This window comes from Phymastichus coffea, unplaced genomic scaffold (assembly GCF_024137745.1).
Source record: "Phymastichus coffea isolate CEN01 unplaced genomic scaffold, Cenicafe_Pcof_1.1 PCOF00088, whole genome shotgun sequence".
NCBI classification, from domain to species: domain Eukaryota; kingdom Metazoa; phylum Arthropoda; class Insecta; order Hymenoptera; family Eulophidae; genus Phymastichus; species Phymastichus coffea.
This window is the reverse complement of record NW_026706899.1, coordinates 597,114-885,471: the sequence shown is the minus strand read 5'-3', so window position 1 is coordinate 885,471 and position 288,358 is coordinate 597,114. Positions and strand designations below refer to the sequence as shown.

General features: G+C 38.5%; 3 protein-coding genes across 10 annotated transcripts; 1 reads left to right on the top strand and 2 right to left on the bottom strand.

Moving 5' to 3' along the window:
- The first annotated feature begins 46,260 nt into the window (after nucleotides 1–46,260).
- LOC131669207 (vacuolar protein sorting-associated protein 11 homolog) lies at nucleotides 46,261–261,479 on the top strand. Of its 8 annotated transcripts, none has more exons than XM_058943937.1 (19): nucleotides 46,261–46,308; nucleotides 146,672–146,734; nucleotides 189,442–189,510; nucleotides 189,591–189,642; nucleotides 201,771–201,958; nucleotides 256,377–256,445; nucleotides 256,515–256,688; nucleotides 256,760–256,956; nucleotides 257,033–257,291; nucleotides 257,394–257,545; nucleotides 257,609–257,842; nucleotides 257,968–258,268; nucleotides 258,454–258,762; nucleotides 258,845–258,951; nucleotides 259,031–259,243; nucleotides 259,318–259,490; nucleotides 259,569–259,866; nucleotides 259,995–260,332; nucleotides 260,938–261,473. In XM_058943937.1, exons 4-19 carry the CDS (start codon nucleotides 189,612–189,614, stop codon nucleotides 261,330–261,332), a joined length of 3,438 nt encoding a protein of 1,145 aa, XP_058799920.1. In that variant the 5' UTR covers nucleotides 46,261–46,308; nucleotides 146,672–146,734; nucleotides 189,442–189,510; nucleotides 189,591–189,611; the 3' UTR covers nucleotides 261,333–261,473. The 8 variants fall into 8 exon arrangements, with proteins under 8 accessions (XP_058799920.1, XP_058799919.1, XP_058799918.1 ...); XM_058943936.1 differs by lacking the exon at nucleotides 146,672–146,734 and adding an exon at nucleotides 175,312–175,566 and having other exon boundaries at nucleotides 46,262–46,308; nucleotides 260,938–261,475; XM_058943935.1 differs by lacking the exons at nucleotides 46,261–46,308; nucleotides 146,672–146,734 and adding exons at nucleotides 173,300–175,065; nucleotides 175,312–175,566 and having other exon boundaries at nucleotides 189,606–189,642; nucleotides 260,938–261,479.
- Nucleotides 101,524–103,656, bottom strand: LOC131669212 (piggyBac transposable element-derived protein 3-like). Its single transcript, XM_058943946.1, has 5 exons — nucleotides 103,408–103,656; nucleotides 103,017–103,277; nucleotides 102,554–102,899; nucleotides 102,138–102,443; nucleotides 101,524–101,597 (listed from the first exon to the last, which is right to left on the bottom strand). The coding sequence occupies exons 1-5, from the start codon at nucleotides 103,654–103,656 to the stop codon at nucleotides 101,524–101,526; spliced, it is 1,236 nt and encodes a 411-aa protein (XP_058799929.1).
- On the bottom strand, nucleotides 261,456–263,660 carry LOC131669208 (uncharacterized). The gene is made up of 2 exons (XM_058943942.1): nucleotides 261,941–263,660; nucleotides 261,456–261,869 (listed from the first exon to the last, which is right to left on the bottom strand). Exons 1-2 carry the CDS (start codon nucleotides 263,150–263,152, stop codon nucleotides 261,582–261,584), a joined length of 1,500 nt encoding a protein of 499 aa, XP_058799925.1. The 5' UTR covers nucleotides 263,153–263,660; the 3' UTR covers nucleotides 261,456–261,581.
- Nucleotides 263,661–288,358: the final 24,698 nt, after the last annotated feature.

Genomic DNA, 288,358 nt, shown 5'->3' with positions numbered 1-288,358 from the left:
ATTGACAAATTATAATCAAAAAATCCATATCTCATACAATTTTCCCTAAATAATTCAAATAAATATCTAACTTTCCAGACTTTATCTTTTTCATCTTTGTCTTGAAGTTTATAAAACCTAATGTTTTTTTTTATTTTTACAAATTTTTCCCTTGGCATAAGTTCTTTTATTATTGGACACTGCAAAAGTCGTTTGTTGAACCAATAGTCAGACTGCTTTTTCCTAGAATTGACTATAGTAATCACAATGATCACGATGAATCGGTCTAAATCATCATTGGTCAATTCAAAGTGGTTTTCGGAAGTAGCTTCTATAATAAAGTTTTTCATTGATTGAGAAAAAAAGAGTTCAAACAATTCCAAAGAACTTTTTGTGTAAAATGATGAAATAGATGAAATATCATAGTCATCATCTGGAAGATCGTCATAATTCAAAGCATTATCACGCCAATCATACTTATGATTCGGTTCTAGTAACTTCTGGTCACTAGTATAAGAACTCTTTATATGTTCATACGATCCTGTAGGAAGCGGCCGAAGTGAAGTATATTCTTCTTCTTCATTACTTGAACCTTCATCTGAGCTCTCATGGGCAATTCTTGGCTATTTCAAACAGTTTAAAACTTCAAATCACCAATTTTGTTCAAAGTTGGTAGACTTGTTACCTATACAGAGGTCAACATCTGTGCAGAGTTTTAGATCAAAATATTGATAAGGGGCCGACTTATCAACTGTTGAAAAAATATTGGACTTTTTTTTATTAATTCGATTTCTCTGAGATTAATAAAGATATGAACATGATTCTTTTTTCAAAAGACGCGGAAAGAGTTTCACTTTTAAAATATAAATAATAAAATACCAAATAATTTATTTATGCCACTGTTATAAACAATTTTTTCAAAAAATCGACGATATCTCAAAAAACGATATTTTTTTTTTTTTTTTATTTTTGTACCATCGTGTTCCTTGTCATTTTTTACACAAGAAACCGTTGAGAAAATCGAGTGCCCGCTATTAGGATTAAGATAGCACTAAAATGAAACGAATCACGCGCTAGCCGCTCGGCCGCTCGGCCGTCTGCTATTCGTGCGGTTCCAACGTTGCTTGCTGCAATTGCCTTCTTTAAAGAATAAATAATTTCATATTCTAACAGTCTATATGTATTTATTTAAATAATATAAAGATGTATTAATTAAGTAAGTAATGTAAATGAACTATTTTTTTATACAATCTGATATAATATTGAAATTAAACATTCGCTCTCTGCGTTAGAGCGGGCTTGAGACCGACGCATATTTAGGATGCGGCCGCATTAAAAATGTTTTTTTATGGAACCTACACCATAATACTCTTAATAAGTTATTTACAAGTAATTTTACAAAAAAAAAACCCTTTAAATTATGCGTCTTATTTTAAATTCAGAAAAGTATGAAGTTTTTTTAACTTTAATTTCCGTTGTATTGTCATCACTAACTGGAATGAATGCATGCAGTGATTGTGTTCCTTGTATAGTAAGAGCATCTTTTAATTGACTATACATGCTACTTTCAAAAATTTCATATTCTTCTTGACTACAGTAAATAAACGTTATTTTAGGCATAACTTGCTTCGCCCATTTGTAAAATTCTGCAAAATTACTTATGATCTTACCGAGCAAGCTTTCTCGTCGAGCTAATCTTTTTATACCTCCACCAATTCCATCACATGGACTTTTAATATGATAACTTGCAAAAAAATGCCACTCTGCTCTAAATAGAATAAATGCCGTAATATCGAACTAAGTTTAGAAAATTCATTCTATTTTTATATTGGCTTCTGGCACCATCACTAACATAAATAATTTTTTTTACAGTATTTTGAAATCTATTTTTGACGAATTCAATTAAATTTTTTTGATATTTAGCATAAATTCTTTTTCGTAAGAAATTCAAAGACTTTTAAAGACTTCTAGAAGCTATTACAAATTGGTGTTTATATTTTCTACCATATATTTTTGCATATACGTCATTCTCACACCCGATCTAACGCACAGAGCAAATGTTTCATTTAATGTTGTTTCAGATTTATATTACTTATATTACTTTACTTATATTACTTTATATTACGTTATATTAAGTAAATAAGTCATCAAAATTTAATTTAAATTTAATTACTTATTTAATTAATTAATTTATATATTATTTAAATAAATACATATAAACTGTTAGAATATGAAATTATTTATTCTTTAAAGAAGGCAATTGCAGCAAGCAACGTTAGAACCGCACGAGTAGCAGACGGCCGAGCGGCTAGCGCGCGGTTCGTTTCATTTTAGTGCTATCTTAATCCTAATAGCGGGCACTCGATTTTCTCACCGGTTTCTTATGTAAAAAATGACAAGGAACACGACGGTGCAAAAATTAAAAAAAAAAAATATCGTTTTTTGAGATATCGTCGATTTTGTGAAAAAATTGTTTATAACAATGGCATAAATAAATGATTTGGTATTTTATTATTTACATTTGAAAAGTGAAACTCTGTCCGCGTCTTTTAAAAAAAGAATCATGTCCATATCTTTATTAGTCTCCGAGAAATCGAATTAATAAAAAAAAGTCCAATATTTTTTCAACAGTTGATAAGTCGGCCCCTTATCAATATTTTGATCTAAAACTCTGCACAGATGTTGACCTCTGTATAGATAACAAGTCTACCAACTTTGAACAAAATTGGTGATTTGAAGTTTTAAACTGTTTGAAATAGCCAAGAATTGGCCTCATGCTCTGTTGGAAGAAATGCAATATCAACATGATGGTCACCATCTATATCATCACCGTTAACCATCTCATTCAAATCAGCAATTCTTCGCCTTGTCATGGTATTACAGTTTTATATTGAAGTATGTAAAAAGAATAAAATCAGTAATTTATTTAATATAATAGAATGGTCTTCTATTTCACTGAGTGAAGAGCTATCGTCGAAATAGTATATGACACCGAACTATTTAGTCGATTTACATTTGAAATGAAGATAGGAATGAAAATTAGAAAGAATTATAAAATTTCTACTGATGGTGTGATTATTTCAGTACAATCGTAGAAAATCTTTTTCAAGTTATTTTCAGTTCACATTCGGTTCGTAAAATTCAAATAATGGAAACTGCTTTGTGATTTCTAATTACAATTGTATGATAAAAGGCTAAAGAGGTTTTCGCCTTGGTTTTGCCAGTAGAATCGATTGCCGTAAATAGTTTTTCAAAAAACTAAAACTTTTGTCAATTTGTTTAAATAACTTTTTATAAACAATTGGAAATGCAAAATGAAAAAACACGTGGAAATTATTTTTGAGCTATAACATGAACTCAATAGTTATTTCAAGGCTATCTCGACAAGATTCGGCTTGGGATACAACGAGGTCAGCATCACTTCTCAGTTTCAAATTGTTTATAACGAAATTACACCAACAAAATCGAGTCTGACAAAAAAACGCTGCAGAGGTTTTGGCCTTGGTTTTTCCCGTAGAATCGATTACCGTAAATAGTTTTTCAAAAAACTAAAACTTTTGTCAATTTGTTTAAATAACTTTTTATACACAATTGGAAATGAAAAATGAAAAAACACGTGGAAATTATTTTTGAGCTATAACATGAACCCAATAGTTATTTCAAGGCTATCTCGACTAGATTCGGCTTGGGATACAACGAGGTCAGCATCACTTCTTAGTTTCAAATTGTTTATAACGAAATTAACCAACAAAATCGAGTCTGATGAAAAAACGCTGCAGAGGTTTTGGCCTTGGTTTTTCCCGTAGAATCGATTGCCGTAAATAGTTTTTCAAAAAACTAAAACTTTTGTCAATTTGTTTAAATAACTTTTTATAAACAATTGGAAATGCAAAATGAAAAAACACGTGGAAATTATTTTTGAGCTATAACATGAACCCAATAGTTATTTCAAGGCTATCTCGACTAGATTCGGCTTGGGATACAACGAGGTCAGCATCACTTCTCAGTTTCAAATTGTTTATAACGAAATTACACCAACAAAATCGAGTCTGACAAAAAAACGCTGCAGAGGTTTTGGCCTTGGTTTTTCCCGTAGAATCGATTACCGTAAATAGTTTTTCAAAAAACTAAAACTTTTGTCAATTTGTTTAAATAACTTTTTATAAACAATTGGAAATGCAAAATGAAAAAACACGTGGAAATTATTTTTGAGCTATAACATGAACCCAATAGTTATTTCAAGGCTATCTCGACTAGATTCGGCTTGGGATACAACGAGGTCAGCATCACTTCTTAGTTTCAAATTGTTTATAACGAAATTAACCAACAAAATCGAGTCTGATGAAAAAACGCTGCAGAGGTTTTGGCCTTGGTTTTTCCCGTAGAATCGATTGCCGTAAATAGTTTTTCAAAAAACTAAAACTTTTGTCAATTTGTTTAAATAACTTTTTATAAACAATTGGAAATGCAAAATGAAAAAACACGTGGAAATTATTTTTGAGCTATAACATGAACCTAATAGTTATTTCAAGGCTATCTCGACTAGATTCGGCTTGGGATACAACGAGGTCAGCATCACTTCTCAGTTTCAAATTGTTTATAACGAAATTACACCAACAAAATCAAGTCTGATGAAAAAACGCTGCAGAGGTTTTGGCCTTGGTTTTTCCCGTAGAATCGATTGCCGTAAATAGTTTTTCAAAAAACTAAAACTTTTGTCAATTTGTTTAAATAACTTTTTATAAACAATTGGAAATGCAAAATGAAAAAACACGTGGAAATTATTTTTGAGCTATAACATGAACCCAATAGTTATTTCAAGGCTATCTCGACTAGATTCGGCTTGGGATACAACGAGGTCAGTATCACTTCTCAGTTTCAAATTGTTTATAACGAAATTACACCGACAAAATCGAGTCTGACAAAAAAACACTACGGAGGTTTTCGCCTTGGTTTTTCCCGTAGAATCGATTGCCGTAAATAGTTTTTCAAAAAACTAAAACTTTTGTCAATTTGTTTAAATAACTTTTTATAAACAATTGGAAATGCAAAATGAAAAAACACGTGGAAATTATTTTTGAGCTATAACATGAACCCAATAGTTATTTCAAGGCTATCTCGACTAGATTCGGCTTGGGATACAACGAGGTCAGGATCACTTCTCAGTTTCAAATTGTTTATAACGAAATTACACCAACAAAATCGAGTCTGACAAAAAAAACGCTGCAGAGGTTTTGGCCTTGGTTTTTCCCGTAGAATCGATTACCGTAAATAGTTTTTCAAAAAACTAAAACTTTTGTCAATTTGTTTAAATAACTTTTTATAAACAATTGGAAATGCAAAATGAAAAAACACGTGGAAATTATTTTTGAGCTATAACATGAACCCAATAGTTATTTCAAGGCTATCTCGACTAGATTCGGCTTGGGATACAACGAGGTCAGCATCACTTCTTAGTTTCAAATTGTTTATAACGAAATTAACCAACAAAATCGAGTCTGATGAAAAAACGCTGCAGAGGTTTTGGCCTTGGTTTTTCCCGTAGAATCGATTACCGTAAATAGTTTTTCAAAAAACTAAAACTTTTATCAATTTGTTCAAATAACTTTTTATAAACAATTGGAAATGCAAAATGAAAAAACACCTGTAAATTATTTTTGAGTTATAACATGAACCCAATAGTTATTTTAAGGCTATCTCGACTAGATTCGGCTTGGGATACAACGAGGTCAGTATCACTTCTCAGTTTCAAATTGTTTATAACGAAATTACATCTACAAAATCGAGTCTGACAAAAAAACACTATGGAGGTTTTCGCCTTGGTTTTTCCCGTAGAATCGATTGCCGTAAATAGTTTTTCAAAAAACTAAAACTTTTGTCAATTTGTTTAAATAACTTTTTATAAACAATTGGAAATGCAAAATGAAAAAACACGTGGAAATTATTTTTGAGCTATAACATGAACCCAATAGTTATTTCAAGGCTATCTCGACTAGATTCGGCTTGGGATACAACGAGGTCAGCATCACTTCTTAGTTTCAAATTGTTTATAACGAAATTAACCAACAAAATCGAGTCTGATGAAAAAACGCTGCAGAGGTTTTGGCCTTGGTTTTTCCCGTAGAATCGATTACCGTAAATAGTTTTTCAAAAAACTAAAACTTTTATCAATTTGTTCAAATAACTTTTTATAAACAATTGGAAATGCAAAATGAAAAAACACGTGGAAATTATTTTTGAGCTATAACATGAACCCAATAGTTATTTCAAGGCTATCTCGACTAGATTCGGCTTGGGATACAACGAGGTCAGCATCACTTCTTAGTTTCAAATTGTTTATAACGAAATTAACCAACAAAATCGAGTCTGATGAAAAAACGCTGCAGAGGTTTTGGCCTTGGTTTTTCCCGTAGAATCGATTACCGTAAATAGTTTTTCAAAAAACTAAAACTTTTATCAATTTGTTCAAATAACTTTTTATAAACAATTGGAAATGCAAAATGAAAAAACACGTGGAAATTATTTTTGAGCTATAACATGAACCCATAGTTATTTCAAGGCTATCTCGACTAGATTCGGCTTGGGATACAACGAGGTCAGCATCACTTCTTAGTTTCAAATTGTTTATAACGAAATTAACCAACAAAATCGAGTCTGATGAAAAAACGCTGCAGAGGTTTTGGCCTTGGTTTTTCCCGTAGAATCGATTACCGTAAATAGTTTTTCAAAAAACTAAAACTTTTATCAATTTGTTCAAATAACTTTTTATAAACAATTGGAAATGCAAAATGAAAAAACACCTGTAAATTATTTTTGAGTTATAACATGAACCCAATAGTTATTTTAAGGCTATCTCGACTAGATTCGGCTTGGGATACAACGAGGTCAGTATCACTTCTCAGTTTCAAATTGTTTATAACGAAATTACACCAACAAAATCGAGTCTGACAAAAAAATACTACGGAGGATTTCGCCTTGGTTTTTCCCGTAGAATCGATTGCCGTAAATAGTTTTTCAAAAAACTAAAACTTTTGTCAATTTGTTTAAATAACTTTTTATAAACAATTGGAAATGCAAAATGAAAAAACACGTGGAAATTATTTTTGAGCTATAACATGAACCCAATAGTTATTTCAAGGCTATCTCGACTAGATTCGGCTTGGGATACAACGAGGTCAGCATCACTTCTCAGTTTCAAATTGTTTATAACGAAATAACAACAACAAAATCGAGTCTGACAAAGAAACACTACGGAGGTTTTGGCCTTGGTTTTTCCCGTAGAATCGATTGCCGTAAATAGTTTTTCAAAAAACTAAAACTTTTGTCAATTTGTTTAAATAACTTTTTATAAACAATTGGAAATGCAAAATGAAAAAACACGTGGAAATTATTTTTGAGCTATAACATGAACCCAATAGTTATTTCAAGGCTATCTCGACTAGATTCGGCTTGGGATACAACGAGGTCAGCATCACTTCTCAGTTTCAAATTGTTTATAACGAAATAACAACAACAAAATCGAGTCTGACAAAAAAACACTACGGAGGTTTTGGCCTTGGTTTTTCCCGTAGAATTGATTGCCGTAAATAGTTTTTCAAAAAACTAAAACTTTTGTCAATTTGTTTAAATAACTTTTTATAAACAATTGGAAATGCAAAATGAAAAAACACGTGGAAATTATTTTTGAGTTATAACATGAACCCAATAGTTATTTTAAGGCTATCTCGACTAGATTCGGCTTGGGATACAACGAGGTCAGTATCACTTCTCAGTTTCAAATTGTTTATAACGAAATTACATCTACAAAATCGAGTCTGACAAAAAAACACTATGGAGGTTTTCGCCTTGGTTTTTCCCGTAGAATCGATTGCCGTAAATAGTTTTTCAAAAAACTAAAACTTTTGTCAATTTGTTTAAATAACTTTTTATAAACAATTGGAAATGCAAAATGAAAAAACACGTGGAAATTATTTTTGAGCTATAACATGAACCCAATAGTTATTTCAAGGCTATCTCGACTAGATTCGGCTTGGGATACAACGAGGTCAGCATCACTTCTTAGTTTCAAATTGTTTATAACGAAATTAACCAACAAAATCGAGTCTGATGAAAAAACGCTGCAGAGGTTTTGGCCTTGGTTTTTCCCGTAGAATCGATTACCGTAAATAGTTTTTCAAAAAACTAAAACTTTTATCAATTTGTTCAAATAACTTTTTATAAACAATTGGAAATGCAAAATGAAAAAACACGTGGAAATTATTTTTGAGCTATAACATGAACCCATAGTTATTTCAAGGCTATCTCGACTAGATTCGGCTTGGGATACAACGAGGTCAGCATCACTTCTTAGTTTCAAATTGTTTATAACGAAATTAACCAACAAAATCGAGTCTGATGAAAAAACGCTGCAGAGGTTTTGGCCTTGGTTTTTCCCGTAGAATCGATTACCGTAAATAGTTTTTCAAAAAACTAAAACTTTTATCAATTTGTTCAAATAACTTTTTATAAACAATTGGAAATGCAAAATGAAAAAACACCTGTAAATTATTTTTGAGTTATAACATGAACCCAATAGTTATTTTAAGGCTATCTCGACTAGATTCGGCTTGGGATACAACGAGGTCAGTATCACTTCTCAGTTTCAAATTGTTTATAACGAAATTACACCAACAAAATCGAGTCTGACAAAAAAATACTACGGAGGATTTCGCCTTGGTTTTTCCCGTAGAATCGATTGCCGTAAATAGTTTTTCAAAAAACTAAAACTTTTGTCAATTTGTTTAAATAACTTTTTATAAACAATTGGAAATGCAAAATGAAAAAACACGTGGAAATTATTTTTGAGCTATAACATGAACCCAATAGTTATTTCAAGGCTATCTCGACTAGATTCGGCTTGGGATACAACGAGGTCAGCATCACTTCTCAGTTTCAAATTGTTTATAACGAAATAACAACAACAAAATCGAGTCTGACAAAGAAACACTACGGAGGTTTTGGCCTTGGTTTTTCCCGTAGAATCGATTGCCGTAAATAGTTTTTCAAAAAACTAAAACTTTTGTCAATTTGTTTAAATAACTTTTTATAAACAATTGGAAATGCAAAATGAAAAAACACGTGGAAATTATTTTTGAGCTATAACATGAACCCAATAGTTATTTCAAGGCTATCTCGACTAGATTCGGCTTGGGATACAACGAGGTCAGCATCACTTCTCAGTTTCAAATTGTTTATAACGAAATAACAACAACAAAATCGAGTCTGACAAAAAAACACTACGGAGGTTTTGGCCTTGGTTTTTCCCGTAGAATTGATTGCCGTAAATAGTTTTTCAAAAAACTAAAACTTTTGTCAATTTGTTTAAATAACTTTTTATAAACAATTGGAAATGCAAAATGAAAAAACACGTGGAAATTATTTTTGAGTTATAACATGAACCCAATAGTTATTTTAAGGCTATCTCGACTAGATTCGGCTTGGGATACAACGAGGTCAGTATCACTTCTCAGTTTCAAATTGTTTATAACGAAATTACATCTACAAAATCGAGTCTGACAAAAAAACACTATGGAGGTTTTCGCCTTGGTTTTTCCCGTAGAATCGATTGCCGTAAATAGTTTTTCAAAAAACTAAAACTTTTGTCAATTTGTTTAAATAACTTTTTATAAACAATTGGAAATGCAAAATGAAAAAACACGTGGAAATTATTTTTGAGCTATAACATGAACCCAATAGTTATTTCAAGGCTATCTCGACTAGATTCGGCTTGGGATACAACGAGGTCAGCATCACTTCTTAGTTTCAAATTGTTTATAACGAAATTAACCAACAAAATCGAGTCTGATGAAAAAACGCTGCAGAGGTTTTGGCCTTGGTTTTTCCCGTAGAATCGATTACCGTAAATAGTTTTTCAAAAAACTAAAACTTTTATCAATTTGTTCAAATAACTTTTTATAAACAATTGGAAATGCAAAATGAAAAAACACGTGGAAATTATTTTTGAGCTATAACATGAACCCAATAGTTATTTCAAGGCTATCTCGACTAGATTCGGCTTGGGATACAACGAGGTCAGCATCACTTCTTAGTTTCAAATTGTTTATAACGAAATTAACCAACAAAATCGAGTCTGATGAAAAAACGCTGCAGAGGTTTTGGCCTTGGTTTTTCCCGTAGAATCGATTACCGTAAATAGTTTTTCAAAAAACTAAAACTTTTATCAATTTGTTCAAATAACTTTTTATAAACAATTGGAAATGCAAAATGAAAAAACACGTGGAAATTATTTTTGAGCTATAACATGAACCCAATAGTTATTTCAAGGCTATCTCGACTAGATTCGGCTTGGGATACAACGAGGTCAGCATCACTTCTTAGTTTCAAATTGTTTATAACGAAATTAACCAACAAAATCGAGTCTGATGAAAAAACGCTGCAGAGGTTTTGGCCTTGGTTTTTCCCGTAGAATCGATTACCGTAAATAGTTTTTCAAAAAACTAAAACTTTTATCAATTTGTTCAAATAACTTTTTATAAACAATTGGAAATGCAAAATGAAAAAACACGTGGAAATTATTTTTGAGCTATAACATGAACCCAATAGTTATTTCAAGGCTATCTCGACTAGATTCGGCTTGGGATACAACGAGGTCAGCATCACTTCTTAGTTTCAAATTGTTTATAACGAAATTAACCAACAAAATCGAGTCTGATGAAAAAACGCTGCAGAGGTTTTGGCCTTGGTTTTTCCCGTAGAATCGATTACCGTAAATAGTTTTTCAAAAAACTAAAACTTTTATCAATTTGTTCAAATAACTTTTTATAAACAATTGGAAATGCAAAATGAAAAAACACGTGGAAATTATTTTTGAGCTATAACATGAACCCAATAGTTATTTCAAGGCTATCTCGACTAGATTCGGCTTGGGATACAACGAGGTCAGGATCACTTCTCAGTTTCAAATTGTTTATAACGAAATTACACCAACAAAATCGAGTCTGACAAAAAAACGCTGCAGAGGTTTTGGCCTTGGTTTTTCCCGTAGAATCGATTACCGTAAATAGTTTTTCAAAAAACTAAAACTTTTATCAATTTGTTCAAATAACTTTTTATAAACAATTGGAAATGCAAAATGAAAAAACACCTGTAAATTATTTTTGAGTTATAACATGAACCCAATAGTTATTTTAAGGCTATCTCGACTAGATTCGGCTTGGGATACAACGAGGTCAGTATCACTTCTCAGTTTCAAATTGTTTATAACGAAATTACACCAACAAAATCGAGTCTGACAAAAAAGTACTACGGAGGTTTTCGCCTTGGTTTTTCCCGTAGAATGGATTGCCGTAAATAGTTTTTCAAAAAACTAAAACTTTTGTCAATTTGTTTAAATAACTTTTTATAAACAATTGGAAATGCAAAATGAAAAAACACGTGGAAATTATTTTTGAGCTATTACCTAAACCATACATAATGCTCGGAGATTTTAATAGTCATCACACAACATGGGGATCTTTTAAAATTGGCACTAGAGGTACTGAAATAGCAGATCTTATAAACAACAATGAGATGGTACTACTTAATAATCTGTTACCCACACACATTTGCCATAGCGGCAAAATGAGTGCAATCGACCTTAGCCTCAGCAGTGCTGATCTTACAACTCAAATCAATTGATCAGTACTTGATTACCCGTACGATAGCGATTATTTCCTAATAATACTAGAAATAATGAAATCTACTGAAAATAGTAATAACACACAACCATCTCCATACAAATTCTTAAAAGCAAACTGGACAGAATATCACAACTCAATATCCAACAAGATCAATGAACTAAACAATCTAACTAATAAACATATACAAGAAGACCACATGAACATCGACATAATAACTGATAAAATAGAAGAAATAATTATTAAAGCAGCCGACAAAAACATACCCAAAACTAAAGTCACTAACAATAAAAAAATAAGGAAACCATGGTGGAATGATGAATGTGAAAAAGCAATTAAAACAAAACGAAGAAAAACGCATCAAGTAATAATAAAATAGAATTCAAAAGACTTAAGAGTACAGAAAAACGTACAATAAAACAATCAAAAACACAATCATGGTTTAAATTTTTACAATCAATAAGTAATCAGCAACCAATTAAAGAAATCTGGAACAAAATAAAGTCAATCGAAAGTAAAAACAAACAGCCAGTTAATTATTTAATGGAGTTCGGACATACCATAAATGAACCAACAAAAATAGCAAACATTTTCGCCAATAAATTTGTAAACAACTCTAGTGACAACAACTACAACTCAGATTTTTGCACATACAAAAAAACATAAGAACAGGACATCGGAAGAAGACTCTACGAAAAGCAGCGAATCGATGAACCAATAAAAATCTCTGAACCAAAAGAATCTCTAAGAAAAAGTAAAAATACAAGCCCTGTACCAGACAAAATACCTAATATACTTCTCAAACAACTACCACAGGAAGCACTAGAAAGCATCGTAAGGGTATTTAACATAATCTGGCAAAAGAAAGTATTTCCAACTAAATGGCAACAAGTATATATGTAGTTCCAGTCATGAAACCAGGCAAGAATAAATTCAACAAAGATAGCTACAGACCAATTGCATTAACCTGCTGCCTATGCAAAATACTGGAAAAAAATTATAATAAAAGGCTCAGATGGTACCTAGAAAAAAACCAAATGATTTCCAACTTTTAAAGCGGATTCAGAGAAGATCGCTCTACAACAAACTGTTTGGTAGCATTAGATACAAATATATGCGAAGCGCTCAACAACAAATAACACTTAATAGCAATGGCTCTCGATATGGAAAAGATCAACGACCTTATCTGGAAACAAAAAGTACTGGAAATCCTGGTCAAATTGAAACTCACTGGAAATATGATTTCCATGGATCATATGATCATATGATCAAATGGAAATTGATGAAAAATGATAAATATGTTACTTTGTTAAAAATTTCCCAGAGTCAAAATAAATAACAACTTATCAGATAATATAAATATAGAAAATGGAGTAACCCAAGGAGAAGTAATCAGTGTTACTATCTTCCTAATCATAATTAACAAATTAACCAAATATATAGAACCACTGATTTCATGAACCGCTTTTGCTAATGATTGCACAATATTTATTAAAGGCAAAAACATAAAACCCAGTCAAGAATTAATGGCCGATTCCATCTCAGATCATGCAGAGCTCCATGAAGACCTGTCACGAAGCTACTCCAAAGTATTATTTTATTGTTCTAGGTCAAAAATAAAAATACCCGTATTTTTTTATTTTTCTCTCAGATTCATATTGGCGTCAATTATGCAATCGCAAAATGCATTGCTGAAAAGAGAAACTTGAGTAACATTTTTTGATTGTATATTGGTTATTCAATATTTTTTTTATTATTCGGCATGGTAAAATAGTTTTTATGTTACTTATAGCGGACGTGAAGCTCTTTAAGTCTACATTATTAAAAATGTGCATAAATGCATTTTTCGGCAGAATGCATTTTATCAAAAAAGTGCATCTTCGAAAACAAACCGTTTATCTCAAAAAGGCCATCTTTTTTTCTCTCAAATTTTTTTTGTAGGTTCTTTGTACCAGGACCTTCAAATCTATGTATCCGAAATTTGATGTTTTTTCAGCAATTCATTTTAGCGACTGTGTATGTGAAGACTATAAATGCAATAACATGTGAATCAAAGAAATCGTTCGTTTTTATTTATTCATATATGTGCTAATAGACTAAATTTACATGATATATGAACAACTTACTTCACTTTTTTAGCTAAAATTTTCACTTTTTTTATCTTATTTCTTTTTTCTTTTTTCTTCTTGTCGGTTATTTTATTTTTTTTATTTTTTTTCACTTGAATCCAAGGATGAGCAGCCGTTCCAGCTATAAAACATTCGCTCTCTCTTTCCGAGACAACAGATTTCCACATGTGACAACGCTGAATATCCACATATTTCTGGCAAATGTTTCTATGCTCTTGTTGACTACTACGAAAATCGCAAATTTCTGCAATTTCCATTAAAATCAGCTTTATTGACGTTGTGTATTTTATTACATTTTCAACAAAACTTTCAGCACTTTGAATAGCATCAAATTCGGAACTGCGCAAATTATGCACTGTTGCATAATGTTTTATCAAGCCACCTTCTCCATCAACAGCACCCTTTCCATGACCTGTAGCTGAAAATATCCACTTTTTATTTATTTTTAAATGTAAAAATTCATTCAGCTGAAAACGGTTTTTAAAGATAACCGAATACCTAACCAAATAGAGACACCAACGTATGTAAATATTTCTTTCATGCTTTGAGTCAAGAACCGCTTTACTTTTTTTACTTTTTTATCATTTTCTATTAATGTAATAACGTCTGATTGATTTCAACTTCGTCTAGAACAATTGAAATTATCGTTTAAAAAAAAATTCCATGACAATATCTCGTTCTTTCATCTATTGGATGCCCACTGTATTTATCTAGCTCGCAATAAATTCCTAAAAATAATTATAAATTTCAATTTTTACATGGATTTCGTGGACTAAATACGTATGTGTTATAATGATTTTTTAATTATTACCTCCGTTCGAACCAAGATTTCTTGCTTTATCTATCATGTAGACAGTTACTTGCGGAAACATTGTTAAAATTTGAAACTTCGATAATACACGTGCTACAATTATCAGAAGTCTTATTTTTTCAGAGATCGTTCAACGGTTATTAAAAGCTTTGGAAAAGTTTTCCTGTAGTTCAGTAGAAAAGTTATTCGTATCACTTGTCTCTTCAATTTTCAAATCGTATATTTTTTGTAATTTTTCGCTTGTTGCTTCAAAATAAGAAGAGATAAGTTGTTTTTTTTTTGAGAACATACCTTGCAACATTAGTATTTGACAGATCATGCGTTTTACGTAAAAATGACACTGGATATTTTAACTGGCAGATGATATCATTGTTAAATTCTTTAATACAGGCCGATGTATTTGGTAGAAAATCACGATCAGTATCATCAACTTGCATTTCTTCGGGTTGATCTGCTTGTTGTTCATTGTAATCATCTAGCTCTGTTAAGTTGTGGTCATTCACAATACGTTTGTAGCAATTGCTACATAGACTAACAGTCGCATCAATTTCATCATTCTGGAGCTTTATTTGCAAATAGTCAGCATAATCACAAATTTTTTGAAATTTTACACTTCTACACTGATACACGTTCTTTTTGTGAATATTGAAATAGTCTGTGCACTTCAATCTCTTCGCAGAATAAAGACCTGCTTTGTTGACAACAAGACAATCAAGCTTACACTAACGCTGAATTCTATAAAATCGGTAAATATTTACATACGTTGGTGTCTCTATTTGGTTATGTATTCGGTCATCTTTAAAAACCGTTTTCAGCTGAATGATATTTTACATTTAAAAATAAATAAAAAGTGGATATTTTCAGCTACAGGTCATGGAAAGGGTGCTGTTGATGGAGAAGGTGGCTTGATAAAACATTATGCAACAGTGCATAATTTGCGCAGTTCCGAATTTGATGCTATTCAAAGTGCTGAAAGTTTTGTTGAAAATGTAATAAAATACACAACGTCAATAAAGCTGATTTTAATGGAAATTGCAGAAATTTGCGATTTTCGTAGTAGTCAACAAGAGCATAGAAACATTTGCCAGAAATATGTGGATATTCAGCGTTGTCACATGTGGAAATCTGTTGTCTCGGAAAGAGAGAGCGAATGTTTTATAGCTGGAACGGCTGCTCATCCTTGGATTCAAGTGAAAAAAAATAAAAAAAATAAAATAACCGACAAGAAGAAAAAAGAAAAAAGAAATAAGATAAAAAAAGTGAAAATTTTAGCTAAAAAAGTGAAGTAAGTTGTTCATATATCATGTAAATTTAGTCTATTTGCACATATATGAATAAATAAAAACGAACGATTTCTTTGATTCACATGCTATTGCATTTATAGTCTTCACCTACACAGTCGCTAAAATAAATTGCTGAATAATTTATTGCGCTTGACACGAAAATGAATTTTTTTTATTTTAATTTTTTAAGCGATCTGGGGGAAAAAACATCAAATTTCGGATACATAGATTTGAAGGTCCTGGTACAAAGAACCTACAAAAAAAATTTGAGAGAAAAAAAGATGGCCTTTTTGAGATAAACGGTTTGTTTTCGAAGATGCACTTTTTTGATAAAATGCATTTTCTGCCGAAAAATGCATTTATGCACATTTTTAATAATGATGACTTAAAGATCTTGTAACGGGGTGGATACCGTCTAATTAATTTATTCGCGCGATCATACTGAAGGGCGCGCGTAATTACCTACGTCAAACACGAAAATCGGAGAGAGGGAGGGAACGGGTGTCAGTCAACCAACTATCTACGAAAATGAAATCAGTACGGCGTAAATAAGGTTAATATCACAGACGGAATCTTTTATTTCCTCTAACTATACAGCGTATTAGGCCCGCGTGTTTATGTTTACAGTGGCGCGCACGACAACAACATGCAGTGTCGAATCGCTCGCCGCTCGCAGTTCGCAGAGTTATTACATGCACGCTTTTTGTCGAATCGAGAGATTAGTTATTTAGTAATTCTACCACGATCGCGAGATTAAGCTGGCCAGCTTACCTTTTTAGCAGTCGTACGAAGAACGGAAGAACAAGTTGGCACACTAGTCGCGGTAAAGTCTGTCTTTGTCGTGTCGAGGTAGCTCGCACTTCTCAGTTTCGCCCTCGATGGCGAAAATCCTCACTCGCACACTCTCGCACGTACTCAGCTCCATCAGGCTATCTCCTGTCGATCCGCCTTCACACTCCAAGAAAAAATCGGGCACGGCTCTGCAATCGGGTTCTAATCCTCGATTTGCGGCTCTCCGTATCGGTAGTTAGTCCTGCACTCGAATCAGCTCGTCTCGACACTCGGGAAAGCTCGGGAACTATCAACCATCCCACCTTGCACAGTTTAGCGACCGGGTGCTAATCTTCGACTCCTCTCAGGCGATATCGATAGCAGATCGTCGACTGCCTCATTTTCATACGAGCGCGTTCCGTCCCGTCGCGTGCCGAATTCCCTCGTCACACGCATTTTCCCCAACCGGTAGGTGCTGCCCTCGCAGGCAGCCGCATAGTTGGGCCGTTAGCGCTAATAAGACGTTTATCGTCACAAGCTTCATGTCCGCTATAAGTAACATAAAAACTATTTTACTATGCCGAATAATAAAAAAAATATTGAATAACCAAAATACAATCAAAAAATTTTACTCAAGTTTCTCTTTTCAGTAATGCATTTTGCGATTGCATAAATGACGCAAATATGCATCTGAGAGAAAAATAAAAAAATACGGGTATTCTTATTTTTGACCTAAAACAATAAAATAATACTTTGGAGTAGCTTCGTGACAGGTCTGCATGGAGCTCTGCATGATCTGAGATGGAATCGGCCTAATACCACAAACATGAAATAATATTATTAAACTATCTAATGAAACAGGATTTAAAATCTCTAAAAGTAAAACAGAAGCAATAACCTTCGAAAAATACAGGAATAAAGGTAAAAATTTTAAATTATATATTGGTAATCATAGCATAAAAATGTCAATGAAATAAAAATACTTAGCCTCACATTTGATAGCAAACTTAACTGGATCTCACACATAAAACAAGTCAAAGCACAATGCCTCCGGAGAATTAATATATTAAAAATACTGGCAGCCAAAAATTGGGGAGCTAAATAAACACACTTACAGCTTCATACAAAGCCCTAATACAATCAAAGATCGACTATGGAAGCATATTATACAGATCAGCCTCAAGTAACACACTAAAAACATTAGCCACTATACTCAATACAAGTATCAGAATTGCTACTGGAGCATATAGAACAAGCCCAACAAATAGCATCTTAAGCGAAAGTAACATGACTCCACTTCCCCTAAGAAGAAAGAAGTTATTATTAAATTGTGCATGTAGAATTCTAGCAAATTCAAATAACTGAATCAAACACATCACCAAAAAAGGAATCGTCAAGTATCATAAAATCCACCAAACCACCAATCTACTCCAGAATACAGTCAGATGTAAAATCAGTCAAATTGAACAAATTATCTATCATCCAGACAACCAACAACACTACCAACAAACCATAGAATGAATATGAGAACAACAAATTTATATTACACAACCGAAAGAACTTATTAGAAATAAAAACGAATACCCAAACTACGAACACATATTAACCTACATAAAAATGTAAGAAAACTACATAAGTGCTATTTCCCTACTCTCTAATAAAAAAATACTCTTAAAACTACCTAAGTGGATAAGTCTACAAGCATCGATTAAAAATCTTATTATAAACACCATAGAAAGCCTCGACCACACAAAAAACAAATATATTATACATACAGAAAACATAAACGTAATAAAAACATTACATACAAACTATAATAAAAGAGAAAACTCGATCAAAATTAAAAAATTATTAAACAACAATATAATAATCGCACTTTCACAATTCCCAATATCAATAACCAACGAAATCTTAGATAATACCAAAACTGTTGCTGACATAGAATTCCCCACACAGGACATAGAAGTGAATAAAGATGACTACAAAACCTTAATAAACAAAAAAATACAAGAAGAATGGAACTTAATATGGAACAATAGCACAAACACTCACCTAAAGCAAATAAAAAACAACGTGTTCGACAAAAATCCAACGATAAAATTAAATAGACCAGACCAAGTATTACTAACCAGACTTCGAATAGGACACCCTAAAATAACACGCGAACATCTACTCAGGAAGACGAATAAAAACATATGTAACCAGTGTAAAACTCCAATCACAATCAATCATATACTCATTAACTGCCCACAATTCAACATAGCGAGAAGGAGAAAGAAGATTGTAAACCTCTACATATATGAACTACTAAACGACCCAATAAAGTATACAAACGTGATAAAATTCATTCAATCTATCAAACTGAGACCACTTATATGAATAAATTACAACCCTATATATACCTACAATAATATATCCATAATATATCTATAAATCATTAATATGTATATAATTGTATTTAAACGTATATAATTTTATATGACTAGTCGCTAATACCCTTATCAGGGGGATGCGACTTTAGTTAAATAAATAAATGAAAAAGAAAAAAGTCTCTAAAGACTGTAATTAGGACTCTTTGAAATACTCTAAACGAATTAATTAACCCAAATGGTAATACTTTAAATTCAAAGCTTCCTGAACAGGGTATGCTGAATACTGTTTTGTGAATATTAGTTTTCTTCATTCTCATCTCATAAAAACCTAACACCATATCAATTATTATAAAAAATCTATTTTTTTCAACTTCGTTGAAAATTTCTATTATATTTGATAATAAATATGGATCAGGTATAGTTTTAGCATTTAATTTACGAAAATTGATTACTAATCTCCATTTTTTACCTCTTTTGTTAAATCTTTTTTTTTAATCTAAGCAGGTGCGTTGAATACACTTGTTGATAGTTTTGAATCATTTCCAATTAATTTTTTTGTTTCGTTGACAGCGATTTGCTTTAAAACGTTAAGTAAAGGGAATTGTTTAACGTAGACTGGTGTTTTATCTGTTAAATTCTTTTCGTGTTTTTCTAGACTACACATATCAACTGTTTCTCGTTCTAGCCAGCATATGTTTTCATACGTTACTATCAAATATTCAATAAGTTTTCTCTTTTTTCTTCTTAAATGGTTCTTAAATGGTGATTTACCGTATTCATTAATAGTTTCTGCTTTTCATTTTTACTTATCTTTTCACTTTCCTCTGGATTCTTTTTTATTTTCGTGGTCAAGTATATAGAATAATCATGTAGAGTTCCCTCATCTTTTGACGCTGTCAATCCTAGAATTTCCTCGAAATTTTCTGGCATATTATCTATGTCAAATGTACGGAGATTAATTTGACGTGTTAACTTATCTTACTTGTTATTATTTTGAATTTAAACATTATTTTGGAGTATTGTGTAGAAGTTGTAAGAGATCAAATCCATCTCAAATCAAGCAGGCCGACGGGTCGTCTATTTCAGAACAATTTGGGATTGAAATATGTTATTCTTCTTGCAAAAAGAGGAGACCCCTATTTTTTTATTTTTCGATTAGACTAAAATTGCATCCGGTCGATGTAATTAAAGAAAAGCAGGGAAAAGTGCATTTTTAATGGCGTTTTCCGTGAAATAGCTGTGTTTTAGCCATTTTTTGAGTTAAATTAATCGGATTGGTTGCAGTTGACGGGAAATTTCTCTTTCTGATAAAAAAATTTAATTTAAGAAATATTAAAAAATAACGATAAAAAACACACTAAAAAAAAATTCAACGTCAAAAATCTCAAAAATACCATCGTTTTTTTGACTGAATATTTAATGAGGGGGTAGACAATTACAATACCTTCAAACGTATCAAAACCGAATTTGGTATCTTTTTAAATAAAATATATTATGTATATTTATATATACATATTTATGTACATGTAAGTGTTGTACTCAATATATTTAAGCGGCATGCTTTTTAGAAGGCTTTTTCTTTCTTTTCTTGGTTTTAGTTTTTTTCTTTTGTTTCTTATCTTTAGCTGACTTTGTTTTCTTATTTTTTCTACTGACTAGTACTGTAGGTTTCTTTTTCGGTTTTTCTACTTTCTTAATGGTCTTTGGCTTCGTGTCATTGATCATTGTTAAACTTTGTTCTGTAGTTCGGGCGACGTATAATTTCTTGGAACCGTCGTTCTGAGACAAATACCACAAATGAGTCTTCTGAATCCCGTTGTAAGCTTTTACTTGATTCCATTCTTGTTTTTTCTTTTCTCTGAATTTTTCTATATCTTCACTTTTAAGAACTAATAATTTTATCGATGGTACATATTGTTGAACTCGAGTCACAAATTCTTCCGCACACTAAATTGATTGCCTTTGATCTTTTTGTAGGTTATGTACTGTAGCAAAATGTTTGATAACTCCTCCGATAGCATCTACAGGCCCTTTGCCATTACCGGTACCAGAAAATAACCACTTAACCAATTCTTCAACTGTCATATTTTTCATTTCGTGCAGCTGGCAATCGGTTTTTGAAATGACTAGCAGCTCGGTCTGATATTATCGTAATTTTATGTATATCTTCTTCCAGAAAGCAATTTATAATTTTACGTAGAGTTAATAGCGCATGAGCTGAATCATGTTTTATATCATCGCTAATGACAGCGTAACTTTTTTCATATTACCTTTGTAACACACTATGTAAAAATTGAGATCTGTTTATTTTTCCAATGATTACCTTGTACAGCATTTTTCAAAAAAACCGCCCAATTTTCAGCGAAATATATGTGTATAACAAGGTGATGAGGATCAGTTTCTGCAAGCTTCTTCTCCGCTCGAATTGCATTACTTTGAATATTTTTTACGTAAAGATGTGTCATCATTTTCATACTCCATTCTGCTACTTATTTTCGAAAGTCTACAATATTTGTTGTCATTTTTACCAAGTCACCATTGTTCCAAATTGCAAAAAAAATTTCTTCAGATTCATCGTAATTATCCAACCCTAATAATTTTAAAGTGATACCCTTCTCACCAGGATAGGATGAACATTCTTTTAGAAAACATAACTGCATGGGAGAAATACAAACAACTGCTGCAAGTAATTGAGATTGAAATTTTTTTACATCAAAACTGCTAGTTTACAGAAAGTTTTTCAGGCCGATTGCATAAAGATCAAAATTTTCGCAGTAGTTACATAAACACATTCCATTGGCGGGACTCTGGGAAATAAATTTTGGCAATAAACTATAAAATTTGGATCTACCAATTTTATTATTAGGGTTTTCTTGACGAATCAGATCAAATATTTCCTTCATACTACGCGTAAGAAAGCGTTTAACTTTTTTAATTTTGTGGCCGTCTTCTTTTACTGTTCGAACATCACTTTTATTTGGACTTTATACTGTACAATTGAAGTCGTCGTTTAAAAAATACTCCATAACAATTTTTTTGTCTCATTAGATAAGGGATGACCCTGGTATGTTTCAGGAACTGCATGAACTCCTTTTTCTGCGTTTATTTTTCTCGCTTTGTCCATCATATATTCTGTAACTTCGGGTAATATTGATAAAATGATGGTCTTACTTACAAAGGAAGGAATAATTGTTAAAATTCGAATCTTTTCCAATATAGATGAACAATTCTCTAGAGCATTTTTAACTTCATTCATCCACTCATCGTGACTGCAAGTTTTATTATCTTTTTCAAATTCATTTTTATCAACATTATAACATTCCGAAACTGACGAAACAATCGCTTTTCTCTTTCTTGAAACATAATTCTCAATAGAAATATCATTAATATTACCTTTTGAATTCAAAGGAGAAACTTGCTTTAAAAATTCAGCAAACACCGTTCTATTAAATTCTTCTATTTGCTCTGGGGTATCAGGTCTGTATTCTACTTCTTGATTATCACAATGGACATCAACACCTAATACTTTTCGATCTTCATCGGAAACTGAATCAGTGTCAGAGAAACTATTTTCAGATATGGATTTTAAAGTAACAAAGCAATTATGACACACTTCATCCGAACTATCAAACTTTTTTCTTTATATTTTTGTCCTAGTTTAACAACTATATCCCGAAGCTGCCTGAATTTAACACTGCCTGACTTATATACACAAGTTTTACGACGCCGTAGAAAATTTGGGTATTTTACTCTCTTCGTTGAAAATAAGTTTCTCGTAGACATTCTGGTAGTTAGAAAGAAAACCTTCAAAATTACACACGAAGTGCTGTCGATCTTACTAACTCGAAGGCTTACCGAGTACTAAATACTATAATAGTAGACCAGGCCTCGAAGTTAGATTTGTTTACAAACATCACATACGTCGCGTGATCGTTCTCAAGAATGCTGAAATCTTTCTCGTATACTATCTCGAAAATATTTTGCTGTTACACATCCTTTAATGTAATTCAATGGCACCAATGTATGGAATATAATAGAAAATTAGAATTTATATCCATTTATTGGCGTTATCAATCAAAAATGACAAAAAAGAAAAAAAAAAAAAAAAAAATTTTTTTTCTCCGCGGGAACGAAAAAATACAAAATTCGATTTTAGTACGTTTGAAGGTATTGTAATTGTCTACCCCCTCATTAAATATTCAGTCAAAAAAACGATGGTATTTTTGAGATTTTTGACGTTGAATTTTTTTTTAGTGTGTTTTTTATCGTTATTTTTTAATATTTCTTAAATTAAATTTTTTTATCAGAAAGAGAAATTTCCCGTCAACTGCCACCAACCCGATTAATTTAACTCAAGAAATGGCTAAAACACAGCTATTTCAAGGAAAACGCCATTAAAAATGCACTTTTCCCTGCTTTTCTTTAATTGCATTGACCGGATGTAATTTTAGTCTAATCGAAAAATAAAAAAATAGGGGTCTTCTCTTTTTGCAAGAAGAATAATATATTTCAATCCCAAATTGTTTTGAAATCGGCGACCCGCTGGTCTGCTTGATTTGAGATGGATTTGATCAATAACTATTGATAATGTACTATTTTGCTGTCTATTCTTCTTTAGCTAAGAGAGCCTCATTTATATTTCCTATGAATTGTGCTATATAGTTTTATAAATTGGTTGTGCTATCTTTTTACTTTTGTCCAATGTATGCTGACCCCGCTCTACATTTTCTTCTTTAATTTGGTTATTACTCACTGTAGTTAATACTTTTTCTATATCTTAATATAATGAAACTTCTTTATCAATTTTCATAAGGTCGGAAATTATATGAGGCTCATGTATATTATCATGTTTAAATATTGCTATATTATCCATTATGTTCTTTTTTTCCTCGAAATAATGTTCAAATTTCTATCTAATGATGATTCTGTACATGTATTTATTTTATATCTATCTTTTTTTGATTTCATTAGTATTTTTTCTCCATTAATTTCCAAATATTCTTCGTCCAATCTTACCTTATAGTCTAGAAAGACATTTATGCCTAGTATTTTATCAGTAGGAATAAAAAAGCTCTCCGCTGCTACGTAGAAATCAAAATATGTATTACATATTGGTATCTTTGTAGATCTTAGAGTTTTTATAGATTTATCTGTAATTCCAGAAATAAATATTCGTTCACTTCTATTGATATCCGTTGTCAAAATCCTGCGTTTTTGTATAATGTTCATAATATGCTTCACTATCAACCAATAAGTTAAGCTTCTCATTTGAATATGCATTACTTATTTCTAAGTATTGTAACAGATTTTCGATTTTTAATACGTATGTTTTTGCCTCAATACCTTAATCAACTCGCCTACTTATAATCTGTTTTGGAATATTCGAATCGCTTTATACAATTTTATAACTTGATTTTTTTCTGTATATTAAATGCATTTTCTATGTTTTGTACCTCGTTCTTAATTGTATTAGGAACGCTGTTCTGTTCCGCTCTTTTTCTAGGCGTTGCTTCCAGAAAGAGCCTCGAAGCTTTCCGACTTATTTTTGGTCCGAAAACATCTCTCTAGCATGTGTTCAATTGTCTTACAATGTTCCCAAAATTCAACAATTTCTTTTTAACGTGTTAAAATTATATTGCAATTGTGTATTAAATAACCTGTTTCTTTACAGAATTTGCATATAATTTTTTAATTGGCCGGTTTATAATTTATTAATTCATCCAACTTCCTATAAGCATATATTTCATGTCCTAGGTTTTTGCAATAATCACAAAAGTTTCTCTGTAATTTGTTATAACTAAAATTATTGAGGCCTGCAATGGCTCGGTCAGTAGGGCGACGGACTTGCACCCGGTAGGCCCGGGTTCGATTCCCAGTCCCTGCTGATTGATACAAGCACCACTGAAAAAAGTTTCATGTGCTTTGTTCTCAAACACATTGCAATCCTCCGTCACTGATTAGCACTAATGGAGCAGAAATAGAGCGACGTTAAACAAAATAAGAAAAAAAAACTAAAATTATCCATTTTCGATAGAAATTTTGGTGCTTACTTGATGGTTGAACAAAACTTTGTTGTGTGCCCTCTTTCTTCACAGAATTGACATATTCGCTTTGTTCATGACCTACATTTTCACAAATAGTAAATATTTTAAAAAATGGTTTACAAATTTACAATTCTTTACAACGTGACACATATTGTTACATTTCTTACACGCAATATCCAGATAATTCTGCATTATGTGTCCAATTTTATCACAATGTGTTAAATTTTTTCACATTTATTTGCTTTTGTAAATAAAATTCTGTCTTTCAGTCAAGCGACAGGTACTCATTGAATAACTGGGTTGACTACAAAATTTGCAAATGAATTATTTTATTCGATACTCTTTTGCAACTATTAGAATAAGGGTCAGTCCCTTTACAGTATGCATATGCTGCTCTATAACAGAAAATGTTTAAAACAGAAAAAAAACAGAGCTTCATGTGAATATTCTCTACAAATTTGACACGTAAGAATTTTTGACACTTCGGATTTCTCATGATAGGTTGAATACGTATTATTTATAGCGGCTCTTTTTATAGATATCCTTCTATTAAGTCATTTTCAATTTCTATAGCTTTGTTTCTAAATATCTTATAATATTTTTTCTTGACCTAATTCGTATTTTATTTCAGGTTTAAGACCTTTTCTATAACTTTTAGCTGTGTCTTCATCTAAAGTATTTTCGAAGCTTGTTCGTGCTGAAGTTATACTACCTTCTGCATTCTTCAGTTCTTTTATCTTTAGTACTACTTTCTACACTCTATTAGTGTATTGAACAGTGTCTCATCTTCTTCTTGTATTATTTTACGAACTTTTGCATATAGTGCACGTATATCGTCTTGAATCAGATATGAGGTTCTAGCTCCTGTAATTAATTTTTCGACGGTCTGAATATTACTACCGTCAAGACCTTCTCCTGCTACTCTTTTCTTATTTTAAATAGATTTGTCAAATTTGTCTTATCTACGTCATCTATAAAATTTCTAACCTGTTTTAATTTCTTGATATATTCAGTAACTGACATTTTTTCTATCGTATTCAGGAACATAATTTGCTACGTCTGTCATACTTAGTTTTATCTCAAGAATTTATGGGCTGATTTATTATTTGCCCTTGTATTTTGTCCATGTCTACTGCGTTTCCATTTGTCTGCTTGGTACTTGTGTTTTCTCATCATAAATAGATTTTTTTGAGTATTATTAAATATATATTTATTGCAGACTATAGAATCTTGCTTCATACTCTGATTAATTATTTCTTCAGATTTTTAATAGTGATCTTAATATGTTTTTTATTGTTTGTGTTATTGTTGATTGGTGTACCGATATCTAAAATCGCTAAATAGTTTCTGTTTTTGCCAGTATAGTTATCTATTTCACTTGTATCGAGCAAGACAGTACACTCATTCCCACGAGCCCTACAACTATGCATATACGTATATGATAGCTAGCTATAATAAAAGATAGGCCGAACTTATTTTCCTTGCGCTTTAAGTAAGCTGTTCCTACGTACATATTCATAAACGTCGCCTATAGTAATAGCCCCATATCTATTACCCCGTATAATATTAGTTCATGCGCATTCCAAGATGCAGCCGCCCTTAAAGATAAAGAAAACTACCGCCTAGCAACTGTTATAAATATGGGAGCCCATCATGGGACAGCGGTTATTTTTGTATAAGCTATCATAGCATAACGACGTCTCTCAGGAGCTCCGTCACTTTGAAATAAAGACTTTTTCAATATAACGTTTATTTCAAATATTCATTTGTGCCTACATCGACGCCCGGATTCCTGCAAGTACCAACATGCGCTTTAACATCGACCATCACTACTATTGCGCGTAAAAATGTTGTGAAAAGTGTACGTCTAGTTTAATAGATGACATAATTTGGTGGCAGTCAGGGCGGAATCTAGAAACGGTACGACGAAATAATCAGTGATCTAATCGAACAGTTTAGTCAGAAGGCAATCGAAAACCCCGGATCGTCGCTCAGTTCCCAGAGAAGAGGACAGTCCGAACGCACATTCTCGGCTGATATCGGCAGTATTGGTGTAGCAGTTCCCAGAGAAGCAGCCAGAATCGATAATCAGCTCACAGGCACAATTTGTAGCTGATTTAAGAGTTTTGCAATTCCCAGAGAAGCAGCTCAACCTCAGTCCACATCGTGCACATAAGTTCATCAAGTACTTCCGTTTTTACGGCCCAACATGGAGGTCAAAAGACTCAAGGTACGCAAATAAGTATTAAACAAATTTTTAATAAGTTCGAAAAATAAAAGAACTTATTTTGCCCCGATTTTTCGTTGTAAACTGAGAGTTTATGATTGAGATATTGCAGAGGAAGTTGGCCCCACTTTGTCTGTCGTATCAATGAGGTTATTTACTTTTTAATCATAAAATCAGTCGTAATTAATAAGTTTTAACACGTATATATCTACGTCACTACGCTTACACTCGTAAGTGCAATATACTTATATGCTAGGTCGCGATATATTTTGTAATTATCGAAGCCTAGATAACCAGAGTATAGACTCTAAACACACTTCTATGACTCAATCCCTATCAGATATATCCGACCATTTTTACAACACATATGAAACCATACGACAACCAAAACTTTATTTACGATCTTCAAACGTGGACACCATCAACAAGATTACAAAGAAAATACGCTCAAATGAAGACCTCGCCGAATCAGAAAAGGAAACACAGTTAAAAAGGGAGCTTCTATCGCAGCGCGAAATTAATGAAAGACAGCAGACGCAGATCGATGATTTAACAAAGCAGCTTAATAAACTTATGAACGAGATGCACAAAAATGAGGCAACATCAACGATGCCACACGAACAAGGAGGAATTTTTGCCTCAGCGCCGTCTGTGTCTCCTAATGATCCCTCTGCAGCCCGAGATACGTGCACGCAACTACATGTTTACAGAGGAATGCTAACACGGGAAGACTATCAGTTTATTCGTGAACTGCTAACAGAGATAAGAGAATACGACGGGTCCACAGATGTCTCCGCATTTATTGACCAAATAATAAGAACAAGCAGACAACTAGATTCGGATCCAGCTATCTCTGCTTTAATCAGAAAGGTGTGCATGTCAAAATTGAAAGGGAGAGCACAACAAGTAGTAGAACGGCATTAAGTGATTACTGTCCTACAACTAAAGGTATGCTTAGAAACACACTTTGGCAAGCTGGAGCTTGAATATTATCAACTATTCGAGATACGAAATGCTATGAGACAAAAGCCAAGTGAACCAGTGAAAAATTATTTTTATCGCTACAATAACATCAATATGCGTATACAAGTTGCTATAGATGGAGAAGGCGGAAATTATAGAGAAATGCATCGCATATATGAAACTGATAAGGCTATAGAAAAATTCGTGCGTGGATTATATCCTGAAGGATTGCGACTTGCCGTGCCACAGCAGAAACCACACAGTTTACCCATAGCATATCAGCAAGCAATGTACGAGGAGCAAAGAAGAAGCGAAGACGAAAGACTTCGTGCTAGAAATTGCACCGATCAAACATATAAATATGCCGATTAAAGAAAGGAACGAGAGAGAAGAGAAACTCGACCCAGAGAAAGATACACTCGTTCAAGTGGACATCACTCAAGAGACAATTATAACTCAGCGCCAAGAGAAAAATATTATAATGACAAAGAAGTTAATTATCGAAACGACTCATGAGAGTCCTCAAAAGAACGATATCAACATCGAGATAGAACGTCCCCATCAGTTACATTGGAAAAGCGAGACAAGCCTATAAAACCTACTTGTTCAAACTGTGGAATATACGGGCATGATGAAAATTATTGTTATCGACTGCAGAATTTGTAAAACAAAAATTTTTTAAACCCAGCCTCGAAACAACACCTAATGAATGAAGAGGATCCTCTACCGATGGACGGCGATCCGCCACAATGCTTCTGAAACGACACGGAGACGCGATCTATCTCTTGAATGGACGACATTGGCATCTATGGCTCAAGCCATCAGGAACTAGAGGACAATTACTAAAGTTTTAGTAGACACTGGAGCTGGACTTTCTATAATTAAAGACTCAGTATTAGACAGAAAAACATGTAACGCAATTAAACTACCTATACATGAGTGAAAAACAATTCAAATAGTAAATGGATCGCATACAATATATGGGCAATGCCAGCTTAACATTTTTGGAATAGATTTTATCTACTATGTAGTAGCAGAGTCATTTCCACTCGATGCCGATGGACTATTAGGCAGAGATTGGCTCCAAACTTATCAAGTTCTTATAAATACAGCCACAGAAATAATAGAAATCAAAGATGAGCATAATAACGACTTGAAATTTAGATTTAATGAAGAACTTACACCTGTGCAACCAGGAATTAATATTTTTACAGTAGAAATCGATACACTATATGGAGATTATATTATTACAGACGAGAAAAACTTCGTTGTTCCTGCGATTTATCGCGTTAAAAATAAAAATGCGAAAATAACCCACATTAATGAATCAGATGAACAAACAAATATAAGTACTAAATTACACATAAGAGAAATTTGACGAAAACACATCAATACTGAATAATAATATTCCAAACGAACAAAGAAAGGCACTTTTATGACAGCTTTACTCACAAAACAATAATATATATGCGGCACGGGAGAGAGATTAATTTATAATCGAAAATACACGACTTTCACACTTGCCACCAGATCAAGCAAGTGCTATCTTATTGCTGGTTAAAGCATACACAGATATATTTCAACTTGATGGGGATCCTACCCCTTCGCTCGATGATGTATATCATCGCATTGATCTCACCACGTCTCAACCTATAACTTCAAAATTATATCGACACCCAATATCATTGCACCAAGAAATCGACAAGCAATTATTAAATCTCGAAGTAAAGGAATAATAGCTAAATCTAACTCGCCTTTTCTTTCGCCTGTGTGGTGTGTACCTAAGAAGCCAGACGCCTCGGGAATACAAAAGTACAGAGTTGTGATCGACTTTCGGAAATTGAACGAATATACACTTCAAGATAACTATCCATTACCTTCAATAGATGAAATTCTAGATCAATTAGGCGAAATGCGATTTTTCAGCGCGTTTGATCTAATGAGTAGATTTTATCAAGTCCCTGTTTTGCCAGCGCATCGTGAGCGTACGGCATTTAGCACTCATAAAGGTCACTGGGAATTTAAACAAATGCCAATGGGTCTCAAAAATACACCAGCCATTTTTCAACGAATAATGAATTTGAAATTACAAGGATTGATTGGGACGAAGTGCTTTGTTTATCTTGATGATAAAATAGTTTATTCAAAAACATTTGAAGAGCATCTACAAAATCTGCAAACTTTGTTTCAACGGCTCAGAGAAACAGAATGAAAGCTACAACCAGATAAGTGCAAGTATATGAAAGCTGAATTAGAATACCTTGGACATTTAATTACACCAGAAGGAATTTTACCATATCCACGAAAAATAGACTGCATTAAAAATTACAAGCAACCTACGAATCAAAAGGAAAAGCGACAGTTATTAGGCCTTTGCGGGTACTACAGAAAATTCATTAAGAACTATGGCAAAATAATCGTACCACTCAATAAACTTATGAGAAAGGATGAAAAATTTTAATTTACGGATAGTTGCAAAAAGGCTTTCGAAACACTCAAAGAAAAATTAACGTCAGCTCCTATTTTACGTTACCCTAATCTTGAAGATTTGTTTATACTCACAACTGATGCAAGTAATGAAGGGGTCGGAGCAGTATTAAGCTAGGGCGACTATAAGAAAGGAAAAGATCTACCGTGCGCATTTGCTTTGCGGGCATTAAATGATGCAGAAAAAAATTATTTAACCACAGAAAAGGAACTATTAGGATTGGTTTGGGCTATACGACACTTTAGGCACTTTTTATATGGCGATCATGCGCCTTTGGCTGGACTAATCAAAACAAAGTCTCCCGAAATAGGATCAAGAATATTTAAACTACTTCTTAAAATAGCAGACTTTCAACCAATGATTGAGTATAAAAAGGGGAAGCTGAATGCAAATACAGATGCACTTAGCAGAGCATTCTGTGTACCGAAACTCTTTGTAATATCCTTTGGCCACGAAACAATTATCCAGGTTTCATCGTCACCAAAAAAAAATGGGACTCAATACCTGCATCTAATTTAATAGATGAATCTTTCAAGCAAGGAATTAAATCGTTCGAATTCAACTACGATTTTACTCCTCAAGAGATTGAAAATTTAATCAATCTTTTGAGAACAGTGGCAATAATGAAAGGTGTCAATAAATTATATGTAAAAAGGAAACATCACTATTTGAAGCAATCCATAATATCTGAAAATAAAAGTCCCGATTCCTCTATCAAATCGATCACAGCTGCCAAAGAATCCGAGAACTGTGACAACCATTATCTCCATTAGTCAATGCTAAAAACTCAAATTTACCCCTAATACGACAACAGTTGCGATCCCGTGGAAGGCCGAAAATCAAATCAAAAGTCATCATTAATAAACGACGTCTCTCAGAAGTTCCGCCACTTTAAAATAAAAACTTATTCAATATAACGTTTTTTTCAAATATTCATTTCTGCCTACATCGACGCCCGGATTCCTGTAAACACCCACATGCGCTTTAACATCGATCATCGCTACTATTGCGCGTAAAAATGTTGTGAAAAGTGTACGTCTAGTTTAATAGATGACACTTGTACTTAAGTTGTATAAATTGTCTTCAAGATCAAATGTTTCTTTTTGTTTCCTTCACTCGTCGTATGACTGATCAAAGACGTATGTTCTATCAAATTCAGTTCTGTATCTTTTGGGATGCTTATAATCAAGCTATGTGCTGCCAAAAAACCTCCAATATCCGAATACTTATCGTCATTTACAAGTTCAAATATATTATTTAAGTTAAACGCTGAGTCGATGACTCTGGGTATCGTTAGGAGTCGAAATTGGTTCGTTATCTGAATTTTCTTGGCTATCGGTTGGAATTTCGGATGCGGAATCCCTTCTTTCAACTCTTGTCTTATGAGTTAGCGTAGTTTTGAGCTTTGAGAGCAACTGTACTCTTATAGGTGACTGTCTTACTTTTGAACTTTTCTTAAAAATACTACTTTCCAGTGATCCATATAGCAGACTTTTCAACTACGGATTTTGATGTATTTGGCGTCTTATGAGCTTCTTTTCATTAGATAATTTACTATCTCTTTTATTTTTATTATTTATTTGAATATTTCTTTAAATAAATAATGATTAATCTATAAATGTTAAAGTTTCAGTTTTGACAACCTACTTATTTTATTCCTTTGAAATGAAACACTGCTTCCTTTTTCTGTGGGCGTAACAATTTTGTGTAGGTTGTACAATTTAGATACAATTACGTACAATTTTTTGACCACTGTATATAGAGATTGTCAGAAAATGGCTATAAGGGTGCGATTAAGTACGATATGTATTAATTTTGTTATACTAAAACGGTAGGGGTTTAAATACCTTTACTAAGTACGTAGTAATATAAGTAGTTTCTTGTACGTTTGTTCTTGCCCATATCATGTTGCTTTCGAGGATGAATAGTCTGTATTTTCCGTTGTGATTAACTTTTCTAAATAAAATTTTATTCCTGCAATTTTTTCTTTGTAGTGAATAGTTTTTAGTTTCTTAGTTTATTAATTGATCGATTATAATTGGTTTTATCAGATTTTGATCTACCCTGATGCTATATTTTTCTTAATTATCTTTTTTTATAATTTTTCTAAAACCGTATTTTAAATAAATACGTTGGGTATTGGTTAGTTGAATATTTGAGAATTGCACTATTAATCGCTTTATAAATATTTTTATTAAAATTTTTTTATTAAAATTTTAACAATTGAAAAATCAATTAAGCGAAATAATTGGTTTGAATCGGAAGGCAGGTATTCAATCGTAGAATATTGAAACATGGAATGTGGAATATTTCAAACTCTATTTTATTATAGTTCATTGTTTCTTTTATTGTTCTATTATTTTCAACAATGTTTCAAATAAGACTATCTAAAGATGAAACATCAGGTTCTTCTTTTGATATCATTTTTGTTAAATCAGATACATTAAAATATAAGACATATAAATTAGAAGATCTATCACTGAACACAGCGATAGAATCCATTAGTTATTAGCTTAGAAACAAGTTACACAAATACAGAAAAGGAAGGTATTTACTCCAAATATATTAAATTGAATGAATTAAAAAACTGCACTATAAACTAATTAGGAGAATTTATTAATGCAAGATTCAAAGTTGATAACTGACTGAATATTGAATATATTTGCTGAAATAAAAAGCTGCATAGAGAAATGGAAAAATTATTAGTAAAATAAAAAAATAAATAAAAGAATATTTCGAAAAAGAAATAGGTTACTTAAACAATATTAAAGAACAATTATATTAATTATGAAATAATATATATAAGATATGAAAAAATTACCAAAGTAAAATTACAAAAGTAGTGTGTAAAATTGAAAACAAAGCTAAAGGAGTTGATAATATAAGTTGAAAAATTTTTAAATTCCATAATTAATTGTATTGGAGAACCATTAATATATCTTCTTCATTAATGTCTATTTGATCACATACTTTCAAAATAACTGAAATTATTCTAATTCATAAAGATAAACGAAAAAAAAGCAGAAAATTATAGACTTACTTCATTGATTTTTACTAAGGAAAAATATTTCAAAAAGTCTCATTTACAATAGAATTTGTAACTTTACGACTTTATAAATAATATTAATTCAACAAATGTGGAAGAAGTTGCAAACTATGTGCAATATGATTATGCCTCAAATGAAAGAGATACCTGTTTTATTAAAAATACATTTTTATGGGAAAAAGCCTTGAAGGTATGAAAACCCCATTTTATCAAAGCACTGAAAGAAATTGTAATTGATTTTAAAAAATTTACGAGAAAATTATCGCTCCCAGAGTGATGCCGCCGTGATTGCGCACAAACACATACAGACACACACTTAGAAAAAATTCACGAAAGAGACCAAATTCGCTCTCACCGTCATGGGACGATGTCAAGAACTTGCCAAAGGTAGAGCCTTGCATAAAAAGAGCGAAAATGAATGTCTAATAGGAGTCAGAAGATAATAAGATACCGTAAGAGCAAGAAGTTAAAATATGACGAAAACGAAAGGGTTTAAATTAAAATTCACAATAGAATTTTAAAAATTCATGAAATCACTTAAGATTTACGTTTTACTAAATTGATGAGTGTGCAATACGTTGTTTTGCGTTTTTATTGATAAAATTGTATTGATAATTGGTGCAATGCGAACGGATTTGGCACACGTACATTCTTGCATAATGAATGAGCCGGAACTACTGACTTATAATGTTTGTATGTATTGCATAAACGGATCAAGTCAGATAGATAATGTGCTTTTTATTTTATTTTGTTTAACGTCGTTCTATTTATGCTCCATCAGTGCTAATCATCAACGAAGGCTTGCAATGTGTTTGAGAACAAAACACATGAAACTTCTATAATATGTTTTTATTAGCAGAAAATTTTACAAGTATAAGGCCATGACCCAGTACAGTAGCGCCTCAGCGGTACAGTTAAAATACAAATTCAAAATTTTAAATAATAGAAAGCTTAAAGCTAAGGACTTCATTGTTCCTATTATATCGAGAGTGGAAAAGTACAGTATTGAGTAGAATAAACATATTGATAACGTACGGTAGGGAAATGCAAAGAGGCACATGCAATTGTATAAAATGCAATTATCAAATATTAACGTTAATTTCTAAAATGAAATCGGATTAACCATAAGTTCATATAAGGTATCATATATGGGGTCCGTTTAATCTCCCAAGATCGTATGACGGTCAATCATTCTCTTTATTTTTTTCAGCCAGCAAAGCCAACTACGGCAAGTTTTAGCAAATATCGTTTCGGTCACATGCATCATTTATAAATTCGAAAAACACAAATAATAAAAATGTTTCAGAGGAATGGCATTAAAAAACAGCAGCGTGAGTAAAGTAAATTTTATTTTATTATAAACTTATCTTCAATTATACAATTACATGTTTTACCACAAACATAATATCCACATGTTAACAATATATTATGCTCTATTCAATAATATATCATACTCTCGAGATACCAACGCAAAAAATAGATATAATTCATAATAAATTTCTTTTGATAGGAAACATCTCAAATGTAAATATGTTTATATCTGAAATTCCTCTCCACAGTACCCTAGAAAATGGCCCCCTAGACTTGCTGAAATTTTGTTTGTGTCGACTGCTCCGTAAGTGCCGTATACTCTATCTTCTTACTCTGGACTACAAGCTGAAAGTTTAGAGTAAGTAACTCTAAAGTATATTTATTAATGACAAATAATTAATATTTAAGGAGAGAATCTCTAACAGTATAAAACTAAAGAATTGGACAGTCATTGGATGTTGGTTAGATACATATTTTATTTTAATTAATCTGAAAATAATCTAGAAAATTATTTTTTTATTTTCTGAAATAAATACTTTGTAATTATTTTATTTATTTCAGATGGAAACGATGATCACTTAGCTGTATTTTGGTGACCTACTTGTACTTGTACACTATGATATTAATTTCAAGATGAGAAATGTGAATACTTATTCTTCGTTTGAATAAATAATGTTTGACATGAAAGTGAATACTTACAATAATTAGTTTAACTAATTCGGTAGATATCTGAATTGGATCTCAATCAATAATCGTTATAACTTTTGATAGGTACAGTTTGCAATAGTTTCGCATCCCACAATTATGCAAATTCAATGATGACTTTAAGGTCTGCAGAGAACTTTAGATCTTTAATGTTTTTTACTGTCCATAATATATGAAAAAGAAAAATGTAATTACTTTTGAAAAGTGTACGAATAACTAGCATTTACCTATTAATAATGACATACAGTGCTTGGATAATTGATCAATTTCAATTATGTATCAATCAAAAACAACGATATAATAGAAATTTTAATTTGTATGAATCCTACGATCTTAAATAATGAGTGATAGTCATGAAATTTTATAAATAATCCTTTGCGTTGTAGTAACTATCACATTAACAAGTCTATCAATAAAAATAAAGTATTAAATTTAAGACGATTAGGTTGAAGCTAGCTTTGAGAAGTTATGAAAAAAATATAATTTTAATAGAAATGTAGTATTCACAAAGGATACTAACAATGTTGCGACATTTCATAACAGAAAATCCAATCGTGTTGAAAAAAGATCTTGACTACATGAATACAAGAATAACCTATTCAACCGCGTATAACTTTACACCAGGTAATATTGCAAAAATTATGAAAATGATAAGTATTACATAGAGCAGATAAATTTATAGAAAGAACAAGTGCAAATTTATATTTAAAATAATTTAAATTTATTAAAATTCTTAAAACAAAAATCTTATTTTTGACATTCTAATGATATACAGGGTGGGCCATTTTAAATGACCCAGTCGATTTTCTCGGAAACTATGGGGGTTAGCGAAAAATAGTTCAGATGAAAATTGCCCAACTTTGAGGGGGACATATCCCTATGACCTTGCCTTCGACCTCTAAGGTCATGTTCAAGGTCATTTGAAGGTCAACTTTGTTTTTTTAAATAGGAACCCCTATTTTTGACTCCGGATTCGAAAAGAGCGGAAAATTCTACGTTTAGATGAGGTAATATGAGTGGGGTCAGAGTTCGAAATTAGAACAAAGTAAAATTGTAATGTTTATTTTATTGTACCGGAGGATTAAAAGGTCAAATACAACTTATGTCTGCTATTTACGAAGTAAATATTAAGCATATTCAAAATATCATTCATTTAACCTCGAAGCAAATGTTCGAAGTTACCTCCATTTGCTTTGGAGGCATAAGTCGAGCCGCCTCTGGAAATGGCGCACAGTGCCAAGCAAAGTTTCTCTTGGTATTGCAAAGCATGCTCGGCGAATGCGATCCTGCGTGTCTTCTCTAGTTGTCGGCTGCTGTTCAAAAACAACATTTTTCAAATAGCCCCATAAATAAAAGTCTGGGGATATGAGGTCAGGTGAACTTCCAGGCCAGTTAACTGGACCTCCTCGTCCGATCCATCTACCATTATAGTTTTCATCCAAAAAAGCCCGTACAATTCGAGCGAAATATGGTGCTGCACCGTCCTGCTGAAGCCACATTCTTTGTCGCGTGTGTAAATCCATCATTGCAGGTAACTGATCTCTTATTAGCTGTAAATAACTATTCCCGTTAACGTTTTCTTCAAAAAAATAAGGACCGATCAAATAACCATTGATGATTCCACACCAAACCATCAGGCTCCAACGCCTCTGGTGATTCACAGTTCTGTGCCAATGAGGATTTTCATTCGACCAATAGTGGCAATTATGCCTATTAAGTTCTCCGTCACTTTGGAATTTAGCCTCATCAGAAAAAAGGACATAGTTGAAAAAAATTGGATCATTCTGTATCTTCTGTAAGGCCCATTGGCAAAACGCAATTCGCTGTTGGAAATGTGCAGGTTGTAACTCTTGGACCAAAGTAATATGATAAGCATGATATTTTAGGACTCTGAGAATTCTTAAAACTGTTCTTCTTGTTATACCATGCCCTCTTTCAATTCGGCGACTGCTGGTATGAGGATCAAGGTGGATGATTGCAAGAACAACCAGAACACGTACATCATTTACGTCATACACGTGACGCCTGCGTTGCCTAACCAAACGTCCACGACGAGCTCTCTGAGTTATGCGACTTATTTGTCTATGATCTGGGTGTTGTCGGTGAGGAAAGCGTTCAGCGTAAAGTCTAGCTGCAGCACGATAATTATTATGATTAGTCCCTAAAACCAATAACATATCCATAATCTCATTCGGCTGATAGTCAGGCATTTTTAGAGGTTTCAATCACTCAAACAAAATTAAGATCACGTAATTTCAATCGGAACTTCCAAGACTGATGGAAATAGAAAATTTGAAAAATTACTCAAATTTCATGATTGATTTCCTTTTGATGATTTTTCAAAATTTGGAACGTAAAGGAATTGAAGTTATTTTATTTTCGTTAAGTTGAAGAATTTTTCATACATTTGTAGTATGATGTTGCATTAGTAATTATTTGCAATGAATATTTAATTTACATGTAACATCATTCTGATTTTATGTAATTACAAAATACAAATAATAACTTTAAGATTATTATCTGAATTTTGGAATGGTAATGTCAGAATATGGCAATAAATATCTACATAATTCTTTAATGAGAAAAACATAAAAACGAAAGCTTAGTTTGTAACCGAAGATGAAGGCGGTATGACCTTGAACATAACCTGAAAGTTCAAAGGCAAGGTCATACAGATATGTACCCTTGAAAGTTGAAGAAACTTGTTTGAAGAGTTTACGCTTAACTTTAGGCGTCCCAGATTATTCAAGCCGGAAAAATGACCTGTACATGGCCTTGGGGTTCATGCGGATCCCACACATATTACCTTATTTGAACGTAGAATTTCCCGCTCTTTCCGAATCCGGGGTCAAAAATAGGGTTTCCTATTTAAAAAAACAAAGTTGACCTTCAAATGACCTTGAACATGACCTTAGAGGTCAAAGGCAAGGTCACAGGGATATGTCCCTCTCAAAGTTGGGCAACTTTCATCTGAACTATTTTTCGCTAAACCCCATAGTTTCCGAGAAAATCGACTAGGTCATTTAAAATGGCCTACCCTGTATAATACATATTTCAGAGCTCATTGAAAAATAATAAAAACTCGAATGTATAGTTCCACAAATTTTCATACATATAAATTAAGTAAACAATGTTATAATTTAAAACATTTCAATTAATAAATAATTCGCAAAAAAAAAGAAAAAGAAAAGTTCATTTTAACATAATAACAGTTCGATAAAGACATCAGAAATCTAGTGCATTCTACAGTATAAATGTCTTACAGTTGTAAAAAGTTTATCAAATTTTAAAGCTATGCTAAATAAAACTTATGCTCAACAGAAAGTCGAACACTTTGGGCAGAAAAACTGTTTATCAATGACCCGGAAATCAGCAAAATTCGATAAACACCCTTAATGACTATATCTTTTACATATTACACAATAAATTTTCGGATTATCATAATCTCTTATGCAAAATGTGCATGTGTCTCTCAATGAGTGGGATCGTTGTTTTAAAAATTCAGATAAATGATTCCTGTATTCATTTAAATCAAAGTTAAAGTTTATGTCTGTATTATCGGGGATACTGATCATGTAGTATAAAACATATATACCGCAATTATATGCGTCAATTTGCATGCGCCGTTACTTAGTAAATCGTGTCTTTCTCCAGCGTATTTGATTGAACGATTGAAGAGACTGATTATTACAATCCGTGATATATTCAAAACAAGTATGGACCTATGCAGTCCACCCTGATTTAATGAAATAATCTTTTTGCACAGGACCAGTATGAATTCTAGTCTTTTGATTTTGATGTAGAATTTACAAACTCCAACACATAATAACGGCATGAAAAGTATGCTAGTTAAATTCACCTTCAAATGATACGTAAATTATCCAATTGTCTGAAATATTATATGGAAGTATTGAAGATTGTTTGTTCATATCTGCATATAATTTACTGCGTAGATCCCCATAGTCATCATTGAGTAAATCATCATTTATAAAATTTCATTTACTAATTGATCGCCCAAAACTTCATAACTAAAGTCATAATCATTTGTGGTTATTTCCTCATCGCTCAAAATATCACAATTGGCAAAAGCTTTGCTAAATTCATTCGATTCATTGTTGAAAGAGTGACAAATTTCTTCGCGAAACATTTTATCGATATCTTCATCGTCTCACCGGTGGTACTTGAATGTAAACATTTTATTTTCCATTTTCAGCTGTTTAATCAAAGTTTTGAAATTTTTATCTTTCTATATTTAACAAATTCTTTTTTTATTTCTTCGTATTTCAGATTTCTTTTTTTTAAAGATGTATTTTCATCCTCTATCTCGTTGATCATATTTTCAGTCGGAATAACACTCTTAATGTCTCCTATATCATGAATGTATTACAGAGATAATAAAATAGTTTCAATATTTCGAAATTCAAGATTACGTCTGTTTTTTCGTTTTTGTAAGTTATAATCATTCCAAATCCTGTCCGATTTTGCATTAGAATCAGACAAACATAAAAGAATAACAACCGATCCGACCAATAGAGCTAATAAATTATTACCCATACTTCATTTTGCAATCGCTTCATTTTGAACTTACATTCTACCAATTCTTTTTTCTTGTTTAATCTTCTCTGGAATTATATGCTTCAATAAATTATTCCATTTAACATTTATTTCTTCAAGTAACTTTTGATTGTTTAACGAAAAAATTTTTGGAAAAGCTTAGAAAACTTGATTTAAATTACGATAATATTTTTCGTGAAAATTAGAATTGAAACAATTGTCTGAATGAAAACATCTTAAATCTTCAAGTCGTTGGTCGTCGAAGTTACAACGTACTCTTAACTTTTTGCAAACAACTTCAACTAAAAAGCTTACGCAAGCTTGGTAAAATTCCGTTTCTTCGGCTTTATTTATGTTATTTTTATTTATTTATTTTAATTATTTGTACGGTATCTAAGATTTATGTCGTCAATTAAAAAAAAAATAGTTTTCGTCTTCTGGATTAATTTCGTAAAAGTTCGTATTCGCGATATAATTTTCATCCATGTAATTGCTCAATAAATCTTTGTACAACCACCTAAGTTTCTCATAAATATTGGCAATAACTACTGCCTCCAATTAACAAGTTTCATTATAACAAACTATCTTTGATAAGTTATCATATAAAAATAAATGGTACAATTACATGAGTAGATTTTGCAAAAACATCAATATGCTCTCAGGTGAGTGCTCAGTGAGTTTATCTTCATATTTTTTTGTATTTTCCAACTTACATTTAGATTTAAAATAAATCATCAATGCACTCCAACGTTTCAACAATCATCTTATTGCAACATAATGGCTTAATCACCGAATATCAATTGGATTCAATATGCGAAGTGATTTCAATTCGTAAATTATTTACAAACCTCACCAGTTGTTCATGGAAAATGAATACCGACGGAAATAATTGTAGGCAATCAAAGTAAATTATTGGCAAACATCAAGTAACTTTTTCATGTGTAACGAGCTGAATGTCGAGATGTACGCCGTGTACGAAAGATGACACTTTCGACTGTGCTAAATCCTCTGTATGTAACTAACGGCGGATTCGTAGAACTAACTCGCAAATGATTCACCTGATCGTCGCGAGGGAAAAGGCTATTTAGCGCTGGTGAGCTGGAAAATCTGGCGCACGCCTGGAGTCCGCCGAGCCATCAACATCGTTCTCGGACTGAGTCAGCCCGTCCATATTATTTTGAATTGCTACTCTTGACGACAAGTTCTTATCGCATCACCACTACTCAAATTCCACGTCGGCCTTGTGATCCGTTAAGGAGAACGCGTGGACTAATTGTTGAAGATCCTCGAATCTAAGGGGAGCAACGAGCAACAAGACCCCAGGTGTTGAGCCATCGACTATCATCTTATCACCGATATTAAGATAAGTCCTTCGCGTTATGTTGTATCGGCTCGTGTCTTCGAATGTCCTTTATTACACATATTGAATATATCACACGAATAAACATTTGGGATATTAGGATAGCTATGCACGCTTGACTCCGTCACCTAAGCAATGGAATAAACTCTGTGCCGAATTAAATGAAATTTTTATTGTACCCATCGTTTCCCTAGGAAGTACGTTATAGTTACACATGAGATCTTTGGTATACAAATTTAAAATAAGGCACCCACATTTAATTTAATAACATTGTTTAATAAACCTTTGATCCAAGCGAAAACTGAATTCTCGCCATCTCCCATCATCACGTTAAGCAAAAGCACATAATGTTTTGATAAGGAATGTCACTTCAATAAAAATGGCTTCAATAAATCATTTTATTATAAATATGCTCTCCCCTGTCAGAGTTGTAATATTTTTGTTAAACGCTTTTCCTATGCTGACGTAATAACGTTAACTACAATAGCAATAGCTTTATTCTTGTTCAATTTCACTTTTTTCAACAATGCAAATTCGGTCAATGTATTTTGAAAAACAGTATGAACTCTCTATAAAAGGAAACGAATTCCTAGTATATACAATAAAACCAGCCAATATTATTTCGGCGATAACTACGTCTCGATTAAATTCCCTTGTCTTTATGTTATAACTCAGGACACTATTTTTTTATGTTTATTACTGTTAAAATGCATTTTGTTCACCATGTCTAGTATAAGCTACTTCATATTTATAAAATGTACAAAAATATTTTTTATCTTTCAACCCAGATTGATTTTGCACATCGACAATAATTCCATTTTCACAAAACAGATCATTGTTGGATTGCAAGTTCAATAATACTAATTTGTTGCCTTAAAAATAATCAAGATTTTGACATTTTCCCCATGTATATCGAAAACGAACTATATTTTTCGCAAATTTCTTGTATTGGAATATATTTTCCAGTATTCTTTTCATGTTTGGTAGTTTTCAAATGTTCTTTTTTATGTTTGTCAGAGACGATACAGTCACAAATAAAATATTTGATTAATTTTCTTTTCACATTTGCAATATTTTCTAAATATAGCTTTTCTATAAATTTTATTCGCAACTTACTTCTGCGAAATAGTGGAAATCCGACTGAGATGATATTTTTACTACAGATGTTGTGGAAACTATTTCAGATGAAAATAAGTAGGTCTCCTCATAACTTGAATGATTCAAAGACAAATGTCGATTACTTAATTCAGTTGATTCCAACTAAACTAAATAAAAAAGTAAAATATCTAATGAAACTACTGAACACGTACATATTTTACTGTAATGGTATTCTTTTTTGTTACAAAGATCTGCTTTCATTTATGATGTACAATCGGAATAAACAGTATTCATTCACTATTTTTAGTAAAAAAATACCAATAAGTTCTTCTATCAAAGTACTTATTCATATGCTAAAAGCATGTTATACATTTTTTACAATAGTTGTTCGTCAATAAATCGTTTACAATTTTTTTACAAGAATTTATCTTTCTATTAATCGCAATTATCAGACGATGTAGTCATAATGTTTGGTTATCAAATTGAAAATATATTGTTACATACGACTAAAAAGAACAATTTGTACAGTTAAATATTTTCATCTGATTCTAATTTTAAAAATATTTCGAATATTTACTGGTACATTAGAAGATGATACAGTAAATCAAAAAAATATTTTCAATTTTATGATTCTTAATTTGTCAATTGGCATATACTATATAGGTTTACGGTAGTTCAGTATCCAACTAATAATTCAAGGCGATCAATTTGCTACTTAAAGAAAGTGAACTACAAGCATAAAGCAGATAAAAGCAGACTACAAAGTAACAATTAAACATCTAACACGCTAACGATTGTGCATATGATTATACATATTAACTTATTGGTATTTTTTTATTAAAAATATGATTATGCATATTTTACATATGTACTATTGCGTACTGTATAATATATATCAATTTTTACATATGTTACTATACACAACAGTTTATGTGTAAAATAATTATATGAACCATTGTCGGCTTGTCAAACATCTTTAGCCTCAGTTTACTTATACAGTAACAAAACACCTGTCCTTTGTTGTACGAAAAAAAAGAATCGTGTAAACTTCGGCGTCTCCAACTACCTGATGGTCCAGCAGAGTCAAGCATTATTATTGATTTATAACAAAATTATGTTTTAAAAAACTTGATTTTTACATGAAAAAAAACTGAAACCTAACTTTATCATATTTCATATATTTTTAATATACATTTATTCTTTTATACAATAAATAGTACTTCGCATATCTCATCTTTAAATTAATATCACAGTGTACAAGTATAAGCAGCTCACCAGAATAATGCTAAGTGAACGTCATTTCCATCTGAAATAAATATATTAATCACAAAGTATGCATTTTAAAAATTAAAAGAAATAGTTTTCTAGATTATTTTCAGATTAATTAGAATGAGATACGTATCTAACCAACATTCAGTGACCGTTCAATTCTTTAGCTTTATACTGTTAGAGATTTTTTCCTTAAATACAAACTATTTGTCAATAATAAATATAAATAACCCTAAACTTTCAGCTTGCAGTCAATAGTAAGAAAGTAGAGTATACGGCACTGATGGAGCAGACGACGCAAACAAAATTTCACAAAATCTAGGGAGCCATGTTTTTTGGGTCCCGAAGAGCAATTTTTCCAGCGGCAACATTAATCGCTGCTCTTCGAGTAAGCACTGTGCCGATGTAATTGGTAGCACTTTTTAGTCAAAATAGGGAAGAACTCATATGGTTCATAATCTATGTACAATTTATGAGTTTCGAAAAATGTATTTTATTTGAAATATATTTATAAAAAAATTTTAAAGTTATTAAGTCTTATATACAAAATCACTAATAAAAAAGATTTGAAAGTTAAAGTTTCTTGCGTTCATTTATCGAAATAGAACCGTACTAAGTTGCAAGATTTAGCTAAATGATTTTTTTTTGACATGTCATACTCGTATTTTTACCGTGATGATTAAATTTGAGCTATGATAAATGATATCAGGACATATAATGGCTATTAAATTAAATTCATCATTATTCACAGTATGCAATTTTTTAAAAAAGCAACTACGTTAAAAGCAACTTTCATTAATTGAAAGTTCGAATTTTAGTACTATTTAATATTATGATATATTATTCTAATGGTTTTTATTTGCAACTTATATCTCCGATATAAACAACAGTGTTATATGACAGCTTTCGTCTAATGGTATCAATTTTATGAATAAATGCTAAAGAGTTCAAATCACAGCATATGCATTAAAAGTTACTATTGAAGGAGAAACTGTAAAACAATATTTGTATTTTCTCTAATTTTATTAGTCAGCTAAATATTAGTTTTATTTATATGAATCATTTCTCCTAATTTTGGCTAATATATTGAAATTGATTTGAGTAATATTATTTAATTTTTAATTAATTTTAAATTTATCCGTGAGATTTAGAAAATAAAGTGAAATCAATCGATGTTCTCGAATTATCAAAGATTGCACTACCTCTCGATATGTCAGATATTCATTGATGCTCGATTAGCGTATGGAGCGTATCCACTAATCTAACCGTTAATTACATGTTAAGTCATACTGTCACAGATATAATAAATCAATTACGCTAATCTTTATTATCTCAATGCATAGACAATTACAAATGTCTATAAGACACTCAACAATTCATAGTAAGTATATATAGGTATTTCTTTTTCTTTACTGTAACACTCATTTGAAATAATATGTAAGAATTGTAATTATATTATCTTTTTTTCGTTCAAGATAATTATTACTTACGTGGTGAATGTGTAAACGTGTTAAAATTAAATCGCCATAAAATCGAAGTTTCTGCATCTCACCGCAAACGTTAAGTGACGAAATTTTGGAACAAAAATAATGAAGTAATAATTATTAAAATACAGTATATGAGGAAGATTTTACAGAATTTATAGCTCTTAATATCAAGTTAAAAGAAAAATTATGAATTTTCTAATTTAATTGTAGTATGATAATGATATTAGTAATAATCCACGGAATCGTAAATATATTTTTTAATTATTTCTAAAAGAAAGACCGTAAGCGAGTTATTGATTGTATTGATAATTATTTGTTTATTTACTATACGTCCACGTTATATATGTATCAGTTAGAATAAATTATTCGTTCTTTTCGGGTTTTCTTCTGTTTGCTCGTCAATCTCTCAGGCTTTGTCTCTGATGCGAGCGTACGGCTTATCTCTTCTACTTTTTCCCCCACTTTGGTCTTACGCAGGACTTTGCGGCGTTTAAGACCAAAACATTAAGGATTGTATTAATCAAAGCCTGTCAAAGTGATTACTTTCACACTAATGTCATTTACACAACATTTTGACGGATTTATGGGTATACCCGTTCTTATGGACTTTGGGCTATATCATATTATCTAATGGCTGACGATAAACATTGTAGAATATAAAATACTCCATACAATGTCTATTAAGAAGCAATGGAAGTGACGTGAATCTATATAACACCTTCAAATATTTTATAAGGTATCTAACAGTAATATCTTCAATAATAATTGTTATTATTTTAGTATAATTTCTTTTTCTAATTTTTAAAAATGTTCCTTTATTATTAAGCACTATAAAAACATATATTTAAAAATGTTTCACACTATTTTTGATAGACCATTTTTTAGCAATAACTAACTTACTTCCTGAAATGAAATCATTGCCGTAAATAAGTGTCCTAAACTGTAATCACGATATCGTCACTGTAATTGTATATTATCTTACAAAGAGAGAAAATAGAATGATTTCATCCGTTAACAGTTACATACAATTTCATTTGCCGAAATTCTGTTTTTTAAATTCTAAATAAGCATATCTACAGAACTCTCAACTTTTGAGCTGAAAAAAAATTATTGTTTTTAAACACGCTTGTAATTTTTTTTTCTCAAGTATTAAAAAATTGAAATTAATTAATTAAATTTTAATAAACTTTAAAAAATTATAATAATAAAAACGAAAAAATAAAAGTAAAATTCTTAATTTTTACTAATTGTGATCTTTCTAACTTTATTCTTTCTGTAATTTTTAGTTACGGTTTTTGGTTAGTCTTTACAATTGTTATCTATTAAACTGGATGTACACTTTTCTCAATATTTTACGCAATTGTAGCGATAATCGAGATAAGAATATGCGTGAGGGTAATTGTTAGAATCCGGGCGTCGAAATGAAGCGAATAAGTTAAATATTAAGCGTCTTTATTAAGTGTATAATAAAGAGAGGTATCCGTACGGAACGGAGTTCATTCTAGACTGAATTGTCGCTCTGCGATGGTTCTTCGCATTTATGCAGTTTATTAACAATAGGAACGCTCATTAGAAAATACATTAGGAACTAGAAAATATATAGTTTACATAGTATGATTTAATGCAAAGAAATAGCCATTTGCGAGGAGATTCATCTGAGCACGGAAAGACATTTAGAAAATACATTAGAAAAAAAAAACGTAGTTTACATAGTATGATTTGCGTACCTTCTATGATATCTTTCAGTAAAGCTTCGGTTATGATTTCTTTTGATGTACGAGCATAGAAGAGTTCATAAAACGAGAATCCTGTGCTGGGATGTATCGTATTATTGTAACTCATGACTTATGATATATGTGAGCGATTACTTTTTAATGCTCAGGTGACTTTAATTTTCAGTGTTCCGATAACTCTTTCACAGATTCCATTTGATTGACGTTGTAAACGTGTGATCGGATAGTGGCTTATTCCGAACTGTTCCAATAATTTTTTTAATGATTTTGAGTGGAACGACGAGCCGTTGTCTTATATTATTTTTTTAGGCGTCCCCCATTCACAGAATAAGTTTTTGCGTACATTAGTGGTTTCATAAAAACTATTCAATATTATGACCTTTACATACCTTGATAATGCTTCAATAAGAATAGGTATAAGTACTTCTTTGGCTGTACGTGGTCTACATACCAAATTTCATTAATATCTGATGGTACGTCAACGAGGGTGCCTGGAGCTCTGAATCTTTTCTTTGTCTCTTCGTTGTGGCAGTATTCGCAAGAATCAATATAATTTTTAATATCTGCGTTTTAGTTTCCTAACAGTTTTCTTCTGTGAAGCTTCATTACTTACACGTTATTGTTCATTGCTTTTGATGTAAAAAGTTGGACGTCTAATCTTCATAGCAATGTCAGAAAATTTCTGTATCTGGTTTCGAGAGGTGTTTAGGTCTATCTTTCTTAGTTCTAATGTTTCGTTAGTTTTTAGCTTATTTAATACATCTATTATCACGAGCGTTAGGTTAGATATAAATTCAGTAGAGGGTTCTAAAATTATGTCTCCCTTACATTTGTTATTCACAATAACTTAGCACTTGATTTTTGGTCTTCCACGAATCTAGTTTGTCGTGCTACGGGTAACTCTGAACCTTCAACACTGGTTGTTGACGAGGATGGTTCTTTGGCTGATATGTTTGATCTGATGGGAGGATCGGATTTTCAGTTTTGAATATTGTAGGTGGTTTTGAGTAGTAGTGTTTCCTTTTTACATATATTTTGCTGACATCTTTGGTTTTTGCTACTGTTCTCAAAAGGTTGATTAAATTATTTACCTTTTGTGGGGTAGAGTTGTCGTTAAATTCGTATGATTTTATTCCTTTTCTAGTCGAATTCATCTATTAATTGAGTTGCAGGTGTTGAGTCCTATATTTCTTTGCTAATGATGAAGCTTGGTTAGTTGTTGCGAGTCCAAACCACGTTGCAAAGAGTCTCGGTGCAAAATGCTCGGCTAAGTGCATCTGCGTTAGTGTTTAACTTTCCTTTCTTATATTCGATCATTGGTTGGAAGTCTGCTATTTTGAGAAGTAACTTAAATATTCTCGATCCTATTTCAGGAGAATTAGAGAAAAAATTCTCAAAACTGCTATTTTGTTTTAATTAACCCGGCTAAAGGCGTATGATCAGTTATCAGGACAAACGGCTTTCCGTATAAAAAGTGCCTGAAGTATCGTATAGCCGAAACTGCTCCAAGCAACTCTTTTTCTGTGGTCGAATAGTTTTTTTCTGCAGTATTTAGCGCTCGTCAGGCAAATGCGCACGATAAATCTTTTCCTTTCTTGTAATCGCCTTTGCTTAATACTGCTCCAAGTCCTTCATTACTTGCGTCTGTTGTAAGAATGAATATGTCTTCGAGTTTTGGATAGCGTAAAATTGGAGCAGAAGTTAATTTTTCTTTGAGTATTTTGAAGGTTTGTTGGCAATTATCTGTGAATTCAAATTTTTGATCTTTTTTCAGTAGTTTATTAAGTGGTATAATTATTTTGCCGTAGTTCTTAATAAATTTTCTGTAGTATCCACAAAGATCTAGTAACTGCTGTACTTCCTTTTGATTTGTGGGTTGTTTATAATTTTTGATACGATCTAGTTTCCTTGGATTTGGTAAAATTCCTTTTACTATGATTAAATGCCCGAGATATTCTAATTCTGCTTTTACATATTCGTACTTATCTAGTTGTAATTTTAATTTTGTTTCTCTTAGTCATTGGAATAAAATTTGTAAATGTTTAAGATGCTCTTCAAATATTTTTGAGTAAACTATGATATCATCACAGCATACTATTCCAATTAGTCCTTGAAGTTTCAAGTTCATCATTCGTTGAAAGATGGCTGGTCAGTTCTTGAGACTTATTGGCATTTATTTAAATTCCTAGTGTCCTTTGTGAGTACTGAATGCCGTACGATCACGATGCGCTGGCAACACAGAAACTTGATAAAATCCACTCATTAGATCAAATGCGTTTCACCTAATTAATCTAGAATTTCATCTGTTGAGGGAAGTGGATAATTATCTTGAAGTGTATACTCATTAAATTTTCGAAAATTAATTAAAACCTTATATTTTTGTACTCCTGAGGCATCTGGCTTCTATGGTATACACCATACAGGTGGAAGTAAAGTGAGTTAGATTTAACTATTATTCCTTTTTCTTCAAGATCTAATATTTGTGCATCAATTTTCTTATGCAATGACATCGGATGTCGATATAGTTTTGAAGTAATAGGCTGAGACGTGGTGAGATCGATGCGATGATGTACATCGTCCAACGAAGGGGTAGAATCTCCATAAAGTTAAAATACATCTGTGTAGGTTTTGACAAGTGATAAAATAGCACATGCTTGATCTGGTGGTAAATGTGTGAGCCGTATATTTTCGGTTATAAGTTGATCTCTCTCCCGCATCGCATATATATACACTCGGCAACAAAATTATCGCAACAAAGATTTTTCATCGAAAAATTGCCATTTTTCAAATACTTGTAACTCGGTCAATTTTTATCGTATTGAGATCATTTTTTTTTGTTTTGTAGAAAATTATATGTACTTTGAGAAACAAATGATATCCACCGTCTGCAAGATAATGTCACATTGCTATGTCTTAATCAGGCATACCAACTTTTTTTTCTTAAAAAATTCAATAGTTTGCACGTATGCCTGGATTATCAAAATTTTTTTTTCGAAAAACTACAGATTTCCTTTCAAAGTGCACTTTTCAACGAGTATTTTAAATCAAAATTCGACACTCCACGATTTTTTTTCGATCGAGTTATGCCATTTTAAAGATATTCCAATGTTTTAGTCAACCTTACCGACAAATCAATTAAAAAAAATAAAATAACAGTTTAAGGTGGCATACTGGCCAAGAGTTAAGGCAAAAAATCATTCAACATTAATTTTACTATACAGCGTCCACAACAATTAACCATTACCGTCGCAATCGAAATGCCTCGGCTTACTGAAATCGAATCTGCTCAAATTGTTGCCCTGCTAGAAGCGGGATTAAATCAAAGCGAAATATCCAGAAGAATAGGGATACATCGTTCAACGGTGTCACGCGTTCTTAGTCGGTATGAAGAAACAGGTTCTTATCGCCGGAGACCTGGTCAAGGTCGACATAGGATTACTACAAATCGAGAGGATCGCAACATTGTTAATGAAGCTCTGCGCAATCCAAGGCAGGTTGCGCGACAAATTGGAAATAATGCTTTACCAGGCAGACGAATTAGCGCTCAGACGATAAGGAGACGCCTTCATGACAGAGGTTTGAGATCACGAATTCGTGCTAGAGTGCCTAATTTAGCAGCAGTCCACCGACGAGCTCGTCGGAATTACGCCCGAAATTATCGATATTGGACACCAAGAGAGTGGAGACATATATTTTTTACAGATGAATCTCGGTTTTGTCTGTACGGAAATGATGCTAGGATTCGAATTTGGCGTCGTCGACGACAACGTTTTGCACCAAATCACGTTGATCCAACTCGTGCGTTTGGTGGAGGATCCATTATGGTTTGGGGTGGAATATCAATGAACCATCGATCAGATTTAGTGATTATCCCAACCCCTGGACTAACAGCGGGACGTTACATAAACGAAGTTTTACGTCCTCACGTAATTCCAATGCGTCGGCAAATGGGTTGTAATTTTAACTTGATGCAGGATAATGCACGCCCTCATACTGCAAGGATAACTCGTACTTACTTAGCAGAAAACAACGTAGAGGTATTGCCTCATCCTGCTTGTAGCCCAGATCTCAATCCTATAGAACATGTGTGGGATACGATGGGTAGGCGATTACGTAACTTACAGAGACCCCTTCTAACCTCCAAGAGCTTGGGAGAATTCTGAATGAAATTTGGCACGAGATACCTCAGGATTCAATTAGAGCATGCATTAATATGCAAGAACGTTTAAGAGAGGTAATTCGTCAGCGAGGTATCAATACACGATACTAAAGGCTTTAAGCGCATAGGGTTTGGAGTCAAAAAATACTACGGAAGTGACGAGCCACGGGATCCCTAATGTTAAAAACGGTGTACACAATCGGCCCTTTTCAGGGCCACAATGATGCGTAAGTCCGACCTCCTCGCGGTACGCATCGGGTAATGCTGATGTTGGCGGTATTTGGCTAAAACATTGGAATATCTTTAAAATGGCATAACTCGGTCGAAAAAAATCGTGGAGTGTCGAATTTTGATTTAAAATACTCGTTGAAAAGTGCACTTTGAAAGGAAATCTGTAGTTTTTCGAAAAAAAAATTTTGGTAATCTAGGCATACGTGCAAACTATTGAATTTTTTAAGAAAAAAAAGTTGGTATGCCTGATTAAGACATAGCAATGTGAGATTATCTTGCAGACGGTGGATATCATTTGTTTCTCAAAGTACACATAATTTTCTATAAAACAAAAAAAAATAATCTCAATACGATAAAAATTGACCGAGTTACAAGCATTTGAAAAATGGCAATTTTTCGATGAAAAATCTTTGTTGCGATAATTTTGTTGCCGAGTGTATATTATTGTTTTGTGAGTAAAGCTGTCGTAAAAGCGCCTTTCTTTGTTCGTTTGGAATATTACTATTTAATAGAGATGTGTTTTCGTCAAATTTTTCTATATGTAAGTTAGTACTTATATTCGTTTGTTCATCTGATTCATTAATACAGGTTATTTTCGCATTTTTATTTCTAACGCGATAAATCGCAGGAACAACGAAATTTTTCTCGTCTGTAATAATATAATCTTTATCTGGTGTATCGATTTTTACTGTAAAAATATTAATTCCTGGTTGCGCAGGTATAAGTTCTTCGTTAAATACAAATTTCAAGACGTTATTATACTCATCTTTGATTTCTATTGTTTCTGTGGCTGTATTTATAAGAACTTGATAAGTTTGGAGCCAATCTCTGCCTAATAGTCCATCGGCATCGAGTGGAAATGACTCTGCTACTACATAGTAGATAAAATCTATTCCAAAAATGTTGAGCCGGCATTGCCCACATATTGTATGCGATCCATTTACTATGTGAATTGTTTTTCACTCATGTATAAGTTGTTTAATTGCGTTACATGTTTTTCTGTCTAATACTAAGTTTTTAATTATAGAAAGTCCAGCTCCAGTGTCTACTAAAAACTTTAGTAATGTGTCCTGATGGCTTCAGCTATAGATGCCAATGTCGTCCATTCGAGGGATAGATCGCGTCTCCATGTCGTTCCAGAAGCGTTGGAAGCATTAGGTTTGGGCAGATCGCCGTCTATCGGTAGAAGCCATCTTATCTTCGTTTGTCAGATGTTATTTCGAGGCGACCTTTGGAAAATTTCTGTTTTGTGAGTTCTGTAATTGGTAACAGTGAGCCTTGTTATGCCCATATATCCCGTAGTTAGAGTATGTAGGTTTGTCGAATTTGTCTCTTCTTTAGAATGTGATTGTTGGAGGTGTTTTGTCTCGATGTTGGTATTGTTCTCTCGATGTCTCTCGTAAGTTTCTTCGATAATTGGCTTCTCTAAAATTATTATGACTTTCTCGCGTATTGCTGAGATATTTTTCTCTTGGAGCCGAGTCGTTTCTGTCCTTCGTGTACTGTCCACTTGATCGAATGTATCTGTCCTTAGGCCGACTCTCTCTTTTCTGGTCAATATATTCGTATGTTAAATCAGAGCGATTTCTAGCACGAAGTCTTTCATCTTCGGTTCTTCTTTGCTCTTCATACATAGCTTGTTGATACGCTATGGGTAACGTGTACGGTTGCTTCTGATGTACAGCAAGTCGCAGTCCTTCTGGATATAGTCCGCGTATGAATTTTTCTACGGCTATATCAGCTTCGTATGAGCGATGCATCTCCTTATAATTTCCGCCTTCTCCATCTATAACGACTTGTATGCGCATATTAATGTTGTTGTAATGATACATAAAATTTTTTACTGGCTCTCCGGATTTTTGTCGCATAGAATTTCGAAATTAAACTAGTTGGTTATATTCTATTTCCAGCTTACTGAAATACATATCTAGACACTTTTTTAACTGTACGGCGGTTATTACTTGATGTCGATCCACTACTTGTTGTGCTCATACTTTTAATTTTGATGTACATATCTTTCAAATTAAAGTAGAAATTGCTGGATCCGAGTTTAATTTTGCTTGTTCTTATTATCTGGTCGATGAATGCAGACACGTCGCTTGATCGTCGTATTCTCCTATTTCTGTAAGCAATTCTCTGATAAATTGACGGTCCTCTCGGATCAGCATACCTGTGTAAACGTGCAGCCTTGTAAAATTATTTAGAGGTTATTATTTAGAGGTTAGAATTATTTGAAGGTGCCAATGCCGAGTGATGCCCTCGTCTGTTTGGGACTGAATGTATGCTTTCGCCTGTGTGCATTCCTTCCATAATTTTTTTCATTTATTCCGTGAGGTCGTTTATCTGTGCTTGCTGTCATTCGTTTATTACACTTTGAGTTTGTTGAAGATGTCCATTATTAAAGGCCGTAAGTGAAGATTGAATTGGGTTCTTGTATGTCTTCATACGTATCGTAAAAATTGTCAGAAACGTCAGATAGTGATTTAGCCCTTAAAGTTTGTTTACTGGTGTCAGAGTTTGTATTTTCATTATTGACGCTTCGGTAATTTAAAAATATATCGCGACTTAGCACATAAAACGGAGATTCGGAGAAACGGAGATATAAAACAGAGATATGCATGCTGTAAGTCATATATATATACGTATACATAAATCGGTGACTCGGTGCACCATGATCCCCTCTACCTGCGCTAGTGAGCAATACTACACTGCCGTTGTAGCACCTAAGACACTCGCATTACTGCAAGTTGGCCACAGATTGCATGCCAACCCGCATCAGCGACGATCTCTGAAAATTCGCGCGAGAGAGAAAAAGAGATTAATCGCTCCGTATTGCTTTTCTATTGCACGTGTTGAAGCTGGCTGATCAATGATGACGATTCTAAGCAGATGATACTGCTGCCGTTGACTCTCCCGCAGTCGGCGTGTTTGCTAAGGAATTTCCGATAATGGCCGCTGCAATAGCTGCACGCGGCTGATGGTAATGTCGCGCACTGTTGCCGGAGGAATACAATTGCTGCGACTGCTGTGCGCAGCTGCTGGAGATTCCACGCACCGACGATCACCATCAACCGAAATTCTGTCCGCCATCATATCAAATCTCGCTCTCTGCCACAACTGTCGCAACGCGTATCACTCTCCGTTGTTTTTGCGTCGACTCAATTGATATCTCCGTCGCCATGCATCGCGTTTTCAGACTCGAAATCGTGCTACAGATCTCCTTTCTCGACCTCAGCGCCATCTCTTCCTATCGTTGTCTTCTTTCTTCCCATAGATATATACGATATAGATCACCAGTGCCACGGGGCTGCCAACGCTCCTGTTTAGAGAGAGAAAAAGCGAAAAATACGAGGACTGCTAATGTCTCTTTCGAACAGGGTTACGTGGTGCAGTGACATCAGCTACTTGGCTTCACTGTAGTTTTGGTGCGCTCAGCTACTTCGTTTAAATTAGAACCAGAAAATTTATGATTTATAAAAATCCTGTGTTGATTACACAGGACCACACTATATGACTTCGTGACGTGCAAAGCGACCGTTGAGTTCGCTCGCCCTGTTGGCCTCTCTCTCTTCCGCGTGCCTTCCCCTGAGCCGCTGCCACATCGGTCTCGGTTGATTAAAGCCGACTATCGCCGCACGATGTGGCTTTGTTGCAGGTTTGATTCCTGATCGGCGGAGATGCCTGGCGTTGGAGGGATGGAGCGAGAGCGGAGAGCAGAGGAGGAAGAGAGAGAGAAATAGTGTCGGCGGCATGAGTCGCACACGTGTGCGTAGCCGGCGGCGCTCGGCCGATTGGGTACCTATAGGGAGGGGCGCGTAAGACGTCGTGGAAAGCGCGAGATCGCGGCAGTAGTATGGCTTTGACCAGCAACCATTTCGAGCTAGTTAAGCCTCGCGACAAAAAAGTGCGTGACCAGTTAATTACCACCGAGTGAACAGTATCGAAGAGGAAGACCATCTGCACCTACATAGATATCCACCTTTTGAGGACTACGTAGTTGGCCTAGCGGACGTGGACTTCCACAGCAGCGTTTCCTCCTAAGGTCAGGTACCCTTTTTCGTTTCTCGGTGCGTGCCTCCATATCTCTCTCTAAGCATCGTATCGGCCGGACGCGGACAAGTAGCTGCGTGCGTGAATTCGCATCGCACTCGCGGGAATTCGCGGGAAAGTTGTAAGGCGGTGTTCTGTCCCCTGTGCGTTAATCCGTACGAAACGGACTAGGCCGACGCACACGTCGAACGCCGCATGTAAAAACAAGGAGTTGTAATAAAATGTAAATAAATATTCGAAAGGGTGAGTTTCTTTGTACAACCTGTCTCTCTCGTAACTAGGTCAATCGTGATTATTAACACTACCGGACGACATAAGCCCTCGTTAATTTTCCGCGACGTAGCGAATACGCCTTCCGAGCCTTCCCCCTTAAAATAATTTGTGACGCGACGTTGTTCAGGCTTATTTTCCATGCGGAATTCAAAATTATTAACGTACGTGTTACATTGCATCCCTTGTGAGGATGTCGCGGAAATCGGAATTGAAATAGTCGTGAAAAAGAGTGACAGGGCGCGAAATTATAAAGTAGGAAAGCAATTCGCGGAAACAAAGGAATTCGAAAAGGTCGGTTGAGGCCGAGAGGGGAGGAGGTGATCGAACGATCGGCCGAGCTGTGTTAAGTCGCAGCTCGAACAGTGTTTGTTTACATTCCTCATCTCGGGTTCATAGAGCGCCGATCGAGAGAGAGATATGCGGTCGAATTTGTAGATTGGTTGTGTTGTCGTTGCTACGCTCAAGCACGGGCGAGTGAGTCATTGACCTAACGTGTCGAAGGCCACTACTCACCATAAATATAGAATACGGCCGGTAAAAGGACGGATAAATGAGTCAATTTAAGAGGCGGTCATTGTCAGCGCAGTCAGTTAGACGCTTGATCGGTACGGCCGTTGAGTACTAATCTGTTTTGATTGACGAATTATCTAGGGTGCGCCTTTGCCTAGGAGCCGCGGCGAAAGTGAGTAGTTAGTATTTGTGTTTTTATTTTGAGATTAAGGACTCAGAGCATTGCGTATAATTCGTACTGTCTGAAATATTATTTTATATTATTGATCGGAGTTGCAACGGACAAACCAGAGTCAAAGCAAATGCCTAGAAGTCGCATCCGCCGATGATGAGTGTAGATCGGACTGTAGTTTAGGATAAGTTAGTGTTGGTCATTAGTGTTTCTTTTTGTCTAATTTCGTTTTTATATAATTGGGACAGTTGCGCGACGCGGTCGTAGGTTGTGCCCACATCGCGAGCGTGACAGTGGATTGGGTGTTCGGATGGTGCGAGAAGCAAGCGGCTTGTCAAAATGCCGCCGAGCGGGACGGCAGGCGCGATTATGTGCAAAATTCTAAAGGATAGATTAGTACGGGCCCTTAAGCGACGAATCAATGAGACGCCGCCCGCGGAGTTACTGAGTCTCCTTAAGAGCTATGGCCTTAGCGTGACGGGTAGCTTCAGGGAACTTCAGGAGCGCATGCTGCGCTATATGATCTCGCGTGAGCGGCCGGAGTTTAATCCGCCTCTGAGTCCTAGTGACTTTGAGTCGGGCGTTATGCCGGGCCCACCGGAGGGTATTCTGCGGGAGGAATCGCGTGAGGTCAACGTGGACCTGCAGCCGGATAAAAGCGGAGTGAGTGACGGACGTGTGGAAGGCCGGATCGAGCCTGCGTTAATTCGCAGGCGAGAGAGCTTGGCATCCGCGGACGAGCGGCCGCACCCGGTTGCGGCGTAGAGAAGCGGGTCAGAGTATAGGAGCGAAGACAGGCAGGATAATGCACAAATTGCGTCAAGTGATGGGGCAACGGCTCCCGCCGATACGAGGAAAGAGTTGGCGCCTCACAGATAGGTAGCGTTCCAAGGTGTCGCGGGAGGGTCTAACGTTTTAGAACAGGCGTGAAACATCGTCGTGAGCCTGCCTGGATTTGTTATGCGTAGGGAGATGCGAGCAGCGTTATCTGAGAGCGCGAATAATTTATATCGCGTAGAAGAGGCCGCGTTGGGGATGCAGGCGGGTAGGCGGGATGCACCGCGCGCTGAGGGCATGACGGCGGCTCGGACGCTACGTAGACGGACGCGGGAGAAGCGATGGTCTCGCTCTGCGTCGCACCGACGGCGGGACAGTAGCTCGCGTGAGCCGATTTCGGAGGACGAATTTTTTTCCGAAGAGGAAAGCGACGCCACCAGGGTGGAAGTATTGGGGTCGTCCGACAGGAGAACGAGTACTCCGGCATTACCACGCGAGGTTAGGGAGGTCATGAAGAACTGGGAAGACTTAGTGAGGGAACTATTGAAGGGCGGCGCTCGAGAGAATCACGCTGTGAAAATAGAGGGAACGTCGCCGCGGGCCGAACCACGATTTGCCGATCCGAGGGGGTCCAGGGAGGAATATAGGCCGACGTGCCCATCGGCAAGTGAAAGGGAGGATAGTTGGAGCGAGACATCGAGTTCGGATGAGTACGGGCCGGATGCAGCGGGGCTGACCAGTCGCAGACTGAAGCGCCGGAGTACTTGCAGGCGCTCAGGTCTGCGTCAGCCCCGAGGTTATATACACCGGTGGACGCGATGAAGGCCTTTTGCTCTTGGTCGCTGAAGTTTTCGGGCGACGGCGAAGCGGATGTGGACGGTTTCGCAAGTGATATTAGGAAGTATCAGGATTTTTACGGTTTGAAAGATGATGAAGTACTCAGGGCGGTGGACATAATATTAACGGGAAAGGTGGCGCTCTGATACCGGAATAATGAAAATACTTGGCAAACTCTCAGGGAGTTTCTCACGGATTTAAAGGAGGAATTCGGAAGGCATTATAAAAGGGAGGATTTATACCAGGAGTTATGGTTACGGACACAGGCTGAGGGAGAGACGCTGGGTGATTACCTGACCGCTTTCCAATGTATCGTAATATAATAACACACCTTGGTTTCAAAATTGTAATCTTAACAGAGCGAACATTGTAATGATTAATCGCTGCAGAGCAAATCACTATAACCTCGCCGCTTCCCTTGCTCGAATAAATTTCATAGATAACGCTTCATGTCATTGTAATACAGGCAACCAAGACTTAGATTATGTACTTTGGCTGTGTTCATTATACACTAATCAAAGAAACTTTCTTACCAATGAACTAAAAAAATTCAATATTGTTCAACCATACAGTATTAGATCTCTCATTATAAATACAAATATCTCTATTTATAAAATACTGTACAAATTCTTTACAGAATGTAACTTAGAAATCTAAACACTATTTAAACAATGTACATTACTTTTGTATAAGATCACTCACGAATTGTAAGAGTGATCTTAAAAGCTAAATAGCTTGTTAAAAGTTAATAAAGCTTTAATAATAAAAAAAAAAAATGTATCGTTAGCCGTTTTGATAGGCCTCCTTCGGAGAAAAGGCAGGTGGCGATTTGCAAAGAAGGTTTGTATCCCACCTTCGCGAGATACTTGTACGGGAAGCCGTTCGCTACGCTGAAGGAGCTGAAAAGGGTAGGTTGCGAATTCGGGCGTCAGCGGGCTAGGGAGAAGAGGTGGCGACCGCCTCCGGCAGCCGACAGTATGCTGGTTCAGGATGCGGCGTATCGAAGTTCGGCCTGACCAGCGAGAAATGTGGCAAGGACCGCGGTGATAGAAACGGAAAAGAACGCGGAGGTGACATCGGAGGATGGATCGGGTGCGTGACGTTCAAGGAGGCGGTCAAAGGGAAAGAGCAGCGACACGTCAAAGAACGAAGTGCTCATGGCTGCAGCACAGCAAGGTGAAAATGGTGGGCCGACCTCGGGTGCTGGAGCCGGCGGGGTGATAAATGCGAATAATCCCGCACCCTCGGCCGCTCCGGTAGACCCGAGTGCAGCGCGGACATAAGCCTCGGTTCCGTCGAGTTTGGTTCCCTAGCAGAGGGGCACGCAGCGAAGCCGCGAGGGCGTAGGCGTGAGTTCGCGCGCGTTCGGAGGAAATTGTTTCTCGTGTGGCGGACGGGGGCATAGGAGTTCCCAGTGTCCGAAACGCGTTGATCGCGAGGGAGGGAGGCCGCATCCCACCTGTTATCGGGTTGGAGCGAGCGAGTTTATGCGAGCGCGGTTGGCGCTTGAGGTGCACCGGAACAGGGTGGCTCGCGCAACGAGGTCGATGAAGAGGTCGAGCCCGGTGAGGCTGCGTTGTTATTAGAAGCCGAGCCGCCCGACCAGAATAAGAATGGCGCGATTGATAGGCCGGTGCGCGGAACTGAAGGCGCACATTCAGAAATAGCTAAGGATAGGGCAGAGGAATTTTGGGATAGTCTGTCACGCCGTTATGATCGGTTGAACGTGTCGGATCTCGAGGATGTTTAATTCAGGAGAACGGTAGGAATCGAAATAGGAGAAGATCGCACTGTCGAAAAAGGGAAGTCCGGAGTAGTGAGTGAGCGATCCGATCAAGCCCAGGTTGAGGGCGTGGCCAAGGAGTCGCCACGACGCTCCCAGCTGCTCTCGGATGCGCTAAAGATGAGTGAGCAATCCGATCGAGCGCGGGTGGTGCGCGTGAGCGGAGAGTCGCCGCGACGCTCCCTGATGCCCTCGGGTGCGCCTTAGGTAAAAGAGAGGCCCGATGGAGAGCGGGGGGGCGGTGCTATGGAATCACCACGATCCTCTCCGCGGCTCTCGGACACCCGTGAGCGGGGCAGTGAAGCGATGCGACAGGGATCGGTGGTCGTGGATCCGGCGAGCTGTGCGAGGGTGGCGGAGACGCCTTCCATCGTAGCAGAGGGAAGAGCCGAGGCAGGCTCGGATGATCGGTTCGCGAGCCCGCGTGAAGATAATAACGCAGCCCAGGTGGCCGTAGTGGATAATAGATTTTTTCTAGCCATCAAGATAAACGGAAACAATTATCTAACGTTGTTGGATTCGGGTGCGCAGGTTTCGGTCGTGGGCCCAGGATTGGCGAGTAGGTTTAGGTCACGGTTGAGGCCGCCAACAATATTTGTAAGAGGAGTGTCGGGTGAGGAACCGGACCCTTTCGGCGATCTGAAATTATACCTCGAGATAGGAGGAAAGAGCGGGACGTTGATCGTATGTGCCGTGGCGCAGTGCGCGCATGACCTAATCTTAGGCGCGGATTTTTGGAATGCATGGATGCAGGACATCAGCATCGAGAGACGGGAATGGCGACCTAGGGGCTCGCAAGAATGGATCCCCTTCGCGAATAATGCGGACGGGACGGCACATGTGTTCGCCGAGTGCGCGGGACTTGTGAGTTATGTAAAGGCGCAACGTGAACGGATGTTGGCGTTGGTGCACCGCATAGTGCCAGAACCCGGAATTGCTCCGACCGTGACGAATTTAATCAAACACGTGATAGACGTGGGGGATGCGAGACCGCTTAAAACGCCTATACGTCGGATGTCGCCACCGATCTTGAAGTTTACTCAGGAAGAGACGACGAGAATATGGCGCGCGGGAATAATCAGGCCGTCAGATAGTTAATGGAGTAGCGCGCCGGTCGTGGTGAAAAAGGTAGACGGGACGTATCGATTTTGTTTGGACTTTCGTCCAGTAAATAAAGTGACAAAGATCGATGCGTATCCGATGCCTAGTCTCGACTCAATTCTGGATCGATTACGCGGCACCGTATTTTTGTCAAAGGTTGATCTTAGGTCGGCGTTTTGGCAGATCCCCTTGGACGAGAAAAGTAAACAATTTACGACGTTTGCGGTTCCGGGGTTTGGACTGTGGGAGTTCGAAAGAATGCCCTTTGGCCTGGTAAACGTGACCGCGACATTCATGCGCTTCATGGACGCTCTATTTGGACCGGATTTTGCGCATAACGTCTTCTGGTACATGGACGACTTATTGGTAGTGAGCGCGAATTTCGAGGACCACGTGCAGTGGTTGGAAAGAGTACTGCGGCGTTTAGTTGAGGTAGGATTGGAGATCAAGCTTGAAAAGTCGGACTTCTTTTGTACGCAAGTGAACTATCTTGGCTATAGGCTGGATAGGGAGGGCCTGTGCCCAGACCCGGACCGGATTCAGCCGATTATGGACTACCCGGCGCCTCGATCGATAGAACAGCTTCGTAGATTCCTGGGTATGGTGGGTTGGTACGCGAAATTTATCGAAAACGAAAGCGACATAAAGGTACCGCTCACGAAATTATTGAGGAAAGATTAGCTGTGGGTTTGGGGCGAAGAGCAACAGGAGGCCTTTGAGCGACTGAAAAGAGCGCTCACTGAGGCTTCTGTGCTTGCGAGACCGGACTTTGAGCGGACATTTTATCTGCATTGCGATGGCTCGTCATACGCGGTGGGAGGGTGTTTAGTGCAGATTTTCGAGGACGGGGAGGACCTGATTTGCTACGCAAGTCGTATGATAAACGCGCATGAGAAACGATATACGGTAAGCGAAATTGAATTCTCGGCGGTTCGGTTCGCAGTTAAGAAGTTTAGGCCGTATATCGAGGGGTTTCACTTTGTAGTAGTGACGGATCATAGCGCGTTGACGATACTTCTAGGCAAGCGAGATCTGACCGGCCGACTCCAGCGTTAGGTGCTGGATTTTCAACAGCTCGATTGCGAGATAGTGCATAGGAAGGGTGCCTTGCTCCATGTTCCGGATGCACTCTCGCGCAAGTTTGAGGACGAGGCGGAGGTCGGCGAATTTGCGACAATCAAGGACTCTTGGTACCAGCGGAGACGTCAAGAAGTCCAAGAGCGGCCGGAGAAATATAAAAATTGGAAGGTAGAGGACGGCCTGTTGTATCGCTATATAACCGACTATCTGCTCGATCCGGTTACCAATCGTGAGGAGTGCTGGCGAATGGTCGTTCCGCTCGAGTATCAGGAAAGGGTCTTGCGGGACGCCCATTGTGCGCCCTCGGCGGGACATTTCGGACAGGACAAGACGTGCGATCGGGTAATAAGAGAATATTATTGGCCAGGGGTGCGATATGACGTGCAGACTTTCGTAAACCAATGTCAGGTTTGCCAAAAATATAAGGTCGAGCAGAAAGTACCAAAGGGATTGATGGGAAATCGGGTGATTAAGCGCCCTTGGGTGGTGGTTGCAACGGACGTGATAGAGTTGCCGCGAAGCAAGAACCGATTTCGGTATATGGTAGTCTTCCAGGATCTCTTTACTAAGTGGGTCGAGCTCAAACCGTTGAGCTCTACGGACGGAAAATCGCTCTCGCGCGCGTTTGAGGAGTTGATCCTGTTCCGATGGGAAACGAGTACTTAGTTAGTGATAACGCGAAATCTTATCAAAGTAAGGCGTTTCAGGATACACTTCAAGAATATGGCGTTGAGCATGTATTCTGCCCCCCTTACCATCAACAGAGTGATCCAGTAGAGAGAGTTAACCGGACGCTAAAGACTATGATAGCTATGTTCGTGGATAGCGATCACCGGACTTGGGACCGCTACCTACACGAATTCAGGCACGCGATTAACACCGCGACCCAGTCTTCTACGAAGGTTACGCGGCGTTCCTAAATTTCGGTCGAAATCCTCGGCCGGTGAGAGGCTTAAGGAGGGAAGTAGAGCGGCGCTCTCTAGTGATGAGGATCAAACCCGAGATTTGGCAGGACCGATTGCAAAGGCTTAATGCTTTACGAGACTTGGTAGGCCATCATATCGAGAAAGCGCAGGAAAGGCAGAAGAGAGAGTATGACAAGAGGCGAAGGGACGTAGTGTTTAGTATAAGTGATTTAGTTTGGCGGAGGAACTACTCATTGTCGTGTGCTGCGATGGGAAGGAACACGAAGCTAGACCCCGAATATACAGGACCGTATAAGATAGTAAGGAAAGTCTAAAACGTAATATACGAGTTCGAGACTGATAACAATTATCGGATACCGACGGTCCATGTAAAAGACTTAAAGCGTTATATTCCGCCGCGCGGTGTGGGCAACGAACGGCGGCCGACCGCCGTCGGGTAATGAAGTGGACGGGTTGGATTATTACTTTTTTGTTTTTTTTATTGATATTTTGACCGAAAAAAGAAAGACCAAATAACTAATGAGTCTTAAATCTAAGATGGAGAATGAAATCACGGAGTTGGCTGCTCTGACTGCCGAAATAGGCGTCGGGAGCGAGCCTCCCCTGGGACGGGACGAAACAACGGCCCCGGAACCCGAGGAAACAGAGGCGAGCGTGGCCGAGCCTTCGTTACCTTTGGATCAGCCCGAGCAGCCGCTTGCCGGTCCCACGGGTGACGGAGAAGGAGTGCTCCCGGATCCGTGCGACTTAAGGCGCACGCCCGGAGAAGTGGCTCCCAGGACCCAAGAAACTCGGGGTACGCGAGTGCTGGGGCGAGCCGTGGCCATGGTCGCGGACCTCTCGGCCTACCGCGTCCTGAGCGTGGGTCCAGGATTTCCCGAGGAGAAACTGGGAACCGAGAGAGGAGAAGTGGCCGGCCTGATCGTCGACAGTAATGCGGCGGAGATGGAGTTGGAGGAGCTCCTGCTACGAAGTCCTCCAGCACAGCCGCAGGAGCTGAGGGGCGAGACGACTGTGCGTGAATTCGCACGTCCGTCGAGCCCCGGAGGCTCTGCGGATCTGCCCGGCCTACCATCGGCGGCAGCAGCGGACCAGCCCCGGAGAATGGGTTTCACTAACAGCCGGCTGCGGTTGGCGGGGGAGCCGAGTCCGGAGATTGGAGCGAGCTCGGCAACGGCGACGGTGGTGGTGCGGCCGGAGAGGCACGTCCATGAACCCATGGAGTGGGTGGCCTTGCACTAACAGCAGCTGGTCCCCAGATTTAGCTTCCGCCGGCAGGGGCCGCCGTCGAGCATCACGCCTGCCGGGTATCTCGAGGAGCAGCGAAGCAGTAGCAAGCGGAAGAAGAGGAAAAGTAGGGGCCCGGATTTCTCGGCGAGCAATCGGGTCTCACCCCTGACTGAGGCCGACGCGGAGGAACAAGAGCGGCCCTCGACGAGTAGGATGGAAGCCGAATCAGCCGTCGCCGTACCGAGGACGCTAGACCAGGGGATGTGAGCGTGAATTCGCACCATTTCCATGGCGAGGCGCCCGCGTCGGCTGGAGATTGTACGAGCCCATGGACTGCCGTGCCCCCGTCGCTCCAGGGAGGTACGTGTTTCGCCTCCGCGTCCTGCCGAGACGCTAGTGGCGGGTGACCGGGGTGGCCGTGATACAGAGGACTCCGTGATGCACGCCCCGGGGACTCACGAGTCGGCCGGTCAGGTGTCGATGGCCGAGCCGCCGCGTCTGGTGCTCCGGGCTGGGTGGTGGGTCCAAGAGACAGACGGGGCCCAGCCATTTCTGGGAGTTTTTCCCCATCACCACCGACTGACGTGGGAGACGAATGAAGAGAAATCGCCTCCGCCAGGGATTCCACGCCTGCCCACTGTCCGGTCCGAGCCTGGGCGAGACGAGAAAAAGGTGCCGACTACTTCGGGGGGGAACTCACGGCCCCCGCTGTAGCGCATCTCCCCCGTCGGGACTCCGGCCGCGACGGCCGAGGAGGGGGACGTGGCAGTTTGCCGCTTGATGGGCACTTTTCTGGCCGGCCTGAGCCCAGTGCCGTTCGCCCGGGAGTTGGAGATGAGGCCGTTCACCTGCTTTAACTACAGGACTGGGGTGCATCGCCACCCGAGCCAGAGGGATTGCTGCCGGAATTGCGGACGCCTGGACGTGACGGTCGCCCGCTGCGTACGATGCGCTGCCGCCTACGCCAAATATTTACGGGCTCAAGCGGGAGCCGGCCGTATGATGGGGGTGTCTGGGGAGCAGCAGCCCAAGGAGGTGGATGGACCCCGACAGTTGAGTGAAGAGATGAAAGAGACTCAGGGGAAAAAGGCTGAAGACGGGACTGCAGCCGAGCCGCGTAAGAAGAAACAGCGGCGTGGTGGCCGTCTACGACGAGAGCAGATCGAGAGAAAACGAGCTCTCGAAGCTGGAAAAGCCAGCCCGGACGCCGTAATCCTAAGGTTGCGAGAGGATGCGCGGCAGGAACACCAGACTGCAAGTTCTCGTCAGCGATACGCCGAGGTCACCCTGCGGCGCACTTCACCGGGATCTGGCGATGACGCGGAGAGGGCTGATCCTGCTCCTGGTCCCTCGAGGGAGCCTCTTCACTCCCGAGCCGAGGTGGTGGGGTCAACGGTTGAAGAACCATGGACGGACGAGCAAGCCGAAGAGTTGGTTAGGCTGACTGGCGCAGTTGATCCTAGCCGCCCACCACGGTCAAGTACATCAGGATGGTGCGGCTACGACGCTTTGCGTTGCAGGCTAGCACATCTGATGCCCAGGGCACCTACTAAGGTGACTGGGTGAGTATATAGTGGTGTAGGTTAATTTTTTTTGTTTTGTTAATTACAGTGAATGTTGAATCTGGATGTTGACGTGTGCGAGTGTTGCCATTTGTCTTGTTTCCAATTTCTGTCCCTATGAGTGCCCGGGACTGTTGGCGGCGGGGCTGGGGGGGGGGGGGGGGGGTCGAGGTGGTCGTCCACCGATGATCGAGGGTATCGTTGGACTTGGGAGGGGGTGTAACGGGTAAAGCGACCGTTGAGTTCGCTCACCCTGTTAGCCTCTCTCTCTCTTCCGCGTGCCTTCCCCTGAACCGCTGCCACATCAGTCTCGGTTGATTAAAGCCGAGTATCACCGCACAATGTGGCTTTGTTGCTCATGAGAATTTGAAAAGTAAATTGTAGACTTGACATTTGAACATTAAATGTGCTACGTTCGGCGCTACTGTTTTAAACAACAGTGACTTTTGCTCACTACCGGTAGTGTTGGTACTAAATAATCGAACTAGATATTTTTAGTGATGTTACTAGAGTTGCGATTCGCGTCCGTATCCGTCCGCATTCATACGTAGCTATGGGACCGGGGCCTAAGTATCGTATCGGCCGGACGCGGACGAGTGGCTGCGTGCATGAATTCACATCGCACTCGCGGGAACTCGCGGGAAAGTTGTAAGGCGGTGTTCTGTCTCCTGTGCATTAATCCGCACGGAACGACTAGCCCGGACTTGGCCGATGCACACGTCGAACGCCGCATGTAAAAACAAGGAGTTGTAATAAAATGTAAATAAATATTCGAAAGGGTGAGTTTCTTTGTACAACCTATCTCTCTCGTAACTAGGTAAATCGCGATTATTGACACTACCGGACGACATAAGCCCTCGTTAATTTTCCGCGGCGAAGCGAATACGCCTTCCAGCCTTCTCCCTTAAAATAATTTGTGACGCGACGTTGTTCGGGCTTATTTTTCATGCGGAATTTAAAATTATTAACGTAGATGTTACAACTTGAATATAACAAAAAAAAAGACTTGCATATTCCCATGTATTTTGACACACTGAATCCGAATCTGATCTCCATTTATCTCCATCACGTCAGGTTCAAGGGCATTTGAAGGTCATATTTTTTATTTACGCACAATTAAATTTTTAACTCGGAATTCGCTTGCCAACCGTCGAGCCGACAAAACGTGTTTACGACGAGCTCCGTATTATACCTACGGATGCTTGTTTTTCAGTGAGATGTGTTAGTCGCGTAAGCGCGGAAAATATTAATTACAAAAAAAACAAATGTTAAAATGTTCTGATTATAATATTAGTACCTGTCTGCATTCTTTTTTTCCTCTCCATCATTAACTAGTCTCTAAATAGTTAATCATGTCAAAGTTATACAGTTCCGAAAACATGACAACTACTAAAGTTTCTTTTTCACAAGTAATACAATAAGAAAAGGATTTATCACGTTATCAAGAAATTATCGTTGACTCTGTAGAAAATCAACCAGTCAAAATTTATGCACTAGAACTTACTAAAATTGTTAATTCCAAAGATATTCTACGAGGTCTGTCCGGAAAGTATCGGGCCTACCTTTATATTTTCGTGCTAGCGTTATTCTTTATCATCTGATGGCTGGCATCCTTCAAAGTAATCCCCACTTGATTGAATAACATGGTTCCATCGATGTTTCCACTTTTCAAAACAGTCCTGGAACACACTTTTAGGGATAGCCTTAAGTACACTCGTCGCATTGTTTTCAACCGTTGTTTTGTCATCGAATCGGTGTCCTTTGTGAGGTTTTTTTAGTTTTGGAAACAGCCAAAAGTCACAAGGGGCTATGTCGGGACTGTATGGAGGTTGTCGAAGCAATGCGATATTGTGTTTGCTCAAAAACTACTGCACAAGATTGGATGAATGCGCTGGCGCTTATCGTGATGGAGAAGCCAGTTATCACTTTCCCAAAAGTGCGGCCGTTTTCTTCTTACTGCATCACGCAAACGTTTTAAAATTTGAACGTAGTAATCTTTATTGATTGTCTGACCTATTGGTGCATATTCGTGATGTACAACACCTTCACAATCGAAAAAAACAATCAACATTGACTTAACATTGCTCCGACTTTGACGTGCTTTTTTGGTCTTGGCGATTCAGAATGCTTCCACTGTGAAGATTGTTGTTTTGTTTCAGGATCATAACCATAAACCCATGATTCATCACCTGTAATCACTTTTCTAAGCACATTATCATCATTATTGACCATTTCCAGATTGTCTAGAGCGATTTCTAAGCGAATGTTCTTCTGCTCTGCTGTGAGTAATTTTGGGATGAATTTCGCACACACGCGTTTCATTCCTAAATTTGCTTCTTCAGATTCTGGATAATAAATATAAAAGAATGGATATGTACGACTCTTGTACAATTCAAAATTCTCTAGACAGCACATGTAAACACCCCGCTCAGATAAGGATATTATTTTTATAACGAGTGGCTAGACCCTCGTTATGTCTCTCTCTCTATACATAATTATAATTATTCTCATATGTATATGTTTACTTATCATGTATTTATTTCACATGTATGGCAGCCAAAGGTAAGTCAGAGAGAGCGCTAATAGAGGGCGAGCTAGAGAGAGAGAATTCGGAAAGCCGGCGCGACGCGCACGAGAACGGGAGTGGGGCAGGAGAAAGCCCCGCGATAAGAACTCACTCTTGTACCGGCGACTTCGAAGCACGTGGATGTGTTACGAGCGGCTATACACGTGCTTGCGATCTTTTGCTATCCGACTTTTCGTGACTGACTTTTTGTGACTGACTTTTCGGTTTCCTGCGAGTACGCGAGTGTCCACTCGGTGTAAGGCTTCGGTGCCAAGATTGCCCGTAGCGCCTTTGGTGGGCTAGTTCCTGCGACCACGCGTGCGAGCCTTTAAGGCCGCCCGCCTCTTGACTGCACCCGAGCTGCACACTGCGCGTCCTTGCGAGCTACGTGCGAGGCTGAGGATACCGCCTGCAGGGCTAACGCCGAGACATCATTGTAAGTACCATCTCGAATACGTGTCTCTCTCGCTAGCTTTTCGCCGCTCTCTCTCCCGCTTACGCTGCGTCCTAACTCTGTACCTTTCTCTGTAGTAAACTCAGTGCTTTTGTATATCTGCTCTCTTTCTCTGTGCTTTCTTTACCTAACGTAATCAATCCCGTTCCGTCCGGCTCTCACCCCCCTGAATTTCGTGATTGCTCAAAAGCGCCCATAGGACCGCACGACGCTCTCTGCGGGCTAAGGCAACAGACGCTGCACCACGCCGTTCCTGTTGCTGCTGGGTTAGGCTTCGCGCAGCCTATTACGAGGCCTACTCCGAGCTGTTTCTAACTCCCTCGTAAATTATATAACGAGCGACCCGCGCTGGGTCAAAACCCCATTATATTATAGCGCCCAACAACACATGGGTTTGATAGCTTTTGCGAAAACTACGAAATTCGAATCATAATTGTATAGCGAAAGCGCGTGTTCGTGGAATCCGCCGAGGAATGCGACGCGCGCGACGAGAGGAGAATTGTTTACGTTTAGAAGCTAGCCGTAGCGCACGACCAAAACAAGGCGCTCAGTTTTCAGCAACTTAAAATTTTAACATAGCGTGCGAGTGAGAGTTGTAATTCTTCGTATTTAGAAACGTATGTGTACAAGCGTAACAACATTTATTTTCCGCTGTGCGTGCTGGCAACAATCGGGTGTATTCGCTTAAAAATTGTTACGCGGCCTACAATTAATATCCACTATTTCAGGATATTCCAAAACTATTCTTTTTCGTTATCAGTTTTGTAGAAAAAATTAAAACGGCCGAAAAAGATATAACCGACCTAACAATTATAAAAGAAAAAATCGACAAGTACATTAAAGAATGGATTAAGAGTTTGCCAAGTGATAGAATAGATAACATTTTGGAAAATCTTGAACTCGTGGCAGCCGGCACGATGTACGAACGCGCGAACCGCTTATATAGACGACTGCAAGGCGACTATGAAGAAAAAGACTTCATACAAACTATAGACGCGTGGGACCACGAAACGATAACACGGCGCAACAATCTTTGTCTCACTTTTATAAAATCAGACGCGCTACCGCGAGAATTGCGTGAAGACCTCGTTAACGCCGTTAGTCAAGACATAGAAGAAGATATGATAAATAATCAAGAAATAGAAGAAACGAATAACGGCGACATGTCGCTCACAACGACAGCTAATACACACGAGACACTTACGCGAGACGCGGTACGAGCGCCCACGTGCCGACATCGCAGTCAACACCGCCGTGCACAGTATCAATAGCAAACGTAGGTTCAAGTGAACCACGTCACGCCAACACGAACACAACATGCTCGCACGAGGCATCGATACCTACAACAGGCACCCCAAGTACGATAAATTATCGTGAATACCTCATATGGGTTAATCTGCCTTGCGGTGAACCTAAACAAATACCACGTTTGGCAGCCGAGGAGCTAAAACGAGCAGTGATAGCGGAACGTACACAGGCTCAACAAATTCTTGATCTTCAAAACTGTTTAGAAGCTATGTCGAACGAACACGACAAGCTGATAAGACAAAATAAAGATCTGAAGACCGCGAACAATAACCTCCTCGCCAGACTATAAGCAGCAGAAGTAATAGTTCAACAACAAAACGAGTGCACACGGCTTAACGCGACTCGCGCAGATAAAGCGGTCAACTTTCGCGATACGTACAGCCTCATCGATCCGGACTTTGACCTGACTGTAGCCAGTCCGAACCTAAATCCCCATGCATGAATCTTCTGCTCGACAACGAAGCAGCAGACAACACAATACGCGACAGGGCCAACAGTATATTCAGCCGCACCAGTGAGACCGGCCGACAGGATGCAAGCGGCCACGCGATTAACGGAAGCGGAGTTTTCCAATGTGATCCCTCACATCCCCGCAAGCTCGAGCTGGGGAAGGGGGGTCACACCTTCAAGTCGTCCGCTCTCGCAAGCGACGGGCGCGCAGCAAACGGCTGCCGCGCGTGCCCAAATGCCTTTGAGCTTCGGTGTCCCCAATGGGCGATCGAGTCCACTTCTCGCAACCTCCCGCTCTATGAGTTCAACTAGGAATCGAGGGAAAACCATCAGAGAATGGAAGATTTCTTTTGCGGGAGACAGCACCATCAGCATCGAGGAATTTTTGGAGCGTGTGGAGGAAAACTGCTGCCTAGACTGAATAGCGGAAGACGAGCTTTTAGACTCGTTGTCCACCCTGTTTCGCGGATCCGCGCTTCGATGGTACCGCTTGCTGCGGCCCACGTGGGCGTCATATGAGCAGTTCAGGGATGCCGCGCTATCCGCCTATAGTAAATCTAGGAAGTATAACCGCAACCTATCGGTTGAAGCGCACCTGCGGACACAGGGCCCCGATGAACCGGTCCGTGATTACCTCGCAGCGCTGAATACTATTTTTAGCCGCTTCGATAGACACACCTAGCCTGAAGCTAACTTAACTTTCATGAAAATGGTGACGCATACGGCTCTCGGGGATCGATTGAGTGTTAATTATAAACAATAAATCCGTTCACACGAAAATCCTAGCTGATCCTATTTTCAAATTATAAGTAATAAACAAAAATTTTATCGAAAAATGCGAAAAATGAATAAGTAATAAGTAAAGAGGTACATAAATATGTATATAAATACACTTTTACACAGCACATCATTTATATATATATATATATATATAAAATGTGATACACAGAAACGCATAAACACTATATGTAACCAACGCTTGCAATTCAAAAGAAATTCTGATAAAAAAATTGAAAAATCGAATAATGCATTTTCAAGGTATTTATCTAACGATTTATTATTAGATATTTTACCACTTTTAGCATTACCCAGGACCAACGACGAGGACGTAGTAGCTGTCTGGTCCCATATTTTTTAAATCTGATAACACTCAACTTCAAATAATTAACACTAAAGAATAATTTCATTTCAACAGTTTAACAAATTTTCCATTTAAATATGCCTTGATGAGCACTCAACAACAGCACTTTTTAATCTTAGAATGTAATTAGCACTGTTCAGATAATTTATTTTATATTTTTCCCAATACTTATTGAACTCGTGATGGATCGACTCGCCAGCTTGTTCTGACCATATACCTAATCCATCGTTATCAATAAATCCAACGCATTCTTCAACATGAGTCAACAATATATGCAATTTTAATGTTTCCGAGACATTTGGTATAGCATAAAAACATTTTTTCAATTCTTCCAAGCGTAAGTGTAAATCTTCCGAAACTTTTTTTGTAGAGAAACAACCATCAACAACTTTGTTCATTGCATTAAATGCGCTGATGCAGGGCACTATCTGAAATCTGTCACGCGTTATTTCGGGATCGTTTTACTTATTAGCTTCCTTTAGAAGTCTCCGACAAGCATTGCCCTCGAATATATCACCATGGTAATTTTTCGCAACAAGATTCAGCTTTTGAGGCCACAGTAAAGCTTTTTCTCTTCTTACTAATTTCACTAAACCGTCCCAAAAAAGATGGTTTACAAACCCTTGCAGCAAATGCAATTCTGGAACTATACATTTTTCAAGTACACAAATATTATCGTCTTCCACGATAAGAGGAGCATTGATTGTGCTGTGACACATTCTAGCATGTTCCTTGCGTTTAATTAAACTATATTTATCAGAATCTTTCCTTAGATCACCATAAGTTCGCAATTTACTCAATTTTTCATCATCAACTTCCATCGAGCTACCAATATCTGATTGCAAAGCCGTATCACTTGATTTATATTGTAAATCTTTCAGTGAAATAAAACAGTATGAACAAGGAAACATTGATGAGGCTGTTTGCTGACCATTTATTGTGAGCAGAAGTTTTAAATCAGAAACAAATTTGTACGCTATATTATTAACTTTCGTTAAACTAAATAATAACTCCAGATTCTCGTAAGTTTCTAGGACCGATGGTACGATACATAGTATTATCGTTTTATATACGCTAGTTAACTTTTGATTCTTACTTGCAGTGCCGCCATCAGAATACCGTGTTCTCTTCTTCTCGGGTTCGTCTGAATTTTCTTTTACGCTAGACAGATAGTTTTCAGGAAATATAGATAAACAGATTTTGAGAAACCCTTGCCCTCCATCAGCCATAACTTTCACAAAATAATTTCCAGTATGTTTACGCTCTAACAGCACTTTATCTACTAGCTCCTCAGCATCCGCCCAGACGACTGGTCTTTTTTCTTTTTGATTTGATTTATTAGTGTCAAAATTAAACTCAGAGTGTTTATAAACAGTTTCTAAGGTTTTTGATGTGAGTGTTAAATTCTTCTTATAATCTTTTTCTATACAATTTCTGCCAACGTTAGATCTTAAAAAATTAGTTAATTTTCTCATGCCATTTGATGATATGCCCGTACTATTTTGATACATGTTTAAACGATCAGTTGGAAAAACTATCTTCTGCTTCGGAATGGGTTTCAAAACAACTCTTAATTCTTTGTTACCTACACTTTTCAAGCTAACGCTAATGTCTTTTTTTCCGTTTTAATGGAATTCGAATAATTCGAATGAGCTTTTTTTTCAATATAGTATTTGCAATGTTATCTTGAATATTTGTAGAGCCTTGAAATTTATCAATTATAGATATTATGTTCTTGTGAGCAGAGCTAACATTATTACATTTGTGATTAATTCCTTTTCTAATTTCGTCAAAGCAAGTTTTACAAAGTTTAATCGTATTATCTACGTTTTTAGAAACACTATTGTGTAACAAACTGCCAGCTGAGCTTGTAGAACAAGCATACTTCCCATTTCTTTTATCAATTTGAATCTCTGTATCACGTACGTGACCTTTACCTTTTACCTTTTTCAAATGACCTTTATATCTTGCCGTGCGGCAAATGTAGCAGTTACACTCAATTTTTGTCTGCCTCGTATCTTTGAGTAAACAGATATCCTCGTAGTTTGGAATTTTTGGCAAAGTCCTCTTCGTTTTTCCTTTACTGTATTCATTAAGAATATTGCGACAAGTGTTGCAAATACTAACAGGAAACTTCGATCCATTTGTATCAAATTGTTTATGCACATGTTTCTGGATAAGACCTTCAAGTTTTGCACTGATTCGAAAAAAATTCACACTTCTTTTTCCAAATACTATCTTCTGCCCGCACGGTGCACAAACTTTCGCACGGTTTTCTTCATGATCAAGTTGATGAGTTGAATGAAGAAAAGACATTTCATTTCACTTATCACAGAAAATTGTAAACTACGCAGATACAGCCACGAATGCGACTCACAGCAGACTGAACGAATTACATATATTTGACGAGCGTGCCTACCTCAGTTCTGTCTTGCGAAGAATTCAGCTCATGTTTGTAAACAACACTAAGTAGATGTGGGTAGAATAAGCAGCGATAAGAAATAGTATTTGTGTGAGTCGATATACATATTATGTATAAAACATCCTCGTCGTTAGTGCTAAAATATCAAATAATGCATCCTTAGATGCTTTTTAATTGTAAGCGGTGGTTACATATAGTACTTATGCGTAACTGTATATATATATATATATATATATATATTTATAAATTCTGTGATGTATAAAAGTGTATATATACATATTTATTTAGTTCTTTACTTATTAATTATTCATTTTTCGCATTTTTCGATAAAATTTTTGTTTATTGCTCATAATTTGAAAATAGGATCAGCTAGGATTTTCGTGTGAACGGATTTATTGTTTATAATTAACGCTCAATCGATCCCCGTGAGCCGTATGCGTCACCATTTTCATGAAAGTTAAGTTAGCTTCAGGCTAGGTGTGTAGATCGTGGAACATCGCCGACCAGATCAATTTGGCAATCGATAATATGTTGCCTAAATTGAAGAAAGAGTTGAAAAAGACTCAGAACTATTTCACGTCGTTGCCGCAGTTGTTAGCTAAAGCGATGGAAGTAGAGATCGCGGAGTCCGACGAGCACTGGAAAGCCCCCCCTCCGCGGAACAGAGCATGCTGTCCGACGCGGCATACCAGCCTAGGGTTAAAGCGCCGGCGAAGGCCAAAGCGAGCATCGCGTCTGTGGTAGAAAAGTCCCCTTTCTCCGAGGCCGACTTCGAGAAATCTTTCCAAAAGTTTTTCGATAAAAAGTGGCAGCAACTGGCAGCGGCTAAGAAAGGGCTTCCAGCCCCCCATAAGAGTGCTGTACAGGAGTCTGTCTCTACCAGCTCCTCGAAAGATGACAAACCTCCGGCTCACCCGCGTCAACGCGAGGGAAGACGGAGCGGGGTAAACGGCCGTGGCCGCCCGGCAAGAAACGGTCGGGCCCAAGTCATCATTCCCAAGTCGGACAAAAACAAGAGCAAGCCTCCCGGCCCCGATGCTGAGAGATTACTCTTGGGACTGCAGCTGGCCTGGGTACACCAAAGCCACCTGTCCCGAGTGCTCAAAAATCGAGGCGCCAAAAAACGTGGAGAGGAACGCGTAGATGGGGTCCCTACCGTTCCGATGGCGACCCGGACCTTCGCTACAGATGCCCCCGCGGGAGAAGCGCCAACGCGTTCCGAGAGTTTTGCGGCGAGCTCGTTGGTAGAGAAGTACCCCAGATGGTGGCTGACGCTTAGCATCGGTCAATTTACTTGCAGGACTCTGTACGACACTGGAGCCTCGCGCACCGTTCTGAGCCCCATTGCCCTTCAGATTGCTGCCGCGATGAACAAGCGCGTCAACATGTATGTCGGGCCCGGCGCGAAAGCAGTCGATGGTCATCATGTCCCTATCATCGGTAATGTACAATTACCCTTCACGATAGGTGGTGTTACCCATTCGATCGACGTACTCGTCTTGAACGAGGCTGATGCTGAGTGCACCCTCGGAAGCGACTTCGTTCGAGCCTTTTCCGCGTGTCAACTCGAAGAAGCGAGAAGAAGAACGCGCCGTGGCTCGAAACCTTGAGACGGCCGCGGTCAACAACTGGCACGCTCGAATTGACAAGCTTGACGACTTCCGAGCCGTTGCCCTGCAACACTCGCGGAAAGCCCAAGATAGACAGGAGATGTACTATAACGCTAAACATCGCGACGTTAAATATAATGCCGGTGATAAAGTTTGGGTGATAAACTCAAAAAATAGAGATAGCAGGTGTTAGCCTTGAAAACATAACTCCTCCAATCAATATTATAGCATGCTACCGAATACCAGGCTTTACGTTTACGCAAACTGACTGGAATATTATTTTTGAAAGTACTCTATTCAATGAAAATTCCATACTCATAAGAGATTTCAATTCTCACAATAAAAAATGAAACACAAATTATACAGATGTGAACGGCGATAGACTAGACCATAGCTGCGAAATTCATAACATGTTTCTGCACAATACAAATTCTATTACGCATGCTGATTCTCAAGGTCTCTCTCAATCCAATATAGATTTAGCTTTTTCTACTATACCGTTTACAGATAAAATAAGTTGTCATACTATATATATAATGAAACGTCTGATTTAGACCATCATCCTATCTTACTTGAATTTTATGCTACAAGAAATAGTTACAATCACAAAACAATTGAACTCTTATCATTAAATAATAATTGGTCACAGCTTCACTCCCTTTCAGAAAATACATTTAACCAATCCTTTTTACGTGGGAATTTGATAACATACTTCCTTCTGATAAATATGCCTTTTTAGTTGAAATTACATCTGACTTTGTCCGCTCAACTACCTCTCGAATCAAATACTCTATTGTAAAAAAAAGATTTAGAACCCTACTCCTTGGTAGTATGAAGAGTGCAATAAAATGAAACGTCTCAGACGCGCGGCATACAAAAAATGGCACTTCACTAAAAGTACAAATGACTATATTGAGTATAGGAGGAACTGTGTTATTGCAAAAAAATTGTCCCAAAACAAAAAAAGTATACTTCAAAAAATTTCCATCGACTTCCTAACTAAAGGATCTTACGTCTGGATTAAATGCAAAATTTTAAATAATAGCTGGATTAAAGTTAAAAGCACGAATGGGATTAATCAAGAAAAGTATAAAGAACAGTGCGAAGTACAAACAAGTTTCGCTCGAGCGTAAACGCCACACGAGACAAGAATCTACTTTCCCGCACTTGTATTGTAATATACTATTTTGAAGTAATATCTTATGATGAGAAATACAGTGTGTCTCACGTTAAGTACTTACCTTTCATAATGGTCCTCCATCTCACGAGATGACTTTAAATTCAGCTCTGCTTTATGCAGTTACACAAACAAGATCAATTGAACAGCGCTTTACAATCATCACTTTTGATCAGCCATTATTTGACAAGGTTCGTAGCACAATAGCAAAAAAACTGATCCAATTTACAAAAATATAATAGTCCGTTTTGGCCGATTCCATCAGCTTATGTCATAATTTGTAGCGATAGTCTTAATTATAGAAGGTAGTGGTATTCAACAGTTGTGGGCCGTGATTTCTGCTTCAGAATTCGTAAAAAAATGCTCACTGGTCACGCTTTTGCGAGAGCTTTACGTGCTCACATTCTCACCTTCACAGTTTTAGGTATTATCATCACTAGAAAGTTCGCCATGGATGATGCATTTGAAGTTGACATCAAGAAATTAGTGAGTCAGTGGTCTAACAAAACTCTTCCTGCAATTAGCCAATGCAATAGCGATCTAATCATGCGTTTGGCAACTAAAAGATTTATTGAAGAATTAGACAAGTTGGAGAAAAATGGTCCAACGCCAAAACTTTAGTTACTTACATGAAAGCAATGATTATCGATCTTCAATTTATTGAGAGTGAGCTTTCAGCGTTATAGAAATTTTCATTGGAGACGATGGAAAAAATATCACCAATTTTTCCGGCAGCTAGGCACATTACATACGCAAAAAATCTGTCGATACATTTGCAAGATATGGCAAAACTTGAAGCAAGAATACCTGTTGAAGAATATTGCGCATTTACTGAAGAAGGAGGATTTACAATGCGAAGAAGTGACAAAGCATGGTTTGGCATTTGGAGTGATATGATGATTGAGACGACGTTGAACTATTTTTTTGGTACTGATCTACATGGTAGAGGAAACACTCCTAGTGTTGTGGCACTATACTTATTAGGAATGCCATCAGCGTTTGATGTGATAGAATGTTTGGAGGATTATAGAGAATTGCAAACAAGTAATAGTGAACAATACGTCCACTTGGACAGTAGCCGTAAAACACGAGATGATGCCGATGTCCTAAAGTTAATATTTTGGTTGAAACAACTGCACGTTTTTGAACCAACAGACAAATTAATCTCACTCTCTACGGGACTTGTTGCTGGATCGAATATTAACTGTCATATGGCATTTGAAATCGAACATGAAGGTTTGAAGTCGATGCACAATAAAACCCTGGCGAACGTTCCGTTATCGAAGGCGTACAAAGTGAAAACTGTATCTCATGCCCAGCAAAGAATACGTCTCAATTCAAGAGTACAAAATTGACACAAAATTTATTATTTCAGAAATTCTATGTTTTATTCAATGGTAATGAAACTCAAACACGCAATGCATTGCAGTGTAAACTATCGCCCTACTCTCAATCTCTTTTCGACGACAAAGGCTTCATGCGGAAAACTCCAAAAGCAGAGCTCCTGAAATTATTCGAAATATACATACGAGGGTGGTCCGATAAGTACTTAGCCTACAAAAGAAAAACGAAAATTTTGTAAAAGTGGCGTTTTATTTTTCAACATAGTCTCCTTTTAGTTCAATATATTTGGCCCAGCGATGCTCCAACTTCTTTAACCCGTCTGAAAAATACGTTTCCTCGAGGTCTGAAAAGTAGGCTTCCGTGGCAGCGATTACCTCCTCATTCGACTCAAATTTCTGCCCGGCGAGTGACTTTTTCAAGTTTGGAAACAAAAAGAAGTCGCACGGAGCTAAATCTGGAGAATGCGGTGGATGGGGCAACAGTACGTAGCCTAATTCGACCAATTTGGCCATGGCGACGGCGGAGGTGTGAGCCGGTGCGTTGTCATGGTGGAAGAGCACTTTTTTCTTCGCCAAATGGGACCGTTTTTTCTGCAATTCGACGTCGAATCGGCCCAATAATTCGGCATAGTGTGACCGTTTTACCCCTCTCCAGGTAGTCGATGTAGATCACACCTTGTGAATCCCAAAAAACGGTGGCCATCACCTTTCCGGCCAATGGGGCAGTCTTCGCCTTCTTCGGAGCACTTTCACCGGGTAAAGTCCACTATTTCGACCGTTCCTTGTCCTCTGGTGTATACCAGTGGATCCATGCTTCGTCGACTGTCACGAAACGACGCAGAAACTCTTTCGGATTGCGCTTAAAAAGCGTCAGACATTGCTCTGAAGTTGTCTCACGGTTGCGCTTGTTGTCCGGAGTGAGCAAACGCGGTACCCATCGCGCCGACAACTTTCTCATGCCCAAAATTTCATGCAGGACATGACCCACGCGGTCTTTTGAGACGCCTACGATCTTAGCTATCTCGCGCACCTTCAATCGTCGATCTGCCAATACGAGATCGTGAATTTTTGTCACGTTATCCTCCGTGGTAGCCGTTTTCGGAGTACCTAGACGTGGCTCTTCAAAAATCGACGTGCGACCACGTTGAAACTTATTAAACCAATTTTTGACGGTCGCCATCGAAGGAGAAGAGTCACCATACACAGCATCCAAGCGCTTTTTGATTTCGCTGCGCGATTTTCCTTCCAAAAACAAGAATCGAATCACCGACCGATACTGCTCTTTTTCCATTTTTCAAAAATCAACGGACACACTTGCTTTCACACGCTCTCAAAAATAAACTACAACTCCGATCCGGCTAAAATCTTGACAGTAACCATCGAGAAGGTTGTACTACGTAATAGAATATTTCTTTTGCGAGAGTGGCGCCATCGGTCGGTGAGGCTAAGTACTTATCGGACCACCCTCGTACAATCGCCTGAATTGCTCGTAAGTTTCGTTTATATAATTGATAGAGTTTTGCTGCTACATAAAATTTTGTGGCCTCACAGTAAAACATACAAAGAAATATTTGAAATTTATCGCAGCTACGTTACACAAAATTTTAGAGCAAACAGTCGTGTAGTATTTGATGGATATTCTAATGAAAACATCGGTACTAAATCTTATGAGAGATATAGACGCAAGAAAGTAACATAGATCCTGACGTTGAAATAAATGCTGAACAGTCGATTACGTTAACTCAAACAAAGTTTCTTTCCAACACAGTAAATAAACTATAATTTGCTTCACTTTTGCCCGCTTAACTTAATGAACATGGAATACTCTATTATTGCTAACGAAAATGCTGACGTTACAATAATTGAAAAGGCTTTTGAATCACGGCGAATCATTAATAAACAAGTAACCGTGATCGGCAATGACACTGACCTAATGGTTTTGCTAATAGCAAGAACGCCAAAATATTTATTTTTTCGCAGAATTTTACAAGGAAAAAAAAACGAAGAACTATATTCTCTTTGCATCATCAGCATTTGAAAAATATTATTCTATTTGTACATGCTTTCGTAGGGTATGATACGACCAGTTCATTTTTCATTCATGAAAAAAAAGTAACGTATCGTTGTTAAAAAAACAAACATCTCAAAACATCAATACAAATATTCCAAGAAGAAAATAAGACAATCGACCAGTTGTACCGAATTGCTGAAACGATAGTGAAAAATTTGTGTGATGCCCATTCTATTCAACTAAATATATTTCAATTGAGATATAAATTATATAATAATGTAGATTCAATATCTAACAAGTAATCCACTTTGCCATTACTACCTCCAACAGAATCAGCATTAATTAAGTATACGAAACGTGTATACCATCAAATACAGGTCTGTTTAGGCCATTAAATACAATTTTTAGATTAGGGATAGGAATCTCTGAAAAATATATTACTTCCTATTAAGACAACGAATGCACCAGCCCCACCAAAATTGTTGCCAACAGTGAGTACAAAAATTAAAGGATTACTTTTGTGATTATAGCAATATTCTATAACTACATATTATTTTTTTTGTAGATAGCTTGTGGCTGCAAAGGTAACTGTAACAACCATTGTGATTGTAAAAGACTGGCTTAAGCTGTACGCGGATGTGCAAAAGCTGTCGTGGCGAAAATTGTTATAATCGATCATCAACAGCAGAAGTAGTTGTAGAGAGCAACGAAGCCGAGGAACAATTTGATGAATTTTGCTGACCTGAAGAGCAAGAAACATTTGAAGATTATCAATATTTACAATTGAAGGGTATTGATGACTATGACTATGATGATTATACGTTCACCGAAAATTTTTTTAAATTAATTTGGATAATTATTATTTATTATAATTTCTTTTGAAATAATGTTACGGTACAGTTTTGCTTTTTTTAAAAAATTTCATGTTCATATACTGGGTGGTCCATTTTAATCGAGGTCCCCAAATTACTCCGTTCCTAAGCGTTATATCAAAAAAAAGTTCAGACAAAAGTTGCTCAATATTAAGGGGGACATCTTTTGGTGACCTTGGATTCGACCTTAGTCATGGCCCGTCAAGGTCATTCCAAGGTCAATGTTTTTTTTAAATGAGAACCCGCATTTTTTTATTATGGATTCGGATTCCTCGTGAAATTCTACGTTCAGATAACATAACATGTCTGGGGTCGGGGTGACCTCCACCCTCAAATAACCCCCCTAAAAGTCATTTCAAGGATAACGTTGTTTTATTAATTTTAACCTTGATGTTTACTGCGGATTCAGATTCTACGTTAAATTTTACGTCCAGATGATGTTTAACGTACGGGGTCCCGATGTCCCCCCCTATTAACCCCCGCCCCCTGAAAGGTCGTTTAAAGGTTATCGTTATTTTTAATGGTAACTTCTATTTTTATTACGGGTTTGGAATCCTTGTCTAATTCTACGTTCAGGTAACTTAATATATCTGGGGTCGGGGTGACCCCCCCCCCCCCGCACCCTTGAATCCACCCCAAAGACATTTATTTGAATGGTAATCCCGATTTTCACTGTGGATTCAGATTCTTCGTTAAATTCTACGTCCTGCTATGATGGCACAAGTGTGAGGTCCCTATGACCTCTCACTACCCCCCTCCCGAGGTCATTATACGGTTGACGGTATTTTCCAAAAAAAGACCTCTTATTTTGTTCACCAGGCTTACAGTCCTCAATTCCTTGATCCTTTAGTTCTATTACCCTAAATCCTTATACCCTACCCCCAATTCCTCTACTCCCTAACTCAATAACCTACAAGGATAAGACCAGAACATTAATTCTCAAAGTCCTTGATCTCAAATTTCTTAATCCCGGAGCCCTGGTGTTCACTGTAGGGTATATTGGGCACAACGATTTTCAAGATACTTACGGCCGATTCGAAACGATTAAGTTGTCTAAAATATTTTTCACTTGCTTTTACTTGAGTGAGAAGTAAGTAAAGAGAAAAAAAATTATAAGTAATTACAATTTTGTTATGTGAGAAATTCGAAATTTTTATAGTACTATTGTTTACTGCAGGGTTCATTGTACACTACCATTCTGAACATGGTTGATTACACTCCTGCTGAAATCGTTGATATATTGTTGGTTTTGGGAGAGTGTCAGGGAAATTATAACGCAGCTGAAAGACTTTATGCAGAAAGATACCAAAATAGACGTCACCCTAACGTCAATACTATTAGGACTCTAAAATTACGCGCACAAGGTAGAAATTTGCGTCGCCAACGCCAGCACAATGACTATGGTGGAAATGACGTTCGAGTTTTGGTCATACTAGCACATGTACATATGAATCCTCACATAAGTTCACGTCAAATAGCCAGGGAAAGCCGTATTCCAAGAACCACAGTTCTTCGGATTTTACGAGTCATGAAATATCACCCGTATCACATTACACTCACACAAGCTTTAACTCCTAATGATATGTTAGAACATACTCGTTTTTGTCAATAGGCCTTGCAAATGCTTTAGTTGGATCCAAACTTTTTCCAATTCGTACTTTTTTCCGATGAAGCATTATTCAAAAGTAATGGTAAATTGAATCGGCATAACTGCCACTATTGGTCAAATGAAAACCCTCACTGGTATCGACCGATAGATCATCAACATCGCTGGAGTATCAATGTCTGGTGTGGAATTGTGAATGGTCACTTGATTTGACCTTTTTTTTTTCATGGAAACGTAATTGGACAAATTTTCTTGGAGTTTCTCCGCAATCATTTACCTAGATTACTAGAAAATGTGGATCTAGCTACTAGACAGAGAATGTGGATACAACTAGATGGAGCACCACCACATTTTTCTGGCATAGTCCGAGGTTTCCTCGATAATGAATATCCTCAGAGATGGATTGGTCGCCGTGGGCCAATCGCATGGCCAGCTCGTTCGCCAGATATGACATCACCCGATTTCTATCTGTGGGGATATCTAAAAAACGTAGTTTACCAAGTAGCAGCAACCACAAGAGAGGATATGATGGAGCGGATCCGACAAGCGTGTGCTGCTATACCCAGAAATATTTTGTTGAGCACAGTGAGACAATTTCAGAGAAGACTTCATTTGTGCATTGCTGCTAATGGAAGAAATTTTGAACATTTACTAAATAGCTAAATAAAGTAATCACACACACGCACACACGCACACACGCACGCACACACGTCCCAGGGCATCGGCGTGAGCTTTGCTGCGTCGATGACAGGTATTGGCACACCCGGGATCCCGAGCAATTGTGGTCTTTTCGAGACTGCGTTATGGAAGAGTGTAAAAGCAAACCGTGCTCATACCTGAAAGGTCGGAACGGCCGCAAACGGTTTCCTACCGTGTCGATGGCAAGGGCGGTTGATCAAAGAAATGCCTTATCCTGTCTAGGTAGGCGGACTGGATGGACCCTCAAGGCCTAGCCGTGTCTCGTGGGAATAAAAACGTCGTCTTCAATCAAAAACCCAAACCCTTTAGATTAAAATTTAGATACACAGCCTAGTTCACAGCAGTCACTAGGATCCGGGAGAGGTGATGGTACGCACAACAACAACCCAGCACACTAGTAGGAAACCTAGCGAGTGTTGCAATGGAGAACGCTTCAAGACTGCTAGGGAAATTTAGAAAAATAATACACACACGCACACGCACGAACATATACACATACGGTGGAAGGGGAAGGGGGGGGGGGGGGGTGATAAAACATCACAGAAGCATAAGAAGTGGGAATTTAGTGGTCATGGCGAGTCCCACACACAGGGAGTATCGAGCGGATCTCTACGGTGCATTACCTCTTCGGTGAAAAAAATACACTAATACACAATACAGGAGGGGAGAATGTCATCGGGATCCCACACTTGTGTCATCACCAGGACGTAAAATTTTACGTAGAATCTGCATCCACAGTGAAAATCGGGATTACCATTCAAATAAATGTCTTTGGGGTGGATTCAAGGGTGGCGGGTCACCCCGACCCCAGACATATTAGGTTACCTGAACGTAGAATAAGACAAGGATTCCAAACCCGTAATAAAAATAGAAGTTACCATTAAAAAATAACAATAACCTTTAAACAACCTTTCAGGGGGCGGGGGTTAATAGGGGGGACATCGGGACCCCGTACGTTAAACATCATCTAGACGTAGAATTTAACGTAGAATCTGAATCCGCAGTAAACGTCAAGGTTAAAATTAATAAAACAACGTTATCCTTGAAATGACTTTTGGGGGGTTATTTGAGGGTGGGGATCACCCCGACCCCAGACATGTTATGTTATCTGAACGTAGAATTTCACGAGGAATCCGAATCCATGATAAAAAATGGGGTTTCCCATTTAAAAAAAACATTGACCTTGAGATGACCTTGACGGGACATGACTAAGGTCGAATCCAAGGTCACCATAAGATGTCCCTCTTAATATTGAGCAACTTTTGTCTGAACTTTTTTTTGATATAACGTTTAGGAACAGAGTAATTTGAGGACCTCGATTAAAATGGACCACCCTGTATATTTTAACTTTTTGATAGTCTCATGTTGGAAACTCATCGTGCGTATGCAAAGTTTGTATATTTATAATTACAAATACTGAAAGATGGATACACGGTAGTTTATAATATTATTTTGTAAACTATGTACAAATACACACTAGAAAGCATAATTAATGTTTATATCGTTTTTAATTTTATTCATGAGGGAAAACTATATTTTTAGCTACCCTGCTGCCTCTTTATTGTTATTTTGAGTAAAATCACACTTTTATATTATTGATGCTTTGTATTACTTCTTTATTTAATCACATTATTCACAAATACTACACTTTGCACAATCCGTATATTTTTTATTTGATTGGATGAATGGAATGTTTGTTGAAATAAATAAAACAAAACAAAAAACTTAATAAAAACCTATACGTACAACAATAATTAAATAATATTGTATTTTTTTGCTATCAGTGTAATAAATTCTAGTTTATTTACTTATAAATTTAATAATCATTTGATTTGTGCGCAACAATGTCTTAATCAATAAAAAAAAGTTAGTCTACTAAAAGTTATTATCAAAAAATTATATTTGGTTTATTTGAACTCGATACAATGTTCTAAAAATATAACAACCAGCTTTTCAGTCAGATATATATATATATATATATATATATATATATATATATATATATATATGATAACTAGCCTGCATGGTTCAGACAGTACACGAGTACGCACTAGGTGTGCAGTAGGTTGAAAATGAGTAACAGCTGCGTTCACAACAACGAACGCGGCCGAGAATGTCGCCATTGGAAAATTCACGATAGGCTCATTAATACTTCATTAAAATTGACATGTGAAGGTATATTTAGGTGTAGAATTTCGCGCTCTGCAACTCTGATGCTGTTTTTTTTTCTATATTCGGTACGGTTTACGAAATATTATTGGAAAAGCGACAGTTTTCACGATTTTCCACATTTTCCATGAGTTTTAAGAGCTGTTTTTTTGAACATAAGTTTTGCACCTGAAAGAAAAATAATATCAAAAACCTAGCTAGGTACTTTCACTTTTGAAGTTCATGTCTTATTTTACTGGACTACAAAAATATCCGAGATAAAAAGAACAAAACAATGACTATAACATTTATTTTTTCTATGTTCCGTCGCATGAGGGAATACAATGTAACGACATGACAGATAAAGTCGAGAAACTTGCTACAGAAAAAACATACATGAACTATCTCAAAGTTCCATATACAGACGTGTACGAACTGTATAAAAAAACGCAACTAAAGCTACACTAGAAATAGTGTTAAACGGAGGAAAAACGAAGGGTAAATTGTACTGTGAATTATTTTATAAAAATAACAGCAAGACGTGGTTTCATAATAAAAATATTCCGAGAGAACTTATAGTTTCAATAAATCGTGCTAGATCTAATCATTACCACATGGTTAAATCGCTAAGGAAAATAAATGCTGTTCCCTCTTCACTTTTCGGATGTGAAAAGTATCCCGAAAACTTAAATCATGTAATCTGGCAGTGCCCACTGTATGATACATTAAGAAAATTGCTGTACAAAAAACTATGGAAACTTAGACTCTATCGTCCTTTATGTATAGAGATGATTATACCAAAATCGCATATTAAAACATGTCGATGTATTCTAGAGTTTTTGGAACAATGTAATTTAAAAATATGAATAATTTAATACTTTGTTATATAATTACTTATTATATTATATTATCTTAAGTAGAAATATGTCTTGTGAAGGTTTGAAATGCTTCAATAAAAAAAAATTTTAACTTCAGATTCAGAAAGAACGAAAAATTTTATGTTCATATATATATTATTTTTTATTTTTTAGACGGACCCACAAGGTAATCTGAAGGTCAAATCTTGCGGTTACTGAACGGACAAAACAAAAAACTATTCTTTCATACATTTTAACGAGCTGCAACCAAATATATTGATATTTTGACCCATCACCTTAGTTTCAATTTTATTTGAAGATCATACAGAATTTTAAAGTAAAAGATAACTAACATATCCCCATGTATTTTAATAGGCAAAAATTAAATCAAACCTCCGTTTGAATTTATTACCTCAGGTTTAAGATTATCTGAAAGTTTTTAACGTTATTTACTGTGAAAACTTCACACGGTCACGGGGTTTAAAAGGAACAATAAATAAGTAAGTTAATGACTCTAAATATGTCTGTTATCGTGAAGTGGCTTAGGTCGTTTTTCAGTAGCATGAAGGAACAGTATCTAATTAAACCGACAAACAAAATCCATAAACTCTCAAATTGTAAAATTCTACAGCTTAAATTTCCATATTCTAAAATTTGTAGTGCTATGTACTGAACTCACAAGTATTCAATCTATTCACAACTTAATTGAAAGTTTGTAACCCTAAAAAGCTTGGTGCAATGAAATCAATCTTTTTACTTAAACATACGCAAGACTGACATTGGTAAGTACTGTTCAAACTGTGACTTTTCACGTTTTACTTGAAGTTATCTTATATTTATCAAATGATTTGATTCTTTTATTTTTTTCATGAGTGTGATTCTAAGAAATTGTCAGTCTGTAAAGGAAGGAATACGTCCTACCACAACAAAAAAGGCTTTGCGCAACTGATGTGGAAAAAAGTTATAAACATTCTTTTATATTCCATTTTGCACTCTCAATAACACATGGACTCCAAAAATCATATATAGCAATTGTCGCATTTATCTTTCTTTTTCAGTTAATAAAGCATCACATGTAAAACAGATTCTTTGTCCAATTCTGCGGAGAAAACCCAAACCTCTTAACCATAGAACCGATTGTGTGTGCTATATTTGTTTGTGTAAAACAGTCGGCTACAATAAAAAAGAACAAAGGCTCTATAGAGTATACTGATGCCCGATCCATTACTTTTCCCGTCATAGCATATGATCATACTAAATTAGTAAATGACAGGCAGTCTGAAAATTTCAATGAATTTGGAAATGACAAATTTGAACTGAATGAACTTTAAATAAAAAAACTGAATAAACTAGCGAAAAGTACTTTTAATCAATGCCAATCGAATGATTTGATCAGAGGTTTTGGACGTTGAAATTTTTACCTTCAATACAAGATGCTTTTTATACGATTTTAGTCCATACTTGACTAAACTATGATATTAATTTGGTTTTTATATATAAATAGTAGCTTCTAGTGGTTGTCTAAATTGAAAATATTAAATTTTACTATTATACGATGTAACGAGTGTCGCTCGTTAAAGGTGCAGCCTAAGCGCCCCTATCACGTGGAGCTACGTAAAGGCCGGGTCGCGGAAACAAACCCGAGGAGAAGAAACGCCCGCGAGGCGAATGAGCGAAGGAGCGAGAGAGAGGAGAGAGATTAGGGCGCCGACTAGCACGAGTCAGGCGCGCGTACCGCGGAACATTTGAAATAATAGGAAGGGGAAAGAGAGCGATCGGGCCGCCGGCCGGCGCGCGCGCGTAAAAGAGGGAAGGTATGAGGAATTAGTCAAGTCCGGACCTGCGGACAGCGCGAACGGAAGTGCGAAGTGATTAGATCAGCGAGGTTCGAGAGACAGTCTAGCCGACAGCATACGAAGATCCGATAGCACAAAGGTCGCCTAGGGAGTATCTCTCAGACAAAGGTCGTTCGCTGCCCACTATCAGTTGCCCAGAGCGATCTGAGGCAATAGTCGAGGGTCGCGGGCAACTGCAGATCCGGGCGGCGAAAGTTCCGACTGAGAGGTCCCCCATCGAGGAGCGACAGGAACCAACGCGACCTGTATACGTCGCCAGTGTTATTCGACTTTCAGCGACAGGTTCCCGCAACGTAAGTCCCCGACTTCAATTGTAAATGCGTGCGAGCGGGAAGTGCGATTGCAATTGTAAATTTGAAGTGACGGGCGTAAATAAAAATATCGATTCTTCTAACAAACGACCGAGAGTTCTTTCTTTCAAATCCCCTTGGTTGTTCACTCCCGACGCCCACGACAGAACCTGCCCGACCACGAGTCACTGGGCAACCCGGATTTCCACACGTGCCTTGCATGTGTAGGTTATTCACGGGCTCTGGGGCGGAACGTCGAAAGATCGACGCCGTTCGAACGAGTTGATCGAGGCGTCGGTCAGCCTCGCGACGCTGGGAACAACCATCCCTTAACGGGTAAGATTTCCGTTCACTCCCCGAACGAAGTATCCCGTTACAACGAGTACATATCTATTTGACTAATTGATTTAATCGATCAATTGAATATAATTTTATATCATCTACCTTTTCAATTCAAGAGAATGTTTTACTGCCTTTTCATTGAATTTTCGAAGCAATATTCTTTGTTCTTGCTTAGCATTTATTAGTTACTTTTATTCCTTCCTTTTTTCTCTTTTAAATACTTTAGATTTGTCTCCTCAGTTTGTGCAATCCATTTCTCACTTCAAACATCTACTTATTACAAAAGTATAACAAATTCTATTTGTTAGATAATTTACAGAATCGATAGCGTATTTTCTTTACATAAATTATATATGTATGTTTACGCGTCGGAGGAATTTCAAGCTACATGCAAGAGTTTCCTTCAGCTTACACCGGAGCCGTCTTTTAACCAACTAGCGTTCTAAATCTGATTCAGCTGGTAAAATTTAATTGATATCAAATTTAAAATAGTGTAGTTTGCTTAGTCGTTAAATTCCTCTCTTACCGATAACTATATCAAGTATGTACATCTGGACGGAATTTTATTCACGGTACGCGTATTACAAAATCTACTAATCAGATTAACATGCATAATTGTGATTAGTTCATTGGAATGTATTAATAGCAATTGGGACGTTTTTATTTGGAGAATTGCGATTTTAGGTAGCTCTATAGCTTGGTACTCAACTTCAGGTCGTTGTAAGATTAAAAAAATTCATTTTGTTCATCTCGCTCATATTAAGGACGTTCTCTTGGCTGTAAGGGTGATCAACCGCAGCTGCGCGCAAAAAAATAAGTTACTTGCGTTAATTTTGTTTTTAACAAGAGGGTTATAGACAGATTGAAGCAGAGAATTCAGAGCTACTCCTTAGAGTATCTATTTTTCTACAGTTTCTTTGAAAAGTTGATATGTATTTTTGTTTATTCATAAAAAATTATAACATTACAAATTACGAAACGTGTAACTTTGATTAACAAAACTATGTCAGAAACTTTTAAAAATCTAAATTTTTTAAACACAACTTTGCTTATTGACATTCCTAAAATATGTGCACTAAATTTAAGGTCTTACTATTAAAAATAGAAAAATAAAGAAGCGATCCGGTAAAACGGCATTTCGCGGCGGACGCGATTTTTAATAACATTTTCGTTTATCACTTTTAAAATAGAACGGATTTGTACATGGTGCTTATTGGGTAAAACTAAAGTCGACAGTAATATTTTTTTCACTTGGATACGAGCTTTCCATTTCAGTTTGATCAGAATCCACCATGAAATAACATTCGAACCCGTGCATATGGCATTTTCAACTTGAGATATCGATCTACAAAGTCGTGTCATTCTACACCGTTGATTAAATCGTCGGGTGGATTGAAATTATCAAATTTTTCATGATAAAAGGCGTTTTGTTAATACAATTTTTAAAACGCTGTAAAATCGTCAAAAAAATCATAGCAAATAAATTTTTTTTTAAATTAAAGAGAAGAAGTTGTTTTTTAAGATACAATGATCAGAATTATCGAAAAAAAATTACCCACGCGCGGGTGCACTGCAAAAGTTTACAATTTTTGAGCTTTAAAACATGACGTTGATTTCAAGACCACGTAAGTGGGGTTGCATCAAATCGAAAATTCAGTTCCACCATCTTAAAGTAGAAACTTCAACCTTTAATTTAAAAAAAAAAATTGATCCCCTTATGACATTTTTTACTTGAGATATCGATTTTCAAATTTGCGCCCTTTTTTATTGGAAAATAGGTATTACGTTAATTTTGTTACGAAGAGTATATAGTGTCAGAGAACTATCATGTGTACATTTTTCCAGAATCGGTAAATAACACTTTTTCTTGGTATGACCTTAACAACAAAAATATGTCCTAGTTTTTTTCAAATTGTAGAAAAATTGATATACTTGATTTTTTTTGTGAATTATATAGAACTTATCTTACAAATAGATAGAGTATCCGTATTTTCTCATAATTTTCTACTAGAAATCATAGATTTTTTATAAATATAATTGTAAATATTGTAGTAATAAGTCTCTAAGATATACACATATGATATGTTTTATACAGATGTCGGCTACCCTCAGGTAATTGAATGGACCGTGCGATTATTATTAAAATTACATGAATTCATTCTTATCAATTCTCTTTCTTTTTCTCATTGGAACTTGATTACTTCCCTAATAAAGGTGGTTATAAGATTTAATTTCTCCTGTGGTATCAGTATTATTGCGACATAGTTATCTTACGATAAACGAATCAATGTGACTTCGGTTGACAACCTTTATCTATCTAATACAATGCACATAAACAGAGCGTACTCCACATTGTCCTTTTCCTTGCCGCCAAAATGGATAGTTACGACTAAGCCTATATTTTCTGTTGACTAGATAATCCCCGAAGCACCCGTGATCAACTAACATAAGTCCCTGCGTTAATCGGTATTCCATCATTCCATGTTCTCAGAGTATCCACTCTTTGATCTTTGGGATGAAGGTATACGTTTCATTCTTCTTACCATCTGTTTTTTCTTCCTACACTTTTTTTCTTTCAAATTCTAAAAACCATACAAAAGAAACTCTTAGCAACATGTTTTCCGTGGATACGAAGTGGTATCCGCTTAGGATACATATATTCATTTTACGTTGCACAGTATTCATATGCCTGTCCACGTCCGATGTTAACATTCATTCATTCAAGTAATAGTCTCTTAGTTGTCATAGTTTGACATAAGTCGTGACAATGACTTACAAGTTATTCACGCCTTCGCTGCTACTTGTTTAACACGGTGCTTAAACGACCATGTACTATTGAGTCATAAACTTAGGTGTTTAATCTCATTTTTAACAGGAATAATTTCTCCCTTTATTACCAACTAAGAAGACTTGACTTTCCTTCATTGCGTCACCAAGATGGCCTCGTAATTACATACTGTTAGTTTTACTGATCAGCGATGTGCCCTCGGAAGTCTCAATCTGTAATTCATTGTATATACAGATAAGAGCAGGTCATAAGGATAGATCCTTTATCAATCTCTGCAATGATTCCGCGGACAAATCGATAACTATACTGCTACTGAATTGGTCACCATCACTAGTCTTCTGTTATAAAGATAGTTGTCTAATATCTATGACAAATAATGTCATCTTCTTTTTTGTCTCGAAAAATTTGTAGATGTACTTCCAGATACCCGAGTTAAATGCATTTTCTCTATCCCTCGGGCGAAAGCACGCGTTTTTACGGCTTCTCTACGATGGAAGAAGTTGCACTTTTACCCACTCCGCGAGTGGCGCCACTTGTTTCACCGCGAGTGAAAACATTTTCGCCTGAAGTTTGAGGCGCAGCACGAAACTGTAATCCTATATGTTGTGAAGCGATAAGAAGCTGGCGACAGCATCAAAAATACATGAACAAACATTTTTTAATAATAACTGTTTATTAATTTTCTTAAAATTATTTTTCACATTTCTTACAAGAATAAAAATTATTTGTAATGTTACCATTGAATGTACAATTTTCATATCTTTGAAAATAATTCAGCTCGACCGCCTGCAAAAAAATTGAGAGTTGATCCAACACACTCTGGAAAAGAAAACGAACAAAGGCAAGAAATTGTTATTGCAAACGAACAAATTGATACAGATACTACTAATTGGCTAAAAAATTCTTATGTAAGATATGAAAATTGTACATTCAATGGTAACATTACAAATAATTTTTATTCTTGTAAGAAATGTGAAAAATAATTTTAAAAAAATTAATAAACAGTTATTATTAAAAAATGTTTGTTCATGTATTTTTGATGCCCGCCCCAACCAGTAGCACTCGCTACGCTCGTGCTGCAAATGTTGGGCGGGCATCAGCGAAAAATTTCAAATATAACCTATTAGTTCGAAGCACGATGTCAGATGACCGCGAGGGCGCTACGACTACCAAAGCATCGGGCGAAAGTAAAAACATGGCTGCGCAGTCTTGACAGCAGTTAGAATGCAGACAATATGTGATTTTCCAGTTTAGCGATTAAATAATCAGTGCGCTTTCGCCCGGGGATAGAGAAAAACACTATTTCTTACACGGGGGTAAAATGGAACTCATGTACGAAGGTTCCATTTTCCCCCCTTGTAAGAAAATCTACTATTTTAACATCTAAAGCTCCGATAGCGCAATATCTGAATCGGTTCAGAAAGATTCCCTCGTTACATTCTCCTCCAAGATCCCTCTACATTTTGTATAGTATCATTTTTTAAATTAGTTTTACTGTCTAATCTATCATCCTCGGTGGTCTAAATCATGAGGAATCGATCACCATGCCTGATTTACCTTACGGTATCACGATTAGTTTTTGTCTCTTTTACCTAGACGGAAAAGTGTCTTCGGCTAAGCATGTATACTCTTATAATCATTTGGAGGTTTTCTAATGTCTGAGTCTCGAGACCTCATTAGTTCAACCAACCAGTCCTGAGCTTTTCATGATAATTAGTATTCACTGCAGTCTTCGCTTTCCTGCAGAGTGAAGGAATTTTCACTTGGTGGGCTGTTTTCTCTATTCCAAAAGCTAATTCCTTGTTCAAATATTGGGAATAATACTTCTATAAATCTCCACTCACTTCGTGATTCAGCGCATTTGGCACTGCCTCACGTAATCTACCCATCGTTATCTAATGTGGCAAGTCCCCAAAATCTTTATTTATCGACTTGATAAAATTTTTCTACCTAGTAATCTTACTCATTTAACTTATTGTACGCAGAGTTAAATGAAGAAAATTATCATGAAAATGTGTTGGCGTTGAAAAGACAATAATGCCCACATTTTCTCAACTACTTACCCTTCAAATAATACAGTAAAGTAATCTTAATGTACTTTAATTATATTTATTTATAAAACATAAATTTATTTAATATATTTATTGTTAAAGTTTAGAAGCTTTCTACATAAGGAAACATCGGATGTGTACCTAAATTATCAAGTCAAAAAACAAATTGCGCAGGATGTGAGCAATGACAAAAAATATAGATCTACTATATTAACATTATTAGTACAATAATATATCTTTCAACTATTTTTTTTTCACTATAATAAATTTCGTCACCGACGTCCCATGTCAACTTACGTAGAAAATACCTTAGCTTTGATAAATATCAGAAGTAATTAAAAGAAATTATAAATTAATATTTCATATGAAATATTCTGAATGGATATCAGCGCATTCACTACAGTTAATTTATTTAAAATTTTTTTGAAAATTTAATTTATATATATAAACAAACTCTCCAAATGGTCACGGATGAATAGTTGATATAACAGTTAAAAAAACATATTTGTTCATATGGAAATTTTCTAGGGAAAGCTTGAAATTATAGACTAATACGATTAAAAATAAAGAAAATTAAACTGTCGGACGAAGTTCACAGTTCTATTTATTTGTAAAAAGAAAATAAAAACTAACTCGGTGCACTACCTATTATATAGCTAAATACCTAATAATTTTTTACATTAGTAGATTCAAAATTATTATATTAACGTAATTGGATTTTTAATTTATTGCTGTGAACAGATACTAAAGAGTAATTTATGTCTAATATTAGGCAGATAACCGAATATTGACTAGCTTCAAAGTGCCAGGTATCGAGGTATCGTGGTTACGTTGGAGAGGCTTGACGCTACTATGAGAGGGGGGGGGGGGGTAATAAGTCTTTACAAAATCCAAGAGATGGCGCTCGTCACGCTTAAATTATGATGTTTTTGGCAAGCAATACTACTAACTAGATATCGTACAAAGTTTCAGCTCTATTCATCAAGTCGTTTTCTTGTGAGCGTTGGTTGAACAAAAAGTTATTAGTTTATTTGAAAAATGGAAAAAACAGAGTTTCGAGCGGTGATAAAATATTTTTATTTGAAAGGCCTTACATCAAAAGAAATCACAGTTGAGTTGAACGCCGTTCATGGCAAGTCTGCTCCTGTGTTTAAGACTGTTTATAACTGGGTAAATGAATTTAAACGCGGCCGTACAACAACAAAAGATGAACCTCGTTCAGGAAGCCCTGTAGAAGTGAGTACGCCCGAAATGGTCAACAAAATCCACGATATGGTGTTGAGTGATAGAAGATTAAAATTGCGAGAATTAGTTGAGGCCACAGGGGTATCAAAGGGTACAATCATTTCAATTTTGCATGAAAAATTGGGGATGAAAAAAATATCAGTAAGATGGGTGCCGCGTTTGCTCAATGTTGAAAACAAACGAACCCGCGTGATCACCTTGGCTCTTTTGGCACGCATACGTCGTAATCCGGAAGACTTTTGGCGTAGGCTTGTAACTGTAGACGAAACATGGGTACACCACTACACTTCTGAAACCAAAGAACAGTCCAAATAATGGATTACCGCAGGAGAACCAGCCCAAAGATGGCAAAGACTATAAAGTCAGCTGGCAAGATTATGGCCACGGTTTCTGGGATGCGCATGGAATCATCTACATCGACTACTTGGAAAAGGACCAGACGATCACTGGACAATATTATGCGTCATTATTAGGTTAGCTGAAAGAAAAAATCAGAGAGAAACGTCCTCACTTGAAAAAAATGCCTTTTTCTTCAAGACAATGCGTGAGTTCACACGTGTACAGTTTCGATGGCAAAAATTAATGATTTAAAGTTCGAATTAATTGACCATCCACCATAATCGCCTGATTTGGTTTCCAGTGACTTTTTCTTATTTCCTAACTTCAAAAATTGGTTTGCCGGACAACGATTCACGTGATTATTTTTGTGGAAACCAAATTATTTGTTTGATATTAAGTTGTAATTGTATATAAATTTCGTAAGTCTTTTATGGACGATTTTTTCAAAAATCTTAGCAACGTTGGAGATCAGAGATATTGGTCTATAATTTATTGGTAGGTATTTTTCTTTTTTTTTGTGGATCGGTATAATTACTGCCTCTTATAATGCATCTGGTCAAATTTCTGTTTCAATAATAGTATTTATTATATTAACAATAAGCGTAGTAATGAAGTTTATTAAAGTTTTTAGGACAGTGGTATTAATTTTATTTATTCCTCCATTTTTTCTTCATTTTACTAATTATTTCAAGAATTTCACAATTATTTGTTGGATTTAGAAATAAATTTGTAGAGTTCATAGTAGACATTTATTTTGTACTGTTATTTTGTGGAGCGGAAATTCTATTGCTTAGATCCTTACCTATATTACAGAGAAATTTGTTCATGTTATCTGCAATAATATGTAACGGGGTGGATATCCGTCTATTTATTTATGCGCGCGATCGCATCGAAGAGCGCGCGGAACTATCTAAATGTTTAAATTCGTAGACTGGAGAGCAGGAGGGAACGGGCGTCAGTCAATCAATTTTCTACTAGCGAGAAATAGTAACATCAAAATTACAGTCAATATCACATGCGAGATCGTTTATTTCCTCTTATCTCTACAATATATTCGGCCCGCGTGTTTATGTTTACAAAGCGCGCGCGCGACAATAACATGCAGTGTCGGATCGCTCGCTGCTCTTTGTTCGTCGAGTTAACCCATTAACGCCCAAAACTAGAGACTTTTAGACTGATTTTCGAGCCATACTTCCCAATCGGAAAATGAGATATACATCGACCAAACCTACTTTACATTATGTTTTCGGGTCCGCTCTTTCGATTTCTGACGTCAAAATTACGTTTTTTTGCATTCCAAATCCAATATGGCGGACTTTATTAGAAAAAGTTAGGCTATTTAAAAAAATTTTTTTTTTAACTTTTTTTTTTCAATTACATAAAAAACTTCGATCTATTTAAAACTCAGTCTTTAGTCAGCTTCCATGCCGATCAGACGCATTTGCATCGGCTCCGGCATCGGAAACTAAATAAGCTAAAGTGACAGTGAAAATTCACGAGTGAGTAAGTGGATTAGGCGCCGTACACAAATCGGATTAAATATTATACAGTGTCTAAGTGTAAAAGATAGCCAGTTAACTTAATAGTCTTAGGAATAAACAAATCGGCTTTTAAAGCCAAAATCTAACTAAAATGGAAACCACACCAAATTCACAAACAGATAAAGAAAAAGACGAATGGAAATATAAAAAAGGAAAAAGAAAAGAATTAAATAGCCCTGAAAATGCTGTAAGGGAATTTAAACGTCCAGCCCACACACTGGAAAACTGGCTAAGCGCTACTCCAACAACAACTTCAAACCGATATCAACCATTAACCGAAGAACAAGAAAAAAATGCTAATACAGAAGACAAAGTAGTCAAATATAAATCACCACCGATATACGTTGAGAACGTCGGAAAAATCAAACCTCTGGAAGAATTGCTAAATAGTATAGCTAAGAATAGTTATACAATCAAAGTATTACAAAGCGATAAAGTCAGAATTCAGCCTAGTGATTCTGAAAAATACTTGCCCATAGTTAACGCACTAAAGGACAAGAAAACAAGTTTTTACACCTATCAACGAAAGCAGGACAAAGGATTCAAAGTAGTTCTGAGAGGGATTCACCCTTCAACCGATGTAGACGAGTTAAAAAAAGAACTTGAAGAAATCGGACACAAACCTATGAATATTACCAATATTCATAGCAGAATCACAAAGGCTGCTACTCCTCTCTTTACTGTTGAGCTCGAAACTCGCAGTAACAATAAATTAATCTTTGATGTAAATAGGCTTCTAAACTCTGTTGTAGTATTTGAACCTTTAAGGAAGAGGAGAGAAATTCCGCAATGTTTAAATTGTCAAGAATTTGGACACACCAAGAATTATTGTAACAAAAATCCTGTATGCGTCAAATGTGCCGAGCATCATAATACTAATAACTGTCCATTGAAGGGAAAATCAAATAAAGTAATATGTGCAAATTGTAAAGGAGATCATCCTGCAAGCTACAGAGGATGCCCAACCCACAAACAGCTACAGCAAAAGCTATTCCCCACTTTAAGAGAAAAAACACTGCAACCACACCCCAGTAACTTAATCAGTAATAGAACGGAAATCATCACAACTCACACAACAAAACCAGGATTCTCATATGCACAAGCAGCAGCTAGCAACGATAAGACAGAATCTAGCAGCGGTACTCAAACTCCTAAAACTACCAACAGTTAACAGACAGAGTCAACTGAACCAAACCTTGAAAAAAGGTTAGAAATATTAATGGGTAAATTTATAGATAAATTTATGGACAGAATGGACACGATGCTTAATCTGATTACAACGCTGGTGGGTAAGTTCGCAAAATGAGTAATAAATTAAAAATAATTATATGGAACGCAAACGGATTAATTCAAAGAAAGTTAGAGTTGGAAAGCTTCTTAACCAGAGAAGATGTAGATGTAATATTGGTTTCCGAAACACATTTCACTAATAAGCATCACTTCAAGATCCCAAACTACAAATTATATCATGCAGACCACCCGGATAACAAAGCGCACGGTGGCGCAGCAATTATTATTAAGTCTTCGATTAATCACTACCCAACAGTCAATCATCAGAAGCAAAATATCCAGGCGGCAAGCATCATAATCACGGACTGGACGGGGCCAATCACTATGACAGCAGTTTACTGTCCTCCAAACCATACATTAGACAAGGATGAGTTCAAATTCTTCTTTGGATCCTTGGGTCACAGATTCATAGCTGGCGGTGACTATAATGCGAAACACCCATGGTGGGGTTCCAGATCGCCTACCCCGACTCCTAGAGGAAATCAACTGTACAAGGTGATGAAGGAAAACAATTACTACCCAATCTCAACAGGTGAACCTACATACTGGCCATCAGACCTAAAAAAGCTTCCTGACCTTATCGACTTTGCGATAGTTAAAGGGATCAACTCTAATTATCTTGAGGCGACATCATGCCTAGATTTATCCTCAGACCATTCTCCGATAGTGATTTCCCTACAAGCCAAGATTATTAAGAAAGAAACAACAATAAAAACTACCGACTGGAACAAATATAAACAGTACATAGAAAAAAATATCCATAGTAACATTCCGCTAAAAACCACTAAAAATATAGATGATTGTATAGATAACTTTAACTTAATAATTAAAAAAGCACAAAGCAAGTACACTACTACAACAAAGAAAACAAGCTATCACGATACTCCAAAACACATTATTAATAAAATCAAGGAAAAGCGAAAACTCAGAAAGAATTGGCAAATTACTTGACACTGGACAGATAGGACCAAATGGAATACTGCAACAAGAGAACTTAAAAAATTGCTACAACAGGAAAAAAACCGTAAAGTGAGTAAATATCTAAGTGAACTTACTCCTACAGCTACTACTGACTACTCGTTATGGAAGGCCACTAGAAATATCAAAAACCCTCTACAGTTTATCTCACCAATTCGACAATCATCTGGTTGCTGGGCGAAGAGTAACGAAGAGAAAGCTCAAGCTTTTGCAAACCACCTCAGCAACATTTTTACGCCGAATGGAAGAATCATATCGGAGAGTGAAGAGGAACAACTGATAAACAGCTTGAGTGAGGGGGAAGATGGCCCGATCAAAACGGTAAAAATGACAGAAATACAACAAATAATAAAGAAATTAAAAAATAAAAAAGCTCCGGGAATTGATAGTATCACTGTTAAAATGATCAAAGAACTGCCAATAAAGGCTATGAGACACCTGACAATAATCTACAATGCCTGTCTTCGTCTCTGCTATTTTCCAGTAATATGGAAAATGGCACAAATAATAGTGATACCGAAACCGGGAAAAAATCTCGAGCAAGTATCATCTTACAGGCCGATTAGCCTACTACCAATTCTATCCAAAATCTTGGAAAAAGTTATACTTGCCAGAATGAATCCTTACATAGAGGAGAAAAAATTAATTCCAGATCATCAATTTGGTTTTCGGAGCAAGCATTCGACAATAGAACAAGTTCATCGTATTGTAACGCAAATTAGAAAGCCTCTAGAGGACAAAAAATTCTGCTCAGCAGTATTTCTGGATATCAAGCAGGCGTTTGACAAGGTCTGGCACGAAGGACTGATATTCAAAATCAAAACAGGATTCCCTACTAACATATCTAAACTACTACAATCATACTTAGAAAACAGATACTTCAGAGTTAAGGTTGATGACTTCATTACAGAAAATTTTTCAATCAAGGCAGGGGTACCACAAGGAAGCGTATTGGGACCTGTATTGTATACAATCTTCACTGCAGATATCCCAGTCATGTTGAATATCACAACAGGAACCTTTGCAGATGATACGGCACTGCTGACCTCTCATGAGGACTGTGAGGTGGCATCCCGTACTCTCCAGACTTACCTCGGCGAGGTTCAAACCTGGTTGAACAATTGGAGAATAAGGGTGAATGAGGACAAATGTAACCATGTCACATTCACTCTTAAAAGGAAATCATGTCCACCGGTCCTTTTGAACGGTAATACTATCCCGCAAAGTGAGCATGTAAAATATCTAGGAATGCACCTAGATCGAAGACTGAATTGGAGGTTACACATTTGTTCTAAAAGAAAACAACTTAATCTTAAGTTAAGAAATATGTACTGGCTGATAGGGAGAAGATCTCAACTAACCCTGGAAAACAAACTACTGCTTTACAAGGCAATTCTCAAACCGGTGTGGACTTACGGAATCCAACTATGGGGAACAGCATCTAACTCTAACATCGAAATACTTGAAAGATATCAATCCAAGGCTCTAAGGACTATTGTGGATGCACCTTGGTTCATCCCCAATGAAATAATAAGAACGGACACAATGATACCAACAGTGAAGGAGGAAATAAGATCATTCTTCAACAATTACAAAGCTAGACTACAAGTCCATCCGAACCCATTGGCAGCTCGTTTACTCAAGGAATACATTTTCAATTCTCGCCTCAAAAAACATAAACAATTACAATAATTTTTTGTGTGTAGCAAGCCATGACCACGATAACTACCTAATCCAGGACCGAGTCTTCCATTGGGAAACTCACCTTATTTAAATGCTTCAATATAATGTTATAAAATTTACTAAATGTTGTACTGCAGATTGTAAATGTTAATAGGAGATTAAAAAAAAAAAAAAAAAAAATTTCAAACTATGGACAAAGGTGGACAAAATAGCTATAGTTTATGGAAAAAATTTTTTTGGTCAATTCCAAATTGTTTATCATGACGAAAATGGCGGTTAATTGCCAAAATTTTACAAAATCAGTGGATTTTCGCATTATTTCATGTATGAATTTAAAATGGATGATTTTTTTATACTCAAACTGTCTCAGTTCTATTGCCTGACCTTTATAAGTAATTTCCAACAAAATATACGTTATGCCTAATGGCGGATTCAATATGGCGACCGGAAAACTGGAAAATTAACCTGTTTTTTCCACATTTCCACTCATAAAAGTTCTAAATCCTAAGTTTACATAGGTTTCTCTATGATTCGCTATATCGTAAAAGAGAATACTTTAACGGATTTTAGAAATTCAGATTGGCGGATCCAATATGGCGGACGACATAATGAAAATTTTAATATAAATGTATAACAAAAATTGCATCATATTCTAGGTTTTATTTCGATTGAAAAATGTCTCTAGCGTTTTTTTGATTAGATGCAAACATTCTCAGGAAAAAATTCTTGAAATTTCGGAATCACGAACTTTTTAAATTTTCTATTTTTTTGTATTTTTTATTTTAAATTTTTTGGTATTTTTTATTTTTATGTTTTTTTTTTTGCTTTTTTATTTATATTATTATTTACATTTTTTATTTTTCATTTGCATAATTCTTTTTATCCTTACTTGTAATTTCTGAATTCTATAATCCGTACCTTATTTTTCATGGTTATCATCAAAGCATGTTTTAGAGAAATATAGAGAACATGTGTTGCAAAATTTTGCGGTTCTGATCGGGCATTTTGCAGTGGAACAGTTTTTTTTTAGTTCTTTATACGAAACTTCGTGCATCTTTGATCTATGTTTCTTACCATTTTCAAGATATTGTCTGGCAATACTCAATGTAAAATTTTTAGATCCTACCTTTTTATCTTCTGATTTACAAGTGTTATACAGCACCAGTGCATTGACTATTGCAGATTGAATAAGCCTTATCAAAACTACCCATGTCCATTTTTTTGAACGTATGATTGGTAGAACATTGTTGCAATGATTATCGTGTAAATCAACACCACCCATAAATTTATTGTAAGTATGAAAGGCACATGGAAAATGTACATCAACTCTTGCTTTCTTCTCTGCGCTATATCTTTGTGATGGTAATTTTGGGCTAACACCTGCAATCGATGATACTATTGACACTTGTTTCGAGTCCTTAATACTTATATAGTTTATTCCTACTGTTCTGTTGTCCCACTGTTCTGATCATGTTTTGCAATACATGTACCTCTTAAAGCTTTTTTATCAATCACATTTCTGGCTTCTTTGGGTACGCGATTGTCTCTTATTGTTCCCGTGCATCTTAGTCCTAGCTTTTGCAAATGTAAAATAAGATCAAAATTCGTAAAAAAATTGTCAAAATAAAGATGGAATCGAGGAATTTCTGTACTAGATAATTTCTTGGAAAATGGTACCAGTAAATTTATCACAACTCGAGAACCAAGAGAACATTTATTCAGAAGATTTGCATTTGAATCTTTACCGCAGTATAAATCAAAATCTAATAAAAATCCGTCAGATGTGCAGCATCCCCAAAACTTCAAACCACGCCGTATAGGTTTTCCTCGAATGAACTGTAACAAGGATGTTTTGGCGTATGATTTAGCCATCATTTCATCTATGGATAAGGCTGTTTAAAAATAACCAAATCTTTGAATATTTTTTCTAAACTTATTCATCAAAACTCTTACTCTCCATGCCTTATCGTTGGGATTTTTATCTGCAGGCTTAGAGCATTTCAAATGAGATTTGATTTGTTCAAATGTATTGCGTGTGATGGCTTGTTGAACTATATCGCAAGACAATAGAGGATCAGATGACCAATACTCTCTTTGAGATTTCCTTTCATTGAATGACGATAGAATAATTACACCTAAAAAAGTATTCAAATCTATTTTTGAAAGATCATAGCCATTTTCGAGTCGCTTCGATGATGTAATTTTTCCTGTCATCTGTGAAGAACATTTCAAATAACTCAACATAGCTAGATCTACAAATTTTTGCTTTTTCTGTATTACTCAGCAATAATTCATTTTGTATATCATTGTTGTAAATTTTTTCCCCATCTACCCACTAATATACGTGTTCATTCTCTAATTTTGTTTGATCATCTCTATAGCATTTAGAAATTTTTCTACATGTGTATTGAGAAAGATCTTCAATATTTCCATCAAGATTGCTGCTATGAAAATCCTCATTATCAGATTCCTCATCTGAGTCTCCGGAATCGTCTGGGTTTGGAAGGTCAATGAGTTCAGCACAATCATCATCAGAATCATTAGATTCGTATAGTTCATGTTGGTCAGCAAACGATTTTTTTCGTTTAGGCATTTTGTAACTTTTTATATAGGCATGAGATAGCGGAAAAAGAATTTACTCTAAGTTGTACACCAAAATGTAATAACTGAGATGTTAGCAGAGTATCAATTCAGACAATCAGGCTAATGGTGGTATTATTGCTTGCTAACAGTGTAATGAAAACTATAAAAATTATAAGCACGTCATATGATTTTACATAGGCAAGTCTACAAAAGTATCGAAAACTACTGATGACCGTATCTAATGATTCCGAAATTTCAAGAATTTTTTCCTGAGAATGTTTGCATCTAATCAAAAAAACGCTAGAGACATTTTTCAATCGAAATAAAACCTAGAATATGATGCAATTTTTGTTATACATTTATATTAAAATTTTCATTATGTCGTCCGCCATATTGGATCCGCCAATCTGAATTTCTAAAATCCGTTAAAGTATTCTCTTTTACGATATAGCGAATCATAGAGAAACCTATGTAAACTTAGGATTTAGAACTTTTATGAGTGGAAATGTGGAAAAAACAGGTTAATTTTCCAGTTTTCCGGTCGCCATATTGAATCCGCCATTAGGCATAACGTATATTTTGTTGGAAATTACTTATAAAGGTCAGGCAATAGAACTGAGACAGTTTGAGTATAAAAAAATCATCCATTTTAAATTCATACATGAAATAATGCGAAAATCCACTGATTTTGTAAAATTTTGGCAATTAACCGCCATTTTCGTCATGATAAACAATTTGGAATTGACCAAAAAAATTTTTTCCATAAACTATAGCTATTTTGTCCACCTTTGTCCATAGTTTGAAATAGATCGAAGTTTTTTATGTAATTGAAAAAAAGTTAAAAAAAAAAATTTTTTTAAATAGCCTAACTTTTTCTAATAAAGTCCGCCATATTGGATTTAGAATGCAAAAAAACGTAATTTTGACGTCAGAAATCGAAAGAGCGGACCCGAAAACATAAAGTAAAGTAGGTTTGGTCGATGTATATCTCATTTTCCGATTGGGAAGTATGGCTCGATAATCAGTCTACAAGTCTCTGGTTTTGGGCGTTAATGGGTTAATACATGCACGTTTCTTACTGAGCACGAGAGATTAGTTATTAGCAATCATACAGCAATCGCGATATTAAGCTGGCCAGCTTACCTTATTAGCAGTTGCACAGTTAACACGAGAATAAACAGTTCGCAATCAAGTCTCGGGGCAATCTGCTTTTGTGACGAAGCAACTCGCGCTTTCGGTTTCGCCCTCTATGGCGAAACCCCTCACTCACACATGCTTGCACGCACTCGTTCCAGTCAGGCGAAGGCACAGCTCCTGTCGGTCCTGGTCAGCTCGTCTCGGCACTCAGAAAAACTCGGGAAAAAAACTCTAATTGCAACTAGCTGCAGCGGAGTGTTCAGGTTCTAATCCTCGACTGGTTCATTTTCATACGCGCGCGTTCCGTCCCATCTCGTGCCGGATTCCCTCGTTACATCTTTCCCCAACCGGTAGGTGCTGCCCCCGCAGGCAGCCGCATAGTTGGGCTGTCAGCGCTAATAAGACGTTTACCGTCACAAATAATAATAATAATTATCTGCAATAATAATCGTCTTTTGAATCTATTATTTTTCTGTTGTTATCAATTATAAGATTAATAGTTTCGGTTTTCATTGTATTTTTACCTAATTTATTATTTGTTATTGACCATAGACTTCTTCAATCAAAATTTTCTTTGGCTTTATTGATAACTTTGTCCAGAAGTTTGACATACTGTTTATAACTTCCTTTGTATCTATGTTATTGGGGCATTATGCCAAAATTTATAGTTTTTCTTTAGTTTTACACGAAAGAAGTATTGCTTTAGTTATCCATGATTTTTTTTATTTCATCTGCTTGTTATTTTTTGGAGTGGTGCTGTTTATTTGGGCTTTTTTTTATTACAAAGTTGTATATGTTGTCTATTAATATAGATGAACTATTATTCTAATGTATATTCTTGATGGTAGTTATCAGTTTTTGAAAATTAATATTGTTCTTGTGTTTTTGTGGGTCAATATTTTTACTAAAACAGTCTAGAGACATGAAAAGTGGATAATGATCATTAGGAAATTGGAAGTAAAGAAGTCCTGTAAATCAAATTTTCCGATTTTTTATATATATTTTCAATGCAAGTACCTTTGTTGTTATGATCTACGGATGGTCGAGTAATGCTACTAAATCCTGGACTATATCTATTTTCTAATAAGACTTGTAGAAATTCTTCATCAATTTGTCATCATTTAAGATATTGAAGTTGGAATCGCCAGCAATAATAGTATTTTTGTTTCTTGTATTAGTTTTTAAAAATAACTTCAAGTTAAAAATTTTGTTAATAATTTCATTAAAAATTCAGTCTTATGCATATCACATGATCTGTACGTATATGTCTGAGAGTAGTAGCTTGTTATTATTTTCCATAGTAATCTTATAGGTTAATATTTTAAAGTTGTTATGTTGTACTATTTCTATGTTTTCTTTTATATCATTTCTGATATACCGGGTGTCCACAACCACCCGTCCACCCCTTTTATTTCTTTAGCAACACGTTTTTAGGAAATATGATATATACGAAAGTTTTAGCAAATCAATCAAGGATTTTAGCGGTGTCCTTTAGTTTGACCTTGAAGTTGATTTTCAAGGTCATTTCAAGGTCAAATTTCGTTTTTTAAATAGGAACCCCTATTTTTTATACTGGATTCTGAAAGAACACGAAATTTTGAGTAAAAAGTGTTTTTAGTATTTTTTTTATTAGACGCATATTTAGCGAGAAAAAAATTCAGTGATACCGGTGTCCATACCATCCGTCTAATTCTTCTAAAATCTAGGTAGAATACCTATTCAGCGAATAGTAAAATTCGAAGTCTTGTGCTAGTAAGTGCATTGTGCCTATTGATTGGTGATGCTTTTAACATTCACTTCCGGCCGAAAGTAGCCTACTGGGACAGGAAGTCAGTTTTTTTTAAATGGTGTAGTACTTTTTTATCGTGGATTTTGATTTTACATCGATTCCACATAAAAAAATATCTAGGTATGAAACTTTTGTTTAAAAATCTTTATTGTAAAAATGTACCACCTAGTAGTAATTATAAATAAAAGAAAATGAAAATTTTCTTTTTAAATTCGAGTAGTCAAAATGCAATGTTCGGTACGAATACTATGCAAAATTAAGTTTACTTTGTCAGAGGTGATTTCGTAATTAAACCCGACGTTGGAAATTATCTATCATTAAAGAAATAAATTATAAATTCATCATTTTCAGAGGTAAGTTTTAACTCGGAAAGAATTTGAACCATTTTATTGCGTTTCTCTTACTAAATGACAAATTAGATTTATTTTCTTTTCAAATAGGTACCTATGGTGTATTCCAAAGAAGAAGCGCACGACATGTTGCAAGTTTTATTTGAAGCTGGGTCATTCCTTGCTGCTGAAAGGTTGTGGCAAGAGCGTTACCCCAACAGATTTCCTCATTCTCGTAAAGTATTTTCGCGTCTATCTAGAAGAATCAAGAATGAAGGACTTGTCCAACCTCATCACAATAAGGGAAGGAAAATTCGCCGACGAATTAGAGATGAACGGTCTGTGGATATCGTCGCATCAGCAATCATTGAGCCAAATGATTCTGTAAGGCGCCGGGAACGTGATTCTGGTATAAGCAAATCCACTATCAGTGTTATTCTTCGGAGCAATAAATTTCATCCCTACAAAATGGAATTACATCAAGATCTGAATAATGTTGATATTGAACAACGTCTTGCATTCTGCAACTGGGCGAGTGGCCAAAGAGAAAATTTTCATCGAATCGTACTCTTTTCGGATGAATGTACTTTCAAAAGTGATGGTGAAGTTAATACGCAGAATTTTCGTTATTGGGCAGCGCAAAATCCGCACTGGCTGAGAATGGAAGACCACCAACGGGTTTGGAAAGTTAATGTATGGTGCGGCATTATCGATAACCAAATCATAGGCCCAATTTTTTTCGAAGGAAACCTTAATAGCTTTAGATATCTCCATCTTGTAGAAAGAGAATTAGCCCCTTTATTAGAAAATGTTAATCTTGAGATACGTCGTGACATGTGGTTCCAGCAAGATGCATGTCCTTCGCACACTGCGCTTATCATTCGAAGAGCTTTGAATCGTTTATTTCCGAATAAGTGGATTGGAAAGTACGGTCCTGTCAATTATCCACCTCGATCCCCGGACCTTTCAGTATTAGATTATTATTTATGGGGAAGAGTAAAAGATTTAGTTTACCGTGAGCGTCCAACTACGCGGGCTAACATGATTCGCAGAATCACAGAAGCAATCCGCTCGCTTGAAGTAGCAGAAATTAGAAGAGCTGTTGATAATTTTGAAGCTAGAGTGCAGGCATGCATTTTGCAAGGTGGAGCGCATTTCGAACACTAAAATAAATAACCCAATAAAAAAAAAGTTTATTTAGGGAAACAAGAATGGACATTATTTATGTTTTCATAAAAAAGCTAGTTTATTATGTTTATTCAGATTACAGTTTATTTATTTGATTTGTTATAAAAATAAAAATTTTTTATAAAATAAATTATAAAAATAAAATAAAAATAAAAATAAACCAATGGCAAGATTCTTTCTGAATTTTTTTCTCGCTAAATATGCGTCTAATAAAAAAAATACTGGAAACACTTTTTACTCAAAATTTCGTGTTCTTTCAGAATCCAGTATAAAAAATAGGGGTTCCTATTTAAAAAACGAAATTTGACCTTGAAATGACCTTGAAAATCAACTTCAAGGTCAAACTAAAGGACACCGCTAAAATCCTTGATTGATTTGCTAAAACTTTCGTATATATCATATTTCCTAAAAACGTGTTGCTAAAGAAATAAAAGGGGTGGACGGGTGGTTGTGGACACCCGGTATATTACTACTCCATCGAATTTATTTATTCTACTGTCATTGTAGTACATATTGTAGCCTACAATGTTGAATATCGAAAGATAATCAATATTCCAAGGTTCTGTGCATATGATAACACCAGGTTTATTATTTGACTTTTAATAAAAGTTAGCAGTTTGTTATAATTGGCATTAATACTTTTAATATTTATGCATATTACAGTTCTTTTTTCTTGTTCTAAACATTTATTTAAAGTGCATGTATAATCAACAATTTGATATTCAACAATATGACAACATCAACAATATGGCAACAATCAATCATTATTGATTTTCATATTAACACTTTCCATTTTTGTTCCTGTTGATTGGTGTATTATTTGATGGACTTTGCGAGAATAAAGACGACAATAATGGACTACTTGTTAGTCTTAATTTCGATCTGTTATCCGTTGTACGCTTGTTACCTGTTTTTGACTGATAGTGCGCTATGTTTTACCAAAGCAGCGCTAGTAATTAGGTTGTATTGGGTAGTCAGTTAATTCGATGTATTTTTTTATTTGGTTTTTGAGTACTTCACACAATAAACCATCGTTTGCTGTATGATTAACGTTATGACCCCGGTCCCATAGGTACGTACGGTTGCGGACGGATACGGACGCGAATCGCAACTCTAGTAACATCACTAAAAATATCAGAAGATTATTAAATAAAAGATTATTTAGTACCAACACTACCGGTAGTGAGCAAAAGTGACTCTTGTTTAAAACTGTAGCGCCGAACGTACCACATTTAATGTTCAAATGTTAGGTCTACAATTTACTTTTCAAATTTTCATGAATATTGCTTATTGATGAGTATGCTAATGTAAAAAAAGTTTTTGGGATGATTAATACATATCATTTAGTATATACAGGGTGAGTCATTTTAATTTCCCCAGTCTAATAACTTTTGAAACAAGCAAATTACGCAAAAATGTTTCAGACCAAAGTTGTAGGGGTTCAAGGGGGACATCTAGGGGTGACTTTGAAATTGACCTTGAGCTTGACCTTGACGGTTTTCTCAAGGTCATTTCTATTTTTTTAATGGAAACCCCTATTTCTGATCTCAGGATCAGAAAGAGCGGGAAATTTTACGTTCAAGTATCTATTTAGTTTTTTTTCATAAGAACATAAACAATATTTCAGTTTTTACTTAAGAAATTGAAGCCGCTTTCAAACATCAAAAGGTTTAACGAGCATCGAAGACCTTTGTCGTACTTCTATTCTCAATGTGAAGCAAAGGTCAAATTCTTGAAAATTCTCTTATTTTTGTTACATTTCAAGGCGAAGCTTTTATCGCATATGACCGTTGTTAAATAAACTTCCAAAGAATAAGGGACTGGCCATGTACTAACGATGCTGATGTTTAAGATCATAAACTTCCTATCTTTAGCACTACCCAGGAACAACGACGTGGACGTAATAGGATTATGTTCCCTCTGGGGTGCTTTATTAACGTGAGTCCCCTTGCCTCTCACGATTCGGGGTGCTTTATTAACGTGAATCCCCTTGCCTCTCACGATTTGGGGTGCTTTATTAATGTGAGTCCCCTTGCCTCTCACAATTCGTGATGAAACTAGAATAAACTTATTTCCTATCGGTTTTGCTCGAAATTATTACCATTTACGTCGATGCATTGCCTGAGCCTCTGTTCGAAGCTTTCAATAGTGCGCAGTAAGATATCTCTAGAGATTTGTCTACATGCAACTCTAATCCTTTCTATCATATTCTCCCTTGTTGTGGGCGCTTCGACGAACACAGTATTTTTTAAGTATCCCCAAAGGAAGAAATCTGGGGAAGTTAAGTCCGGTGATCGTGCAGGCCAAGCAACTGGACCACCTCTTCCAATCCACCTTTGTTGGAAATTTCTATTTAAAAACTCTCGTACAATTAAAGCGAAATGCGGTCCTGCACCATCCAGTTGTATCCACATTCGACGTCTAGTCTCAAGATCTACGTCTTCAAGTAAAAGTGGGAGATGATCCCTTAAAAGTTCTAAAATAGCATTGCCGTTGACGTTTTCTTCAAAAAAGAATGGCCCGATGAGATGACCATTAACTATTCCACACCATACATTTACACTCCAACGATGTTGATTATCGACCGGTCTGTACCAGTGAGGATTCTGATCAGACCAATAATGACTGTTGTGACGATTCAATTGGCCAGTACTATGAAACGTAGCTTCATCAGAAAAAAGGACATAATTAAAAAAATTCGGATCCTGCAAAATCATCTGTAGAGCCCACCGACAGAAATTTACTCTGTTTCTCATATCATTAGCGTTTAATGCTTGCGTTAAGGTAATATGATACGGATGATATCTATTACTTCTTAAAATTTTAATAACGGTTCTCTGAGGTATTCCTGTTTCTCTCTCTATTTGTCGGCTGCTGATATGAGGATTTAGGTGAACCAATCCTAAGACAACCAAAACCCTAGCATCTCTATCATCATACTCATGTCTTGGTCGACTTCTTCGTAGATGCCCTTGTCGAGCTCTTTCTTCAAGACGATGAATGGTACGGTGATCAGGATGGCGCCTTTGTGGGTATCGAATTCGATACAACCTTGACGCTTCACGGTAATTACCTCTACATTCTCCTAAAATCCAAATCATATCAACTATCTCTGTTGGGGTAAAATCAGCCATATTTAAAAGATTTTTTCAAAAAACCTCAATACAAATCAACAAAGGCAAAGATCATAGAAAGATGATACAAATTAAATATTACTGAAAACAGAGGCAATATTGTCCAAATTAGATTTCATATGATCGATGGCAATAAGAAAGGTCTCTTATTCAAATATGAAGAAATAATGATAGTGATACAATGAACACAAGCATGGTTAAAACAAAAGTAATATTTAAAGCTTTTTCAAAATTGAAATCACGACTGAACGTATTGCGATTACTTTCTAAACGACTTCCAAATGTAATAGATTCTTCATTGAACATGAAATTTATCCTTATGTATTTAACTTTTACTCTTATTTCTTTGCAGAACATCAGATTGATACTGAAATAGTTTCATTAATTTAATAGACTTGTAATAGCAAATTATTAGCAACAACTTCCAATATTTGAAATTTATTAATAATAATCATACAGCCCGTGAAAAATAAAAAAGGATAGGGAACGGAAACAAGAATAGTCCCGTAAAATTTAAAAAAATTAAATTTAAAAAATTTTAAAATTTTAAAAATTTAAATCCTGTAAAATTTCCTGCTCTTTCCGATTCCGAGGTCAGAAATAAGGGTTCCCAATAAAAAAATAGACTTGACCTTGAGAAAGCCGTCAAGGTCAAGCTCAAGGTCAATTTCCAAGTCACCCCTAGACGTCCCCCTTGAACTCCTACAACTTTTTTCTGAGTCATTTTTTCGTATTTTGCTTACATTGTTCGATTCTTGTTCCAGGATAGTTTTGACCATAGCATGACCTTAAGGGTTTATTTTGACCCATGTTAAAAGATGTTATCTGGATGTAAAATTTCCCGCTCTTTCCGATTCCGAGGTCAGAAATAGGGGTTCCCAATAAAAAAATAGACTTGACCTTGAGAAAGCCGTCAAGGTCAAGCTCAAGGTCAATTTCAAAGTCACCCCTAGACGTCCCTATTGAACCCCTACAACTTTGGTCTGAAACATTTTTGCGTAATTTGCTTGTTTCAAAAGTTATTAGACTGGGGAAATTAAAATGACTCACCCTGTATATACTAAATGATATGTATTAATCATCCCAAAAACTTTTTTTACATTAGCATACTCATCAATAAGGAATATTCATGAAAATTTGAAAAGTAAATTGTAGACCTAACATTTGAACATTAAATGTGGTACGTTCGGCGCTACAGTTTTAAACAACAGTCACTTTTACTCACTACCGGTAGTGTTGGTACTAAATAATCGAACTAGATATTTTGAGTGATGTTACTACGGTTGTGATTCGCGTCCGTATCTGTCCGCATCCGTACGTACCTATGGGACCGGGGTCTTAATGATGTTACTACAGTTGCGATTCGCGTCCGTATCCGTCCGCATCGATACGTACCTATGGGACCGGGGCCTATACTTCGTATTGTATTTTTCATTGTGGTATGAACAATTTGGGCGTTTAGTGGTATTACAATTGTATTTGTGAACTGTATGATTACCAACGGGTTTGATGCACGTGGCTTCACTTTTGCATTTATTGTCACTGTGGCGGATTCTCGAGCACTTGTGGCACGGATACGTGTTAATGACGTATCTGTGAGTCAAAGTCTATAGTTTTGTCATCCAATGAATATTCTATTTTTGTTATTTCTAATATGTTTGTATAAATTAGATGTAACCTCAATTAGTATACTACTTGTCTTTAGTCCGTCACTTGAGAAAACATGTAAGACTACATTTATCCTCAAAGTTGCTAAAATTTCTTTAATTAATGTCTGTTTCAATATCTTTTTTATTTGTTGTGAAAGCGTTATATATTCCCGTAATCTTAACTATTAGTTTTCTAATTTGTTCTTTTTCAATTTCAATATTATTTGATAGTTTTTTAGTTAGTGTTTTTTCAATTGTATTTACGTCTTCATTCATGTAATTTATTATAACTGTATCTTTATTTTTATTTATATGTAACTTTTTAATTTGTAGAGTTTTATCCTTGGTCAAACAATGGGCTACAAAGTTTTCAAGATTAGTATTGTCGTTATTTGTTTTTTAACTATTAATCTTAGTACACTTTTTGTACTAGGTTTGGGCGTTACGGCAACCTCAGCATATGAATTTTTGAATGTTGTTGTAATTTTATTTTGTTTTTCTTTCAACAATAATTCATTTAGCAATTGGTTTTTTTAATTTCATTCTATAGTTCTTTTAATAAATTATTTAATAAATTATTTATAACCTCGCACGTTACAAGGGTAGGGAGTTAAGGAATTTTGGTTTTAAGCGTTGTGGTCTAGATGGCTCGGAGGTTAAGGAGAGGGGGGAATAAAAGCTCTGTAAACTGTTCGGCTGTAATTCCTTATCCTTAAACCCAAATTTCTTTAATATCAAAATCTGACTTCATATTAGTGGTCAGCAACCCCAAAAAGTCCATGCTTAAATGTTTTCGATTGAATCCGATCACTTATAAAATTTTTTGTCCGCCTTATTGGATCCGCCATGTTAAATTTTTAACATCTGAATTTGTATTCCCATACATACATTTTTCGATCGCATCCGATCACTTATAACTTGGGGTTATAGCCTCACATATGCCATATAGGCTGTTTTAATGTTACAAAACTTCGAAAGTATTTAACCTCAATCAGTGATATCGCGATGAAAAAAAAAGCTATCTTGAATCTAAAAAATGTATTTTAAAGAGCCGTTGTGGTGGTATTACCCGTTTTTGAAAAAAAATTATTCACGGTGTCACATAACCTCGAATATAGCAAAAGATCGTGTTTTTCGCACTTTTAGGTTAGAATATCTCGAAAACCTGACGTATAGGGTTAATTCTGAGGTCTGTTCGGATTCAGCGCACCAAAATCCTTCGGACACGCGAGGTCACATTTCTTGGTGAGGGATTTAGTTAAATTTTGTCGGCCTGTGTAATTTCAACCAAAGATATGAAACTTTAATGTTTGACTAATTTAACTCGTGGGTGGAGAAAGGTACATGACTGACATTGTAAATTGTTGATGATAATCATTTTACTGTATAAAAAACACAGGTGTTACTTATAACATATATGCTAATTTATTAAAGTGTATTGCTTTCAAAAATTTATAACAAATTGTATCGTAATCTTGTATTTATTATTGTTTTTTAATTATTGTACGCTATTAGAAATTCATTAATAATATCTATTCTGTTTTGTTATTTATATTTCACTTTTTTAAATAACTTAGAAATATTTTAGAGAAAATCATTACATGCCATTAATAGATATAATGAGATTGAAATAGTGTGAATGGTGATTAGGTAATAAATATAGTATTCGAGTTTTTACAGTATTTTGTATTAATTCGTGATGCGAATAAATCAATTTCGGGGTTTTCAAATTTTTTCTCGATTTTCTGATATGCGTAATTCGCTAATTCCCACTCCGTCTCAATATTTGTTATTCTAGATTGAAAATCGGCTTCGATGTTTTCACTGCTTGGAATATATAAAGCGAAAAGCCAAAGTCATGTTTCTTCCGCCCACTGACAAATAAGCTTTGTTAATTTATGATACTTTAAATGTTTTGAATCACTCATCATATTAATGTACGACAAAGCGGTGATATTCTCAATCCTAAATATATCCACCATTTTAGATTGTTGAATACTACACTAAATTAACACTAGACATATCGCATAACAAAATAGACTTTACACGTAGAAGATCAATTAATAGCTTAATGTTAAACTTCACAGATTTTTTTTCTCATATATTTCAGTATTATCTGAAATTTGAATTTTCTAAAATTCAAAGAACGATGTCTCGGCTTGTAAAAATTCGTTTCAAGAAAGTGGATAGTAGTTTTTAAAGTAAAAGATTATAGCTTTCCATGTCTTACCCAGATTTGCAATAGAATATAAATTCTCGATATGGAAAAAGCTAACATATAGCAAAAAATCCTGTTTCTCGGAAGGATATCTCGGAAACCTAGGGTGATGGAGTAATTCTGAGTTCAGAGTCGGATTCAGCGCATCCAATTCTTCCGGGTACACCAGATCCGGTCTGTGGGTGTGAAAATGTGTTGACCTGTGTTATCTATCTTGTTTTTCCATCATACAAATAAATTCATTACTATAAAATTCTTGTGTGTTTTGCATATGTTTTGCATATGAATGTATATTACTTTATAAACGTACCTCCGATAGCAGTTTATTGATAGCTTGTCTCTTTTCCGTTTTTGTTGTTAATGATTTTTTTTAAATTAATTTCTGCGAAAACCTAACTTATTCGCTCTATGTTCCACTATGTTTTATTTTTTTTTTTTCAATATTTGTAGCTTCCTCACTCATTGCAAACACAAGAAAAACAAGAAATCTTTGGATGACAAAAAAATAAGCCAGGATGGCAAATTCAACATATAGGTTATGTACGCATCACTGGATACACGTCAACGCACGCTTTTACTCTATGACAGTCACTGTACCAAAGTGACTGTCATTCAGTGATCTCTGAGAAAAAATCAAGTTGATGATTATTTATTTTGTTAAATAATATTATTCAAGTCGGCACTTTTATGTAGTAATATTGCTTTAAAAATATAATCATGATTTGTTAAATACAATTTTTACTTTAGTATTGCACTTTATTTTTTCATTGCATTCAATTCAAGGTATAGTTAACGGAGTCTCCTTAAATACATGATAGATGAATTAAATATTTTCATTTGGGAGCTATTCAAATTTTATGTGTCTTTTCGACACTCCGTGCGCAAAGTGCGTCTTTCCCGCATGCTCGGCAGAAAACGTGCGTTGAAAATCGCACTTTCCACACGTTGTATCAAAATAGTACATCACTAAAATACATGTGCTAAAATTAACACCACGAGGCTCTGGTATAGTTCAAAAGTAACTTGTAGGTTTAATAAAAAGAGATAAATAAATACGAGTAACAAATATTTTAGAACGTGGTAATTTAATGCTCTCCATGGTTCAAAGACGGATACAGAATGCAAAAGGTGGCGATAAAAAGAAAAAAATACCTCCGCACTACAGTGATGCTTTAGAAAAGCTTGGTGCCGGAATCACGTGAAAGATATAGAGAGAACAGAAATAATAGATATAAGAGATATAAAAAATATTTACCAAAGATCTATTAGATATAATTCAATCCGAATAGAAGAGATCTATAATAAAACAGTGAATTAAGGAATTAAGTATTGTATTTCACATTTAAAATTAATACAAAATTCAAGAAGTAATTATTCAAAAAAGTACAATAATGTGCATTATTATAATAAATTATCATTAGAATTTATAAAATTTCATTCAATAAATATGACTGATCAATTTCTCAATTGGTTATTTGAAACCAACCTTTCAAAACTATTCTGTAAAATAACATCGAACAGTTATTTTATTCAATAGTCGTCAGAATTTGTAATATATTATTCAATGAAGTAATGTTGGAGAAGTGTTTATTCACTCTTATAGGACTAAAATTAATGGTCAGTTTTACTATTCATTATGGTGATCATTAGGTTTAATTGAAAATGATTCACTTTTAATAATCACATAACTATTAAATCATTAATTTCATTTTATATAATTAATCATCGTTATCATTATTATTGTTATCATCATCATCATCATCATCCTCATCATCATTATTATTATTACTACTATTATTATTATTAAATATAGATTGTTTTGAATTAAAATCAATAAAATTTTTTTACTATAATAACTAAACTGATTGAAATATATATGGTCTTTAATCCGAAAAATCATTAATTATTATATAGGAGTAGGTAGAGGTCGTTTGATACTTACTCTTTTAGGAATTTCCTATAATAACTACTATTTCTTAGAGATGATAATCTAGACTACTCGTTGAGACTGTCATGAAGAATTTTTAAAACAAAAACGAACATTTGAACTCAAACTACGTATCAATATTGGTAGATATACGTAAAAATGGTTAAAACATTTGAAGATATTCATAGTATTTCATAACCTAAATATATACAATATTTTTTCTACTTTTTGCAATTTTTTAATTTATTCCAATAATTTTAAATTGTTCAGCTTTGTCTTTTTTCATTTCGACAAAAGATTTCTAGCTCAAAAATTGAAGAAAATATGATGCAAATTTGAAAATCATAAAATCCAACATATAGGGGTAAAAAATTAGCTTCTATAAAAATATAAGAATTTAGTCACTTTTCAAGCTAAACACTAAGCTAAGAAATAATTACTTTTTATAATAACTTATTCAGACCTTGCTAATCATGGCGATCAACTGGCTATTCGTTAAAAATTATGCTTTAAACAAACTAATTTTATAGAATTTTTTTTGAATATTTTATGAAATTTTGTATAAAATATTCAACAAATTACATTTATCATGTACACATATTTTCTGTTCAATAAATTAATTTTTCAATAGACGTAACTTTCCAACCAAATATAATAATGAACATAAGAAAAAGAATAAAATACTTTATAAACAATCAACTTTACTCACATTATTTGATTATTTGATTATTATTTTAAAACTTCTAAAAGTAATAATTAACAAGAAATTAAAAAAAAATCTATTCACTATGACTGGATCAAGATTATGAACTAGGATACTTATATTATTATTATGATAAACTAAGTAAAAAATATAACTAAAATAGCAAAACAAGAATAAAAATATTCAGATCCCCAAAAATTAACCAATCAATGTATAGAAACAGGAATTATGTTATTGTTATGAAAATATTTAACACATTAACCATAAAACTGAAAGTTATATGGTAATAAAATTGTCTAACAAAAACTAAAAAATGAATATTAAAGAATATATGACAGCTTGTAAGTGAAATTAATTGTTTTGTTTATTCTATTTAAGTTTCTATTATTAAGTTACTTTTTCTAGATTAAATTGATAGTATTTAAGTTTTTATGTAAATATTACGTACAGTATCTACAAACAAGAGAAACTTCTTTTCTTAAGCTGATTTTTAATACCAGTCAACCATTAAAATATTATAGAATAAAATAAAATAAAATAAATATTCTATGTGCGAGGTATATCAAATCCACAATATGGTTGCCTAATGCTCTACTAGTAGTAAAATTTAGCGGTTTATCGACTTATCCTGTAGACGTGCACATATAACCCCTACGAGATTATTGAAAACTTCAGCACCCTCCATGTAGTTTTAAACAGTCGATTACGATCGAGCTCGTGCGGTCTATGAATTTAAATAAATAATTTTTTTTTAAATAAACACAAGTATTGGATAAGCTAATTATGACCCTTTAGTCACTTACTAACCAAGCTAATATGTATCCACTTTTGAACATGACGGCTTAATTGGATGTGGACGTGATTAAATGCAGACAGTAAATGAATGCTAAAATTTAACTTGTTCAATTCGCTAAACTATGTTATTTTCACAAGGACATCTCGCTAAACTGACTTATACATCAAATCTATCTTTGTATTTGTAACTCTGTCCTCTTCTGACTCCTCTTCCCCCCCCCCCCTCTCATTCGCTCTATCACTACAGCGTCTTTTTTTCCTCCTCGCTCGTATTTTTTGCTTTGTCGACTCGGTTCGTCTCAACTCGCGCTTCGCCTTTTTGCTCATTGCATGTATTAGCCCATCCCCGGTCTCCTCTCTCTCTCTCTCTCTCTCTCTCTCTCTCTCTCTCTCTATTTCTGTTTCTCTCCTCATCCTCTTCCCTCCTCTCACTAGTAGCTAACTTTTTGCCCTGAGAAACTCATCTGCCTCGAGTGCCGCAATGATAAAAACACATTTCAATTGGGGAATTCACAAAATTCGTCAGAAATTAATAAATTAATTTATCATTTAATGTTCGTAATATCTATTTTGAACGCTTATATGTAAACGCGCGCGCGCGCGCGCTCACATACACATATACACAAAATAGTACGTTTAATCCAAGAATTAAAGTATTTGGTCAAGTTAAAAAAAAAATAAGACTATAAACAATGTAATGAGTCTACCTAGTAATATATCGTTCGATCGAAGGTAAATAAAAGCTCTGAATACGCAAAAACGAGGAAAATTAACGTACCCACAGCATAACTGCTGAGTGAACGAGCACCAAAAATGAAACACAAAAGTATTTGGTTATGAGCAGACACATTAAATGTTGGAGATGTAGTAAAGAACAAAATAAATGCAAATTACAAGCTACACTGATAATTTTATTCACAATTTTTTTGAATAAATATACTAGTGTTTGAAAGAGAGAGAGAGAGAAAGAATGAGAGATAGAGGGAGGAAGAGAGAGACAACCGGTGAGACAAGTTGGCTTATTAACGAGGCGAGATTGGCATCGCGCATAGCTCCTCATTCGACCATTACATTGTATTCCCTTTCTGAGAGATACTAACGGCCAGAAAAGGTGGAGCTGCACTTTCCGTGTATCAGCAAATGCACCACCCCTTTGCATCTATACACTGAAAAAGAGTGCGATGCATTTCTAAGCAAGAGTAGGTAAGTGTAATAAAGTAGCATGAAATTGGGCATAGATATTCGGCAAGTATGAACGGACATTGTACTCAGGGTCGCAGTAGTAATGATTAGTAGCAATAGCGTCAAGCAGCTGAAGATGAAGTTACAGGGTGGCGAAGGGTATAGGGCGGGCAGTCCGAGTGACGCCATGCACCCCCTGTCGCGAACGGAAGTGACGCACATCTATCTTGTCGGTGCGCTTCCGCCTCAGCAGAGCAAAGCAGAGTCGAGCAGTGGGCCTGCAGCACTACGAGAAAAATGACTTTCCCTCTAAGGGTGGAGGAGGACGAGAAGACGTGGGAGGGGAGGGGGCCGGAGCTACGTCTCTTGCGAAGGAGCTTGTCGTTCCGCAGTTTCCGACAGCTAGACAGTCAAGCTGCCTAGTAGCCAACGTATTTAAATAATTGACAATGTTTACGCGCACGAGAGAGAGAGAGAGAGAGAACGGACTTCGTGTAGCTTGATGTACTCCAACAGCACTTGACGAGACATAGACCTCCAAATCGTACCAATCAAATTAGATCCGTACGTATGGTGAATAATGAAATTGCGTGGACGCTTACTTACCTTACACACAATTAGCCTTGCGAGCGCAAGTCTGGCGTACACACGTGCACGCTTGACGTGGTCGACAATTATTAGCGACGGCAGCCGCTTTTGCGCTAGCTAATCAACGAGCTCCAAATTAGGCTGTGCCTCGGTAAGGGAGGGGGACGGCTAATGGTGAGCAAAGAGATAGAGATAGAGATGGATCGTGGAAAGTCGAAAAACGAGCAAAAGACCAGGAACGACAAAACGAGAAAACGAGCAAACGAGGATACAAGGAAACGAGGGCTCTTCGCAATTCTTTGCTCTGCGGACATTAGCACTGACTGACCAGGCTACATAGCGCGCAGGGGAAGAGCACAGACCTCGGCTCGTTCAAACTCCAACGACTAAAACTCGTCCTCACCCGCGTCCTCGGCCGTCGGCCCCTTCCCCTCCTTCTCCTCGTCTTCGCCCTCGCCCTCGTTCGGAAGCTTTATCTCTTTCTCGGCTCCGTCGCCTAATGCGACCCTTATGAAAAATGAGCGGCCAAGCTCCTCGCCCACAGAGAAATAAGCGAGTGTCATCATCATTAGCCCGCAGCAGTCCCCTCCTGGAGATGCTCTCCTCTACTGCTCCGTAGAGGCTTTGCACGCGATTTCTCTCTCTTCCTTGCCCCCTCTCCTCATCCTCGCCTTACCATGTCGACTCTAGTTAGCCAAAATGCCAACACCACTTGTCCAATCACTCTTTCCACTTCCTTGTTTACCTTATACCCTTTACCCATTCTTCACCTCACACTGCATTTCATTCATTTCTCTTATTTGCCTGCCGCCATTTCTCTCTCACTCTCCCTCTCTCTCGATTTCTCTTTCTCATTCTGCAACTCCTTATACGTACTTATACGGGGTGTCGTTAGAACTTAGATAAAGTCTTATTCGATTTTATTGTTAGCTAAATCTTTAAGACAAAACGGCTTTGACTTCATCATTCAGATTACTTGCCTTACAGTATTCTAGTTTCTAGTTTTAACTTTAACCTGCTTTAATGCTGGGCAGTCAGCTTGTCACTTTATTATATTCTTGTTAAATATATCGATTTGAATCATACAAATTTTTCGACAATAGTACCTCTCCTGAAAATAGAGTATAAGATCTTTGGTAAGAATATGCGTAAGCAATTGCATAAGAAATACCATGAGAACTTATATAAATTCTTATGCAAGATCTATCGGTGGGTTTTCGACGTAAGAACTTGTATAAGAAATTAGGTAAGAACTTGACTACTATTTTAATTTAAAATATCATTTGGATTATTATTTGACAATAATTGACTATTTTATTTATGATTTTAATGTTTTACGTTTTGAACTGATAGGACTAAGCATATTAACCAGCTGTACGAAATCAATGTACTATTAAATCAAATCTACTATTACTATCAAATCCGCCATATGCATCTATGAACTAGACCAAAAAATAGATTTGACTTTATTAGTTTATTGATGTTTTGACAAATGGCGTATTCGAAAATAGTACATTGATTTCCTACAGTTGCTTATAGTCGCAAGCGAAATTGCAACTGGTAATTATATAAGAGAAATCAGTCAGTGCATTAATATGCCCAGCTCCATAATTTCTAGATTTATGGATAATTTTTGTAAAACATTATATTATGTGTTTAGCAATTATGCTTGATCAGCACGAACATTAAAATCATAAATAAATTAGTTAATTATTGTTAAATAATAATCAAATTGATTTTTTTTAAGTATATAGTTGTCAATTTTTTATGCAAGTTCTTATGTTCAAAATTTACCGATAGGTCTTAGATAAGACCTTATATAAGTTCTCATAGTATCTCTTATGCACATAGTATAGCTTTCTTTGAATGAAATTAAAAAATTTTTTACAAGTGCTATACAAACTTACATCTATAGATCCGAACAATTATAAAATATTGTCAGGGACACTTGAATGGTGCTAACATATGACGATTGACCGAACTCATCTTGAGCATATCCACCAATGCATTTGCTGCTAGGAATTCGGTAACACCAAAAACTACTGCTGTAGGATTTCCATTTGCGTTAAAAGCGCCGAAACTCATCTCACCCCCGAATGCCCGATCCAGACAAAAATAAAAAAAGTATGCTAACTGCAATGACAATCGTATAACAAGCTATAAAAGATGCAATGCAAAAAAACTACCGTAACAAAAACTATTTTCTTCACTAAGATCAAAACGGATACCGCGAAAACTTCAAATTAACGAAAATAACATTAGGCTACACCTTACGTATGCGCAGGCAGTAAACGGCAATGTTTTATAAAACATAACAGGAATCCAAACAAACAAAAGCTTAACCGTCACTCGCAAATAAGTCAGCTGGAAACTATGATGATGCAACTGATGAACATATTAGATACAATGCTTAATCGGATTATAACTCTCATAAATAGTATAAATGAACACAGAAATTAAAATAGTTGTTTGGAATGCAAATGGATTAGCTCAAAGGAGTTTTGAACTAAAAATATTTCTAATAAATAACAATATTGATATAATATTAATATCCAAAAGACTCTTCATGCATAAAAATTTTTTAAAACTATCGCAATATTCTTCTTCTCTTATCTTAAAAAGAAAACCCGTCGCAGATATTCGTAGTTGATTAGCTGATGTAAAAAAAAGATCGTGAAACTTTTAATTTTCGTATACTTCGAAATAGTTGCATTATAATTTTATTATATAAAACAAATCTATAAGTATAAGATTTATATTTCAGTAGTAAATTCAATTTATAAATAAATAAAATAGACAATAATCTACAAACATAAAAATATATCGTTAATAAATAGTTTTAAGAAAATAAAAGGTTATGTTTTAAAATTATCAAGTATTATCAATAATTTTAGAATCATCTGTGATACTAAAATTAATATTATCTCAAAATTTGATTAGAAGAAAGGAAAAGTGATTAAAATAAAATGAAAAAAAAACATTATTATCTTTTGTACATTGTAAATTTAGATATGTGGAAACTAATTATCAGAATACTAAACCCATTCAATTATTATTGAACCCAAACTACAAAAATACTATTTAACTCATACTAATATAAGAATGGGGCCGTAGCCAATACTATGAAGTATGTAAGGTTTAATATTGTATAATAATAGTGTAACAGCTTAGAACATTTTATCAATCATAAGTTTAATTAATCTTTCGGATAATTATTCCGATATATGTCGAAATGAGTAAAGGTTAATCGATTTTTATGAAACAAAATCGGTGCAAGTTCTATTTTTATTTATCAATGAATATCAATGGACGTAGTGCATTTCAAACAGCATGATTTATCTATCCGTATATGTCATTAGAATCTAAAAAATTGTCTTTTTAAAGGTTCAAATAATCTAATTGATAACAAGAAAAACTTAAATAGCGCACGAAGCACACTAAATAATACTAGTTCTGTATATAACACTCAACCCGCCAATAAAGCATCCGGTGGAACAGCAATTATTAGTACAAATACCATTAAACATCACGTAAACAAATCTCACCAACACGACTATCTACAATCTATTAATGTTACAGTTCAGATAAAAATGGAGCATCTATGCTCTCAATTATATAGTGTCTTCCCAGACACTATAGAAAAAAAACAATACTAAAAATACTTTGATAGCTTGGACATCAATTTCTTCTAGGAGGTGACATAACGCGAAACATCCATTGGTGGGGATCAAAGTCAATAACTCCTAATCCAAAAGGAGCTATAATCAGTAATGTAAGCAGAAAATCTCATTCCAATATTTATTGATGAACCTACCTACTGACCCAGCAATCCAAACAAGTTACCTGACTTAATTGACTTTGCAGTTGTCAAAGGATTATGCTCCAAAAGATAATAACCAAATCATGTCTAAAGTCAAGTTCAGACCATTCCTCAATAATTATACACTATTTTCCAGAAATAAATATTAATACAGAAAGTAGTTCTTTCTATAATAACAAAAGAAACTAGGATACATACAGATAAATATTAAACGAAAACTTAACTTGTGAAATACCGCTCAAAACTAATCTTGACATAAATACTGCAAAAGAAAATTGTAATAAAAATATTTATAAAGTGACCAATAAAAAACCCCTAAATGTTGAATAAACTCAATACCTAACGTATTTATCTCAAGAATATTTTTAGCAAAAATAAAAGAAAAAAGATAATTAAGAAAAATATGGCAACAAAGTAAATCAAATCTGATAAAAAAAATCATAATCGATCAGTTAAAGAACTAAAAAACACTTTTCTACAAAGAAACAAGTGTAGAAATAAAAAAATAAAATTTTATTTAGAAAATTGTACTGTCACGGAATTACAGAATATTAACTCGGGAAAGTATCAAAAAAATAAATCGTCTCCAACGGTTTTTTTCCCATACTAAAAAATAACATAACATGAACTAGGACAGACAAGAAAAGTTACTTTCTTTACTAAGAACTTAGAAAACGTATTTAAAACTCCACTGCGTAATATAACAGAAAAAGAAGAACCTTGCTCTATAATACAAAAGTAACTAACTAAAGTTAATAATGTAAAAGTAAAAAGAATAAACCATACAATAGCAAAATTAAAAACAAAAAAAGCCTGATATACGATAAATTTACTAAAAGAGCTACCTCTTAAAGCAAATAAACTCATTACCATTATAATTAATGCAATAATTCGAATATAATACTTTCCCACTCAATCGAAAATAGCAATAAAAATAGTCATTACAAAACCAGGAAATCCATCTGAACTTCTTTCATTCTATACACCTATCAGTCTACTATGTATCCTATCGAAAGTATGTAAAAAAACGTATCAAAGTAATTGGATTTTGATTAGCAATTAATTTAGACGCATGTTTAAGCATAGAACTATTTTATGTATGCGTTGTTTTTTACAATAGTTTTGGTGTTATTTAAGCATGAAATTCAATATTCCTATCTTTAAAAAACTGATGAATTGCCGACATCCCGTGTTATAATTGGTTGGTGCAATAAAAATAGCGTGAAATTTTTTTATTTTTCTTTAATTTAAAATAGCTGTATAAGAAGTGAGAGATTTGTACTTCATCAGTAAATGCAATTTAATGGATAATAATATGTAAAAATGGAAATGATTGGAAGAGAGAAACAGTGAATAGAATAAAATGGAGAAAACTATATTTTTATTTATTTATTTATTTTTTTTATTTGTAAAGTGAGTTTTATGCAGGAATCGGAAACTAATTATCGGAATATTAAATATGAAGAATGTTCACGGGTGTTATCAAAGAAGCAATAAAAGAACATAATATATTTAAATGTATTACTACTAGTAATATTACACTGAAACCGTAAAAAACCACGATTATTAAGTAAAGTTAAGATTGTATAACATAAATAATGTAATAAATAACAAAAAAACAATGAAAGAGCGTGCGAAGTACGCTAAGTACGCTAGTAATATAAATGAGAGGCAAGCGCACGAAGCGCGCTTAACGTCACTTGTATCTTAAAAAGAAGAAACTTACTCCACAGTTCTGATTAAAAAAATCAACCAATATCGCAGGGAGAGAAAGCCAAATACCTGAAAATATACTTAGATCGTAGATTAACATAATAAGACCTTATCTAGATCAAGCGATGACATCTCAATCTAAAGTTACAAAAATTTTACTAGTTGTCAAGCAGAAAATCAAAATTTTTAATTACTAGTAAATTATTAATTTATAAGTGCATAATTAAATTAATATAGTCTTATTAAATCCAACTATGGGGCGTAGCAATAAAATCAAACATTGATATTATTAAAAGATTTTAAAATAAAGCCTTAAAATACATCCTGAACGCACCGTGACTCGTTATGAATGAGATAATTAGAAAAGATATCAAGATAACAACTAACATGAAAGAAATAGAAACTACATGAAGGAAATATACTAACAGAATATCTGAATATCTAATGGATTAGTCAAGAATTAGTTTCATACAATACTACATATTTCAAGATTTTTAAAACATAAAACGCCTTTTGTACAATACTAATTATAGTATTGTTGCATTATTATTTATAAATATAACTACGGTGGTTCCGATTTCTTTTTAAACTATAGGTCCAGTCATAATGCGTGTAAAATTTTCTCCAGTGCCATTTAGAAATATAATGCAGGTACCCTGCAATGTTCCACGGGAACATAGTTCTTGACGTCACAGTAACATAACATAATGTAAATATATAGCGATATGATATGGATAACTGGAGTAGTACCCATATGTATAATTTAATCACTAATTGTATTATAAAATGTACTTATTATCATTTCTTAGAGTTACTAATTGCTCTTTTCAAACAGATGGTAAATAAATAAATGACTTTCATTTATTATTTGAGAAAGAAATTTATTTTATTTAAGTATGTTTCATAGCCAGTTTTTTTACTAAAACAACTAAACGTAAGAAATGCTCGTATCAGCTCATCATAATTGAAAAATTACGAAAATTACATTCTATGAAAAAATTTATTTTTAGTTTCATAAATTAATATTAATTAAGTAATTTAAATTTTTTGGACAGAACAAACGAGTTTTAAAAACTGTAGCAGTTTGAATATACGATTGAATTTTTACAATTTATACGCATGAATGAATCATAAATAAATTCATGCACTTTAAAATACACTACCACCATTGATAGGTTCAATATTTATAGATGAATAAAAAATGAATTTGCACTCATTCGCGGTTGCAACCCGAGACAAGTATGCTAAGGGGCTTATACCAACCTAATATATCTAGAGGATTCAACTGAGCCGTATATTATTTTAAGTTTTAGATAATTAATTGCAATAAATAGCATGAAAGTCGATATTAAACATCATTTCTTATATAAGTGCATAGTTTAAGATTAAAAAAAACGTATTAAAAATAATTATTTGTTTAATTCTTTTACTGATAAAGTTACGTGATCAAAATCCTGATCATAAATGTTCTTCTTCGTCATCTAGATCGTAATCTTATCTTCAGATAACGCCTTTCATTATCTACTATACCTATAAAATAGATATGTATCAAAGTTGTAAGAACTATGATGCATCACGAACTAAATGCTGATAACGGAAACTATTCTGCTGTTTTTCGTCAAACTGTTAAAAGTAGTCAATGGAAACATATAGCCGATTTAAATGAAAAATATAAAACATGGCCAAAGATGTGTATATACTCATATTAAAACAAATTTAAACAACGTAAAAAGACAGAAATTTTATTCGTCTCTCTATTAGCTGTTGTAATCGTTTTTGTGAAGTTACTTATGACAATTGCTTATCATTCCATTTATACTCTAGATTATGTATAAAATCATTCTTTTATTATCTTTTTAAATTAATATATGAAATAATGAATTTGTAATTTGTAACACATAATTATTGACTGTAGGATGGTTGATGATACCTGTCTATCTTACCTACTTTGACAAACCTAAATCAGGTAAGTATGCCTTCTAACATTTAAGACTATCGTCGTTGTAAAATTTGTTTGTGAAATAAAATCTAGAATATAGTGATATCTGATTATATATCGAGAAGCATTTTTGTATGTTGGTATTTTTCTTCTACTTTAAAACAGTATTCTTTCTAAATCATAAATTGTTATCCCGTACAACTGATAATTGTAGAGGGGATGGCATATTGTCCAGTTCCAACGAAAATAGTTAGTAGGTTTTTGCATTCCTCTATTGCAAATGAATTTACTATCAAATTAACCAAAAACATTCTTTTTGTACCTCTTTCAGTATCATCAATATAATATTGCCTAAAAGATATTTTTATAAAAATTGAACGATACTGACAAATCGGTAAAATTATCAACATGTACAACAGACAAGTTGCATATCCATTGATTCACTTGAAAGAGACAAGAGCGACAAATATTAGCATAATATAAAAAGGAATTAAAGACTATTACGAGCTGTTTTGAAAATGTGTAATAAATGAAAGTTCAAAGTTTTAGTCGTATATGTCAAATTTTTAAACAATTATGCTTGAAGAAAACTTTGCTACTGTTTTCAAGTAGATGAAAAATACAAAAATAAGGATAATGCCAATGCTTGTCGGCATATAATTAGATATCACTACATTCTTGAATTTTGTTTCACAAAAAGTTTTTACGACGATGATAGTTTTAAATGTTAGAAGGCATACTTGCCTGATTTAGATTTATCAAAGTAAGTTAAAGATGTATCGGAAAATTATCAAAAAGATTTATTAGATCTACGATTAATAACACTTGCTAAATTATTATAGAATAGTAAAAGTTACTCAATATTAGTAGTTTACTATAGCTCAAGTCTTTTCGAGTATTAGTAAAACATTTAATATTGGTGCTTGTTGAGATGCCTCATGTAAAACTGCTGTGAACCTGCTTTAAATTTAAAACAGGATTAATATTCTGAAAATTAGTTTCGTATGCTCGCATATCTCTTCCAATAAAAAGTACTCGAAAAATCAAATATACGTTTTAGTCCATTTCATTCTATTCTATTCTATTCATTTTCTCTCTCTTACAATCAAATTTCAAGACAAAAATGTTAACTTTAATGTCATAGGTATGAATCAAATTATCGATTTGTACTAATAATTTCAAAATACAATCTCTTATTTCTTATAACCATTTATTAACTACATATTTTCATTATTGCAGATTATTATGCATATTAATTATAAATTGATATTAGTGAAATGTAAATTTCTCTCGTCTCGACGTATGATCCGTATGTTTCGTATTATAACAAAATCCTAAATTTTGTGCACTTTTTACGCGTCAATCAATCACAGCGCTGAATATTAATCATTTATCATTTTTCTAAGAATAGTTTTGTCATTTTGTTAAGCACATTTTGCATATTAAGTTATGCAGTTTAATGCTTGAATCAAATAAAAACTGTTATAGGAAAAATTAAAAATTCTTAAATACATTATGTAATAAAATATCACTTGAAATGCTCATCATCCGATGATATTAATTAGTAAAGATTATTTAATTACATTTATACTCGTATTCAATAACCATTTCAAATTTAATACTTTCGGCGCTTGTGTGAGATGTTTATCTATTGATAATAAGAAGTACACCAAGTTAGTTTCACGTTTTCTTTTTCTAAGTAAATCGAAAGTCAGCTGTGCCTAACAATTAAATTTTCTTCATTTTTAAAAATATTTATCTATGATATCAAATTTTTTGTAGGATATTTTCATAGTATTAGATATATATTATTTGAATGAAATACTGTAAATAAGTTTTAGTTAATTCAAATCCATTGCTTTCATAAAATAATTTTCAAAATTTCTACTTTCAACTATTAACATAACTATCACGTTCCAACGATTTAGCCATGACAATTTTAGTTTTGTTTACATTCAAAAATTTAATTCAATTTTTTTTTAAATAAATTACTTTACCGAACGAGTCTTAATCACTACATAATATTTTGTATGATATAATTTATTAATTTAGTCTACGTCCTAAGCTATTAATTAAAGCCAATTTGCGGAATGTCAGTTGCTGTGCTAAGTCATACTATGTACCCAACACTAAACATATATATCCATGTTGTTGATAGTAGCCCACGTGAGTCAATCAGATCACCAATAAAATCACTTCAATCCGTAGCCATTACTTTTTTATATAGGAAATAGGAGATAAGAGATAGGAGAATCAAGAGTCGTGGTAATGAATGAGTGTATAGGTATGAAGTAGCCACGAAATAGCGACATTGCGTGGCACTTTATAGTGTATGATGGCGATGCAAGCCTATGACGAAAATCATATATTTATTTTCTTGCATATACTTAATCGATATCGTTACTATTACTGATCAAATTGAAAGTCTAAATTACTATCTCTTGTATGAAATAGATTTCAGTTTAATCGTTGTAATTTTGAGAAAGTTATTTAAGGTAAAAGATTTTGCTATTTTCTTTTCGATTTTTTCGCAACCAAAAAAATTCATCTCCCCTTCATGTATATATGAAACGTACAATATGTATAATACATAAACGACAACATTTTTCATTTAACAATTCTTTCGAGATTACTGTACTATATACTAAATAACTACTACATTTAATGCTATTTATTTAAGTTAGGCAGGTTTACGTTGAAGGAATTCAGCGGAAAACGAACGAAAGTCGTTCCGTAAAAATTATAAAAAAACTGCGCGTCATTAGCAAAGATTTAGTTATTAGTAAGATCGATTAATAATTCCGTACAATTTGATTTTCATTATTCAAAAAATTTCTAAAGTTAATAACCCCACCCTCATTCATGCATTATTGTATCTGCACGCCCGCGCGCTTGTGTGTGTGGTGTGTATATGTGTGCGTGTTGATCTAGACCAATGAACGAAACCTTTGCGCTTCCTAACACACCTTTTTAAAGTGATAAAACCACTCTGGCAACACTAAGTTAAAAAGCGCAGAGATGATTTCAAATAGAAATTGTATGTATTCTGGATTGCTACGACGTCAACTCTCCATCGATACAAATAGTTCAAAATTAGCAATTTGTAGTGTCGAGACAGAATACATTTTCTATGTACCTACGTACAGTTAGAAGAGTAATGATTTTGAAACTATCTCTACTAGTGTCTGAAAAAAATAGAGACCTCATTTCCAAAATTAATTCATCAGCAGTTTAACTAAACCAATTATGTTAAGTAACCAATGATGAAAGTTATGGCGGCAATCTGATGAAAAAAAGCATGAATTTCCTAGCTATTTAAAATATGAGCGGTTTTGCATAGCTGATATTTCATTAAAAAAGTTTGAAACGTTGGAAAAAAAACTTACAAAATAATGCAGTCCTCCTGAAGCAATCAATGTAAAATTTTTGAAAATGATGAGTTTATTTGTAAACGACAATCTCCGAAAAAAAATCTAATCAAAATAGCTTATCCACTTACTTTTTGATTTGATACAAAACATCGAAATGCTTTTGAGCTTTTTAATCCTTCATAAAATTTAGTACGAAATACTTTTGTTGAACATTGTATTTGCAGTGCATTGTTTTTCAAAAATTTTATTTTGTTTTAGTTACCGGCAGCGATAAGCTACTGTTGGTGTCACGTTACACTGTTTTGAGATTGTACGATCAAAAAAAATACAGCTTCGTTTGAACAAAATGTTTAACTTTGCGATACTCTAGCATTTAAACATTTATAAGTCTAATGCATAAAAATTTATGAAAAATTGAAAAACTCAAAAATATTTTAATTTTTTGCGTAAAATCCAAAAGTAATTAGGGAATCAAAGATTATCGTTACAAATCAACTAGTTGATTTTTTGAATTCCACTGTAGTTGCTTAAAGAAGACTGTATTACACGCTGCGGCGTTTCAAGCTTTTCTGATGAAATGACAGTTATTCAAAATTAACCGTGTTTAAAATAGCTCAAAAATCCGTGTTTTCTTCCCTTCCGATTACCGTCACAATTTCGCTATTTAATGATCGATATGTAATACTTAAGCTTTAACGCCATGTAAGTTCCATGTTAGTGCTATTTTTTTACTATGACATACGCTCTAAAAGTGAAATGCCTATCTTTTTTAATCGATAGTAGGTTTTACAATCAACTCGTATTCTATATATATAGCATCAACTTTTTTGAAAAGATGTTAGGGGGTTAATATGAAAACTCAACAAAACGGTACCGAATCACGGTAATATCTCAGTATAGAATCTTCCATGGTTTATCATATAATTATAATGATAAAAGTACTGCTTGACACTTGTGAATCAAGAGCAGCGATATAGTCGTGACAGCAGAGTATAGGCGGCATTAAACGGCTCAAAAGGAATGGCCAAACCAGAGTGCATTCTACGGGTTGCTATGATGATTATGACAGTACATATAGAGGAAAAACGAAAGAATAGAAATGAGAAATACATCAAGATGCCGAATGTGGGCAAATGTCCTCGGAAAAAGGATGCAGGCAAGCAAGGCAGGAAGGAATCCGAGGCAGGGAGCGTGTTGGCGAGAGTCTTGGAATACCAAAGCCAGAGTTGAGCGAAATTTCTAATTCATCACCGAAAGAGAAAAGGGATAAGAGCGCGGGCACGCGCATGAGAGGGAGAGAAAGTGAAAGAGAGAGAGAGAGAGAGAGAGAGAGAGAGAGAGCGTGCAGTGCGGACGGAGTGTTTGTACTCAAGCGGTCAGATCGAATGTACGCGTGCGGGAGAGTAAAAGAGAGAGAGAGAGAAAGAGAGAGAGAGAGAGAGAGAGAGAGAAATGTTGAGAAAAGAGAAAAGAAAAAATTGGTGAATTCCACGACGGATGAAAAAGGCTGGGTGGCGGTGGTGGTAGCAGCGGTGTCGCCGTCGTCGAAAAGGAGACAAGCACCGCAAGTATATAGAGACGCTGTTGGCGGCACGATTGAAGATCGGCAGCAATAACAGCAGTAGCGACCGGTAGCAACGCTCTGCCGACAGCAGGACTAGGAGCAACTTTGACGAGAGATTGATGCCTGTTTCTTGAACGAGAGAGAGAGAGAGAGAGAGAGAGAGAGAGAGAGAGAGAGAAGTCGGCGAGGAGCCGAGACGTCATAAGGAATTAATGGAAGGAAGGGACAGGGAGCAGAGACGCGACGAGAGCAAAAAACAAGAGCAAACCGGACGGCGACTTTCGACCGACGGACAGAAAGAGATAGCTAGCGAGCTCGTCATCGGCCAGCAGTCAGGACAAAAGGTACCGCGCAAGCGGCATTTTGATCGCTGGCTGACTTCTGTTTCCCTAACTCTTCCCTCGTCCCTTCTTCCGTTTTGCCCAGCCGGCAAAAACCGAAAATCTTTCTTTTTGTCACTCTTTTTTTCCCTCTATGAACTGATCGGTCCAGATTTTTCCCCCTTTCTTCATTCTTCTTTTTCCTTTTCTTCTTCTTAGTTTCCTTATATTTTTCTCATTTTCCTTTGCCTCGCGCCTGCTTGAATAAACATTATCCTTAAAGAAACGCTTACCAATAGACTGCGTAGATATTACGAGGCAACAGTATATTGTAACATCAATAATAGTGAAGCAAATGTTATTCAATGCATCAATTGACAATCGACTCATACAGCAAAATGTGACTTAACTAAGTGTGGTGTCACGTGCATTATGGAAAAAAATAACGTTCTTTAATAGCCACGCAGGATGAATGCGTGCAGGTATTGAAGAAATTGTGGTTTCTTGCAAGAGCCATGTCGTGTACTCATCAAAATGTAAATATCGTTTCGTCGGTTATCCATGACTTCAGCCATTACGCGACTGGACATGGGGAAAAAGTAATAACAGTTGAAAAAAAAATGTTTATAGGCGCAACGTAACGCGCATATATGTGTATCGGAGATGCACTTGTTTGATTTCGATTATTAACTGCTTCTACAGTCAAGCGAGTTATAATACTAACCAGCAATAAATTAACCACGCTATATAGATACATCACTTATCATTCTTTATTAAATTCACTTATTGTTTGAAATTGGAATTCGATATTATATTAAAATCTAACATGTGAAATTCAAGAAGAATAAATTTAATACTTTACTCGTTTTCTAAATATAAAATAATCAGAATAATTCCAAAGCATAACCTCTTGTTTTGATGAAACGATTTACTCACTGCTAGTTTCATAAAACAATGATACACTGCAGCTTTATTTATTTTACTTTCATAACTTTAAAAATAACCAGTATCAATTATGATAAATTAAATTTTAACTATTACAATTTTAACTCGAAACATACATACACGCTTATTTACCGCCACGTATCAGTATATCGTATTACCATATCACAGCAGCCAATTAGATCACTAATAAAACCGTGCAACATGGCATCCATCACTTTTTTATAAAAGGATTATATATAAAATTATGTTTCATGTCTAGTAATTCGATAAAACTGTAAAGAAAAAATAATTGACAAACAGAAATTAAATAATAGTAGGCTCTTACAGTATAAAGATAAGTTTTTGAAAGCTATATTAGGAATTTTGTCCGGGCCAATTGATTTATTCAATATTCTCTAAACATCGTTATAGTTTGAAAAGGAAACGTGAAATTTTTTTTATTGTTTTGCTAATATAGGAAGACTGCTGAATTTTGATCGAAAAAACATATAGGACAGAACCAGCCAAATCGGGGTAGCTCTATAATTTTCTTTTTTTAAATACTTTTACATTACAGGATCAACGGTATTTTTAATTTAATACTTTTTAAGGGTGTGATTCTGGGTTTCTGAACAAAAACTCAGTCGGTATTACAGGAGAAACGAGGAGCATCGTCATTTTGAGTATAATTTTTTCAATTTTAACATCTTTTTAACTCCAAGTTTAAGAGTGAATATCAATTAAACCTAATCATACTATCTTTCAACACGTTTATCAAGCTTTCTTAAACATTTATTCGATTTTTAGTTATAATCAACTTTGCTTAATTTAATATCAAAAATTTGGAAATATTACTTTTAGACAGAGCGGGGAAGGGATAAAAGCGGTGTACTTCCCTTTTCATGAATATTTTTCCAAACTCGTTTTAAAATGAATAAAATTCATAAAATAATGTACATTAGCTGTAGTTTTTAACTTATTTTTGAATAGTTGATGGCGAATAATCACGTCACTAAGCTACGTGAAAAATCCGTAAGTGGGCGTCAGTGTATGTCAGCAGAGAGAGAGAGAGAGAGAGAGAGAGAGAGAGAGAGACGAGAGAGAGAGAGAGAGAGAGAGAGAGAGAGAGAGACGAGAGAGAGAGAGTTTCTCTGTCTAAATCTCTACACAATACTTACTTAAGGAACCTTTTAACTTACTTTTCGCTTACTTGCGATCAAAGAAACGTTACAACATACAGATTTATTGATAAAACAAAACTTAATGATTCGATAACTACAAAATAAGTAGGAGGTTGACGCATGAATTACTGAACTATTTAATGTCAAAAATAAAAATTCACGGCTGGGTTGGGCGATTCTGTCAAAAAGCTTCCAGTAGTTGACAGAATCGCCCAACCCTAATTCACAGTCGTGAATGATTAAGCGAGGACTGTGAACATTGTAGCAACGTGGCAATCAGCAGATTATAATAAACGCAATTTCTATCCCTCTTTTAAACGGATTTTTTATAATAAATAGCAATTGTTCTTGATCGTTTTGAACAATTTCATATCAATGATATGCAACATTAATATCAAACTTTTGCAAGAGTACGACGAGAGCATTTACATCATTTTTGGCATTGTGAGTTCCATCTAAATATTCTGCAAATGTCTTTGATAAGCTCTTGTTGCTTGAATGGAAATTATGATTTATTCTTGCCGTGCAGATTTTACGAAACATAGATAGAGTATCGGCAAAACCTTTAACTATATCTATGAATTCATCAAACAACATAAAAAAATGAAAAATCTTATTTTTAACGGAGCATTAAATTTAAAAGTAATCATAAAAACATTACAACGTAAATCAGATTATTACAGTAATAAGCGTAAACGACATAAGTTGTTATGTTGCAGTAATGAATTAATGGATGTTAATACATTCATTATTTGAATTTCCTACGTCGAAAATATATGAACAGTATTAATAACATTCTTGAAACATATAACTTAAATCTTTTTATTCACACACACACACATGCACACGCACGCACATGAACACGCGCATACAAACACAGACACGCGCGCGCGTATATGCTGAGGCTTTTGTACTTCATAATATGTAGATTATCTCTATACGTGAATTATAGCTTTGATCATATATATAATATTTAGATTATCTAGAGATATAACACATAAGTCGCGCTAATACTATACCCGATATACATACGTTGAATCGTATTTTTAGAATGACAATACATCTCTAACTGTTAAGAGCAATCAATATGATTAATTTTCCTTGATTCTTTAGGAACGTCAAAAAATTTGACAGACCAATTCTCATGTGCGTTACATTTACAATATTTTTATTCAAATACTAACACGCATGTAAATAGTCTCTATTTACTACTTTTAATTCCATAACATCGGTTACTACTTGAGTTATAGGTTTTTGAGACATTATATAAATCTCAAAGGTATTTCATCTGCAGCAGGTAGCTATCTACAAAATGCAGGGATGAATTTTTGTCATAAATCATTCATAAAATAATATATAATAAGAACTCTATAAAAATTAGATGTATATTTGTAGTTACTTTACAAAATTCTACTGCTTTGACAAAACAGGTCATCTCTAAATAAAAAATAACGAGAACAGCACGATTAGGTGAACATTCTTCTGAAAGAACGTGAAATAAATTAATAAAACCATTATCATTCATTCAAGGAGACAACGGAAACCTCCCGTGTATGTAATTGCTAAACTTTTATTTATTAAATCTGAAACATCATTAGCTCCACATCCACTTTCATAAGGAATTCCTTCTTTATTTAGGTCTCTTGCATGTATTTTTGTTTTTTTTCTACAGATGCCGATGTTTAAATCGAACAATTTGTGTCAGGGCTTTTCGTTTCTCGCTTTGAAGATCAATTTTTAGTCGAAAATGTTCTATTCTTTTACTAAATGTTAGTTTAGATTTTTCGTTTATTTTTACAATGAACTTTATGTTTTCGTTAGTTTAAGATGCTGAGGTTTTTATACTTGAAATAAAAGATTTTCATCCTCCTATAATCCTCCTATAAAAAAGAAAACCTGACAAAGTGAAGTCAGTTTATTCATTAGCTGATTGGCTGAAAGATAGTCACGTGATCATCTATTTGTGGGCTATTTATATAGGTACATGTCGTGTACGCTCATGACAGATTATCGTTGATTTCCGTATAACCCCCCTTACCCCAGCCTGCAAAGTGTAATGGACAGTGAAAATAAAAAATACCATTCGAAATATCTTTAATTGAACCCTCCAAAAATGCTCATTATTTTAATTAAACCCCTTCAGTTGTCCCAAAAAAAATTTTAAAACTGATAATTTTTTCGTTGTTTGCAACTGCGATATCTATAGTAATACTTAATATTTTTGCAAAGAAACAAGGCAAAAAAATTGAACCCTTGCTCGTTTTAATTGCATCCCTCTTACTTTTTTAAAATTATTAATATATATGTCAAAAACAACAATCTAATTTTATTGTATGTTCTTTCCAAATAACCCAATAATCTATTTGTATAGTTTCGGCTATATTAAGTTACATAAATTATTAGAAAACTTTTTTGAAGGGGCACTAATTACAACTATGAACATTCTATACCGAAGTATATTATTTACATCGTGAAGGATATGATTATAGAAAATTATAATATTTTTAGAATTTACAATACATTTGTTATCTTATTTTTTAAACTTTTGAATGATGATTTTTCAATACAGAACTTAAAACTTTATTGATAACATTTTGAAATCATGATTATATAACTGCATATTTATTTATTAATAAATAATATCGTCTATCTCATATCTCATATTAAATCAAAGGAATATCTAATGCAGATGGAATTTTACGAATGTTCTATTTCACCAATAAAATTTTGATCTATATTCGTACGTTAAAATGAATGCATAAAAAAAGAGAAGCGCGCGAAACGTGTTAAACACTACTAGTATTATTAAAATTTTTATTTCGTTGACTGGTATCGCATGAAACTAATTTTATAAGTGTAAGGGACAGTAAAATTTTCATATTCTTTTATTTACCTCAGATTCTCTGTTTCTCGTCTAATAGAGTCGTTTGTTGAAATGTGATCTTGAAATTGTAATGATTTTTCATGTTCTTCATTAATGTTATTTTCTTCTATTTCGGAAGCTTGGCTTTGTGCAACATTATTTAACGATGAAAATTCAGTAGCATTATTGTTATGTATTATTTTCTATTTCTGTTGAAAGATTTAAGTCAAGTAATGTTTCATTTTCTCAGGTATTACTGATTTCAATAAATTAATTTAATTTTTTTCTAAAAAAATTAATTAAAAAAATTTTTTTTTCAGTCAATTTTATTTCTAGTTTAATTTCCTTTTCAAGGGACTCTTCTGTGACTTGATCTATAGCATGATAAACTACATGTTCATATTCTTTCAACAAACTTGGAGAAATTATTCATATTTTATTTTAACTTATTTTGATTCATAATAAAATCAATTGTGCTTCTCTTATTATTGCATCAATAACAGCTGAAAATAAAAATAAATATTTCATTATCTTAGATTTTTTGGATCGAATTACAATTTACCACTGTAAAATATTGAACACGATAATATTATCGAATTTGCCTATATAGTTAACTTAGAATTCAAATCGATAATACGTTTTGTTTCATTTCATTTGTCACTATGTACAAAATGAATAATTACATTTTACACATTTGATTATAAGATTTATCTGAGTGAAGCTATCTTTGATTAACCCGTAGGATAATAAAACCCCACGCTGATAAGATCCCACTTTGCCCGGATATCCCTTAGATGATTTTTGTTATCTCTATCGCTATTGAATTTAGACAAGTGATTGATATAAAATTTATCTATTATCTCATTTATTCTTATTTTACCCACGTTACTATTTTAGATATTCCCAGCTGCAAAAATTTGACGTAAAATATCAAATTATTAACAGCTTTTTACAATAATAAAATAGCCATCACCTTTTTTTTTGAAGTCAAGATCAAATCAGCTTCAATTAGTATTTCTGTTTCGTCTATGTCTAATATATCTTGGAAAGCAGCGTTGCCATGCATATTAAATTTGGGATTTCACTAAATATATTTGTCTAATACTTTTTCCTAAATATTATTTAATTGAAGACAAAACTGAGTTGAATGGCACAGAATTAAAAAAAATTTCTTTTTCCAGAAACTATTAATGGAAAATTGAAACTCTTGTTCGATTTTTATTTTTGTTTCTTTTATTTCTCTTTTTATTTCAGCAATGATGAACTGGAAATGGGTCGAAAGTTTTCTATATTAAGGTTTTTCAATTTTTTATTAAATAGAAATAGAAATAGACATAGACATAGAAATCTGTAATATATAAATTTTCGTGAGTAGGAATTGCTTTACTTATTGCTTTGAAAATAATTCGATTAATTTGATTTTAATGTTTATATGTTATTTTCATACTTAAATATTCACCTTTGGCGAAATGTCTATTTTCAGGAATTGCTTGTGGGCATTCCTGTTTAATTTTTCTTGAAGTAACAATCTGTTTTGTTATAATTAAATGAATCATTCAGTATGTTTATGCTGAATAATCCATTTAATTATATGTTTTCATCCGTCTTCGGTAAAATAAAGCAGATTTCAATAGCATTATCATCACTATTCGTTGAAATTATAAATAAATTAAGATTTATTATTATATTTATTATTAAATCCTGAATTTTTTATTGTAGTTATCTTGGCGAAACATTGTGCTTTCGCGCAAATGCTTGTGTTTATAATCCATCGCCGAATATGGCCAAATCTACACCACTATGGAACCCCACGCTTGGAATGCAGCGTTGCCATGCATTTTTGCAAATAAACAAATTTTTTCAAGACATTTTTTTATGAATTTGCGGTATAATTTTAATATTAGATAATCTATATTTGATCAAAGCATGTACATTTTAAATCTCATAAATGATTACATCATGATATTCACGAAAATTAAAGGGAATCTTAAGCACCCGCATTTTTCGGCCCTAAGTTGAAGAACCTCCTTAAGGTTCACATTGAGCTTTATGGAATTATTACAATAATAATTACTCAAAGTAGTTGCGATGGTTATTCAACAATTACGTTCAGTAATTGAAGAAATAATTATTGTAGAACCATATAAAATATAAATTTTATCATGTTAATTATAATCAATAAAAGTATCAATTCTCTAATGTGAATAGAGTTTATATTTATGTGAACAAAGTTGTACGACTATGGATATAGGCAAATGGCTGTGATGTCATGCTAAAAATAGTCTTAGCGGATATCAAAAATTCAAATAGTATTTCGATAAAAATGTGTCGAATAAGATCCTTTAATAGTGGATGTAAATTTGCATGCCTGATGCAGTGAAGAAGGACAGACAAACAAGGTTACTTTACGAGAGAGAGCTGACGTTGAAGCAAATAATTATTAAAGTACCGCAAGTGTAACAGAGTGAGCGCGAGACTAATGATAAACGCCCCAGGCCTGCGTTACAGAGTTATGTCAGTTCAATGCCGAATAGTGATTGATAGGTTGGTTTTAACCTCGCTTAGCATCTGCATATTGCGCAAGATATTAATCTTTCTAATGTCAACAGAATAACTAGAGGTCAGTTGACTGCTTTCAGTAAAGCATTTAATAAGGAACGCCTTCGACAGTTGAAAAATATAATTGTTTTAGTGTTTGAAATTTGTATTTTCCAATTACGTTCGGCGTCACGTACAAATCTGTATTATTTCATTACAAATAAAAATCTCTAGCTGATTTTAAACAATAATTGTAAGGAAAACTGTGATTTGTAAAAATCATTGTATATCTAAGATTTTTCAAAATTTTTAATGAAATTATGCTACATTATTAATATCGTTCGCTGATAATCCTAAATTATTACATCATATAATTATCAAAAAAAGTAGCTCTTTTTAAAAATGGATCTTTTTAGTTACTAATCTCATATATAAACAATGGTTAAGGAAAATCCCTCATGTAATTAAAACAACACTCTTGTAATTTCAACGTTTCGCCATAAATTCATGGCCTCTTCAGGAAAACTTTATTAAAAAAAAAAAAAAAATTATGAACAATTAAAAACTTTTTTTTTTTTTTAAACAATTCGACATGATCATAACACTACAGTACACATCTAACAATAATAATAAAATCATTCGTACTCACAACTATAGAAAACCTAAGTCATAGTAATGTCAATTAATAAAATATTTTTACTATTCAGAAACAAACCGAAAAGTCAGAGATATAAAATGAACTGTGAATTTAAAAGTGGTACAACTGTCTATATACTAGAAATGTCAATATAGTACTTTTAAATACTTTTAAAACTTTTAAATTCACAGTTCATTTTATATCTCTGACTTTTCGGTTTGTTTCTGAATAGTAAAAATATTTTATTAATTGACATTACTATGACTTAGGTTTTCTATAGTTGTGAGTACGAATGATTTTATTATTATTGTTAGATGTGTACTGTAGTGTTATGATCATGTCGAATTGTTTAAAAAAAAAAAAAAAAAGTTTTTAATTGTTCATAATTTTTTTTTTTTTTTAATAAAGTTTTCCTGAAGAGGCCATGAATTTATGGCGAAACGTTGAAATTTCAAGAGTGTTGTTTTAATTACATGAGGGATTTTCCTTAACCATTGTTTATATATGAGATTAGTAATATTTCGAAGGAAAATAAAATAGATTATAATGATCTTTTTAGTTATTATTATAAGTGTAAAGTAATTTTAATCAAATTTATCAGAAACTCGGTGTGGACGTTACTTATATGAACTTGCAAAATATAAACCAAATTCATTGTAATCATCATTCGATTAATTAAATTATACAACTTGGGTAGGATTTATTTGCGCGAGTAGCCATAAACAAGAGTTATCGTCTCGGTTACCGGATACCAAAGCATATTTTTGTAAGTAAATGATAGTGAAAATACATGATCCGGCCAATTTGAATGGAATTTTATAGAATGACTAGTCATTAAGAATGCTCATCTCTTACTTATATTAATATTCAGTTTGGCGCATGAATTAAATCAAATACTTTGTAGGCGAAATAAAACTTCTAAAATACACTATTTATACATAAGAGTTCTATGACTTGAAATGCACAATATCCGTCCATATTAAGTGGCAAATAAATATCTACCTACATTTGTCCTCAACTTCAGTAACAATTACAAATATAATAACGTAGTAACTTTTCAGTTGCTTAACTATAAATAACGGACAACGTACCAAATTAATTACTTCTTGCTAGTTCCAAATACATCGAACTATCAACTGTGTCTGATAATTTAATTTCTTTTGTTGTTTTAACATATTTATATATGATCTTATACTTTTTGTAGGATATCTTTATATTAGTAGATATATTATTTAACAAAAATACTGTAAAGCAACTGTGGCTAATCCAGCGTCATTGTTTTCACAAAATAATTTTCGAAATTTCTACTTTCAATTTCAACAATCAATATAACTATCAACTTTTCTACTGTTCACTTATGATAAGTTTGAAGTTTACTTACATTTATAAGTTTAATTTAAAAAATATTTTTTTAATAAATGACTTCACCAAATGAGCTGTATTCATTTGACAATATTTCATGTAAATGATCTATCAATTTATAATTCTCTTCATTGTTAATGATGTTTATTCGAAGGTGAAGTTTAAAGATATTAAATTAATTTATAAATCCAGGGAATAAATGTAATTGAAGTAGAACGTTAGGATTACTTTATCACATTATTTTGAAGTAAGGTCGTTGACTGAATTCGAGATTTATACTCTTTTTACAGTCTACAAATTATCTTACTTATTTTTTATTCAATTACTTAATCCTTAAAGTGATTATTATGATAGAGCTACAAATGTTAGATTTTTATATTTCATAACAAAAAAACCGTGACTTTAAAGGTTAATTTATAATACGTCGATGTAAAATGCCTAGAGCAATAATAGTTCTATAGGCGCTTTACATTGATTTGCAGCACATGTGTTAGCAACTATTATTGGCACGTAACAGTACACGTGATTACATTTGACTAATCAGATATCGAATAAAATGATTTCAGTCGGTAGTCCATTTCTTTCTTTACACAGGAAAAAGAAGATAGGAATAAAATTATAAAATTGAAAGCATGCATCAATATGAAAACTCGACAAATCATGGTGCCAAATTATATCACTTTTTTCATAAAACCTCTTATACGTTTAATACATTATTATCAACGTTCTAAGCAAAGATATGTATGCAAATAAGAAGGTTAATTTGACTTCAACCCATAAATTCATATCAGGGTTCTTCTATTTCAATGGCTATTAGCATTCATGGAGTGCTTCATGCACAAATGGTAGATTACGATCACGAATAACAGAATCAAATTAATTTTGAACATTCAGAAATTTCAAATTGAATCACGATGAAAAGCATCAAAATCTCTATTTTATTGTTGAGTGAATTATGGATATTGTGTTGCTTGAATAATAATTTTGATCTTCGCTCACTTACACATAATATATATAATTCTGTATATCTATATGAAATACATAAAAACATAATAATGCAATTAACAATCGTGAACTATTAATAGATGCTAAGTAAACAGTCAAAAGACATCTACATTACAAATTGAAAAAATATTAAGACTACAATGATTGAAATTTTTATCACATGTGTACTATCACTGAAAAATAATATTCTAATTTACGAAAAATAGTACCATTAAAAATAGTTTCTTGCAAATGTTCCTAAATTCAACTATTTTTTATATGATAGTTATAGGAAAAATTAAGTTATGAGAGTTATTACATTATAAATTGAAAATTTCATTTGTAGGGCATATACTTTGATAATATAGAAATGTGTTTCTAGTAAGTTGTAGATTATATTGAAAATAAGTTTAAGGAATGTAGGAAATATAACTACATAAATTTTTAGTTGAATTTTATTGCCATGTCCATTGAAAGAACGTGTAGATAGTAGTATAAACGTACACGTAGTAGTATATAAGACAAAAGCAGTGAGAGTATCTCCTAGAGATGGGGAAGATTTCGTTGTCATCTCAAATGAGAAAACAACCCTTATCCACTACGGATAAAACAGGGCACTACAACCACCCTGAAAGTCAGTGATATCAGGCCAAACTTGAGGCAGCGAGTAAATCGATGCAACCCGGAGAACCCCTAATAACAACCGTTGATACTTTTTTACCTACGTCGTTTCTTATTCGGCGCTTCGCTCATTTTCAGATATATACTTATTAAGAAAAGCATTTTGAATTAAAAATACACAAATGTCTAGTTTTAAAACTACGTTATGTTGTAGCTGACAAGTTTATTATCACAGTGTTTCGTTATTGTACAGTTTCTTAATTCGGAGTAACTATATATATGTAAGTAACTGTTATATTTTTTAAATAACTATGAACTATCTTTTATATATTACTTCATAAATATAAAACGGATGCTCTGAGTTTTATTTTTTTTTAGTGTTGTCACTTCAGAAATAGCTGCAGATCTTGATTCTATAATACTTTTGATGTTCAAAAATGTAACCACGGAAATCGCAAATAGTACCGGTTTTAGGCCACTGTAAAAGAAAACTTTTTGCTAATTATGATAGTTTAATTTTTCAGAAATGTAATTTTTTCAAAACACTTTTTTTATATTTATATGCATTATTACGACATAAATAAGATTAAATTATAGAACATGCTCAGTATAAATTAATGTAGACATACGATTGTATCTACAGTACTGATGTAAATACAATCAGTTAATGTTTAAGTAATTATCAAGTATAATTGAAAAGAAATGAAAAGCGATAATAATAAAAAGAGATTTTAAAAGCTGATTACACCCACCAATACTTTCTGGCGACAAAATCATTAAAATTTTGGATATTATTCCACCACCCGAATCGCATTTGATGCTCGGTGTTGTCAACACACTGACTGATAAAATGTAAGTAGAATATCAGCAAATCACGAGTTATTGAATTAAAGAAAGTAATATTAAACGAATAGTTACTCTTGATGGTACAGGCTTCAACGGCAATTCTTGTAAAATTTTGTTCAGTGAAAATTGATGTTCTCCAAGCAAAAAATAATTTATGTCTGTTATAAATACGTTGTTGCATTGAGAAATTTCAAGAATATTGTTAAAGATAGTGTTAGAAGTGAACTACATGTAAAGTATGAAAAATCCATTCATCAATTTAAAACAAGTTCCGTTGACTTAAGCATTCCAGTTACTCCAAAGTGCACGCAATATTCTATCACGTAGTAGATTTTTACACCGAACATAAAAAAGGTCTTGGTTTTTATAGCGAACAAGCAATTGAATCAGTCCATTTTAATTCTCTATCGATATAGAATAAAAATAAAGTTTCCTCAAATCATGTTGAACATGATCAGCAATCACTTAAAGCATTATGCATTTATAATAATAATTATCTATGACGTAATATATTTATTTATTGTTAGAATAATTTACGTCTCTATTTGAACTGCTATTAGTATTAATCTATATATTTAGATTGACTAAATAGATATATCGAAATTAATTATTATTTTATTAACAGTAAATAAAAACATTTTTTCCCTGAAGTTACCCTAAAAAAATAGCACAATCTGCAATTTTCGTAATTACGTTTTTCAACGTCAAAAATATTATAAAATCAAAATCTGCAGTGATTTCTGAAGTAAAAATATAAAAAAAATGAAACTCAGGACACCTATAATAATTATGATTTGATGGTAGAGTTTGTAGTCGTGAAAACCAATATCTTTATATTATTCTAAAAAGCAATAAATAATCGAGAACATTAATAAAAGCAGTCGTAAAAATCTACTTTGATTATTCATCTATTAACTATACTTTTTTCAATCTTAGTAGCTGTTCCCATTTGAAATGCATATGTAGTAATCATGTTCATGATCACGATATATGTATACTAATATAATGACCTGATAGCTTTATGAAATGGTATTGGAATCATAATTTGAAATTACTTATTATTATCATTATTTTACTATCATTATTTTATTATTATTATTATTTATTATTTTACCTTACATGTTTTTAAAAGAAGAGAGTTTTGGAAAGTGAAGCTTCTATTGATTGTAATTAGTCAATCATAAAATATTCTTTTGTTTTTATTATAATTATTTTAGAAGTTCTTATATAAATTTTTATTAAAAATTTAGGTACACTGAGAAAAGGTGATACTCTAGATTACATTAAAGAAAAATGAGGTTCGAAGCAAGAAAATAATCTGCTTATGCGTGATAGTAAAAACAACATATTTGTTTTTGATTTCAAAGAAATTCAAACAGTTGTTTTACATAATATTAGAAGAGAACTATATGAACAACAGTTAAAATACTCATTCGATCTGAATCGAACTTTAAATAGAAATGAAGTTTTTAACATGACTAGGTAACTGTTAAGACAAGGTTCAACTAAAAATCTTATAAGAAAAATCTTAAAAAACTTAAAATAAACGCTATAATACTAATCATGCCATTTGTTCTAGATGAAATTATAAATACTGTATAATCTTTTTTTGATAATCATAAAATAGTTTGTTATAAGTACGAGAATTTATTAAAATTATTAAATTTATTAAATTTTCTCGTATTTATTAAAATCTTTTATAGGTACCATTGACAAAAATGATAGAGATGAGTTTTAGGATTTAATGAACCATACGAGCAAAGGAGGTAAGGCACCAACTGATAATACTCTGATGGACTTATATACATATTGTAAAACATATCTATCTCGAATACCTTGAAAGATCAATTTAAATCCCTAACTATAAATAATTCTTTTGTCAAATGTACCACAAGGAGCTGTAAAAATAATTTTGTACTATTCGCCTCTAGTTATATATCTTCCATAGAATATAAAAAATCTACAGTGGAATCAGTTCAAATATTGAAATAATAGCACAGAAATCCAAATTTATAAAAAAGCAGCCTCTAAAGTAAGATTAATTGAAAAGATGTTAAACATGCGTAGTAGGGAGAAGTACTGCAGTTTATACTTATGTCATGGACGGAAGTGTTCAAAAAGTACGAAATATCATTTTCTTATACTGTAATTGTTTTGAAAACTTTAAACATCGATTCCTACCATTTATTTTCAACTTTTATTTTTAAATATATTACAATAATTTCTCACTTTGTTTCAACGAGGTCTACTATAGTCTTTAAAATGATATATATTTTTACTTGCTCATTATTTCTTTCTGAAACTTCGTGTTTGCACATGATTATGTTGATAAAAATATACCGAATATGATTGTTGGCTTTTAAATTTTACACCGCAGTGAAAAAATTAATCGAGAAAACCATATAATACATTATTTTATTTCTAAATAATGTTTCATAAATTTTGCAATTTCTATAACGATCAGTTCATTAAAACTATGAAATATATTTAAGGCTATTATATTTCTATATAGAAATCGTTATATATCATGGGTCGCAGCAACGACCTGCAGCATGAATGCCAAAGGCGCGGATATGCGACACTATATACACAATGATTTCGCAATGATTCACAATGATTGTACATGATGCACATGGTGCACATGATGCACATGATTAACAAAATAAAAAATTCACTGTATTTATTTATATTAGAACCTTTATTAAATTCACAAAATTCCATTAGTTTAATTACCATTGTATATTCGTGATGGCGTAAACTTATCTTCCTTTCCTTATTTCATTTAAAGTATTTGATCAGTTGAACAGTATCAACATGATTATCTGCTATTATCTATCTCTTTCTTATATTTACTTTCTGCTACACATATATGTTAACATAACTAAATTACTATAGATATAGATCGTGCATCGAATATTGTATACTAAAGATCAAAATATCAGAGCTCCCGAGCAAAACGAAGTACCTAAGAGTTAATCAGCTATAACTTCGTTCAAATATATGATTCCTGTTTCTTTTGAAAAACCCTATTTAAATATATTTCGCCGAAAATTTTTAATCTTAAAAATTCATTCTCCGAGATCTTAAGTATAAGAAGTCAACTTTCAGATTTTCAAAAAAAGCCAGATAACGCCAAGTGCCTATGAAAATTGGTAATAACTTCCTCTTAGAACTACGAACCGTTCTATTGTAAAACGTACACTAATGCCAACCTAGCAGATATTTCCCGTAGCTTAGTGCCGTGATTATTCCCCACGAATTATTCAAAAGCAAGCTTAAGACTACAATTAACTATGTATTTAATTAATGAAAAATGAAATTAGTAAAATTTTTATGAAAAGAAAGTACTCCGCTTTGTTCTACCCCACTTTGTCCAAAAGTGATATTTTCTAACTTTTGATATTAAAATGAGTAGAGTTGATAAAAATAAAAATATAATAAGTGTTTTTAAAAGCTTGAAATATTCACTAAAAGATGATATGATTCGATTTTATCGATACTTACCTTTATATTATTTAAATTGCCATTTAAGAAAACGATAATATTGCAATTTTTATAGTCAAAATAACGACAGTCTTCGTTCAACCTAAAATATCGACTGAGTTTTTGTGTAAACAGCCAAAATTATACCCTTGAAGGGTACATAAGAGGACCGTTGGTCTGCTGAAGTGAAAGTATTTGAAAAAAGAAAATCACGGAGTACCCCGCTTTGCTCCGATATCCCCTATATATTAATTATAACAAATTAATGAATATAATATCGAAATTCGAGTAAAATCAGGGCTCGATTCAGATAAGTATATTATTTACTCTACATTTTCAATCAGTTATTAAAAAATGAATTTTATTCAAAACCATATAAAATAAATTACTGTACAAAATTTTTAAGTATAGTAGTGTCACTTTCTAAATATTAATACATAAGAAAATTTATGTAACTATAATATACATGCTTCTTGTTTTGTTCTGGAGATTTTAGGAAATAATATAATTGATTTAATTATTTCTGTATATCGTATACTCATTTTTCTGAATATATTCATGAGTTCAAGATAATCGAAGCTCAACTAATACATTCTTCATAGAAGCACCGTAACTGTGTACAAAAGTAACATACAATTGCATTCCAAACTACTTTACTTGGCACAGTGACAACAGTATGTGTACTGAATTTCCTTGTTACAATAAAAGCTTGAATACAAAGTTTATTGAAACAAATTGATAATTTTGCATGCTTAAAATTTCTTTTGTTACAACTTGCTATCCAAGCATTAAATTATAAAACTCAAAGAACATATTTATAGTTGTAGTGGCGTCACTTACTCAAGATCAATAAGAGACCGATACGATTAAAGTGTATAATTTATTTATATTCATTTTTTTAATTATCTGTTATGTGAATTGTTATACAAGAAAAAGCTAATTCTTTCAATTATTACAGATGAATAGAATTTAGTATAGATAAATCAACCAATTTAAAAAACAAACATCCAGCAAAAAATTAACTCTGATCCTGTTCAAGATTTGTGAGTATAAGCTGTCCGTAAATTTAAAATTATGCTTTGGAGAGATAAAAGAATAAAATGTTATTCGCAACAGTTTATATCAATATCAGATACTGGTTACTTACTTTAAAGAGCATGTACGAGGGTCGTTTGAAAAGTCCGTGCAAAAATAAAAACTGCTTGATTTTTTTTGATAAATCTTTTTTATTTTTCAACATAGTCTCCTTTTAGGCTTATACATTTCATCCAACGCTGCTCTAGTTTGTTAATCCCTTCCAAATAATAGGATTTGTCCAAGTCTGTAAAATAGGTTTCTGCAATCACCTCCTCGTTTGAATAAAATCTTTTCCTCGCCAGCCATTTTTTCACATTAGGAAACAAATAGTAGTCCGACGGAGTTAAGTCTGGAGAATAGGGGGGATGTGAAACGAGTTGAAACCCTATCTCCATTAGTTTTGCGGCCATAACTGCTGAGGCGTGAGCTGGCGCGTTGTCGTAGTGGAAGAGGACTTTTTTGTGGGCCAATCGTAGACGTTTCTCTAGCAACTCGGTTTTCAAACGATCTAATAACGATGAATAATATTCGCCTGTAATGGTTTTACCCTTTTCCAGATAGTCGATGAAGATTATTCCTTGCGAATCCCAAAAGACAGTCGCCATAACCTTCCCGGCCGAAGGAATTGTCTTCGCCTTTTTCGGAGCAGATTCCCCCTTGGTAACCCATTGTTTAGACTGTTCTTTGGTCTCAGGAGTGTAGTGATGTATCCATGTTTCATCTACAGTGATGAAACGACGCTTAAATCTTGCGGATTTTGCTAGAACAGCTGCAAACCATTCTTGCAACACTTCATACGATCTCGTTTTTGGTCAATCGTGAGCAATCGCGGCACCCATCTAGCGGATAACTTTTTTCATGTCCAAATGTTGATCCAAATATTATGTACCCGGTCGCTCGAGATGCCTACAGTACTAGCAATCTCACGCACCTTCACTCTTCTGTCAGCCATCACCATATCATGGATTTTATCAATGATTTCTGAAGTGGTAACCTCAACACAGGGCGTCCAGAACGTTCAGCGTCTTTTGTGCTCATATGGCCACTCCGAAAATTTTGAAACCACTTATAAACCATTCTAATCGAAAGTGCATAATCACCATAATGTTTATCAAGCTTCTGTTTAATCTCCTAAGGCGTTTTGCCTTTGAAAAAGTAATGTTTATCAATACACGAAATTCTTTTTCGTCCATTTTTTTACAACCACTCGATTTCTTTGATTGAAACGAATGTAAAACCTAAAGTAATTGGCCGATCTGGCTGAAACTTGGTGCGTGCTCTTCCAAGATATGCCACTAACTGAAAATAACCTTGATACGCACTAGTAGCGCCATCTCTCTGACTTTGCACGGACTTTTCAAACGACCCTCGTATTGATTTCATTTTTAGTACATATTGTTGGCTGTTACTTTGTAATGAACTTATTTTGGTTAAGAATTAATTATTTCAATAATGATAACTACTGTGTAAATTGTTATAGACGAGAGAGTAATTCTTTCACTATTTAAAGTTCGAATTTGATATTAACTTATGTGTACTCCTCAGTTTACATACTCACAATTTCTGAACTAATTCAAAAACAAGAATTTAATATAGATAAATCAACAAATTTGTTTAAAAACATACAACCAACAAAAGTTATATAGAAAAAAGCTTAATCTTCCATCAGAAAACAAGAACATAGTATTAAGTTTTATTTTAGTCTGAAGTTCATGTACGAGGGGTGTTTAAAAAGGAAGGTGACTGGTTTTCTCAAAAAATATTTATTTATTGGTCAATATTTATGTTGTCTCCTTCAAATTAATCCCCGTTAGATATAATACACTTGTGCCAGCACTTTTTCCAATCATCGAAGCACTTTTGATAATCACTCAATCGCCTTGAGTTCTTTTAGCGATGCAGTTTTTATGTCCTCAATCATTGAAAATCGATGTCCTTTCATTAAGTTTTAGAAAAAGAAACAAGTCACTAGGAGCCAAATCCGGTGAATATGGGGGCTGAGGCATAACTGTGGTGTTGGTTTTGGCAAAAAAATTTCTCACAAGCAACGATGAATGAACAGGTGCAAAATCCACAAATTGTTTTTCCAAAATTCCGGACGTTTTTTTGCGTATTGCCTCTTGCAAACGACGCATAACGTTAATGTAATACTCCTTATTATCCGTACGACCTTGTGGTAAGAATTCCTGATAAAATACGCCACGGTAATCAAAGAAGACAGTGAGCAAAACCTTGGCGTGCTTTTTTGGGTGTTGGTTCTTTTGGGGTCTTCCATTGGGACGATTGGACTTTAGTTTCGACATCATAACCATATACTCACGATTCACCACTAGTTATAACACTTTTGAGAAAATCAGGATTCATTCTTCAATGACTTCATTCAACATCTCCTGAGCGATGGTCATCCCACGGGTCTCTTGATCAAAATTAAGCAATTTTGAAAAGGAATTTCGCTGACACGCGTCTTATGTCCAAAACATCTGAAAGAACATCATGGCATGAGCCAACCAATAAGCCAACATATTCTGCAACTTCTCTGATGGTGATTCGACGATTTTTTAACAAAATTTCTTTCACTGCTTCAACGTTTTCATCTGTTGTTGATGTGCTGGGACGTCCACGGCGAGGTTCGTCTTCAACATTCTCTCAGCCAGCCTTCTTGGAACAGCATATACTACTTATACGAATTTTTCTTACTCAAAGTACATTTACCGTATGCAATTGTCAACATTTCAAGAGCTTTAGAGTACTGGATTTCATTTTTCATACAAAATTTAATGCAAACTCTTTGCTCTATTCTTTTCGATAGAAGAAAATTGCCGAGCACGCCAAACACTTCTAACCTCTAACGCTTCTGCCAGAAAAACAACACGAGCTATATAGTGAAAACTATGAATATATGATCGTGAAGAGTGCACCTACACAACAAAAATTCAAAACTTGAATGTACGTAGCCCGTGAAAATTGAAAAGTCACATTACTTTTTCAAACCCCTCGTACTCACAAATCTTGAAGTGACTAAAACTTACTTAATATAGCAGATAAACCAACCAATTCTTTTCAGAATAAGCAATCAGCAAAAATTATTTCTTCGAGTAGATGAAAGAGTGGATTAAAAGTTAATATTCAATTGTTACTTTGAACCGATAATTGATATTTTTTCTTGTAATATATTATTATTTCATTTATTGCAATTATGATTCAATATTTTTTTAAATAAATAATTAATAAAAATGACGTGAAACGCGAAGATATACTAATTAGTTTTGTGTTTCTAGTTCTAAAATCGTTAAAATGCTATGGCCTAAATGTTCAAAAGATACAGTTATACCGAGTGTCCCGAAAGTTCCGGGACCGTCCAAAAACTCGAATGGAATGCGTTATCAGGAAAAATGTTTCAAATAAAGTTTATAGTTTTATCATTGACGAATCTGGTGATGATCTTGTTTTTGACCTCAAAATTATTTTTCAAAGAATTTCAAGATCAAATTTCGTTTTATAAATAAACTATCTACTCAAACGGTCCCACAATAATACAGTTTAGTAATAAATTTTTAGATAAAAGTTATTGGACTCTGAAAGGAAGATTTTGTGGTGAATATAACTTTGATCTTGAAGTTCATTTTCTCGATCACTTCAAAATCATCTTTATTTTCTTTTACAAGAATCTCTTTGTTGATTGCAGATACCGAAAGAGTGCAAAATGTTACATCAAGATATATGTACTCATAACCAAGAGTCAGACAACCTTGTAATACATAGAAAATTAACTTCATGGTCGAGTCGAGTTCACCATAAAATGTTCTCTTCATAGTTCAGTAACATTCGTCTATAATATTTTTGAATAAACCGTATTATTGTAGGATCGTTTGGGTAGACAGATTAAATAAAATAACATTGAGATTCGTATAACCTTGACAAATATCTTGGGGGATCTCCAGAACCTGACATATGATAAATCATTTGAACGTAAAATTTTCTGCCAATTACAAATCTAGGGTCAAAAGTAAGGGTTCTTATTTAAAAAAACAAAGTTAACCTTCAAATTACTTGAAAAATAACTTTGAGGTTAAAAGCAGGATCATCACCAGATTCCTTTATGACAAAATTGTAAACTCTATTTGAAACTTTTTTCCTGATAACGCGTTCTGTTCAAGTTTTCGGACGGTCTCGAGATTTTTAGGACACAATATAATATTTTTAAAACAAGCATCTCAAAAAAAGACTTTAATCTACAATAAGCATTTATAGAAAAATTATTTTTCATTCAAAAGTATTTAAATTGTAAAATAAAAATTTAATTATGTCATTTAACAACTATTCTATTTCGACATTTTGCATATGGCAACTAATAAATTATTTTTAAAAGTTATCATTAAATATTAGGTTGAAATAAGCGAAATCTGTATTAAAAGAATTTAATAAAGTAAAAAGTTACATGATTGCCTTTTATTAACTTCTTAACGGTTACAAAGAAATCTTTCAAAAATAAGAAAAAAAATTATATTACACTTATAATATTATTTTTTACGATTATTTGTAAATAACTATTTGTATTAATCTGATTTCTGATTTACATATTTTGTCGAACGTTTCTAAATTGTTAAAAGTAATGAAAGTTAACTAAAAACGGATTAAAAAATTAATCTAATTAACTTTCAAAATGAAAGTTAATCAGATTAATACAAATAGGTACTAAATTTTACATCTCATAAATAGCACTTTGAAAATTTGAAAAATGTTAGTTAGAATCCGAGATGAACTAAGAAAACTCCGTAACTTTGGAGTTTTTATTTGTTTAAAGCGCTATAATTTGGCTTCTGATGGAGTTACAGAAACTGCTGGTCAATCAATTAATTCTTTATTTTAGGAGAAATTTGCAATTTTTTTAAATTGCAAAAATATTGCAATTTAAAAAACAAAAAAACGTAACGCCGTGGATGTTTTAATTGTTTAAACTGCTGTCATCTTTTTTATAATTAACTCACAGGTACAGTCAAGTAACCAAATGATTTGCAATTTTATAAGAAATCTCTACTCTGTTAGCTGATGTAAAAAAAATACTAATTGAAACCAAGATGTGGCAAAACTAGTGCGAGAGTGGAATGCGGCTATATCGACATTTAACGCTGCGCGTCCCTCTTTATAGCTTGACTTAATTCATTATATTGCTGGCCCTGAATAATATTTTTATAATTTAATAATATGTACGTTTTCTTAGTAAAATTCGGAATTGTCCTATATTTTAAAGACTCAGGTATTTTCAATGGGAAAAACGATTTTGCAGCATACAGAAATGCGTTTTTTGCCGTTGCATTATTTTCTATCATAAGTTAAACAGACCTCTACAGGTTACCCTAAAAGTATTTTTAAGTTACCCTGAAGGAGAACAGTTATCAGTACACGGCTTTTATCAGTCCCAACGAGGGCATACGGGAATAGGTAGTTATGCCATTTAGACTGGTATATGTCCCAGCCACGTTCCAACGACTGCCTGATACATTATTTGAATCGGATTGGGAGCTGTACGTGTTTCCACACTTAGATGTCATTATCAGAGCAACAAAAAAATGTGAGGACCACCTGCACTACTTAGAACTGGTGATTCGGTAACTTAACGACGCCGGATTACAAATTAACGACAATAAGTGTGTATTTGGATACTCCCACTTTAACTATTTAGGATTTCTATTAGACCATGACAGACTTTGATCTGACCTAGAACGTACGAGATTGGTGTTGGAGTTTTCTGTACCTTGCACCGTTTCATAGCTAAAGCTGGGAGACCACATCTGCAACTGACTTTCCAGACTCTTAAACGAACCTTAACGCAATCTCCAGTACTGGCTTATCTACGAATAAACTTTAGTCGACCTTTTACTGTCCGACGCTAATGATTTCGCCATCAGATGAGTTCTGAGGTAGGAATTTCATGACAGTGAATGTTCCATCGTGTATATTAGCCGATCACTCAACGGTCTTGAGAGAAATTATTCAATGACCAATAAGGATAGCCTAGTCGTTATGTACGCCGTAAATAACTTGAGCTACAGCAATGTTATATCACTGCCAAGCATTGCAAGGGTAACTTACACCAGTTAGTCGACGCTATGTCCCGAATGTCGCAAGAGCCGAATGCAATATCAGCCTTTAAACTAATTTTGGATACCTTGTATGTACGAATACGCTGACAGGTCAGTGAACTCCAGCGAAGTTCGATAGAGAACAGCTGGAAACTAGTAGTGTCCGACGAATACAAAGATCAAATAATACATGACGCCCACTGCCTAACCACGACCAGATACCTATAAGTCAAGAAAATGTATCTGTAAGTTGCCCACGACTACCACTGGTGAGGTTTGTACGACGTTTATAATTATGTAATTTAATATGCAATATGCCAGCAATATAAAACCAGCCAATTAGGTTCACAAAGGCTAAAGTGGGCCGACGAAATATTGACCCACCATGTAACGTAGTAGCAACCCAACACGATGGAATTCCCAGAATATGAACCTTATTGTGTTGAAAGACCGATCAATAAGGTAATTATGCGTCGTAATAACCGACTAAAAATGAGATAAAATAAAAATTCACTAGAAAGAGGGTGGGAAACTGATAAAGAAGCAACAAGACACCGCGTTTGGTAGCACCTTATGTCCTGTGGACCTCGCGTGAGCGCGGACGCAATCTTGAATGCCGAAAAACAAACGGAGCCGAGACAAGAGACACCATTTTTGTGCAGGAGGACAGACAAAACTACTGGAAAGGAAGCGCTTTATGTTTTCTCCTTTGGATACAGCCAAAAAATTAGTGAATACTTTCATTGAGTTTGAGTCGTAACTGGGAATACATGAATTGACCATTTTCCAATTTCTGTGGCGATTCAATGAATTAACCTCACCTGCGGCTAACTGGGAGTGCGTGAAACGGCTGCTCGTTTCATCTTTTCACACTGCGCAATTTTAACAGATAAGCCAAACCTATAATTATCGTGAATACGGGTTACGATCTCATTGCAGTGCGCCTACGTGAAAAGACCTCTTATACGTTGCGTTACGGAGAAATAGCATCCGGCTGTTCGAACTTGGATAGACTGTAGGTAAGATATTGAGAATAATCAACGGTTTAGTGGCCTTGGGCATACCGTGGATAGATTCTTTTTTTAAGATACAAGTAAAATAAAGTGACTGCTTAACGAATATAGTGAAAATTAATTAACCTTTAACTCTCCACCTTCACCGTACCTACTGCGGCGAAGTTGCGAAGGGCTGATTAGCGTATCGGTAGGCCGACCCCATATTGGTAAGACCGTCGGCCATTTTCGACGTTCCGTCTCGTAAAAACTGCTGACCAAGGCTATCTTAGGAACCTTAACACCAACTATCTACTCCTGAGCGGAGCCTATCTCGCCGAATTATAATTAGTCAACCACCCGTAAATCAAACGAAATCTAATTAGGATTTTGACACTCCTACTCCGCTTACAAATAGCCTACAAGGTCAATGCAAGCCAAGAAAAGCAGCCATTGTCCTATATGCAACGACCGACGCCCGCCTGCTTTCGAAGCTAATCGCCCTCCTTTACGAAGGCCTTAGATGGCGCTCAACAACAATTAGCTGTGAGCCGGCTGGCAACGTCGCTGGTGACCAGTGGATAAGAAAAAATAAACACTTAATTTTTTTCTCAATTCCCCGCGTCACACACTTTATGAATTAAATCAAGTGCGTTTCGCAAGTTCATATTTTATTTGTACAAATATTCAGTTACATGTGTTTTTGAATCAAATCAAAATTTTTTATAGGCTTAATTAAAAATTCTAAAACACACCACAAACATCAAACAATTCTACCTTTCAACATGATGATATCTGTCGATATAAATTGGTAAATAAAAATTCAATGTGTAAATGTCCTTTAAATTATGTGTAAATTTAAAGCTGTAATTAAAAATGTATTAACGTAGCAGATTTCTAGGTGATTAACTATAATATGGTTGTGGGAAGTGCACTAAGTTTGTTCTTTTTTTTTTGTTTTCTAAATAAATTGAACTGACAGTTGCAATAATTACATTTTCTTAAATATTTTTTAACATATTGCGCACGATTCCAAAAACTTTGTACGATATCCCTGTATCCATAGATGTATATTGTTGACAAAAATACTGGAAGCAGGTATCGGCTTATTTAGGGCAGTGTTTTTCACAAACGAAATTTCACAATATTCACTTTCAGCCATTATCATTATTGTCATTTTTCATCTATTCATCCGTTATATTTTTTACTTTATATTTATATTTATAAATTTAATTTCAGAAAAATTTTTCAAATAATTGTACTGTACCGTATTAACCGAAATTATTTCACAGTATTCCGTGTAAAACATCTATTTATTTTTAAAAGCATTCTGAACATTTATTGTTGGAATCGATATGTTGCCAATACATTCTTGACCCTTACGAAATCCAATTTGACTGGGTGAGAGAAGATTTTCAAATTCTAACCATCTCTTATTTTCGAGCATCGTCTCAAATAATATGCAATAATTAGAGCAATAGATTTATAATTAATTTTATCGGGTTTCAATTATTCATTGTCCGCTCCTTTACTTGATATATATATCTGACATTAACAAGGACATTTCTTCTCGACTCAAAATATCCTAGTTCACTGATAACATTTTTTATAGCCTTTGACTCCACGAATACCTCACAATGCCATTATTCATAGTCCTTTACTTTATGAATAAAAATTCTCTAGAAAAGCTGTGAACATACTTAAATCCAAATTTAGTTACTTAAACCTAGATATAGCTCACTATTAATCTGTTTTTGTACACTCCAGTCCTACGACTAAATTTTTAGAAGTCATTTTTTACTTAAAAATGAAATTCACCTCACAAATTTATGTAGATGTAAGAGCTATATCTGCTCCATTATTGAATCTAGTAATTCTGTCTATTTTCTAAAACACAATAATCTGCGATCTAAAGTTGAACAAATACAACATTGCGCCTTTAAACTTGTTTTAGATTATAGAAAATCAACGACAATCAATATATACTCGTAATACTAGCTAAATCCAAACTACCTAAATTTCTTTATGTAAAAACTATCTCTTCAAAATTATACTAAATAAAAATCTACCAGTTTGTAAGACAATTCTCACCTTCTTTAAAGAGAGAAATATTAGTAAAAAATGTTTTAAAATAATTAAGAATTGCATAGATGAGTTTAAAAATGGCATCTCCTATATTTATGCTAGAACAAATTATGACTTATTATTTGAACAATTATGAAACTATCGACTCCTCTCTATCAGTCAATTTTTCTCTAGGGCACTATATAAAGGAATCTCTAAATCCTGAAAATGAATTCTTAAAGCTAACTAATTTAGGCCAACTACAAAAATTTTCACGGACGGGAGTAAAAGCAAAGGCTCTCCATCAATTGAGCCGTTTATTTTGAAAGTGACCTAACTCCGTTTTTCAATTTTCTGCCGCTTACAATGGTTACATGTACAACTTCATGTTATTTATCAGTGACGCACTTCAGATTGCTTATATTCAGAGAAAATACGATACAATTTTTACACATAAGTTTTCCGAATTAATTGAACGTATATTTTTAAATTCATTCTAACGCAAAACTTTCAATATCTCGATTTGAAGATGAATGGAGTTAGGCCACTTTCAAAATAAGCGGCTCAATTGGTAGTGTCGGTGTCTACCCAGCGAGTGACATCTAATGCACTAAAAGTACTAGTTCACCAGCATCTATATTTCCAGCAGAAAGTGTTGCTATATCCGATGCCTTAAATATTATTCTGCTAAATACTTCACACGTATATCATATTTTTCTGACTCCCTAAGCGTTCTCCAGTGTCTAAACAATTCAAAATCATCTGTTAAGGCGAACCCATACATATTGTAAATTAAAGATAAATATAAAGAATTTTGTGAAAGTGAATCTCTGATAAGACGATATTCAATTATTCTGGGTTGCGTCTAATATTGGTATTTAGGAAAGCAAACTCGCCGGAAAATTAGCCAAGAAAGCAAGTAACAGGCAACATACAAACAAAATTCTTATTTTTTTTCAGACTTACGTAAAATTAAAAAGAATATGTAGTAATGATTTCTAACATGAAAAATTTTTTGATAAAACGAACCTAAATAAAGATAAACCCTATTTTGAACATTTCTATAAAGACACTGCTAAACCTTGGTATCAAAATTCCAATTTGTCACGACAAACTATTGTTTCGATAAATAGGTCTAAAACAAATCATGACAATTTAGCTTCCTCACTAGCTCGGATTAATATAGTTGATTATGCGATGTGCGAATGCGGAACAGGCACTGAGGATATCGACAATGTCGTCTGTCAATGTCCTCTGTATAAAACCAAAAGATCTTCTCTGCTGATTAGACTCCACAAAATAACAACACCTTCATGCATGAACACAGTTGTTTTACTGTCTACTCTAAACTCAAATAATTACGACCAAGTTTTCAGATACCCAGAGAGATGTGGTTTGAATATATTTTGCTGATATTATAAAATATAGAGCTTAATATAGATAGACAAAAGATTAAGCGGAATTGTTCAAATTATGTAAACTGCGAATATATAAATGTAAAATTCTATGTAAATATTATATCTGTAACGATGCTTTGAGCGCCATCTTTTGGATTTTCTAAGGACTATTAACCCATCCTCGTACCTTACCAAGCGGTTCTGTGACACATATACATACGTATACACCGTACTATCATATACCACGTGACTAACTCTTAGCCACTCAAAATGTTTGATGTCGGCGACGAAATACAATCCATCATTTTTTTACGGAAGGATGAATTGAAATTAAATTGTGTAGTTATATTTATTCGAAATCTTAGTATCACTAAAGGTTTAATGTACTGGTACTAGATTATTGATTTAAAATCTTTCCAATAATTCCTTATAAAAAAGTAATCGATGCTATGTTGAAGCATTTTATTTGCGAAATGATTAATTAAGATAAGCTACGTAATATACTATTATAGTGGCAAAAAAGCATGTCGATGTAATTTCGAGTTGAAATTTTAGTAATAAAAATTCAATTTATAATAATTAATACGGATAATTTTGAAATAATGAAAATAGAAAAAAGGAGGCTGTTATTATTTTTTTACGCTCATTTTATGAAACTAGCAGCGAGTAATTGTTTGATAAAAACAAGAGGTTATTATGCGTTAGAATTATTCATTACAAATCGATGATCTAATATTTGAACGTGTAAGATTAAAAAAAAATATTGTAATGTTGTAATATTTATTTAAAGAGTAAGATAAACATTTAATATCAATTGATATATTTTATGCCAAAGGGTCCGTAATAGTCTAATGTCTATATTCTCGAACACGAATGTTAGATTTTGCGTACTTCCGGTGAGTTGCTCATTTGATGTTCGGCCAACCTTAGTATAGAGCGAAACCATGTTACGCATCGCCTTATTACCTTTCGGATTTTAAACGTAACATACTGTCTTGATTCCCTTATGATTTGATTAAATGATAAATCCTGTAATGATGGATCGAAGGGAAATAGTGATAGATGGAAAATCAATTAACTTTAATTATATTCAGCAACGTTTAGGCTGATTTCTCTCGTAGTCAAATTATAATAGGCTAAAACGAATAAATCGTAGCACAGTCAAAATTAGAGTCTTTAATTTTGACTGTGCTACGATTTATTCGTTTTAGCCTATAATAATTTGACTACTGTTATATGCAAAATCTCGTATTGTTTCATTAAAGAACCTAATGATACGCAGAATACAATTAAATGACACACTATTATTGGTTGAATTATATGTGAATTAGTCATAAGCTCGATCAACCTGAAGGTCAATTTAACAACATTTTGAACCGATTCGGAAACTGTGTTATGTTGGTTACAGGCAGAACTTAATTGACTGAAAAATTTTGTCGCTAATAGGGTAGTACAAATGCAAGATAACATCGATCAGTGGCGTCACATGCGTACCCTTGATGATCCCGCGAACAAGTCATCACGTTATCAGTTGCTAAGTAAATTGATTCGCGACATATGGATTAATTACTCGTCCTGGCTAAGTCAAAACATATAAGTTTGGCCAAAATTAGAGTTTAAATTTAAACAAGATGTCTTGTCGGCAATAAAACGATTTTAAAAACTCAATTTCAATATCGTTGATTTTATATCTACTTACAAGAATTTAACCCGTAAGAAATTGAATCACTCAGAATTAGTAATTATAAAATTAATATAAACCAATAAGCAAAGACAAATCATAAACTTGGATCTTTTTATATACAAGATATAATTGTTCTATGTAAAAGGTAGTTTAGAAAACGTATCTCCTAAAATCGAAAGTACCTCGTCATTTTATCGAATGCACACTCGATAACCGTTATAATTATTGGTCATTATCATTGGATCTAGTGTACAAACAACACTACATGCCTAACGACATAAATATTAGTTTATCGATTGCCGAAATAAAATCCGAAAGATTAAATGATAAATCCTGTAATGATGGATCGAAGGGAAATAGTGATAGATGGAAAATCAATCAACTTTAATTATATTCAGCAACGTTTCGTCAGCACATTTGCTGACCTCTTCAGGCTGATTTCTCTCGTAGTCAAATTATTATAGGCTAAAACGAATTAAGAACTTTAATTTTGACTATGCTACGATTTATTCGTTTTGTAATATTTCTGAAAATAGCACTAATTAGATGGAGCAGAGTTTAAGCTACAAAATTAGCTTGTTCAAAATGAAAAATTGAGCAAAAGAAATTGATAACTTAAACAAACTTTTTTATTTCATTGGCTTGATTTGATTTTAATCAAATGTCATGGCAACCAGAATCTTTAGATGTCCGGAATTTCTCAAATTTTTAATGAAACACTGAAAGATTCTTATTTCATCAGTTACAAAAATGAAAAGAAGACAACACAATAACTTACTAGATAGCTTTACTCCAAGAATGAGACAGCATTGCAAATATATATGGACTTTATTGAAAGGTCCGTTCATTAAGATCAAACTGTATTGTAAATTAACTTGTACCTGTATTGTAAAACCTAACGAAATCATCACTTCGTGAAAAATTTGAACTTACAAATATGACCTTAAAATTTAGCTTTACTAAAAATAGTCTATAAAAAAATTATCATGAACATTCGTTAAAATAGTAATTTATATAAGAAAAACAAATTGAATATTTATATTAAAATTTTTATTAGGACAATGACAATGAATTGGATAAAAAAGCATATTATTTGAGAATTTGTCAGACAATTTTACTAGGAACAATATACGTATTATTGTAGACGTTCCAATCTTGGATCAGGTGAGTAGGGGTACATAGAGGATAGTAGGCGATCAATAAATTTAATTCAACTCCATTCGCTGTATATTGGCAAATCTTCCATTCATTAATACTGTACCATTCATTTATGAACTAGTTAACTCAATATATATAATACGATAGTTGAGCTTATCATCATCTCCAAATCTTTTTCTTTAATAAACTACCATAATTGTCAATGAGATACTTTATTTTTCGTTAAATAAATTCAACTGAAAAATTAATATAATATGGTATTCATCATAAGATACACAATTTTATGTATGTATATCAAATCATACAATAATTTACCTGTACATTTCTAATATTTTGCAAAATAAAATGTCGTTTAAGAATTTCTCTAATTTCTTGTAATATCTAATCCTTAGTTTTAAAGTTAAAATATTCTTTGTTTGATTTATTGAAAAAAAACGGGAGTTTATCTAGTTTCACCAATATTTGTCAATCTTCAAGTTCTCATCTCTCATCTATCGCAAAACAATAATCGAGAATTAGATCATCAACTAAAACATTGTAGTACTCAATTAACAGAATTTTATCTCTACGGTTGTACCAATAATACCTCTAAGTGCCTATCATCGATTACGTCTAACTCATCAATTTTCACTCGGTTGCCATATAGAATACGTGCATGGCGTATTAAGAAAAGTTCTATTTTAAAGGTAATATTATAATTAACAAAAGTTTTCTACCGGTTAGCAGTAACATAAAATCACTCATTTCCAGGTTCTAAAGTTTCAATGCTTTTGCCAATTCACTCTTCTTGAGCATGTAGGCTTCTTTGAAAGTCATAACATTTTTCTTTTAAATCGTTGATCCTATCAGACAATTCTTGCATCAAAAATATCAATATATTATAAAATATGTTTTATGAATGTGTAAGTTTCCGAATCTTATGTTAATTTTTGAAAATTACTTCAATTAAACAATCACTGAAAAAATATATTGTCGATTTCCCTAAGATAACCGAGTCGTCCCTATGTAGAAATATATGTCGTAGACAATAAGTATTATCTGACATTTTTCTTAATGCCTGGGCATTAAGAAAAACACTAGCGAATAAATGAATACATACGTAGAATCAAATATTGTTCAAGCTTGAGCGTTCTTATTTCCTAAAATGTAATCGATTACTATGAATCGTCCAACATTTAAACTCAAAGTTTTAGAAAACATACGTGAAAATCTAAGTGGTAATCGGTTTGTGTAAAATAAAAAAACAACTAGATTATTGATATATGCCGCGTAGTTCATACACCATTTAAAATCTAAAACTTATTCATATTTTGTTCAACGTTTACTTTTTTTTAATTATAAGCTTATAAAAGTTTATTTGTATTATTATCCATCATCAAAATTTTACTTGTGCATATAAAGTTATATGAACATGGTATCAAATAAGTAAATTATTTCAATGGATTACATTTAATAACTTTACAAAATATAAAATAGTAATATTAATTGCGGTAATAGAATAATTTATTTCTTAACTAAATATTTGATATTGTTTTGTTAATTTAATTACAAAATATTCTAATTCAAATAAATATATGTAAATAAAAAGTTGTCCAGTATCGAAATATTCGGAAACCAATTTACTAGAACTGAAACCGTACGTCACTAGATTTTTGACCGGATACGTTTATATCAATCGGACCCATATTGACACTCCGACAGCGGCCTTAGATAATTTACAGAAAGATTCAGACATTAGAAATGACATCAAATTCTGACACAATCAGACACGGACAAGACCAGTGTCACTGCGCAACTACGTATGCGCCGATTATATACAAAACATTTAAAATGGTGCTTATTATGAAAACAAAATTAAATAAAATAAAGTAGAAATAAATTAAATCAAATACTTAAATAAGTAAAATTAAAATAATAATAAATTTAAATAAAGTGGGATGATGGTTTTGATGCAATTAACAATGTCAAAAACATAGAGGCTGAACATAAATGCCACCGAACGGTATCATCATGTACTTTTCTATAATGACAGCAAGCACGTTGAATACGAGATGTATTTGATGAAGCACAATTAATTACATTCCAACGAGGAACAGTTAACAATCATTGTTATTATTCAACGAGCAGACTAAATACATTAATAAAAATTAATTTTTTTCATGCATTACGATAATTTGTGAGGTCATGGAAATTGAAATATATATATATCAGTAAACTCGATAAATGAGAAGGTTGGATCAAATAATTAATGAATTCATGTAGATTTTAAATTGAGCAAACAATTAAAATATTACTCGAAATATTTTGAAAATCTTTAAGTACGAGTACATTTTTTGCTTGATTCTAACAACATTTTACTTTTAGTAATTATTTCGAATTTTTCCAAAATATTTCGAGTATTTTTTTAATAATTTTTTAATAATTAGACAATTTATAAAATCAAAAAAATTGCTTAAAACTTTGCAAAACAATTCTATAAGCGATTCCAAGAACTTTTTATTCTCTTCCACTTTTTCGAAAAGTTCATACTTTTAAAGAAAAAAATTCATGAATGTTTTAATAAAAATATCGTCATTAGTGAGATAATTTGAAACACTAAGATAAAAAGTTGATCTCGGAATCATAAGCTTAGACGTTTATGTCACCGATTATTGAATTCCTAGTGGATTGTAAACCGAGAACTATTCGGAAAACTCGGTTTTATAAAAAAAATTTGAAAAATTGTGTTTTTTATTCAAATCATATTTTTTCTTTTTCTTTTATTTAAACGATATCATTTTCATATCACAATTGAAAAAGATCTTAAGCAGCAATAATATGTCTTTTAATTTTTTATACGTTGAATTGCATGAGTTATGGTTGCAGAAAGATCGGTGTACCGGGACGAGTGTTCTTGGCAGAAAGGGGTTCAGTAAACACGATGAGCACTATTTATCCCTGAATCATATATATTTATTAAATATGGTTGATTTTTAAATCTTTAAGACAGAAAGTCATTGTGCATACAGTGTCACGTAGATCGCTCTTCTGGAATTCATGTCGCAGATCACGATCACAACCCTTGATATATGTATAAAATCTCTATTCAATATCTTTATCTCAAAAAAATGTAATATCACTAATTTTTATGCATATAATATTTAGTTATAATATTTATTTACATTTCATATTTAAATCAATGTTATTTATTTATAATTTAATTTATTTTTCAATTATAAGGTTAATATTACGAAGGTGGTCTAAAAAGTACCCGGCCTGTTAAAGATAAAAACAATTACATAAATATCTAGATATATTAGCAGTTACTTTAACTATAAGAAAAAAATATGTCAAGTATGAAATCGATCGATTAATTAGAAAACTTTTTACAGTAAAAAAAAATTTTTTTAACTTTTTATATTCCATCTAATACGTGTTAATCGTTTTTCGAAACGTTATAAAAAGTTTCCTAATTAAATGATTAACTTTAACCTTAATATGACTTTCTGAGTATAGTTCAATTTAATGCGACAATCAAAATGTTTATAAAATATCATCAGATCCGGAACTTTTGAGCCGATTATTTTTGTCTGCCAAAATTGTCTTTTTTCTCTATTTAAAATTACAAATCATATGTTAAATATTTTTTTAAACAATATAAAAAGTTTCTTAATCAACCGATCAACTTCATACTTGGTATTTTTTTCGAAATATAATTCAATTGACTGTCAATATATCCAAATACATACGAAATTATCTTTCAACACTTCGTACACAAAGTGCGTCTTTTCCGTGCACTCGACAAAAGACGTGTATTGAAAATTGCACTTTCGACACGTCGTATCGAAAAATACGGTCAACACATGTTCAGGAAAGAGTTTTTTATCTCGTGTGCCTTTCGACCCTCGTTTCGCTCGGGCATAAATACCACAAAAGACAAGAATCTACTTTCCCGCACTTGTATTGTAATGTACTATTTATCTTCATCAAATCGGAAACTTTTCAAACAACCCTCGTATATTAGCCACTATAATTATAAACTTATTCTAAGAGTCAATGGAATTATATCCAAAATCTTTTAAAAATAAATATGTCTGCGCTAAAAATCTTACTTTTTTTACAAGATTATGATAATTATCTAGAACTGCTATCCGCAATCATTATATTTTCTCACACCATATTAAATGTATATTTATATTAAATTAGATCAGTATTATCTACAGTAGTTTATAATAAAATGTATTCTTTGGCACATTTGAAAGCATCTTTCGATTTCTAGCGTACTCTATTTACATTTTTCAAATTTAAAATATGAATCTATTAACGAACCTTTAATATAAATTATGGATATTGGAATGAGTCTAGGGCGAACCGAAATCCGTTAAATGAGTTTAATAAAGCTATATTGTTTCACGAAGGGGGGGGGGGGGTATCATCCTAAGAGTGAGAGGATGGATGAGCGAGGCGAACAGGGGAGTATCTCCTAATACGTATGTGCTTGCGTGTAGTGTATACACTATACACACACACTACACGCGAGTATTGCGCCAGTATGCCCCTTTTCCGCTCGAGTGGTAAAACAGCGCATCACGTGTGCACGAGCTACACTTTACTTTTAGATATAGTCAATGCGTAAAATGGGAGTACAAAGAGGCAACATACTCACCAGTGTGAAATGCCGACCTTGCTTGACTCGGTCGGCAACATCGCTCGGAGAGTATTTTGCCTATTGTGCTCCCTAGTAAAAGTAAAAGTATTAATACATAATGCGGGCGTACGCACCAAAATACATACTAATACAACAATATATGAAAAGTCACATTTAATATCTTTCGTTAAATTATAAGTTAAGTTATTATATGGATCAGAAGAACAAAAAATGCACATAAAAATTTCGTTTTATTGAAAATAATAGAACTTAATTTAAATAAATTTGAAATTACAGCAGATTGACAAGCGGCACAATAGTTGAAACCATTAATAAATAGGGGACATTTTTAATTTTTGATAAAATTTGATGAAGAAGTTTGTTTAAAATTATCATGATTATTGGACTTGTGAAGAAGCGATGGTCTACTTTCGAGATAGCTCAAGGTGAACGTTGAGTATATGTAGGTTAAAGAGTGCGATGTTCAAGGCGAATAGGTAGCTACGGGCTGATGGGAGAAGAGAGATGAGCAGCTTATAAAGGAAAAGCTTTGTAAGAATGCTCTGGAAAAGCTCTCCTCAGTTGTCAAATAGCTGCTGCTGTTCAAAATGAGTTTCTAGGGCTGGATGGCTCAGCGACGCAAGCGGAGAGAGTGTGTAGCAGCGTGTAACAGCGTACAAGAAAGTCGCGTCCTAGTGAGCGTCGACCTCTGAGCGAAGCCTCCGCACGTCCCTCGTCTAGTCTACTGATGCGTACGTCAAAGCGGGTGTAGGGCGCCACTGGCTTATCGATTAAAGAATGTCTGCCCTTCAAGAGGGCCTAGGTCACAAGCGCGCCCCTATCCGTTCCGTTGCCTCACAGATGCTCTCGGCAAACACTTGCTTGCGTCTGCGCTACGCGATGTTTGGTCAATCGCTCGCAGGGATAGCTCGTGCCACATTGCTGCGACTCTGGCATTTCGGATGTGACTGGCGTAGCAGTGTCGCCAGATCCGCGAATGCGAACCGCCGGCACGGTGCATTAGAATTAATTGTCGAGCGGTGCACAGCATCCTCGGCAGCCACGGCGCGCTCTCGAGATCAACATCAGACTCTCAAGGTTAGCCGAGCCCGCGTTAGGCGTTGCTTGCTAATCCACCCCGACCCGCGCCACACCTTCCCTTCTCCTCCGGCTCGCCGCGACGCGCGCAAGTGCGTACAAGGGCCTCTGCCAGCTTGCCCGAGGTCAGGAGTATGAGGTCACCCCGCAAGGACAAATGCCCCGTCGCGCCGGTGGCCTCCGATTTCCGCCGATGATATATATTCGCGCGAGCTTCGTCTCTCGCTCCGTGCGTGGTAGTGTCTGATTCCCTGGTCACTTCGACGATCGCGAAAGGCAAAGCCAATTTTTTCCTCGGAACAGCCGTCGATAGTCCGACAAAAGCCACTGTTCGTGGGCCCCCGGCCCTTGACCAAGTTCAAAGATGGGCCGCTATCAGACGATTTGCGAACAATTGCATTTGCTTGCTTATCGGCGGTGCGCCACCAAACGATAACTCTGCGCAGATCTACGGCTGCGTCCAACTTGTATGCGTATTTCACAGGCATGGAAATGCTATTTGCACAGGTGGGTGGCAGTGCGGACGGACTACTCAACGCGCCGAAGCATTGAGACACGCCGAGTAGAACGAACGAGGACGGAAAATAATCGATAGCCCCGACTAGACGGCGTCCCAGACGACCTTTCAACTCGTGTATCATCTTTCTCGGTCTTGGATGCCGCCGTACATTCGCGCTCGCTTGGTGTTTCTTCGCCTCGGTATGCCTCGCCAATCGGGACAAGTACACGGTGCTCAGTCGCCTCGCTCTTCGACTTGGCTTTGCTATGACGGTCTAGAAGAAGCTCCTTGTTTTTTAATCTTACTTTTTTCAGCGATTGAGTCTACGAGCCACTGACCGCTGTCACTTCAGCGCCTCTGACGCTAGTGGTTCATCGAAAAAACAATTATCCTTTCTGAATTATAAACTTTTGGCGAAACGCCCTTGAACAAGCACCTTTGCATTTGAGTTACTGGCTTTTCCTTGCGTCTATATTCTTTTTCAGCCTCGCACGTCTCTGAAATTCAACAAAATAATACTAAATTATGTGCAATGGCCATCGACTTATCGAACGCGATCGGATGGATGTATCGGACACTGCAGAGCAACGCCGTAGAGTTTTATAATGGTATCACCCTTTGCAACAATAATACTGTGCTGATCTCCTAGGTCCGAAATTGCAATTCAGACGGTACCTACGAATCATTGCATTAGCGTTCAGTTATGATTAATGTGTATGTATTATATGTATGTATAAACTGCCTCGCTGTAGGTCCACTACTCCGAGTGTCTGACACAAGAGTTGTCGGCTCAGTATTGCTCTTGTCGGCAATCTCCGAACGAAACGCTTACTACCTTACCAACATCTCTCTCAATTTTCCTTCTCGTGCCATGCGAACCGCTATATTTCAATTACATTATCGCGACACGGAATTTTTCGATTATTTTTTAAAGTCATAAAGATATTGCCGTATAGTTATGCATTCGAAAATAACATAACTATATAATAAATATTTATATTAAAACTTACTCGTATCGTAATGTAGTAATTCAGTACAACATATTATTTTAATATTCCAAAATGTTTCTTTCTTAAATTATATTCTGTTATAAGGTATATTTACTTCTGTATACATAAGCTTACATCAAAGTGTTATAATTCGAGTTAGATACTGTTAAACTCATTTTATTTAAACGGTAAGCGGACAACATTAAAATGAAATCACGATAGTTAGGAAATTTGCTTACGGTCATGAGTTGTGCCTCCTTTCCCTAAGGGTGATGTTATAATATAGAACTTATATGAAAATCTGACATGACGTCACATATCAGCATGTCGCTAGCTTACATGGGCAGCATAGGCAGCATAAATTACGTCACAACATGGTGGCATGTCGCAAACTTTAATACAGGCAGCATAGGCTACCCCTTTACGTATCCCAAAACGTTAAGTTTCGATTTGTTACTTATATGTTAAATACCATATTTATAATTCTAACCATCTCTGATCTAGAAATATATATTATATAATACGTAGTCTCATCATTATCGATGGAACTTATTGTTAATATCTTTAAAATATCACCAATTATTTATTCTTTCAAATAGTTAAAAATGAGAAAAAAGGATCCCTGTAATGAAATAAACCATGAAAAATCGCAGGTTAATTAGTTTCTAACCACTTTTCTTGTTCACAAACTATCCAATTTTGACGATATTGTTCATGTTAAGAATATTAACAATGATATCAATTTTTGAAAAAACTAAACCGATTCAAAGACATTTTACAATTGTTACGGAAATTATATTTCAATAATTAACGGTTGAACCGTTCCAGAGATATGTACGGACATTTTAAAAAGAAATCAAAAACAAAATAATTCAGGTAAAACAAAAACAAAATAATACAGAAACTCCTATTTTTCACAGTCAGCAAAAACAGTAAAATATCGAGTCAATAGTGAGATAGTGTGAATGAACATAAATATAAACATTCTTAGTTAATATGTTAGTCGTACGATCGCGCAATATACTTTGGTTTCGACCGGAGTAGTAAATAAAGAAACAAACAATTTTTTAGTAAATAATCATTCAATAAAGAAAGTCGTATCTTAGTAATCAACATATAACGTTTTATATAATATTTTTTCACGGTAAAGTGACAGACATTTAAAAAAATTTCCTAAATGTATTTTATTGTTAATGGAAATAAGTAGTCTATCAATTATTAGTTACAAAATCAAGAAGGTATATGGACTATCGAATTAAACATTGTATAAAATGCGTATTGGTGAGTCAAATATTCGTTCAGTTATCTCCCTAACACAAGTTCGGATACTCTAAGAAAATCTTTTTTCATTGACAGCGTTTTTGTAGATGGTTAACAAATATTACAGAATCATTTTCATTACCATGTGATGACTATTTTAATTCCTATGTATAATGTCTGTAGCTAACAAGAGCCTCGGTCGTACAACCAGACGACAGCACTTGGCGTATTAATAAAATTCTAATTCTAGTCTGAAAGTGTTAAACTTGTGCAGTTTTCTTTCATTACTGAACTCTAGTTGAGCTGCAACCTAACTCTCTCTCTCTCTCTCGTCACCACCTTGCCACCTACTCGACCGCTCAACAAGTGGTTCTACACTTGAACGGACGGCTTAACTTTCTCCACTAATTTCTCAACACACCGCACCCGCAACTACTGCTCTAGCTATGTCGTTCATGTTAAAAGTTATCAATAAATAGCCCTATATCGAGGCTAAGGAAGATTCAGTAAGAAAAATTAATATTAATGTTAGGAAGGAAGATTATGGAATGAAAGAAACGGTGACCCGCGGAAGGTTTGCCGGGTGCAGTCCCGATAAACCAAAACCATAACAGTCAATCAATGCTGTAGAAATACATTGTCATATTACAAACGAAAGTTGAATAGCCGGTTGCTCAATGCTCTTTCGCTCGAACGATCATGAGGCGACCGAGTGTCATTGTCCTCGAGTGCGAAGCGATTTGCATGTGATTGCGAGACACAATGGTAATTGGGCCGAGGCCCCTATCATATACGCATCGTTGTGAGCCACAAGCCCCCGAGATTTGCGTTCCCGCAGGCCGTGCGCAGGGCTACCTGCCCCGCGATCATTCTCGCCGCATGCTCAAGTCTCTCGCACACGCAATTTGCACAAATGCGCTCAGTTGGTGCGGCAGTAGAGTAGATATGCTGTATTCAAGCGTCTCCGCTGTAGGGCGAACTTGTGGTTGCCTTGTTTATCGTGATTCGTCCGCCTGCCCGAAGACTGGATTGCAAGCTCTAGCGAACAGCGCCATCAGATGCCGAAGCACGCGACAATAAGCTAACTGCTCGGGTAACGGGCCGCGCTTGAGACAAAAGCATTCGCGACGGCTCCCGATAGGGCACTATTAGGTTGCGTTTCTCGAGGTCTCTGTCGTGGCCTCGGCTGATACTCGACGGCCGGCGGCGTGCGGATGCCACCGTTAACGTCCTATCTTGGCAAGCTCACGGCGGGCAGTCGGCCGAGGGTTCGACGAGCAACGTGGCCCGGCTGACAGTTATTCGCTTAAGCAGAATAAAAAGCTTTGAGTCGAGCAGCAAGTCGGACTGATCGCCGCGCGCAGCTTGCACTGCGCAGCTAGCCTCGCAGAGAGCGGGCGCTCTACCCCTATTTCCGCCAGTCCGGCCGCGCTGGCGTCGCCCCTACCCTCGCTCGCGGCCGGAGTCGCGCTGCGCTCCTTGCCGCTCGTCGGCGCTGCAGCCGCGCTCGCCGAGGAAGAGAGCGTCGGCTGGCGGGTGGGTGGTGGCGCCTTCTCCTTCTTCTTCGCTCGCGCTGCGTCTTCGGCAGCCCCGCTCGAGCGCGCCTTCTCGCGCGCCCACTGTTTTCCTCCTCTCGCGCTTGCTGCTTCTCTGCCTGCCTTTTCGCCGTTCTCTTTCTTCCCTCTCGCCGGCGTCGGGGCGGGCGGCCGGGGTGGCGGCGTCTCGCTCGCGCGGCCGGGCGTCTTGGCCGGGAGGCAGCCCTCTCAAGCCTCTCGCCAGGAGAAGGGAAGAAGCGAGGCCTTGCTGGCGCTGGCGCTGGCGGCGACGGCGCAGCAAGCAGCGCGAGAGAGGCGCCGGCTTCCGCTTCCTTATGCTCCGCCGCCGAGTGCATCAAGCAGTCGCGCGGTTCACCCGGTCGCGCTCATATAAGGCAAGGCTCGAGGGAGTTGGCAGTGCGCGCCCGCGTCAGCGCTGCACAGCGGGCAGCGCCGAGTGACGAGATGAAGCGCTGGTCGGCGAACGGGCAGGTCCATAGTCGAGCGAGCTCGCCAGCTTGAGTGCGGGCGTCGGCGTCGGCCTCGTCGCAGCCGCAGCCGCAGCCGAGCATGGGGCCTTCGAGCCGCCGATTGTGCCAACAGCGCGGCCTCAGCTCCCCGGAGCAGCACCGCCGCAGCCGCAGCCGCGGGCCCCTGGCCGCCGCCTAGGCCGGCCCAGCCCGGCCGCCTGCAACCAAAGTTCCTATTTTCAGTCGGTAGCTCGCCGGCCGAGCGCCCGAGCGCCGATCGACCGACCGACCGACCGACCGAACGACCTACCGAACGACCTACCGAACGACCGAACGACCAATCGAACGCCCGTCCGACCGACTGACCCAACCCAACCCAACCCGAACCTTCTAACTAACCGACCGACCGACCGACCGACCGACCGACCGACCGACCGACCGACCGACCGACCGACCGACCGACCGACCGACCGACCGACCCACCGACCGGCAGATTGACTGACTGACCAGGAGCGCGCCAGCGACGAATCGGACTCCCGCGCTCATTAGCCGGCCAATTAGACGCTCGGCTGCGCGCGCAAAGTTCCTGTCTCGCAAGAGACCAACCTGCCGAGCGTTCAACGCACGGAACGTGTCCTACTCCTGTTGCACCGAGCGCCAAGCATGCATACCTTGAGATCTGCATACCCGTAACACGTTATGGGCATATATTAGCTATAGATCCAAGAGCGCCGCACGCTTTATACCCACCTCTTCTACATTACATTTATATGTATACACTATAAATCTTATATATTCTGCACACACACACACACACACAAATCTCTGCAAGCGAGGCGACAACTTGTACAAAGCCCTCGACGTCCGCAGTTGTGAATCGACGACGAGCAACAATCAACTAGTGGTTAAGCAAGAGCCGTGTAATGCTGGATCGACGAGGAGGCCGCGGTCACCCTCGATTGCCCGCAAGATTCGCTCGACAGATATTCAGAAATCATTGTGTCTTACGGTCGCGCACACGAGGCGCGTCCGGCAATAAGGCTCGCCAGAGCACACGCAGTTCCTAGCTTATTTTCTATACAAGTGAAAGCGAGCGCCAGAGAGAGTGTATCGCGAACAAGCAATTGCAAACGCAGCACAATAAGCAACGACAGAGAGAGAGAGAGAGAGAGAGAGAAAGAGAGAGCGCGCGAATGTGAGTGCGTGTGCGTGCACATGTGTGCACAACAAAGTTCCTATGTAGCAGTGACTTGGTTGAGGAGTCTGACCAAGTGCAAGCGATAAGCGACTATCGGCGAGGATGTCGAGCATAAGCGTAGTGTCGAGCTCGTCGGTCGAGGTAGAAAGCGACTCGTCGGTGGAAGCCGAGGGTATGTCTGTGCAAGTGCAAGTGCAGGTCGGTACCGAGCTGGAGCGCAAGTTCGTGCTACCGAACGAGCTTTACAAGAGTCTACTGGCGAGCGCGGTCCTCGGCAAGACGGTGCTCAATCGCAACCTCTCGTCCGCCCTCAAGGAGCTCAAAGACCTCGAGGACCTGAAGGACAGCAAGGATATCAAGGGTTTCAAAGAGCCCCGAGACCCCAAGGACAGAGCCAAGAGTCCGGACCTCGGCTGCGCAGCCTCGCTACCGGCCTTCCCGCGCAACCTGGCCCTCCGCGCGAGCGCCCACGAGCAGCTCGAGGTCAGTCGTATCCTAGGTCCCCTTTCAGCTGCCTCTTCCCATGTCCCACCTTCGACTTTGCTGCCTGGCTCGCAAAGCGATCACGCCGACCAAGCCACAGAGCAGCGCGCGATTTACGAACAACTGCGGAGATCCCCTGCATTTGTCCTTGCCGACGATGAATCGGCCGCCATAGGCGTATGCTTGACGCGTGCGACGAAAACGACAGTGGCTGCGTGGAGACTGACGATTTTGCTTGAATTGCAGAAGGCGTCGTTCGCGTGGTCCGAGGGCGGTGGCGACGAGGGCGGCGGAGGGGGCGGCGGAGGCGGCGGCGGCGGCGCGCTCGGCGGCGCAGCCGGGACCGCTGGCGGCGGTGCCGGCAGCAGCGGCGGACTGGCCCACTGGGTCAGCGTCATGGCCGAGCACATCCACAACCCGCACACGACGAGCGTCCACCAGCAGCAGTCCTCGTCCCCGCAAAGCCCCTACCCCTGGAACAACGGCCTCAACTCCGACTCCGTAAGTGTTCCAGCAGCTCTCCTTGCATTCTGTTCAATGGCAATTCGAATAGCAGCGCAAAGCCCCTGGCGATCTCGGCTCTGCACGCGCTCCTACCGTCGCGTCGCTAAAATCAACCTCGAGCCCTACGCCGAGTGCAATTGCTGCGGCTACAGCCTCTCGCTTTTCAATGAACGCTTCGGCCGATGCGCGCGCCACCCGGCTCTCGTTTTTCCGCAAAAACTCCAGCCTGCTTCGCTCGAAGGCCCGGCCAACGTCTCCCGCGCGTAGCCTACGCGTCCCCTTTACAATTTTCAATTTAACACTTATATCTTTCATGTTCGATGAGCTTCAACGAAATTACCCGAGGTCGGTACCCGTAGAGTTGCTCGTTTTTTTCCTTCGGAAAATTCGCGTTGCGTAACGTGCGATTAGGCCGCCTCGTTTGAACTTGCCTGGAACGTTGGCTTCTCCCTCCGTTATAACGGAGCTCGTCGTCGCGGGCAAAAAGCGTGACGCTTGAAAAGCGTTGCAGTTCTAACCCCGTGCGTCACACTGCCTCGTACACAGTGTGCACGCATAAGCGCGTGGAGGAATAGAAAATAGGTTGAGGCAAGGATGAAAAAAAACAGAGCCGTTGCTACAGCAGACCAGTACGTTGAAAGCTTTGAAAAAAAAGACAGCGATGAAAAAATGCATGATAGGCAAGACGCGACGTTAGGGAAGGGTCCAGGATACGTGGATGGAAAGGGTGAGAGGGAAATGACCCGGATATGCTCGCACGCACACTCATAACAGACGACTTGTTTCGCAGCCCCGCTACCAGACAAAACGAGTTGTTGGCCTGAGACTGTTTTGATTTTGGGTTTTTGTGCGTTGGCGAGAGCATCGCCGCATAAAGTGAGCGGCGCTTGTTTTTGTGACTCGGAAAAAAAAGGAATGGAACGGTAAACGCGGAAGAGAGCGAGAATAAACCGACCAAGATCCGTCGCGAGCAGAGGCCGCGAGCTGGGGCTCGAGATTTCTTTCTGCATATAATTGACGCTGCGCCTAGATTTCGTCGGCAGGCCGAGCCCGTTCGTAGACAAGGGACAGGCACTAGCCGAGCGGACAAAAAAGAGCACACACGCGCAAGCGGAAGCGATAAAAAAAAAGAAAGTTTTTCTTTGCGGAGGCCCCGTACAAAGGCGCTTCGCTCATTTGAATGCGCGTAGGACCGTGCTCCTGGCAGTCGATTGGCCCGCTCCCAAGTACCGCCGATCTGCCCGATGCCGCTTCGCTTTTTCACGCGCCTGTGCGTGCACGAGCCTCAGGCGTTGATTGCGTTTCCAAATCGTTTGGCCCGCGTGGTCGTCTCTCGCCCGATCGCTTGCAGCTTGCAGGCCCCGTTGCCCTTCTCACCTTGCACTTCCTCCGCACCGATCTGATTGTCCCCGCTCGGTTCGCCTCCATCTGCATTTATTTACCACTGCTCGGCAGATGCGCTCTCGCGGCTGCTTAGTCATGACCGCGCCTTCGATTGCTCGCCACATTGACTGCCAAATTGACCTTCTCATCCTCGTTCAGCGGCCAATCTTGCGCTCGACAGCGAGAGTCGAGCTTTCTTGCTTGTGCGCTTTCGCGATTCGCTGAGAATCAATTGTTTTCCACTAATTTCAGCTAATCACCTGATCGTTGAGTCAAGCTCGACGATTCGTTCTCGGCTGAACTTTTTGTCCGAGCTTATGTAAGGATACTGTGAAACATTTGTTCTTGTTGCTGTAGCTTCATACTTCCTACTTCATCTTGTTTTATTACTCCATCAATGTATCGTACGTTTGACAACAGTTTTGGAATCTTTTATGAGCAGTCACTCGCTTGACGAATAATACCTTGGCATTTCAAACTCATCATTGGATATATTGGATCTTCGTAACTTGTGATTATCTAATCCCTGTCTGATACTGTCGTGTCGGGACTGCTATTTTTGATACGATCTGCCTATTCGATTACTTATTTAACCTATGCAACGAGCTGACCTCAGCTGAACATTCATATTTTGTTACAATAATGACTTTATTTCTTATGATTGATCGATGTGAATTATGCTGTCCTTTTCAAACTCCTGCAGTTGCAACAGATAACATTTTAATAGATCACTTTGAACCTTAGTCACTTTAAAAAGCTAATTTTTCATGACTGTGTGTAGCCGGATTTGTCCTAGCAGCTAGATCGCGAAATCCAGGTTACCAAAGCTCTTGACGTGATCAATTGTTTACTTCAAAATGCGCTTCCTTGATAACGTAAATATCGCTTTCAATCAAGGAAATAATCACTTTTCAAAATCTTACCGTAAAAATTTATGTCGATAGAAAATATTCAATTGCTAAATTGCGTGTTTATGCTTTTTTATTTTTTAGTAAGGCATTTAACAAAAAAGTCATGTTCTCGCACAAAAGGCAAGAATAGTAAAATTCGTCGATCGCACACTACCGTATTGGATTTTCCTATATACCGCTTGCAAGCGTATCTATGTGCGCGTATAATATGAAATTCATCATGCGCAAGGGGCTCACATGCTTGCCGTAGGACTTTGAACAAATTTTGGCAAAATTTTAATAACATATAGAAACGTTTCATAAAGTCTCGGGTTGTTTTAATGATACACGAGTAATCCAATATTCGGTTATTCAAGTTAATTCAATGACTATAGCGTAATTAATATAGGTACTATTCTACCGAGTAATTTATAGGTAAAAATACTACAATATCAATATGGCCGTGTTGTGAGAACGTATTGCAAGTGTTTTACCTTATAGTACTTGTAGCAGTGGCATATAGCCAGAATTTTCCAAGCTAATAAAAGTCGTTTCATTGTGAAATAACCAAATTATTTTTTTCAAATTATTGCTTACAAATTTTGCCTCATTACTATTAATAACGTCATGCAAATACTTCCTAGTATATCAAAATTCCATGCCATTAGCGATTCTGTCCTTTATTTCAATATTTCGTTTATAATCGATGTCAAATAATTACATATTCAAATTAAAATTACCTTCACTCGGTTATGGTCGAAGTTTTGTCATCCGTTGCTAACATAAACGCTCAAGACCTCAAGGATATGACTTGGAATATCTGAAACCGATATCTAAAAAGTGTAAAAGATATAATCACCAACCATCAATTTGACACCGTGCTTACTTTCGTAATTAATGAAGTGACGTGACGGACCCTTGATAATGAAAACCGCTTTCGAACGGTAGAATTGATTAGATTTAAGGGTACGAAAACCAATAAATTGCTATCTAACAAATTAAAAAATCAAGCGAAATATTGAAATTGAATTCTAGATGTAATGTCTCATTCAAAACATTTCCAACTTTTCGTATTCCGACAGTGAATCGAATTGATAATTTAAATCTTATTATACATAATTTTCATTAACAACATTGAAATTAAATTGTCAAATATTACTTTTTACTTCTCTCAATAATTAAAAATGTAATCTAAAACCTTGAAATTTGTATATTATCCTAACTGATTAACATTACACACTCCGGTAAAATACGTTGAAATGAGCCGATAGTTTATAAAAAAAGATCAGAATAATTATTTTAAGAAAAAAGTCATATCACTAGAATACATATTTTCTTTCGTTATAGAAGAGATAGACCTAATTTTTTCCTAATCAGAAAATTTAAACATTGCATGTTAATAATAAATTGATTCAATAAACTGAATCACTGGATCAGTTCGTAGTTTCAACCTCATTACAATTGCAATATATGTCGGAAACGCCAATAGATTTTCAATTTTTAGACTGCCAATTGAAAACACAAATAATTGAGGCGTTTGCGATCGGAAACACTTTTAGCCAGAGTTAATGATATTCGAGGAAATTAGTTGAATATTTAAGCAACAAATAGACTAGAGGTTGGTCGATGAGTTGGGATAAACGGAGGTAAACGAGATGTAAAATAAGGAAGGATTGACAGATTAGATCTATGCGAGATGACAAAAAGCTGCGGGGCGTCGATGATGTAGATGTATGAAAAAGGTCGCTGAAGGGCAATCGAAGGATGATTCCTGGCTTGTTTTCCAAACAGTCAAATTAGACGAAGCCGTGAAATGGGTGCCGGCTCTTTCTCTCTATGCGTGCGTGCGTGTGCGTGTGTGTGGCGTTAGGCGCATTGCGCAGGCAGGCAGGCAGGCAGGCAGGCAGGCAGGCAGGCAGGCAGGCAAGCAGGCAGGGGGAGAGGGCAGGACAGGGCAGGTCCTATATACGGGCTGTTGTTGCGAGTGGCGCGCGGATAAAGGAAACTAGGATGAGAATTTAAATGTGAATAGGACGAAGCTTGGCATCGCGGCGGCAGTAGCTCGTGTAGAACCTGCAGCACGGTTCCTCTCGAAATGAAGCTCCCTTGGTCCGTTCTCCCTTTTGTCCCAAGGCTGAGCAGCATAATATCTCGCTATACTGTCCCCAGGCCGACGCTCTTCGCCGCGTCACACGCTACTTTTTTCTCCCTCGCGCGCGCTTCTTGAGCTCACCTGCGGCCTACCCGCGAGCCTCAGAAACAAGGCGCTACAACAATAAAAAATCATTTAAATAATCCGTGGCGGTGAGCACTCACCTCGTTCTCACAGTGCTGCGTCTTCTTTGCTCTTCTGGCCTCTTTCCTTTTCCACTACATGTGTACATACATAAGTAGCGCTCCGATAAATGTCCACTCGAGACGCGCGATGCCGTAACTATCGCTTGTATCTGTTTGAGCGTCGTCTTCCGAACGGAGGCTCATTAACGCAGCAGCAGTAGCGGCAAGCGAACGCCCATACGCCCGATACGCCGGGCAATTAATTAAACGCGATCTCAGCGGTTCGTTAGCGAGGCACGATCGGGGCCGTGGAAGCAAGCTCTCGTGGCATTATAGCCAGCCAAAATTCATTAGCCAATCTGGCTGAGGCCGGGACGTGGCGCGGCGGAGCGCCCTTCCAGGGGTGAGACGTGGAGAGAGAAAAATGATTGCGGAGAAAAATGAGGGCTAGCTCTCGGCTAAACAATGACACGTTTTTTGCTCTTGGCCCAAACGAAAAGTCCGTTGGATGATTTGCATGGGCCGCGGAGCAGCAAAAAGCGACGACCGAGCAAAAAATTGCGGAAAAAATGCTTCCGAAGAGCTGGGGTGCGAGAGCGTACACAGAAGCGCAAGCACCGGCACAAGCGGCCTGCATTATTTTAATTTCCAAAGACGAAGAGCGTAGCGCGAGGGACGTCGCCAAGGGGTGCTCGCCTATCTCGCTCGCCGAGGCTGATACTGCTGCTTTTTTACATAATCCGAGCAAAGGGTGATTTCCCGTTGAAAAACTCTCTCACACACCGGGGCGCCGCGGCCAGATGCCGAGCAACAAGACGAAGAAGAAGACGCCAAAAAGGCGGGCTCGCGCGCGTCTGCCCATTGCCCGCAGAGCCAGTGGCGCGCGTGGCCGTGGCGCTCCGCGCTGCAGAGGAGTCGGAAGCTCGCCCAGACGCGGGGACCGGCCCGCCGGCCCGCCGGCCCGCCGCGGGACAGTCGCCGTCAACGCGGCCGGCCGAGCTTTCGGCTGGCCTGCTCGCGATCGGCGCGGGAGCGCGTCTAACGGTCGCGCCTAAAGAAACAGCCAGCAGCCAACAGCCGAGCGGAAAGGCTTAGGCAAAAAACGAGATGTCCAGGGAGCGAGAGAAAAAAAGGTCGGAGCGCGTAGACGAGGCGGATGCCGGCGCGCCTCTGGGGAGAGCACGCAGCGAGCGCTATGCAGATGATCGGGAAAGCAGGCGCACAAAGGGCCCATAGTCTCACGCTATTGTGGGCCCCAGGTAAGATAAAAGCGAATGAAGCTGCGAGCACGCGCGCTCGCAAGGGGAGGGACGCGAGCTCAACACCCCACTGCCGCCGGAGCCGCTGATGTCTCTTTAATTTTTATTAATGACGCCGAAATTTGAATTTTCGCATCGGTGATATGGGAACCATTGCGCGGCCCGGCTGAACTCGGCATCCCGGATACGCGGCGTCACCGAATCCGCCGGAGCGAGACGGCCGACGCAACGACTTGGCGGCGGCAGCGCCCCGACGACAGCCATTTTTTCTCCTCTCTTTTGCGCCGCGCGCTCTCGGAGCGCGGCCTGCGTCGGTGCGAGACAGTGAGGCCAGTCAGAAGCGCGCAGATCGCATCAGCCCTGCACGTGCTGCGCATCCGACGAAGAACAGGCTCGGGCACTCATCCGCTCGTTTCGCTCGGTCCCCGGCGAATCGGCGCTGCAGACGAGTGGGACCCGGTGCGCGGCGACGAGACCCGAGGACCGCGCACTCGGCGGAGACGCGCGACCCGGCTGCGCTGCCTCGGGAGGGCGGCGCGCTCGACCAGCACGGCGGCTGGTAAACCGCTCGGAGGCACTGCGCGCCTCCTCGAAGCAAGCGCTCCAAAAAGTAAAATGAAATATCGGGATCGATATTTGACCCGGAAGAAGGAGCTACGCCGCTCGCTCGGCTCCGCTCTGCGCGTGCACGTACGTGTGGCGTGCATGTGGCGCGTACGCGTGCACCTAGCTGCGGAGAGCAGCGCTCCCACAGGAGAGCCGGCCAGCCAGCCGGGGCGCTGGCTGGCGGGGAGGCGGCCGCAGGAGGCAGCGCCGAGCGAGAGAGGACGCTCCGCCGTGCGTAGCTAGCCGCGCTCCGACCGGCGCGCGGCCCGCTGATGGGTCAGTCGCAGTCGCGAGCCTCGAGGTCGACGGCCGACTCGCGATCTGCCCAGCGCCCGTGGGGCCTCTCCGCGCCCTCGCCTCGCTCGGCCGCCGCCGGCTCTGCGCATCGAGAGCCGCGGTTCGGTCGGCGAGCCTCGACGCCTAACGCGTGGCCCTGCTAAGTAGATGCCTCATCGCAGTCTGCGCGTTTGTGCTGCGTTCACGACGACGCAATTGGCATTAAAAGGCTTGTGGCTCGCGCTGCAATCTCCCGCACTCGACACTCGACATTTCATTCGTTCGGTGCCCTCTCAAGTCTCATCAAAGACAGCACACATGCTGCATACTAGCGCCCGACACTGCGCCACGTCGCGACACTCGTGTCCGAGCTTTTTTCGGCTACGGCCAAGCGATACGAGTCAATTGCTCTGATTTGCCGACGCCTCGTCGCCCACGCCGCCTGCATAAATACGAGGTACGAGGCGCGCCAAGTGTAAGGGGGTCGATGGGCTAGGGGGGTAGTCGGTAGGGGCTTCGAGAGCGTCTCTAAAACAGCCCCTTAAAACGGTTTTATGGGGCTGCACGGATCGCGCGAAACGACGTCTAGACGCCAGGGCCGTAAAGTTTGACCTACTCACCCCCGACTCCTTTCAGCCGCGCTCTCGCTCTCTCTCTCTCTCTCTCTCTCTCTCTTTCTCTCCTCTCGCAGTCGCAGCCGCGACTCTCCCTCTTGTTCTCGGCTTCCCCTCAACGACGAACCTGCTGCTGCTCCTCCTCCTCATCTCGCCGCTGCTACCACTACCCACTACTACAACTACCGAGGCTGTTGTCCCCCTTTTTCTTCCTCTCTCGTGCGCGCGCCAACGTTTTTCTGCAGAGCACAAAAGGAAACTTTCCTTCCTGCTGGCGCTCTGGCAATGCATTCATAACTTATTTATCTTTTTCGCGAGCTCGCGAGGGTTTTCTCGGAAAACATTGGCCGACGCGTACTTTGGCTTGATTCGATCGCGTAGGCTGGCGGACGCGGCGTGCGACTCTGGCCGACGAGGGAGCGTGGTAAGTGAGAGCGAAGCTCGCCGAAACCCGCGGCCTGCTGCTGCACTTGACTGTGAGAAACAGCGAGAGCGCGAGCGACATTAGAGGCGACCAAAATACACGCTCACCACGTGTTGCGTCGACGAATCTCGGATCTCGCTGAGCCGTCTGGGCCGCGACTGCAAAGTGGAGCAGAGCAGGCCACATGTTCCGCTGACTGGCTGCTGCCTCGGCGAGCCGCGGAGCACGCGGCAGCGCGGCGACCAGTCCTTGGCGCGGTTTATCGATCTGCCGCGGAGAACGCTCGGCGTGCGTGTACGCGGACGCCTCGAGATCAGCTCGCTGCAAGTTGTGCGCGCGGACGCAGAGGGAGGCAGGTCCGCCGGCAGACGCCTCGCAGACAACGGGGCGAACTGGCTCGCTCGGCTTTATGGATTTCGCGCGGCCGAGTGCGAGGCGCCGTAAAAGGCCGAGCGCCGAGCCGCGACTCGAGGGCTGGCCCGCGTCTCGACTCGCCACCCGCGCCGGCAGAGCTTGTAAAAATGTTACTGCCAATTGTCCGCGGATAGGACGCGCGCTCGCACGCGGCCGGCGTGGACCGAACCAGCTCCCGGCCAGTCGCGGAGCAAAGCTCAGCGCGCGTCCGCTGCCAGGCCAAGGCAGGAGCGCGCGCTGCGCGGCCAACTGTTGAATTTTATCGCCGCGGCTTTTAGGCTCCGCGCCCCACATATTAACACGTGTGCGCACGCGGACGAGAGGCGCGCGGAGAGACGCTAGCAGCGCGGCTCACACGGATAAGCGCACATGTGTCTGCGTCGCTTTGATGGCTCACTCCAGTCCTCCCGTCTGCTCCCCGCGCGGAATAGCCGAGAAGACAGCCGGAGAGAAAAAAGCTCCTCCGCAGGCTTGACAGTATTCTGTGGGAACACATGTGTTGGCCCAGCTCTCCGCTCGCCGCCGTCCCGCGCCCGAAGAGCCCCAAACTGCTCGCATCTCACTGCCGTGCCGCGACACATCGGTTCCTTCGGCCGTCAAGCGTTCGCTCGCAAGAGTCGACGCTTACGATCCATGGCCGCGATCCTCTCTCTCTCTCTCTCTCTCTCTCTCTCTCTCTCTCTCTCTCTCTCTCTCTCTATCTCTCTCTCTCTCTCTCTGTCCGCCTGTTTCATCATCGAAACACGCTCGCCCGTCGGCACTTCTCATCGCCCGCAGCAGTTGCTCGGCTACGCCAGGCGACAAATTGACGCCGATGCATCGTCGTTCGATCCAACAGCCACTTTGCTACTTAGCCGTTTCGCTCGAATCAATCGAGTGGCGTAATGCGAGGCCTAATGGATTAATGCTCGACAACTGGTGCGTAGTCCAGCAATAATGTAATTAGCGGTTTATTAGAGATCGAGCCGCAGCGGCCATCAGGGTCAATTGCTAAATGATGTCAACGCAGTCGACGAGCTATGCGACTCGAGGCAGCGCCGAGCCCAGAGCGCCAAAGCGAGGCGGAGTTGTCCCCGACTTGAGCACATCGGCACGCGAGCGAGCTAATTGAAAAATGAGCCATTGAATTTCACGGACGAACGGCTTCAGGAGTCAGATGTACGCCAGCCAGGCCCTGAGCGCAAGAGAGCAGCGGCAGCGCGGCAGCTTGCAGCTGGCGCGGAGCGGCGAGGCGCTGCTTCCAATCGGCGATAATGGGAGAAAAAGCCGCGTGCCACTGCCACTCTCCGCTGGGGCAGCCAAAGGGCGTCGAGCCGCACTTGACGCTCAGCTGCGCGCCTATCGGAGCCCAGTCGGCGCGGCCTAGCGCTCGCCTCCTTTCACCGCTCGGCGTTGCTCCGAGATCCGCGGAGCAATCCCGCTTCTCTCGGCGGCTGGCGCGCTCGCCACGCAATCGGGCCAATCTGTTGCATGGACAGGCATTCGGCGAGGATGCCAGCCATCGGGCGCGACGTCTCGACCGGACTCGGAAAGGCTGGTTCGGCCGGCGGTGCGTCTGGAGGCGAGCCGGGCGCTCGGACGCCAGCCGCCGCTCCGTGGCCGTGAGCGAGCGCGTCGGCGGCGCTGTGTGCGTGCGCGGGGGCGGCGCGCGGCGGGGCCGGGGGCGAGCTAGACGCCGCGAGGCCGTCGGGGAGAGAGAAAGCAGCGCGCGCGGCGCGAGACGGCACGAGACGGGGCGCCGAGAGGGTGGCTGGGAGGCAGCGAGAAAAAGCGAGCGCCGAAAAAAGCAAGGCTCACAGAAAGGACGCCCGGCGTCGCGGCGCTCTTTGGCTGATCAATACGTCGCTCTCTCCCCCCGAGCGAAGACGCCGAGTCACGCATGTGCATGCGCCCTCGCTATCTCGGCCACGTACGTGCACTCGGCCGCCGCGAGTGCGAGCGAGAGAACAAGTGCAGCGAGCGCGCAAACTCGGATTTCGTATTTTTTTTGCTGCCTGCGCTCCTGCATTTTTTAGCGACTCCCCTCCGGCGCTGCCGGTCCCGGGCCCCCACGCGAGCTCTGCTCGGCTGCTTCTCCGCCTGGCCGCGGCAACTCGAGCTTGCGAACGCGTTACGGGGACAGACACACGTGCACGTACCTGCGCGCTCCCAAGCCTTTCGCGTCTCTCCGTTTTTTCTCCAGGCCAGCGAGCTTTTTCCTGTTCTCTGTTTTTCTCGTGCGCTCACCTACGCTGCTCGGCTAAAGAGCTCCTTGCCCCGCCGCCGCCGCCGCCCCCGCCGCCCCCGCCGCCCCCGCCGACGCCGTCGCCAGGCCCCGCTTGCACTGGCCGTAGCTAGCCGAGCGTCGGCGTCGATGTTCTTTTGCTATCGGCTCCTCTCGCGCCCTCGTCTATCCTTCCTCCTTCCACTTCTCTCTCTCTCTCTCTCTCTCTCTCTCTCTCTCTCTCTCTCTCGCATACGAAAAATATCATACAGCCCTCCCCTCATGCGCACTCTGCAATACAGCGCTGAAAATCCTTCGATTCCTCCTTTTGTTTGAGCAGTGCGCGTTATTATTTTGCTCCGTCCCCCGTCGCTTGTCTCCCTCTCTCGTACCCTTTACATCGCGCCTTTGGCTCTCCCCCCTGCTTCTCTCGCTCGCTCTCTCTCTCTCTCTCTCTCTCTCTCTTTCTCGCTCGCATTCTATCCCCGCGCTTTTTTCTTTGCTTGCTGTATCCATGCTCGGTGCACACCACTGCACAGCCTTGCTACTGCATGCTGGCTTTTTTCCTTTATTTTAATCCCTCTATCTCGGCCTGCTTTTTCGTTTCTTTTGCCTACACGCTCTCCTCCTCTTTTTGCTGGCTCCCTCTCTCTTTCTCTCTCTCTCTCGCTAGCTCGCCAGCAATTTTTACATGACGAGCGCGCTTTCTCCCTCTCTCAGCTCTCCACCGACTACACAGCAGCTACAACTATGTACTCCGAGTACGAGCACTCCGCCTCGCGCCTTTCCATTTTTTATCCAGTTATCGATTCGAGCCTCGGTTCTCTTGCGCCCATTGCTTCACCCCTTTACCCCTTTGCCCCTTCGCTCTTTCGTCTCTTCGCCCTCGACAACGCACACGTACTCTCTCTTTCTCATTTTCGATGAAAACCACTGTAATTGTACTAGCCACTCGCTCGCTGCGGCGCAATCTCGAGCCTCGTGCCTGCACTGCGCGTTTTTGAAACTGCGTACGCGCGCTGGACTCTCTCTCTCTGACTCTCGCTTTCTCAAGATTTTCTCACGCGAGTGGTCGGCCTCTCGACTTGCGCTATAAGAGCCACCTGTAGCACTAGCCAGTGCCTTTGCCGCCAGCGCGGCAGGACGGCGACGAAGAGCGGCGAAGGGCGGCGAAGGGCGACGAAGGGCGGCAAAGGGCGCCTCGGTCAAGCTTCAAGGGAACCTCAAACTTCCTAAATATATACTTACGTCCTTCGCTGCCTCTGCTTCTGCTACTGCTGCTGCTGTTGCTGCTGCTGCTGCTGCTGCTGCCCCCCTCACGCTCAGTAGACACAGAGCAAAATACCCAAATTAAGACTCTGGCCAACAGCCACTTTAAACGCCGCTCGCTTGTTCGCCCCTGCGTTACCCACATTCGCCATCCAATTCCAGATTTGACCCCATTTTCCCCGGAGCCCTGCTCTCCCTGTCGCGCCGACTTGACTCGCAGCCCCTCTCGCCTTCTCGACTCAAAGCTCCATGCGTGTCTCGCTTCTTACACTCCATCGCATCGACCGACCCGCACCTTTTCTTTCAGCCGCCAGCATTATTTCCATTGACAAGCTTTTCCGATAGCTTTGCTCAATTAATCGCGCGCAATCACAAAACTATTTGCCTATTCAACTGTCGCGATTTTTCCGCGTAGCGCGCCATTTCAACCATTTCTCTCTACTCCGCTCTAATTACGCTCGAAATCGAACGTGCCCCCAAAATATTACCGAGCGTTACCCCTCACATGCGCCGCGCGATTGCTCAAGTTTGCGCGTTTATTTTTACGCGTCCCACACTGTACATCCTAATTTCACTAATTAAAAGCTTTTATCGAAGGACTAGAACCAATTTTAAAATAGTTTTACATAATGCAGCACAGGCTGCTTCAAGTGCGAAATTGACCCTATAAGTGTATGCATAATAAAAAAGCAAGCCCAGGAGGAAAGCGAGCTGCGGAAACGAATTAATGGGCCGTTAAGCGCATTCGGCCGAAAGCTCTTATGATAAAATTAGCTACGCTGAAAGAATTGATATTACAAAATTTGTCATAATCCGTAATAAAAATTACTACAAAACATACCTTGACTGCAGCAAAAGTTACTATCTAACATAGTAACATTTAAATGTTGGAACTTTCACTATTTAGAACGTTAATATTTACTATTGATCGCCATATAGTAATTACTACATAAGCAGAATACAAGAGATTACTTCGCTAAATTTACCATCTGCATAGCAATTTTTACTGCTTCGGCAAAATATATTAAAGTATTGAATATCATTTAAATTATTGTAGGTCACATTAATCTAGAAATTCTTCTTTGGAATAGGGCATATACGATTCATCAATACATTACCGTTATTACCTACACACGTATATATTGCGCGTCTTATCTATTTATTAGTTCACAAGTTAACCTATTATACGCAGTTGACCTGTTAGCCGCTTTAAACAGCAAGCATTTTTGCATGCATGATTAAGACTGACTTTTTTTACATAGTCATCAAATATTTATTCCGTCAGTAGTGAGAATTGAACCGCCATCTTCATGTGATCCCTGCAAATTATCAAATTAATAATGTGCAATTGCTACTGCGCAAGTGCTAGGGGACATCAATCTGACCTCAGTAATTTTCGCTATGATCGTTGCAAAAATCGTAATAATTTTTCTTAATTTTTATGATGAACTTTTTAATATCGTCGTACAAAAATTATTATGGTCGTAATAGACATAACTGAAAGTTAAATAAATTTTATAATAATCTAAGTATACGCCAGGGTATATATACTTATACTTATATATATACAGGGTATATACACTTATACTAAATATAATTATATTTAGTAAAGTTTACTAGGATATTAGTAGATTTCATTATAGCGATTCTCTTTATGTACGCCCGAGAATAAATCAGTGCTCATTTCAATAATTATTAGGAATGAGAGAGAGAGAGAGAGAGAGAGAGAGAGAGAGAGAGAGAGATAAGCAAGTGCAACTAGGGATCAAGTTATGTTCGCGTCATTCAACCAATACTAATACGCAAGTGAATGCACCATCGCGCGTATAAGTTAAAGCAATTTGCCTGGCCGACTATGCAGTATATATACATGCCTTATACATCTCATCAGCAGCCTAAAAACTAGACGACTCTTAAGGTCACCGCAGGCTTTAATTTTCTATCTCTCTCTGCCTTTCCCTGTCGTTCGATCCACTTTTCCCTACCCTTTCAAAAGGCATTCTCCTGTCGAAGCTCTGACGACATTGTACCACGCAACCCCTACGAATACTAAGGTCTTCTTTATATATATCTCTCTCACCCTCCTGCTTCCGCAGCTCTCAATCTTCTTATCTTTTACCTTTTTGAATGCGATCGAATAAACAAATGTCACTTGAATAACTTGCTGCCATATAAAAGCAATTGCTTATAGTAGTTCATTTGATTTTTTTATAACTCCAATACTAATTATTAAACCATGTTTTTTTTTTATTTTCAGCAATGCAACCCACACGACAAAGAAAGCGATTATTGGGGAGGCGCGAGGGGAGCTAAGCAAGGATATGAGGTGAGTTATTTTACAAAGTTCAAATGAAGTAATGACCATTTATTTGCTATGGAGCATTTTCTCTACTTGTTGACACTCAGCACTTCTTGTTGCAGGCCAAAATGAATGCCGAACACGGCCAAATGCAGAAAGGTATGTTAATTTTGCTAATAAATCAGATTTTTAAATATATCATTATAAATCTTTTCCTTTCAAATCTATGCATATTTCATTATTTTCTTTATTAAATGATAAATAATCCTTCTTGATCTTACGTTAATAACATTAATATAATGGTAAAGAAAACTCTCGAATTTCTATTATTCGACATCAAAAGTCGCTTAAAAATACAAACTAGAATATTAATTATTTTGTCTTTTTAAATATTTCAAATTATCTGAATCCTGTAATTAACACACATTGGAAAGATTATATACGTATACTACAATTTTTTACCTGAAAAAATTGCTAATCTTAATTTCTATACATCCGGAAAATTTTATAATGATAAACGTTTCCAGTAGTGCGAGTATGGCATGTATAGATGATGCAATTTCTTATACGTCAAAATTATGTCAAATTCAAGCCCGGGATCTAAGCTTGTACAAGGGATTCGTTCAGATAATTACTCAGAGTGTTCACGAAATAAAAACAAGTTATGTCTTTGAATACGACACATATCATGTTGACTGTAAAAAGCTATATACTACTTTTCTGCCACCTCAGTAATCCGCTGTTTCGGGATTCTAAGCCTATAAGATTAAGCCTTGTAACAAAGCTATTATCTTGTTACACTGAAAGCTTCACGAGGTATTGTAGGTTGAAAAGCATTAGACCAAAACTGTCAGTACAAAAAACTAACTTACAATCCCGTGGCAATAAACTAGAAAAGTATGTAAAATTTATTTAATGCAATATTTAATTCAGTCAATTTAGTATTCATCAAAAACATTGCAATTTTTAGAGATCACTGTTCTGACAGAATATTAAAGAATTTCTATTGATGGAGTAAATTTAATGCTAAAAAATCTGTTTTCGCACACTTTTAGATTTCTGGTAATTCTTTTTATTTTTCTCATTGAATATTTTTTTGTCTTGAATTTAAGTTTTTCTTTATTATTTTACGTATTGTCAACTCTTACATATGGTCAATGAAGATCATTTGAAATTATTATTCGCCATAAGTTTCGAGAAGATAAAACTTTTTATGTTTGTTCTGGTGTCTTTGAGTATTCTGTCAATCTGTATAACTTTGTTACTTGATGGGTTTCCATAAATCTTTATACGGATAGGTCAAAGAGTTGTTTCCGATTTTTCGAAGCGGAAACGGTTCATAGTTAGGTGAGAATAGAAAATATAACCATCTAGACATTTAACGAGACTGTACATTAGGAAACATTTGCAAAAAATTAGAAAAAAACCATTGTATTTATTAGTCGTCCAGCTACAAGACTTGATTATTAATTTTTTTGTGAAACATTTCGAATTAGCAAGAATTTTTATTTTGCAAAAAAATCTAAAACGTGTTTAAAAAAAATCTAAAGCTATACACACACACACACACACACACACACACACACACACACACACACACACACACACACACACACACACACACACACACACACACACATTTACACACACAATATGAACCATTGAATGAAATCGTTTTAAAATTGATATGAAATGATAAAATTATTTTATTTACTATTTAAAAAGCCTAAGAACACTACAATATGAAGAGTTCTTACAAAAATATTATTGTTTTCATTTATTAATGTTTTTTTTGTTTTTATTATGTTTTTGTTTTTTTATGATTTTTGTTTATTTAATAATATTACTTGTGTATATTGACGTTTGCGTATAGATGACCAATGGTTATTGTTATTATTACATCAAGAATTATTTTCACGTGGAACGCTGCAGAGGTGTACTAAGTACATGCGCGTATTAGTCTTGGTTTCCTATAATCATTAGCATGTAGACTTACCTTCCCTACCACTTTTGCAATGGTGTTGAGAGGAGAAGTTTTTACACGCATCATGACTAAACCTACAGCTTAAAATGGAATCCGAATTACCGGAATCACGGTAACAACATAATTATAAAATCATAACTTTCTGTATTTAATCAGATCATGAAATTATTTTTAAAATTATGTAAAATAAACCATACGAACACACATACTTCTCAAAGTGAAGTCACAAAAGTTATAAATATAACTTGTACGTTTCCGCGATTTTGAACTTTTCTTGAAATTTCAAGTCAAAAGGACTTATTAGAACAAAGAAATATGGTGTAATTGAATGTAACGAAATTTCGATGTTTCGATGGCCCCTATTACCCACAGAATTGGTGGATTATATTCCTTCGAAAACCTTACTTTTTTTTTACTTAAAAAGACCAACTAGTGTTAAACAGAAATAATTGAAAGTTTATATTATTGATACGTGTTAAAACTGTTCTAATAAAAATATTGCCGTGAAACTTTATATATTTAAAAATATTCAAAATAATATGCTTCACTATTTTTAGCTATTAGTTTTCAAAATCTAAAGTATGCGCCCCACAAAGTCATTGTATAATATTACCTTATTTATGGAAAATATTTTACGCCGTGTGCGATTCTAAACGTCAAAATGAACTAAAAACATTTTTAAGGGCTCATTCTTTTCGATAGGTTTTCTACTATGATATGAGTGGAGCACTTTTTCAATGAATTCATTTTTTACCTTTTAAAATGAGTTTTCTCCAAATTGAGCAAATTTTTTTCATTAAATTACGAAAAATTAATTTTTAAGAAAAATAAATTTATTGAAAAAGTACTCCGCTTATCTCATGTTATAAATCTTAATGAAAATACGCTTTTAGAAAATATTTTCAGTTCATTTTGAAGTCCAGAATCATACAATATATTTTCCGTAAATAAGACTATATGTATCATGACTTTGTGGAGCGCATACTACTAGTTAAAAATATTAAAGCTTATTCGGAGTACTTTGAGGTAAAAAAGTTTTACGGTAATATTTTTATTTTATCATACCAAAAACAAAAGAACTTGTATGTATGCGTGTTTTCATTTTGCTGTTGGAAGATTGAAAGTTATGAAAAGACGACGATATTTCTTGTTTTTGAAGGAAACATACCATCAGTATAGCGGACAACACAAACATTTTTTGACAGTTAATTTTTCATATCAAAGCATATAGCTTACCATTAGGTTTATAAGCTTTCTTACTTAAAATACAAATGTTAGTCTCTAAATTGATATAAACACTTATCATTTGCTTTATTTAGTTATTGATGTTTTTTCTCAATAAACTAAACTATAGCGTAATTTAGTCAACTTGGTAAATTGAAATTCTCTTTTTGCTGTTTCAACGCATTCAATACTGTGGGTGGAATGAAAAATGAAATTAACCAAATGCTCCATTTATTCATATGGTGATTCACTTATAAAAAATGTTAACGAGTTTTATATCGCATGAAGTAACATAATTCGAAGGATCTGATTTGTTTGATGAGATGAAAATATTAACATCGGCGTACATAGTCATTTATAGCGTTTGCGAAAACGGTCTGTTTTAGTCGAAATGAACTAGTATTATTATCCGGATGTAGGATATGTAGATAAATTCGGAATTAGGATATGAACTTCAAGTTTTGTCAGTCGGTTAGTTTATTTTATGTTGCCTTGATTGATTATACAAACAATCGTACCCCTTTTATCTAATCTCCAGAATGGATCAAATTATCCCGTAGACGTACATGAATATAGATCAAAGAAGCATAAATGCAAGTTGCCTAATTTTTGGGTCGCATAACCAGATAAGAACACGAAACTTTTGAATTTTATGAATAATGTTTTCCCCAAAATACAAAAGTAGAATGAAAATTAATTAGATGATAAGTTAGTTGTGGTAAAAAAAATGGTATAAAAAACACAGTGATCATGTGAACTAAGGGCACAGATATTAAAAACATTATCAACTGCAAACGAGAACGGAAAAGTTAGGCGTGGAGGTTTAATAAATCTACGAAAGATAAAAAAGAGTATAAGAGCTAGGATAAGCAGTGCGAATGCAGTAGAAGGTTCAGAAGTAATAGTAATAGTATAGCAGCAGTAGCCGGCGTGCAACGTATAGCGCAGCAAAGTGACTTGTCAACGGCGCGCGCAAACCGGTTGTCGCTTTGCATTTGTGACGTAAGATAGCCGAGATCTGAGGCGAGAGCGAGCGAGAGCGCGCAGGGAAGTGGCGATGCATTGACTGCCAAGTCGTTCTACTTGAAACGGCGAGTGAATAAGCGAGCGCCAACAAATCACGCACGACGAGTACCTTCGACTGCTATTGCTCGAGCACATTCTAATGCGCGCGATCGGAGGAATAATTGAAATACCCTTAAAACAGCAGCAGCAGCCAGGGTAGCCGACGAATTGTTGCGCGCGAAAAGACCTAATGCATCATCGATAGATCGCGGCTTACGGGTTTCGCTGTACGGACGAGTTGCTTCATTTAGAAAGTATCGCGCCGGCCTAGCTGTTGGATAACCGATAGTTTTCATTTTATAAAAGGCAAAAACGTGTTTCCTCTAAAAAAAGCAGTTATTCAATGTCAATGTCTTATTCTCGCATGTACTACTTGCCATTGACTAACCTGAAACGACGAGACGATAAAAAATCCTATCTTGCGCGCGTGCGTGTGAGTGCACGCGCGCGCGCGGGATTCCTATTTTTTCGGCGTGGCGATCAGTGCAAGTTATTTGTCATTTGTCGCTGTTGTCGACCAGAGTAGCTCGAATAGATGGCAAAAGAGAGCTGGCACGGGGGGAAAGCCAAGTTGCGCAAGAAGTATTTAGAGACGGAAATGAATTGTAAGTATCGTTAACGGGCCTAACCGGCACTTGTTACTTCGCACGGACCTCTTTCATTGCTTTTTGTTGAGCGTCGAGACACTCGTACTATCGACTGTCGTTCACAGAATACACAGAAGCAAGGCATGTTCGACCTCGATCGCATTTGCGTGCGGGCGTTGGCCGAGGCAGCAGCAGGCTAACCGCGCGAGATGACGCTGCTACCCGTAGTCATTTGTGAGTTTGCGACCCTCCTCGCGAACCTTGTTCATTCTTATGTCTTTTAATGCGGAAAAACCAATTCTTGAGGTTTCGCAGCTAAAACCCCGCAGTACGTCTTGTATCATTTATCGCTCAACAAAACTTTTTTTTCGCGAATAATAATTACAACAGTATGTGCGTAATGGTCAAAAAAAATTTACAAGATCCTTTTTTTCACTCGGCCGATCGTAACTCGTTTTGTATTAAAGCTATTTCGACTTCTAATGACTCATTTGAAGTGAATATACTTGTCACTTCAAAGTGAGATATCATACGATTTATTTCATTGCTTTGGGATTGTCGATATTCATTGTTTGCGAGCTTCTTACGTAACGATCACTTAAAAATATTGAAAAATAGGTTTTGCGCGCAAAATCGCCCTCCCGGTGCATAAGCTTTCAAATGGCCCGCGTTCTGTAAACTAAATTCGACATACGTTTATGATTTTAACACATAACTTCATTATTTATCTATTGTTTTGTTGGTTTTTCCAATTTTTATTGTAACTCGATGACTTCAAATTTTTGTAAAGCAATCAGCTAATTTTACTAGATTGTTGAGTGATGTGCATAAACGGTTCATAAACAACGAATATTTTTCGATGGAAATTTTGACTTTTAACTGCTATAAAACGGTTAAAAAGCAATGTAATTAGTTGTATGACATTACATTTTGCAAAATTTGTTGGTTTATTAGCACGCACTTTTAGTTCTAATTATTACTTTATCAAAATTAAAATCAGAAATGTTCGTTATAAAATTTGTTCCTGATATATGTGATGAATAACCGCGTAGATTTATTGAGCCATAAATTATACGCATTTCAACAATGAAATTGTTAATAACAAATGAAGTGACGAGTTTTCGGCCGTTAAATCTCGAAAAATCAATTATTGACTTCGAAAGACATAAGAATCAACAAAGAATCGAGGGGGGGGGGGGGGCGGTCGCAAGTGTTTACGGGAACCCCTGTCAGCGTACGGACTAGTACGTACTCGGATCGATCGGGAGGAGAGTTAGCGAGTGGGCGCCGTTGGCAGAATCAGCACGGTCCTTGAAAGTGGTTGATTTGTCGTTGTTTCGGCGGTCGGGTGATGTGGCATTAGGCGAAAAGATGGATTAAGGTCTAGGTGCCCTGGCCGCGGCGGAAAAGCTCCGCCGGTGTTGCTGTCGACGGCACATTTGGCTGCGGATGATTGAGACTCGGGACGGTAATTAAAGTGCGTATACGTGCCGCGATGTGAATGGTCTCGATCGGGAGTTTGAGGAGATTCTCGAAAAGCCATCAGTCCGAAAAATCTTTCATCTCCCTGCTGAGCGGCTCTCATTAAGTAGCTCTCATTTTTAAAAGTCGGTTCTCCCTTCCTCCTCCCTTCTCTCTCTCTCACTCTCTCTCTCTCTCTCTCTCTCTCTCTCTGTAATTTCCGGTCGCACGATAGAGCGAGAGCGGCACGTGAGCTGAGTAGCTCTCAAGCGAGGATCGCCGCGCGGCTGTGGAGCTGGGAGCGCGCTTCGGCAAAGTGATTTTTTCCACATATATAGCCGCGCGCGCACACGCGCATGGCGCAGGCCTCGCTCTAATGAAAGACACTCGAACGTGACGAGACAAAGAGGAAAGCTGGGCATTGATGTTTCGTCACCTGATGGATATGCTCTCACAATGATAATTATCAGTTGGACCGAATGAGCTGTAGTTACTTTGCGTCGCCGTCAAGTCACAGCCAGGTTGCTACTATACCTCGGTCATCGGCTCCGATGATCTTCGCGTCTTGATTGGCCTCGTCCATCAAGCGAGCACTGGCTCCCGGGCAGAGTCGCAGTCCAAACCGTTCATCCCTGTTCATCCCTTCGGAATTGTTTTGGGTAGGCAGGTTACGCACGCTGCTCGGAGTGATTGTCGCAGGTGCTTTCGGAGCTGTCTCGACGATGTGCACTATCCAGCGATGGCGACTAATGAATAATATTGACTAATGAGAAACGCGAGGATATTGCGCAGGGGCTGAGCGCGCAACGCTGAAGAATTTAAACGGCTAGCTAGGCGCGCACCGAACCGCTTTCTCGATAATAACTGCATGAAAAAATGGCTTCGGCAGACTTGGCAGACTGTCGGGAATACCGATGAAAATCCCCTGCAACGGACTAAAAATAGGCGGGCGAGCGGTAGCGCGATCAAGTGGACAGCGGACAAGACAGAAAGCATTTAAGGAAGGACGGTTGAGAGACCTGTCCGATCTACGTCGTCGATTCGGTCTTCTTCTGTTTGTTATTTGTCCGCGATGCTACCGAGCCGACGAGACGGCACTGGCCGGCCGTGGACGGCGTGGGGCAGGGAAGGAATGCGCGTCGCGCGGGAACGCCAGGAAGGCTAGATCCAACTGGATTTTTCGGCGTTTTTGCCGAGCACGCGCCCAGCTTTACTGCCAATTAAAAGTGCTCGCGGATTCTGCGGCGCCGACGGCGGCGTGTTTGACAGCGGGGCGAGAGCTCCGCGAAGACTGACCCCCGACCGCGTCACGTCGCGTCGCGTCGCGTCGCGTCGCATCGCGTCGCGTCGCTCACAGCCGCCGCACGACCGATCCGCCAAAGATGTGTATGCTACTTTTTGCGCGGCCCTCCTCATTTTCGATCATCGATCGCGGAGCACGCGCGACCCTGAGCGCCCGACTGGGGCGACCACGCCAGCTGAAAAATGTAAGATTATCAGTTTGGCTGCGGCATAAATCAGCAGCAATGCCCAGCAGTCCAATTAAAGATAGGCGCGAGTGTTTGGCCGCTGGCACTGGGAATGCAGGCAGTCGTCGAGGGGCTGACGATGACTGACCGATGGCCGGCTGCGGCGAGTTTTTGCCGACGACGATTTAGGGCCGCGAGCGCTAAGTCGACGAGCGCGCGCCGACCACTCATTATTCAGCAGCGAGACTCGCGGAGGACGTGCGCCGAATGCCTCCGGTCTGCAGCATCTCATTACTAATCGCGGCGAATCGTTCGACAGGCCCGAACCTGGCACAGACCTATGGCCGCGCGAGCGCTCGAGCCGGCCGCGAGGGTCCGCCCAACCGAAAACCGATCGCACCACTCCCACGAGTGCAACGCGCCTCCCCCGAGCGCGACTCGGGGCGAGATCCGCGCGGCGAACTGCAATTACGGAAGATCCGCGGAGATAAGGCTAGTTAGCCGCGGCGAGACATGTATATGCGCTGGCGCGCAGCCATAACAGGCAGCCAGCGGACGGGGAAGGCGTGCGCGCGGCTACTTAGGCAGTGCTCGCGGATGGTGGCGGCCTGGCCGCTCTAGCCGCGCCGCGGCCAGTTTTTGCGGGCCGTCGGCGGCGCGCGCTTGCGGGGAATGGAGCGCGCCGCGCCGCGGGAACGATGGCTGCCGCGATAACAGTCGCCCAAGAGGCCGCTCTGCCGGCAGCCAGCGACAAGTAGCGGCGCAGTGACGCACTGCAAGAACATTGCTCGAGCCCTACAATGCTAATAGTCGCCGGGTTCCCACGACGCGCTCGCGCTTGATATCCAGATACCGGGGCAGCGGCATCGGCGGCGAGCGCGCTGTCTGCGCTGCATCCGCTGCTCGCGCTCGCGCGCCAATTATCGCCGCGAGCGGGCAAAAAGCGCCGATTCGGCGTTCGACGGGCAGCCGCTTATCGCGCGCTCGCTCTCCGCCCGACTCCGGCGCGCCCAGCGGCGAGGACGAGCCACGCTTGGCCGCCGCGGCCGGCCGCGCGCACCACGCACCGGTTTATTAGCATAGGCAGCCGCCTAGGCAGGCCTCATCTCTCGCTTTCGCAATCGGCTGGCGCACATTCAGTGCAGCAATGGAGGATCGACAAATGTGTCAGTGGATAATAATAAATGAGCGTGCACGCTGGCAAGGTGAGTTGGCCAACTGTCGCGAGTGCGCTGCGCCATTAGAGAAGCTGACGTCCGTAGCGGCGCGCGCAGAAAAACAAGGAAGCAACAGTCGCGGCGCTGATAGAATGACACTTGTTAGCGACACTTTTTTCGCCAGCCCGCTGGCGTCGCGCCGGGCCGAGGCTCGCGCGCACTGCTGTGCCCGCTTAGGCGATTTTCCAGCTTCGACGCTGTGCGCTGTGAGAGTCGACTCTCTCGAATCGCGCCCGCGCGCAATATCGCCCGGCTACATCAGAATGCTACGGAGCACTTGCTGCTGCGAAAGATTGAAAGGTAGTAAAAAGGCGCAAGACGGCGAGAGAGAGAGAGTCGCCGCGCGCGAGCGCGAAAGGTCACACACCGCTGATTTTCAATGAGAAACACTCGAGCGCTCGTTAATTGCGTGCGCGCTGCAGCCAGCCTATAAGTATATGGCTGCCGCGAAAATATGCTGAGCAGAGCCGAGCACTGCGTGGCGCAAGACACCGCTACCTGCGGCCTATAGCTGACGAATCTCGCGAGGCGATAAACATTCGCAAGGACGCGTGCAGTAGTAGTAAGCGGCGCCGGCAACGAGTCGACGAGCGCTCCGAGTGCCGTCGCTTCGACGCATCGTTCGACTATATTTCGCTTTACGACCGAGCGACCCTAATCATTTTCGCTCAACACTCCGATCGAGTTCATACTGTTAGCAAGCCAGCAATTATACGCTGTCGATTCGAAAACCCATGCACAACAAACTCCACTTAACAACTGCACTTTCCCGAGCTACGATGATGGTTGTCCAACGATGTTGCAAACTGGCGTCGTAAATCAGGAGCTTTATCCGATATCTTGCCCGACCAAATTTAACGATTTTCCACCGTGAATGTCCGACACTTTGCAAATAATATCATTTTTTTCCATTTTAATTCAACGATAATCACGTCAGTTCAATCATTCAAACATCGGAAGAAAGCTTTTGACTACGACTCTACGAATCACTTGTCAAAGCTGTTGAGCTACATTTGGACGATTTTTCACCCAAAAGAATAGTTTCTGAGCGAATGTTCTCTATGCTTTTCTATGCTTCGTATAAGAAATGGAAACAAGTTTGAAAGGCCAGGTCAGAAGAAAAATGTTTGCCATTCTAGACCTTAAAAAAGCTTGCTCTTGTATCATCTCATTACATCGTTTTCATAGGTTCTTATTTGTCAAGATTTACATTTGAAACAAATTTTTCAAAGTCGTGCCACCTCTGCCTCTGAAATAGATTCAGTCAGATCGGTATAAAAAAAATGTCGCTCTAAATAAACAAAATGGCATGTCAAAGTTGAATGGTACGCCGAACGAAAAGTAAATTGTAACGGAGTGCAGACTCCTTACAACGAGGGGCTGGGCAAACTTGATCAAACATCGAAAAATAAAGGTTGGATGAAAAAGTGCTCCCCCGTCTCTTAGAAAACGTGGACGAGTCTTTGTTGTCAGTCAATAACCGTACTGTAAAACCCTTTTTGTAACGTAGAGACGCTGTCAAAGACATAAAACTCGCCAGTGGCAGTCTCCTCTAATAAATCATTAACATTGAAAGTAGAGAGCGATAAACCAGGGCTCTGTCAAATGTTCGAGGATTAGGAAAGTATGCCGTCGTTAATATTGTAAATACTTGGAAAAGGGTAAACTGCCTGGGAAAAAAATTGAGGCTTGTAACGGGCAGCAATTCGCGGCTGCGCGGCTGAATTAACCTGGGCCATATTGTAGCAGCGACGAGATTAATTGTCTGCACCACGTGGCGCACCAAGTCCATCGTGGTTTCAAGCAATCAGTCGACTGGCCGTACCTCAACAATATGCACGAGTACAGCGTAGTAAAGTGACGAGAGGCCGCATCGGCTTGATCGTTAATCCGCTGGCGTTGCAACCTCCATAAAACGGGTATAAAACTGGTCGCAGAGGATCGATCGCTGCGCCACAGTCCCAGATGCGTCGGGTTTTCACGCAAAACGTCATCGCTTTCGAGCAAACGGTCACGGAGAGGCTCAGCGCGAGCAGGCGACCGTCGGGGCTGCGGGACGGCCTGCGCCGCTCGTTCAAGCTGTAAACGCAGGCAGCTCGTAGCTGCTCGTAGCTCTGGCGCGCGTTCGGCCGAGTTCTTAAGCAGCGCGCTGTTTTCCTTCGTGGACTTTCGGTTTCAAAATGACATGTGGCGCGCGCGCAGACAACCTTGTTGATCGAGGAAAAAAAGGAAAAGCTATAGCGCTGCCGTGGTGCCGCCTCGGTGTCGAACGCTCGCGTGTTTTTTGTCGAGGCGCAGAGCAGAGTGCGTGCCGCAATAATCCCGCGACAGCCAGTCGGTCGTGACGCGCGAGCGCGCCTGCTCGTTTACATAGGCAACCAATCACACGGCAGACTCGTTAATGTCAGGCTCCTCGCGGAGACAAGTCTCAATCAGCCGCACACTAAATACACTGTCCATCTCGCAGGCTGGCTTACGTAAGCCCGCGCAGTGCGTTTGCATCTACTTGCATCCACACGAGCGGCACGTTCGTGACGCTCTTTGCCCTCGCCTTCAGGTGCGATTAGTGCCCGAGCGCTCGCTCTCGCAACAGCCTCCGCGCGAGCCACCGTCGCGAGTGCGGTCCGGTATAAATGCCGAGCCGAGTCCAGCTCCGAGCACTCGCCAGCGTTTCGCTCGAGCGTCGGACAATTGCCAAAGTCCGGCGTCCGCCGGCCTCTCAAACTTGGACGCGCGACCGTCGATCGCCTCGTCCGCGACCTCTCCCGTCACTGTTCTCCGCGCCGACGGAAAACGGCCACTCGAGGCTTTTCCAGTCCCGGCCGCTCTCCTCGCTCGAGCTTTCCCACTCCGTGCCGGCGCGCGCCCTCGCGCGCGCTCATCTCGCTTCGGATGCCGATGCGGAGCCGCGCGCGCACCGCCATGCCCTCGGCACACTCGCTCGTGCCAGAGTCCGTCGACTGCGCGATCAGACCCGGCCGAACCGAGCTGCACCCGGTGAACCGCGCGAGCTTGCGTGCGCTGCGGGCGCGGCAGACCGGGAGCCCCCTGAACGGCGCTGGCGACGGCTGCTGCTCGTCTCCCCAGAGAACGGCGTAGAGTGTCGCGTCTTTCCTCGAGCCCAGGCAGAAGTATGCACGGACCAGTCGGTCCGCCGAGCCTCCTGTAACGGCAGGTTTCGCCCATCGGTAATGACGCGCGACCGCGAGCGACAGCGGACGTTGCCGCGCAGACGGCGGCCGCTCACAGACGATTAAGCGAACGAACGCTCTTGTTGCAGGAGACGATCAGTATCGCGGAGGCGGCGGCGCTGGCGGCGGAAGCAGCAGCGGCAGTCCTCCGGCGAGTCTGCTGGTGGTGCCGCAGCCGCTGAGCGTGAAGCCATCGCATCCTGCGCACCTGAATCCTCATCTTGGCGGAGGCCACTCGCACCCGCCGCGCAAGTACCAGTGCAAGATGTGCCCGCAGGTAAGAGCTAGGCAAGTGCGAGCGAGGGAGCCGAGGGGGCCGGTGCGCGGCGTAGCGTGACCGCCGAGAGGACACATCCTGCCTCGGCCCCCAACGCTGTCGCTGGCTGCGCGGCACCTTCTCCTGGCTGGGTTTTTTCGCGGCTCCGCTTCATCAGCCACCCTCCGCGACTTCCTCTGGTCGCGCGCGGCCCCGTCCAGGTCGCGAGTCGGCGCGGAAGGCCGCCGGGTCGTGCTCTCGGGCGCACCGCGCCGCCGGCACTCGCGAGCGCGCGCGCCCGGCTCCCACCGATCCGCCGCGGGCAGATTGCTTCGGGAGCGGAAAACCGCAAAGGCAGAGGAGCGGGCGCGAGGGCGGCTGCTGCGCCGGAGCACCGGAAGAGGGAAAAGTGCGCGCGCGCGGCGACCGATCGACTGTATAAAAGTCGAGGCCTTTTTACGAGGCTGGCCGACGACGCGGCGGCGCGGCGGCGCGGCGGCACGACCGCGCTGCTCGATGTAAATTGCAGCGATCCTCATGACGTCTTGATTTTACGATGCCTTCTTCAGCTCTCGGGCTTGTCGTTTTTTCGCTTTTTCACGGGCAGTGCAGCTGCGCGCAAAGCGGGCCCCGAAGCCTGCGCTCCTCTTGCTCATTAGTCCGCCACACGAAACGACATGCTTCTTGGCACTGCTGATGCAGGTAGCGCGTATTATGCTCCTCGAGCTGCTGCCGTTCACGGTATTCTTTTCGGAGCAACGCTCCGCTCATTAACGTGGAGGAGTTGGCTTTCTCGGGCTCGATGGAAAGAATAGCGTGGCGAACGAGTTACCGGCTAAACGAATGGCTGCTGTGTAATAAAGATGATGAAAGCAGCGGGCGCTCGAGATGGAAAGAGAGCGGCGGCCGTATCCTATAGAAGCGCGTCCGATCCGCATCACGGTAGCTCGGAACGCCACTGCGCACACCGACAGCCACTGGACACGTCGACCTGAGCTGCATCTCGCAGCCTCGCCGCAGCACAAAGGCACCCGCGCCGACGCGATTGCGCATCGCGCTCGCAGTCCGCGACTTGCGCGCCGATAATTTTTCAAGTGCTCTCTGCCGTTCCATTTGCCCGGGCGCCTTGCGCGCCTGCATATGCGACGGCTGCACCGTTGTCCCGGCAAATGGACTTCTGCTTGCACAAGCCCTGCCGCTATTAAGCGCCACGCTCTCTCCGCGCCCGCTGTCCGTGGATTTGTCCTCCAAAGCGTTTCATTTTACTGATTGGGCGTTGGCTTTATGCTACTTCGGTCGCACGAGTTGCACAAATTAAGAGAGACATTGATCCTCCGCTAATCGCCGCGTTTGCTTTTTCTGTTTGCGCTCTCGTTACTAATTGGCGGCAATCGTTACACCCCACCGACACTTTTTTGCCGCGACGAATAGAAAATTGCCCGATGCTTTTGCGAAATGAGAATTTTTTTTGTTTGTTGTCTGGAAGCAAGCCCATGGATCTGCTCGAGGGGGAGCGCCAGTGAATGGCGGAAGCACTGCGGGAATCAGGTGCACACTAGCAGCAGAGAGAGAGAGAGAGAGAGAGAGAGAGCGCGCGCAGCCTCCCACGCCAAACAAAAGTCCTTAAGCCTTAGACTGAACATGATACCCCATTTACGTAGCTCGCTCTCGGACCTAACATGCGTATAGGCCAGCCAAATTCTAAGTCTCTCTCACACGCACAGACGAGCTCTCACAATGCCGCGAGAGTATTACGTAACCGTCGGTCGAACGCGCGCGCGTACGAGAGCTGCTAAATTCTCATAATGCCGTGACCGGTCTATCGACGCGCGAGCTTCGACTCACTTGCTCATTCCCTCCCTCTCTCTCTCTCCTACTTCCCTTCTACAGGCTGCGCGTACTATGCTGACGGGCTCGACACCCATAATCAACTTATAATTGACACTTTGGGGGGGGGGGGGGGGGGGGAGAAAAAGAGCGACGAGAAAAGAAAAAAATCAGCGAGGAAGAGTGAATGTAAGTAGGCTCGATTCAGCTTACAGCTCGAGGCGAGAGAGGAGGAGAAGTATACAGCCGGCGGGAGCTTAATTTCCCGTATACTTCACGGCGTGATAACGCGTGACAATCCGCATTAGCTCGCAATCACGGGAGCGGCTTCTGGTAGTGCGCACGCTGTACAGAAACAACGCCATGCCTTTCCAATAGCTATATACACGTATATAGCAAAACGGAAGGGAGCGCCGACCCTCTCTCGTCTCCGATGCTATTCGTCAGGCTCCCGTTTTGTACTCGCCGCCGCCGCCGCCGCCGCCGCCACGCTGCTGCACCAAATTCCACCTTCCGACACCGCGCTCATTTCCACATTCAACAAGTTCGCTCCCTTTCCGTCTAATCGCTTTATACGCGCCTGTATAGCTGTGCCCGCGCCAGTAGCTGCCAGAGACTATATTTATTTAATATGAATTAAGGCGAACAGGTGGATTTAGGCTTTTTGGGCCGCGTTGTAATTGAAGTGCTGGCAGAAAGGCAGATTTTGTTTGTTTTTTGTTGGCGGCCGCCATGAGAAAAAAATTGAAAGGGCAAATGGTGGCTAGTGGCGGCGGCGGCGGCGCGTCCTTAAATGTTTTTTATTAAAAGTCGAGAGCAGAGCGAAGAGAGAAAGAGGTCGCGTGGCAATTGTGACGAGGCAGCTGGGGGAGCGCGGCGGGGACGGGGAAGAGATGTAAAAAGTTAAGATTCAGTAGGTAGTCGTGCGGCGAGCGCGGAAATTGGCCTTGCAGCAATGAATGAAGAAGCAGGCCAGAGAGGCGATCCGGAGGAGGAGGAGGAGGAGAAGAAGAAGAAGAAGAAGAAGAAGAAGAAGAAGACGGAGGAGGAGGAGGAGGAGGAGGTGGTGGCAGAGGAAGAGGGTGGAGAAGAAGTAGAAGACGAGCAAGCGGAGGAGGAAGCAAAAAGAGACCAGAAGCTCGCCGAGAGAGCTAGCTGATCGAGGCTGGGGCGCGCGAGCGCGCACAGGAGGCAAAAGGAAGGTCGGAGGAGGTGGCGCGCCGTGTCCCATAAGAGGCCGAGCAGAGCGGCAGCGGCAGCTCGCGGAGAGATACAAGAGCAAAGAGTTGAGCCAAGAGGAAGAAAAAGAGCGGGCTAAATAAGAAGGCCGCGCGTGGAGCCTCAGAAAGGATGCCGCTCGTAAATCTGTGCCGGGGCCTCATCACAAGCTGAATACTCTCCGCAGACTTGCCACTTGCTCTCTCGTTCGCTCTTTCTACCCGCGCGCCGCTCTTTTTTCAACGTCATTATCTGCCGCTGCCGCCGCCACTGCTCTCATCTCGTTCTTATGGCGTAGCGGTCAGCTCGTACAAGGTCGCAGTGCGTGCATGCGTGCCGCCGCTTGCGTGCGTGCGTGCGTGCGAGCCGACGACGGCGGAGAGTCGCTCGCGGGGCCTCCCGGCCGGTGCGCCGCTCTCTCGCGGGCTCCGGCTGCCGCGGCTTTTTGCCAGCGCCGCCGCCGCCGCCGCCGCCGCCGCCGCGACTAACGAAAATGGGCTCTGCACGGTAGCCGATTCCCCGGAAATTGACCAGCTATAAAATTAATTATCCGCTGTACTTTATCCTCGCCCTCGCGATGCGCTCGATTTGCTTGCATCTCCTCCCGCCCTCTTCTCTCCACTCCTCTGCCCTGCTGCAAGGCTGCACTGCCGCTCTCATCGCGCGACCGCTCCTCCTGCGCTAGCCTCTCTTTCTCTTGCGCGCCTCGTGCCTACGAGCTCGCCGCTCGCGGAACCACGCTGGAGAAGGGCCAGCATTACCGGCGACCGCCTCGCAATTATCTCGCTCTAGCTGTCCGATCATCGTCCCAGCGATCTCTCCGACAAATAGCTCCCGACCATCGTCTCCACTTTTCACCAAACCTACTTTTCTTTGCCCCCTTCGCATCTCCTCATCTCCTCGCGCCTTTGCCAGCAAACTCTGCCTGCTCCCCGAACGCGCTTCCAATTATCCTTCCTTTCTTTCTTGTCTCCTTTATTAGTTCGTTGTAGCGCGCGTTACGCTTACGCCAGACAACCCGTCATTCTCATAATCGAATCGCCATGCCAAAGATAACATCGACACGCACTTACATAAAACGCGTAGCGAGAACGAGCTTCGCTTAACAAAGCCTCTTCTTTTTCCCTAACTATTCATCAAAAGTCTTTATTTATTAGGCGTTTAGAGCCTAACTTTAGAAGCTTTTACGACACTTTGACTCTAATCTTATCTCTGCACCATCATGAGCATCACTTTCGACGGAGATAAACAGCAACGAGTGCAGATACGGTCGAGGCTCAAACTGACAACTCAATCGGATTTTAATTTTATTATCCAGTTTTCGACAAGTAAAGCTTCTTCCCTGAATCGAATGACCGTAAGTTTCGATTTATTGTCAGAATCGAGTTCGCTTCCTTGAGTCAGTTTTTTTTAATCGGAAGGAACAAATGCATTGGCCGCGGGATGCAGTTCAAGAGCAACAGAGAAGAACTTGTAGGAGACAAATGGGAAATAAGCTCTAGTGTTTCGAAAACTCGTAAATGGTAGTGTCCATGTGGACTTTGCTGCTTAGGCGAGCGGCTGCCATTGGTATATAGAGTTGCAATGACAAAAAAAAAGAGGGAAGAGGAAAAAAGTTGAAGGAAAAAAAGCCGTGAAGACGAGAGAAAAAGGAGAGAGAAAAAATCGGGCTAAAAAAAGGTCGTCTGTTTGTGTCGCTCTAGTGCGGTTAGTGTCGTCAAGTGGAGTGGCAGCAGCAGCGAGCAAGGTTGGCTCTCTCGGGGAGCCACAAGCAGTAGCAGCGAGTCGCTTCTATCAGCGGAAGAGTATCAAGAGAATAATCTGGAGAGCCTGAAGGAGCCGATGTTAGTTAAGCGCTGGCAATGGAAGCGAAAGAGGGAGCAAGCAAGCAAGCAAGCAAGCAAGCAAGCAAGCAAGCAAGCAAGGAAGGAAGGAAGGAAGGGAGGGAGGGAGGGAGGAAGGGCTTTGCCACCCTCGCAGCTCCTTTTCCTTCGACTCTGCGCGTCTCTCGCTCGTCGTGGCCATGTGCTCGCTCGCGCTGCTCTCCCTCCCCGCCTCGACCGTCGTTGCTACGTACGCGAGGAGCGCGCTCCGACGCCAAACATTCTCACACTCCCACGATCTTCCCCCCCGAGTCCGCCGCAGCGCCCCTCGCGCTCTATCAATTCCCAAGGCAAGAGGAGCCACGCATTACTTGCAAGATCGTCATCTCGTCAAAGGCGAGAGAGATGCTGCGGAAACGATAATGTTGAAACGTCCTTATCCGCGTTTGCCCAGAGTCGAGCGAGTGCGAAGCGCCGGAACGGAAGCCTGTCGCCGTTCGTTCGTTTGATTAATTCGAAAGTGTTTGACAATCGACAGCTGCCGCGCGCGAGCAGCGCGAAATAACGAGAGGCCGAGAAAGAGGCGTTTGATAGGATCGCGTGGAAGCAAGGGATCAAACGATCCAACGATATGGATGCGCAGGCGGGCGGCCGAGAGCTCTATTTGCTCGGATACCCATGTCAAGGTGTATAAGTAGGCCAGGGCCTGTCCCCCGCTGGCTGCTCTGGTCCGAATAGTGAATCCGCGCGAGCGGCACCGAGCTGGAGGGGGGAAAGAGCGCTAAAGAAAGAAGAGGGGCCCACTTCCTAGGGATGCTGCTGCCCTCGAAAGTCAGGTTCCCATGCTCCCTCCCCAGGCAGGCCAGCGGCTCCCGGCTCGATTCGGGCTGCTTGGCCAAAGGGAATGCAATCCGCCACCTGTCCTGCGTCCGCTCCTTCTGCTGGACCCTCAGCCAGGCGCCCCAATCTCTCTCTCTCTCTCTCTCTCTCTCTCTTCCTACGTAACATGTTGAACACGATCTCCTGACAACTCTCATTGTCCCTCTCGATGCGCGGCTCTCTTGCTCTCCGCGCACTCCCTACTCGTTTCCTCCGGAGCTGTCGGCTCGCTATTAATCTATCGCCCGCTCGCCACTACCGCCGGGACATTTCTCCGACTAGTTGGTCGGATAGCACTTACAAAACCGCTCAAACTCGGGTCAACGCCTCGAAACGTCACGGCTCTCTAGGCCGCGCTACTCGTCGCCGTCTTTCTCGGTCTCGCGCGCTCGCGAACAAGTATGCGTTTTCGCAATGATCGCCGCGCGCCGGTAATTGGGTCAAGCCGACTTAATTATATTTTATGCGTGATTGATCAACTTCGTAACGCGAGAGAGCTGTGCGCAGCCGCGCCATGCGTTGATTTCATCGGCGCGTCACACTGCTGGAAATGGCGCGCACTCGTGCCTTCGGCTACGGTAGCGGGCTAGGTGGCGGCGAAGCAGAGCCGCTGGACAGCCGGGGCGCCAGGATCTTGGACCAACGGCTGCCGCACGGTCGCGAGCAGTTAACCTGCTGACCTGCTGGTCCGAGCGCGGAGCCGCGGGAGAGGGGAGCGGCCGGTGGATGCGTCGGCGAGCTAGCGAAGGAGAATCTGGAGCGCAGCTCCCACGCACGGCGCCGCCAGCTTCTCTCTCCTTCTCTGTTTACCTGGTCCGAGGCACTGCTGCTAGGCCGCGCGCCATCCCACGCGTGCGGCCAGCCGCGGTGTCGCCGGACGATCGCCGCCGAGCCGGCGATCGACGATCAGCTTATCAGGGATCGCGCGCGCTGCCGGGCCGCGCTCGCGACAGCTCGAGCCGCTCTGCCGTTGCGGTTTTCGGGAAAAAGAACGGGGATAAAAAAGGGCCGACACGAGGCAGCGCTAGCGGCAGCGGGCGCGTGCCCAACGTCGAAGCCCTCGCACGCTTGCCCCTTTTTCTCTCTTTCTTTCCTTGCTTTTTGCCGTGGCTGCTGCTCGGCGGACGCCGAGCCATTTTTTGCGCTGCTCTCTCTCTCTCGCTCTTTCCCAATCTATATCTATTTATCGCTGCGGCGCTTGGCCCTCGGCCTGCCTCTGCGCTCCCTCGTTGCCGCGCGCGCCAGCATAAAGGCCCCTCGGAGAAACCGCGACTGAGACAGATAGATATGAAAAGGTGTGTCGGGATTCGTATGACCGTTGCAGCGGACACTGGCTGCTTCTTTTTTTACGCGGCAATATCCGACCCCACTGAATTTATGGCTAGATGGGTTTTCGAAAAATTCGGAAAAACGGATGAGAGGCAGCAGCTTCTTCCCCTCGCGCGCGCGTGACGCTCGTTTTTTATGTGTACACGCGGGCACCCTACCTATGCCTGCATGTGCCTATGTGCCGGTGCGGCGGGCCCTTCTTGCTCGGCGCGCGACCGAGACGTTGCTGCCGCTGCCGGGCAGGCGAAAAAAATGAATATAAAAAACGACAAACCGCTTCCTTTCCGGGGTCCACGAGCCGAAACGCACACTGCGACCACGCGCCACATGCTCCTGCCTATACGCTCTTTTTTTCGCTATTTTTTCGGCACTTCGCCCCTCGTTTTTCCATTCGAGTCGCTTTGTGTCCATAGCTGGCTAGGTGCTCGCACGATCCAGCTTTGCTGGCCAGGAGCAGCAGCAGCAGCAGCAGCCGCGTCCGACCAATCTCGCCTACTTGTCCGTTTATCCGCACACTCTAACCGTCCATACTTCGCCGAGAGCTGGCAGCATTCAAATTACCAACGGTCAGTCGTCTCTCTGCGCAGTTTCGCCTTGAGCTTTGTTCGGCGCTGCTTGCGTCGCGCCGGACTTTTCCACGCGAGCCCAGGGCGTGCTCGTGAAAAGCGGCCGCGTCGCGGACGCGTACGCGCACAGGCGCGCGCTCGATCGGGATCAGCATTGTCCAAGATGTTTGTCCCGGTGTCAGAGTAAAATGTTGTCGAGACGCATTCATAATGACCTGTGTAATCAGGCGTGAATGGCGGCTAATCGTCATGGGCGATGGATAAAAGTGATATTTTCCTTCTTCCCCTGATCGTTGAATGGACGCGCCGAGAAAAGCCATGGGGACCGCGGCTTTCCTGCGATTTGAATGACGGCTCGTCGAGCCGACAATGGGAAATTCGCACAGCTAAACGGATTACAGATGTTTTTATTCGGTGACAGGGCAGCAGCCGTCGTCGCGAGAGGGAGAACGCGTCGCGCCGATCGCGCGCCGATCGACCCGGCTCATCTCATCTCTCTCCGTGGCGTGGCTGCACAATGACGTGAGCCAGGCGCGCTGCTCGGCACTCGCTGCCTGTCGAAAATATCCAAAGAAGCGCCGCGGGATGAGGCAACTGGGCGAGAAAAAGAAGCACGGTTTGTCGAGCGAGTAGAGCCGGACGTTTAACGTCGATAAAACATAGCCGATGCGCGCGCTGATCAAAAGGAACGGCCGCAAATTAAGGGCGCTACATCACTCGATTTATCCCTGCGACAGGGAGACGGAGAGGAAGCATCATATCGACGACGAAAGCATGTCTGTATGACGCTAGCCGCTACTTTTTTCCTCGATTACACCGCCTACCTCTCCCAGCTCTTCTCTCTGTCTCTCTCTCTCTCTCTCTCTCTCTCCCTCTCACTCGCGTATCTCTCGTTTTCTTTTATTACGTGCAGTGCTTCGCACAGCTCGTTGCGCGGCAGAGGAGACGATCGAGCGTCAGACGCTTCCAACAAAACCAAAGCAACGCGAGGAAAAAGTAAAAGACGCCTGCAAGCGCAGCTATCATTCCGTCTCGTTTTGCGGCAGAAGTTGCAGGCGGCAGCGCAGCGCCGAGGCAGGCGTGCAACATGGTCGCGATCGTTGACGGGGCTGCCGTTGCCGCAACGGCAGCCCCGTAAGTCTTCATTTGCGGACCGAGCGGGGCAGGTCCAGTCCCGGATTCGCGCGTGCACAACGGCCTACGCGTTGAGCATCAAAGCCGCCGAAGAGCCACTTGTCCCATTCGCTTGTTTCTTTTTCACGCGATTCGACACGCAGCCTGCTTCCTTTCGACTTCCGTCCTCCGCAGCGACAACAGCCTCTGACTCCTCTATCTTTCCACGGCGCTCCTTCTTGCCCAACTCGCTCGCTTCTCCTTTCTGTGCTCGTTCTTTTTCTCGCTCAGCTCCCCGCATAAGATTTAGACTCGCACTCTCTCTCTCTCTCTCTCTCTCGCCGCGACTTATCTCTATCATCTCGGCTCGTTCTTGCGGCTGCTATTTTTTATCACTGCGGCTTCCGAATAATTGAGCCCTTTTTCATTTCCAGCCATCTTCATTTCATTCCCTTGCCGGCCACAATCGCAACACGAGAATCTGCTAATTGATCTCTGCATGAGGAAAACATTTCTCGCTTTTTTTGGCTTTCAGTTTTTTGTGCGCGCCGTTCTTTGTTGCTTTTTTCGGTATGGGTGCAGGTGCCAAAGCTCAATCGTTCGGAAGCCAAAACATCGTCGGAACGTTTTTTGTTCTTCGTTTTTTACTCTGCCCCCCCGATGCCACTTGTGCAATCAAATTATGACGTCGAGTGACTTTTAGTCGCGCGCAGAGGAAAAAAAGGGGAGAGTAGCGGGAAAAAAGCATCGAAACGGTGCAAGTGCCGCTGCTGCCAAACATCGCACCTACTCGGCGACGCCGCTACCGCTGGCGCAGTGGCTCCTCGCATATGAATAGACATTAGGTAAACAGTAGAAAAAGCGAGGGCGGTGACTCCGCCCGCTGACCGCAAAAAAGGGGCCTTTTCGAGTCGATCAGCTGGCTACCTTGGCGCTACTGTTCCTCGTCCTTTGCCTTGTTGCTGCGGCTAGAGGTGGCTGAGGCAAAAAGGCGCAAAGCCTGAAAAAGTAAAAAGGTCGCTAGACTTGTCTTTCCCTTGCAGTGGTGCGAGCGCGCCAGAGGAAAAAAAAGATAGATAAGAAATGTGGGAAAAAGCCGTAAACATAGACGTACGGGGGCAAAGCTTCCTACTGGCGGAGCACAGCTCTCGTTTCTCGCTCTGATTTATGGCCATTTGCGGCGCTATCTCGCGCTCGCCAGTTTCCCAACTGATCTTTGCCTAATCGACGCTTTCAGTGCTGCTACTCGCGGCCCAACCTCGATAAGGAGCACTCGGGTGTGACAAAAAAAGGAAGCGAGGCACTTGCGCACCGATTGATACGGCCGGCGACGCGTTGCCCGCCGGTCGATGCAATCCGTGGACGCAACTGCGCGGCGCTCGCCTAGTCGGGGCGCGTTGCCAAACAACGGAGCAACGGTCCCGGCGTCGAAGCCCTTTCTTTCGGGCCTTTAGTCGACGATCGATCAGCCCTGTTGCCGGGCCCAACGCCACTGCCAAGCGCACGCTTACAACGGGAACGTGCGGCTCTTTGACGGATTTCCGATGTGTAACACCTTCCATTCTGTGGCGGCAGCGGCACACGCGCTCAGGCAAGGGATGCGCAGGCAAGCAGCCAGCCAACCAACATACGCCGAGTATCGAGCTGCGATTGAAAGCAAACCCTTTCGACTGCGCCAGTCAGCAGCTCGCTACCCGATAGCATTGTTCCGATAGCTCGGGCCCCCAACTCTATTGAGCTATCAAAATATTAAGGGCCTCTCTCTCTCTCTCTCTCTCTCGACTGCTTTCGTCAGGTGCTCTGGATTTCTCCCATTGTCGGCAGCTCCAAAGGATTCTAGCTGCCAGCGCCTATCGATTGCCCTTTGCACCAGCGCGCTCATTGACTTCTGCCTCTGTCCCACTACCTGCGCGCCATACTGCATCTGCTTGTACACCGCAAACCTTCGACAACAGGTGCCACTGCTAACGAGTGGCGCCTCGTTAATAGGGCATAATAAAGATCTTGACCTCGTTCGCCAAAGGACGCTTTCGCAATCACAAGTTGAGCGGTCATCGTCAAAAAAACGTTGCTGCATGGACGAGAGGAGCCGTGACCGAGCGCTTCCGGTGAATAACGTAAAGGAGAAAGGTGTATAACGAGAGACGCAAAGAATCGCACGCATAGAAGCGCAATCCGGTAGTTAGAAGCAGCGCGGAACAAGTCCGTTGCTGCGGTTTTCGCGCCAACATTGCCATTCGACAGATGGACCGGAGATCGAGCGGCGCTGGCGATTGGTCACCGCTATGCTTTTTCCTAGATCCCGCTCTCGGTCGATTGGCGCATCGGAGGCGCGTGAAAAAGCTGGAAAAAAAAGATGCGGGCCAGGCAGGTCCCGCGCGACACTCGCACGCGCGCGGAGCAGGGGCGAGCGAGACAGCGCTCACCTGGCGTCGCTCGCTCGCTCGCTCGCCGCGGCCGGCGGCAATGAGCTAAGCGTAAAACATCCCTCGTATGCATATGAGAGGGGCGACGCTTAGGACCCCCCGTCCGCCCGGCCATCGCTGCGTCCGCGTAGCGGAGAGCCAAGTGGGTCCGGCCGGACCCCCACGAGTTCCCAGGCTCTTCTTTATATATGCAAACGCGCCCCCCATGCAAAAAAAGTGTCACGTCGAGGGGACAGCTTTCTCCAAAATTATGAAAAAAAGAGAGAGAAGGAAGCCCTAGTATTGGCGGGATCCTTTGCATTCGTGGATTATACGGCGCGCAGCATAATGCGCGTATGAGCGTGAGAAAAACGCGGAAGGAAGGAACGAAGGAAGCGAAGAGAGCATAGGAAAGTGATTGACTGTTGCCGGCCATGCAGCTGAACGAAAAAATGAGAGAGAGAGAGAGACAATGTAGCGAGAGTGGCCGTTGCTTGCGATTTCGACACTGTCGCCGCAGGAAACACGCCCGTTGGCCGATGGCCGCTGGTCCGCGTGCAAATCGGCCCATTCGATCAACCAAGCCTAATAAAGAGACTTGGAAGAGTTATACTACCAAGGCTAAATCTATGTTTGCTGTTGCGCTCAAATCGGTGTAGTTTAGGGCTCGAAAGGGAATAATGGTCGAAACGTACACAGAAACAGAAGCAAAGAGCCGTCGAACAGTGAAGTAGGTAAAAGTGCGTGCTAGAAAAGCGGCAATAAAATACTGAGGGCAGAGGAAGCTACACGTGACTAGTAGCAGTAGTTCATACTCCGGACAGGTAGTCCGCACGCTGCCAGGTAGCTGCCACTGGCGCTGCTGCTGCTGCTGCAGGCCCTTAATCCGCAATATCAAAGTAGCATAATGGCTGGCCCCCAATAAACTTTTACTGTTTTACCGCTTCTCCTCTCTTTCTTCCTGCCGTCGGCCAAATTAGGGGAGAGACAACAGCAGCGAAAGGGTATGTGCTGTTGCCTGCCTAGCCGCAACTCTCCTGCGAGCTCCCGTGCTGGCACGGCTTACGAGCTTAGCTTGGCTAATCCTTTGGCCCGATGACGCCGATGCTGGAGACGCGGATACTCCTTTCTTCCGCGCTTGCTTGCGCGCTGCCTTCCAGTCGGCGACGCGTTTAACTATCGGACAGGCTCGTTTTTTGCCCCCCTTTTTTCCTTGTTTTTTTTTTTTATTTTTTTTTGTCTCTTGCTTGACTAGAGAAAGGAGAGAAAGGACCTCGGTGACGGGAAAGGGTCGACGTCGCTGTGTGGCCGTGGGCGCGCATCACAAAATGAAATTCGGCAATAAAAGCTTATTATACTAAAAGCAATAAGGCAGGAAAGCCATGGTGGCGACGACAACCCTTTCTCTCGCGTAGCCTTTACTTTTTTCCCCCGGCGGCCGTAGCCAGCCGTAGTCAGCCGTAGCCAGCCGTAGTGGCGTAGTGGAAGCGAGCGGTCAACCCTTTACTGCTTTACCTCCTCGATTTACACGGCTATTGCTTTTGACTCATCAACTACTTCCGTGCCTCTCTGCCATTAGTCTTTTTTCCTTGAAAAGCCTTTATTTTTTCTGTCTGCCGTTGTGCTGAGCGGAGCGCGGCGTCGACTGCAATCTGTACAGCGAAGCCGTAATGAGCGATTTTCTCTCCGACTCGGCGGGGCGGATGTTGCGCTTATCGAGTCAAGCAAACAGAAGGTGAAAAGGGCCGGCTAGGCAAGCCGACGACGGGCAAACGAGCTGCCACCAGTGCTGATTAGCAGGGGCGCAGTGCGCGCCACCCGATGCACTGCGCCACCGAGTGCAGAGCTCGGGCGCGACCAGTGGAAATGCCCGGCGCGGAGCCGAGGGCATTTTTCTCGCGAGCAGAGGAGTAAAATGTAGATGGATTTATGAGCAATCGTTAAAAAGTGGGCGCAGCGTTTGGTTAGCCGCAACACGAACGCGATTGTAAAAAGCCGCGGCAATAACGGCACAAGAGAATCGTGCCTACTTGCCGAGAGCGAGAGAGAGGCTGGCTTTAATGAGGGTTCGCTTCCTCGGCAGCCAGTCGCGGCTCGCCTCCATATTTTCAGCTTTTCGCGGCTCGGCTCGCTCGCTAAAGCTGCGTTGGCGTTTAGCCGCTTAGGCCGGACACCGAGCACACCTATGATTAGCCCATCGCCTTCTCGTCTGCCCTCTCGTGCGCTCGTGCGCGCCGCGCGTTAACAGTCGGCGCCGCCGAGGACGCGGCCTTCACGCTCACTTGATTCCGGCAGCTCGTCGTCGCAGCGTCGCCGTCGCGCCCCTCGACCGTCGCTCGTCCTCGCTCGACGACTGCTCGCGCTCCGCGAGTCAAAGCCCAAAGATACGACGACGACGAAAACAAGAGAAAGTTGAGCGGACCATCAAGTATTTAGGCCCTCGCCGACAGTTGCACCCGTTGGGCGCAATTGCCCGATACGCGCACAGACACACGCTGCGCCTCTGCCCACCACTCCACTTTATTCTTTTTTATTTTTTCAGCGCCCAGAGCCCTGCGCGCAGCCCAACTTCTGCCGGCAATGCGTAATGTTGGCGGCGACCGATTATAGGTCCGAGAGCGGGCGGCGCGCCTTGCGCAAATTACGGGGCGCGAGAGCTCTCTTTGCGCGCGCGCGTGTATGTGTATGAGTGTATACAGCTGTATACTGTCGGGCAACTTCGCAAAACTTGCTAATTGAATAATTGAAGCGCGAGCGCCGAGGCGAGCGCACTTGAGCGCGAGTAAGCGAGTGCGCGAGTGTCATCGCGGCAGTGCTTTCGCTCCTGGAAAAGCAGCAAAAACTAGACTATCCGGCGCTCGCGGCAGTCGGTTCTCGTTCTGATAAGCCGGTCAGAGAGCGTGCCCCGAAATAATTTCGCGGCAGCCGCTCCAATGCGTTCCCTGTCGCGCGATCCCTCGACGAGTCATTAGCAGGTGTCGAGGCCTAATAGTCGAGGCGAAGGAGAGGGCAAAGACGCGAGAGAATAAATAAATGCGAGCGCTGCGGCTGCGTCGGGGCTGCTGCTAATAATCTCGAGCCGTGATTGATTGTCGGATGCATTATATATGGCAGTGAGCAATTAGTAGAGCAGAGTCGGTGCAGGCCGTGTTGGCTGTTTAGGCTTCCGGTCCATGCGCGCTGCTCTCCGACAATCCCACGGTATGCGCGCGCGAGAGCTGCCCTATCTCTCTCTCTCTCTCTCTCTCTCTCTCTCTCTCTCTCTCTCTTTCTCTCTCTCTCTGCCTGCGCTAGCTGCTCCCTTTCTCGCTTTGCTTTCTCCGGACACGGCTCTCTCATCTCGCCCCGTCCGCGTCGCAGGCGCCCCCGTACGCGGGAGCGCACGGCATCTCCAAACTCATTACCGATTTAGACGCATGTGAGCGCCGCCAACCCACCGCCTCCTTGACGCTATATTTGTTCTGTACTCAAATCGAAGCTCGATCAACATCGAGCTCGACGTGTTTTTGTTCTCCGCTTCTCTTGCTCTCTGTTTCTTCTCGCGGACGGTTGACAATATGGAGCGAGTCGAAAAGTTTGGAGGCAGCGCGTGGAGGGGATGATGATAGGTACTCGCACGGCCGGAAGCAAGAAAGACAAGGGAGAGCGAACGAGCGCGGGGAACTGTTAAACAAAAAGAGAGAGAGAGAGAGAGAGAGAGAGAGAGAGAGAGAGAGAGAGAGAGAAATAACGAGAGGGGATGCTGCGACCTGGACCATATGCAGATTAGCCACACAGATGCTTTTATCGCAATCGCGCGTGCGCTTGCGCGCCGGCAACCCTCGAGAAAAATCCGGTTTTTTTATGTTGCACAAGCACTGGCCACCGACGAAACTCGCCTGCGCACCCTACAGGCCCTGCTTGCTCGGACAATTACCGACTGCTCTCAACCACATTCCCCAGCTGCAGTTGATATACAACTTTTACAACCTTGTCTTTTTTTGTGCTCGTTCGTTCATTTTTTTTTTCAATGTTTTGCCTCGCCAATGCCCAAAGACGCATCGCAATTGCTGCGCGGGCAAACACTTGTTGAAGAAATCGATATACAAGCGAATACACCAAGCTCGCGTGCGATATCTTGCAACGAGTACGTTTCACATTGGCGTCCGCGCGGTTATTAGGACGGCGATCAAGGCTAGAGCGGCGCGTAGCCAGGAGAGAGAGAGAGACTTTCGAGGTTGGAGCGGCACTAAAACGACCAAGATCGAAATCACGCTCCATTGCTTTTCGCCATTGGAAAGTCGGACCGAGAGCAACAGTAGCAGCGGCTTCGCATGCTCGGCCCCTTTTTTCTATCCTTTTTTGCGAAAATGAAAAAGGAACGAGGCAAGGTCGGAATAGAAAAGGAAGGCAGAAAAAAGGACACGTGTTTTCGCGCAGTCAAACAAACGAGCCAGCCACCGAAGCATCGAGAGATGCTGCGCGCGCGGGAGCAACGCCGGCACAAATCGACGGAATGCAGATCGGAAGCCAAGAGAGCGAAGCCGAGAGAAGCGTACAGACCGATCTGTACGCTTGGCTGCTCCTGATCAGCGTAAACGTGCCAAGGTGCTGCCAGCCGATTTCTATCCAGCTGGAGCCTTTCTTTTCTCGCTCGCTCGCCTCCATTAACGCCTCGGATCTTTGCCGATCGCGATCCTCATCTCCGATCTTCGCTGCTACATATATGTACGCACGCATGTAAGCACGTGTACGCGTATGCGTGTGTAGACGAGAGAGAGAGAGCAACGACCGAAAGGCGGCCATCCCATGCACACCCAGCTGCTCCGCTTCGGAAAATTTTCCAAGAAAACCGCTGCCGACCCCTCATTCGCGATTCGTGCAAGCGATATCACGCAACGATACCTCCGCATAATGATGCGCTTTCACGCATCTACGTCTCCACGCAGCTTTTAGTGCAACTCGCAGTGTAGTTCGCACTGCTGCCGCTGCTACCGCCTGCTCGCAGTCAACTTGGCGTAGGCTCTCACATTGGCGCCACTTTGCATCCCCTACCTTGGACAGCTCTCATTTTGACACTCGCTCTGACGAGTTGCCGGCTCGCGCGAGACCGCTGCCCTACTTTTGCAAGGCAATAGTACTTCTAATTATTTCGTCATCTGCGAGTTTTCTAGGGCAGCAAATGAAAAAAAAGACACACGACAACAGAAAAAAAGGAACCTGCTAGACCCTCGGCGAGTCGAGATCATTGGTGGAAAAAAAATCGGGAATAATGCCCTTGAAAAAAATCAATACAGTGGAAGCGCGAGAAAAAACTTACCGCAAGAGAGGAAGACGTAAAAACCGGCTCGTCAAAACACTTTTTTTTCGTAATGCCGTTTAGCTTTTTCAGCCTGCATTTCTACAATTATCCGCTGCTCGTCGATATACACAAAGTCGTAACTCTCTACAACGGGAGAAAAAAATGCCGTGAAAAATTGATCGAAACTACGGTGTACAGCAATGTTCGAGCGATTATAAAAGTAGCCGGCTAATGCAGATCTAATGCACGTATCCCAATGCAGTATAAACAGATGGAACGAGAGCTAGTCGGCAAGAAAGATGGAGTTGCAGTATAATGGCAGGCTCGAGTGCGCTTTAGTGCGACTGGTGCGACGATGGCGGGCGAGCAGCGCGCGCCAGAGCAACACGATGATTTCGCGCTGCCTGGCAAATAAGATACGCCCTTTCTTTGTCGCGCGTCGTCTTTCCCCGTGGCGTTTCTTTCGACTACTCCTCGGTCATGCTCGCGATCTCGTTCTAGTTAAGAAAATGCTTTGGCGCACCGAGAGCCCAGAAGAGCGGCCCGGCACGCGCGCAAAATTAGTATTCTCGGGTCCGCGCGCAGCGAGGAGAAAAGAGCGGCGAAGCAAACGCCGGACAATCTGTAGGCAGAAATGCAAAACGATACTCGGGCGGAGTGAACGAAAAACAACAAGAGGATCTCTATCTCTCTCTCTCAGCCCGACTGCCGGGCCACTCTATTGAAGCAACTATCGGCTCGATTGGCTTTAGTGCCAACCGGACTCTCGTTCTCCCGTGTGCGATGAAGACACCGCACGTGTGACAAATTGCCGCGTACTGAATTACGCTGCAAGTTTGCCAGGACGCCGAGCAGCGAGAGCCGCAGCGCAGAGTGGCATTGTGCCGATTTTTGTTAAAGAATCGACGCGTCATTTTCTCCACGGCTGCCTCTGCAGATTGTTTTGCTGTTGTGTAGAGCCGAACGAAGCTGCGGGCGCGCGGCCACAGAAGCGACTTTCGACTCGCGGCCACATCTCATTCACCGCACTTATTGCCCCTCGCTGCCGGCTCGGCTCTCCTCGCCATTATCGTCGATAGCTTCTCGCCGATCAATCCGTTTTTTCGCTGGGACAATTGGCCGTTGTCGGCTGCCTGCGCCTACGTGTACATGATTCCGCGATATGATTGACTGCGAGTTACGCAAGCCGCGCGCGTTCGCGCGCTGACATCTGCATACGAGTCTGGCGATCAAAATAGCTGGAGTGCAGGCTGCGCGCCATGAATCTTGCACAAAATCATCATTGATAATGTGCAAGGTCGCGTGGACAAGTGGCAAAAAAGACGGCCGTGAAAAAACCCAGTGTGAGAGAGAGAGAGAGAGAGACGCGGCGCGTGAAAAAGAAGAGAGAAAAAACGCACGCGCGTATAGGTGTATTTCCTGTGGTAGCGCAAGCGGCGACTTTTAAAAGCAGCAAGCAATCGAGCCGTGCGCGCCGCATCATCACCGCCAGGCAATCAAAATTTTTTACACGCGTATTCCGTCATCTTTTCCCAGCGGCTGCTGCGCTGCTGGCTACTCGAGGCGCTTCTAACAGTAGTCTCTTGCCTCTTTGGTCCATCGGCTTTTCCGGCTCTCTCCGCCGCAACTGTATCGAAGACAAATTGAAAGAGAGAGAGAGAGAGAGAGAGAGAGAAAGGAGAGATTGAGAGAGAGCGGGGTGGGTGGGGTGGGGGATGGTTGGGCAACAGAAGGCATCCGGGTATGAGGCTGCGTTTTCGGGCGCACGGCGATCGAACGCTCGTATGATTTCGAGAGTCACGCTTCCTTGGCTCCGTTGCGCCTCGGATACGCATTATCTGCCTCTCTCTTGTTCTCTCTCGACCGGCCGAGTAGGACGCGTAGTGAGCGCCGGCCTCGGCTAATCGCGCGCGACTTTGAATTTGCCGCTATCGGCGGGCTATTGCGCAAGCCAAGTAGCTCACGTGCACTGCCACGACCAATTGCTCTGCATCGCTGCGTTGCCGCTATCCGAAAATTGCTCCTCTCCACGAGAGTTGCGGCAGCTGTTCAGGGCCGAGCTGGCCTTTGACTGTACGTCCAGCGGCGAGCACGTGCTGTCTCGCTCGACTCGACAAAGTTGCACAGTGTTCGAGTGCATCGGGTGGCAGGCGAAGCTAGCGGAGCTTTCGGAGAAGCAGCGACGTGCGTCGAGTCGACTCCGAAATGGAGACGGCGGGCTGGCCGCTCCGCTCGGCGCGTGCCCCTCAAAAGTGCACATGGCCCTGGCGAATGAGCAGACGCCGACTTGCATGCAGGTGATAGGTGGCGACGAGGAGGAAAAAAACGCGGACAGCAGCGGCTTGTCGCTCTCCGTGCAGCGCGCAGTGGCAGTGCGGCGCGGTGGCGACAACCGGACAGAGTGATTAGGCTCGGCGCACGCGGCAAACGCCCTTGGGCAGCAGCGCGAGAGCGCAACGCAACGCTCCTCGGACTCGGACGCCAAGTGTCTTGCGCCACAGCGGCGCTTCCAAGGGCACACAACCTAGTCGCCAGCAGGCCAGTCGTTTTTTCCGTCGCTCGCGCGCGCACAACTTCGATCTGCACCGAGTAGGCGATAGGCCGCCACTCCAGTTTCTTTCGTTACTGGCCTCCGATCGACCAGCACTTGCCTAACTAGCTGTGGCTCCTTGATTACAATATTTCGGTACTGATGCATCGCCTTGATTATACTGATCGAGGGCAGTGATCGACTCGCGACAACGACGACAAAACGACAGCTGAATTCGCGTCAAGGCATAGTCGCTTGGCAGTGCAAGCAAGATTCCGCTGCACTCGGTTGCAAATGGCAAGTGTATTTTGCTTTACGCCGCACGATAGCCACGTTATTGCTCGTTTCCAGAAAGTACACTTGTAAATCTCGAATAGGCCAGTCGCGCTGAACGCGTGACTAAAAGAGCGCGCGGAATGTCTCTTTATGAAGTTTGCGCAAGCATCGGCGGTCGCCGCTACTGCTGGTGGCTTGCGCGCGTGCGTCGACTTGCAGCTCGTAAAAAAAAAAAAAAAAAAAAAAAAAACAATAATAAAAAAGGTGAAAGAAACGACGAGTGTAATGACTGGCGAGCGAAAGCAGTGAAAATCGCCGGTTAGAGTCGGACGAAATAATCGCAGGCGCCGCAGCGGGCGAGCGAGGCCAAATGATTCGGCTAATCGATTGACAATAAAGAGCGCTGCTCGCTAACCGCACACCTCCCAAAGCAGACCAACTACGCCCCTCGCTTCACCCCGCTTTCTCCTTGAAACGCGGAGGCCCTTGGTCGGCGAGTGCTAGGCGCGAAAGAAAAGGCGCTCGACCGCTCGTCGGCGCAAGCTCGAATTCCGGGAAGACGAGCCCAACCGCGCCAGCCGATGCGCGCCAAATTTCAATAGTAATATGGACCGGAGGCAGAATAGGTGCACGCACGCAAAGCAAGAGCAAATAAGAGCGTGCGAGAGAGAGAAGGCAGTCTGTACGGGGGAGTGGACGGGCAATGGCAAAATGAAAAGGAGAGAGAGACGTGGGCAAGGAGAGCACGGCGGCGCGAGAGAGACAGTACAGAGGGGCAGAAAAAAGCGAAAGACGAATAAGAGCGCTGACGAGCTGGAGGCAGCCTGTGTGCGAGTGGCAGTCGCGTACAGCCGGGGGAGTGGGAAAAAGGAGGTACATCGCGACTCACTCTCGCGAGCAGTGGGAGGAGAGGCAGAGGCGCGCTTAATTATCCGACGGATCGGTTCTCTCCGTCGGTTTCGCGTTATCAGCAGCAGCTTAGCTCGGCGCGGTGAGCGAGCGAGGGAGCAGCAGCTACTGGAGGCAGAGCCTCGCCGCCTATCTCGTTCGCTCTCGCGAGCGAGGAAGCTGCCGGCGCGGCTCTGGAGGGGGCTCTCGGTCTCGCTCGCACGCACACGCGCACCGGCGGTGGGGGCCGCGCGCCGCGCGGCCGCGCGACCGCGCGCCGGGGTGGGGGTTTCTCTCCCTCCGGCGGCTGGCGTCGCCCCCTCTCGCACGTTGTCGGCGCGGCGCGCGCCGACCGAGTCGGACGGAGACGGCGACACACGCAGCGAGAGAGACGGAGACAGAGCGAGAGAGCAGCAGCAGCCGAGAGAGCGCCGCAAAACATCAGTCGGCAAAAAGTAGCCAAGGGCTGAGCAGCCAGCGTCTCACGCCTCAGCCAGCAGCGAGCGCCTCGTGTGTAGCCTTTTTTACGCGACAGCCGTCTCTCTCTCTCTCTCTCTCTGTTGTCGCTGGCCGTGCACGCGCACGCACACGCACGCGCGCGCAGAGCGAGCAGCCGCGCGAGCAGCCGAGCAGCCGAGCAGCCCAGCGAGATAGCGAGCAGTGATCCGCCGCCGTGCCGCTCGCGACTGCAGTGCGCCGGACAGCGGAGCGGATATCGCGCCAGGCTGCCAGCGGTGCGGAGCGAGCCCGAGCGGAGCGGACTCGAGGCTCGAGGAGTACTCGCCAGTGCAGATCCTGTCGGGCGCAGATCACGTGAGTGCGCGCTAGTGCGAGCGACGGCGGACGGCGGCTGCTGTCGGGGCCGCAGCGATGTGCAGCTGACAGTTGTGCGAAAGGGAGCGAGAGAGCGAGAGAGGTAGCGCGCGCTCGCGAGCGCGGGAGCGAGAGCTAGTCGGACCGGGACGAGCGACGGCGACGGCGGCGAGCTCGGAGGTCCGCGGCGAGGCTCGACGACGAGGCGCAGGAGGACACGTGCTCGCCGACGCTGGGCCGACCGACAAGCTGTCGGGTGAAACGGCCTCAAGCTGGTTTACTCGGGGCTCGGTCTCGGCTGCCCGAAGATGGAGGTGCGCGCGATGGAGTATCGGCCGGTGGTGCCGACCGGGGTCGTGCCCAACCTCCAGGAGTACCACGCGGCAATACCGGACCTCAGTCCCCCGAGGAGCCAGGGCTCGTCGACGGGTGGCGCCTCCTCCCTCGGCGATTACGCGCCACGCATGTACACGCCGCCTACACCCCCGACGCCCCACGAGGACGAAAAGGTAACCAGCACCAGCACATGCTTCCGCACACTGCACGCTCGCGCGCATGGCCTGTCGGCCTCTCCTCCTCCTTGGCCCGCTTCTCTCGCGCTCTCTCGCGCCTCTCGCGCTCGGGCGCGCTCGGGCGCTCTCTCGGCGCTCGCCATCCCCTTCGCCGCCCTCCTGGCGCAGCCCCGGCCGCCTGGCTGGCGCTGCACTATCGCGTTCGTTGACACCGCGAGCGAGCGCGCCGCACGTGCACCGCCCGGCCGCCGTGCGCTCTCGCTGAAAAAAATGCCGCCTTATCGGCCAGCCACGCGCGCCCCCCCAACCCACAGCCCAGCCGCGCTCCTCTTCGTCTCCTTTCCGCTTGCTCAAAACAACCGCGCGCGCGTCTATCGACCAGCCTCGCGATTATCTCGGCGACGGCTGTGCACGCGCCGAATTTGCGGCGCCGCCTGATAACCCACGCCAATTTCCCCAGTGCGCCTCGTGTTCTTGCGGCTCGGCGGCTCGGCTGCTGTCCGCCTCTTGCGCGCCTCTTGCGCGCCTGATAACTCTGCCTATCGAGCTCTCGCTCGCGGCGCTTAGCATCTCGCGCTCCCCGGCTGCCGCTCGAATTCCACTTCGTCCTACGTGTATTTATATGAATTACGCCGCGTTCGCTCTGCCCCGTCCTCTTTGACATTCAATTTGTTTGCTCGGCGCGCTCAACTTCTCCGATCGAAAATCAAGCTTTTTGACTTTCAACGGATCAAAAATATTCATGATAAACACTCGAACGGCTTCGCCTTCGCTAGGTATTTCAATAAAACAACATTCATATCAGTCCCGACGTACTTGGAGCGTTCGCTGTATTCAACTCTCGTTGCTCGTAACGAATGCCCTCAAGTTGAATTAACCTTGCGAGCAAGTTTATTGCTCAAATCAGTGTGAAGCCATTTCGAACGTTCGTTCCTGAGTCTCCGAAAAAAGCGCCTCGTCGATTGCTTCTGCGTTAGCTCGCTCGACGAGTCTCTGCCTGGAAAGCGGGTTCAAGTGAAAATTCTTGCGCTCGAAGCACACAATCAAATGTCATTTTTCATCGACATGTTTTTCTCTCTCTCTCGATGGCAATCATTGTGGCGATGGTTGTGTTGGGCGATACGGTGGCCGAGTGACGAACGGTGAGCGCGAAAACAAGAGAAAAGAAAAGAAGTGGTTGAAAAATGGGCGGTTCGAGGGGGGGGGGGGGGGGGGGGGAGGAAATTCAACAAGTTTTTGACGAGGCGGTAATAGGCTTGAAGTAGAGAGATTAGGTAGCCGGTAGGTGAAATGTCGCGTAAGGAGCATGATTACAAGGCCATAAATATAATAAGCTGCGCGTATTGTAGATAATATCAACCCCACAAGTAACTTTAAAATCAGTCAACAGCTAGGCACAATGCTGAGTGCGTGGTCGATTGAAACCCGGCACACACATGTACGCGCGTGGATATAAATATATAAGAATTGATCGAAGGGGTCGAACCCCTGGCGCATCAGGTTTGCCATTGTTATGTATCCGAGGGACGTTCAAATTTTATTAGGCAGCATTTTTCAGGCCTAATCTGGAAGAGGATTATTGTGTGCTTGGAAACGGCTGCCGCAATCAAAGAGCGCGCAGACAAGGGATGAACGGGAGATTTGTTGGGATAGGTGCGAGCACGAGAAGAGTTGAGGGCTGTATTGGCGTTGCTCATTGAAGAGCGCGGCTTTTGTGCGCCAGAGGCACGCGCTGCCAGGCAAACATTCGCTCGAGACGTGTAGGAGGGCGGCCGGCAGCGGCGTAAACGAGCCACTGACGAAGCTGGGCCCGATGGTATCTGCGCTTGTTTGCCTGATCGATGATCGGCGCTAATTCTTGCTCGGAGCGTGTGGCCGCTCGGACATAAACCTATTGGCAAAGTCAGTGGGACAAGGGGCGCCCACTAAGCTCTCGACAGCCTCGAAACCACCGTGCAGTTAGTTGCGACCTGTCGCTGTTGGCGCCTGTTTATCCCATTATTGGCGCGCGATTTTCCGGAGCACCGAGCGACAAAGGACACAATGCGCTTGTTCGCACCAGCTAAATCATCAGCTGCACTCGATGTAAATAAAGCTCGAGTGGCCCCGAGTGTGGATCGGCGTCTTGCGGCGACCTATTAGATTCCTCTCTCTCTCTCTCTTTCTCTCTCTCTCTCTCTTTCTCTCTCTCTCTCTCTCTCTCTCTCTCTCTCTCTGCCCGCTTTTTGCTCATTGGAGCCGCTGGCTCGCTCAATGGTCAGACGACACCTTTTTCCGCGCCTCTTTGTTGCGCCTCGTTGCTCTCGCGGCAGCGAGAAAAAAAGCGGGAGGAAACAGTTGGCGAGAGGGAGAAAAAACGAAACAGTTCTGTTTAAAACAGTCTTGCGGACAATGCGCGCGCGGCGGAGATTAGCGGCAGGGATTAGGCCTCGTAAAAGCTGAACCTCGTGTTCGTGTCCCCGGGCAGCAATGATGCACGCTCGCGTTCGCCTCGGAATGTTTTAAAAATACTCCTCGTTTTTCCCCGTGCGATTTCCCGTTTCCGCGGCGGCGGCGGTGCGGCGGCGGCGACTGATCGAGAGGAAACCGCGGCGGCCAGGGTTGCCCACTCGAAATACATTCGGTAAAAAACAATCGGGGCCATTTGCCGGCTGCTTTTCATTTGGTTTCTCGGCTTTCCGTGGCACGCGGTTGTTCGCAGTGCTTCTATTCTTGGCGAGCGCAGGAAAAAGGGCGAAAAAAAGTGAGCCGCGTCTTCCTGTGAGGCGGGAAGCCTGGGCGCGTATTATTGTCGCGGGCGCGCCGCGGCGCCGGTGGCAGCGGGCAGGCAGTCGAGCCAAGGCTGCCAAGGATCGCCGATAGGCCTGAATAATGAAGCTCGGCCTAGGGGGCGGGGGAGGGGCGGAGAGGGGGGGGCGCGCGCGGCTAAAAAGCGCGAGGATCTCTCGCGGCTGCAATTAGCTCGCTCGCAGGGCTTCGCCCCGGCAATTGCTCGAGTGAGAGATAATGCAGGCGCGCGAAATGGGGCCAGCTTGCGCGGCGCAGCCCGTAAACTTAATCGGGCGAGGCTGTTTGTAAGTGCGGCGAAATTCACGGCAGCGGGGAATCACTCAAGTTGCTTGCGAGAGAGTTACGTCTTTTTCAGCGGGGCTGCGCGCTGCCCAGCGGCCGGCAGTAAAATCGAGAAAGAGCGCGCGCCGAGTTGCGCCGAGGCTCGCAAAAACCCAAAGAAAGTGCTTAGCTTGCCAGCCAGCGATAATCATAATAATTCGGAGCCGATGGATTTCCTAGGCAGCACCTCTGCCCCACCCCTGGCGCTCGTTCGCCGTAGCAGCTTCATCTGCGCGGCAAAAAGCCGAGCTCTCGCCGGCGCAAAAAGCAGCCTTAAGCCGCGGGCCCAGCGCGCGGCCCAGCCCAGCTCTCTCGCGCAGGCAAAAACATTCTCTTTGCCGTTTTATATTTCAATCTCGGCGCGCAGCGCAACGAGCGCCAGCGCCTTTACGACCTGTAATTGTTGCACTGGCCGGCTCTCGCAGTCTCTCAACGCCACCACTTTGTTCCTCGGAAAAACGCCGTCGGCTCCTTCCTACCTCGCTTCTCTGAATCCGAAATAGCGGTATCGCGAAAAAAACTGCAGAAAGAAATATCGCGCAGCGCGCCTAGACCAACGGTCCCGAGAGCGATGCTGCGCTGCTCTGCTCGCCTCCTCCCGTCGTTTCCGCAGGAAGTCCGTCCAGCACTCTCTCTCTCTCTCTCTCTCTCTCTCTCTCGCGCTCTGCCCCTTCGGCCCTCGTTATCTTACCTGCTCGCTCTCGTCCGAGCTTTTGCGCAACTCTTCGCGCGATGTCCGAACCAATTGTCGTGCTATGCCTTATGCAATGCCACCTCGTTCGGATATTTCATAAACAATTCTAGCCGCGCGAGCCAGCCTCGTTCAAGGCCCAACGGATTTATTTAATTGCCTTCGTCAATAATTCCGCATTTTTCTATGCCGATCTCTCGCGCAACCGTCTCGATCGAGTCCGCGAACAATGCCGCTGCAACAATCGGAAGATGCGCGGCTAATTACTCGCACTAATTTCAGCAAAAAATCCACCCAGCTCGATAAATGCCTGCAATACGCACTGCCTGAAAAACACTACGTCACGGCATCTCTTCCCCCCCCCCCTCTCTCTCTCTCGCCGGATCGAACTCCATTTCGCAAACTTGTCAATCACTATAATACTCGCACACGCGCGCAAACCTCCTTGCTTCTTCTAACGTTCACTATTTATATCGAACTAGATACTATCGCCTGGCTTAGATTAATATTTACGCGCGCAGAGGCCACGCCGCGCATATCTGAATATTCATTCTCGCCATATCGATCGACCAGCGGAGAAAAAATCAGTGATCTTATCAATCGATCTCTCTTTCGGCTTATTGGCTCGCATGCGTGGCCGATGCAATTTTGACAGATCGGATTCATTGGTTTCCGGGCGCGTTGCAGTTTGGGCGCGGAGGGCGGATGTCGGGAGATTCGGAGCTAGTAGGTTGCGAATGAATGACGCGCGTGTAAGCGGGGTCAGCAGCTACAACGCGGCAAGTGTATCGGAGCGATTGCGCGCTCGCGTAAAACTGGTTTTTGATGGGTGGCTAATGCTAAGGTTGCTGCCGGTGGCCTCGTCGTCCTAGTGGCCGGCGATGATGATAATGATGATGATGATGATGGGGACGAAGGCAAATGATGATGATGATGAGAATGATTCAAATCGAGGGCCCATCGGTTGAGAGAGAAAGAGAGAGGAGTGAGAGGATCCATCGAAGGCGGCGGCGGTGCTCTTTTATAGAGCAGTGCTGCTAGAACGCGCTAATGTAGAGAACGCGCGAGGTGTAGGCTGCTCTCGTTCGAGCTGCCCGACCGCGAGCATTACAGGCAGTTGCCACTGCGGCGGCGGCGGCGGCGGCGGCGGCGGCGGAGAAGCAGCAGCTGGTAGGTGCCTGGGAATCTCTCGCTCTTTATCCGACCAATTATACGTGCGATTCTTGCTCTAATTGCTCCCTGGACGGCCGACGCCGCACGCGCGACTCTTTTCTGCGTCGCGGTCCGACTTTGCCGTCGCTGCTGTTGCTGGCAAACTTTTTCAAAGGCCCACGAGCAGCAGCGGCTCCTGCTTCTTTGTTTACCTTCGCTCCTCTCAGCTCCCTTCGCGATCGTTCGTAAATCAACGCTGGCTCGCGCGGCGAAGGCTGCGCGCATACCTAATTGAGCAATTGGTTCGCTGCCAGCTTTGCGCTCTCGCCATTGATTGATGCTGGCTAATGAGCGATTTGACGTTCGGCTTTTAATGCCGCGGCGCGCAGCAGCGGCTCGTTAATCCCTCTCTCTTATTACGCAGCTTATTGCGTACAGGCTGAGTCCCGGCGTACGAGCTGCGCGCGACCATGAAATCTCACGATCCATCGGCCCATCATTTGTCAGCGGCAGCGCAACGGCCGCCTGCCGGTTGCTTTCCGCTCTGGCCGCTTCTTGCTTCGCCGTAGATGTCTGCGCGAGCCGTCGCACCCACGCCACGCGCGACTCCGCGCCCGACGCCAGCCCTAATCCAGTTCGGCGATAAAGCCTGTCTCCTCTCTCTCTCTCTCTCTCTCTCTCTCTCTCTCTCTCTCTCTCGAGTGCTCTCTTGCGGCGTGGCCCCCGCTCGACGCTCCTTCCTCGCCGCCCGCAGCTCGCAAGAACAAATCTGCGGAAGCATCTTGCGCCGGCACATGTGGCCTTCGCCGCTCGCCAGCCAGTCACCGATAAATTTACGAATCCGCCTGATTATTTCGGCGGCGCGTCTCTGCAGTGCAAGGAAGCGAGAAAGGAAGAGGCAGAGAGCTGGGAATGACGCCGCGGCCGCGTGCGCTAATGGACGTCGCCTCGCTAGCATCGGCCGGCGCGCAGGCAGCTGCGACTGCCGCGCGTACGTGCATCGAGCGCTGGGCGATGCGACGGCGCGAGAAACCTGTCGCGCCGTCCTCGCCAAAACGGGCTGCCGCCGATGTGGCGAGCGCGGCGACCGGCCCGGACTCGGCCGCGACGCCGAGCAGGGCGTCGTCAACAGGTTGGCGCTGACGAGGCTCGCTGGCCGCATCCGTGGGCCGCGTTCGCGCGCTCGCTCGCCCGTTTCAAGGTCGGGGGCCGCTCTAAAGCAGTCTATTGCATCAGAGAGGCTGTCGAGAGGCGGAAAGTGACGGCGAGTCGAGTAGGCGACCGATCGTTCGATCCATCTTACTTCTGTGGCGCGGCTGCTAACGATTGTCCGATTTGTCGAGTTGCGCGGTCCTTTGTCTGCGCGCGGAGCGTGCGGTGCGAGCGAGCGGCTAGGCGACTGGCCGTGACTTTCAAAATCTCGATTCACGGCCGGTCATTAAGGTCGCCGACTGTTTGAATTGAACGCGTGCGAGTACTGGCCCGGGGCCACGACGCAGCAGCTCTCGGCTCGCTCTGTCCGCTTTCGGGATGTCCAACGGGGCTCGTAGTCGCGCGCTCCAATGGGCATCCATGCCGGGTCTGCCGGTCGACCGATCGATCGAAGCGACGGCGCCTGCATACGCATGGCTATTTCGAGCGCTGCGCGTCGCGCTGGACCGAGCAGTTGTGCAATCGGCGGCAGCGGCTGCGCGAGACGGCTGGCAGGAACCGTATAGAGCGGCTAGCTGCAAACTAGCTATTAGCTTGGAGAGCGCGAACTTGACACCGGCAAGGACGCGCCTTTCGAAAGGAGGAAATTTCAAGTCCGCCTGGCTGCCTCGCGCCTACCTCCGTGCCTCGCCAACACGCCGAGCCGAGTTCGCCTGCCGCAGCCGCTGCTGCCGCTTTCGATCGACCGGCTGTCGAAATTTTCACTGATTTTTCCCGATCCGATTGTTCGAGCGCAGTACAAAGTACGCGCGACTTGCGCGCTTTATCTGGCCGCGACGGCGGGGCAACGAAGGCACGTGATGCTCTTGTGATCAACGTCGCTGCGAACTTTTACATCACCCATCCGTAATTAACGTGCGCTCGCTCTTTTTCGGCCTTTTGACGTTTCCTTGTATTTTTGACTCTCGATATTTGACAGCTAGCGGCGAGCGCTCGCGCCGATCAAATTTATCTAGCAACTACCTTTTAATCGACACTCGTTTTACATTCTGCAAATCATCGTCCGCAGTCCAGTCTCTCTCTCGCTCTCCCTCGCTCTCTCGCTCTCTCGCTCTCTCGCTCTCTCGTTCTCGGTCGAGGCTGCTGCAGACTAGCTACTCGCAATCGCTCGTTACGACGTTACGCGATCTTTCTGCTCGCTCGGTTAGCGCTCGTTGGCGATTTTTCCGCGCGCCTCGCAACCCGTTGACTTTTGGCCCGCCGGCCTCCCGGCCAATTTGTCTGTCTGCGGAATAATCGGACCTGCGACTCGCATGATTCATCGGCGTCGCAGATAGGCGGCCAGCGGCGAAAAGTCGTAACCTCTGCGCGATAAGCGGCTCTGCACCTGGTATAGCCTTTCTCCGCGCAGATTGCGGCTGACCTTTGCGTCGAGCGCGAAGCAACGACAACAAACGCGGCGGGCCCCTGTCGCGATTAGCCGATTGGCGAGCGGCTAAAACCGCCCGAGGATCGAGTCCTTGGGCCGCGAATGCATATGCATATTTTTTGCTATATTTGGCAATGAGCAGTCTCGGGACTGGTATAAAAGAAGCAGCAGAGCCGCTGCGAAGGACGCGAGGCGGCTACGCACAGGCTAATGTTTGTTTATCGCTGACTGTTCGCAGATTTTCGGGAGCAAGGCGGACCTGCAGCTGCACACGCAGATCCACATGCGCGAGGCCAAGCCGTACAAGTGCACCCAGTGCTCAAAGGCGTTCGCCAACTCGTCGTACCTGTCGCAGCACACGCGCATCCACCTGGGCATCAAGCCCTACCGCTGCGAGATCTGCCAGCGGAAGTTCACCCAGCTGAGCCACCTGCAACAGCACATCCGCACGCACACCGGCGACAAGCCGTACAAGTGCCGCCACCCCGGCTGCACCAAGGCCTTCTCGCAGCTGTCCAACCTGCAGTCGCACTCGCGCTGCCACCAGACCGACAAGCCCTACAAGTGCAACTCCTGCTACAAGTGCTTCAGCGACGAGCCCAGCCTGCTGGAGCACATCCCCAAGCACAAGGAGAGCAAGCACCTCAAGACCCACATATGCCAGTACTGCGGCAAGAGCTACACGCAGGAGACCTACCTGGCCAAGCACATGCAGAAGCACGCCGAGCGCACGGACAAGCGGCCGCCCATCGTGGGCTCGGGCCTCAGGCCCCACGGCTCGGCGGCCGCGGCGCTGCACCCCATGGCCCACGCGGTGGCCGCCGCGGCCGCGCACCACCACTCGCACCACCCGCACCACGCGCACCACCCGCACTCGCACGCGCACGCGGTCGCGCAGGAGGCGCACCCGGGTAGCGCGGCCGCGGCGGCCGCTGCGGCGGCCGCCGCCGCCGCCGCCGCCGCCCACTACTGGCCCAAGGTCTCGCCCGACTCGGTCATGGGCGAGCTGCACGAGCGGCTGCCGCCCGCGGCCGCCAGCGCCGGTGCCCACCACGACTACCACGCGCAGGGCCAGGCCGCGGCCGAGATCCTGCTGCCGCCGCCGCCGCCGCAGCAGCAGCAGCAACAGCAGCAGCAGCAGCAGCAGCAGCATCGCGACTCGCTCGACGGGCCGGACTCGCGGCAGCAGACGCCGCAGCCGCAGCAGCAGCAGCAGCAGCAGCACCCCAACAGCAGCAGCTCGGCCTTCACGCCCATCTCCTCCATCTCCATCAACTCGATATCCTCGATGCAGCACCCGCTCAACCCGCTCAACCACCTGCACTACTCGGCCGGCCACCACCCGGCCTCCAGGCCCTACCTCTACGAGGCCTTCAACAGCGCCGGCGCCGGCGCGCAGAAGGCCACGGCGGCCGGGCCCGGGGCCGGCGGCCAGGGCCAGGGCCCCGGCGGCGGCCAGAACTCGTCCTTCCCCAACCAGCTCATCAGTCTGCACCAGATCCGAAACTACGCGCACCAGCCCAACCTGGGCCAGCTGGGCCAGCTGGGCAACCTCGGCAACCTCAGCGCCAGCATGGACAGCCACGCCCTGCTCGGCGGCCTCAAGGACAAGCAGTAACGCGCCGCGACCGCACCACCGATCTCTCTTTTCTGCTCGCTCGTCGCTGCCTCGCCGCCGAGCCTCGGCTCTTTCTGACGTTACTTGCGCCGAGCCAACAATGTCCCATTGTTTTTATTATTGTTAACATTGCAGCGACCCCGGTCGCCACAAATTTTTCATTGTTTATACATTTATACGTAGCAATGAGAACGCGTACGTGCGCAGCTCTCATCTCTCGATCGGCTCTGCGCGCGATGTACTGCAAGTTGCGTCATTTATCATTACTAGCCTTATACGACTATCGATTGTTTAGCACAATTATTGATTATTCACGTTAATCAATTGTTTTTATTACTATCTTTATTATTATTACTATTATTGCTATTATTATTGCTATTTACAATTATTATTATTATTATTATGATTTTTATTATTATTGCTATGGTGATTACTTCTACGATATTGATTAGTAAGCGCAACATCGCGTACGTGTCTTGCATTTTGTTGTGCTTGGATAATGAAAGCGCAGCCGTTTGCAATAGTTATGAATTGCCGGAACTGACGCACGAGAGTCTTCTTTCGTTAAACGCAAAGACTATATATGCATACACTTAAAAATCCGTATACATGTAGACATACATACACACACACACACACACACACACACATACACCCACACAGAGAAAGGGTTTCGACAGTTCGACAAAGGTTCACGACGTTTGGCTTGTCCTTCTGAACGTCTGTATCGGTTAAAGGCGTCTAGGTCGTATATCACACGGGTATATATAGAGCGTTTGAAAGAAAAAAGTTGGTGCTTTTTGTTTTTACATTTGTACTTGTATTGCGTAACAAATCCATAGGTTTTATTTATGTACTTGTCGTCTGCGAGTGCGAGTATACGCGACAGCAGTTGCTTTACGGTTTTTGGCCACGTCGCGCGATCCGCGGTCCCCGATTCCGCGGTGTATCCGGCGCCTTTAACTTTTTACCCTTCAAGACTAAAGAACAGTTTTTACTGGAAGCGCGTGACATGGAGTTAGCCGGGTCTGGCGTCAATTCAAGTGCAGGAATTTCCGAAAATTCAATGTCTCACTCTTGGCTCGTCACAATATAAACAATTAATGATACACGTAAATCTCTACATAGTTTATAGTTGTGTAAAATATATATGTGGGAATAGAATAAACGTTCGACACTTTTTAATAAGGAAAAGTTCTCGCGACTTGTATACTTGGAAGCCGTCCGTTTCACGCATGTATGTACAAATCTCCTACATACGCCATTTCAATATGCGTTAACTCAGCCAAGCAATCTCTCTTGTTCTTTTCATCAAATGCCATTTAAACGTTTAAGCTTTCGTGCATTGGCCAACACAGAATCTCAAATCCACGTGCACAGAGAGAAAGGGAGCGCGGTACGTTTGAAAGCCAAATTTCCGATCGGACGCGTAAGCGAAATAAGCGAAGCTGTAGAATAGACGGCACGCGCGTGCATTATCGCGAGCAAGCTGCGTTAAGTTTATTCTTTGAGCGTGCATCAGTCAATTTTTTGTACATAATATGCAATCGAAATGAAACATAGCCGCGATAGTCGAGCGCACCGTGGCAGGAGGACGAGGATCGGGTAGACCGCGCTCGTTGGTGTATGTCAACACTCGCACACACGCACACGCAATAAATGTCCATTAAATTCTCAAACGATCCAGTCGAATCTTTTGACGATCAACATCACTGAAACGGATGGTGTGTGGCTCGTGACGACCAAATGCAACGTCCTCGAGCTGTTATTCTCCGCGAGCGCATTGGACGGTGTTCGGTGTTTTCGTGTTTTCGGGTTGGGTTGGGTTTTCGGGACTTTTCGAGAAATCGGGCAAAATCAATGCAAACAAATTAACGCGAATTCTGTTAATCGGAACAATCGACGGGATGCGCCGCACGATGAAAATCGAGCCGCGAAAGAGTACGTTGATGGACAAGTGAAAGCAAATGATAGCGTGTACGGGAATTATTGAAAAAAGTTTTAGATTTAATTATCAGGGGAGAAACAATATAAAGCGTGGTACGAACAGAACTGTGATATTGTTATTGTATAAAAATTAAATAATGAAAGAGATAAACAAAAATATGAAAAATATCTAAGGTAAAAAGTACACCGTAGAAATGAGTTATAATGTAACATTGTATTTTACATGAAAAGTGCATTCTTAAACATTTTAGCGCAATTGTGCAAAGATATATGTGCGAGGAAGAGCGAGCGAGAGCGAATGAGTGACTGCGATTGATAAGAAATAGTTATAAAAAGTAATCGACGGGAGTAGCTGTAAAAGTAGCGAGCAGCCCTGTACAGTCAAATGTTTTTTACGCGACTTATACTAGGTCCTTGCAGAATCTGCCATTGCAATTGAAAACTGGCTAGAGCCTAGCGCCAAAAGGCGGCACCGATCAACAATGGTCAAAGCAGTTTCATAGGGGGCTCGTTACTCCATTTCAACGCCAATCTCTGGCTCTTTTACCTATAAACAATTTCAACTATTTGTAACATAAGACACGCGAGGGTGAATGCAGTGCAGCGTGCGTCTGCGTGCGTGTGTGTGCAACAGTTATGCAAATAATACGGTGGGCGTTTCGACCGAGCTGACGTATATTCGTATGTACGAGCCGCTCGTTGCCTCCACTTGCAAGGATGATCGCAACCGACGCGTCTGTATAAATACTATAAGTATATAACTCTGTACTAAATGTTTTGCCACAAAGTCGATGCGTCATGTCAAACGTTTTTAATATTAAAGCGAAAAACGAGCAATGTCCGCGTTTTAAAGAGCAAGCATCGCCGTTATATATACGCAGACGACAAAAACGGTATGATAGCACAAGTGAGTAACGACGAGATGAGTGCTAGCTAGAGCGTCGGTGTGCGTGTGCCTGGCTGTACGAATGCAATGCGAGCGGGAGACTGGTTGCGCGCGTGACGAGCACGAGATATACTAATAAAGTTCGTAAATTTATTAGATAAAACTGTATACGTGATGTACGAAAACTAAGGGCAAGCGGTTTCTTTGTACGAGCGTCAATGTCGCGCTTGTTCTACTCCTTCTTATTTTTTTTATGTGAGTCGTAAGACAATTTTCGCGGGAGCTTCCGCGTCTCTTTTGTTTCCTGACGTCCAGCAAAGAAGAAAACTAAGCGTTTCAATTGTATGTATCTATTTGTTAAGCAATTACTATCAATAATAATGCGCGCGTCCGACTTGAGTGTAAACGTGTGCGTATGCGTCTGCGTGTGTCCCGCATCAATGTGCGCGACACGCGCCTTCAATTTTCAAATAGGGCACAGGAAACTTCTTTAATATGTTATCAATTTATACATACTTTCATTCATTTGAACGAATGTTTTGTCGAATATCAATTTATTTAAACTGTTCAATAAAGCCAAATTAGCTTTGATCTAATTTTAATTTGCATTCTATTCCACGTGTCTTTTCATCCTACCAACATTCAACTTTTATTCTAAACATTGCCAATTCTTACCAAATCAAACAGTTTTTTCCCTATAACTTCATCTTGTGCTTGCTAACAATTCTTTTTATGCACATTTCAACTCTTTGGTTAACTTTAGTGTCATTTTTTTAAGAAATTTTCCTTGACTTTTTTCTTTACTTTACTCTGTAAAACGATATCAATTTGTTTTACCTTTTTTCATTAACAGTACTCAGGTATTAAATATCCTAGTTAAGCTTGTCATCAGACAAATAGGTTTAGCAACTTTTTTTATGTACTTACTATTTTTCTTAAAACGATAAGTTATTCCTGTTTATTCCCAAAGAAATATGTGATTCATCATTTTGTTAGTAATAATTATATTTTCGTCAACGATTTAATAGTTATTGGTTCGGAATGAAACATGCGATACGAGACAGTGATTTTCCATTAATAAATACGAATTACGCTTATATTTAAAAAAAAATGAAACGTTAACCAACCAACTCAGGCATTTTTTTGCAAGTGCGACTCAAATGACCATATTCAGATTTTCAAATTCAAATAACATGCAAACATTTTGTAATAATTTCAAAACATCACTTTACATAAACAAAAACTAGATGTATTGATATTTATCTTCTATTTGATTAAATTTAGTTATAATATATTGGTAAAATCTTTATAAAACATTGATATACAGCTTTTTTAGTATAATTTAGATTACAGTTTATTTAGCGAAATATCTTACTAGTTTTGTTATAAATATCAGTTACTTTTCGATCATTTCAACATATTTATATCTGTACGATATTGTAAAAATTCCGAGATTTCGTCTGCATAGATTATTCCATATTATCTTAGAGGAAAGAGCAGACAGTTTCAAACAATTTTAAACGTATTGGATATAAAAATAATAAGAGTTTGCAGTTTGTCACAACGTGATTATGAAATTTCATAGATTAAAAACATAATTTGATTAAGAATATATGAGGTAATTAAAAATATCTCTTACTTGCGTTTGTGTTAATATATATCACGGAATTGTGAAAGATAAGACTAATGATCGCCTGAACTCGTGCTGAATATGACAAGTCATATAAGTCAATTCACTTGAAGTTCACTTATAGTGATTCGTCGAAGATGTTTATAATGTATGTTGTACATTATAAAAAAAGATGGTGAAAGATGTTATAATAGTTAAAGAAATAACTATTAGTATGTACACACATATATATATATATATATATATATAATTTTAATTGCCCTAATATTTTTAAACATAACTCATAAAGCATTTTTCGTTTAGCAATAAAAATAACATTTTAAATTATCGTAGATATAGTATGAAATTTACGATGCTACTGATTGATAATAATTTGCTGTTACAGACATAGTACCAAATCACTTCTTAGTAGTGCATTATGTAACAGAGGTAAAAATAAATTTTATTCGGAACTAAGTAGTAATGGTCAGTTTTATCTAAAAGCTGGGATTAAAGAATTCATTAAATTAAATATTAGTTTTTTATGTAACGCAATTCAATGTATTCGACCCGCTAAATTAGAATTCGTAGTCAAAAACAACTCTACATTTTTCCAAATAAGTCAATTCCTAGTCTTTAAAAAATCGTAGAATTTGAATTTTTTTTAACTTGATCTCTTTAGTTAATCAGAAGCTCGTGTTTGATTTTAATCACTAATAAATTAAATAAATAGTAATAATTGAACCAAAACTAATTAATTTTTTGACACTTTCATACATCAAATGTAACTCAAATGAACTCCGAATGTGTACTTAATAATGAAAACTATATAAAAAATATAAGAAAAGTAAAGAAAAAATATTTTTGATGAATTTATATCAAGCACACTCAATTTTTGCGTTATTTACAAAATTCATTCGCTAATGAAATCGGAATAATTCGAAAACATGCCCTTTTCAGTATGAGGCTATCATCCATCTTATCGTTTGAATCAGTCTAAAAATAAGAGTGATTATGCATTAAAAACACATTCAGATCATTCTAACGCAGCAGTTTCCTCTTTCAAAGCTATAAAAAAACAAGTTGTTCTTACATTTACTTGTGAAAACCCTATTATATACGAAATGAATAATAAACACGTTCAATAAAGGTACCCGCGGGAAATTTTTCCTGAGTTTGTTCCTACTAGAGAGCTTGATGCATTAGTTCAGAGTTTTTAATTGAATGCCCCCCACTGAAGATGATAAAATGTAGTAGAACATTAAAAACCTTATGATTTATCAACTGCATAGACTTATAAGCTACTAAAATTTATTATGGTACAAAAATAAAATTTTTTTCAAATTTAGGGAAGAGTGATCCATCATCTTCCTACATGTAAGACGAATCACGCAAAAAGTAAATAATCACTTACATTGAACTAATCCTCCAAGCCGAAGTACAAAAGAAGTTCTCCACATATCTAATGAAAATTGTATATTGTATTCTATATAATATATATAATGCGCAGATAGACCATGATGTAAAACTTCTTTGATACCAGCTTATACGTCATTTTGGCAAAAATGGTCTAGTGAAAAGTATATTTTCAATTTTATTACACAATTATTGAATAAACTTATTTATTGATGAATAACATCATGCCAACAGCAACTAGGATTGCGAAAAGTATTAATCTTATAGTTTTATATATGAATGACAACTTCACCTTTTTGTCTTTCTATTTAATTATTTACAAATCCATTCAGTCGGTAGATTCTCTAGTCCATCAATTAGAGAAAACTGTACACCTACAGAAGTGGATAAACCTCTTGTTCATGGTGAATTGGATAAATACATAGATTACTTAAAAACTAATATTAAAAATCAAAATCTTATGACTAATTATTACATTAGAGTGCAATTCATTTTTCTTTACTGTATAATCAAAAATTATTGTTAAGCTATTTTTTAAATTTATAATACAGTTTGCAGATATATTAATTTTTTCGGTTTATTTTTCCTTAATATTTTGATTGACTATTTTGAAGACTTTGTGAGAGATAAAGATCATTTTACAAATACGACCTATATATCATAATTAATAATGCTATTAAAGCAAGCATAGTAAATTGCCATCATAACTTTTGCATTAATAACTATAGCAATTTTATAAAAAAGGTATACTAGATATTTCGTTTTTGTGAAAATATAAGCGAATAGATATATATCTATAAATCATTTTTAGCAAAGTATAATGGTCTATTGATCTGAAATATATTTTTCCTGAAACAATATTTAGATTTACGTCGTTCCCTAATTTATAACATACTAAGCTTCATTAGACGTCATTTTTCCAAAAATTTTTGCTACATTAGAAGTCAATGATATTGGCCTACAAATTTCTGCCTTATATTTTTACTTAGTTCATTATACAGGTATAATTTCTGCTACATTCAATACATTAGGTCCGCAAACCGCTAAATGTATACATTCGTTAATGAGTGTGCTAATAGTTCAAGCAAATAGTAATTTATTATAGTGTACTATTAATGTAATATATAAAAACTTTATAAAAATTGTTGAAATCGATAATTACATTAAATATTAGAAAATTAAATATATTATTAGATTATTAGATTTTTATATATTATAAGAATTAAATATATTATAATAATTAAATATATTTATCAATGGATTATTAGAAAAATAATCCAAATTAAATATTAGAAACAGTGGCATACTTGCCATATTTTTTTGTTGAAATATTTGGTCGTCTCTAGACCTACGTGAGTTTCAAGAACTGCAAACTTTTCTTTCTGAAGTAAATAAAATGAACAGCAATGGCTTTTGTATTATATAAACCACTGATTACGTTTTGATTTGGATTAGTTGTAAATCGTAAATCCTATAAAATGACTAGGTCTCTGATTGAAAATCAAAAATAATTTGTGCAACTTTCATTAGCTTAATCAATTTACATTTTAACGTAACACTAAAAACTTGGTATGATTTATTATTACTGTATTGCCCGTAGCGTTATATGGTAGTGATTATTTTTAATTTAACTGTAAATAATAATTAGTATTTATTTGGGGAACTGCTTTGTCCGTTAGTTCTTTTAGAGTTTTGGTGACAAATTATGTTTATTTGCCATTTATAGGTTCAACTATTTGCAGAGGTACACGCAAGTACTTGAATGAAATCTAGGATAACAGATAATATTATAAACTAAACCTTATAACTAAAATTTATAACTATACCATTGACACGAAGCTTCTAGTTACTCTTTCTTGTTAAGAATATCATTCTCCAGTAAATTATTATTATTAGTTTGTTTGTATCCATTTTTTACTGTATTTTTCAAACTATTATTTTTATTCTCTTTTTTGTTGACCATATCATTTTCTTGTTGAATTTTCGAAACATTTTAGCGGCAGCATACTTCTTAATGTTCACATGTACAGATGACTTCTTCATGTTCTTTTGTGTCCTTCCAGCATTGTTGTTCTATATCAGGTTGTACTACAAGGTCACTACTATTCAAGGTAACTACTATTCGAGGTAATAAATTTTTCAGCAAAATTGTAGATTTCAAAATTGTTAGTAAAGTACGTGATATCTTTTATTAAATAGAATTTCCTAAGAGAAATAAAAGCTTTCCAGAATGTTTGCATTTATCAAGAAGTTATTACCAAATTTTTTAAGCTACCTGCCTTTTCTATCATAATTACAATAATTGTAACGAATTATATTGTACAAGTCATTGCTGTCGAAAAATATACACAGGTAAATATTTATAATATATAGGCAATGAACAATACAAAGCTATGCTCGTTATATTTGCAATTAAAATATTTACAACTCATACAATACATACAGCACATAGAATGCATTTGACTTATTCAAATGCATTCTATGTGCATTTGAAAAGAGAAAGAAATTCAAAGTTCTTAGAACTGAATGATTAAGTTATATAAAATTAAATCACTTCCAAGAGATTAATAGACTGGATAAGATTGAGCTGAAGGTGGAATCAGGAAATACAGCAGATATTTCTTATGGCAACGAATCACCTACATTTGTCAATACATCAGGTTATAAATGTCAAGTGCGTAAAGTCGATTTTGACCATCATTGTGGCTGCATTATCGTAAGATGTAAGCATCCATGGATAGGAACGAGAAGCCATCGTCAAAAGTTTATATTAGCCTGTATCGAGTACGTAAGCACACCAATTTTGTTGTTTATTTATTCAAATATCAAGTATTATTATATGAAACGTTATTAATAACACATAGAATAAATGCAGTAAATAATACAATATAAAAGTAGCATATAACGCAGTACGTGATTAAGCACACACTAATTGAAATTGTCTTTGATTGATTATCGAACACTGTAATTAATACTTTATATATAAAAACACTGAATAACTTGATGTGAAAAACTGTCTATAGAAAAATGCGACTGGCTGTCGCGTCGGTTACTTCCGGACTGACTGGTTGCATGCGCTAAAGCGTATCCTTCGGGACTCCTGGGTAGAGAGGGAAAAAGAGCAATAAAAATGCAGTATATTGCTCTTGCGGAAGCAACTCGAGAAGGTTTGTGGATACGATATCTACTTGAAGATTTCGAACGAAAGGTACAGAACACAACGATTGTCTATGAAGATAACCAGAGCTGCTTGAAGCTTGTTGAAAATGGAAAATTCAGCAACTGCAGCAAACATATCGATATAAAATATCATTTCATTAGAGACATCAAGAAGAATGGTATCATGGATTACAAATACTGCCCTACAGATGAAATGATTACCAACATGCTAACGAAACTATTAGGGAAAGTTAAGTTGCGAGACTTGGCTGAAAAGAGTGGATTAATATGTCAGTACTTTGCCATAAGTGTGCGTCGTTGAGGAAGGGTGTTGGAGTGATACAACAACATGTACACTTCTACATTAGTGAGGAAGGGACAGGGGACATGGGACCATGACTCATAGAAAGGTGGGAAAGAGAGAAGAAGTGATTGATATAAAACAGTATGGGATATATGGGCTCACCACGTCCTCTGCAAAGGCATCTCTTTTCCACTGGAGGAAAAAGCATCCATGACACAATCATTGGCTCCATTGACATCACTCCTTTATTGTACCAAATCTGATAGAGCTTATTCTGAAAAATGGAAGATAGCAGCTAAACGTGCTCATGCTCACATGCTGGAAATAGACAACGTTCTATCGTTGATCAAGGATAAAGAGCCTCCGGAAATCAAACCTTTTATTACTCTATTGAGTAACATATGTTTGATAACGACCACACGTCAAGCCTTCTCTGTGATATTCACTGCTGAAAAGCTAGCGGTAGAAGTCGCTGATCTTGTGTCCAGGGATAAATTACTGGATATCTTTGACTTCTCAGGCCATGGAGCGTTCTGCTTTTATAAAGTGTTCACGAAATACAGATGGTCACTAAATGGTGCACTCACTGATGAAGCAGCTGAGAAGATTGTTTATCATGGCATTTTTGGCATTTACAAGGAGGATTTCGGGATTCTTTCTTCCATTACTGATTGCAACTTATAGAAGACTCGAGAAGAACTTGGAGATTGCTTTAAAAAGATGAACACCATAGGAAGAAACATAACATTTGATCCAATTGTTCAGAATTACAATTTAAAGCTAGCTCAGGCAAATCAGACTAAACTCCTAACATCGAGTTGCTCGCAGGTTTCTAGCATACCAGTGTCAGCGGGAAAACAAAAAGAAAGTTTGATGATGCTTTCTTTGAAATGTTAGATAACCAAGGAAGAAAACAAGTAGGAGGAAAATCTCTCCAATCTATGATTAATCTTTATAGTGAAGTTCTAGAGAAGCTAAGGCTTAAATTAGAAGTAAACGGGAGTAGTCTTGACACTGGGTTAACCACTTGGAGAAGAATGGCTGATATTGGATTCGATCTTATTAAGCCCCCAGAGATGGATGCAACTTTCAATACAAATGGAATTTATTTCCTAGGCAGAAGAAGTTGAATGCATAATTATACTTTATTTGGACATACAAACCAACTCTTTTGATTTTGATGTTAATGTTCATTTGTTTGCTAAGCTTATAATTTATTTAAAAAAAACAAAAACTTTTATATTGTATTATTTACTGCATTTATTCTATGTATTAATTATTAATAAAGTTTCATTTAATAATACTTGATATTTGAATAAAAAATACAATAAGTATTTAGCAGTCACACAAATGTAGCAATTGCAGATAGAAACGTCATTTGCGCGAGTTGCTTTCATTAAAACTATTTCTTTATAATTAAGCATCGTTGGCATTTGTCTATTAAAAATGTTTTTTTCAAAACCAAGGAGCGTTAAATAACAAGTTCTGCATATGGACAAAGGATATTTTTCATCGCTTAAATCAAAATCCTTCGATATAAACTTTTTAATAAGGTTCTCAGTTGATTTACTTATTAAAAAGTCTTGTGGCTTTCTTTTAACAAATAATAAATTTTGAAATATCTAAGTTGTGCACGGGGTGTATCAGGGGTATATATATAATTTTGAGATGAATTTTTTCATCATAGATTTGGAAAAAGTGTACGCCACCTAGCGGTGACAATCTGCAATGAATTATTTAATATATACTGCAAACAAAATTTACCTTTTGAAATAAATTGCAAAATATTAGTTTATATCGAAAATAGTGGAAAAGCAGCATTATTCAGAAAGTCGATAAATTAATATATTGTTAAATTTAAAAAAAAACAAAACTTTTAATAAAAAAATCATAAATACAGTGTAATTTACTCGTATTTTGATCAAGAGACCGACTACATATATGTATTAGAGTGTTTTACTCTGCGTTTCATGAAGGTAATCGATAAAAACACAGAAACGTCCATAACTCATGAAAACGATCAGCTATGATTTTAAGTTTTACATTTTTTTAATCTACAAACGATTTAGAAACTTTCTGCGTTAGCCGATTTCGAGTCCATTTTAGATACATTTTTCCTGATTTGAGGAATACCGTGAGTGAGCATGTCGTTGTCCAACAAATTTCACTTGAATAATCGATTTCGCCCGATCCTTCTTCATATAGACAAACAATTGTCTAGGGCATGCGTCGGTAAATTATTAAATATCAAGTTCTTTGCCTATTCCAAAGATCATTCAGAGTAGCAGTGACATCTAACACGATTTTCAACCTTCAACATTGAATATATTGACAATATTGACATGCATACACTACTCGTGAACATTAATTCGTAACCCGCGAAATTCAAAATTCAAATTTTTTTCAACGATTGAGCATCAATCGCATCATAGTCCAATCAACCGGGTCAGGAAGTCGAAAAGTTATGCAGGAGCTGGTCAATTACATTTCTAGGTGCATTTTGGAGAAAAACGGTAAAATTTTTTGTTTTTTGCGATTAATTCAAAAACGACGCGGAATTTCGAAAAAAGTTTTGAACGAAAGTTGTAGATATTTAAATTCTACATCGAAATATGTCATCGCACGTGAGTTTTTGTCCAATGGAAAGGAAATTAGAGCGAGTTTCCACGACCGAGCGGCACTGGGCCTTATGATTCATGCAATAAAGCAGTTGGCCCTGCGCAGTGCTACTGCGCAACTCCAACGCTATATTTCATTCTCTGTTTCTATCCTTCTTTTTTTTCTCATCCTTGGTAGCTCGCTAACTTCTGCTTTCAATTTTGCTTATTTCTTTTTATTGACGCAACGTGCAGAGTGCGGTTGTAAATTTTTAAACAATAACTTATATACATTTATCAAAATGCCTTTCGTTGTAGCCATCAGTAAATTAATTGCAAAAAATATTCAAGTAATCAATAAGTAATCACAATAACATTTATATTGGTTTCAATAAGTATAACGATTGCCATTTTTTATAAATATGTATATTCATTATCATTAATTCAATTCTTCAGTAAAATAGTAATGTAATTCATTAATAAATGTTAATCTGTTCAAAAAAATCATGTAAACTATACAAATTAAATATTAACATTGGTTCTACTGCGGTTTTATTATAAACAAACAATTAAGATAAAATTATTTTAAAAATTAGCAAAATCATAAATATCGCCATCATCATCCTCGTCACTTTCCATGGTAGCATTCAACATTCCAACATCATTTCTAATTTCAGCAGCATTTTCGGTGTCCTTATAAATTGCGCTTTAATTGAAGGCTTCATCGTCCAAATCAATTCTAGTACTAGCTATATTGATGCAACTCTCACCATTGCAGTTTTTGCAAAAATGTGAGCATTTTAAACCGGTTTTTCTACAGCTACATCTAGATGTGTCCCAGACAGCTACAAAATACCTAAAAAATAAATTCGTTTTATTGCACAATTGAGCTTCAAATATAGAACCATATTTTATTGCGTAAATTTCTGTACTTACGGATTTAAGCAATGTATCTAGAGCAACCGAAACTCCATCTTCCAACATGATAGGAACGAGCATGAAATTACTCGACATCTACCCCCAATCTATAGGTCGTATCTCTATATTTTTCATCCATAGCTGCATCTGATAATAAACACGTTGAGTGTGTAACTTTAAGGCTGATTCCGTTGGTGGTAAAATAGCTAAAGCTGATTCTTTGTCCCCAAAAATGACTGACTTTAAGTAAAGATTATATCTAAGTTGGAAAATTGTCGTTTGATCGTCTAAATTTGAACTATACAGAGCTTTCACAATTTTCTCAGCAACTGGATACAATTCACCAACTGTCTTGTTTTTTTCATAAAATATAGAAACGGATTGTTTGAAATTTTCATTTTTTTAGCAATGTTATCACACTTCTTTTTCCTTTTTTGTACAAGGCACTTGTCGAGTCGCAACCAACAAAAGAGTGAGCAAATAATTTATATATAAATAATTAATATGGCTGGTAACTTTGATTATCAGATGTTGAATATAATTCTATTTTTTTTTACCAGTAGACACTTTATAGAAAAATATATTTGATGTTTGCGGAGCACGGTCAATCAGCAACATCAATAAATCGATATCGTTGCCAACAACTGCAACTGCTCGTTCAGTTTCCTTGTCTACTTGCAGAGCTTTTTCAACAATTTCTACGTCGGCGTCATCGATGGCGATGGTAGTTTCAATACCACGTTGATTGAAATAATTTGTTAATAATTCCACGAGTCTGTATTTGTTAGCAACATTGGAAAGGAACTATTGTTGAGTCATTGTGACTAAACAGTCTAATCTTATGTCGACGTCAGATACTAAATGCTTTTCTTTCCTTCGAAATCTTTCATATGACTTTATGCTGTTCATACTCTCGCTGGAATAGCCATCAAAAACAACCCTGATATTTGATCCAAAATTGTTGGTGAGATATTTGTAATAAATGTTGCAAAGCTGTTCATAAGTTGTACTGTGAGGGCAAGATATTCGATGTAGAAGCCAACCTCTATCTATTATGTTAGAATAATGTTGTATTTGTAAATCAGATAATGAATTAGATTTGAATACTTTAAACAATTCAGATTTTGTAGATTTTCTCATGAATCCATCTGCATTAAATAAACTTTGCGGGAATGGAGCTAATTTATAAGTGAAGGCCTCTCTTGCAAGTTGCTCATTTCCAGGAAAAAAAACAGCAATTCGTTGAAATAATAAACGTGTGTCTACTGCATGATACTCGTTGTTTATTTGTATTTCTTTTCTGGCAGAAGAAAAATTTTTAACTTTTGATTTTGCTGATGATAACGTAACATTCGTCATATTTTTTCCTACAATTGACTTCATATCTTCGCAACCTTTTTCAAATGCCATGTGACAGTTTATTTGCTCGCCACCGACAATGCCAGTAGCAAGTGCTACCAATCCACTCCTTTTCTTAAACAAATCATGTTCTTCGAGCCAAAATATGAATTTTTCCAAAGCATCATTGTCTGTAGTTATACGACTACATGTCGTGTCAACATACTGTTTACTATTTGCAGTATTTAAACCAATATACTCTTCTAAATTTTACATTACTTGAAAAGCACATGGCATTCCTAATAAATATCTTGCCACAACACTTTCAGTGACGCCTCTGCCATGCTTCAAATCTGTGCCGAAAAATCTGTTCAGCGTCTGCTCGATAGTCATATCGCTCCAAATTCCAGCAAAAGCTTTATCTGATCTTATAGTAAAAAAGCCTTCTTTGGTATACCTGTGACACTCTTTTTCATTCATAACGTATTGCAATTTTTCCATATCCTGTAAAAATATTTGCACAGCTTTGGCATAAGCGAAATGGCCATTTGCATGCAAAATCGGTAACATTTGAAACATACTATGTAGGTGTAACTTCCAATCTCCAAGTCGTTCGCTTTCAATAAACTGAATCAAAATAAGCTCCATTTTCAAAAGTTATATCCATAATTTTGGCGTTTCGCTTTGTTTTTCCAAATTTTCTAGTTCTTTAATGGATTTTTCTGTTGTTGTAATTAAAAGGTTGGAATTACAGTCACCAGCCGAAATTGTTTCTTCGTCTTGCCACTCACCAATGAATGCCTGTAGGTAACGTGTCATTTCTTCAGATACGCCGTTAATTTTTTTCAAAATAATGATTCCAATCGCCGTGAATGTTAAAATGTGAACTCTTACTGATCTAGAAAAAGCGTACCCTGACAATAACTTCTTGATACTCTCTGCTGCGTATACCATTGACCATAAATCTTCCAATCCACTTTCTTCCATTATGTTTCCTGTCACTCCTAAATAAAATAGAAGCAAATAAAAACCACCTAGACGCACGATTATACGTTTAAAAGCTGGATTGTCTGATTGCTCTATAATAGAGCGAGCTTTTAAATAGAGCGGCAAATCAAATGTCACAAAAATTGTATATTGATTGCACTCATCAGCTTTTTTTATTGAGTACAACAATGCTGAATGCAAAGTATTTAAATCTGATGGTGGGTCATTGACAAAAGGTAGACATTCAATGTGTGACATAGAGTACATTTGTTCTTTAGATATAATTTCCATAAAACCTTTCCACAATGGCGTATCTTTTATGTTATTACCTTTGGCCAATAAATACGTCATATAAGTTGATGATACTAATTTCTCTTCATTTCCTTTTGAGCTAATTCTTGAGCGGACGGCATCCTAGAACATCCTTTTATTCCTCCTTCATAACTAACTGAATAATAAGGCGTATAAATGGCAATACTTCCCAAGCAATGAAAAGTTTTATGGCCATCTAGTGTACTGACGTTGTGGTCAGTATTGTCATAAACAAACTGAACGAATGTATCTTCTTTCTTCACCACTGGAAGATTTTCAATTGACGAAGCTTCGTATAACTGAACGGTGTGATAAGTTTCCGACACTCTCAACTTACTTAAAAGGTCGATAATTAATTTTGAACAAGTCTTTCTTAATATATATGTGCCGACTACTAATTGCAACGTCGAAACAAAAGATTTCGGACGTAGCATTGAAATTATATTACGTGCAATATTATCACGCCTTAAATTATTTTGACTTGATAAGGTTTCCTCTTTTTTTTTGTAGTAAGCAGGATAAAAAAGTTTTTAATGACTTGGGAATGTCTGAAACGACATTTGTCAAGAAAAACTTTCCTGGTGGATATTCACTTGTAATATACTCCTGATTTTGCACTTCACGACTAATAATTCCTGCAGATATGTCTAATAGAATTTTTTTATTGAAATCGGAAAGAGATTCGGGGTTCGCTAACCATTCTCTACTATTTTGGAAAAAAGTCGTCGTTTTACAAAAATAAACCGGAGAGCACCCAGAACTACTGATAACCAGCATATCGTCACCAAACTTCTCTTCTAATTTTTTGTGTAGTAAGTAATTACTCAAAGTTATATTATTTTCACTTGCTGCCATAATACTACGAAATTGTTTAATAGTAAACTTGTATTGTCCACTGGTTTCAATATAATTTACAATTTCTTGAAATACTTTATCAGACTCATCGCTACACCTTGAACTTGCAGGCTTTTCTAACCGCATGGCAATGTGCGTTCAGCATTTAACGTGGTAATACCCAGTGGTGGTACAGTCTTTTTTCAATAAAAATCTCAAACGACTAGCTATTGCTTTGGCATGTGGAGTATTTTCGAACTTTGCCCAATCAAACATGGCCTGCTGAGGAATGTTGCGGTTTACCTTACCCACTGGAAGGTGTTTACTATCCAATGGTTTTTTACAATAAATGCATAGTTCAGAATAATTGAATATCTCGTCTGAATTCTCGTCATTGGCAGTTGAAGTTACATCTGGCTCGTTCAATCTTGGTTTTTTCTTCAGCGATAATGGTGTATCCAATGCCGCTGCATATCGTTTTCGACACTTATCATGAAATATGGTGTATTGATCCTCAGTAAATTTTTCCCAGATTCTCCATTTTCCGTCATTCCGTTTTTTACTTTTTTCAATAAAGGTCTGCAATCATTTGTAATGTACCTTCCTAGAAACATCCTCCGCACTTATCGCTTCATCGCATATTGTACACTTTTCGGTATCCATATTCTCTGAAAAATCAACAAACAAATATTATAATTTAATTTTTTTATAATAATACTTATAAAATGATAAATTTTGTAATGATGGAAAAAAAGGAAAATAGTGATAGATGGAAAATCACTTAATTTTAATTATATTCAGCAACGTTTCGTCAGCACATTTACTGACCTCTTCAGGCTTTATTAATAGAAAAACAAATTATTAACAATAGAGTTTGCAAAAGTAATTTTAATAGTATATAATTATATGTATATGTGTATACTTGATTTCTCTCGTAGTTAAATTATTATAGGCTAAAACGAATAACTCGTAGCATAGTCAAGTTACAATAAAGTGAGAAATCAAGTATTTCAACCCATATATATACTCTTCATCTATTATCCCTTCCTCATCGATCTTAATAAAGGCTTATATATGTGACTAAGATATTGTATATTATCTTATAGATGTGACTAAAATATTGTATATCCTCTTTTCTATTTAACGTGTTTTTATGTAAGCCAATGTGTAACATTTCGGATATTTTTCGTTTCTTATAATTCTTTTCATAATCCAATATCTTAGCTTTTTTCCAGTCAAATTCGTGTGAGAACGTTCTTCTATGTGTAGCTACTACGGTATCTCAATTAATGTTTTTTTTGTGTTCGTTTAATTTAATTTTTAAAGAACGCTTACTTTCACCTATATAGACCGCTGAACATTGTTTGCAGTTAAAACTGTAGACAATACCAGTGTTGTCTAATAAAACAGATTTGTCTTTTCCTAAACGGATAAACTCTTGTAATGGTTTTTGTAATAAAGGTGTTACATCTCACGTAACGGTCGCGAATTGACACGAATTATTTAAACGCGACAGTTTCTTTTCGGTCAACGCGTAAGCGCTTTACCACGGGTGCGAGACTAAAACGAAAGCAGGCCGGCAACGTATCTAAAGCACCGAGTGGAGAAGTAACTATTTAAATAATTTTACCTGTAGTTTAACTGGTCTAGAAACTCGTACCTCAGAAGCCAGAGATGTAACGTAGATGCAAGAATTAGGTATAATTCTCAAATAAATTATTATAGAAATAGAGTTAAAATATTTATTGATCAAATTACAGAAGGTCCGTAGTCTTACAGAGTCGAATACAGAGTGTGTGTTACAATTGTTTTGCGTCCTCTTTTATAGTACAAAATATATAAAAACTAATCAATAAAGGGTTAAACCCAGAAGGGGTAAATGCGTCACTGAGAATAAAGTCAGCTATTAAATGACTATTACTTTAATTACGGGAACTCCCCTTTCATAAAAAAAATTCAAATTTTACCGATATAAAATAGTCTGACTTGTCCTCGACGTAACAAAGGGATAGGCATAATGTTATGTTTTTTTAACACAGATGAACATTTTTTGAAGATGTTGCAATTAATTATTATCTTCAAAAAATGTTCATCTGTGTTAAAAAAACATAACATTATTCCTATCCCTTTATTACAAAAACCATTACAAGAGTTTATCCGTTTAGGAAAAGACAAATCTGTTTTATTAGACAACACTGGTATTGTCTACAGTTTTAACTGCAAACAATGTTCAGCGGTCTATATAGGTGAAAGTAAGCGTTCTTTAAAAATTAAATTAAACGAACACAAAAAAAACATTAATTGAGATACCGTAGTAGCTACACATAGAAGAACGTTCTCACACGAATTTGACTGGAAAAAAGCTAAGATATTGGATTATGAAAAGAATTATAAGAAACGAAAAATATACGAAATGTTACACATTGGCTTACATAAAAACACGTTTAATAGAAAAGAGGATATACAATATCTTAGTCACATCTATAAGCCTTTATTAAGATCGATGAGGAAGGGATAATAGATGAAGAGTATATATATGGGTTGAAATACTTGATTTTTCACTTTATTGTAACTTGACTGTGCTACGATCTATTCGTTTTAGCCTATAATAATTTGACTACGAGAGAAATCAGGTATACACATATACATATAATTATATACTATTAAAATTACTTTTGCAAACTCTATTGTTAATAATTTGTTATTTTTCTATTAATAAAGCCTGAAGAGGTCAGCAAATGTGCTGACGAAACGTTGCTGAATATAATTAAAATTAAGTGATTTTCCATCTATCACTATTTCTTAGTCTTCTACCAGGTATATACTGTAGTATGAAGCGGAGAAAACTATATCATAACGCTGGAGCCTCCCCTTAGTTACGCAGATAAATTAATTACGCGTAAATTAATGCACTTCATAATGCAAAAAAATAAGAGTATAATATTATTCCGTCAATTTTATAATAATTTAACAATTTTTGATTTGTTTCGGATTTTTCAATTGTAAATAATTTATATACCTCGTAATTCCTATTTTACTATTAATATTTTATAAGAATTTAATTTTGTAAGAACTTACCTTTCTCTATATCGTTAACACCTACAATTTTGAATAAATAAACACAATATAAAACACTTTGAAATGCTTTGCAAAAACAAACGATGCTACGCAGAGCAGTCAATGCTAACTACGACTCCTCCATTTAATTTAATTTAAATTTAATTACTTATTTAATTAACTAATTTATATATTATTTGAATATATACATATAGACTGATAGAATATGAAATTATTTATTCGTTAAAGGCATTTGCCGCAAGCAATGTTAGAACCGCACGAGTAGCGGACGGCCGAACGGCTAGCGCGCAGTTCGTTTCATTTTAGTGCTGTCTTAATCCTAATAGCGGGCACTTGATTTTCTCAGCGGTTTCATATGTAAAAAATGACAAGGAACACGATGGTGCAAAAATTAAAAAAAAATATCGTATTTTAGATATCGTCGATTTATTGAAAAAATTGTTTATAACAATGACATAAATAAATGATTTGGTATTTTACTATTTACATTTCAAAAGTGAAACTCTTTCCGCGTCTTTTAAAAAAAGAATCATGTCCATATCTTTACTAGTCTCCGAGAAATCGAATTAATAAAAAAAAGTCCAATATTTTTTCAACAGTTAATAAGTCGGCCCCTTATCAATATTTTGATCTAAAACTCTGCACAGATGTTGACCTCTGTATAGGTAACAAGTCTACCAACTTTGAACAAAATTGGTGATTTGATGTTTTAAACTATTTGAAATAGCCAAGAATTGCCCAAAACTGATATTGGCGCCGAAAGATGAGAAAAAGAGAAAGTGAGAAAGAGAGAGAGAGAGCCAGAGAATGAAATATAACGTTGGAGTTGCGCAGTGCTACTGCGCAGGGCCAACTGCTTTACTGCGTGAATCACAAGGCCCAGTGCCGCTCGGTCGTGGAAACTCGCTCTAATTTCCTTTCCATTGGACAAAAACTCACGTGCGATGACATATTTCGATGTAGAATTTCAATATCTACAACTTTCGTTCCAAACTTTTTTCGAAATTCCGCGTCGTTTTTGAATTAATCGCAAAAAACAAAAAATTTTACCGTTTTTCTCCATTTTCACGGTTTTCCCGGAAAAATTTTACTTGGCCAATTCGAAATTTGAGTTCCTGAGGCCAAAATGCACCTAGAAATGTAATTGACCAGCTCCTGCATAACTTTTCGACTTTCTGACCCGGTTGATTGGACTATCAGACGGGTTTTCTTTGGCAGGTTGCGGGGACACAACTTGTCAAAATAGGTCCTTGACTAATCTCGTTTGGTGTCATCGATGCACACGTGTTAAATTAATTCGAATGTTTAACTTCGGGGGAATTCATGTGTAGGCAGAATACATCAGAAAATGAGCTTACGATCGAGTCTTCCGATCAAAGTTAAGTCAATTGTTACTTTAGTTATACTTATGGTTTGGTGCTGTCTGTTGACATGCATGTGGTTCTCATATCTAGATTGAGCTTTTAAATGTGTAGAAGAAAACAATGCATCGTGAAAAGTTGATGAATCAAGACACATTGCAAAACAAAATTTCTGCCGACGGCAATAGATGTATTCGTAAATAGCGCCCTATCAAATGTGATAATTTTTTGGGTTGTCTTAACCTGAGGGATACAGTCTGATTTTTTTCGCAATTCGTTGCTTAGATTAAAATAAAGAATGACCGAGATTGACAGACAATATCCACGGTTCTTCGCACACGTAGCAAAAAGCAAAAAAGTAAAAAATCCTGTAGTTAGTTTCTATCGAAGGTTTACATTATTGTATTTGAGTGGTTTTTGGATCGGCAGAAATTTTTCGCGGATCCAACGTGATAGCAGAGTAGGGGAACATACTGTTTTTTATTTATATCACAAATCGACGTCAAAGGATCAAATTATTAGCATAGATATCAAAACTTATTGACAAGTCCACGCAATTTAGTTTTCTATAATAAGAAATAGACATTGCATCTGTATAGCATTTTAATTCAATTGGTTATACAAATGAATGTATGGAATCGATAGCAAAATCACGTGCAATTTTTCTATCCAATCAAATCAATACTCCAAGTAAGACTTACCTGGGGTAACAATCCAATCTCATCGGTAGAGATCTATGTTGCCGATTGATTTTTTAGATGTGCGTATAGTTTATAATATCGTTGCAATAAGAAACAATGTTTGTTTATTTAACGAGTGATTATAATGATATTTTAATTGGAAAGAAAGATTACGCGTGATTTTTGTTAACGATTCAACATATTCATTTTTATAAAAACCGAGTGCAAACACTGCGCGGATTCAATTTATACCGATCTTTCTACCGAATTTTCTTATTAATAAAAATTAAATTGTACAAAGTTATTAATGAGTTTTACTATCCTTGCAATCACACGGAGTTGTTTTATAATTTTTCCGGGTCAATTTTCAATCAAAGCGTTCTATAAAAAATGCGAAAGTAATGCATACTGCGGTTTATTTTTCTACTTTACATTTTATAATAAGATTTTTACAATAGTAGAACAAATTTTCTGGGCATTCGACATAAATGTTGATGAAAAGGATCACAATCCAATGTATAAAAAAGGCAGTGTTCCTTTCTTTTCCAATTTCCAATTGTTTATAAATACAAATGTATTTAAACAGATTACTATAGAAATGTCAGAATTTCGAAAAACTAGTTGCAATCATGAATTGTAAAGGAAAAATCAGGAAGAAAACCTATCTGGCGTTTTTTATTTGATGCTGTTTTATTAATGTAAAATCGTTATAAACAATAATTAAATGTTCAAAAGTTTTGTTATTTTAAAAAATTAATTATGTTAATCTATTCTATGAGAAAAGCCAAGATAAAAACCTCTCTGTGCCATTTGTAATAGTTTAATGGCATAAACTCTATTTTAATGGTATAAAATCATTACAAACAACATAAATCTGAAGTAGTGATTTCAAAGCAGTGATTGTTTATGACAATTTTACATCACTAAAATAGAATTTAAGAACAAACGCCAAATAGGTTGTCATCTTGGATTTTCTTTTAGATTCGATTGACATAATTTGTTTTTTAAAATAGCAAATTTGTTGAATATTTAATTATTGTTTATAACGACTTTACATCAACCAAACGTCATCTGACAAAAACACGCTAAATAGGATTATCATCCTGACTTTGGCATGCGGATAATTGTGGAGTTTTATTATACACAACTAGTGTAATTGTCCGTACGTCTTGACTTTTTCTTCAAAATTCATTGCTACAATTAGTTTTTCAAAATTAAAAAATTTCTGTTACCTGTTTAAATAAATGTTGATAAATAATTGAAAATGGAAAAATAAAAGACACGGATATTTTGTTTGTGCAGTGGATAGTATAGTTATAGTTTAGGGCTATCTAGTCTAGATTCGACTTGGATATTAATGGATTCAGCGTCATCAGTATTTATGTCGATTGACCGAGAGAATTTTTTCTGCTATTGTAAAAATTGTAATTCTTATAATATGTAAAACGTAAAAAATAAACCGTAGGATGTATTACTTTCCTATATTTTTTGTCGCGACATGGCGTATGGATATTACTTAGTTACTTACTCATTTCTCGGGTTGTTTGAATCAATCAAAATTTCTGCCAATGCGAAATTATGATGTATATATGTTATATATAGAATACCTATTTATTGATGGCAGAAAGTATTCCTTTGACGTTTTTTCGTTGCAAAAAAATCATGCCCTCCTCCCTCACACTACCAACATACTTTACTTGTGAAAAACTTCTGCCGATGAAAAAAATCACTTCACTACAATGTATGTAGACCTTCAATAAAAACCAATTGCAGAATATTTTATTTTGTTGTTTTTTGCTAGTACATGTGTAAAATTTTCATGCCTCCCACTGCCTCTATGTTTGACCCGCGAAAAATGTCTGCCAATATTTGACCGTCCTTATAGTTTAGCATCAAATTGCGACAGAAACAGAATGCATGTCTTTCACGTTAATATAGCGCAAAAAATATTCATATTTGATCATCAGCTGTTTGTAAACGCCCTCACTTCTGTAGATAAACATTTAGTTTTGCAATGTACGTACATTGATTGACAAATTATCAACTTTTCACGCTATATTGTTTTTTCATGTACTTTTTGAGGCAAGCTCTTAGATTATTACTTCGAGAGCCAAGATGAGCGCAGCCACAGTGTCGCTGTCAAACTACTTGTATACAATGGGTGGGCGGTGATTCATAATGTTATCAACATTAGTATTCTAAATTATTAGGTTTTTCCAAAACAACAATCTTTGACAATGGCTTTTCTCGAAGTAAGTATCAATGCCATTCACTGAATAATACTTTCTGGATGTGAAATAACAGATTTTATAACCTATTTGTATACTTATTAAGTTTGATAATTTTTGTTTTATTAGCAATTACAACTAGTAATCAACAATTCAATTATTTTAATTTCAGTGGCGTCGTTTCAATTTTTTCGATCTAAAAAAAGACGTCGATTCTGGAAAAATTGCCGAAGTCCTTGGGGTCAGCCGTTACGAACATATATCTCTGTACGTTAAAATAATTATTATTAATTTCTTGATGGGTTTCTAGGATGCTCGAGTCACTGCTGCTACAAGTGGCAATGGACATTTGGTATTTGGTGACAGTATAGGCAATGTTCATCTTGTTAATAGACAATATGATATTGTTTCCTTTAGAGCCTATGAAACTACGTTAAGAATTACTCAACAAGTGCAAAATTCTATATACCTATTCACAATTGGTGTAAAGTACCATATAACATATTGCTAATAATGTCACAAATGTTATGAATAACCATGCTTTTTTATTTTCAGGAAGATGAACCTGGATGTAATCCAACAATAAAAGTCTGGAATTTAGCTAAAAAGGATAAACAAGGTTACCCTTTATGTATTAGGATAAGTAGAGCCATTCCTAGTTATAGAGCCGTACCAGCAAGTGCTTTATGTGTTCATGCTAGTCTAACATTAATGGCTGTTGGATTTGAGGATGGTTCTATCATGCTTTACAGGTACACAAAAAACTTGATATTTCAATTGTTTCTTCGTTAAATCAGTTTTTATATAGTAATTTTATCATTGTTCTAGAGGTGACTTGACCCGAGAAAGAAAAAATAAGATAAAAGTGTTAAAAGACAGTAATTCAATTATAACGGGACTTGCAATAAAATCTACAGGAAAACAAATTTATTTGTTTGTAGCAACTATGAATAGTGTTTATTTATATAATATTACAGTAAAAGATAAAGAGTTCAAATCTTCCTTAGATAATATGGGTTGTTCTAAAAACTGTAGTATCCTTGCAGAATCAAAGCAAGACAGCCATTTTATGATTGGTCGTAATGATGTAAGTCATTTTTTGTTTTGTGGAACAAAAATATTATTTTGAAATTGACAGTTTTCAAACTTTCACGGCTAATTATTTATTTAAAAATGAATTATTTTTAAGGCTGTTTATTGCTATACTCCGGATGGAAGGGGGCCATGTTATGCAGTGGAAGGTCAAAAAATCATGCTCGAGTGGTTCAGAAGTTATCTTGTAATTATAGCTAAAGATTCAGGATCTGTACATAGAACAACATCTGTATCTTCAAAGTCAAGGTTTATTTATATATGCTTCACTACTATTAAATTGAAAAATGACAATTAATTTCTGATTTTCAGTGCAATTGAACCTATACCTGCTGGAGCTGAGAAACATATGATAACAGTCCTTGATATTCAAAATAAATTTATTGTATTTTCTGCATCTATGCTATTTGTTCAAGCAGTATTATCTGAATGGGGAGGTTTTTTTATATTGAGTGGAGGCTGCAAATTATATCATTTAGATGAAAAAGATTTGCAATCAAAATTGGCGCTTCTATTCAAGAAAAACTTGTATGACGTTTCTATTAGGTAATTATTTCATAAATAAAACATCAATATAGTAAACAATCTAAAGAAATGTTATTTGATGAAATAATATTTACATTATTAATGAATATTGGCCTATAATAACATGACAATATTGACATTTTCAGAATAGCTAAAAATCAACATTATGATAATGAAGGTCTGGTCGACATATTTCGCCAGTATGGAGATCATCTTTATTCCAAAGGAGATCATAATGGTGCAATTGAGCAATACATTAAAACAATTGGCAAGTTGGAACCATCTTATATCATTAGAAAGTTTTTAGATTCACAGCATATAGACTACTTAACTACATACCTTCAAGCCTTACATAAACAAGGTCAAGCAACTGAAGATCACACAACTTTGTTGTTGAATTGTTATACTAAACTTAATCACACCGATAAATTGAAGGAGTTTATTATGGTAAACAGTTTTTTCAAGTCACATATTGGGTCAGATTCAAATTACATATTGGATTAAATTCAAATAATTGAATTTAAAAAGTTTTGTTTTAATATGCTACAATCGTTAAAATATCAAATTTCTGAAATTATAAAATTACCCTTCTTTTTTAATATCTTGATAACACCACTACCATAATTTTTCAGACGAAAGATCGTGAAGTTGATTTTGATGTTGAAATAGCCATAAAAGTTTGTCGACAAGGTTCACCAGAAGATGCACTGTTATTGGCACAAAAACATGGAAAACATGAATGGTATCTTCGGATTCAAATAGAAGATAAAGCGAAGTATAACAAAGCTCTGGAATATATTGCCACTTTAGATTTTGAAGAAGCAGAAATGAATATGAAAAAATATGGAAATATTTTGATAGAGAACGTTCCTAATGAAGCAACACAGTTTTTAAAGACTCTTTGTACGAACTATATACCAACTAATAAAACATCCAACAAAGTAAGTTCAGAATTTTTTTTGCAATTAGTATAAGAAAAGTTAATTTTACGATCAAAATTATTATTCATAATTTCTATTTAAGGAGCAACCTCCTGAAAAAGCTAATCCTGAAGACTTTATCCATTTATTTTTAAATAATTCTGAAAGATTAGTGGAATTTCTTGAACATTTAATCAAGACTGATGTCAAGTAAGTAAAAATAATTGTAAAACAACAATGATCAAATGGATTTACAAATTTGAAATTGTAAGCTATTTTTCATATGCAGATGGAGCACGTCGGTTTATAATACCTTAGTTGAACATTATTTACATGTTTGGTCTTCTTTAACTGATGATATAGCCAAACTACAGTATGAACAAAAAGTCGTTCGCCTTATGCAGAGTTCTAATGCATCTTATGACAAAGACCAGATACTCATCTTATGTCATCAACATAATTTTGGACGAGGAGTTTTATATTTATATGAAGAACGAAAATTGTAAATATCTAGCTATAAGCTCAACATTGTTCTTCATTCCCTTTTTTAATTTATATTCTTATAATATTGTACAGATATCAAGAAATATTACAATATCATTTGAGAGAAGGGGACAGTGAACAAGTTCTAGCTACTTGCAATAAGTTTGGTCGCCAAGATCCTAATTTATGGATTCAAGCATTATGGAGCGTTACTTGGAATAAACATGCTCCACCTAAATTTTTATCTGACATACTTGATTACATAGGTGAGACAAGAAATAATACAGTAAAATTTGAATCGGTGAGTAATAAAAATTGGTTAGTGTAATATTTTCTTTATTCAGCTAAGGAAAAACTATTGTCCCCACTGATGGTGATAGATGCGTTATCAACGTCACGAACCTGCACTCTAGGAGATGTTAGGAGCTACTTAAATAGCGTGTTGCGACAAGAGCATGAACAAGTAAAAGCTGATACTGAACTAACTAAAAAATATCAAGCCGATACTGAAAAATTAAGAGAGCAAATACAAAGTATAAAGAATAGTACAATAATTTTTCAAGGTTCACGTTGCAGTGCTTGTCATCATCAATTGGAATTGCCATCAGTGCATTTTATGTGCCAACATTCTTACCATCAGCAGTAAGTTTGTTGCTTTAAGTTTTACAACTTTTTTAACAGCTTAGACTTTCTACAACCAGAATAAATCAAATAAAATATTAACTGAATATTTTTCAATTTGACTTAATATTAATATTTATATTCCGTAGTTGTTTCCAAAGTTTTTCTGAAAATGAAAATGAATGTCCAGCTTGTTTACCAAACAACAAAAAATGGCTTGACATTATAAAGGTGCAAGAACAATCAAAAGATCTCCACGAAACCTTTCATAGTTTACTAGATAAAGCAGAAGACCCATTTTCTTTAGTAGCTGATTATTTTGGTCGAGGTGTTTTCAAAAAATTAATGTTAATAACAGAGTGGCAACAATCGCAAGCGAATAAGCTACAGTCCAATATTAATCAAGAACAATCAACGCCCTACAATGCTTATGGGCCAGGAGCCGAAGCTCAAATCAGATTAACAGAGGGTAAAAACACTACGTTAGGTAACGTGCACTTTTATTACCCTTTATTGTTTATTAAGGTTCCTCTGTATATGTTCAAATACATCAAAATATAGTGAAATTTTACCTTAATTTCACCTCAAGTAAGCGTGATATCGTAGTGATTGCTACACACAATAACTGATTTGTGTACGTAGTTATAAATAATTGTAATAAAAAAAACTCAATATTGTCATAGAAAGTAAATTTCCGACCACCCTGACATGAAAAATAGTATATACATCACAGGAAGTAAAACTGCAACCCTGTAGCTCGCGATTTCCACCTTAGGCTTCACCTAGGGTGTCAATTTCCATGAGCAATGGTCTTGCCAATGTTTCAATTTTCTAAATGTATAATGTACTATTTCAAAAAATATTTTAAAAAAATCGGCTTGATTGAAAGAGCCAAAATCGATTTGTTGTAATTGCATCAAACTAATGTATCGAATCCCATTTTTTCTACGATATAAAGCTTTCTGAAGGCGAAGCCAGGGAGACAAATTTCTCCATTTACTAAATTTATTATGGTGTGCTATATACATATGTAGAGGGACCTTAAATTGAAGCAATTGTTTTTTCTACTGTTGTATTTCTTATTAAAAATAGTTCAACCACACGAGTTACGTGCGACAAACGATTTATTGCCATCTCAATCAACGGCTAGTAATTATTTACGCTCATTAAATAAGCCCGATATCTATCCGTCATCATTGAAAGCTAACATAACGGGAAGTGACATTCGGACGCCTCAAGCTACTTCAAGAAAAGAATCGACAATACCAATCCGAGAAGCTAAAATTATAAATAATCCAACGCCAAAGTCATCACCAGCTGATAAAGCATTTATACCACCAAAAACACCAATAGTGCCATCAAATCCTTTTAAAGAAGAATATGACGAATCGAAGAATCCTTTCGCGGAAGATGATGATAAAAATAATCCATTTAACGATGACTATGACGAAAATTATGACAAAAACTTGAATCGATTTTCTCATTAATCTTTCAATCAATACTCTGCAAGAGTATGTCAAGTAAGAATTAATATGTATGTATAGCATCATTTTGTTTTTACACTTTACTAGTTTATTTTAAAGATTAGTAAAATTTTGTATCGAATTACGTAATTTATATGTATATGTATATTTGTTAATTAATACAACATACAAATACAACTGTTGAAAATTGAAAAAATATAAGGTTTTTATTTAAAAATAATAGAAAATCCAAATTTATAAAATTTTTAAATTTCAAAAACTATCTCTGCTGATTCTCCATGAACATATCTTATTACTTATTTTAAAAGGACTCAAAGTGTATAAATTAGTAGGACTAAAGATTTTTGGATTGAGTAACATAAAGTGCTGTGGTGCACTCTTTGGGTTGTAAAATTGGGAAAGAGTAGGTATTATATCTCGTTTTCTTGGTTCTGGATCTTTAGTGCGTGTTATTGTGGTGAGAAGTTTCTCATCATCAGATAAAATAATTAAATTTTTGTAAACAGATTCATCAGGAGGAAAATCTAATGCAGCTGAAATCTGAAATAGTATTCATGAAAATAATGAAAGTAACATTCCAAAATGAATATTATAGTTATAATTGCCCTTACTTTTTTTTGTACATAACTTTTATAATTTTCTGGTAGACTATCTACATCATTTATCAATTTTTCCTCTACATTCTTCAATTTGCTCATAACGGAAAATACTGAATTATACTCTGGTTGTGATAGTAGATTTTTAGATTTAATATCTCTATTTTCAGAAGGTTTTTTTAAATGACATTTTGAATGTTCACTAGGTAATAGATCTGACATCTCTGGTTGCACTACAATATTACTTGCTTTTCCAGCTATATTGAATAAAGATCTGGTTTTTGTCTGTAATGCTACTTGTTTATTTACTTTATTACTACACACAGGGATTGATTTGCATTTTGCATGTGACATAACTTGACTTTTTTTTTGTAATTCAACTAATGTTTTTCTATTTATATTCCTGTTTTCATTAGATGATGCAAAGGTAGACTCTTTTAAAATACTAGAATTTTCTGTTGCTTTAATTTTATGAAATGCTTTGTTAAAATCATGTCTATGATTGTTTTCTTTATTTTCCTGCTGAAGAGCTTGAACCTTATTAAGTTTTAGATTGTCTAATTTAATATTGTTTTTACTTCTATGTTGATATTGACAGATATTACCATTGTTAACTGTTTGAATTTCGCTTATATCTTCATTAGTGTCACTGTCATCAAGCTGTATACATGGTATACTTTTGTCAGTTGGAAGAACATAATTTTGATTGGAATTTTTTGTATCTACTTCATATAACTTTGTGGATTGTATTTTAGGAGAACTTTTTTTAGCATTACCTGCAAAAGTTACTTTTTTATTCTTCTTATCCATATGGTTTGGGACTTTCAAATCATTTTTATTCATTTGATTAAGCTCATCATCAGTAAGATATATATAATTTACAGGAGTTTCCACAATTGGTGTTTTTGATTTTTGTTCTGATTTAGATATAACTTGTTTGTAATCCATTTTGTGATTATCATTAGAGTGCATTCTATTTTCCATATAATGGTTATTACCTTCCCTATTAACTTTCTGTTCTGCGATTACTTGAATATCATCTGTGTTTTCTAGATTATTTAATAATAATTGTTTACCATTTTTCAGATCTTTGATTGGTAAATTAACAGTAACAATACTTTTCACTTTTATTTTAGGTTTTTCTTGAACATTATTTAATTGATCATGTATTCCTGGTTTAGCAAAACTTTTTAAATTATGGCTAAATCTAACTTTTGGTTTTTCCATATTATATTCTTATATTTATAATATATTGAATATCAATACTGTCTAAACTCTAAACAAACTCATCAAATTTATAATCACTATACTGTTACATATTGTATTGTGTATATTTATTGTTCATTTTTAAATAACTTAAATTAAAATTAAATCTATATATACTTCGGTATCGTCTGATGTCTCAGTGTCTCAGTACTATAAAAATATCTAAGATGTATTATAAATTAACGATTTTACCATAGTCGTTGTTTTGATTGAAAATTGATAAGATGAATGATTCAACGATTCTGACACATTCATAGTGACATCAAAGAAATTTTATTAATACTAGGGATCTTTGAGCCGTTTACAAAAGGATTCAGACATTTAGAAATGACATCAAATTCTTGTCCAATCGAGGTTGATGCGCAATAGTAACTGCACATTGCGTAATTGCAGCGTATTAGGATAGGATATTCACAGAATGTTTCTGACACATTCAAACAGACATCAATTTTGACACTATCGGACACAACAAGAATGTTTTAGGGACAGAACTGAGAACCAGCGCACTTTGGCCTCGCAGCGCGGCAGCACCGGCGAAAACAGGTACTGTCGCCGCACAACTTTCTGTGATCGGTCAGACGGTCACAGTCATAGCAACGTAGTATACATGTTAGTAAATCCTGTTAACAAAATTTGCTTGATTTTTTTTTCTGAAAATAACACTTATAAATTTACCTGAATTTTCGTTTTAAATTTTCACTTGAAAACTCTTCTTTTTGCAAATGAAATTTTTCCGTATAATCAAATATCTTTACAGGTGTTATTTTCATGTGAAAATATCACATTTTGCATGGGGAATTTTCTAGTAGGAAATAAAGTATATCACGAGTGCTATTTTTAAATGAAAACATTTTGCTCGGGCAATTTGACACTATATCAAATAGATAAAAACGAGTGTTATTTTCGAGTGAACATTTCAAATATATTTACAAGTGTTATTAGCAGGTGAAAACGTCAGATTTAATTTACACGAGCAATTTTTATGATATTTTAAATAGATTAATAGGGATAATTTTTAAGTGTAAATTTTAAATATATTTATGACTATGATTTTTAGGTAAAATCGTCACATTTTGCTAAGGACATTTACTAGTAGGTAATTAAAATTTCCAGGTGTCTTTTTTAGGTGGAAATATATCATTTTATGAAGAAAATTTTTATTATTCCTAATAAATTATAATTTTATCTATATACAGATTTCGACGCATATGAATCATCATAATTTTTTCAATAATGATGCAATGTTAGGCAAAGGGCATAGAAATTCATTAGTTTTGTTTGACATGTAAACGTATATTTTTGATATTTCTGCAGTTTTAATAGGTACAACATTCAATTAGTATTCTAAGATTCTCTTGATAGCAAAAGTGTCTTGTATATTTTTAATAATAACTTTTCTGCATAAAACGTACTCTTTCAAATTTTCACCATTGTCGTCGTGTATAAAATCTTTTAATTTCACATATGCTCCATCAAAAGTTACAGCATACGAATTGTTAGATCGAATCCATTTTCTTTTTGATGATCTATAAAGGCAACCATCCTTGACCATTTTTTTATAAAATGCTGATAATTTTAGCTCTCGCACCCATTTTTGCTTAGTTTTTGAGTATGCTCTAAAATATCTAGAAGTGTCATCTCTGAATTAAATTTGAGCATACTTTTTATCAAGATGAGAAACGTAATACCGTAGTTGAGTAAACGGACAAGATTCTAAGTACCGGTGTAAAATAACTTCACTTTGGTTCATATAAATGGACCGACATATTTCAATTAAAACTCCTTTTGCAGCGTGGATTTTTCGCAATTGCCACTTTCAAAACAGTATCCACTATGGTTATATGCAGGACCCCAGTTCACAGTACTCTATGTGACATGTTCAGATTGGTGAATGTTGTATGCCATGGTATGTTGGGTATACAGTAATTCTGTTTTTAAATTAAACTATAGCATAAGATTGTGAAATGTATATAACATTTTTTTGTCAGACGTCAATTTGTTTAAGAAAATAGGACAGAAAGCTTTGAATTTTCACAAATTGTACATTTGGAAATTTGACTAACATAGTAATTGTTGGGTTACGAAGTTGCAAAGAGTTTGCAAAATTTTTTTTCTATTGAAACCGTGTTAGAGATCACGTTTGAGTGGCGGGCTAACGGTTTTATGTAATATTATGGATTCAGTTTTCATTACAATTTGAATGTATTATAGAAAAAAAATTGCCATTATTGTTAAGCCTGCATTCAAAGTATAAGTCAGTTTTAAATTAATCGCGCGTGTTGTCAAACAGGTGAGAAGAACGCCCATCACTTTCTCTCTGTGCCGTTCGATTTTCACAAACATTGGTTCAAAATAATCTATTTCGCAATATGAGAAATGGCGTTGATGATGCGCGATACAACAAGCAGGTACGCCAGCTATCGGTGGCTCCTTGTGCAGCGCCGGATTAGACTTTTTCGGGGCCCGGGGCTAAATCTTGCAGGGGCCCCTCTTAAGGGCAGCAAAAATCCAAATTTTCGCAAAATGAAGGAAATAAGGGTTTTTTTTGTATCATTGAATTTTTATTATTAAAAACAACTTTTTTACAATAAATATAAACATTTCTATTCTAGTTTCAATATACATTAAAAGTATTTCTTTCTTGATTTTCTGCGCGCAAATTCAGTAATAATATCGTCAAAGTCTAGTCCTCTAAGTAACTCTTTTTCGATACTTAGTATGGACAATGAGGTCAATCTTTCATTCAACATTGTAGATCGGTACATGTTTTTGATACGTTTTAGAACAGAGAATGATCTCTAAGTCTCGCAGTTTGCGATTGGAATTGTGACTAAAAATCTATATGCAATATAGACGTTAGGAAAAACACGTATCATATTGCTTTGTCTATTTCACCTACAATGTGTTCTCTAACTTTCTCAGCCATGGCCTGTATAATCTCTTCATAAATTATCTTAGTCAAATATGATACACTGCCACGTCCTTTGTTTGCATATAATTTCAAATGTTCATGTAAAAATGAATCGTACTCAGCGAGTAACTCAATAATTCCCAGAAAGTTACCATTGTTTGGCGAACCAACTACTTCATTCGAACCTCGAAATGGAAGTCTCCATTCATCTAACAATCGTACGACCGATAGCACTCTCTTTAATACTTTGTACCAATATTACACTTCGTCCTCAAATGGCTTGACCATACTTTTATCAATTCGGAGACTTTCTGTACAATAAGCAAGATATGTAACCATACACTTTGCGTGCTCTTTGCCGTTTTTATGAGAATGTACGCATTCTTCACCTTTCTTCCAATTCGAAAATCCACCATTCACGAAAAGATTCTTAAAATCTGATGAAAATAACTTGCAAGTATAACAAAATATGGAACCTAGAGATTCAGAAAACATTACCCACTTCCTTTCACATTTTTCATTGTTAGACATTTTTCTATAAAACAAGCTCTGTGAAAAATATCTGTTTTGGTTGTTGATAATTCTTTTAGATGTTTTGAAACTTGAATTTTTGTTTAAAAAAACGAATAATTTTTCTCTAAATACTTTTCACGTTCAGAGCTTATTTCACTTAGCTTTCATGGCCATAACGCTGGATCTTGCTGTACACCTCCATGAGTTTCCTTACCAGGTTTTATATTTTCCTCGTCAGCGTCATATTCATTGTAAACATTCGCACTTAGTTCATTTCCATTTGAAGTTTTAGTTATTTGAGATATGCTCTCTTCTTTTTTTCAAGATGAATTTCAGCAGATGCTGCAAATAATTTGTCATTGTTGGCATTTTCAGAAGCCAAGGCATTTAGATCTTTATTGATGTCGAGCAGCTTTTGGCTTGAAGTGACAATCTTTTCAATAGAATCATTGTTTGAACGAACATAATTTTCATCAGTCGGCTCTAAATCCGCAGCTGAAGCTGATATATCTTGAGATGAACCTACAACAATTATTTTGAAAATTCAACAAAATACTCGCTATGTTTATAAGTAGCTTAATTCTGTACGTATAGTCGCCCAATATAATACAGTCAAAATCGTTTTATCACCTCCTTAGAATTTACATCACGCGCGTACTGCACGTACGTATACATATATACATTTAGTCGCTCTATAGCTGATATTAAAAAAGATGCACAAAGCATCGCGCTCATACTATTCGCCGTTTTTATGAACTTTTCTTGTATAAAGGATATAATTATTTCGTTACATTCACGTACCTGACTGATTTTTCTGAGCTGGAAGCTTTTTAAAGTGATTAGCAACACTAGGTAGATTTTTCGCTTTTTCATCCTCTTCTTTTTTTTTAGTTCTTTTAAAATGTCCACTCGGGTAAATTTGACCAGGCTATTTTGACATTATCACACTTCAAAAATAAACACAGAACACTACGATACTCTACTTTATGATTTACTAACTACTCAAAGCCTTTGATAGATAATGCCAAAAAACACATCACAGTTCAGCTGCTGCCAGCGTGTGCGTGTACTGTTGCTTAAGCGACTAGAAGACTTCCAATACTGTATAGTATACATTGCTTGTCAGGCGAGGAGCGCGACTCGCGAATACATTCATTTGTTTTTCTGCTAATCTCGGAAAACATACAAAAAACTTGAGCGTGCACTGACCGGCTAACGTCAACAGCGCTGCAAGCGCTGCATCGAACTGAACGTTTTGTAATTTGAGCTACACAAACAACTCGAAGTATTTTTCCAGTTAAATGATATGAAGCCAAGACAGCTTGTTTTGTGTAAAGAATATCACACTTTCAAATATTAATAATCGTTAATTCATATTACAAAGTAAAGTTTTCGCAACTTAGAATTAATGAAAGTTTTTGTAAATAGATGCGTACATATTTTTCTTGATACGTAATTAAGTTGAAATTTTAATCAAATTCACATCAATTGAAACCTAATTTATTAAATGTTTTAATTTTTTACGAATAAGTTGCACATTCGAGAGTATGGTAAAAATACACTAGAAAGTGATACTATATAAAATATATATATAATTTTCATCCTGTTATCCTGTTCAAAATTCTTTAGTTGAAAGATAATAAAAATATAATATCCGATACATAGTCACAAATTGATAAAAAAGTATGCATTAGGTAATTGTTATGACGACATCCCAGTACGATATCGTCTTTCACTGAAAAGTTTTATTTTCTACTAATTTTTTGAAGTTCCTGTATTATATAAAAAAAAAACTTTCTGGTTGAAGGGGCCTCTGAATGTCCAGGGGCCCGGGGCTATAGCCCCTGCTAGCCCCTAGGCTAATCCGGCGCTGGATGTATGGTTTTATAACTATTAATTTGCTTCCCTTCTGTAATTCTTTTCCTTACTTTAGCGCTTCAAGTTATTTAGAAACTCACTGCTTGGATGGTGCAATATCGTGTTTTCTCAGCGTCGATTATTTGATAATAAGTAAAGGCTCATTTTGACGCTCTGACGATATAGAATCAAATGTCTTTTGTTGTTTTTTGTTACACTATGACTTTCCTTGACGTATTACAAGCTCACACGTCTGTCGAAACCGAAGATCAAAATATTTTCTCATGCGAACCATCAATCTGTCTGTACTCCCCCATTCAATTATGGCTATTGTAATTAGGACTACCGTTCTTTCCGGATCTTTAATAAAATTCGTTCAAATAAATTTTCTTCAAGACTATTCATTTCTTTTTCTTCAGAATCTAACAAAGATTTTTGTTTTGGCCACTATTCTATCGGATTACGTAAAAATTCAGAGTTGACAAACCATTGATCGTTTGAAAGTATAAGCTTCTTGGTTAACCCTTAACTTGCACACCTCACTTTCGCCACGTAATTGCTCGATGGGGTAAATCTACCCCAGCCTGAAAAACATCGAATAAATCAGAGAATTTTAGATATTTTGCTATGAAAATTTTTTCTAGTATATTTCAAACCTTTTACTATAAAAAAAAATATTCAGGTTAACAATTTTTAATGTTATACACACACTGAAAAAAATTGTTGAAAAAAAGAAAAAAATAAATTTTATTTATTGTTAAAAATTGTCTGGGGTAAATCTACCCCTCATAGCAATCAAGGGTTAATTCACGAGTCGCATAATCAGCCGGATTTAATTTTGTCGGTACCCAACGCCATTCGTCAATGCTTGTTAAATCGCTGATCTCACCAAGACGATTCGCGACAAATATTTGCTTTCTACGTGGATCCGTGCGAATCCAATGTAGAATAGTACTCGAATCTGACCAAAAAAATCTCTTTGTAATCTGAATATCCAATTCTTTTCCGATATTTATTGCTATTCTCGTGCCAAGCAAAGCATTTTTCAATCCTAGGCGCGATACCGTCATAGGCTTAGTAGGTACAACTTATGACTTTGACACGACTAGGGATATGTAAGCGCGATCTTTGGTTAATTCATTTCATAAATATGCCACAGTGGCATAGACTTGTAAGGCTGCGTCATAAAATATATGTAATTGTAGCGACGAATAATCGCACACTCTAAAATGATAACAGTGCGGAATCTTAATTTTTTACATTTCACATAATTTGCTTCGCAGTAATGTAAACACATAAAAACCAAAATAAAACAAAGATAAATCATACATAAGCAGATAAATTCACTTTAGCCGATATGACTACAACAACATAAATAGTGAAGATTGAAATTAGCCTCGCTGTTAATTAGTGTAAATTCTCGAACACTTTTTTTCATTTCTGTTTCTGTTTTTTTCGACACGAGATAATCGCCCATGAAGCTATTTTTAACGATACTACGTACAACTTCTGACATAATACTGATAAACCTTTCAGCATTTTTATTTTTAAAAATCGCGCTAAACGGAAACGATTTCGAGTCTAACAACAAATCCGCGTTTTCATATATATCGATGGCGCATCGGAGTCCTCAGGTACCCACAGCCATTAAAACGAAACGAAACGAAACATATATATCGGGTTCTCGGGTCCAATTTCCCCTAGCCAGAGCAATCTCAGTGCTCTACAATATCGCTCAAGCAAACTTATTCGCAGATATATATCTTTGATATCTGCTTTCACGGCCACTCCTAAAGAATATCTTTATAAAATCCAAATGTCATTTTTGGGACCTACCATATAGATTTCTACAAATCCTATATGCATTTGTTTCCTTTATCCAGGTGGATTTATTAGCAAATCCAGATAGATAGCAACTGAAGAATTTTCATCTTAAAAATTTGATCTAAAATAATTCTTCAGTTGCTTGGACCTGATGAGGCTGAAAGACAAACTAGCGAAACGTTGTCAATAATAAATCGAGTAAAGATAATTTTTATTTAAAAGTATTTAGATATCACTTTCTTATTTCTTTGTTTTAGAATTTCCCAATATTATGATACATTTTTATAACTTGCTTCATACAGTGTAACTCATTACTTTTTAAATGATCATTTCCAAATTCTAAAACCTTTCTGTATGTTACATTTTTTTTCCCGTTATCCATATTAACTAAAAATTGTTAAATCTGTATGTAATTTCCGTTTTTTTAAAACGCAAATGAATTATCCGAATGTATAATAACTTAAATGGACATCCATCTTTAACAATTTTTTTATAAGCTCTTACTGTTTTTATTGGAAGTCTGAATTGCCTTATAATGTCTTCATTAGCTACAATCTGCCAAAATATTTATATGCGGATTTTAACTTTTTTCAACTACATTATTGTCTAAATACATTATGTATTTTATATACGGTAATTATAATCCTCAGCTTCATGCTAACTATATATAATTTTGAAATTTGTAAAAATATAATGTAGAATCGGAGATATGGTGAATTTACGAAAACAATTCGCGACGGTGCACAAGAGCGCAAGCCGCCCTCACGTCGTTGGTATAGCTGTCTTTTACGCGCGCGCTTATTTTGTTATATCTCCGGTTCTAATTAATATTTTTGCAAGTGCCAAGAGCCATTGGATTCCTCTCGGAATGACAATTCTAATGATTAGAAAGCTATTTTGGCTGCTTTATTGCCGAAAAGGTGCCGACCCTTTAAGCAATTGATTTCATCGTCAGAGCTCGTTTCTTTTTCTTTTTTTTACGGTTAAACGACAATATCTTCGAGTCTGATAAACATTTTGGCTGTCTGAAAAAATTAGCATATTTGTTATACAGAAACAAATAATTAGGTAGGTCGACAGTTCCTGTAACTTTATTAGAAAAAAAGTTACAGCCGAATAAGCTATTGCATTAGGTACTAGCACGGGTTTTTGTTATTTACATGGCCATATCTCAGCTCTTAATTAATATTTTACAAATTTTCAAAATTCTTTGAATTTGTTATTTCATTTCACATCATTCTACCTTTTCAAAGTCAATGTAGCTGTATAAATAAAAAAGTTAAATTGCTAATAAACAATAAATAGTTGCCGCATACGGAAAAAATACCCTTGATATTCAAATTCAGGAGGTCAAAATAAGTCTAGAGAACTTGCCCATGTAAAAAAGAAATGTTTGATTCAAGTTTGGACCAAATATGGACCATTAGATATGGTCCATACTTGAGAATGGACATATATGGTCCGGGTATGATCGAGACAAAATATAGGGGGCTTAATTACATTAGCATATACCAGGTATAGTTTATATCAGGTAACAAAAAAAAATAATATATGGCCAAAGGGTGATGGAGCTAAAATATCTGGACTCTCTTTCTTTCTCTCACTCTCTCTCGCTCTCTATCTTTCTCTTTCTTGATTGTGCTCAAGTATAAACAAGATATAGTTTAGATTAGGTGATTATTTTTCTTCATGCAAAAAGTTTCTCTTTTAAAGAAAAGATACTTTAATCATTACCATTTTCAAAGAAACATTTTTATTCTACTAATCATAATATAAACACATTAACGAAATATTTAAACATTATAAAAAAAGATTTTAAGACTGCGTCTGTATTTCATTGAGCTTTCCACCCATGCTTTTTCTGATACTGGCCCGATCTCGAACAGGCCAACCTGAACTTTTGGCATGTTTTTTCACATACACTGGAAGATGGAACGAGAAATATGCGTAAATGTTTTTTTGCTATCTCTTCGTATCTATAAAAAACAGAATTAACCTACAGAGAATTGCTTCTATACCTGGACCATAGAGACCTGGCTTCGTTTCTGCTTTTTTCCCAGGATTTTTGGGTGCTTGACCAGTTAATGTACACTTCATCAAAGCTTCGGGAGTAAAAATTGCCTTCATCAAACCCCTTGCCAAATCATTTTGGTTTGTACATTTATTTTTCGCTGTCTTTTTGTCCATGATGTTAGCATATATGCCTGACCCTGGTATCAATTCAGACACCTATAAAAATCGTTTGTTTCAAGATAGTATAGTGAAACTCATGTTATCAATATATATAATACCATTTTCGAAGCCTCATGATATCTCAAAGTCCACATAGAAATAGCAACTTTTGGATCATCGTCAAACTCATCAAATCTTTCGTCGTCTCTGGCAGCCGAACGATTTATTTTGTTAATCTGTAATGTTAATCAAGAATAGTTTAAAATAATAATAATAAATATAATAATCAATTCAAATTACCACTTACGGATTTGACTCTTAATGAATTTTCAGGTATGTTTTCACGCATTATTGTTTTCGAAGACGACTCGAATCGATTTTCCTTGTCATCTCTACCTACTTTATTTTTTGTCTTAAAAACTGAAGGCTTGTGAACGACTTTCGGAATGACCTATACAATTGACCGGTTGATAGATTAAAATAATTATCAATAAAGTTTGGTAAAAACTCGGCTCAGCTTGGCTCGGAATTCGAGGTTAAATAGTACTCGAGCTGAATGTGAGCCGAAAGCTCGAGCTCTTTGAGCTTTCGCAGAAACCTAGTTATTAACTCATAGATGTAGGTTGTATTATACTTACACCTTTTAATTTCGCGCCACTTGTCTTTGCATTTAATCCTACTGTTTTGGAGAGTTTTTTTGTTGGCTGCACTTCATCCTCATTGTCCGACGACGAGTTAGATGAAACAATTATTTGATGTCTCTTCATTTTTGAGCTTAGAGAAGAAAGCTGTATTTGTTTCAAAGACTGATCAGCTTCTTCCTCATTCGAGAAGAGAAAACAAGAACGTTTCTCTGTTTGGAAGGATGTAGAAGACTGCACTTGCGTAGGTGAATGGATGGTATCCTCTTTGTCAGAAAGTTGAAGTAGAGAAGTTGTTATCTGTAAAATTAAGTGTTCGATTAATACTTTATCCTGTTAATGAATATGTCTTTGCTCTTGCTTTCTCTCGCTTAAAAAAACATCATCATTAACTCGTAGTGATCGACAATACCATATGCTTAGTACTTACTTTTAATAATTTCCAATCATCGACATCATCTTCGAATTTTTCCACTTCTTTTTTCACCTAAAAAATTTACATAAAACAATTACTCTTGACAATTTAGTAACGTAAATATTATGAAAATACTTGTATAATTTCACAATGTCGCTGATCAAAGTCATATGAAAGTTGAGAGTCAGAAGATTCCAGATCAATTATCTCAAGACTGTCCATCGATTTTTGTTGCACGTAATCAAGTTTATTTTCGTTTTCCACGACACCAACTAAATTCTCCACCACGTCTGCTTCAGATACATTGTCGAAATCCAAAGGCATTCCCCACGATCGTCTCTTGGACTCTGCTGCAACCTAAACGTATGATTCAATATAAAACATATTAATTATAGTAATGAAGATTGATTGTTAATAGAAAAGTTAATAAATAACCTCTGTTTCAATCGGTACTTCCTTCGCGGGCAAGACTGTGTCAAACGAAAAAGTTGATTGGAACAAGTCGATTTTCTATAAAAATGGTATATAATATATCTAAAAGATATATATCTAAGAGGAAAATCTGTCGATATGTTATCGGTCTATATGAAATACAAACCGTCAAGACTTTTTCTTTGAAGAAGTCCAGCTCTTGTGCAATTTCGCCTTTTAATCCTTCAGTTGCATCGCGTAACGATTCAGGTATTTTCTCAGAAGTACAGCCTTGCAATTATGGCAGCTTGTCGCAGTTATCAACTTGATGCAAAATCTCTTTCTCAAGCAAAGTCGCTGCTTTTTTCCTCTTCTTTCCCTATAAAAAAGATAGAAAGTTGACCGCTTACCTGTAAAAAATTAATCTCGTAAGGTGAATTACTCTTACCTGCGTATATGCTGCATCTTTTGTAGATTAGCTTGTCACCGGTTGTTTCGTTCCATAATGTCTAGCTCCTCCTTTCCAGTTTTTCATTTTTAACTCTTTAATTGCCAGAAGTACATTTTCATCTTCTAGAAATTGAAAATATCATCAAATTACGTGACTTCGCAAGTTTTGTTGCAACAGCGTGTTTTAAATCGACTTCTTCAAAAGCTCCGCAAGCTCTACTCAACTGAATCTAATCAAGTTTTCACAGAAGCTTAGTTTTCGATAGCTTGAGCATACGATCTATGGTATATCGTTTCCCACAAGAAAAACGATCAACACAAGTATACGAAAATCAAGTGCTTACGGGCGCGACACATTAGTATACGCATATGATCACATTGCCAAAGACACCCATACAACGCCCAAGGTCGATTTAATAAAGATTCATTGTACTTACCATTCTTTGCTATAATTTTTCCTGAAAATTCCTTTTTCTTCTCTCCGTTTTCCGGCCACAAGAACTTGACTGTATCCCCTATCGCAAGCGGCGCGTCAGCTCTGTCCACGATGATCGATTTTTTATATATAATACTTATCGAGTTGTCGGCGCCTTCGATCATGAACTGCATTTGGACGCGCATTTATTGTTTAATCACTCACTAGCACTATCGAATAATAGCAGACTTTGGATTCGGATAACCTCTGCTTTCCGATTTAGTTGTCGGTTTATCGATTCAACAAAAAGCTCGGATTGTTTTGAAGAAGCGAAATGACGATTGGAGCCGCGTATCAACGAACGTCATTGAAATAACAATCGATTAGAAAAAAAGAATGAAATTATGAATTTAGCCGTACGCCAATGACTTTATTCAAAATATTTTTCGATTGAAAGAAAATTGATATCGAACTGATAACCTTTTTGTGTGTCAAACTGACTATAAAAATGCGACCTGATAATTACAAAAATTATTTTGGAGATGGGGTAAGTAATTTTATAGAAGTTTTCTAGAAATCTTTCTTATCTTGATTTATAATTTACGAATTTTGTCTGTCAATCATTATAGACTAGACACGGTGCTCCGGAAGCCAATTTAAATGAGACAAAAATGCAGAGAAAATCTGTCTGGACAGAACGATTGTATCTATAAAAACGAATCGAAATCAGCTTGTCTTACCTCTAGGTTTGTCCTTTAATAAGTTTTGGACCATTTTTAAAATTTTAATTTACAAAAATTTAAAATTTCGGACTGAAAATTCATCTGAGCTATAATCAGCTCTGAATAATATTAATATATCTTTTGTGATATACAAAAATATGTACCCCTTACATACAGTCGTCCGTATATACATGTATATATAAATAGAAGTATAATTATTCGCATCTATACATATACATATGTGTCTAATATAACACTTGATTCGTCTAACGTTATTTTGTTTACTTTCTTCGCTTTTAGTTAGATGTAATCAATTGTCATCACAGCAGTTCATGCTTATACCTATAATATTTCATACCAACATCATTCAAAGCAGCTTATATTTTCAGTTACGAAATTGATTCACCGCTTATACACATGCTTGAGTTATGATTTATCTTGTATCCGTGTTATTCAAATAGTTCAAAAAATATTGTAGGTGATAATTACAATTTTGCGAAGTATAGTTTTAATATGAAAAGTGTTAATAGTGTAACTAGTCATGAACTAAATAGAAAAAAAGTCTGTGCGCCATGCGGAAGAAAGATAACGTTTGGTTTGTCAAAAGTGGAAAAGTTTCAAATAACTCAAAAGCAATGTGCTTTAGTAAAAGAATTTGTAAACAAAAATTATTCTTTGCATGATGAACGATTTCCCGTTGGAATATGTGGCACGTGTCAAAAAATACCATATGAACATGCAAAAAAAAGAAAGAAAGAATTCTACCAACAATGCCCAACTATAAAAATATAAAGTTGATTAAAAATACTAGGCAACAAAAACAAAATTGTGATGATACCTGCTACTGTTACTTGTGTTTAACTGCGAGATCAAATGTACGAACCAAAATTTTAAAAGGCCGTGGTGTTAAAAAAGTTCCAATAAAAATCAATGAAAACAATGGTTTAAATGGTAGAATGATATCAAATGTAAATGTAATAAATCCTCCTACAAAATCTGCTGAAAGAAAATCTGAAAATAAAAATAAATCTAAAGATGAAATTCTTAAGTCAATTGATGATTTACCTGAAAGGGAGCAAGAGCAAATTATCACTGGGCTTATACGTAAAAAAGTTGATCAAAATTCATCGCTAGTTAAAGATGTAAAACTACATCTTAGTAATGACAGAGGAAAAAAAATGCAAGTTGTACTCAAAAAAAAGTGAAAACAAAAATCCTTTTTTTTCTGAAGAAAGTTTAGACAATTTTTTCGTACAGAGTACATCATCACAAAGACAAATGAAAACATTAGGAACTTTGTTTGATGAAGATGATAGTACATGTGTTATCGACAAGTGTATTATTCCTGAATTACATTTACTTCAAGGTTTTGTTAACCATCTATTTTTTCAAGGATTGGTACCTCTTCTGACATCCGAAGTTGCATTTTTATGGCCAGAAAAACTATCTCTTTCCTCGAAAAATTATCATGGTAGAGTATTCGAGGGGAATGCTTGTCGCAAATTACTAGACGATGTAAAAATTTATGGAAAAGTTGGCAGACTTCGTTTGGTGCCTTACATAAATGCTTTTAAAGCGATGGATAAAGTAGTATCAAGTTGTTTCTCTACAAGAAAAGTTGACAAAGATTTGGATAAAAACTTAAAAAACTTTGAAAAAATATACGAAGCTACAGAATGCTCAAAAACGTTAAAAATTCATGTCATTATTAAGCATATCAAAGATGCCCTTCGTTCTCTTCATGGAGATGGATTAGGGAATTGGTCAGAGCAAGCTGGTGAATCTATACACCGAGAATTTTTAGTACATTGGAATAAGTACAAAGTAAACTCACTTAATCATCCATCATACATGTTAAAATTCAAAAAAGCGGTTGTTGCTTTTTCTTCGTTACATTTGTAAATTGTTTTGTAAAGTTAGTTTAATTAAAATCTAGTCAAAATGTTCTATAAAATGTTATACAGGACTTTGAACAATTGAATTCCTATAGTTAAAGAGTTTAAAGTATAAATACCAAACAGTCATGTGTTATTATTGTATTTACATTATGTATATGATTAATAATTTGATATAATATACTATTTTTGTCACATTATTTATCGTTTTGTTTTTTTTTACTAAATGTCTCTACATGTTTCTTTATTATTATACATATAATTATACACATTTAAAATAACTTAAATAAATTTTCGGTACGAGATTTAAAATTTTTGTAAATTAAAATTTTAAAAATGGTCCAAAACTTATTAAAGGACAAACCTAGAGGTAAGACAAGCTGATTTCGATTCGTTTTTATAGATACAATCGTTCTGTCCACACAGATTTTCTCTGCATTTTTGTCTCATTTAAATCGGCTTCCGGAGCACCGTGTGGACGAATTCCTCGAACAACTAGGAATAGGTGGAGAAAGGTACAAAATAGAAATAATGAAACACAAGAAGAAAGACGAGCTGAAAGGAACGAAGAAATTGAAATAATGGACTGTGAAGAAAATCACGTGAGTTTATAAATTCATTGTACGTTTTATTTAGCATTTTACTGCATCTCTCAGAAAAATATAACACGAGCTCATTTTAATCGGCAAGATAAAAATGAAGAATAATATAGCAAAATAGTGAACAAATATTATTTTTAAATAAGAAAGATACTACAGTATGTAAAGTAGCTACAACGTTACACACTGTATGCACAAGCAATCAATGGAATCCGCGCGCTTGGTCGCTTATTCGTCGACTACTGATCCGCGGCGCACGGGCGCGTTCGATTCTAGTGTATTGCCTCAGATTGACAATTTTTAATATTGATTTTGTTAAATATTCTTATTCTTGGAGAACGATAAGTCATGTGTGTAAACTGTCGCATCGCTACCTATTGAGGAAATGTTTCACGTACCGACCGAACGTGAAAAAGAAATGAAATATGATGAAATGATTGTTTCAGGACCATGCAGATCACGATGATATTTTCTCCATTCTCAACTCGTTACAAACAACAGCTTCTGCACCACTGGATTTCATTCTAACGGATACCGATGATAGCAACGACGATACATCTGTAGAGCCATACTTGGAAGAAAATAGTCTGGAATGGATTAATCGAAAATTGTTCGACAACGGAACATCAACTCTTGGCGATGCAGTATATTACATCATGAGCTTCAAATATATTGCTCTAACCAAACAAGGTTTGAATAAATTGCTACATTTATTGAATATGTTGATGCCGAAGCCAAACAATTTGCCGAAAAATCTATATCAACTCAAACAATTATTGTATTCTCTCTTACCTCCTGGCACTGGTATTGTGCGCAAACATCAAATTTGTGAAGATTGTTTTTATTATTTAGGTGATATCACTGATAAGAAGAGAAAAGTTATTTGCGATCAATGTCAGTAAACAAATACTAGTGGCGTTTTTTTAGAATTTTTTAGAATTTTAAAAAAATATCTTGATGCCTGAAAGATTCATTGGAGAAAATGACGAAGATATTCTTGGAAAAGTCAGGATTGTTAAATTGAACGATAATGAAATCGAAGCGATTCAAAACTCAGAAGCTAGAAATTTGATATTTGAAGGGCGAAAACTAATTGTCACGAGCAGAGCACGACATAAGAATGAAATTTATACGTCAAAATTGTATACTAGACAAAAAACACGAAATAACTCCATTGTATACTGGAATCAACGACGAAATTTTGGTGAGGCGAGTTTTTTTATGGAAGTCAATGACAGCAGCTACGTACTTGTACGTGAGTTTGTTAGAAATTACAGTACTATATATCGCAGTTGATTCATCCTCGAATTCGAATAGATATTTGCGACGTAATTATACCCATTCGTCAAACGTATGTCTATTCACTTATACCTTTGAATAAAATAGAAGGAAAAATGATATATTTCAATGAATACATTTGCCTGCCACCGAATCCTCATGAAAAAAAATTGTAATTTATTTTAATGTACATTTTATCATGTTGTATTCAAATCATTTAATAATATTTATTTAATCATTTTTTTAATAGCGGAAATTTTGAACTAGATCAAACCTAGGTCAAGCATTTATTTGTTTGAATATTTAATAAATAACATACCTCTGGTATTTTTTACTTCAAAAAAATAACATGACCTAAATTATATCTGGATTATACTTGAGTAATCACAAGAGTCCAGATATTTTAGCAACATCACCCTTTGGTCATATATTATATTTATTTTGTTACCTGATATAAACTATACCTGGAATATGCTAATGTAATTGAGCCCTCTATATTTTGTCTCGATCATACCAGGACCATATATGTCCATTCTCAAGTATAGACCATATCTGATGGTCCATATTTGGTTCAAACTTGAATCAGACATTTCTTTTTTACATGGGTGGGTTTTCAAGGGGACCTAAATCGGCCGCGAAAATCCTCCTGGTCCCTAGACTATTTCTTTTAACGATATCAATATAGAAGTTATGATTTGTTTTGATAAAATTTTATAGTTCGCTTGTTACATCGATCATGACAAAGTAATCAGTATATGTCGAATCTTTTCAGTTGATATAATCATCACATTGCTCTCAAAATACACTCGGCAACAAAATTATCGCAACAAAGATTTTTCATCGAAAAATTGCCATTTTTCAAATGCTTGTAACTCGGTCAATTTTTATCGTATTGAGATCATTTTTTTTTGTTTTGTAGAAAATTATGTGTACTTTGAGAAACAAATGATATCCACCGTCTGCAAGATAATGTCACATTGCTATGTCTTAATCAGGCATACCAACTTTTTTTTCTTAAAAAATTCAATAGTTTGCACGTATGCCTGGATTACCAAAATTTTTTTTTCGAAAAACTACAGATTTTCTTTCAAAGTGCACTTTTCAACGAGTATTTTAAATCAAAATTCGACACTCCACGATTTTTTTCCACCGAGTTATGCCATTTTAAAGATATTCCAATGTTTTAGTCAACCTTACCGACAAATCAATTAAAAAAAATAAAATAACAGTTTAAGGTGGCATACTGGCCAAGAATTAAGGCAAAAAATCATTCAACATTAATTTTACTATACAGCGTCCACAACAATTAACCATTACCGTCGCAATCGAAATGCCTCGGCTTACTGAAATCGAATCTGCTCAAATTGTTGCCCTGCTAGAAGCGGGATTGAATCAAAGCGAAATATCCAGAAGAATGGGGATTCATCGTTCAACGATGTCACGCGTTCTTAGTCGGTATGAAAAACAGGTTCTTATCGCGGGAGACCTGGTCAAGGTCGACATAGGATTACTACAAATCAAGAGGATCGCAATATTGTTAATGAAGCTCTGCGCAATCCAAGGCAGGTTGCGCGACAAATTGGAAATAATGCTTTACCAGGAAGACGAATTAGCGCTCAGACGATAAGGAGACGCCTTCATGACAGAGGTTTGAGATCACGAATTCGTGCTAGAGTGCCTAATTTAGCAGCAGTCCACCGACGAGCTCGTCGGAATTACGCCCGAAATTATCGATATTGGACACCAAGAGAGTGGAGACATGTATTTTTTACAGATGAATCTCGGTTTTGTCTGTACGGAAATGATGCTAGGATTCGAATTTGGCGTCGTCGACGACAACGTTTTGCACCAAATCACGTTGATCCAACTCGTGCGTTTAGTGGAGGATCCATTATGGTTTGGGGTGGAATATCAATGAACCATCGATCAGATTTAGTGATTATTCCAACCCCTGGACTAACAGCGGGACGTTACATAAACGAAGTTTTACGTCCTCACGTAATTCCAATGCGTCGGCAAATGGGTCGTAATTTTATCTTGATGCAGGATAATGCACGCCCTCATACTGCAAGGATAACTCGTACTTACTTAGAAGAAAACAACGTAGAGGTATTGCCTCATCCTGCTTGTAGCCCAGATCTCAATCCTATAGAACATGTGTGGGATACGATGGGTAGGCGATTACGTAACTTACAGAGACCTCCTGCTAACCTCCAAGAGCTTGGGAGAATTCTGAATGAAATTTGGCACGAGATACCTCAGGATTCAATTAGAGCATGCATTAATATGCAAGAACGTTTAAGAGAGGTAATTCGTCAGCGAGGTGGCGATACACGATACTAAAGGCTTTAAGCGCATAGGGTTTGGAGTCAAAAAATACTGCGGAAGTGATGAGCCGCGGGATCCTTAATGTTAAAAACGGTTTACACAATCGGCCCTTTTCAGGGCCACAATGATGCGTAAGTCCGACCAACAACCTCCTCGCGGTACGCATCGGGTAATGCTGATGTTGGCGGTATTTGGCTAAAACATTGGAATATCTTTAAAATGGCATAACTCGGTCGAAAAAAATCGTGGAGTGTCGAATTTTGATTTAAAATACTCATTGAAAAGTGCACTTCGAAAGGAAATCTGTAGTTTTTCGAAAAAAAAATTTTGGTAATCCAGGCATACGTGCAAACTATTGAATTTTTTAAGAAAAAAAGTTGGTATGCCTGATTAAGACATAGCAATGTGAAATTATCTTGCAGACGGTGGATATCATTTGTTTCTCAAAGTACACATAATTTTCTACAAAACAAAAAAAAATGATCTCAATACGATAAAAATTGACCGAGTTACAAGCATTTGAAAAATGGCAATTTTTCGATGAAAAATCTTTGTTGCGATAATTTTGTTGCCGAGTGTATTATTCGCTGTTTTATATCATAAGTGCCAAGATATAGCTTACATACTAGACGTGTGAGACTCCTTACCTTCTTTTGTATTGAATAGGTTATCAATCTGATAAGAATTCTCGGAGAAAATTTTCTTATTCAAAAACATATTTTGCATTTTAAACATCTACTATTCCTGTGTTTCATACATGATATTCTTTGCAAAATTTCATTGTAACTAACAGCATTTCTATTTATTGACACATATCTGTACATCGAGGCATTCATGAGCTGCTTCATTTTCTAGAAATTCATCTAATTTATGAAATTTACTTTTAGAAATTTCATATTGATTATAAAAAATTAAAAATTAAAAATCATTTAAATCTTTCTCGTTACTACTACTCCCTTATAAAAAAGTTGTGTACGATCTTCTACACAATATCATACCAAAATGTGTTCAGAGACATGAACTAAGTTTTGTGCCTATTAATGAACTAAAGATTATGTACAGATTCCTGCACATCAATGTGTATGCTCACTGTTCAATGATGTGCCTAATTTTCATTTTACGTATGTGCTAGCTACTATGTATAATTTTTGACAAGCTTGGAAATGTGTACAAATATATGCACAAAATTCTATGGTTACTTTTCTGATGTTACTTTTACGGTGGACTGTAGATACCGTATAAGAATAGCAATTTTTTCTACAAGTATATCAATGTTAATGCACTTATAATTACAAAGTGATTGTATGTACACAATACAAATGGATTCGTGACTTTTTGTATTTTGAAAAATGTATTTTTAATTGGCATAATAAAGGTTTATTATTATATATTTATATATAAAATGAGATGTCAAGGATAACAACCATTTATTATTTCATCGTCGTTTTGTCAGTAAAAACAGAATTCCAGTTTACGAACGTCGCGATTCACGGTACATATGCACTGATCGAGCTGATTTTTTTAGGTTGAGATTAGAGAGTTTAGTATGCTCGCTGACGATTGCACGTCGCTTATCGTACGTCACTTCGAGGAAAAAAGTCTTATAGAATCCCACCCCTGTGGGCAAAATACTTGAACCTGTCTCTCGCGTTCATGTGGAGCGACAGCAATTCTCTTCGCCTTGAAAAGTTCCCGTGCAAGCTAACTGTCGTAAATAACTAGAGCAATCGCATCCCGCGCATCCTTGTCTGGTGAAAAACTGCGAATTGACGTTTTGATACTTTTTGAAACTCTGCGCTTCCCTGTACCGAGTCGCGTTTATTTTCTGTTCGGAACCATCACTAGCCATACTAGGTAAATTCACGCCTTCGCTACTCTGCGCCTGATTTTCTTCGAGTATCAAATTAGGAAGCTCGCCCTTGAACACAGTTCTCACAACTTTGTTCTGCACATTTCTCAAATCTACTATTTCATTGCTATCTTTTCCCGAACCCACGTTCTCTACTATAATTGCAAGCTTGATTTTAGCCCTTTGCTTTACATATCCTTTTACGAGAAAATCCGTAGAACCGGCAATTTCAGCCTTGTTATCGCCTCCCTTTCTTACATCAACTCTATTTACTTATTTCTAAATGCGCCGTCACTTCAATTGCGCTCCTGTGGCATCAAGCTACTGGTTACACCTGCAGCTGGGGCTGACGAAGCCTGCGCGTTTCACTTTTTTCGCAGGTTGGTTAGTTGCCAGCGGCTGCTGCCTACCTGCCGCAGCCGCGGCAACTTTATTTTTCTTCACCCTTTTGACTTGCTTTTTTCTCAGGTGTTGCGCTTAGTTGTTGGACGACTCAATCGCTAAAATCTCGCCTGCCTCACCGAAGACCTTTGATAGCTTCCACCGATTTCTCTCTACCCTGAGACCTTTTGGTTCCAGTATATGGAGATTCCAGTATCAATGTCACATCCGCGGTTGGCGGCCGATGACGATTTTCCAATCTGCCATACGATCTTCTAACGCCATACCCGCTTCTTTAAAACCATTTAAGTCTTTAAAGGTTTTTGTCTCGAGATATTGCTTATATCTCGTATGTAAGCCCTCAATCAGTATAGTTAATTGCCGCTTAACCGAAACCGGCGGATCGAATCAGCGCAAAATCATCTGATAAGCCGCGACGTAATTAACTATCTTTTCATCTTCGTCTTGCGTTTCCTATCGCAGTTCACCGTAGATCTGTGTTCGGTTCAATTAACTACAAAATTCGCTTGAAAAACGTTTTCCAAGGACTACGATTTATGTCATACTACGAACGCGTCTTGTCGCGAAATGCGGTGTCTATCGTTATGAACATTTCTTCTTCAGAGATGTCATAATAACGTTGACAGTCGCTTAAACGCGACAGGAAACTCAACGCATTCAAACCGTCCTTACACGAAAAGCGGAGAGACCAGGCATTGAAAGTGCTCACTCTGTCTGTGAGACCATTGATATACGAGGTGTGTTCAAAAAGTAAGGTGACTTTTCAAATTTCACGGGCAACGTACTTTCGATTATCGATTTTTTTGTTTTGTTATGTTGGTACACTCTTCCCGAACATCTGTACCAAGTTTCAAGTGTATAGTATTTTTTCTTTGGTTGTGAGAGGCGTAAAGGTTAAAAGTGTTTTGCGTGCTCGGCGATTTCTTGCTATTGAAAAATATGGATCAAAGGATTTGCATCAAATTTTGTGTAAAAAATAAAATAAAGTGCTCCGAAACACTTGAAATGTTGACGGTGGCATAAGATGAAACTGTTCTGAGTAAAAAAAATGTTTACAAGTGGTACAAACTCTTCCAAGATGGCCGGGAAGATGCCAATGACGAGCCTCGCTCTGGACGCCCAAGCACGTCAACAACTGATGAAAACGTTCAAGCAGTGAAGAAAATTGTTCTGGAAAATCGTCGAATTACTATCAGAGAAGTTGCTGAGGATGTTAGTATATCGCTTGGCTCGTGCCATGAAATTTTTTCTAACGTTTTGGGCATGAGACGTGTGTCAGCGAAGTTTGTTCCGAAATTGCTAAATTTTGACCAAAAGAACCATCGCATGAGCATCGCTCAAGAACTGTTGAATGACGTCAAGGACGACCCAGATTTACTCAAAAGGGTCATAACTGATGACGAATCATGGGTATATGGTTATGATATCGAAACCAAAGTCCAATCGTCCCAATGGAAGAGCCCAGATGAGCCAAGACCGAAAAAAGCACGCCAAGTTCGATCAAATGTCAAAGTTTTGCTCACTGTTTTCTTCGATTACCATGGCGTAGTGCATCAGGAGTTCTTACCATATGGACGTACGGTCAATAAACAGTATTATCTTGAAGTTATGCGCCGTTTGCGAGAAGCAATACGAAGAAAACGTCCAGAATTACGGAAAAACAATTCATGGCTTTTGCATCACGATAATGCCCCTGCTCACTTATCTTTGCTTGTGAGAGATTTTTTGGCCAAAAACAACACCACAATCATGCCTCAGCCACCATATTCACCAAATTTGGCCCCATGTGACTTTTTCTCGTTTCCAAAACTAAAGAGACCTATGAAAGGACGGAGATTTGCAACGATTGAAGAGATAAAGACTGCATCGCTGGAAGAGCTCAAGGCTATACCGAAAAGTGTTTATGAGAAGTGCTTTGAGGTTTGGAAAAACCGTTGGCATAAGTGTATTGTATCTGAGGGGTTATACTTTGAAGGGGATAACATAAATATTGATAAATAAATAAATATTTTTTCTTAAAAATACAAAGTCACCTTACTTTTTGAACACACCTCGTATTTGACTAGCGGAGGGCTACTCTCTTTGCTCGGTTTCTCTACTTTGATCGACCTACCTTTTTGCGGCGACCTAAAGTTGTTAGAGTCGCAACTATCGATATCTGACGGATACATATTTGTATCTTCTACACTATAATTCCTCAATAGCTTTGTCTTCTTCTGCTTATTGCTTCTGCTTGCGCCACACGAGCCACACTCCTTCTGTCGGCTATCGAGCTCTCATATAACGATGCTGGTATTCGCACTTCGCTCCTAATAGCTGTATGTACTTCGCGCTTCCAGTCTTCAACCCAAGAATTCACTCTTGTTACTCGGTACCTCTTGCTCGCTGATCTGCTTAAATTAGCATTGATACGCATACTACCTGCTCTATATATTGCTATACGTTCGCGTGCATCGATTGCTCAGTCACAGCCGCTAGCCCATTAAGTGCCGCGCTTAAGGCTTAAGACGGCAATGAAGCTTGCTGCTCAGCTTGAACCGCCCTATTATGCATCACCTCTCTTTCATCTCTAAAAATCGCATTCGCACTATGCGTGATACCCTGCTTCACTTCTCGCCTATATATCCAGCACGGCACTACTGTCAAGGGCCCCAGATTTGGCTTAGCGTACTAGTGTTATGTTCGCTTTGATCTCTGACATTTCGTTCGCGTGTGCGTCCGTCTGTGCTGGCTGATGGCAACGCATTTTCGACATCGGGCGTAGCTATGCTTCTGCCCGGGGGCTGGATTTGCCCGTGAGGAACGGCAGCAATCTTTAACCGTGACGCCTGTAACTTCACACGCTGCAATCTAGTCACCAAGGGCGCAGTAACCGCCGCGAGCTCGTTACCAAAACTTGCACTTTGGATCCGATCTACCTCAGCTTCTTGCTGTTAATTGCATAGCAAATCCGGGACTCGACCTAATGCAAAATCGTCTTGGTGCAGGGACGGCTTCAAATCTGGCTGTTTTTCAAATAGAGTACCCCGTAAATACCTGTTTCACAACTCTTCTAAATCACCGCGTAATGTATGTCCGTGACAGCGCATCAATTCCAACAGAACGGTCGGCTCTGTTGTATCGATTCTACGTTTCAGACTCTTCGTGTGTGCATCACGTAATAATCTGTACATAATTATTCGATCCCGCCACGCTAACGACATTACCGCAATTTATAAAAAAATTTTTGAACGAATCGTAACACAAGCAAGTTGAAACAAAAGGCGCGTCCACTACCAACTAAATTCTTCGGTATTTTTGTAAATAGAATCTTTCTAAAGCTCTAAGCTGGCAATAAGGTCGCCTTGCTTGAGCTGGAAGAAAGAAACCAATGACGCAAATATTATAAAATACTCAAATACTTTTTCAAATAAGTGCTATGAAAAACAAACTTTGAGCGATAACGGGTCCACATCTCGCGTCAGTGTAACTCAATGATGCACACGCGATCACCCAAATCCTCCACTTAGAAAAGGTTACTGGTAGCCGACAACAACAACAAAATTCGAAATACCAAGAATTAAAATTCATAATTCCTTTTAACTCGTTCATTGCACACACAATCTTTTGCCCTCAGTACACAATGGAAATTAACATCTACCCAATAATAGTTCGCAATACTCAATTTATTTGACCATTCTCCTCCCTCGATCGTTGTTCCCCACGAGGGATACCATGTAACAAAGTTGTAGGCGCGTCATCGCCGCGCTTTGTCATCATTTCTTTAAGAGGAGATAAGAGAGGCACTCTCACTCTTAACAATTGAAAAGGGGAGGAAGAAGGGATAGGTTAATAAATAATTTCGGGATAAATGAGAGAGAGAGAGAAAGGGAGGGAGGGAGAGAGAGAGAGGGAGGGGGGGAGATTGATTGATTGATTAAACTTTATTAAGCCATGAGTTATAACCCCGTATGCTCCAAGCAAAAGATACAGCAAAGGATTAACTTAAAAATTAAATTACAAAAACATTGAGAAAAGCAGTAAGATCATAGTAAGATCATAGTAAGATCATAACCTAAAAAACTTAAAACTAGATTTAGTGATTAGCGCTGAAAGTAACATAAGAAACAGACTAGAGTTTATTACAGTGACTGCTAGAATATTGCATAACAGACATAAGATAGAAGCAAGTAGGTTAAAATAACTTAAACTAAACTCAAAATTAAACTAGGAGATCAATGATATCAAAAAGAGTTGACAAAACAAAAAAATAAAATAAACTATATAATGATAGAGAAGGCTGCATTAAGTAGAAAGTGGGCTAAAAGAGTAAAAACAAGAGAGTGAGAAGTGTGCATAGGTGTATCAAGGAAGTGAAATAGGTGTATCAAGGAAGTGAATCAAGAATTATAAGAGAGGTATCTTCCTAGAGTTAGGAGATACTCGGAGGTAGAAGTGAAAGCCAAAACATTAAAAGGCAGGGAAATAAGTGGCAATTTAAGGAGT

Bases quoted from the DNA above. Each gene is read 5' to 3' on its own strand.
- LOC131669212 (XM_058943946.1), bottom strand. From the start codon at position 103,656: ATGCCTAAACGAAAAAAATCGTTTGCTGACCAACATGAACTATACGAA. The intron at 102,900-103,016 runs GTAAGAGTTTTG...TCCTTGTTACAG, and splicing joins CCAACGATAAGGCATGGAGA to TTCATTCGAGGAAAACCTAT. The intron at 101,598-102,137 runs GTAAGAAACATA...TTTACGATATAG, and splicing joins CAGACAATATCTTGAAAATG to CGAATCATAGAGAAACCTAT.
- LOC131669207 (XM_058943934.1), top strand. From the start codon at position 174,685: ATGTCGAGCATAAGCGTAGTGTCGAGCTCGTCGGTCGAGGTAGAAAGC. The intron at 256,689-256,759 runs GTAAAGTACCAT...TTTTATTTTCAG, and splicing joins TATACCTATTCACAATTGGT to GAAGATGAACCTGGATGTAA. The intron at 258,952-259,030 runs GTAAGTAAAAAT...TTTCATATGCAG, and splicing joins TTAATCAAGACTGATGTCAA to ATGGAGCACGTCGGTTTATA.
- LOC131669208 (XM_058943942.1), bottom strand. From the start codon at position 263,152: ATGGAAAAACCAAAAGTTAGATTTAGCCATAATTTAAAAAGTTTTGCT. The intron at 261,870-261,940 runs GTAAGGGCAATT...ATACTATTTCAG, and splicing joins AAAGTTATGTACAAAAAAAA to ATTTCAGCTGCATTAGATTT.